At 45.8% G+C, this 256454-nt stretch overlaps 1 protein-coding gene across 2 annotated transcripts; it reads left to right on the forward strand.

Annotated features, from left to right (window-relative positions):
• The first annotated feature begins 12625 nt into the window (after positions 1–12625).
• On the forward strand, positions 12626–240072 carry SP4 (Sp4 transcription factor). Of its 2 annotated transcripts, none has more exons than XM_030201709.1 (6): positions 12626–12883; positions 13599–13684; positions 14071–15613; positions 149651–149882; positions 172079–172278; positions 236924–240072. In XM_030201709.1, exons 2-6 carry the CDS (start codon positions 13616–13618, stop codon positions 237169–237171), a joined length of 2292 nt encoding a protein of 763 aa, XP_030057569.1. In that variant the 5' UTR covers positions 12626–12883; positions 13599–13615; the 3' UTR covers positions 237172–240072. The 2 variants fall into 2 exon arrangements, with proteins under 2 accessions (XP_030057569.1, XP_030057562.1); XM_030201702.1 differs by lacking the exon at positions 12626–12883 and adding an exon at positions 13000–13249.
• Positions 240073–256454: the final 16382 nt, after the last annotated feature.

Below are 256454 nucleotides of genomic sequence, written 5' to 3' on the forward strand. Positions count from 1 at the left end.
ATAATAGAAGATGATAGAGGATATTTAATATTAAATATCTTCTGAATGATAATCCAAACGTCATTCCAAAAAGATTTTGTATGAATGCAGTCAAAAAGGGTATGAAGAAGAGTTCCTACTTCAGTATTACAGTTCCAACATTTATTTGTGGGAAGAAGTTCCACAGTAAATAGTTTTCGTGGTGCCCATATGGATTTATGGTATAGGAAGAACATGGATTGCAAAGATGATAATGACGCTAATGGTTTTATCACTGAAGACCAAACATAAGACCATTGTTTTTCTGAAATGGTATCTTTAATATCATATTCCCAAGTTTTTTGAAGTCCTATAACTTGGTTAGGAGTGTGGGATACAAATTGTTTGTATATAATAGTGGCTATCAGGCTTATTTTCGAAAGAGAAGGGCACCCATCTTTTGACACAAATCGGAAGATGGGCGTCCTTCTCACAGGGTCACCCAAATCGGCATAATCGAAAGCCGATTTTGGGCATCCTCAACTGCTTTCTGTCGCGGGGACGACCAAAGTTCACGGGGTGTGTCGGAGGCGTGGCGAAGGCGGGACTGGGGCGTGCTTAACACATGGGCGTCCTCGACTGATAATGGAAAAAAGAAGGGCGTCCCTGAGAACACTTGGATGACTTTACCTGGTCCTTTTTTTCTTACGACCAAGCCACAAAAATGTGCCCTAAATGACCAGATGACCACTGGAGGGATTAAGGCATGACCCTTTTACTCCCCCAGTAGTCACTGCCCCCCTCCCTGCCCCAAAAGATGTGAAAGAAACAGTACATACCAGCCTCTCTGACAGCTTCAGAAGTTATGGCCAGTCCTATTAGAGGAGCAAGCAGGTCCCTGGAGTAGCCTAGTGATCAGTGCAGTGAACTGTAAAGAAGGAGACCCAGGCCTATATCCCATTTTAACTGTTACACTTGTGGTGGAAAGTGTGAGCCCTCTAAAGCCCACCAAAAACCAACTGCACCCACATATAGATGACACCTGGAGACAAAAGGGATATTGTAGTGATGTAGAGTTCGGTACAGTAGATTTTTGGTGGGTTTTGAAGGGCTCACCATACAATATATAGTAATAATGGTGACATGTATACCTGGGACATTTTATGTGAAATCCACTGCATTGCTGTACTGGGATGTCTGTGTGGCCAGTCTGTTAAGAATGCTGGCCCCACATTCATCCCAATGGCTTGTTTTTGTGCCTTTTTCCCTTGGATTTTTTTTTTCCAAAAATGGTGCAAAAAGATAGCCCACTGAGCACAAAAACATCCAGCAAATGGACAGTTTTGAAGCAAACAGTTGGACATTTTTCTGGTTTGAAAATGGCCATGTTCACTACTAGATTTTTGGACATTATCAATAAAACTTCCAAAATCGGATTTAGGTGTCATATCGAAAATGCTCCTCCACATATATTTTGATTTTGTCATCTTTTGCTTATAACTAATCTGACGTTTCTGTGTTCAAAAACTTGTCAAAAATGTATTAAGGCAGTCCTGTTCTGCTTTCATAATTTTCCTTACAATTATATCTTGGTTGTATATTATATGAAAATTGCATACATAAAAATTTTAAAAAGAAATCCAATAAAAAAAGGTATCACCATATATTCCTATTTTGTTCTATTTAGTTATTACCTAAGGCCATGCATACAATGGGATTTAATCAGGACTAGATCAGTTTACTGGTTTAAATAAATACATAGCAGTGTGTGTTAGTGCTAGTCACAAAACGTGCTCCTTTTAAAGTTACAGCCATGCAAAACAAAAAAAAGCAACAGTTTAGTCTTTGACATACATGATCTATGTATACAAAGACATTGACCCTAAAAAATCAAAACAGGTGTACTATAAAATCATGGTGAAAGCAGTAATCAAAGCCCTTTCCATGGTTAAAATAGCATTTTATCTGTGGAAATAATGGTTTTGATCATCGTCCACCCTCTGTGCAGGGAAGAAATATGCGTGCTGTTTGCAATGCATTTATTATCCCTAGCCCTGGATTAACAATTAAGCAAAATTTAGGGCACCAAAGGAAGGGGAGGAACTACAAACTTATTTCCCCCTAGTTATTATGCCCTTAGCTCTTTCACTGCTGTCTGTCACACCCATTATCCAACATGAATTTCAGTGTTTTTTCTAATCATTATAAATATATCTGATGTTTTGCTTCATACAATAATGATATTTCTCAGCACTTAATCTTAGGGCCCTGTTTACTAAGCTGTGCTAGAGGCACGCTAGCGTTTTTAGTTTGCGCTAAATGCTAGAGAGACCCATAGGAATATATAGGTGTTTCTAGCATTTAGTGTGTGCTAATTTTTAGCACGCACTAAAAACGCTAGCTCACCTTAGTAAACAGGACCCTTAAAATGCGCTGTAGGCGCACTAGCATTTTTAGTGCACGCTATAAATTAGCATGCGCTAACACTGAAAACATCCATATGGGTGTCTCTAACATTAGCATGCATTAATTTTTAGCGCACGCTAAAAACTGTAGTGCACCTTAGTAAATGGGCCCTTATGCCTGTGTTTACAAAGGCACACTATAGGCGTTAGCATTTTTAACACACGTTAAACTGTAATGCGCTTATAGGAATTTATTGGCGCGTTAGCGTTTAACGTGCCTTAACTTTAAAGGCACGTTAAAAACGCTAAGGTGCCTCAGTAAATATACCTCTTAATGTCTTGTCAGTTAAGCAATGAAAGGGCCAAAGGCACCATTGTTTGGCTGTGATTAGAGCATCAGTTGCCCTTAATCTGGTCCTGATTTCCCCCCACATAGTAAAGAGGAATTCACGAGGAAGGGAAGGGAAGGGAATTGAACGATACACATAGTTTATTATAATCAAAACTTTGTGCACTGTTTTAAAAAAAAAAAAAAAACCTACTTGTACTTTTAGCTTCAATTATTGGTGGAAACCCCACAGAAAAAAGGGGAAAGTTATCGACATGGGCTACTGTTACGTCGGGTTATTTTACCACAAGTCGGATTATTTTAGCACAGGACCCCATTTTATGACTTTTAGTAAAATAACCCAACTTAACAATAGCCTACATTGATAACTTCCCCCCCAAAATGTGTCTGCACCAACATGTTCTTAGATAGCACATGGGGCCTGCACTTACTTTCCCTCCTCCTCAAAATGAAATCCTGAATAAGCTCCCCTTTCTCTAAGATCGTTCCCTTCTTCCCTGTTGGCAAACGTGCATACTTTTACGTACACTGTGTTTGTGAGCTGGGGTGGAGAGGCTTTTTTCAGATGAGCTTTTCACCTGAATAATATGCTTTGAAATTACCCTCTAAATCTATAACACATTACAATAAATTTGTGAAAAGTGGACATAAAGCATGTCTGCTTGTGAATGGCACAACCAGCTAGTTACAAAGCGTCTCATAATATATGTAACATTGCCACAGTGAGAAATTTAACCTTTTACCTCGAACTGCTCATACTGTTTAACTTAATGGTGGAGACCATGTAAGTGCCTTAACAGTGTGAAATCCCATTTGTCCTTGACAAATGGCCCAAGATATCAGTAGGAGTCCTGCAGATGCTGAGAGCACAGCAATGTTCTTGCAGCACCTGGCAATGTTAACTAGTTGAGGATCCTTTGTCCACATCTCTTGGACTATACTGCCTATATCCTTTCTCAGTTGCTGAATGGATGTTTTAAATGGAGGCATGGAAGGAGACACAAGGCAATTTGTTTCTACCATTGGCACTGCATTGGAATTGTTATTTCTTTCCCTTCAGACTTTTGCTGCCCGGAGTTGCTTGTGTTTCAGCATTTGTTTTTCAGTGAATTCCAAAATAATATACAAAACAAAGTGCCTTGTTTAATAGTTTTTTGAAATGAATAAGCAATGTTTTGAAGACTTTGCAGAAGCATTGTTAATCAGTTCATGTCAATGACACTGTTGTTTTTCAGCAGCAACAAAGCCACGTATAGCAATAATAAAAATGTTTTTTAAAAACCTCTGCAATACTCTGAACTGGCAATTAGCCTGCATAATCCCCCCCCCACACTTTTTGTACACTTTATTTATGAAATTTTTAAAAAGTACAATGACAAAATAATCATGAGTTTGAAGAAAAGTAATGTGTTAAACAAGTTAAATTGCTGTAAATGAAAAAAATAACATAATTTTCATTATTAACTTTTTATACCAGTCACAATTTTTTCTCTTTTTAAGGTTATAAATAGAAATAAAACAAAACATAGAAAAGAAAATTAAGATGATACCTTTTCTTATTGTACTAACAATACATTTTTTAATTAGCTTTCAAAGGTAATCCTTCTCCTTCAGATCAGAAATAAGCAAATGTTGATAGTGACACTGTTTTTAAGAACATAAGTATTGCCATAATGGGACAGACTGAAGGTCCATTAAGCCCAGCATCCATTAAGGTCCATCAAGCCCAGCATCCTGTTTTCAACAGTGGCCAATCCAGGTTACAAGTACCTGGCAAGATCCCAAAATAGTACAATACATTTTATGCAGCTTATTCTAGAAATAGTCAAAAATCTCAGGCCAAACTCTACTGTATCGTCTACAATACCAACGCAAAAAATAGTAGAGATGATCTGGAGAGTTGGTGAAGACAAGCGTGATCAGAGAAAGTCTCATACAGTCACTGGGGTGATTCTTGACACCAATATAGGTGAACCCTGATTACATGACACTTATAATCATAGACTAGCCCCCTCCTTCCAGAATTTGTTACACAATTTCTTGATTAGTTTGGTTATTTACTGGAGGAGTGATCTTCCACACGTTTGTCTGTGCTCTCTTTTGAGTCATAAATGTAGGGTGATGCGGCAATACAATCTTAAATGCTAAAGTCCCACTTATCTGTGATGATGCTGATCTCCGATTCGCTAGTCTGCCGATGTATCCTGTAGTCCTGCACGGGTATTCCCCAGGATCATGTGTCGGCTTTACTTCGGACGGTCTATCAGCTTCGGCTTTATTTCAGCATGATATCTGACCAACTCTCCATTCTCTACCCTCCAGGAGCTGCTTGCTGTGTTTGATGCACCACAAGTTCAAGGTAAGCTCATACCTCTCAGCCATCTTTTCCCTTTCTGCTATGTAGGTGCTAAACAAACACTTCTTGCATCTTGCAGGACAGTTTACAGCACTGCAGCTGGTCAACAGGATTGCAAGGGACAGCAGTGGACTCTAATACACTGGACTCTGATAGTGATGATTGTTTCTACCTAATTCATTGTACAGATGTCTTGTTCTCTATTGGACACACTCAGTTGTGGATGCATGTGAGGAGTGGGGGAGGGGAAGAGGCCCTGAGAATGGATGTGTGCATCCCTCATGGTCAAGGGCTCCCCATTCTGTGTATGTTCTCTGGATTCAAATGTTACCTCTATTTTCACCAGGTTCACGGGTATCCATAGCTGGTAGTTTTTCTCCCACTTTGCACCTCATGTGTCTCCCCAGTAGGTTCCATCCTTCTTTATGTGGTGAACCCCAGTCCTCTTTTATGAAGTGCCCACCCATTCTCAAGGTTGCTGGGGGTGGGGAGGGGGGGAAGCATATATGCATTGTCTTTTCCACATTATTGAACACAGTCCTACAATCCTCCATAGCTATGGAACAACAACATTTCTAAATTCTATCCTGCAAACCATTTTCTAGGTGGCCACAGGTGCATACCTACCACGGCCTTGAGCCCTTAAGTAATGGTGAGGGAGAGGGGGTTCTCGTTACAGTTCCTATTCTAAATTACCTGCAGGTGGCTACAGCATGGTGCCTATATAATTCCCCTAGCCTGTGCCCTACCTGATGTATTATATTGCAATTGTGATGAAGTAAACATCCATGCTTTTACTGTTGTTTTGCCTTTTCTCCTCAGCACTATATACCATTGCTGAGACATTCAATGTGAAAAGATGACCCAGCTGTTTGTAGCTCCTTCCTGGCTCGCACCAATGTTGTTCGGTTGTGGGTAAGGTTGTCTGCTGAACAGACAGCAAACATAGTCTAGGCACTGCTTATGGTTATCTGCAAGTTTGTACTTCGCAGATCGCTAGTGCTAGACAATATACCTATTATTTAGACAACTCTGTGCTGTGGGGCTCTATGGTAAGGGGGAAGAGGCTGGAGGGGCATTTCTGTTCCTCAACAGAAATGCCAACCCAGCCTTCCCCCCCTTACCATACAGCCATGCAGTTTGGAAGGAACAGGTGGCCTTCTATATGGCCACACTTATGACACTTATGTACCAAAGTTTCTCTATCACAGTTGACCTGTCATGCAACCCAGATTGCTGCCTCCTCTCACATCAACCCCAGCATTTGATAATATGTAGTGAACAAAGTAGAGACACACACCCTGATATCTGGAAAATATCAAACATCTGTATTGAACAAAAAAAAACCCCAGAACTATATACAAATATATATTTAAAAAAAAATTTCTCATTGAGGGCGTTGTCCTCCTCCCTGCATGGCCCTTTGCAGCAGGTTAATGAGCAACACCAAGAGCTGCCTCTGTGCCCCAAAGTTCTGCTCGTTTGCCTGCCGCATTGCTGCCACCTCCTGCAGCAACTGGTTTTGGGTATGAACCAGTTGCTCCAGGAGGTGCAGTACAGCAGCATTGTACTGCTCTGATGGTGCTGGTGGTGGTGATGATGCTGGTGGTTGTGATGGTGTGGATAGGGCTGGTGGTGTTGGTGGCTGTATCTCCCCCTCCTCTTCATCCCCCCTGAAGGGGAGGCATATCCTGTCAGGGGTCTGCCACATTGGGAACCTCCCATTCCCCTGGCTCCACCACCACACACTGTCGCCCTTCCACTACTGCCGCCGCCGCCACCTCCTCCTTCTCCACTGGTGCTGCCACCACTGCCTCCTCCTCCTCCTGCTGCCCTCTGTATGTGAATGGATTGTCCTTGAGATCAGCACATTCAACATGGCTTGCATAGTGCAGGAGCTGGCTGGCATGAGGCAGGGATAGGGAAGGTGTGGTCAGTGGTGAGCCCTGAGCTATACACATGGGGTGTGAGATGCATGAGATGACATGAAAGGGAACCCTGGAAGCTGGTCTGAAAAAGGAGTACACAAGATGTGTTGGCAGGGCACACTCATTCTCAGCAGCATGTTAGCATTTTGAGTTGTGACTATGGACGGATGACCAGTTGCTTTTTCGGGGGGGGGGGGGGGGGGGGGGGTGGAAGCACCATTTCTTTACATTACTTTCAAATCATGCTATGACATCCACTAAGAGCAGGACCTCAGGCAGGAATACCATGAAACAGTATCCACCCCAGAAAGGGGGATACAGAAGTGAGGCACCCTTCCCTGCCATAGCTGTTGCAATGTCACCCATTCCTTTGCATGTCATCTCATTATCTCATAGGAGGTTAGTTGGAAGTTGCAGCCACACTCATGGGAGGGTAGCTGCAACCTCAGGCCTTGATCTGGGACAGAGGTGTTATGACTTACTACTTGCCTATAAGCCACATGGAAACTGATATTGTACATGAAATTTGCATTATTAAATAAATACATTTACAAAGGACTACAGGTGCCCTGTTTATAATACTTACGTCGAGCCCTGAGGTGCCGTCGCACACTTCTCAACATTTCAGGGCTCTCCCTCCGTATTCGCCTGAACCTGCGCCTCAGGGACTCTAGGTCCCTCCGTATGCCAAAACGTCTGCAAGATACAGGTTTGTACACCAGGAGTCAGGGGATGGCCCTTCTTGCCTTCACAACACAAATTCCTTTGGAAGCCAAATTGGAGAGACACACAACACTGATGGGGGGGGGGAAGGGAACATTACATTGGTACAGGTGATGTTATTGAGGTGGACATGAGGACTGAGAGTACCGTTTCTGTGCAGTATTGCAGGGATGTGGGAATGGTTTTCCTTTCTAGTACATTGATTCTATTAATGAATGTGCATGTGCACATATCATTGATTACCCTTGAATGCAGACTACAGCTACTGCTTACATGGCTGAGGGAGCTCTTATATGTGGCGCTACAGGGGGGGGGCATTCCCAAACAGTTATCTTTCCAACCTGTCCCTTATTAGAGTCCACGCTCTAATGCAGACGGTCCTCGGGGGCAGATGGTGGTGGTGCATGAAGAGGCACCGTCTATGCCTCAGGCAAAGCTGGACAAGAACCAGGCTTTTAGCGACGTTAAAATTTGGTTCACGTCTGAGAGCCATATTTCTCAATCAATAAACGTTGTAAAATGTGCATCGCCTTATATGGATGTCCATGTGTGATGGACATCTTTACATGCATAGCTCCATATATGGACGTCCATCCCATATATGGACGGTTCAGCACATGGACATCCTGGTCAGCATGTGGACGTCCTGGGCCATATATGGTCGGTCGGCACGTGGATGACCATCACACATGGACGCACATCATGTGCATGGACCATCTTCACACACATGCGGTGCCTTATATGGATGATTACGTGTGCACACGAGTGGAGCCTTATATATGGATCATTATCAAGTGTGCGAACCTCTTCATATATACAATAAAATATGAATGTTCCTTATATTTCTAGTACCTGGATGTTCCGCAAGTACAGTGAATGTAGTTGCGGAACATCCAGGTACGGGAAATATAAGGAACATTCATAGTCCAAAGTACAGTAAAAAGGACATGTGCTGCGAGAAACACGTCTTTTTTACTCAATGTGGAAACTAAAAAGAATAAGACCTTTCTTCCCAAGGACTGTTTTCCGTAACCTGGTACAATCATTGGTGCTCAGTCATCTAGACTACTGCAACGCGCTCTACACCGGCTGTAAAGAGCAAATCATCAAAAAACTTCAGACAGCCCAGAACACTGCAGCTAGACTCATATTCGGTAAAACAAAATATGAAAGCGCTAAACCTCTACAAGAGAAACTACATTGGCTCCCACTTAAAGAACGCATCACGTTCAAAATATGCTCCCTAGTCCACAAAATTATTCACGGAGATGCACCTGCCTACATGTCAGACCTGATAGATTTACCACCCAGGAATGCCAAGAGATCATCCCGCACATTCCTCAATCTGCACTTCCCTAACTGCAAAGGTCTAAAATACAAACTAATGCACGCGTCAAACTTTACCTACTTGAGCACACAGTTATGGAACGCATTGCCGCGCAACCTAAAATCGATTTACGAATTAACAACTTTCGCAAACTGCTGAAGATCCATCTCCTCAACAAGGCATACCACAAAAATTAACAAATGTGAACATATATAACTCCTATACATATATTCAGAACTGTATTACAAAATCTGCTTGTTATACTACTATCATGTTTCTTCATTATCATGTTGCCCAAGATCCTACTGTAATACTAAATGTATATTTTCTAACACATTTCCATTATTCATGATGTATTGTAAGCCACATTGAGCCTGCAAAGAGGTGGGAAAATGTGGGATACAAATGCAATAAATAATAATAATAATAATATTTTGAAAGATATTTTTTGAGGGTGAGGGAGGGGTTAGTGACCACTGGGGGAGTAAGGATAAGTCATCCCCGATTCTCTCCGGTGGTCATCTGGTCATTATAGGCACCTTTTTGTGCCTCAGTCGTAAGAAAAACACGACCAGGTAAAGTCGTCCAAGTGTTCATCAGGGACGTCCTTGTTTTTTTCGATTATGGGTCAAGGACATACAAGTGTTAGGCACGCCCAAGTCCCACCTTTCCTAAGCATCCGACATGCCTCCTTGAACTTTGGCCATCCCTGCAACGGAAAACAGTTGGGGACGTCCAAAATTGGCTTTCAATTATACCGATTTGGACGACCCTGGGACAAGGACGTCCATCTTCCGATTTATGTTGAAAGATGGGCGTCCTTCTCTTTCAAAAATGAGCCCAAAAGACATAAATCTTAAGTGCTATAAACATACTAAAAAGAGCTGCTTAGACAAACTAATCTTTATTCATCAATAAACACTTTTATAAAATAAGTTTTTAACAGTTTAAATTGTTGATAATCTGTACAAATAGTTTATATAGTTTATTTAAGATTTGCTATACTGCTAATGCTAACTAGCAGGTCTCAGCAGTTTACTTTAATTAAAAACAACATCAGAAAGGAAAAGAACTACAAATTCTGATAGGAAAGATAAAATTATCCAACAGACAAGAAGCTCAAGCAATGGAACAAACTAAGGGCCCTGTTTACTAAGCCACGCTGTAGGCGCACTATAGTTTTTAGCGTGCACTAAAAATTAGCACACGCTAATGCTAGAGTCAGCCATAGGAATATACGGGTGTCTCTATCGTTAGCATGCACTAAAAATGCTAGCATGCCTTAGTAAACAGGGCCCTTAGAAAGGGAGGAGATAGGTAGGGATAGGGGAAGGATTACTAAAAAGGACCTCAGATGATTCCACAAGTTCCCCCCAGCTACTGAAAAGCAGGACTCCTTGTTTTTGATAAACAACAAACAGACATCTAATTATTTCTTTGTCACAGAACATAAATCTTATTGTGGTCCATACTTGAGCAAAAGATCCATAAAATATTGTGGAATCTTACCATATATACATTTATGGATCAAATTTTATATTGTACACAAAAACTTACTGGCAACCAATGCAAACATTTCAACACAGGGGAAACATGCTCAAATCTCTTTATACCCCCAGGACTCCTTTTACAAAGTGACGACGCTACTGATTAGCATGCACTGAATGGGAAGAAGCTTATTCAATTCCCATTGGCTTCGCATTCAGCGCTCGCTAATCGGTAGCGTTGTTTTGTAAAAGGCGCCCTATGTGTCTGTTTTGCTTGTTTATGCATTTTGGGTCTGTATTGTTTCTACGATGGGAAGTAAAGGAGACAAACAGTCTGAAAGGAGGAATTTCTTAACTAATATCTTTCTATGTATCAGAGTTTCTATTCTGTCCTGGAACTGTTTCTTCCATAGAAATGCATGAACCATTTTTTTTTGGGGGGGGGGGGGGGAGGGCATGTTTTATTTTTCTGGAACTCCCCCAGTCTGATCTTGCCCATTTTTGAGTGTCTTTTCATTGTTTTTCAATCATGTCAAATTTGGTCCCGTTCTGTTAAATTTTCAGAGTAATTTGCCCCTAGTCAGGCTGATAGATATTTTCAAACTTTTATGTAGAATTTCTTTTCAACATCTTTTGGGCTAGAAAGAAGAAAAATATATATACCTTAACCAGCACATTCATGAAAATATTTCAGTTACTTGCTACAGAATTTTGAAAAACTTGGCACCGAATGTTGAGAAATCTGCTACAAGAAACAGAGATGTATATCTAGAGTATTCATTACCTAGTCTGAGTCAACATATAAATGTGATGGTTTTCCTTTTTTTTATTGTCTATTCTGTGACTTGCACTGTAAATGTAGCTGACACCTGGCATTTTCATGTGGTCACGTATATCTCTAGCAAAACTTCAGTGACAGGATTCAACTGAAACATCATGTGCATCTGGCAAATGTACAGTACCAGAGAACTGAGAAGATGCACAGAAGCAGTAGGAAGTTCCCCATATGCAGTGGGTCAACAGGTGCTTAGAAGTTAAGTGATTGATGGATTAGAGGAAAGTACCAAAAAATCCAGGAGCAGATTACTAGATCCAAGATATACAAGCCTTTTGGTTGCCTTCAGCCTCAGTCTTTCTTACTCTTCCTACTTCTCTCCTCCTTCTCACAGTCCAGCACTCTTTATTTCAAAATCCATGAAAGGAGACCACCTAAATAATATCTCAATCTTAACAACAGAAATAGTTTGGATCCTGTTTACTAAGGTGCACTAACATTTTTAGCATGTGCTAAAAATGAGCGCGCTGTGTAGATGACCATAGGAATATTATGGGCATCTACACGCTTGGCACACGCTAAAAACACTAACACACCTCTAGCTTAGCTTAGTAAACAGGGCCCTTTGTATGTTATCTAACTGCAACTTAACAGACCCCCTGCAACTGTCATTCTCCAGGACCAGATGGCTGAATTATCTGGATTATTTTTTTCCACAAACTATAACAAATTATGTGAACTCTTCATTAGCAAGGCCTAGGAATAAACAAACTGCTGCAAAAAATAAATAAAAATAAAATGGACAAACCCCTTCATATTATTGATAGTTTTTGAAAACAAATATTTAAAAAAAAATCAACAGTGGAAAAACAGAACACCCCTCTTTCCCAAGCATACTGCCCACCAAGGAAAGCGAGGGAGTGTAGCAGGCGGAGAGAGAAAGGAAGACAAGCAAAATAACCATGCCTCCTCCAACGCCCACCTCTCGCTCGCCCACCTCCAGTGCGCAAAAAAAAAAAAAAAATGCCGAACACACAAGGCCTCTAAACACCGTGCCCTTTTGTAGGCCCCGCCCCCCAGAGTCGTCGGGCTAAAAGAACTATAAGTTCCGGAGTGCTCTAGCTACCCCTCCTCACGCTTTCAGCCAATGGAAAGCAGTGGGAGGAAACGTGCGTGTATCCGGTGGCTTCTACTAAATATCTTTAGGGGGGAGGGGTAGGGATTTATCAAGTTGATGGGGGGCCGGTGGTGATGGTACAGCAGCTCCCCAAGAATTATTATCCTCTTTTCCTTATTAGATATAGGGTGTTTTCCCCACCACATCTCCCAAGCTCGTATCCTGCCCTCCCAAATGCGGGAGGTGGGACTTCCTCGGGCTGCAGGTTGCACTGTGTTTCTGTGTGTGCGCGCGCTCGAGGTGGGGGAGGGCGAGGGGCCGACCAGGCGAAAGGCGCGCGGTGGTCACGTTCTTACACGCCCGGGCGCAGTACCGGGGAGGAGGAGACAGCGGCGGCCCGTACTGCCAGCAGCAAGCAGCTCCCCCCACCAACAGCCAGAGAGCCAGCCGGCGGGCGGGTAAGCCGGGGGCAGGGCGGGTCTTCCCCGGGAGAGGGCGGCGGCGGAGGGAGGCGCAGGGGGCCGCTCCCCACCACCTCCCCCCGCAGCCTAGGGCAGCGAGAGATGGGCTCCCTGCGGCCGCTGATGCCGCCTCCTGTCGCCGCCCTGCCTCTGCCGGGCTGGGCCGCGCTGTCAATCAGTGCGGGGAGCCGGGTTCGTGGGCCGGGCTGCGGGTGGGAGCCGAGCTACGCCACAGCCCAGTGGCGGCCATGCGCGGAGAGATAAGCCGTCCCTCTGCCAGCCTCTGCTCCTAAGCGGCCAGCCTTCCCCCCTTCACCCACCCCCTCACTGTTTGTTTTCCATTATATATATGAGGGATGAGCGGTACGTAAATCCCCACCCCCTTTCTTCACCCCTCCCATATCTATTTTTCTGTCTCTATATTTATTTTTAACTGACATTTTGATTTTACATTTTTTTCTTTTTAAAATCCTCTTTCCCCACTTCCATTTTTCACGCCTCCTCTCCCCCCCCTCCCCCCCCAGATTGTGTGTATGAAAAGACAACCTCCTTTCTGGGTGTTACCTTTTAATCCATTGGGTTGGGTTTCAAACCACGTTTTATGTTTTTAATTTTTAAACTTTCAGAAATGAATCCTTTAGATAACCTTAAAAAAGCACCAAATCTAGTGTACTCATGATTCTGCTATAAGTGTGACGTTATTTTTTTGCAGATCAAAAGAAGGAAACTATGGCTACTGAAGGAGGGAAATCATCAGATGCTGATTTTAGTAAAAAAGGCAAAACATCAGGCTCCCAGGTAAATCTCTCATGTCTCTCACACATTTAGAATAAAGGTCCAAGTTTTGAAGTGTAATTTGAAATACAGCTTGTAAAACTCCAACCCTTAATTATAGTTTCACAAAATTTAGTATGAAAGCTCAAAATAATATATAAACCTGCAGTGGGAAACTGTTGAGTCCACCTTCAATGGTTAACAGTAAGCCATTTTGATTATACAGCCATCTTTTAGGTCAGAGCCTTTGTATTTAAATTTACATTACTAACTTCCTCATTTTGTGTTGGTAATTTAGAGTAATATATTGCACATGAATTCCACTTTAGTAATTCATTTATTGTTATAAAGTAGAACACAGTCTTTATCGTCTGCTGTACCATTTCACTTTTGTTTTTGTCTCTAAATAGGATTCCCAGCCTTCTCCTCTGGCCTTGTTGGCTGCCACTTGCAGTAAAATAGGAACAACTGGTGAAAATCAAACAGGTGGACAGCAGCAGATTATTATAGATCCAAGTCAAGGTTTGTTGCAACTTCCAAACCAACCACAACAATTAGAATTGGTAACAACACAGCTTGCTGGTAATACCTGGCAAATTGTTGCTGCTGCACCTCCTAGTTCCAAAGAAAACAATGTAACTCAGCCTGGAGTTACTATTTCTACAAGTACAGCAACCTCATCCAGTGGTAATAGTGGGAACACATCTCCGACAAAAAACAAATCTGGTAATTCACCTTCCACCCCTGGGCAGTTTCAGGTCATACAAGTTCAGAATTCAGGTGGTAATGTACAGTATCAAGTGATTCCACAGCTTCAGGCAGTGGAAGGTCAGCAGATTCAGATCAGTCCTACTAATACCACAGCTCTGCAAGATTTGCAGGGTCAAATACAACTAATTCCAGCAGGAAATAATCAAGCTATCATCACAGCTGCTAACAGAACATCATCTGGCAATATTATTGCTCAAAATCTAGCAAACCAAACTGTTCCAGTCCAAATTAGACCTGGTGTATCAATACCGTTGCAGCTCCAGACTATCCCTGGCACTCCAACTCAATTAGTGACAACTTTGCCTATAAATATTGGAGGAGTGACTTTGGCATTGCCAGTGATAAACAATGTGGCAGGAGGATCGGGGCAAATTGTTCAGTCCACAGATAGTGGGGTTTCCAATGGGAATCAGTTGATGTCAACACCCATCACTACTTCTGTCAGTACCATGCCTGAGTCTCCCTCCTCCTCTTCCACCTGTACAACCTCTGTTGCCACATCTTTGACCAACAGTGACACTCTAGTGAGCTCTGTAGAGACTGGCCAATTTGCAAGCACAGCAGCCAGTGTAGAACGTACCACGGAAGAACCCCAAACATCTGTTTCAGATTCTGAAGCTCAAAGCACCAGTCAGCTTCAGTCTAATGGAATACAAAGTGTGCAAGATCAATCAAGCTCACTTCAGCAGGTACAGATACTAGGTCAGCCTGTTTTACAGCAAATACAGATCCAACAACCTCAGCAGCAGATTATCCAGGCCATTCCTCAGCAGTCATTTCAGCTGCAGCCAGGACAGACTTTCCAGACCCTGCAGCAGCAGCCTTTACAGAATGTTCAGCTTCAAGCAGTAAGTCCAACTCAGGTGCTCATCAGGGCTCCAACCATTACACCATCTGGGCAGATAAGCTGGCAAACTGTGCAGGTTCAGAATATTCAAAGCCTACCAAATTTACAAGTCCAGAATCCTGGGCTACCTCAGCAGCTCACCATTACTCCAGTGTCTTCAAGTGGTGGCACAACTATTGCCCAGATTGCACCATTAACTGTCGCAGGCACTCCTATTACTTTGAATGCTGCCCAGCTTGCTTCAGTGCCTAACCTGCAGACAGTAAGTGTGGCCAACCTGGGTGCAGCCGGTGTGCAGGTGCAGGGAGTTCCAGTAACCATTACCAGTGTTGCAGGTAAGTTTGTCATTTTTTTTTCTAAAACAGTTACATGTGTTTGCACTTAATGGTTTGTTTTTGTTCTGTCAAACCTGTGAACTTCATAAGATTCCTTTCAAAGAGTTTGTGTTAGTCATTGGCCTCTTCAAAGTATAAAATGGGAAATAATATAGAAATAGCATAGAATAGTAATCAAAATTCTAAATGAGCGGAAATGTATGTGACTTAAATTAGACTTCAGAATCAATGTAAATTCTTTAAAGCAGCAAATGCAATACAAGTAGCAAGTGACTGTAATTTTAAAGAGGTTTGTTTGACCGTCAATTTGCTTTAAATATTTTAAGAAACACTTTTTTACTTAATATATTAGTGGCAACAATGTTAAATGTAAAATATTAAAGTTTCAGATTTTAGGTTTTAACTAAAACATCTCTGATTTTAAAAGTTGTTAGGTGTTCATTCAGTATAAACACCAGAAAATCACACTTCCTCTGGTACTCTCTCATCTAATATGCTACATGTGTGTTTTGCGTTTTCTGCACTGATGACCATTAAGTGACACTAGAGAACATATTTGGTTCTACAGGAAAAGGTAAAGAGTAGTAGTACCTGTGGTGCAAAAACACTAATTAATACCAAAAATATTAACTGGAAGGTAAAACACCTAATTTTACAATTTATACATATCTCTGAACAGAAGCCCTAAATATAATACAGCCGACAAATGTGAAAAATGGACTTGAGGAAGGAAATTTATAGCAACACAGCAGTAGGAAAATAATTACTAAAGCATAATATATCTAAGGAAGGTATAGAAGAAGAAATGGGTGCAGCGCTGCGTACGCGTGGTAGCGCTATAGAAATGCTAAATAGTAGTAGTAGTAGGTTGATAGTGCCTAGTCAGGGTCTTCAAACTATCTCTTGGTGGGGTGTTAATAATATTTTGAAATCCAATTAGCAAATGAGAACCTGGCTAAAAGAAGGTTTGTCTTTTCAGTTGCAGATGTATTGAGGGATTAAGCTCTTTTTCACTTTTATTTTTTTAAAGCCAGGTCACTTTGTGGTGATTCTAATGCTTTGCTTTCTTAAATTGTTCATTTGTAATGCCTTTGGGAACCTCAGTTTCTAATGCTCATTAAACTTGGGATTGCCTAGTTACTGTAGTTAACCAGCAAGGCTTTGGTGGCAGCTTCTGCAGATAAATGTATTTATACTTTAATGAAAGCTTTACTTGTAAGTGTTTTGGTTTGTAGATCTGTTTGCACTTTGACCAAAAAAAATGACCTTGGAAGGCTGTTGGTAGGACGGTAAAAGATATTTTCATGATGAAAATTGGTAAAAGTTAAATTAGTACTAATGTTGGGTAAGTACAGGAAGCAAATTATTTTAAGGTTTCAAAATTTATTTATATTTGATATTCTGAAGATAAACTATATAATGTGCTACTAGTTTCTTATGGTGGGTTTCTGACTTGAAAATAGTACATCATAATGTTTTCTTGTTTTTTGTGTATATAATAGTCATTACAGGATGTTATGGCATTATACTGTAATTCATGCCTGAGATTTGCTCAGCTCTTTCATATTTTAACAAGCATGAATTATTTGCTATATCTGCTTAGGGACTCAAAAGGTAAACAGATTTGATAAGCACATATGCTAACAGTAGACCTCAGTGGCACAAAAAGCTTGTAATGTTAAAACTCCAACAGCTTTCATTATCCACCAGAAATTACCTTCTTGTTATCCTCCTGGCCTACCTTCTGATTTGTACACCCTTTCCAACCCAGCACTCGAATGTGATTGGTTCTATTTAACCTATAACACTCATTTCCCAGTCACCCTCCCCTCACCTGTTTCAAAGTCATCTTTTTATTTGATAACTTCTCTATTATGTGCCCCCCTCTTCTTCCCCACTCCCTCAGGTAAACCTCATTTATTCACTTGATCTCCCTATGTAGGTTATCCCAGTTAATTACAGCTCATCTGTAACATCTCCCAGTTGCTCATTTTCCCTCTTCTAGTCATTTTAGCCTGTTCTTTTTGCAGACAACTGTGCTGGGTAGACACTTCAGAGGGAGTAGAATCTATAAATAATAATTTAAGAGTTTCAGAAGTAGCCAAGAGTTTGGTAATTTTAAAATTCAGTGAAAAATGCACTTGAGATGTAGAAGTTAAAGAACAAAAAGAAGAGTGAGGTGTACCGAAGAAGTGAAAGCTCATCTTAAACCATACATTTAGTCCTAGGGCTTCACACCTTTGTACATTCCACATTTTAGTGGCAAAAAAATACAATTCAAAATGGGTTGACAGAGGCATTTGTGTCAGTGATCTACACAGTATACTTGAATATTTCAATATTTTGAAAGTGTCTTGAGGAAGAAGAAGAAAAATGTTACAATTGCAGAAGTCTTCACAACTTTTCTCATAACAAATCCAGATTAGCTCCTTTCCCTAAAATTACCTTAAGGCTCATACATTTAAATAGACTTATGTCAAATCATTGTAGTTCAGCTTATTGACATACTAACTCACAGCTTAATTCATCCAGGAGTATTGCAAACACAGAACATTTGAGTATTCCTTACAGCGTTGTCTGATCTATCATTGTAATACAGAAAAGGTTTGGCATCACCGAGACAGTTCCTTGATTAAGTCAAGCCTCAAAGTTAATAGTCATGTGTCAAGGAATCTACTGAGAGTTCATTTTGAGGTCTAAGATGGTGCTTCCCAATCTTTTTGAGTCTTTGACCCCATGATTGCACACAAACAAAATTGTGTGGCCCCTTTAGAGATGCAGAATTATGATTCAGCTATGGTGTGAAGCACCTAGGTTGTGACCCCCAAATGCAAGTTTTGTGACCCAATTTGGGGTGCCAACCCACAGTTTGGGAAGATCTAGGCTAAGATTACTTTACTTTAAAATTTAAAAATCTCTGGCTGAGACTGTTTACCAGCTTTTTTTTTTTTTTTTAAGATTACTTCACACACATGGCATGAACAGGAGCATGACAAGAAGGAAAGTCATGTGCTGTGGTGCTTTGAATTGCAGAGAACATAAGAATAGACATACTGGGCCAGACAATGGTCTATGTAGCCCAATATCCTGCTTCCAGAAGTGGACAATCCAGGTCACAAGTACCTGGCAGAAATCCAATTAGTAGCACAGTTCCATGCTACCAATCCCAGGACCAACCAGTGGCTTCCCCGATGCCCATCTAAATAACCGACTATAGACATTTCCTCCAGGAACTTGTCCAAACCTTTTTTAAACCTAGATATGCTAACTGCAATTGCATTCTTCAGCAACAAATTCCAGAGCTTAACTATTTTTTGAGTGAAACAATATTTCCTCTTATTTAACAAGTATTTCTATGCAGTTTCATTGTGTTCTCTGGTCTTTGTACTTTTTGAATGAGTGAAAAATCGATTCACCTCCACCTGCTCCATACCACTTAGGATTTTTTTTTTAAATTTTATAAAGGTCTTTATTGAGCATTGACATAAATACATATCAATCCAAACATCAACATAATTAAAGCATAAAATAGTACGAAACTTACACCAACCCTCTGGATCGTCATAAGCAAAAATCCAGCAATACAATAGTCAATGCCGCAGCAAGTAACAATGAAACCTCCAGTTTTTAAACAGTTTAAATTTTTGTTAGTTTTAGGACCCTCCCTCCCACCTTCCCTCACTCAACCCTTCCCACTCACCCCTCCCCCACCCCTCTCCAACACTTGAACAATGTTACATCACATGGTAAAACCACCCCATCCATTTAACCTGAACAAGCTTTGACAAAAGGATTCCACACTCGCTCCCACTTAGTCAAGATTTTCTTTTTCTCCGCAGTCAAGCGTTCCATCTCACATATGTACCTTACTTTTGTTATCCACTGCCTCAATGGTGGGACCCGAGGAGACTTCCAATTCTTTGCTAGAGTAATACGAGCTGCATGCAAGACTCCCTTAAGCAACTTGTTTTGGGGGTCTGTGAGACCAGGCACACTCATCCCCAGCAAAAAGACTGCAGGGTGCCACTGCACTGACCTACCCACCCATAACTGGACCCGAGCCTGAACACCCTTCCAATATGCTCTGGCCTTAGGACAGGTCCACCAGATATGGCCCATGGTCCCCAGACCTCCACAACCTCTCCAGCATCTGGAGGATGCCGTACTAAACATGCGGTGCAAGCGTATCAGAGTAAGATACCACCTATAAAAGACCTTGATGGCGTTTTCCTTCACATCAACCGATATAGACCATACCACTTAGGATTTTGTAGACCTCAATCATATCCTTTCTTATCCACCTCTTTTCCAAGCTGAAGAGCCCTAACTTTTTATTCATATGGGAGCAGTTCCATCCCCTCTATTATTTTGGTCGCTTTTCTTTAACCGTTTCTAATTCCGCTATATCTTTTTTGAGATATGGCAACTAGAATTGAACACAGTACTCAAGGTGAGGTCACGCCATGGGGTGATAGGTATAATAGTTTTGGTCTTATTTTGCATCCCTCTCCTAATAATTCCTAGCATCCTGGTTTTTTTTTGGCCACTGCTGCACACTGGGCAGAAGATTTCAGCGTGTTGTCTACAATAACACCTAGGACGTTCTTTTGAGTGCTGACTCCTAAAGTGGACCATGGCATCAAATAAAGATGATTCCATAGCATCCCATAGGTCATTCCAGAGACGTAGGTTATGTCCCCCTACCAGCAGGTGGAGATAGAGAACTTCAGAGGTCTGCTATATGTGGTCATGTGCAGCCATTTCAACCTCAGTGTTCTCGCTATCTAGCAGGTGGAGGGTCATAACCGTGCAGCTCTGGATGTTCTGGCCCTGAAGTCCTTGCGTATCCAGTTGAGCCTGGAGAGGGGTTGAGGTCCCTGAGTGGGAATTTGTGGTGCACACCTGGTGGTGCCAGGTCCCTTCCAACACCTCGTTTCCCCCGGGTTTGGTGCCCTGTGTGATGAGCCGGCTGGCTGATTGTCTTCTGTCTCTTTAAAAAAACAAAACAAAACAAAAAACCAGCCAGCACAGTTTCCTCAGTTGCCGAGGTAAGCCGTGGTGCGCGGAGGATCCCTGACTTAGGCGCTGTTAGGCACGGGGGGAGGGGGCTGTGTGGATAGCATTTGAGCAATGTCTTCTACTTCTGAAGCCACGAAACGCTGCTCCCAGTGTGGGAACCGGCTAGCAGCGTCTGGAGAGTGTGAGACTTGCATGTGGCAGGCTGAGGCCGATAAGCAGCATTCTCCTGCTGGCTTGCTGCCACTCTCCGACGTCAAGTGGCAGCAGGCCAGCTTCGGGGAGCTCTTTGGCGGGAAGCTCGGGTTCCGCAGTTCCGCGCGCGCCTTCTTTTCTATTCCTCCATGCTCGGAGTTGCACGTGGCTTCGGGGCAGTCGTCTTCAGCCTCCCCTTTGGTGCTGGCAGATTTCTGTGGGGACACAGACACTCCCAGCATGTCTGAGGCAGCATCTGAGCCTTTTTCCCCAGAGTTTTTGCTTTTAATGCACAAAGCATTTATTTTGAAGCGTGCGGGGGGTTAGGGGTTTTCTACCATCCCCTTGCTAGGCTGAACCTTCCTCTGTTGTTTCTCCCTCTCAGCCCTTGTCTCCATTGCCCCATGTAAGCCGCATTGAGCCTGCCATGAGTGGGAAAGCGCGGGGTACAAATGTAACAAAAATAAATGGCCCAGAGTGGATCCTCAGGCCTCAGTGTGTTTGGAGCTGGAGGATGGGTCAGATGGAGAGGAGAACACTTTCCCTCCAGCTTCTCCCTCGGGGTCCATGGATTTTGCGGAAGACGTGGGCATTTCCCCGTCTGATGAGGGGGATGATCTGACGGTGGTGCGGTTATTCCGCAGGGATGAGCTGCCCGCTCTCATTGTCCGGACACTGGAGATTTTGGACATTTCCTCGCCTGAAGCCTCGGTTGTTCCTGCCCCTCCTCCTTCCATCGTGTTGGGTACTAAATGCCTGAGGTCCTTTCATATCCATGAGGCTATGAAAATCCTTTTTTCTTCTCAGTGGGACTCTCCAGACAGGAGCCTCAAGGTGGCACGGGCTATGGGTCGCTTGTATGCCCTTCCAGCATCAGACTTAGAAGCCCTCAAGTTCCCCACAGTGGACTCTTTGATTATGGCAGTCCCCAAAAAGACCATTCTCCTGGTTGAAGGGGACACGGCCCTTAAGGATCCGCAAGATCGCAAGCTGGAGCCTGCTGTTAAGATGTCCATCGAGGTTGCGGCCCTTAATCTTCAGGCCTCGGTGTGTGGTTCCTATGTGACACGGGCGTGCCTGTCATGGGTACAGAAGGCCTCATCTATGGAGCAGCTGGTTAGTTGTTTGCCAGCATTGGAGTCTGGTCTCGCCTATCTGGCAGACCTTCTTTATGACTTCTTGTGAGCCTCTGCAAAGGAGGTTTCCCTCGTGGTCACAGCACGCCGGTGGATATGGTTACGTCATTAGGAGGCAGACATTGCTTCCAAATCCCGCTTGGCCAGGCATTCCTTCAGGGAAAAGCTCCTGTTCCGGGAGGACCTGGAAAAGATTGTGAAAGGTCTAGTGAATTCCAAAGGGCAGCGGCTTCATTGAGGGCCAGTCTTGTCCAAAGCTCGGTTTAGAGAGTCTAGGTCAGGGGTAGGCAACTCCGGTCCTCGAGAGCCGCAGGCAGGTCAGGTTTTCAGGATATCCACAATGAATATGCAGGAGATAGATTTGCAAGCACTGCCTCCATGGTATGCAAATCTATCTCATGCATATTCATTGTGGATATCCTGAAAACCTGACCTGCCTGCGACTCTCGAGGACAGGAGTTGCCTACCCCTGGTCTAGGTGTTAAAGGCCGGGCCGTGTGGGGTCTTTTCAGAAGTCCTGCTTCGTTCTGAAGCCTCAGCCCTTTCGAAGGGAGCGCCGAGCCGCGGCCTCAGGGCCCAGAGAGCAACCAGCAGCTAGACCTTCCCAATGATGTGGCTCTGGTCCATCCCCTGCCGATCATCGGGGGACGCTTGTCCTTCCTGGGTGAATGGACCAGGGTAACTTCCGATGAATGGGTCTTGGAAGTCTTCAGAGATGGTTACAAACTCGAATTCACTTGTCCTTTGACAGACTTTCTTTTTTCTCGAGTCTCCTTCCAAAGGTACGGCCAAGATGAGAGCGATTCGTCAGACCCTGGAAGGATTGCGTCAGCTGGGTGCAATCTGTCCAGTACCTAGTTCAGAGGTCAGGGACCTTATTCCATCTACTTTGTCGTTCCCAAGAAAGGAGGCTCCTTCTAGCCAGTCCTGGACCTCAAGTGCGTAAACAGGGCGACTGCGGGTCTGCTGTTTTTGTATGGAGACCTTGCGATCCGTGATTGTGGCGGTCCAACCAGGAGAGTTTTTAACCACCCTCGATCTCAAGGAGGCTTATCTTCACATTCCCATTTGGCCTCATCAACATTTCCTCTGTTTCACTGTGCTAGGTTGCCATTTTCAGTTCCGGGCCATGTCCTTCGGACTTGCTACCGCTCCACAAACGTTTTCCAAGGTCCTGGTGGTCATAGCGGCCTTTCTGCTAAAGGAGGGGATATGGGTGCGCCTGTACCTGGACAATTGGCTCATTCGAGCGCCCTCTTACGAGGAGAGTTTGCAGGCAATGGATCAAGTGGTTCACCGCCTTCAATCCCTGGATTGGATCATCAGTTTTCCCAAATGTCACCTGATTGTCTCAATATCTGGGCGTTCTGTTCGACACTCGGGTGGGGACGGTATCTCTCCCGCCTGCTCGCAGTCTACAATTGAGCAGCTTGTTGCAGTTCCCGACTCCAAGGGCCTGGGACTATGTACAAGTGTTGGGCTCGATGGCCTCCACCTTGGACGTGGTAGCGTGGGCCCAGAGTCGTATTCATCCACTCCAATTACATCTGCTCAGCCGGTGGTGGTCTCTTTCAGAGGACTACACGATTAGGACTCCGTGGTGTCCCCGGGTCAAGCAGAGATGAGCTGGTGGTTGGTCCCGGAGAAACTCCTCAGGGGCCTCCGATTGGCCACTCCGGAATGGGTGGTTGTGACGACGAATGTTGGGGGGCACACTGCTGCAATTGGACAGCCCAAGGGACATGGTCATCAGTGGAAGTGACTTGGTTCGTCAGTTGCCTGCAGCTGAGGGCTATTTGCTTGACTGTACTGGAGTTCCTGGTTTTCATTCAGAACCAGCCGGTGCGTGTTCTCTCCGACAATGCTTCAGCCGTTGCCTATGTGAACCATCAAGGGGGGCACCAGGAGTGCGCCGCTGGCACGGGAGGCAGCTTAGCTTTGTCTCTGGGTGTAGGCTCATGTGTCCCTCCTTTCAGCAGGTTCGCAGAATGTCCAAGCAGACTTCCTCAGCTCCCATTCCCCCAGATCTAGACTGTACCGGCTATCTCCCTTAACATTCAATCAGGTAGTCTCCAGGTGGGGGCTTCCTTTGTTGGATCTGATGGCGATTCGCATCAATGCTAAAGTCCCCAGGTTTTTCAGCAGGGGCAGGGAGACTGGGTTGGACTGGATCAATGCCCTTCTCCAACCTTAGTCTTCGGTATGCCTACCCCCTGTGGCCCATGGTCGAGAGGGTGTTAGGTTGCGTAGCCAGTCATCATGGACAAGTAATTCTAGTCGCCCCGGACTGGCCTCGGCATCCTTAGTATGCGGATCTAGTTTGACTGTTGTTCGATCAGCCCCTTTGGTTACATGCAGCAGAGGGCCTACTGTTTCAGGGTCCGGTAGCTATGGAGGATTCCTCCCCTTTGGTCTTATGGCCTGGCCCTTGAAATGAAGCGACTGGGAAGGAAAGGTTGTACAGAACCGGTCATCACTACTATGCTTCAGGCTCGGAGACAGTCCACCTCAATGGCTTACATGAGTGTGTGGCACATTTTTGAGGCTTGGTTCTTGGGGGCCCGGATTTTGGCGTTGTTGGTATCTGTAATCCTCACCTTTCTTCAGGAGGGGCTGGAGAAGTCTCTCTTTGAGTTCGTTAAAGGTGCAGGTGGCAGCTTTGGCGTGCTTCAGAGGTCGTCTTCAAGGCGCTTCCATTACAGCCCACCCAAACATGGTGCATTTTCTGATGGGTGTGAATCACTTAAGGCCGCCACGGGGTCCGGTGGTCCCGAACTGGAACTTGAATCTCGTGCTCAGAGCCATGCAATGGCCTCCTTTCGAACCCTTGGCGTCTTTGACCTTAAAGGATCTTACCTTGAAGTCTGTCTGTCTTAGTTGCTATTGCTTCCGCCAGGTGTATTTCAGTTATAGGTGTTGTGCAGGAATCCCTTTCTACAATTTACGGAGGCAGGGGTGTCCATCCGGATGGCCCCTTCGTTTTTGCCTAAGCTACTTTCGTGTTTTCACCTTAATCGTTGATGTTGCCAGCATTTTGCAGGGAGGACTTCAAGGCTATTGTCTGGACATCAGACGCATCTTACTTCGGTATTTGGAGGTGATGAATGAGTTTAGGTGTTCGGACCAACTTTTTGTTCTTTTTGCACGTCACAAGAAGGGTAATATGGTGTCTAAGCCACAGTGACCCGCTGGTTTCGAGAGGCGATATCTTTGGCGTACTTGGTTGTGGGGAGGTCGTCTCCCTTACACATCTGGGCCCATTCTACTAGGGCTCAGGCTTCTTCACATACGGAGTCGCGAGCGGTGTCCTTGGAGGATATTTGCAGGGCAGCCACATGGGCTCTGACACATACCTTTGCCGGCATTATAGAGTGGATGTGGCGGTGCGTCAGGATGCGTTTTTCAGTGCATCGGTTCTTACAGCGGGGTTGGGGTTATCCTGCCCTACTTGAGGACTGCTTTGGTACATCCCACAAGTTTCTGGATTGATCTTTGCGACACTGGAAGGAAAAATTATGTTTCTCACCTGAAACGGAGAACTCCGAGATCTTCTCTGTCTCCCAATCCCTCATGGATTCTAATTCCAAGGACTCTCCCTTTTGGGAGGCTGTAGAAGAGTGGTCCCATGGGGTCTAGCTGTTTTGTCATGAGGAGTTGTCTTGTCTCTTGAACTGTGTCACTGGGGCCTTGGCTATGCTTAAGCCTCCCACAGTGGGCTCCAAAGAATTTTCTGCTCCATAAGGCCCTTATCCGGATGATGATAGGGTGGGAGTTCCCGGATGGTCCCCTCAGGGTGGCCGGGGCTCTTGATTCTCCCTGCACCATCGCTGAGGTGATTGAGATGTGTTCTTTTCTGAATGTGGACACCCTGTTTACAGTGGTCATGATGGCGACCGCTATACCTGTCCATGGGGGCTCGGCCCTTAAGGATTTTCATGAAAATGTGGAGCAGCAGTTTCACCTGGCATTTTCAGTGGGGGCCCCAGCATTCAGGCTGCAGGCTGTTATCTGTGGTGATTATGTAGCTCCATACTGTATTGGTTCCAGCGGGTTCCCTGGGGTCCTCAGAGATTTCTGCCTGGGGCTGGGATGGACATCCTTTATGACCTAATATATTTGACTTCCCACTTGGTGGAGGAGTCGGGGATCACCGTTGGTTGTGGTTTTGCCACTGGGTGTGTTTGTGGCTTCCAATAATCTTTCTTTGAGTCAGCTGCCCTTTAGGGGGCAGTTGCTGTTTGGTGATGGCTTGGAGAAGTTGGTGAAGGATATGGGGAGGCATGGCTCTCTCTCTCCCTGAGCTGCAGCAAGGGTGTACCATGATCCTTGGGCCTCAAGGGAATGGGCTGCTTCAGGTCCCATCACATGAGATCAATGGGATCTGCAGGGGGTTAAGAGAGGTACTCCGTGGAGTACACCTGTCCGGTTCTGGATGCCTTCATGACCTCTCCCTGCAGCTTGGCGCCAGGCTGTCGCTCTTACCCTTCAGCAATTTTGCAATACAGGAGTGGTGGAACCTGTTCTGCTGTCAGAACATGACCTAGAGAGGTACTCCCATTTATTTCATGGTTCCAAAGAAGGGCGATTCCTTTCACCCCATCCTGGACCTCAAGAGGGTGGATGCTTGTCTGTGAGTACAGCGCTTCCAAATGGAAATGCTTTGCTTATTCATCGCCTACCTCCATTTCCCAATTGCAGATCATCACAAGAGATATCTGCACATCTGTGTGTTGGGGCGGCATCTGTGTGTGTGTCCGGCTTGGAACCTGGGGCTGGTGTTGAAGGCACTCCAGTTTCCGGAATCTTTTGGGCAGTTACATCTTCTGGATGTTCGCAGGGCTCTCTTGCAATATCTGCAAATGTCAAATGACTTCAGGACCTCTGATCACCTTTTTGTCTTGTCAGGTCCTCGAAGAGGGTCTCCGGTGTCTAAGGCCACTATAGCCAGTTGGCTCAAGGAAGTCATTTTTTCTGCATATCTGCTGTCAGGGCGGTCTCCGCCTGACACATTTAAAGCACATTCCACGATTTCCTCTTCGTGGGCCGAAACAGGAGCACTCTCTTCAGGAGATCTGTAGTGCAGCTACTTGTACTACCGAACAGACATCATGGAGAAATTATATCTCACTGAAGGGAAAATTAGGTTCTTACCTTGGTAATTTTCTTTCCTTTAGTCACAGCAGATGAATCCATGATCCCTCCCTGTCTATTTGTTCAGTTGTTTCCTGTAGACATGTTCCCTCATTGGGAGAAGTTGGAAAACAGTCTTCAGGATTTCTGTTCTGTTACAGGAGGTTGAGATTGTCCCTTCTTTGTGTGATTATGCTCCTATTCTGGGGCATTCGTCCGCTGTGAGGAAAGTTTGTTATTCTACTTTGAGGATATACTCTGCTTTGGAAGTTTCAAATACTGAAGGCAAATGGAGCTAGCCGTCCATAGAGCACTATGGTTTTTCAGTGTTGTCTATCTCCACCTGCTGGTAGGCGGACATAACCCATCAGTTAATGGATTCATCTGCTGTGACTAAAGGAAAGAAAATTACCAAGGTAAGAACCTAATTTTCCCTTCAGTGAGATATAATTTCTCCATGATGTCTGTTCGGTAGTACAATGGCTGGACATGCTCAAGCTGGATGGTGCCCTCCTGACAAGAAGAAATAGATGGTTTAGAAAACCGCAGCAGATGTAACAGCTTTTGATTACTTGGGCTGCCAAAGTCAATTCTTGAGACGGAACTCAGGGGATTTTTTGACACTTGGATTCCCCAAAGTCTGCACCTCATTAGCATGGCAGGTCCGCTGAGAGTTGAAAGGGTGCACAGCATTAGGCTCAGACTGGACCAGAATCAGAGACTGAATTGTGATCTTTTGGTTGCTCACATTAGTGCACAAAGATATCCTAAGAGTGCTGTGTGCTGGAAATAAACTTGAATACGAAGGGCACAAAATGTTGTGTTTTCGGGACTATACTGGTAAGGAAATGTGCTGTGCTGGAGGAAATGTGCTTGGGCAAAATTTAACTTCATCTTATTCTATCCTACTAAGCTAAAACTTCGTCATCGGGGAGAAATCTGCTACTTTAGTGGGGCGCAGAAAGCGCAACAATATCTACAGCAGCATAAGATACTGCCCGCCATAGAAGGCTGAGAACTGAATGAACAGAAACTTCAGCCTGGTAACTCTCTTTACTATGTAGCAGATTGCTATTTGAATCATCTCAGCAGAGCAGACTTCTTGTTAGGAATCTGGAGGCCTCTTGGGGGATGATGCTATGGCTTATTAGACCTTCAGTTAAGTACCTCCTTTTGCAAGATGTTACCGCCTATCTTGGATAATCAGATGATTGTTATATTCTTGGACACCTTTTAAAAAAAATAATCTCCTGCACCTGGTGGCTAAAATGGAATAAAGAAGATTGTCCCCCTTGAAGTCTCAGAAGACCCAGGGGAAGACTGCCTTGGCTGCTGGCTCCCTTGTTATCTTAGGGACTCTGTGCCGCCTTTATTTTGCAGAATACGAAATCAACAATATCCTTGTCTCTGGTAACATAAAATATAACTACTACAAAAACCAGGACTGTAGCCACCAAGAATATATACTGAATATCTGTGTCACAGCTTGCAAAAATGACATATATATAATATTTTTTGAGTACCCTCAGATATAACCCACTATTCAATGCAGACAGTCAAGCTGCTAGTCAGTGTTATAGCACTTCTTTCATCGGGTTACTCTTAAAACTTTTTTGGGAAGGTATTTTTTGTGTGTAATTCGCACACCATCACCCAAGTGCTATAAATGTCATTTAACCACCTTGCAGTAATAAATATCGTGAAACACTGTGTACTTAACTCAAAGTTGCCTCGCTGAGAGTAGAAACAGACTAAAAGTGTCCCAACAGACGCCTTCCCCTGAAACCGCCCGACTGCGGGTTTCAAACACTCATCAGGGACAAGGGTTAAGGCCATGATCTCTCTTCATTTGAGTCCTTTAGAAGCGCTGCGAGACCACATATAATGTGTAGAAGTAGCTTATATAGGCACCTCAATCAAAGTTAGAGCTGGAAATATCTTTATCGTGATGTCACTGCAACAACAAACTTTATGTATATGAACATGAACCACAGAATAATTTCCAAACCAAAGTGGTAAATGTATATGAAGATTAAACGATAAATTAAATAATAGTATTCCACTCAATGTTCTCATTGAGACCTCTTGGACTAACAGTTCCTAGAGTAAAGATCCACTATTGTTCACGACGGGCTAACACTGCTGCCCGATTTACACCATTGAATGAGTGAGGAACGTGATCAATGATAAACCATTGTAACTCAGAAAATTTATGATGGAATTGCTCACAATGCGTAACTATAGTGCCGGAATGGTTTTAATTGCCAAGTTAAGAGTATGATGGACCACATGGATCGTGATATTGATGTGATCAGACCTACATTTATAAGGCAGAGAGTCTACTTGCCATTGGAGGAATGTGCAGGGATGAGCCCGCCTGACTTTGAGGCCAAATTACGCAGCAGAAGGAAATAAGTGGCCATAGATCGTGCAACCATTTGACGTCCCCTGCCAACAATTAAAGCTACAGGAACAATTCAGATGTTCAGGGCGCCCTCTGTGTGGCTAATAGTTGATGTGTGTGGGGTTGTTTTTTTATTTTTATTAGATTCTGGGCTGGGAGTTGGGATGTTGATACCATGGAAAAAAAATCCTCTTGTATATGTAACTGTTAAAATAAAAAAAAAACAAAATTACAAAACATTTCCAAGACAACATGACAGATTGTGCTACTTTACCTTAGTTTGCAAAAGCATGAATCCCCTTTTGGATAACATTGATGTTCCTCAGTTGGGTTCTCTACCAACATTCAAACTATAAGAAATGTACCTGTTAACACGAAATGATTATGTCATAACCACACTCTGTAAGCCACTTTGAGCCTACAAATAGGTGGGAAAAGGTGGGATACAAATGCAATAAATAAATAAATCTACTTTTATGTTCAGTTAGGCGCATACGTCCCACATAATATAGATGACAAGGGCATGCAATGATGTACACAACAAACGATGATATACATGTAGTCCTATGCTTCAATTTGAACGTCTGCTGTGTTTGATTATGGGTCCACTGTTGCATAGCAGTTGTCGGACTACAAAATTGGCAGTTTCCACAAGGTTGGTGCAGACCCTCTTCCCCACTATGGTTATCTTGTATCATAGATGCATGTACTAGATGATCCCTGAGATTATGCCCTCGAGTGTAGGCAAGAAAAAATTGAGTGAAAGGTCAAAACCTGCCAATGTCTATATATAATTTGTGCCACACGAGGGGCCATAGTAGAGAATCCTAAAACACACACCATCTTATTCATATGTTCCTTAGGTTTGTCCACAAATAGAAGAGATCGTTGTGCATACCATGCCCGTTTAAATGCTTGTCTGATACATTAATCGGGATATCCGCAAGCTCTTAATTTATTTGATAATTCCATTGCCTGTTGTTTGAAGGCTGCATCTGTGGCACATATTCTACGAAGTCTTAAAAATTGTCCGATGGGCAGTGACCACTTCAATCTATGCGGATGATGGCTGTTAAACTGTAACAGAGTATTCCGATCAGTCAGTTTATGATAAACTGTAGTGTAAAGTTTTCCATTGCATTTATAGATTAACGTATCAAGAAATGCAGTCTACTGTACACTTCTAGTCATTGTGAATTTCAAATGTTCATCTCTACTATTCAACCACTCAAGAAATTGGAGAAGTTGCTGTTCTGTGGAAAGCCATGTGAAAAAAATGTCATAAATCTGCACCAATGAGAAATGTTAATAAACCATGAAGAACTGTACAGATTTTCTACCTCAAATTCGTTGACATACCGGTTAGCAATACTGGGGGCCGCTGCTGTACCCATGGCCACCCCTGTTTGTAAGAAAAATGAAGATTCAAACATGGCCGTGGTATGCGGATCTCGTTCGAGCACTTTGAGAGCCACCATTGCGACTTCCGGTGACTCCCGATCCGCTGCATCAAGGGCCAGTTCAGATGGAAAATCCCTCCTGCTTTGGCCTTACGGCCTGGCTATTGAGAGGCGGCAGCTGAGGAAGAAGGGATTTTCAGGACCAGTCATTGCCACTCTTTTGGGGGCACGGAAGTAGTCTACTTCAGCAGCATACGCGCGAATGTGGAAAGCTTTCTCGGCGTCTTTTCGGGAAGACAGTCCGGTTATTCTGGAGTTCCTTCAGGATGGTCTTCAAAAGGGATTGGCATATAATTCCCTTCGAGTGCATGTGGCTGCGCTAGCGTGTTTTAGGGGCAAACTGGACGGTTCCTCTTTATCAGCCCACTCTGATGTGGTCCGTTTCCAACGCGGGGCTCTTCGGCTTAGGCCTCCTCTGCGGCAGCTGTGCCCGGCGTGGCATTTGAATGTGGTACTTCGAGCCCTCCAGGCCCCACCGTTTTAGCCGTTGAATAAGGTTTCTGAGAAGGATCTAACACTTAAGACAGTGTTTTTGGTGGCCATTGCTTCGGCTAGGAGGATTTCTGAAATTCAGGCTTTGTCTTCCAGAGATCCTTTTTTGCAGTTTTCTGAAGCAGGGGTGTCGATCTGGATGGTGCCGTCGTTTCTACCTAAAGTGGTTTTGGCTTTCCATGTCAATCAGGCGGTTTAGCTTCCATCTTTTCGAAGAGAGGATTATCTGGGGGAGTTTGCCTCACTACGTTTCCTGGACGTTCGGAGAGCCTGGTTTCGGTACTTGCAGTTGTCTAATGAGTTTTGATGCTCGGATCATCTCTTTGTGCTCTTGTCAGGATCGAAAAGAGGTGAGGCGGCTTCTAAGGCTTCCATTGCTTGCTGGATTAGGGAAGCCATTGGAGTGTCGTATCTGCTACAAGGATGAGCGTCTCCAGTGGCCCTGAAGGCGCATTCTCCTAGGACAAGCAGGCTGGACATCATCACGCATGGGTCGTCGTCCGCGACGGCCCAGGAGATCGGGAGTTAAAAGCAAAACCTTTAAAAAAATTTCTAGAAGTGACGGACGCGCGGGGACAACGCACCGCGCATGCGCGAGTGACTTCCCACCTGCGACGCCCGCGCTTCCCTCAGTTCTATTTTTTCCACTTCACGAGGGGGTAGTGTTTTTTTTCATTGCTCCTTTGCATATTCGGCCCAGGAGAATTTTTTCACGTTTATTGCGCCCCTTTTTTCTTCATTTGCTTTGATTTTTCTTCCGTTATTTAAAAAAAAAAAAAAAAAAAAAAAGTTTTTCCCTTCAGATTCTGGCACCGGCCCCGCAGCCTTTTCCGATGGCAGCTCTCGATGAGCGTCTCAGGCCATTCTTCCAGGGCTTCTGGAAGGACTGCTCAGTCAGCCTGCTTCGGTACTGGAGGTGCTTGCGTCTTCCGTACCTACTCCTGAGACGGCATCTGGCCGATCTTCTGTGAGGAGGTCCCTGCCCTTGGTTACCACCCGGGTTGACTCTCCCTTGATGTCAGTGAAGGAAGCTTCACCGGAGTCCAGGCAGGAGTCGACTTCTCGACATACCCCACGAGGACGTTGATCCTCGAAGTCGAGACAGGCTCGGGTTCGGGCTGCTCTTCTAGAGCTTTTGTCTGATACTGAAGAGGAGCACTCATGGGGAGAGGAGGAAGACCCCAGGGGCTTCCTTCTGATCCTACTCCGCCTCTTGAAGTTAGACAATCTCCACCTGAGAGTCTTTCTTTTTCATCTTTTGTGCGGGAAATGTCTAAGGACTGTGGATGAGCCCAGGGCTGAGATGTTTGAGGTTCTGGATTTTCCTTCTCCGCCTGCGGAGGTTGCAATGGCCCCCCTGCACAATACACTCAGGGAAGTGATGTTGCGGAATTGGTTTTGCCCTCTCTCTAATTCAGTGGTCAACAAGAAGTCTGAATCCCACTACAGAGTCCATTGTTAGCCTGTGATGGTGAAGGCCCAACTTCCTCACGATTCTATAGTGGTGGACTCTGCTCTCAAAAGAGCCAAGAGTACTAGAGACTATGCCTCGGCGCCCCTGGGCAGAGAGTCTAGAACCTTGGATTCTTTTGGGAGGCGTACATATCAGGCTGGAATGCTCGCCACCAAGATCCAAACATATCAGCTGTACATCAGCATTCACTTACGGAACTCGGTTAAGCTACTGTCCAGTTTAGTTGAAGCTCTCCCTCCGGAGCTTGCTGAGCCTTTTCACCAGGTGGTCAGGCAGCAGAAGGCGTGTCGCAAATTCCTGGCCAGGGGGGGGCTTATGACACTTTTGATGCCGCATCCCGAGTAGCTGCTCAGGGTATGCGCAGACTCTCATGGCTGCGTGTCTCGGACCTGGATCAGAAGACCCAGCAGCGAATGGCGGATGTTCCTTGCTGGGGGGATAACCTTTTTGGAGAGAAGGTTGAGGATACGTTCGATACCCTCAAGAAGCATCATGATGCTATGGATTCTCTCTCCCGCCGGACTCCTCCTGCTACTACCTCCTCCTCTAGGAGGTTTTTTGGAGGGAGGAAGAGTGCTCCCTATTCCTATAATAGGCGTAGGTACACTCCTACCTCTCGACCGCCTGTTCAAGCTCGCTTCCAGCAGGCTCACTCCGTCAGCGGCGTGCACCAAAGGCCCCTCTGGCTCCCCAGCAAGAACAAGGGACGGATTTTTGACTGGCTCTGGAGCAGCATAGCCGAGCTAAGAGTATCCGTTCCGGACGATCTGCCTGTTGGGGGGAGGTTGATATTTTTTCACCAAAGGTGGCCTATTATAACCTCCGACAGGTGGGTTCTTCAAATAGTCCGGTTAGGATACGCGCTCAATCTGGAATCAAAACCTCCAAATTGCCCACCGGGAGCTCAATCATTCAGCTCCCAGCATAAGTAGGTATTTGCAGAGGAACTCTCCGCCCTTCTAAAGGCCAATGCGATCAAACCCGTTCCACCAGGGGAAGAGGGGCTGGGATTCTATTCCAGGTACTTCCTTGTGCAAAAGAAAACGGGGGGATGCGTCCCATCCTAGACCTAAGGGCCCTGAACAAATTTCTAGTCCGAGAAAAGTTCAGGATGCTTTCCCTGGGCACCCTTCTTCCCATGATTCTGGAAAACGATTGGCTATGCTCTCTGGACTTAAAGGATGCCTATACTCACATCTCGGTGCTTCCAGCTCACAGGAAATACCTTCGATTTTGTCTGGGAACTCAGCATTTTCAGTACTGCGTGCTGCCCTTTGGTCTAGCATCTGCGCCCAGGGTCTTTACAAAGTGTTTGGCAGTTGTTGCAGCATCGCTACGCAGACTGGGAGTGCATGTGTTTCCTTATCTCGACGATTGGCTGGTAAAGAACACTATGGAGGCAGGAGTTCTATGATCCATGCAGATGACTATTCAACTGGTCGAACTGCTGGGGTTTGTAATAAATTATCCCAAGTCCCACCTAGTTCCAGTTCAGAAATTGGAATTCATAGGAGCTCTGTTGAACACACGGACGTCTCGAGCTTATCTTCCCCAGGCAAGGGCAGACAATCTTCTAGCCTTAGTGTCCTCGGCTTGAACATCTCAATAGATCACAGCTCGGCAAATGTTGAGGCTTCTAGGCCACATGGCCTCCACAGTTCATGTGACTCCCATGGCACGCCTACATATGAGATCAGCTCAGTGGGCCCTAGCTTCCCAGTGGTGCCAGGCCACAGGAGATCTAGAGGATGTAATCCAACTGTCCACCGAGTTTTGCAGATCCCTTCAGTGATGGACCATTCGATCCAGTCTGACCTTGGGACGTCCATTCCAAATTCCTCAGCCACAGAAAGTGCTGACAATGGATGCATCCCTTTTGGAGTGGGGTGCACATGTAGATGGGCTTCACACTCAAGGAGCTTGGTCCTTCCAGGAAAGAGGTCTTCAGATCAATCTCCTGGAATTGCGAGTGATCTGAAACGCTCTAAAGGCTTTCAGAGACCGGCTGTCCAATCAAATTATCCTAATTCAGACAGACAATCAGGTTGCAATGTATTACACCAACAAGCAGGGGGGCACCGGATCTCGCCCTCTGTGTCAGGAAGCCGTCAGGATGTGGCTTTGGGCGCACCAGCATGGCATGCTTCTCCAAGTCACATATCTGGCAGGCGTAAACAACAGTCTGGCCGACAAGTTGAGCAGGGTAATGTAACCTCACGAGTGGTTGCTGAACATGGACGTTGTCCGAGAGATCTTCAGAGTGTGGGGCACCCCCCTCGGTGGAACTTTTTGCCACTCAGACCAGTCACAAGGTCCCTCAATTCTGTTCCAGGCTTCAGGCCCACGACAGACTAGCATCAGATGCCTTTCTCCAACATTGGGGGACAGGCCTTCTGTATGCGTATCCTCCTGTACCTTTAGTAGGGAAGACTTTGCTGAAACTCGGGCAAGACCGCGGACCATGATTCTGATAGCACCTTTCTGGCCCCGTCAGATATGGTTCCCTCTTCTTCTGGACTTGTCCTCCGAAGAACCGAGGAGATTGGAGTGTTTTCCAACCCTCATCACCCAGAACGAGGGGTCATTTCTACATCCCAACCTCCAGTCTCTGACCCTCACGGCCTGGATGTTGAGAACTTAGAAGTTGCCTCTTTAGGTCTTTCGGAGGGTGTCTCCCGAGTCGTGCATGCTTCCAGGAAGATTCCACGAAAAAGAGTTACTCTCTTAAATGGAGGAGGTTTGTCGTCTGGTGTGACAGTAAGGCCCTAGATCCTTTTTCTTGTCCTACACGAGCCCTGCTTGAATACCTTCTACACTTATCAGAGTCTGGTCTTAAGACTAACTCAGTAAGGATCCATCTTAGTGCAATCAGTGCTTATCATCAATGTGTAGAGGGTCAGCCTATCTCTGGACAGCCTTTAGTTGTTCGCTTCATAAGAGGTTTGCTTTTGTCAAAGCCCCCTGTCAAACCTCCACCAGTGTCATGGGACCTCAACGTCGTTCTCACCCAGCTGATGAAAGCTCCTTTTGTGCCACTGAATTCCTGCCATCTGAACTATTTGACCTGGAAGGTCATTTTCTTGGTGGCTGTTACTTCAGTTCGTAGAGTCAGTGAGCTCCAAGGCCTGGTAGTCCATGCGCCTTATATTAAATTTCATCATAACAGAGTAGTCCTCCGCACTCATCCTAAGTTCTTACCGAAGGTGGTGTCGCAGTTCCATCTGAACCAGTCAGTTGTCTTGTCAACAATTTTTCCCCGTCCACACACCCGCCCTGGTGAGGACAAGTTGCACACCTTGGACTGTAAGAGAGCATTGGCTTTTTAAGTGGAGCGGACAAAGCCCTATCGACAGTCCGCCCAGTTGTTTGTTTCTTTTGATCCCAACAGGATGGGATTTGCCATCGGAAAACGCACCATCTCCAATTGGCTAGCAGATTGCATTTCCTTCACTTAACGCCTAAGCTGAGTTGACTTTGGAAGGCCACGTCACGGCTCATAATGTTGGAGCCATGGCTGCGTCAGTGGCTCACTTAAGGTTCAACATTTTTATTGATGACAACCAGGATATACAAGACCTGTGAGACATTTCAAGATCTGAACAGCTGACACAAATAAACAATACAACATTATCCGTCAAGTTTTACATTATTACTAGGTCTCCCAACTCCCCCCTCAACCCTCCCCCCCCCCCCCAACTTCACCATAAAGATAAAAGAGAAACAACCAATGAAGGAATAACCTCTTATCAGAAACGTATTAGTAACCACACTCCTTCCAGTGCTACGAAGATCATGTTCTATATTATCAGCAATGGACCTGCAGTTCCCAAATGATATGGTTAGCACCCTTTCCTGGGGCCCAAGCTGGAGAGCCTGTGTTCTGATGGCCCTCCCTCCTACCACCCCAAGGTGATCTCTTACCAAGACCTAATACGAGTGCATTGAACTAAAAATAACTCCCCTCCCCCCTCCCTATCCCCTTCTGCCTGAGCGACCTATGAACCCACCGAGTCAGTAACCTCGTTCTTACTTAAGTGACACAAGTTGCTGAAGTAGGATCCTTTAACGCGCTGAGTTTATTAAGAATGTAACTTCGTGCTTTGGGAGACATCACATTAATATAATCTGTCCAAGTTAAATAAAAATGTTTTTGTGTTTTGAAATTAAGCAGAGCATCCTGAAGCTCCAACAAAAGTAAGGCATGTAAACGATTACGCCATTGCCAGAAAGAGGGGGCCCGCTCCAATGTCCAATTCACCAGGATACATTTCATACCAACCACAGAGGCCTTGTGAACAAGTGCATTTTGGTAGGCTGTACCCCCCTCCACCGGACTTTGGCATCCCAGCAAAATGCATTTTGGCAAACGCCTGATCCGGGATCCTCCTACACCTTCCAAAAACCGTAATATCCGTCTCCAAAAAGCCTCAGTTGCAGGGCATTGCCAAAAAGCATGGTAAAAATCACTTTGATTCGCCCCACATCGCCTACACTGAGCCGATTCTAGATACCCCATCCGGAATAAACGGGACTGTGATGTGTATGCTCTGTAGATTACTCTAAACTGACATTCCCGAAGTTCTACACTCCTAGTCCATTTCCCCACCCCTCTCAACCCCCGCAGAAGATCCCGGGTTGAGACCTCCGTCTGTGTGTCTTCTGCCCACCTAGCAGCCACTTTCCCTAAATCTCTCTGTGGGCGGGTAGCTATCAATCGCTTATACAACAGGGAGATGGATACAGGGTCCCCCGACGGTACCTCCAAAAGATCTTCCAGCTTGGTGGCCACATCGACACCCAGCGTCCCCTTAGGCAAAGAGGCTACATAGTGTCGTACCTGTTCGTAAGCAAATCTGGAGCTCCAATCTGTAGGATTTAGACCAAGGTCCTCCATGGATTTGATTGCTCCAGCAGGCTCCAGTACCTGATGTAAAAATACAATCCCCCTCTCACCCCATTCCCTCAATCCAAGATTTTCAGTGCCCGGACGAAAGGCGTCATTTCCTTGCAGGGGGAGAAGCCTACTACACCCACCATCAAAGGCCCAAATCTTAGCCAGGTCCCTCCACAACGCCCTCAATGGTCCTATCAAAACACTTGATCTAGCTTGTGCCTCCACTTCTTTCCCCCTCGCATGTAACATATAGAAAGTATGCCTTGGCCTACACAATGCCTTTTCCATGGCCACCGGAGTGTATGCCTCTGTCTGCTGGTACCAATCCCCTAAATGACGTAATAAACAAGCTATATTGTAAAGTTTAATATCAGGGACTCCAAACCCCCCATCTCTCCCTTGTCCCATAAGGTACTCAAACTTAATCTGCGGTCTTTTCTTAGCCCAGAAGAACTTAGAAAGCATACTATGTAGTGCACTTACATCCCTTTGCTTAAGGAAAATCGGTATCGATTGCAGAAAATATAACCATTTAGGGAACAGCACCATATTAAACAACGCGATGCGTCCCATCAAAGACAATGGTAACCCTTCCCATCTCCCAAGAGTCTCCCTTGTGCTATTTAGCAAGTGTGCGATATTTGCCTCCCCAAGTTGTCTAGGGTCTTTGGTGAGTTGGATTCCTAAATATTTAAAGGCCGTTCCCGCTCTTTTAAAGGGGCATTTTAATCTCACCCACTGGTCTTCCCTCATATTAAGGGTCATAACCTCTGATTTCTCTAGATTAAGCCGAAATCCAGAAAAATCCCCAAACTCCGCAAAAAGTTCCATCAATGAGGGCAGCGAAACCTGGGGATCCTCTAGAACTACTAGCAGATCGTCCGCAAAGGCTGAAATCTTAAAAGACTCTTCCCCTCTCTGCACTCCTCTCACCTCCCCTGTCCGCTTGATGTCCCTAATAAGGGGATCCAACACCAATATGAAGAGAAGTGGCGAGAGGGGACATCCCTGCCTAGTTCCACGGGCTATCTGAAACGGGGCCGAGGCCCTTCCATTCACCCAAACCTCAGCTGTCGCTCCATGGTATAATGTTTTATTGCATCATGGAAGAACCCCTCTATTCCATATGCCCGCAAGATGGCAAACAGAAAATCCCATTTGACATGGTCAAAAGCCTTTTCGGCGTCAAAACTGATTATTAAAGCTGGAATCTCCTGGTGATGTATTGTTTCTAAGGCCCCCAGAACTTGCCTCATGTTGCGTACTACTGTTCTGCCCCGGACGAAGCCCACCTGTGACTCTTCCACCACCTGTGGCAAAATTTTTGCTAATCTGTTTGCCAAAATTTTTGCAAACAACTTTGTCTCAAAAGGCAACAAAGAAATAGGTCTATACGATCCTGCACTCAAGGGGTCTCGGCCTGGTTTTAACAAAACCACTATTTGGGCCCTTCGTAGTGATTCTGGTAGTGCACCTATCTGTATGAACCGATTAAACACCACCGTAAGGCATGGTGCTATGTCCTCTGCAAGAATTTTGTAAAATTCAGCAGACAGCCCATCCCCCCCAGGCACCTTAAACAAAGGGCTATCTCGAATACTCCAGCTCACCTCATCCTCTGTTATATCCCCCTTGAGACTATCTTGATGGCTCTCCGCAATTTTGGGAAGTGATTGACCTGCTATATAACATTCCGCCTGAAGTCCCTGCTCATCTGGCGCCGAGTACAGCGTCTCATAAAACTGCCTAAAGACTTCATTCACTCCCTCTGACGTATGCTGCAATCCTCCTTTTGCATCCCTTATCTGAGAAACAAAACGTGACCCTCCCACCTGTTGCACTAACCGGGCCAACAGCTTCCCTTGTCGATTAGCATGCTTGTATAATTGGTATCGGAAGTATTGATTAGATTTTTTTGTTTTCGCGTGTATTAATTGGTTTAAAGCAGACTGAGCTTCTAATAACTGAGATTTATGTATGCTCGAGGGCTTCACTTCAAACCTCTGTCGTGCCTTCCCGACTATCTTTCCCAACTTGAGAATCTCTGCCTCCCTAGCTTTTTTCTTGTGGGAGTAATAGGAGATAATGGTGCCTCTCAGCACGGCTTTGGCTGCTTCCCAAAATAATACCGGGTCCCTTTGATAAGTGTCTTTATTAAACTCTGTGTACTCACGCCATTGGGCTTGTAGATAAGAAGAGAACTTCCCATCATAGTAAAGTTCCCTAGGGAATCACCATCGGGCTCTCTGTGCTCTCTCCTGCCCGCAAGAAAAGGAGATCCACACAAACGCGTGATCCGACACCTGGGTCGGTCCTATCTCCACCTGTTCCAGTTGTGTGACTGTACAAGATGAGACCAGGATATAGTCAATGCGTGAAAGCGTATCATGGGCTCTCGATAGGTGGGTATAGTCCCTCTCCCCCGGGTGAAACAAGCGCCAAGCATCTACCATATCCAACAAGGAACATAGCTTTGGGACTCCCTTTCTCATATTCACTGGGCCTACTCTAGAAGTCCCCGTACTGTCCAATAGCGGATCAAACACCGAATTAAAGTCGCCCCCCATAATTATGGGCATCTGGTCGAAGGAATGTGTCCGGTTTACTATGGTTTGGTAAAACTGTCTATCATATTGATTTGGCGCATACACATTCACCAGTAGCAGGGGTTGATTATGCACTTGAACCTCCACCATGACAAATCTACCTTTCGGGTCTGTAACCACCCTCTTCCTGACAATAGGGAGCCCCCTGCGGAATAGTATGATGACTCCTGCTTTTCTGTTGGCCGTTGGGCTCTCCACGTAATCTCCCACCCACCATTTGCATAGTTTTTTGTGTTCCTGTCCAGTTAAGTGTGTCTCCTGTAGCATTGCTATGTGAGTTTTTTGTCTGTTTAAGGTTTGTAAAATCTTACTTCGCTTGATCGGGGAGGTCACGCCCCCCACGTTCCAGGAAACCACCTTAACCATTTTCTGGTAAAAGCATGCCAATAATCCAGTTAATTGCAATATAAGAGAGAAGGTGTCCCAGCCTCCACCCTCCCCCACACTTGTCTTCCCTAGCAACAAGTCCCCAGATCTTCCTGCCACTTGCGCCGCGCTCACTCAGGCAGAATTCCCCCCCTCCCCCCCACCCTAGCCCCCCGCCCCTCATCTGTACCCTCACCCACTCCCTCGAGTTCTCCAAGGAACTCATCACGTATAGGTGCACTAGCCCCTATCAAAATGATTCCTTTCCCTCTTTTTAGGGGAACCCACCGTTAAACTTTCAACTCCTCTCTCCCCTTCACATATCAAAACATTGTACCCCTTCACATATTAAACCATTGTACCCCATCTACCTTGATCAGTATACTTTTGAACAGTTACAGTGTACATTTTAATCTTAGCAGACTGTTTATTACTTATCAAAGCCATGGCTGGCTCTATTAGAGTCTCTGAAATATAGAGTCTTCTTTCAAACATTTATTCCAGTTTCAGGCCTCAAACAACATTTGCCTGAACCCCGTCTCTCCACAGTACCTTTCAATCCGTGTCTCCCTGTATCAGGTTTTGGAGGAAAGCAGAAGCTGTCGACACGTTTTCAAAGAACTTTACTGTACCTCCATGGTGTACTCTCAGCTTTGCAGGATATACCAGAGCGAACCTGATCTTCTTCTCATGAAGTTGTGTACATACTGGTGCAAACTCCTTTCTTGCTGTTGCCACCCTCGAGGAATAATCCTGAAAGCAGAGAATTCGCTGACCGTCATGTTTAAGTTCTCCTCCTGCTCGTACTGCTTGTAGAATAGCCTGTTTGTGCCCATAGTTGAGGATTTTCAAAATCACCGCCCTAGGCCGCGCCGCTCCTTGCCTCCTTGGCCCCAGTCTGTGTGCTCTCTCGATTCTCAGGGGGCCTGGCATATTATTCAACTTCAGCGTGGTTGGAATCCAGGTTTCTAGGAAACTGCCCAACTCCGACTCCTGGATCTGCTCTGACAAACCGATCAGGCGCAGGTTATTGCGCCTGGATCGGTTCTCCAAATCGTCAATTTTTTTCTCCAGGTCCAATATCCGTTTTTGCAGAGCTTCCACCGGCTGCACCTCAGACACCATGCGGTCCTCGATATCACTAATCCTTTGCTGGACATGGTCCAGGTCCAGATGAAATCCATCTAGGCGTTCGTGCGCCGAGTCCGCCCTGTCATATATTGCTTGCAATTTTTTGTCCAGGGCTGCCTCAACTGCGGCCGTTACCTCCGCCGTAATTTCGGCTGTCCATGCCGAGCAGACGCTGGAACTCGGCGAATGCGGTGCGGCCGCCATCTTAGGTTCCGCGGCCTTGCTTTTTTCTTTTTTTTGAAGTTTCGCCGCCATCCCGCTTTCTCCGGTCACTATCGCCAGCCAAAGCGCAGCACCGAAATCAGCTCTGCGAGCCCAATAAGATTGAATCCTTCGGATCCCCGATGGGGTCAGATAATTGGCAAAGATGCGGGGGACTAGCAGGAGCTCAGCACACACACGTCCTCACTCCTGCATCGCACCACGTGATCCACCGCGTCAGTGGCTCACTTAAAGACAGCCTCCATTGAAGAAATTTGCAAGGCTGCAACGTGGTCATCTGTCCACACATTCACATCTCACTACTGTCTTCAGCAAGATACCTGACGCTACAGTCAGTTTGGGCAGTCGGTGTTACAGAATCTGTTTTTGATTTAGAATCCAACTCAACCCTCCTAGGCCCATTTCTGCTCCAGGCTTCTCTCTCACTTAGTTGTTTGTTTTCAGGTCAATCTCAGTTATGTCCTCGCCGTTGTGAGACCCAATTGACCAGTGTTCATTGTTTTGAGTGAGCCTGGGTGCTAGGGATACCCCATGCATGATGATGTCCAGCCTGCTTGTCCTCTGAGAAAATGAAGATACATACCTGTAGCAGGTATTGTCCGAGGACATCAGGCTGGACATCATCACAATCCACCCTCCTCCCCTTTGGAGTTGTTGTTGTTCTTCTTCTTGTTTGCTTTTCATATAACTGAGGGAAGCGTGCGGGCGGGAAGTCACTCGCGCATGCGCGGTGCGTTGTCCCCGCGCGCTTCACATCGCTTGTAGAAATTTTTTAAAAAGTTTTGCTTTTAACTCCCGATCTCCTGGGCCATCGCGGACAACGACCCATGCGTGATGATGTCCAGCCTGCTGTCCTCAGAGAATACCTGCTACAGGTATGTATCTTCATTTTCTACTCGGGCACAGGCGGCTTCTTGGGCGGAGGCGTCGGCCTTATCGCTGGAAGAGATTTGTCGGGCGGCTACTTGGGCGTCCCATCATACTTCTGTGAAGCATTACAGGCTAGACTTGTCTACTCGGGAGGATGCGAGTTTTGGGGCAGGAGTGTTGGCGCAGGGAGCGTCGGCTTCCCACCCCACTTAAGGAATGTTTTGGTACATCCTACTACTTCCTGGATTCATCTGCTGCAGGTGACAAGGAAGGTAAAATTGTCTTACCTGATAATTTTCTTTCCTTTAACGCAGCAGATGAATCCAGGATCCCTCCCTAGTTCAACTGACAGTTGTTTCATTTTCCGCGCAGTGTGGCTATTTTTTCCTTCCGGGTTCTCTTTTGCAGAGTTCAGACAGATATGGGAACACGGAAAGGATTCCGATTTCTGGCTCAAGTTGCATTTATTTCAAAGTTCTTATTTGATTCTCTGTTTTTCATAGTGAGGATGGTTTCTGATTGTTGTTGGTTTCATATTTTTGGCCTTGGCAAATACGAATGACATACTAACTGAGGAAGGAGCTGGCCGTCTGGCATCACTGCCTTTAGTTTGTTTATTTCTATCTCCACCTGCTGGTAGGTGGACTTAACCCACTAATTCCTGGATTCATCTGCTGCGTTAAAGGAAAGAAAATTTATCAGGTAAGACATAATTTTACCTTTACTTTTTGATTTTGAACAAATATGGTGAGGCCTATTATGTACTGTGGTGATTACAGAATCCAGTCTAGTAAGGATAAAGGACATTATTCATCTCTGATAAAGTTGAAAATTGATCAGATATTAGAAATTCTGTGAGCTTGGGTACAAATGAATATTTGCAATCAGGTTAAGTTAATTCCAAAGTCTTGGCCCTTTATTAATTTGCAAATAATTGCAGATTTCCAGGAAATAGGGACAACTCCATTTTGAAGGCTAAGGGATATCCTACTGGGGCTGATTCTGTTCAGTATATTTGTGAGTGACACTGCTGAAGCATTAGAAGGAATAATTTACTTTTTATGCAGCTGACATGAAGATTTGCAACCGAGTGGGTACCCTGGAGGAAGTGGACAACATGAAGTGGTGTCTTAAAATTAGAAGAATGGTCTAATGTTTGGCAGTTAAAATTTAGTGCAGAGAAGTGCAGAGCGATGCACTTAAGTTATAGAAATCCAAAGTTGTTGTATGTGAGAAAGTGGTGATCAAAGCTAAAATGATGCTAGGCTGCATAGAAAGGAGCATAAGCAGAAGAAAGCTGCTAATTGCACTTGCACAAGTCATTGGTGAATCCCCACTTGGAGTATTATGTTCAGTTTTGGAGGCTGTATCTCACTAAGGTCATAAAGGCTTGAAGCAGTTCAGAAGAAGGCAACAAAAATGGTATGGACATACAAGAAGAGACTTGAAGACTTGAATATGTATGAGGAAAGGTACAGTGGAATTAGAAAAGGTACAGAGAAGGGCGATGAAATGATAAAGGGGATGGGACGACTTCCCTATGAGGAAAGGCTGAAGCATCTAGGGCTCTTCAGCTTGGAGAACAGACGGCTAAGGGGAGATATGATAGAAGTCTATAAAATAATGAGTGGAGTGGAATGGGTAGACATGAATCATTTGGTTACTCTTTCCAAAAATACTAGGACTAGGGGGCATGCGATGAAGCTACAAAGTAGTACATTTAATATGAATCGGAGAAATGTTTTCTTCTGTCAACGTGTAATTAAACTCTGGAATTCATTGCCAGAGAATGTGGTAAAGGAGGTTAGCTTAGCGGGGTTTAAAAAATGTCTGACCGGCTTCCTAAAGGAAAAGTCCATAGACCATTATTAAATTGACTTGAGGAAAATCCACTGCTATTTCTGGATAAGCAGCATAAAATGTATTTAACTTTTTCGGGATCTTGCCAGGTGTTTGTGATCTGGATTGGCCACTGTTGTTAAGGATGTAAAAAGAATTGAAACGATGCAAAGAAAAGGTACGAGAATGGTATGGGATTTGTGTTACAAGACGTATGAGGAGAGATTTGCGGACCTGAACATGTATATGTCAGCTATCGTCCTGAGTTTCCTGACCTATTGCTGTGGGAGGGCCCTTCTGCTTGCCATTTTCTCGCTTCTGACACAGTAATTACCTGGGATGGCTGAGTTTTCCACACAGATCCAATCCTGAGCATTAACGTTTCAAAAGGAGTTTCTTTGGGGTCTTCAGCAAACAATCGGAGATGTTTAGTAATCTCAGGGGATAGGATTTCCAACAAAAATTCTTTGATGTGTCTGACCATAATCTTCTATTTTGGGCCAACCCTCCTGGTCTCGAAATGCTGCTTCCAGTACCCACAATCTGTGCGCAAATTGTTCTAGTGTGTCATTTGGCAGGGGTGCAAGTGTTCAAAATGCTTGCATTTGAGTACAGCGAAATAATTGCTCAAGACCCTTTTTCACTAACAGTATGGGTGGGTGAGAGATCCTACTTTAAAATAGTGGGGTCCTAAAGCCACATGCATAAGTCTGTCAAAGTCAGACGTTTTCATCTTATACTTTCCTAGGCCCCAGTGAATCAGAATATCAGTGGTCCATTTGCACCATTCATTCATATTAAAAGGCATAGGGCCGACCTTCTGTGTTATCCTTTCAATGTCACTATCCTTTAATGAGTCATACAGTACCAGGTTTACTGGTGTTCTGGGGTCTGTATTGGCCTCAGTTTCTGTGTCTGCAGAATGTTCCCTGTCCCTCAGGTTAGTGGTTGTGCCTGGGGTTTCCTCATCTAAGCATGTTTGAGTGTTTGTCAGTGTTTTCAGTCTTAGATTTGCCCCCACTTCTCAAATCCACTACACACACTTCTGTGTGCTTTTGTGGTTTTATGAATTGAAAACCTGGCTTGTAGGGTGTTTCATAGGCTGGCGGTGCTGAGGGAGAAATACTTGGGGCCTGCCAGTGCACAGAGTTAATCTGGTCCTTTGAGGCACATTTACTTTTTAAATGTTTTAATTCTGTTTTAGCCTCGTCCAATTGTTCATTTACATGTAAGAAGGAATTTGTTGGTTGCACAACCTGTGCCCGTTGCATCGAGATGCACACTTGTGCGTCCTCAAGGTCCCTGGTTAACTGAGTGCACTGAGTGGTCAGGTCTGCATTTTGCTGTTTCAAAGTAATTAGTCCCCTACACAGGCCTTGTATAAAAAGGCATTTCCGTTTATTAGTTTTCTTTTTGAACTCTTGGGAATGGTGTACCATTTGTTTTTGAATGTCATACCAAGAATCCTCTGGGAATTCCCCTTCAAATGGCCCTCCCTTTTTGTTACAATAAGTCTTTACCATAACTTTTAGTTCTTTAAGATCAAAAGTGTCCATGGTTGAGGCTGCTGAAAAATACTTTAATTGGTACTGGGGCCTGGCTAGTTTCTTTATAGATATACATATATGGAAGTAGCTCTGTGTAGCTCTTGGATTTGGAAAGGCCCTCTTTATAAAGTAGAGGGGCTGGAGAGACAGTTTAGAATGAATATAGATTAAGCAAGGCAGGTGTTAAATTAGATATGCCAACTGTCTGTTCCTGTCAGGCAGAGCTGACTTTTCACCAAGACAGAGACTGGCCGGATATAGAGAAATAGTTCAAAGTGACAGGAAATTAAGTGATTACCAAAGACAGATATGTAGTGTTTAAAAACGTGGGACTGTTTCACTTGGTACCCCTTCCAATAAAGTTGGAAGATCTATCAGTCTTTTCTGAGCAGCCCCAAACACAGCATTAAATTACTTCAACTTTCAATCCCCCTTAACAAGCCTAGAAGTACATATGCAAACATGCAGAAAGCAAAACAATGTCTTACTTACCCAGCTGGAGATCCTCTTTTTGAAACCGAGACGAGCGCCCAAGATGTCAGCTATCATTGGCTAGGGTGGTCCCGGGGTCCACTTCGCAGAGGCAGTGGGTTCCCAAAGAATACACAATCCACACGGGTTTGGGTATATAAAGTATATTATATTTGCAGATATGTATAGGTTCACAGCATTTAGTACAGGTAACTGGTACAGGCTGTCTCTGGGTGTGTGTTTAGAGGGAGAAAGAAAGGATGGGGTGTTTGTTCAGAGGAAGAGAGAAGTCTTGGAATAGGGCTGTCTGAGAATGGGGGGAACAGAGCCAGGTGCTCTGGTGGCTAAAGATGGAGGTGTGCAGAGAAAGAAAAAGAAGAAACAAAGGCAGCCCAGCAGAGTCCTGTGCACTCTGCTGCAGCGAGAAAGAAAGAGGGAGACGTAGTGCCCTGGACACAGAGAAGTGCCCGGGACAGAGAGAGCCGTGCCCTGAGCATGTGCTCTGCATTTATACCTCAAGAACAGAAAGAGATCAAAACTTATCTTTCTTCCCAGTTATTTCCTTTACAGAACTCCAGATTACTTTTTGAAGTCAGGAAAGATTCTCTGAAGTCAGGAAGAAAGGTGACAAATTTCATAGGTTGTACCTCTTTGAAATCCCTAGTGTTGGAGCCTCTATGTCTGGCCTTGGTTGCTCTGAAGCCCTGCTCCCAGATGGAACAAAAGGTATGTTAATCAAGAGTAATTGAGAAACCAAAGGGCTATCAGGCCTCTGACCACCATTTGGTGCCATCCTCAGTGGTTCCTGAAGGGGAGGGGGGAGAGTTTATCAGAGGTCAGAAGCTGGTTTAATATTGTCAAGCTGGTTTATGTCCAGCAATAATTTTGACTTCCAGCACTCCTGACAGTATACTCTGAAGGAAAGGAGAAACAGGGGTGATATGATAGACGTTCAAATATTTGAAAGGTATTAATCTGCAAACGAACCTTTTCCGGAGATGCGAAGGCGGTAGAACGAGAGGACATGAAATGAGATTGAAGGGGGGCAGACTCAAGAAAAATGTCAGGAAGTATTTTTTCACGGAGAGAGTAGTGGATGCTTGGAATGCCCTCCCGCGGGAGGTGGTGGAAACGAAAACAGTAACGGAATTCAAACGTGCGTGGGATAAACATAAAGGAATCCTGTTCAGAAGGAATGGATCCTAAGGAGCTTAGCCGAGATTGGGTGGCAGAAGGCGGGGATAGTGCTGGGCAGACTTATACAGTCTGTGCCAGAGCCGGTGGTGGTAGGGTTACCATACGTCCGGATTTCCCCGGACATGTCCTCTTTTTGAGGGCATGTCCGGGGCGTCTGGCGGATTTTGCCCCCGCCCACGTTTGTCCGGATTTCTGGACAAATGTGGGCGCGGGTGCGGGCAGGCGCGTGCGTGCGGTGGGCGTGTGGGCGGGCGATCGGCGCGTGGTTTCCCGTCCCCTCCCCTCCCCTTCCTTACCATGTTCCCTGGTGGTCTAGTGACGTCTTCGGGGCAGGAAAGAGCCCCCTCTTTCCTGCCCGGAGCGCTGCCTCCCCTGTCTATCATCTTTCTCGGTCTGGCTGGGGATTCAAAATGGCCGCCGAGAGTTGAACTCTCGCGAGGCCGCTTCAACTCTTGGTGGCCATTTTGAATCCCCAGCCATACCGAGGAGGATGCAGCAGGCAAGGGCAGGCAGCGCTCCGGGCAGGAAAGAGGGGGCTCTTTCCTGCCCCGAAGAGAAGACGCTACTAGACCACCAGGGCTAGACAGTAAGTGAGAGGGGGGTATGTGATGGGGGGGAGGGGACTATGTGACGGGGGGGGGGGGGAATAGGGGCGGAACCCGGACCTGAAGGGGGCGTGACAGGGGTGGGGCGGGGCAGGGGCGGGGTAGGGGGCGTGACATGTGTCCTCTTTTTCAGAGGACACAAAATGGTAACCCTAGGTGGTGGGAGGCGGGACTGGTGGTTGGGAGGCGGGGATAGTGCTGGGCAGACTTATGCGGTCAGTGCCAGAACTGGAGGTGGGAGGCGGGGCTGGTGGTTGGGAGGCGGGGATAGTGCTGGGCAGATGTATATGGTCTGTGCCCCGAAAAGGACAGGTACAAATCAAGGTAAGGTATACACAAAAAGTAGCACATGTGAGTTTATCTTGTTGGGCAGACTGGATGGACCGTGCAGGTCTTTTTCTGCCATTATCTACTATATGTTACTATGTAAGATGCTGGGCATGATGGATCTTTGGTCTGTCCCAGTGTAGCAATACTTATGTACTTATATGTACTTATGACAGAGTCATGGGATAGGAGGTAGTTTTCTATTGTGGATTAAAAACTGGTTAAAAGATAGAAAATAAGAGAGTAGGGGTTAAATGGTCAGTATTCTCCATGGAGAAGGGTAGTTAGTGGGGTTCCCCAGGGCTCTGTGCTGGGACTGCTTCTTTTTAATATATTTATAAATGACCTAGAGATGGGAGTAACTAGTGAGGTAATTACATTTGCTGATGACACAAAGTTATTCAAAGTCGTTAAATCACGGGTGGATTGTGAAAAATTAGAAGCGGACCTTACGAGACTGGGAGACTGGGCGGCTAAATGGCAGGTGACGTTTAATGTGAGCAAGTGCAGCGTGATGCATGTGGGAAAGAGGAACCCAAATTATAGCTATGTCATACAAGGTTCCACGTTAGGAGTCACGGACCAAGAAAGGGATCTAGGTGTCGTCGTTGATACATTGAAACCTTCAGCTCAGTGTGCTGCTGCGGCTAAGAAAGCAAATAGAATGTTAGGTATTATTAGGAAAGGAATGGAAAACAAAAATGAGGATGTTATAATGCCTTTGTATCGCTACATGGTGCGACCGCACCTCGAATATTGTGTTAAATTCTGGTCACCGCATCTCAAAAAAGATATAGTGGAATTAGAAAAGGTACAGAGAAGGGCGATGAAAATGGTAAAGGGGATGGGACAACTTCCCTATGAGGAAATGCTAAAGCGGCTAGGGCACTTCAGCTTGGAGAAAAGGCGGCTGAGGGAAGATATGAGAGAGGTCTATAAAATAATGAGTGGAGTTTGTGGAGTTGAACGGGTAGATGTGAAACGTCTGTTCACGCTTTCCAAAAATACTAGGACTAGGTAGCATGCGATGAAGCTACAATGTAGTAAATTTAAAACGAATCGGAGAAAAGTTTTCTGGAATTTGTTGCCAGAGAATGTGGTAAAGGCGGTTAGCTTAGTGGAGTTTAAAAAAGGTTTGAACGGCTTCCTACAGGAAAAGTCCATAGACCGTTATTAAATGGACTTGGGGAAAATCCACTATTTCTGGGATAAGCAGTATAAAATGTTTTGTACATTTTTGTTATCTTGCCGGGTATCTGTGACCTGGATTGGCCACTGTTGGAAACAGGATGCTGGGCTCGATGGACCTTTGGTCTTTCCCAGTATGTCAATACTTATGTACTTATAAGATATGATACAAATATTTTAATACTTGAAAAATATTAAAATGCAACCTTTTTCAGAGATAGGGAAACGGTATAACTAGAGGACATAAACTGAGGTTGCAGAATGGTAAACCTGGGGGTAACATCTGAAAATTCTTTTTCACACATACCTGGAATACCCTCCCACGGAAGTGAGAAGAAAATCCGGTGACAGAATTCAAAAATGCATGGTTGAAAACACAGGGTTGCTATATTGAAAAATGTGGAATCAAAGCAAAATTAAATGACTTCTATATTTTATATAGGGCACAGAGGGGGGTCTACGCTGCATGGAGCAGCAGGTATAACTCTAGCCACAAATCTAGAGCAGTGGTTCTCAACTCAGTCCTTGGGATACACCTTGCCAGTCAAGCTTTCTGGATACGCACAATAAATATGCATATGCGAGATTTGCATAAAATAGAGATGAATATGCGTGACATAAATCTGCATGTACTATCGTGGGTATCCTGAAAACTTGATTGGCTAGGTGTGTCCTGAGGACTGGGTTGAGAACCCCCTAATCTAGAGGCTAATTCATACAGAACAAAGTTGTACGAATTTGCCAGTGGAAGAGTCTTAGATGGAATGGTGGGGGGGGGGGGGGGGGGGGGGGGCGGGCAGTTGGATAAGTGTCTTCTCAATTGCCATTAAAGCAGTGGACCCACAATCTTAGTTAAGTGAAAAGATGGTGTCATATAGAGACTTCTGTGGTCCGTGCACTTTTTAAATTAATTCTGGAAAAGAATCTGAAAGTTAGAATCTTTTAGGTATCTTTGACAGAAGCTAGCATATCCTGTAATTAGGCATAGTATAAGGGTGTATAATGGCACATTGTTCTGTATATTGACATACTTATATGATTAAGCTATTCTGTGGCCAAATTGTTGCAGACTGGATGGCCCATACAGGTCTTCATCTGCCATGCCATAATTTTCTGTGTTAACCATAATTAATAGAAATAGAACAAAATAAAACATGGAAAAGAAAATAAGATACCTTTTTATTGGCCATAACAATACATTTTTTGATTAGCTTTCGAAGGTAGCTCTTCTTCATCAGATTGGAAATAAGCAAATGTTATTTGATATTTCCAATCTGACAAAGAAGGGCTATCTTCGAAATCTAATCAAAAAATGTATTAAGTTATATCCAATAAAAAAGGTGGTATATTTTCTTTGCCATGTTTTATTTTGTTCTATATTTCTATTGATTTCCTTTAAAAGTGGACTAACACAGCTATCACATCTCTCTACTGTGTTATCCATGAATGCACATATTTTCTATTGTGTTTGCTATGTCTTTGTTTTTGTGTTTATTGTGGGTGTCACCTTTTTTTTTTTATATTTTTTGTTTGTATTTTTATCGTTATCGTTTGGTTGATTGTAATTTGCTCAGATCTCAGGCGGAATATAAATAAAACTAGTAAAAAAGGCCCGTTTCTGGAACGAATGAAACGGGCGCTAGCAAGGTTTTCCTGGGAGTGTGTATGTTTGAGAGAGAGAGAGCCAGAGTGAATGTGTGCGGGTGTGTGACAGAGTGAGACTGTCTGTGTGACAGTGTGTGTATGAGAATGAGAGTGTGTGACAGGGCCCCCTCCCCTGTTCCTAATGCCCCTCACCCCGTTCCCTCCCCTCCTTTTCCTCCTCCTTCCCACACTTTGGGTTCCTTAAGGCTTTCAAAAGTCTATGTACCCCCGTGGCCCTAACGCCCAGTATCCGGATACCCCACCGCTTTCCTCCTCACCCCTCCCCCAAGATGTAATACTTTCATGTCCTTCATTTTTTTAAAAAAGTGTCCTATCTACCCTGTGTACAAATGCCCGGCATTCAGATTGTGTTCCTCTCGTAAATTTTCATTTCTTTCATTCATTCAGAACTTGCCCCCCCCCCCCCCCCCCCCCTCCCCCCGAACACTTTCAAATCCTTCAGTCTTTTAAAACTGTCCTATGTACCCTGTGTGCTAATGGCCAGCATTGAGATTGTTTTCCTGTCCCAAATTTGCATGTCTTTCAGTCATTCACAACTCCCCCCCCCCCCCCTTCTCCGGTTTAACACTTTCGTTTCTTTCAGTCTTTTAAAACTCTCCTATCAACCCTGTGTCCTAATGGCCAGCACTCAGATTGTTTTGCTTTGCCAAATTGTCTGTCACTGAGGTCAGTGCGTGCCTGCCTAGCAGACCACTTCCGGCAGGCACGGTCCCAAGCACATCCTGTTGGAGGTGAGAATTATTATATAGGATTAAAATAAATGCACTGTCTGAGCATTAATGATTCTTTGATAGAATGCTTTATCCAGGCTACTCTTCTGTGTGGACTGTTGTCCTCGGGACTTCTGTTACAGGTAACTACTGGTAATCCTTATTTCTCCGAGGACAAGCAGGCTGCTTGTTCTCACTGATGGGTTGACGTCCGATGGCAGCCCCAGGTCCGGAATTCTTCCTAGCAACAAAGTTTGCTAGAGCCCTCGTGCGTACAAGTGGGCGCACCGTGCATGCGCGGCCATCTTCCCACCCATCGTGCGAATGTGCCCATCAGTCTCTTTTTTTTTTTTTTTTTTCCTCTGTCAGGGTAGCTGTTTTTCGGTCGCTCTGCGCCTCAGGAGAGAGCCCTTGCAGTTTTTACTGTCTTTTTTCCTCGTTTTCGCGAGTTCGCTCGCTTGTTTTCTTGTTTAAAATAAAAAAAAGTTAAACTTATCCGCCCTTCTCTTTAGTTTGCGGTAGTTTTTTTGCTTTGGTTTTTTGTGCGGCCCTGTTGACCGCCCACAGGGTTTTGTTTTCTCCTTTTTGGCGCCATCACGTCTTTTGATTTCGCCGCCGCAATTTTTCTGTCGATGTCATCGAAGGTCGCCAGTGGCTTCAAGAAGTGCACTCGGTGCAGCCAGGCGATCTCGGTCACTGATCCACATGCTTCGTGTATTCAGTGTCTTGGGGCGAGTCACCACCCCGACGCTTTTACTTTGTGTTGTGACCTTAAAAAGTGGACACAAGCGTCGAGGTTAGCTCAGTGGGAGTGCCTATTCCACGCTTCGTCCGGTCCTTCGACGTCAGCAGCGGTACTGAAATCTACGGTGTCGATGTCGGCACCGGAGAATGCATCGACGTCCGGAGCGCAGGTAATGGTTGTCCAGAGACTATCTCACGCTGGCAGCAGTGGGCCATCGAGTGGGTCTCCACCTGCCTCGAGGACCCCTGCGGTGCAGGTCCATTGGGACCGACCTTCTTCGGACCCGACCCCGAGAAGACGTTTGGATTCAACGTCTTCCTTGTCGGTACCGGGGAGTACTGAGACCGTGCTTCGAGTGAAAGCGAAGAAGCACCGGCATCGGTCGACCTCCTGCCACGGTACCGAGAGCTCCGGGAGACCGAAGGATTTGGCACCCGTGAAGCGTCGACGCCGGGAGGACCGCTCACCCTCCATTCAGGAGGTGTCGATGCATACTACTCCGGACAGCCCGGTACCGCCTCCGCCGCCTCAGCAGATTCGGGCTTCGACTCCTGCACCGACTTCCCAGCCTTTCTCCACAGCCAGAGCGCCTCAAAGCCATTCTTCCAGGGATCCTGGAAAGGCTGCTGCGATCGTCTGTTTCGGTACTGGTGGTGCTTGCGCCTACGGTACAGTTGATAGATGTGGTGGTTGGCTCCCCGTCCGTGGTGCCTTCGGTGTTGGTGCCGCTTGCGGTGCCGGCGTTAGCTGCCACCCAAGTGGTGTCGCCGTCGGCACGGGAGTCTACTTCTCGACACAGTCATTGAGGACATCGCTCCTCGGCATCGAGATGGGCCCGGCTTCAGACTGCGGTCAGAGAGATCGTGTCTGATACCAAGGGAGAGGCCTCGTGGGAGGCAGAGGAGGACCCAAGATATTTCTCGGATGAGTCTTGTGGTCTTCCTTCTGATCCTACTTCTTCACCAGAGAGAGAGCTTTCTTCCCCCCCCCCCCCCCCCCCCCCCGTCTTTTGTCCGGGAAATGTCCATGGCCATTCCCTTCCCAGTGCTCTCTGAGGATAAGCCCAGGGTTGAGATGTTCGAGGTCCTGGACTATCCTTCGCCACCTAAGGAGTCATCCACTGTTCCCCTACATAATGTCCTTAAGCAGACATTGATGGTGAACTGGATGAAACCACTAACTAATCCCACCATCCCTAAAAAGGTTGACCCAGTACCGGATTCACGGGGACCCGGAGTTGATGAAGACCCAGTTGCCTCATGACTCTGGGGTTGTGGATTCCGCTCTCAAGAGAGCCAAGAGTTGTAGGGATTGCGTCTCAGCGCCCCCGGGGCGGCAGTCTAGAGCTCTGGACTCTTTTGGGAGGAAGGCCTATCATTCTTTTTTTGTTACATTTGTACCCCGCACTTTCCCACTCATGGTAGGCTCAATGCGGCTTACATGGGGCAATGGAGGGTTAAGTGACTTGCCCAGAGTCACAAGGAGCTGCCTGTGCCGGGAATTGAACTCAGTTCCTCAGGACCAAAGTCCACCACCCTAACCCTAACCCACCCTAACCACTAGGCCACTCCTCCACTCCATTGCTCTATGCTCGTGGCCAAGATCCAGTCCTACCATCTCTACACAGCATCCACATGCGGAATAATGTGAAGCAACTGGCGGACTTGGTCGATCAGCTCCCTTCGTAGCAGGCCAAGCCTTTTCAGGAGGTGGTCAGGCAGCTGAAGGCATGTCGTAAATTACTGTCCAGGGGTGCTTATGACACTTTTGATGTTGCGTTTAGGGCCGCTGCTCAAGGTATAGTGATGGGCAGACTCTCATGGCTGCGTGCCTCTGACCTGGAGAATCGAGTCCAGCAGTGGATTGCAGACGCTCCTTGCCGGGGGGATAATATTTTTGGTGAGAAGGTCAAACAGGTGGTAGAACAGCTCCATCAGCAGGACACTGCATTCGACAAACTCTCCCACTGGACGCCTTCAGCATCTACCTCTTCAGGTAGACGTTTTTATGGGGGTGGAGGAATGCTCCCTACGCTTACAATAAACGCAGGTACAATCCTCCTTCCCGCCAGCCTGCTCAGGCTAAGCCCCAGTGCGCTCGTTCACGTCAACAGCATGCGCCTCAACAGACCTCTGCAGCTCCTCAGCAAAAGCAAGGGACGGGCTTTTGACTGGCTCCAGGCGAGCATAGCCGACTTAAAAAGTGTCTGTGTGGGACGATCTACCGGTCAGAGGGAGATTAAAATTTTTTCACCAGAGGTGGCCTCTTGTAACCTCCGATCAGTGGGTTCTCCAAATAGTCCGGCTAGGATACTCCCTCAATTTGATGTCCAAACCTCCAAATTGTCCACCGGGAGCTCAGTCCATCAGCTTCTAGCACAGGCAGGTACTTGCAGAGGAACTCTCCGCCCTTCTCAGCGCCAATGCAATTGAGCCCATTCCACCGGGGCAAGAAGTGCTGGGATTCTATTCCGGGTACATCCTTGTGCAAAAGAAAACAGGGGGGATGCGTCCCATCCTAGACCTAAGGACCCTGAACAAATATCTGATTCGAGAAAAGTTCAGGATGCTTTCCCTGGGCACCCTTCTTCCCATGATTCAGGAAAATGATTGGCTATGCTCTCTGGACTTGAAGGATGCTTATACACATATTCTGATACTGCCAGCTCATAAGCAGTATCTTCGATTCCGTCTGGGAACACAGCACTTTCAGTATTGTGTACTGTCCTTTGGTCTCGCCTCCGCACCCCGGGTATTCACCAAATGCCTGGCGGTAGTGGCAGCGTCTCTTCGCAAGCTGGGAGTGCATGTCTTCCCTTATCTCGATGATTGGCTGGTGAAGAGCACTTCCGAGGCTTGAGCTCAGCAGTCCATGCAGATGACTCTCAAACTCCTGGAGCTACTCGGGTTTGTTATCAATTATCCAAAGTCCCATCTTCTTCCAGTCCAACTAGAATTCATAGGAGCTCTGCTGGACTCCAAGACGGCTCATGCCTACCTCCCCGAAGCAAGGGCAGACAATCTTCTGTCCCTCGTTTCTTGGGTCAGAGCGTCTCAGCAGATCACAGCTCGGCAGTCCAGGTGACTCCCGTGGCCCACCTTCACATGAGATCAGCTCAATGGACCGTAGCTTCCTAGTGGTATCAGGCTGCAGGGGATCTAGAAGATGTTATCCAGCTGTCCACAGAGTTTCTCAATTCCCTCTATTGGTGCATAATTCGATACAATTTGACCATGGGACGTCCCTTTCAAATTCCTCAGCCACAAAAGGTGCTGACGACGGATGCATCTCTTCTGCGGTGGGGGAACTCATGTCGATGGACTCCACACTCAAGGAGTTTGGTCCCTCCAGGAAACCGGTCTTCAGATCAACCTCGTGGAGTTGAGAGCGGTCTGGAACGCGCTAAAGGCTTTCAGAGATCGGCTGTCCAATCAAATCATTCAAATTCAGACAGACAATCAGGTTGCCATGTACTACATCAACAAGCAGGGGGGCACCGGATCTCGCCCCCTGTGTCAGGAAGCCGTTTAGATGTGCCTTTCGGCTCGCCTGCACGGCATGTTTCTCCAAGCCACTTATCTGGCGGGCGTAAACAACAGTCTGGCCGACAGATTGAGCAGGATAATGCAACCTCACGAGTGGTCGCTCAGCTCATGCGTGGTACGCAAGAGCGTGGGGCACCCCCTCTGTGGGTCTTTTGCCACTCAGACCAATCACAAGGTCCCTCAGTTCTGTTCCAGACTTCAGGCCCACGGCAGGCTAGCATCGGATGCCTTTCTTCTACATTGGGACAAGGGCCTCCTGTATGCATATCCTCCCATACCTTTGGTGGGGAAGACTTTGCTGAAACTCAAGCAGGATCATGGAACCATGATTCTGATCGCTCCTTTCTGGCCGTGTCAGATTTGGTTCCCGCTTCTTCTGGAGTTGTCCTCCGAAGAACCGTGGAGATTGGAGTGTTTTACAACCAAAATCAATTAAACCTTTCTACTACTTAGAACCCTGTATTGCAGGTGTGAATTCACGCATATTTATGAAAAATGCGTGGAGAAAAAAAGACTTCAGAAACCACAGGAAAAATTCTCTTTACAGCAATACTTTTCAAAGTTAAGAGAACTCCTTTCTTCAATCACTAGTCTTCACAAAAAAAACTCCACTCTTCTTATTCATAAAGTACTTGTGCATACACCTTAAACAATACACAAAGGTAGAGGCTCTTTATCACGCCACAATAACAGTGAATCAATTCAAAAATATAACTTAGCTTGCATCTTCTGAATATCCATTCTTTTCCATGATGTCCAATACATATACGCCCAACAGGAGAACCCTGTTTCGCCACAACCGGGCTATTTCAAGGGCTAATATTTTAAATCTTCAAGCTTCAAACTTTCACCCATATCTTGCCTCTCGTTGGCGTCTTTAAACTTCGAATGGCTTCTATCCCATATAAACCACATACACTCTCCAACGTCATTTCCTGTCACGTCATTTCCTTCATGACGTCAGTATTGTTTCAGGATACCTCTCACTTTGCATCAGGAGAAATTCTTCACAAAAAAGCTTTCCACTCTATTGATATGTTCAAACCCTTAGGAATCACGGTTTGCAATGCATAAATCCATCGTTGTTCTTTTTGTCTTAATAATTTCCTTACATCTCCTCTACGTTCAGTTATATAAATTTGTTCCAACACAATACATCGTAATTCTGCAAACTCATGATGTTTCAATAAACAATGAGACACCAAAGGTTCATATGTTTTTTTAGCTTGTATACAATGACGGTGCTCAATTAGTCTTGTCTTCAGCATACGTGACGTTTGTCCCACATAATACAGATCACAAGGACATTTCAGAAGATAAATCACGTTCCTAGATTGACAATCAGTGATAGCTTTTAATCTAAATCTTCTACTTGTATGTACATCCTCAAATACATCCAAGTTCATCATGATTGAGCATACTGTACAATGACCACAGACGCCATGATGTCCCATAATTATGTCACTAGTACTACGTCTATTCCACGTGTCAGCTCTGCACAATACATCATTTAAATTACTCTGTCTTTGGTAAGCAAACATGATTTTAAGATCACGAAAACAAGGATAAATCTTCAGCATGGCCATATGTTTTTTTAATAATTTTCACCATTTTATTTGAATGTGCATTATATTTCATTACAAATGTAACCATTTCATCTCGCTCTTCTTTATCTTTCACAGGATGTAATAACCATTCTCTATGATTGAAAGAGGCACGTTTCCTCGCTTTTTTTACTAATTTTTCAGGATATCCTCTTTCTTCTAACTTCTGTTGAAGATAAGATGTCTGATGAAAATACATATCAGTAGAGGAACAAATTCTACGGTACCGCAAAAATTGAGCAAAAGGAATATTCGTTTTACAGTGACCCGGGTGCATGCTTTGAAAGTGCAACGTAGTGTTGCGATCAGTAGCTTTAACATATACCGATGTTTCCCATTTATTACCGATCTTAGTTAATTGTACATCCAAAAACGAAATGGCTACATAACTACTGCAGTATTCAAATTTAATATTGGCATGGCATCCATTTAAATATGTCACAAAAGCTTGTAATTGCGTAGATGTACCATCCCATAACATAAAAATATCGTCTATGTATCTCCACCAACCTTTGATCAAACTCTTCCATGTGGATTCATAAACCCATTTACATTCATAAGATTCCGTGAATAAATTCGCGATCGTAGGGGAACATGCTGCTCCCATCGAAACTCCCGTTTTTTGTATATAATATTTTTTATTGAACGTGAAATAATTTTCTGTCAACGTGATCTTAATCAAATGCAATACAAAATCAGTGGGAACCAGATGAGGACGTACCCTGCTTTCCAAAATCTGTTCCAGCATCTGGATAGCCTCATTTTGAGGAATTGACGTGTACAACGCCACCACATCTAAAGTCACTAACATCGTAGTATTGCTTATTTCTGCTTTTTTCCTTTCAAATAAACGCAAAAAATGAGAACCATCTTGTATATAAGATTTAATATTCTGTAAAAATGGTTGCAGTATCTTATCTATGTATTGAGCAGGACGTTCAAGCAACGAACCTCTCGCCGCCACAATAGGGCGGCCAGGGGGATTCCTTACATTTTTATGAATTTTAGGGAGAGTGTAGAATACAGGGATTTTAAAACCTTGAAAAGCTAAGAAAGAATATTCTTTTTTAGTCAAAAACCCTTCACTCCTTCCTTCTTTTATAAGATCTTGTAAATGTTGTTGAATCTGATCTGACGGGTCTACATCCATTTCCAAATATGTATCCTCATTTGCTAATTGGCGATATATCTCCCCCATGTAATCTGTTGTGTTCTGAATAACCACCGCTCCGCCTTTGTCGGCTCTCCGAATCACAATATCTGTATCCTTCTTTAAATTAAACAATGCTGTACGCTCATTTTTATGTAAGTTTAAACTCCGTTTAGGCAGTCCAGATTCTATTTCTTCCAATTCTTGTAAGATACATTTTTTAAAAGTAAGTAAGCCAGCGTCTAAAACACCCATAGGGGTCCATTTAGAAGGTTCGCTAACTACCGATCTATCTGGCATAGGCTCTTGATCCAATGTAGAGAAATACAGTTTCAAATTCAATTTCCGGATGAATTTCTCTAATTCCATCCTTATTTGAAAAACATCATGAAATTCCGTGGGAATGAATGTAAGACCCTTGCTCAACACACTGATCTCATCTCTACTTAGGGTTCGATTTGATATATTTACCACTGCTGAGCGTGTCTCTGCGATCTCGTTTGAGGTCGTTGATTTTGACCTCGATTCATTCTCCCTCGAGCACGCCAGCCTCGGTTTACATATTTTCCTCGAGTATTGGTTTCTTTTTCCCCAGACGTATCATTTATCTCTTCCCCACTAGAGGAACTATCAGAAGCAAACTGGAATCTTGTCTGTTTCTTGTTACCTCTATCCCCTTGTTCTTTCTTCATCCATGGGTATACATATCCCTCCCCATAATCTCGTTCAATTTTATATGTAAGATCTTTCAAATCTTCTGCATAGGTACTGGATATCTCTTGTGCTTTTAATAATCCATCACATTGCTGTTTCTCAATTACAATCTGTTCCTGTGACCTCTTTATTAAGAGCACCATTAAATCCAGGGAACACCTGTTCAAAATCATGTTCCACTGAGTAACAAATACTTCATCTTCTTGAAACATCTGCGGTGCTCGTAACATTCTCAGTCCTCTAGGGATTATTTCTTGTCGACAATAATCCGCTAGAGAAGCACTATGTAATTCTAATTTTACCAATGTTTTTTGCATATTAAGGATTTCTAGCCATTTATCCGCACCCTCTGATGCTGCCTGATGTAAATGGGTTTATGAATCCACATGGAAGAGTTTGATCAAAAGTTGGTGGAGATACATAGACGATATTTTTATGTTATGGGATGGTACATCTACGCAATTACAAGCTTTTGTGACATATTTAAATGGATGCCATGCCAATATTAAATTTGAATACTGCAGTAGTTATGTAGCCATTTCGTTTTTGGATGTACAATTAACTAAGATCGGTAATAAATGGGAAACATCGGTATATGTTAAAGCTACTGATCGCAACACAACGTTGCACTTTCAAAGCATGCACCCGGGTCACTGTAAAACGAATATTCCTTTTGCTCAATTTTTGCGGTACCGTAGAATTTGTTCCTCTACTGATATGTATTTTCATCAGACATCTTATCTTCAACAGAAGTTAGAAGAAAGAGGATATCCTGAAAAATTAGTAAAAAAAGCGAGGAAACGTGCCTCTTTCAATCATAGAGAATGGTTATTACATCCTGTGAAAGATAAAGAAGAGCGAGATGAAATGGTTACATTTGTAATGAAATATAATGCACATTCAAATAAAATGGTGAAAATTATTAAAAAAACATATGGCCATGCTGAAGATTTATCCTTGTTTTCGTGATCTTAAAATCATGTTTGCTTACCAAAGACAGAGTAATTTAAATGATGTATTGTGCAGAGCTGACACGTGGAATAGACGTAGTACTAGTGACATAATTATGGGACATCATGGCGTCTGTGGCCATTGTACAGTATGCTCAATCATGATGAACTTGGATGTATTTGAGGATGTACATACAAGTAGAAGATTTAGATTAAAAGCTATCACTGATTGTCAATCTAGGAACGTGATTTATCTTCTGAAATGTCCTTGTGATCTGTATTATGTGGGACAAACGTCACGTATGCTGAAGACAAGACTAATTGAGCACCGTCATTGTATACAAGCTAAAAAAACATATGAACCTTTGGTGTCTCATTGTTTATTGAAACATCATGAGTTTGCAGAATTACGATGTATTGTGTTGGAACAAATTTATATAACTGAACGTAGAGGAGATGTAAGGAAATTAAGACAAAAAGAACAACGATGGATTTATGCATTGCAAACCGTGATTCCTAAGGGTTTGAACATATCAATAGAGTGGAAAGCTTTTTTATGAAGAATTTCTCCTGATGCAAAGTGAGAGGTATCCTGAAACAATACTGACGTCATGAAGGAAATGACGTGACAGGAAATGACGTTGGAGAGTGTATGTGGTTTATATGGGATAGAAGCCATTCGAAGTTTAAAGACGCCAACGAGAGGCAAGATATGGGTGAAAGTTTGAAGCTTGAAGATTTAAAATATTAGCCCTTGAAATAGCCCGGTTGTGGCGAAACAGGGTTCTCCTGTTGGGCGTATATGTATTGGACATCATGGAAAAGAATGGATATTCAGAAGATGCAAGCTAAGTTATATTTTTGAATTGATTCACCGTTATTGTGGCGTGATAAAGAGCCTCTACCTTTGTGTATTGTTTAAGGTGTATGCACAAGTACTTTATGAATAAGAAGAGTGGAGTTTTTTTTGTGAAGACTAGTGATTGAAGAAAGGAGTTCTCTTAACTTTGAAAAGTATTGCTGTAAAGAGAATTTTTCCTGTGGTTTCTGAAGTCTTTCTTTTTCTCCACGCATTTTTCATAAATATACGTGAATTCACACCTGCAATACAGGGTTCTAAGTAGTAGAAAGGTTTAATTGATTTTGGATACATATTCTACTAATCCTTAATATATATTAGTGTTTTACAACCCTCATTACTCAGAGCGAGGGGTCATTTCTACATCCCAACCTCCAGTCTCTGACCCTCACGGCCTGGATGTTGAGAACTTAGAAGTTGCCTCTTTAGGTCTTTCGGAGGGTGTCTCCCGAGTCGTGCATGCTTCCAGGAAGATTCCACGAAAAAGAGTTACTCTCTTAAATGGAGGAGGTTTGTCGTCTGGTGTGACAGTAAGGCCCTAGATCCTTTTTCTTGTCCTACACGAGCCCTGCTTGAATACCTTCTACACTTATCAGAGTCTGGTCTTAAGACTAACTCAGTAAGGATCCATCTTAGTGCAATCAGTGCTTATCATCAATGTGTAGAGGGTCAGCCTATCTCTGGACAGCCTTTAGTTGTTCGCTTCATAAGAGGTTTGCTTTTGTCAAAGCCCCCTGTCAAACCTCCACCAGTGTCATGGGATCTCAATGTCATTCTCACCCAGCTGATGAAACCTCCTTTTTAAGCCACTGAATTCCTGCTATCTGAAGTACTTGACCTGGAAGGTCATTTTCTTGGTGGCTGTTACTTTAGCTCGTAGAGTCAGTGAGCTCCAAGCCTTGGTAGTCCATGCTCCATATACTAAATTTCATCATAACAGAGTAGTCCTCCGCACTCACCCTAAGTTTTTGCCGAAGGTGGTGTCAGAGTTCCATCTGAACCAGTCAGTTGTCTTGCCAACATTTTTCCCTGTCCTCATACCCGCCCTGCTGAACATCAGTTGCACACATTGGACTGCAAAAGAGCATTGGCCTTCTATCTGGAGCAGACAAGCTCATTCAGACAGTCCGCCCAAATGTTTGTTTCTTTTGATCCCAACAGAAGGGGAGTGGCTGTCGGGAAACGCACCATTTCAAATTGGCTAGCAGATTGCATATCCTTCACTTACGCCCAAGCTGGGCTGACTCTTGAGGGTCATGTCACGGCTCATAGTGTTCGAGCCATGGCAGCGTCAATGGCCCACTTGAAGTCAGCCACTATAGAAGAGATTTGCAAGGCTGCGACATGGTCATCTGTCCACACATTCACAACTCATTACTGCCTTCAGCAGGATACCCGACGCGACAGTCGGTTTGGGCTTTTGGTGCTGCAGAATCTGTTTGGGGTCTAGAATCCAACTCCACCCCCCCTAGGCCCATTTTTGTTCTGTTCCAGGCTGCACTCTCAGTTAGTTATTGTTTTTCAGGTCAATCTATGTTATGTCCTCGCCGTTGCGAGGCCCAATTGACCCTGTTTGTTTTGAGTGAGCCTGGGGGCAAAGGATACCCCCTCAGTGAGAACAAGCAGCCTGCTTGTCCTTGGAGAGAGCGAAAGATATATACCTGTAGCAGGTATTCTCCGAGGACAGCAGGCTGATTGTTCTCACCAACCCGCCCGCCTCCCCTTTGCAGTTGTTTCTTCCCTTGTCTTGCTTTGTAAGTTGACTGAGGGGCATGTTCGCGCGACGGATGGGAAGATAGGCGCGCATGCGCGGTGCGTGCACTCGTGCGCACGAGGGCTCTAGCAAACTTTGTTGCTAGGAAGAATTCCGGACCTGGGGCTGCCGTCGGACGTCAACCCATCAGTGAGAACAATCAGCCTGCTGTCCTCGGAGAATACCTGCTACAGGTATGTATCTTTCGCTTTCTGCAATGTAAGTGATATTTAAAGGGTTTTTACATGTCTCAAATGTAGCAGGCAAGATGCAATCATTTCCAAGTATTGTGTCACATTTGTAATTATATCTTAAGGTATAGTAAAATCCCCAGGCATTTAGCGTTGCCGTTCAATTTTAATGAGGTGCATAGACTAGTTATTAGAGCTATTGATAAAATCAAGCCTATATGTTCATCAGGGTTTTAACCAAGGTTTCACAAGGAGTTGATTATTGTGGATGCTGATTCTGTTTTGTTATCAAAATATGGATTTCTTAGCTTGGCCATGGATAAGTCATTTGAAAATGACTGCACATAGCATTTCTTTGGAGGTTGTCGCTGAAAACACATATAGAAAAAGAACATTTTGCATCGAAACAGAGGGAGTTTCAAGTTCGGATAGCTATTAGATGGCAATTAGAGCTGTGCTAGTGGACAATAACATGCTTTGTTTATTCTTATATTTATAAAACAGAGCTGAGTGTTTGGTTACTAACTTAGAAGATTTTATGCAATACTTTTGAGATTTTTAACTGCAGTAAGCTTAACCTGGAACATATTGAACTTTTGAAGGCTCACCAGGAGCAGGGGCACTTCACCCTCAGGTAAAATCATGGTAATTGTCCAGAAGATTCTAAAGTTATCATCTTAATTGATATAAAAAAGATGATTAAGTAACTTTTAATTGTATATAAAGGATATTTATCTGGATAAACTGCAAGTCTGTACCTGAGAGAGCTATACAAATAGTTTGTTTAGTATTATGTTTGAATCAAGTTTTTGGTGCACTTTGCAAACATTTTAAAAATATGTTGAAAGTAAATTTGAGGCAGCTTCTGTATACTGCCATTTGGGAGACCCAAATTTGATTCCTTGACTCTATTCTTGTATTACTTTATTTTGACATATTGATGTTTCTCTTTTATATACTATCTGCTACCACATTTGCTTATTTCCGATCTGACGAAGAAGGGCAACCTTCGAAAGCTAATCAAGAAATGTATTATGTCCAATAAAAAAGGTATCATCTTATTTTCTTTTCCATGTTTTATTTTGTTTGATTTCTATTGATAACCTTTAAGAGTGGACTAACACGGCTACCACACCTCTCTAATTTTTGACATATTGTAACTGAAATAGGTGCATATCCTTCTTTCCCTTGATAGATTTTGTGTGGAGTATAATACGTGGTAAAGGAACACCGCAAAGTGAGATCATGCTATAAGTTTTTTTTTTTTTTTTTTTTTTTTTTTTTTTTTTAAATTTGAGTTACATTTTACTTTGTGCCCACTTGTTGTGCTCAGCAATTCTTTTGAAATCTTATTCTATTAAATCATTTTCTGATAACTTTTCTGTTTTAAAATCTAGGTCTTTAATTTTCCCTGAAATTTCTCTTTTACTTTGTGCACATGGTACTGTTTGTTTTTTTTAGGAGGGGAGGGGAGTGGGATTAGATGGAACATTTCTTTTGATCATTTGGCTTCTTACTATCCAAAGTTTTAAGTTTTTTACCTGACAACATATAAATAATTGTTGAACTATCTCATTGCTGTGCGATCCTGATTACTATTTCCTTTAATTCTTTTCTTGTTGGCATTAGAGGAAACTGACATTCACTCTTCAGAGGTAGTGAGCTCCAGGTTGAAGTGGTATATTATTGCCTAAAAGCAAAAGTATTGTATGTGTTTGATGTGAAACAGAAAATGAGAAGTAAAGTTTAAAGTGTTTACTATAAATGACCAATACTATGTCAGATTTGACATAGTATTGGTCATTTATAGTAAGCACATTCCCCCCCCCCCCCCCCCCGTTTACTAAGCTGCGCTAGCAATTGCCGTGCGCTAATGCCGACACAGCCCGTTCACTTTGAATAGGCTTTGTTGGCTTTGCAGCGCGGCAGCTGCTAACGTGGCTTAGTAAACAGAGGGGTAAATGTTCATTTTGGTGTTCAAGGCTATCTTACAGCAGTGTACTGAAATATATCTCTCATTTCATGCAAAACGTTTATAGGACACATTCTTTCAGGCAATAATATGGGGGAAGTTACATCAATAGCTTTGTGCTTGCTTGAAATTGTAGGTGAGGGATGTGTTTGGAAGTTCAGCTGAGTTACCTAGGTTTCTTTCCAAACTTTAATCTACTGTCATGCTTTCTAGAGAAATGTGGCCTTTCATTAATGACTAAAAGTAGCTGCTTTCTATCTACAGTGTATTCAAACACTTCAGAAATTTTGTCACACCAGTATTCCTTATCCCTTTTGATTATGTACCCAATCATTAATTGGCTAAACATTTGCAATTTTCTTTGTGGTTTGGCTGGCTTGAACATGGAACAGCACACATATCCATGCTGTTCATGTATTGCATTTACTGTGGAACTGTGAGGTTTTTTTACTACCAGTTCAAATTTGGAAAATTTCTGCATATTGAAAATAGCTAGGGTTTTATTTAGTATACATCTCTGTAGGAGGTGGGCTGGTCTGTCAGCATAGTGAAACACAGGATACTTTGAAACTTGCTCTCCTTCAGTGACCTCATAAATGGTTTTATGATTTTTATTTTTATAATTTCAACTGTCATAGGTTTAGCTACCTATCTATTCTCTGGACTTTATTGCTTAGTCAAATTGTACTGACTGTATCTGTCTATATTGTGGTGTTCTCTCTTCTAACATAGAAAACAAACAAACAAAAAAAAAACATCTTTCTCTTCTCTCCCTTTGCCTAGCTCACTAGCAGGCATGTCATAAGTACATAAGTAATGCCATACTGAGAAAAGACCAAGGGTCCATCGAGCCCAGCATCCTGTCCACGACAGCGGCCAATCCAGGCTAAGGGCACCTGGCAAGCTTCCCAACGTACAAACATTCTATACATGTTATTCCCGGAATTCTGGATTTTTCCCAAGTCCATTTAGTAGCAGTTTATGAACTTGTCCTTTAGGAAACCGTCCAACCCCTTTTTAAACTCTGCTAAGCTTAACTGCCTTCACCACTTTCTCCGGCAACGAATTCAAGTTTAATTATAGGTTGGGGGGTGAAAGATTTTCTCCGATTTGTTTTAAATTTACTACACTGTAGTTTCATCGCATGCCCCCTAGTCCTAGTATTTTTGGAAAGCATGAACAGACGCTTCACATCCACCTGTTCCACTCCACTCATTATTTTATATACCTCTATCATGTCTCCCCTCAGCCGTCTCTTCTCCAAGCTGAATAGCCCTAACCTCCTTAATCTTTCTTCATAGGGAAGTCGTCCCATCCCCGCTATCACTTTAGTCGCCCTTCGCTGCACCTTTTCCAATTCTACTATATCTTTCTTGAGATGCGGCAACCAGAATTGAACACAATACTCAAGGTGTGGTCGCACCATGGAGCGATACAACAGCATTATAACATCCTCACACCTGTTTTCCATACCTTTCCTAATAATACCCAACATTCTATTCGCTTTCCTAGCTGCAGCAGCACACTGAGCAGAAGGTTTCAGTGTATTATCGACGACGACACCCAGATCCCTTTCTTGGTCCGTAACTCCTAACGTGGAACCTTGCATGACGTAGCTATAATTCGGGTTCTTTTTTCCCACATGCATCACCTTGCACTTGCTCACATTAAACGTCATCTGCCATTTAGCCGCCCAGTCTCCCAGTCTCGTAAGGTCCTCTTGTAATTTTCACAATCCTGTCGAGATTTAACAACTTTGAATAACTTTGTGTCATCAGCAAATTTAATTACCTCGCTAGTTACTCCTATCTCCAAATCATTTATAAATATATTAAAAAGCAGCGGTCCTAGCACAGACCCCTGAGGAACCCCACTAACTACCTTTCTCCATTGTGAATACTGCCCATTTAACCCCACTCTCTGTTTCGTATTCTTCAACCAGTTTTTAATCCTCAATTGGGCATTTCCTCCTATCCCATGACCCTCCAATTTCCTCTGTAGCCTTTTATGAGGTACCTTGTCAAACGCCTTTTGAAAATCCAGATACACAATATCAACCGGTTCCTCTTTGTCCACATGTTTGTTTACTCCTTCAAAGAATTGAAGTAAATTGGTCAAGCAAGATTTCCCCACACAAAAGCTGTGCTGACTTAGTCTCAGTAATCCATGTCCTCGGATGTGCTCTGTAATTTTGTTTTTAATAATAGCCTCTACCATTTTCCCCGGCACCGACGTCAGACTCACCGGTCTATAATTTCCCGGATCTCCCCTGGAGCCTTTTTAAAAAAATCGGCGTTACATTGGCCACCCTCCAATCTTCCGGTACCACGCTCGATTTTAAGGATAAATTGCATATCACTAGCAGTAGCTCCGCAAGCTCATTTTTCAGTTCTATCAGTACTCTAGGATGAATACCATCCGGTCCAGGAGATTTGCTACTCTTCAGTTTGCTGAACTGCCCCATTACGTCCTCCAGGTTTACCGTGAAGTCAGTAAGTTTCTCCGACTCGTCCGCTTGAAATACCATTTCCAACACCGGTATCCCACCCAAATCTTCCTCGGTGAAGACCGAAGCAAAGAATTCATTTAGTCTCTCTGCTATGTCTTTGTCTTCCTTGATCGCCCCTTTTACCCCTCGGTCATCCAGCGGCCCAACAGATTCTTTTGCCAGCTTCCTGCTTTTAATATACCGAAAATTTTTTTTACTATTTTTTTTTGCCTCTAATGCTATCTTTTTTTCGTAATCCCTCTTGGACTTCTTTCTGCGCCTTGCATTTTCTTTGACACTCCTTATGCTGCTGCTTATTTTCAGACGGTTCCTTCTTCCATTTTCTGAAGGCGTTTCTTTTAGCCCTAATAGCTTCCTTCACCTCACTTTTCAACCAGGCTGGCTGTCTTTTGGACTTCCATCTTTCTTTTCTAATTCGCGGAATATGTATGGCCTGGGTCTCCAGGATGGTATTTTTGAACAGCGTCCACGCCTGTTGTACAGTTTTTACTCTCTGTTGCCCCCCTAAGTTTTTTTTTTTTTACCGTTCTTCTCATTTTATCATAGTCTCCTTTTTTAAAGTTAAACGCTAACGTATGTCAAACTGTCTTGGGTCTAATACTTTATTAACTCATGCTGAAGTTTCTCAAGGTTTATTTTCCATTGCCATTCCAAGATACAGAGAGTTGCTTTATTCTACAACTGGTCTAATTTGTAATTAGAGATTACATTAGAGAAACTGCAACATTTATTGGGATTAAAGAAACTACAATGTTTATTGGAACTATTTGGTTTAAAGGAAAAAAGTTAGATTTCTAGCAAAACCTGGATTTTTTTTTTTTTCAAATTGTCTCATTGCTTTCCCCTCTCAGAGAAAAATTTTCATTGTGGTATTTAGCTGAATCACTGTAGTGTCAAGAGAAAAGACACTCCAAAAGCACACAAAAAACTCAAACCAGAAAATTATTACTGCCAGGGGATACCATTATCAGAGGCATTAACTTTGGAATACAGTTCAAGGGGCCCAACAAAGTAAAATGCCTTCCAGGATCCTCAGGCACATACTGTCTGTAATCAGAGAAGAAATAAGGGTTCTAACACTGATATTATCCACCTGGGCACAAATAATCTAGCCAGTAATACCCTGCTTTGTAGCCCAGAGAGCTTTCTATAAGTTGGGGGAGAAGTTAAAACCTTAGGTACAGACTGTAGCTTTTTCTGAAGTTCTACCTACTTATGGAAAGCGAGAGAAAAGACTACAAAATACTGAGAACTTCAATAAGTGGTTCAAAGCCTGGTGTTACCAAGAAGGTTTTAAGTACATTGGAGGATGGGGCAGTAGGTGGAAAAATAAAAGACCAAATTGTAATGATGAGCTGCTTCTCATTGTGGCAGGAAAAAATTGGTGAGAGATTAAAACAATATATGTCTAGACATTTAAACTAGAAGCAGGGGGTGGCAGTTGGAAACGGGTCAATTCAGGAAGTCATCCCCTGCAAAAGACAAGCTGTGACAGTAGTAAAGAAAGCAATGAAAACAGTCTTAGCAATTCGCTTCCTAGCAATACCATAGTAAGTGAGACTAAACAAAAAAACTATACAGAAGATGAGACGGCCATTGAAATGTAGCTGGAAAGCAGTGACCACAAGTGCTCGCATTCTAAGCAACAACATTTATAATCTGCAAGACCTGATGGTAGAGACAGATTTAGATGTGGTCGCTATCGCAGAGACATGGTTCAATAACTCCCATGAATGGGATGCAAACATACTGGGCTATAATCTATTTAGGAAGGATAGAGATGGTTGAAAAGGTGGAGTAGCAGCTCTGTATATAAGAAATAATATCAAAGCGACTTAAATTCAGGGAGTATGAGGAAAGGTGGAAGCAATATGGATTGCCTTGAAAAGAGAAGATGGAATCTCTATCTACATGGGTGTTGTCTACAGACCTAACACAATCGGAACAGCTTGATAAAGATAAGGTTGCAAATGTCCAAAAATTGGGAAAGAAAGAAGTGCTGTTACTGGGTGATTTCAACGTGCTGGATGTGGACTGGAAAGTTCCATCTGTGAAATCAGAAAGAAGTAGGGAGATCGTGGGATGCCTTTTCAAAGTACTCTGCTCAGACAAATAGTGATGGGATCCCATGAAGAAACGAGCGACGGTGGACCTGGTGCACACAAATGGGGAAAGTGTGTCTAATGTCAGAGTAGGTGCCCACCTAGGCAATAGTGATCATCAAATGGTTTGGTTTGATATAACAGAGCGGAGAGCAGCCACTCAAAACTCAGTCCTTTTCAAACATGCTGACTTTAATAAAATAAGGGAGTACTTGAAGAAAGAGCTGATGGATTGGGAAGACATGTGAGAAGTGGAAAGACAGTGCTCTATGCTGAAAGGAACAAGCAAGAAAAAAAAGGAAACTTTCTCCAAACAAGTGGCTGAGAAAATAAATGCAAAAGAGGTGGCATTCATGAAATATAGGAAAACTCAAGAAGAGGAACACAGAAAAGAATACCAGAAGAAACTCAGAGAAGTCAAGAGGGGGACATACATCTGGCGAAAGCAGAGGCAGAAGAGCTAATGGCTAGAAATGTAAGGAAGGGAGACAATATTTTTCTTTTCCATTATATTAGTGAAAGGAGGAAGGCTAAAAATAGAATTGAGACTGAAAGATGCTGTGGATGGCTATGTGGAGAGCGATGAAGAAAAAATGAACGTGCTAAACAAATATTTCTGTGTTCACAGAAGAAAATCCTGGAGAAGGACCACAATCGGCTGGTAAAGGTACATATCAGAATGGAGTGGATATCACACTGTTCTTGGAAGAATGCGTTTATGAACAGCTTGGAAAATGGAAGGTGGACAAAGCCATGGGACTGGATGTGATCTATCCCAGGTTATTATGGGAGCTTAGAGAGGTTCTGGCAGGTCCTCTTAAAGATTTGATTAATAAGTTCTTGGAGATGGGAGAGGTTCCACAGGAATGGAGAAAGAGCGGATGTTGTCCCTCTTCACCAACGTGGTGACAGAGAAGAAGCTGGAAACTACATGCCAATAAGCCTCGCTTTGGTTATTGGAAAAGTGATGAAAGCATTGCTGAAGGAAAGGCTAGTGAATTTCCTAGAATCCAATGAGTTACAAGATTCGAGGCAACATGGTTTCACCAAAGGTAAATCATACCAAATGAACTTGATTGAATTATTTGACTGGGCGACCAGAGAATTGGCTCGAGGACGTATGCTAGATGTAATCTACTTAGATTTCAGCAAAGCCTTTGATACAGTCCCTCATAGGAGGTTTTTAAATAAACTTTAAAAGGCTGGAGTTAGGACCCAAAGTGGTGAATTGGATTAGTAAATGGTTGATAGACAGACGCCATAGGGTGGTGGTCAATGGAATTCACTCGGAGGAAGGAAAGGTGAGTAGCAAAGTGCCTCAGATCGGTGCTGGGTCTGAATCTGTTCAATTGACATTGCCAAAGGATTAAAAGGTAAAACTTGTCTTTTGCAGATGTTGCCTATATTTATAATAGAGTGGACAGAGGGAGTGGAAAACATAAAAAGGATCTGCAAAAGCTTAGAATAATGGCCTAATGTTTGGCAATTAAAATTTAACGCAAAGAATTGCAAAGTGATGCATTTGGGGCGTAGAAAACCAAGAAAGCCATATGTCCTAGGAGGTTAGAGGCTGATATTCACAGATGGGGAGAAGGACCTTGGGGTGATGGTGTCTGAAGACCTTAAAGAGAAAAAACAGTGTGACAAAGCAGTGGTCCATAGCCAGAAGGATGCTGGGCTGCATTGAGAGATCAGTAACCAGCAGAAGAAAGGTTTTGATGCCCGTATACAAGTTGCTGGTGAGGCCACCACGTAGAGTATTGTGTTCGGTTTTGGAGGCCGTATCTTGCTAAGGATATTAAGACTAGAAGCAATCCAGAGGAAGGTGACAAAAATGATATGGGGCTTGTGCCATGAGATGTGCGAGAAGAGACTGGAAGACTTGAATATGTATAGCCTAGAGGAAAGAAGGGACAGTGGAGCTATGATTCAGACATTTTAAATACTTGAAAGGTATTAATGTAGAAACAAATCTCTTCCAGAGAAGGGGAAATGGTAAAATTAGAGGACCTGAGCTGAGGTTGTGGGGAGGTAGACTTGGGTGTAATGTCAGGAAATTCTTTTTCATGGAGAGAGTGGTGGATGCCTGGAATTCCCTCCTGAGGGAGATGGTAGAGACAAAGATGGTGACTGTTCAAAAGGCATGGAATGAACACAGAGGAACTCTATTTAGAAAATAGATGATATAAAACAAAAATTAAAAAATAGCTTAAATGGCTGCAGGTGGGTGGATGTGTAAGTGACGCTTGGACGGCGACTCTGGATGTGAAGAACTAAGGCCGATGCCGGGCAGACTTTGTAGGTCTGTGTCTGTATATTAGAATCCAGTTTAGGGTAGGCTGGAAAGGGCTTCAATGGCAATTTCAGTAGCTAGAACTGAGGACAGTGCTGGGGAAATCTTTACGGTCTGGGTTCCGCAAATGACAAGACAGATTTGGATAGGCTGGAGTGGGTTTTGATGGCAACTCCAGTAGGTGGAACATAAGGACAGAGCCGAGTGGACTTCTACGGTCTGTGTCCCAGAAACACCAAAGAAAGACTCGTGATCAAGTATATAATCAATTCAATTCAAATGAGGTCTTGTATACCACTAAAAGCCCCTCATTAGGGTATGGTGCGGTTTACAACAACTAGATTAGCTTAAATTGGTACATTAAGTGGGCAGATTATGTTCATTATTATTATTATTTTTTTAATTTATTTAAATTTTCCAATATATCACCACATAAAGTGAATATGCAATCGGCATTATTTAACATTAGGAAACAAAAATAAGTATATATCTTTACAGCCCATTTGTCCACAAGTTAAAGAAATTTGATTCCAAGATTAAGGAAATTAAAAAAGAAAAAAATATATAAAAATTAATAATCAATAGATGCTTCCTCTGGTTCAGACCCCAGCCTGCTAAATTAGGGAAGGTTTACTATATTCACATCAACTCTTGCATCAATAAACTCTTTCAACTATTTTGGATCTACAAACTGAAAATGTTTACCCTCAAGCATCACATTACAAAAACAAGGAAATCGCAAAACAAAATTTGCTCCCAATGCTACCACCCTGGGGCGAAGTTCCAAAAAGGCCCTTCGTCTCATCTGTCTAGGCCGTGAGAGATCTGGAAAGATATGGACCTTTGAGCCCAAAAACAGATTTTCTAAGTGTCTCAACGAAAGCTGTAGTACGGCATTCCTATCAGGCTCCAACGCGAAAGTGGCAAGCAGAGTTAACCTCTGAGTAACTATTTCTAATGAGCTTTCTAGGAATGAGGTAAGATTCATTCCTGCCCCTATTACGGGGGGGGTTCCCACCTCCACCACCTCCACCTCCACTCCAGTACTCCCGATGTAATAAGCCCATGTAATGGGAAGGAGTGAGTCCTTGTCCATTCCCAGGATGTCCACCAAATATTTTTTAACCATCTCCAAAGGAGAAATTAACGGCGATTTGGGAAAATTAAGAAACCTAAGGTTAAGCCTTTTAGTCTGATTTTCAAGGTATTCAAGTCGTTTATGTAGGAAATTATTGTCTTTAACCAAAGCTGTTTGTATAGATCCCATTTCTTGAATTTTGATATCCACACGTTCCAATTTCTGGGTTTGCTGTGCAGTCACTTGTGCTTGAAGCAGGGCAGCCTCAGAAAGAACTTCAATATCAGAAGAATTCTGCTTTAAAGTAGTTTGCATAGAGGTTTGGATATTGTAAACCATATCCCATAGTGACTCCACCGTCACAATTGCTGGTCTAATCACTCCACTAGCCACAGGAGGAGATTGAGGTAGACTATCAGCCCGAGCTAACTTGGAAACAATAGCTTGAGGCAATACCTTTGAAGCCTGTTGTAGTAATGTTTTCCAAAGTTGAGAATCTATCTCCATTGCTGCAGTCACACCCTCAGACAGGACCAGCTGAGCCACTTCGGCGTCTGTCTCTGTTTGAACAGCCAGCAACTCTCTTCCAGGCTGGGGAGGTGCAATTCGCTCCACAGGGCTCAAGGAAGCCCCGTTTCCACTCTCAATCGACTCCGAAGGGCCGAGAGCTGCAATGGGGGTCGAAGTTCCCTGAGGACCCGGTTGCTGCCTGGGAAATTGCAGGGTTGTTTGTTTCATCGTCGAGGAGGTCACAGGAACCGAGGGAAATTCCTTTACCTTCCCCCTCCGCTTCCCCATGGTTAACGAGGCTACAGAGGCACCGAGAGAAACTCACAAACACAGCAGCCTCCAGGAGCAAACACAGGTGCGTCTATTCACAGCGCCATCTTGGAAAAAGATTGTCCAGATTATGTTCATTATTGATTTAATCATGAATTAATAATGAGTGTGACAGTTGGGCAGACTGGATGGACCGTTCAGGTCTTTATCTTCCAATCACTTACTATCCTGCTTATTTTCGAAGGAGAAGGCCAGCCATCTCCTAAACCCAGCCAAATCGGTATAACGGAAAGCCAATTTTGGCCACCTTCAACTGCTTTACGTCACATGACCGGCCAAAGTTAAAGGGGGCGTTTCGGCAGGGTATAGAAGGTGGGACGGGGCGTGGTTACAAGATGGCTGGCTTCAGCCAATAATGGAAAAAAGAAGGCTGGCTCTGACGAGCACTTGGTCGGCTTCACTTGGTCCATTTATTTTTAGGACCAAGCCTCAAAAAAGTGCCCCAACTGACCAGATGACCACCGGAGGGAATTGGGGATCACCTCCCCTTACTCCCCCAATGGTCACCAACCCCCCTCCCACCCAAAAAATAAATTTATACATTTTTGTGCCAGCTTCTATGCCAGCCTCAAATATCATACCCAGCTCCAACACAGCACTATGCAGGGCCCTGGAGCAGTTTTTACTACTACTACTATTTAACATTTCTAAAGCGCTATTAGGGTTACGCAGCGCTGTACAATTTAACACAGAACAGTCCCTGCTCAAAGAGCTTACAATCTAAAGGACAAATGTACAGTCAGACAAGTAGGGAGCAGTTTTTAGTGGGTACTGCAATGGACTTCAAGCAGGCGGACCCAGGCCCATCCCCCCCACCTGTTACACTTGTGGTGATAAATGTGAGCCCTCCAAAACCCACCCAAAACCCACTGTACCCACATGTAGGTGCCCCCCTTCACCCATAAGGGCTATGGTAGTGTTGTACAGTTGTGGGGAGGGGTTTTGGGGGGCTCAGCACACAAGGTAAGGGAGCTATGCACCTGGGAGCAATTTGTGAAGTCCACTTCAGTGCCCCCTAGGGTGCCCGGTTGGTGTCCTGGCTTGTAAGGGGGACCAGTGCACTACAAATGCTGGCTCTTCCCACGACCAAATGGCTTGAATTTGGCCGGGTTTGAGATGGCCGCCATTAGTTTCCATTATTGGTGAAAATCAGTGGTGGACATCTCTAACACCGGCCCTGACCGTATTATTGAAACAAAAGATGGCCGGCCATCTTGTTTCGATAATACGGTTGGGTATGCCGCTTTACGGGGCCGGCCTTAGAAATGGCCATTTTGGATTTTACCGCCGTTTTTCGGCGATGGCTGCGGACAATGTAAAGCGCTGTTCTACTTGTGGCAAGCGCAAATCAGCAGCAGGGCTCTGTAAATTGTGCTGTTCTGGCGTAGGAGCCGGCCCGAGCATGGCGAGCGATGTTTCTTCCCGCTCTGAGCTGGCAGCGGGCGCCATTTTGCTTACACCGCATGGCGCGGCCTCCGTGGATACGGAGAGACCTGAGCCGAGTGGGGCACCTCGAGATGAGGTTATTTCAGGAGTGGCTAGCACCGGACAGGATTTGGGTGCCCAGGGTGAGATTTTCTCCCCGGATTTTGTGCTTTTGCTGCATATAGCATACATGATGAAAAGAACCCTTCCTCAAGGGTCGCCTGAGGCTTCTCTGATTGCCCCCCCGATGGATTCTGGCCTGGGACTGCCCAGTGAGGCCTTTTTCCCGGATGCTTGGCCTAAAGATAAGCGCAAAAGGGTTAATCCCCCTTCAGATTGTGGTGCACCTTTCTCCCCCCCCCCCCCCCCCCCCCCCCCCCCCCCCGTGGTCGGGGTGTGAGGATTCGGAGAACTCTGACAGACGTTCTTGGTCTGAGGAACCAGAGTCAGGTGCGGATTTACCACAGGATCTGGATGATCCCTCCGCGGTGAGGATTTTCCACCGTGATGAGCTGCCAGCGCTTATTTCAGATACCCTGCAGGCCCTCTCGATTGAAGATCCTGACAGTGGCATGGCCTCCTCGGGTAATCCCAGGATGGCTAGTACCAAGAAAGCTACTCGGGCCTTCCCTTTGCATGACTCCATCCTAGAGCTTATTTCGGCTCAGTGGGCTGACCCCGAGGGACCTTTGAGAGTTTCCAGGGCTATGGGACAGTTATACCCTCTGCGTGAGGGACATATGGCTCGTTTTCAAATGTCTACAGTGGATGCCCTAGTCACTGCGGTGACAAAGAGAACTACCCTCCCTGTTGAAGGAGGTGTTGCCCTGAAGGATGTTCAAGACCGTAGGCTGGAAACAGCATTGAAACGGTCCTTTGAAATTGCAGGTCTCACTGTTCGGGCGTCTGCATGCAGCTGTTATGCTGCTAGAGCCTGCCTAGCTTGGCTGCAACAGGCAGTGGCTCAGCCCGGAGATGGAGCGGAGCCCTTCTTGGATGTGGCTCCGCGGATGGAGGTGGCCTTGTCCTTTCTGGCTGATGCCCTTTATGACCTTGTCAGAGCTTCGGCTAAACAAATGGCAGTAGCAGTGGCGGCTCGCCGTCGTCTGTGGCTACGACACTGGGCAGCGGACATGGCCTCTAAGCAAAGGTTGGTGAAGTTGCCTTTTCAAGGACTTCTCCTATTTGGTGAGGAGTTGGAGAAAATTGTGAAAGGCCTGGGTGATCCAAAACCCCAGCGCTTGCCTGAAGATAGGCAGAGGCCTTCCTCTAAGGGCCAGGCGGTCCACTCCTCGTACAGACCTCGCTTCCGTGAAGCTAGAAGGTACCGCCCGGGGCGTTCTGCTGGGTTCACTTCACGTGCCTGTGGTCAGCAGAGGAACTCCTTTCGCTCGGACAAGTGTTCCGCAGCCGGTGGCTCAAGACCAGGAGTTCAGGGGCGACCCTCTCAATGATGGTGCGCCGGCCCTCTCCTCGATGCCTGTCATCGGAGGACGGCTTTCCCTCTTTGTCGAGGAGTGGGCCAAGATTTCCTCAGATCAGTGGGTTCTGGACCTGATCGGAGATGGATACAGAATAGAATTCAACGCCCCAGTAAGAGACGTGTTTGTGGAGTCCCGATGCGGTTCTGCCGTCAAGCGGGCGGCGGTGGAGGAGGAGACTTTACAAGGTCTGATTCAGTTAGGGGCAGTGACCCCGGTGCCTCCCGCCGAGCAAGGCTGCGGCCGATACTCCATCTACTTTGTGGTGCCGCGAAAAGGTGGGTCCTTTCGCCCTATTCTGGACTTAAAAGAAGTGAACAAGTCCTTGAGAGTGCGGCATTTTCACATTGAATCCCTGCACTCCGTCATTGCGGCGGTACAGCCAGGAGAGTTTCTCACGTCTCTAGACCTGAAAGAAGCTTACTTGCACATACCGATTTGGCCCCCGCACCAGAAGTTTCTGAGGTTTGCGGTGTTGGGAAAACTTTTCCAGTTCAGGGCCTTGCCTTTTGGCCTCGCCACAGCTCCCCGAACCTTTTCGAAGGTAATGGTGGTAGTAGCTGCTTTTCTCAGGCGAGAAGGTATCAGGGTTCACCCGTACCTAGACGACTGGCTCATCAGAGCAGACTCTGCAACAGAGAGCTTACAAGCTACAGCCAGAGTGGTCTCAGTACTGCAATCTCTAGGCTGGGTCGTCAATATGGCCAAAAGTCACCTGACCCCTTCTCAATTTCTAGAATTTTTGGGGGCCAGGTTCGACACAGTCTCGGGCTATGTGTTCCTACCCGAGCTAAGGCGGTGCAAGCTTCAGAATCAGGTCCGTCTGCTCCTGAGGATGCCCCGCCCGCGAGCTTGGGACATTGTCCAGCTGCTAGGATCGATGACAGCCACGATGGAAGTGGTGCCCTGGGCGAGAGCGCACCTGAGACCTCTACAGTATTTCCTACTCCGGAGATGGTCTCCTATTTCTCAGGATTACCAATGCAGACTTACTTGGCTCCCTGCGGCCCGACTCAGCATGGAGTGGTGGCTCTTGGACAGCATGCTGCGGCGAGGAATGCCGCTGACGCTCCCCGTTTGGTGCCTAGTGGTAACGGATGCCAGCCTGAAGGGCTGGGGCACACATTGCAAGGGGAAGCATGCCCAGGGTCTATGGACACCTGAGGAGTCGGAGTGGTCCATCAACCGCCTAGAGTTGAAAGCGGTGTTTCAGGCGCTTCTGGCCTTTCAAGTGACCCTGGAAGGATTGGCTGTCAGAGTGATGTCGGACAACACGACAACGGTGGCCTATATAAATCGACTAGGCGGAACAAGGTGCAGAGCACTAGCCGCGCAGGCCGAACTGATTTGCCACTGGGCCGAGCTGCATCTTCAGTGTCTGTCGGCAGCTCATATTGCAGGTCAGAGCAATGTGCAGGCCGATTATCTGAGCAGGCATCAGATCGATCCAGCAGAATGGAATCTGGCAGACAAAGTATTCCTGCAGATCTGTGCCAAATGGGGCAAGCCCGTGATGGATCTAATGGTGACAAGTGCCAATTCCAAAGTCCCGTGCTTCTTCAGCAGACGGAGAGATCCTCGCGCGGCGGGGTTGGATGCCTTGGCTCAACCCTGGCCTCCGGGTCTTCTTTATGTGTTTCCCCCATGGCCCTTGATAGGGCGCCTGCTCTTGCGGATTCGGCTGCACCCAGGAGAAGTGGTCCTCATCGCCCCGGATTGGCCAAGGAGACCTTGGTATGCAGACCTCCGACAGATGCTCCTGGCGGCTCCTCTACCGTTACCTCTGGTACCGAACCTGTTGACTCAGGGACCGGTAGCCATGGAGGACGCCGGTCGCTTTGGTCTTACGGCATGGCTATTGAGAGGGCGCAATTGAGGGATAAAGGTTATTCCAATAAAGTTATTTCCACTCTCCTGCAAGCCCGCAAGCGGTCCACTTCCGTGGCTTATGCCAGGATTTGGTGCCTGTTTGAGTCTTGGTGTGCTTCCAGAGCCATTGCTCCAATGCGGGCTCCTGTCTCGCCGATTCTGGACTTTTTGCAGGAAGGTGTACAAAAAGGCTTGGCCTATAATTCCCTGCGGGTGCAGGTGGCAGCGTTGGCCTCCCTTCGTGGTAAGGTGGAAGGCATGTCTTTGGCTGCTCACCCAGGTGTGGCACGGTTTCTTAGAGGGGTGCTTCGGCTCCGACCTCCAGTACGAGCACCCTGTCCAGCTTGGAACCTGGGGCTAGTTTGAAAACCCTGCAGGCATCTCCTTTTGAGCCGCTTCGGCGAGCATCGGAGAAAGATTTGACACTGAAGGCCGTTTTTCTGGTGGCCATTACCTCGGCGAGATGGGTGTCAGAGCTCCAGGCGCTGTCCTGTAGAGACCCATTTCTGCAATTTTCAGAGTCCGGAGTCACGGTTCGGACCGTGCCTTCCTTTATGCCTAAGGTGGTTTCAGCCTTTCACTTAAACCAGCCTATTTTCTTGCCCTCTTTTTCAGAGGAAGAGTTTCCAGAATCTTTGGGCAGCTGCACCTTTTGGATGTGCGCAGGACTCTGCTGCAGTATCTGCGAGTTACTAACTCTTTCAGGACTTCTGATCATCTGTTTGTTTTGCTATCCGGTTCTCGCAGAGGGTCTCCAGCGTCTAAAGCCACTATTGCCCGCTGGCTCAAAGAAACTATCTTTTCAGCTTATCTGCTGGCCGGCAGGGTTCCGCCTGTAGCCTTTAAGGCACATTCTACTAGAGCGATTTCTTCCTCTTGGGCTGAAACTGGAGCACTCTCTCTTCAAGAGATATGCAGTGCAGCAACATGGGCTTCTAAGCTCTCCTTTGCCCGACATTACAGGCTGGATGTGGCTGCCAGGAGGGATGCGCGTTTTGGTGCACAAGTGCTAGCGCGTGGTGTGGCTTGTTCCCACCCTATCTAGGGATTGCTTTGTTACATCCCATACGTAATGGCTTCATCTGCTTGATGACAAGGAAGGGAAAATTAGGTCTTTACCTTGGTAATTTTCTTTCCTTTAGTCATAGCAGATGAAGCCATGAGCCCTCCCTGTATGATTGTCTGTATGCTGTGTTTTTTTTCAGGTTCTGTTCTAATTTCCTGAAGTTCCTTCCTTGGGAGAAAGTTGGAAAACAATCTTCAGGATTCATGTTCAGTTTAAATTTAGGAGGATGTGTTCATTCCCTCCAGCATGTTTTTTTTTTGGAGGATGTGTTGATTCTCTCCAGGAGGCGCGTGTGTTCCCCTCCAGTTCTATAAATAGGAGGATGAGTTCATTCCCTCCAGTGTGTTGGGAGGATGTGTGATTCCCTCCAGGAGGCGCGTGTGTTCCCCTCCACTTATACAATAAGGAGGATGAGTTTATTCCCTCCAGGAGGATGTGCATTCCCTCCTTTATGAGTTCATGCCCTTGTGATGGGCCATCGTTCGCTGTGAGGAAAGCTCTTGTGATTCCCATTGCGGTTTGCCATACTGCTTTGGAAGCTTCAAATACTGAAGAGGCAGTGGAGCTAGCTGGCCAAGAGGGCACTGTGAAAGTTTGAGTGCTCTCTATCTCCCCTGCTGGTTGATGGACATAACCCATACGTAATGGCTTCATCTGCTATGACTAAAGGAAAGAAAATTACCAAGGTAAGAACCTAATTTTCCCATACCACATCAAGGGCCCCTCCTACATCCAATTGTTTGGTCACCCAGTTGAAGAAGACAGATTCGTCTGACACGAACTGCCACTAGTGAAGCCATGCTGCCTCTGGTCTCGCATTCCATGTAGTTCAAGAAATGTCACAATCCTCCTTTTTAGAAGAGGTTTCATTAGCTTACTCACCACCGAGGTAAGACAGACAGGTCTGTAATTCCCAACCTCTTCCTTCCACTCTTGTGCAAAGGAACCACATTCGCCCTTCTCCAGTCCACCGGGACCACTCCAGTTTCTAAGAAAACATTGAAGGCCCATAACAGAGAGACTAAATGAATGCTGTGCCTTTGTCAACTGAGGAATATGTGAAGGAGCTACGCATGCCAGAAATGATGTTTAAAGGTGACATGGAGGAACTGAAACAAATCTTGGTGAACCTGTGCCAAGTGACTTAATAATCAACTTGGTTACACAGAATTTGGTGACTCTGGTGTCTGTCTTAAAGGTGTGTTTATTAGAATTTGGTTGTGAATCTTCAGTGCCAGAGACTTAATTCAATCAACTTGGTTACATACATGTATAGGCAAGCTATGGTGGGGGCGATCGTTGCCCCCATCGCCACCCCCCGTGTCTGTAAATAGTTTCTTCAAACAGAAAATAATTGTGCAGCACCACACGTTGTGCCATGGAGTTAAGCAGAGATAACTTATGATGGGAAATATCTAGCTTCTGTAAATTCATATCTACAATTTCCAAGGCGGCCTGCTGGGGAATAACCGTGTATGGTGACCTCACGTCCATGGTGACGTGTGCAATCTGAGGGTTGTCTATATTAACATCACCCAGCAAGGACAATAGATGTGCCATATCTTTTACATACGATGGAATAGCTTTTAATAATGGCTGTAGATGAAAGTCCAGAAACTGTGACAGCGGCTCATGTAATGAACCGTTGCTGCCCACTATAGGTCGGTCAGGCGGATTCCGTAGACTTTTATGGATCTTAGGAACAAATCTAATGCCTGGTATGGTTGGGAACTGAGTCAGCAAATATCTGGCCTCACGAATGGAAATGGTGCCATCAGCGGATGCTTGTTCTATTAATGTTTTAATTTGTCCTTGGTATAATGGTGTAGGATCTCCATCCAACTTGGTGTAAAATGCCCCATCATCCAACTGCCTATGGGCCTCTTGTTTGTATTTCTCCAAAACTTGACCACAGCTCCACCTTTATCTGCCTTGAGTATGATGATTGTGCGATCCTCCTGCAGTTCCTGTATAGCTTTCTTCTGTACATTAGACAAGTTATGGTGAAAGTGCCGGGGTATTTTTTCCATTCTTTCCAAATCATTCAATACTAGCCTCTGAAAAGTCTCAATGATCGGGTCTGGGGGACCCGGAGGCATCCAGGTGGAAGGGATGTGATATTTAGAAAAAAAAGGAGTATCGAGTGTAGCAGGTGTAGGCTCCGACGGAATTCCTCCAAAATGCGCCTTAAGTTTTTTAATTTTCTAAAAAAACGATATAAAAACTGGCGCGTGGTGAATTCATCATACCTACTGAAGGGAACAAAGGATAAACCCAATTGTAGGACTTCAACTTGGCTAGCAGTGAGCGTTTTAGATGACAGGTTATAAATCAATCTTTTACCAGTCACTGTGCCCGGCGATTCTTGCATGACCTGGTCTGGGGCTGTGTCAGTTCTTCCAGAGGGATGGTACTCTCCAAAAAAGGTTGATGGGCCGGTGTTTCATTATCATGTTGCCTGGATCGGCTAGGGAGATGAACCGGAATGTCCTCATTGGATGAGTCACTGGACGTATTGGTGAAACCCACCCATTTCATTCTCCTGTATCTCTGCGATGGTCTGCTGGTATTCATCCAGGGGTACACATACCCCCTCGTGTAGTCCATCTCATCCCTCTTAAATTTGCCAATCTTCTGTGCTCTCACCTCTTGGCGATACTTGTCAATGATTTTAAGACTAGTAAAAAAGGCCCGTTTCTGTTTGAAAGGAAATGGGCGCTAGCAAGGTTGTTTGTGAGGTTTTTTTTGTTATGAAATAGTTGTTATAAAAGTGTTGTAGTTGTAATCAGAAGGAATGTATTTTTAGTTTGTATAATGTAGATGATGCTCCATGTTTTTTGTGTGTTTTGTTTTCTGAGTGTGTGTATGTGTGTGTTTGTGTGTGAGAGAGAGTGTGTGTGACAGTGACTCAGAGTGTGAAAGACTGTGTGTGTGAGAGAGAGAGAGTGTGTCTGTGTGTGACACAGAGCTTCAGTGAGCCAAACTGTGTGTGTGTGTATCTTTAGCCTTAACAGTTTGGTTTCCAATTCTCAGGTGTGTGAATTAATTGCCCCCCCCCCCCTTCCATTCGTCGCTGCACTTGTGACTGTTACCCTGGTTAGTGTCATTTTCATTTTGCAGCTGCCTGTCAGGTGCGATGCCCCCCCTCCCGGCGCCATCCCACCCACGGCGATGCACCCGGCCGCAGCCATCCCACCCACCGTGCCCATCGCACCCACCTTCGCGTTGCTTTGGCGGCGGGGGACCCGGAACCCCGCCAGCACAAGTCCTGTGTGCTGACTACGGCGTCATCTTTGGCGTTGGTAGCCTGTGCAGGGCGGAGTTCTGTGCGTCTGACGTCCTGCACGTGCAGGACATCAGACGCACAGAAGCCCTGCATGCACAGGCTAGGAACGCCGAAGATGACGCCGTAGTGAGCAGACAGGACTTGTGCTGGCAGGGTTTCTGGTCCCCTGCCGGCAAAGCAACGCGAAGGTGGGTGGCTTAGGAGAGGGTTGTTGCGGGGGGGGGGGGGTGTTGGAGGTCCTTGTTTTGCGCTGCAGCTTTGGGGGGGTGGGGTCTACAAATCTGTGGGCGGGGCTTGAATTTTTTTTAGGTTTGGTGCGCGGGGAGGGGGGGTGTTGGATGTGGGAACAGCTTGAATGTTTTGAGGTTTGGTGCGCGGGGGGTGGGGGGGGGTGTTGGATGTGGGAACAGTGGCCTCCGGAGTCATTTGCACTCCGGAGCTTTGGAGGTGCATCCCCTTTCCGTGGGTGGGTCGGCAGGGGGAGGAGTAGGGAAACATGCTCCGCGTGTTTCCCTACTCCTCCTCCCCCTGCGTGGGTGCGATCTGTTAGTTTAGTTGACTTTTTTTTCCTGCCCTCGACGTCATGACGTTTGACGCGAGGGTGGGGCACGGGTCAGTGGGGTGGCTTCACCACCATGAATCCACGAACCGTTCTGGGAGTCTGACTGACTTCAGTGATGTCAGTGTCCTCAGAACGTTGAGGTTGCGTTTTATTATAGTAGATGTTGAGCCAGCTGTGCTTCAAACACTGTGCATTCCATAGAGGCGCGCATGCCCTCTATTGATTCATCTAATTCTTTCTTTTGTACTAGTAGTTGTTTCTCTAGTTTATCTATCGTCAAGAGCATATGAGATCAAGGGAACATCTCGATATAATTGCATTCCATTGGGTCACAAACTCCTTATCCTCCAGGAACCTTGGTTCCTTATTCCACCTGAGCCCATGCCAAATTCGTTGTCTGTGGCAATATTCTTTATTCTATGAGGGTCTTGGTATGAAACTCAGTCCTAATAACTAGTTTGTTTATTCTAAGGATGTCATTCCAATCCACACCTGTTTCTATGCCATCAGTGAACAGCCTTTCACCACTCATCAATTGTTGTATGCGGTCCTCCGGAGGCCCGACTTACTGTTCCAGCCGGTAGCCATGCTAGCCCCTCTTTATTATCCTAAGAAAGTAAGTCTAGGGACCTATAAACTGTAAGGTTTCTCCAAATATTTAATAAATACAAAAAAATAGAAACCTATTGTATCTCTGCCTATAGTGACTAAAGGACCTATGTGATTAGTGTGAAACAATATAGCTGTATAAATATATTTGAACAGTGCTCAGAACTGGGTGCGTGAGTGAAGCTATAGACCAGCTTGTGAACACAGCACCACTTCCTGCATCATCACACCGTCAGCCCTCCCTTCCTGCCTGAATCACGCTTAAGATCTAATTTTACTGATGGTCTAATTTTTACATTGCAAGCAAAAACATCGTCCAATAGACCACTAACAGTACTTAGCTTGGGCTGGCAGGGTGTGGCAAGAGTGGGGTGCACTGAACAACTATGCTTTGAACCCAGTTGTGTATTCTTTTTTTCTTTATGCAGTGCATGCAGTGATAAAAACCAAGTGGTATTGCCATGTTATCTTTTCCTTCTCTTTCACACTCTCAACACGTGGTCACATGTTTCGCCAATTGGGCGTCCTCAGGAGAACGGAATCTGCAATGTAAACTCAATAATGATCACAGCTGTATTGCTCAATACTAATATGCTTCAAACCAAAGTATAGCGCACATGGAAATTGCATCTTAACGAAGAGACCGCCGGATGGAAACCAGTCAACACGCACCCAGTTCTGAGCACTGTTTAAATATATTTATACAGCTATATTGTTTTACACTAATCTCATAGGTTCTTTAGTCACTATAGGCAGAGATACAATAGGGTTTCTATATTTTTGTATTTATTAGTTAAAATTTAATGCCAAGAAGTGCAGAATTGATCCACTTGGGGTGTAGAAATCCAAAAGAGAGATACCAAATAAGAGGGGAGAGATTTGTAAGCTTGACTTAGGAGAGAGACCTTGGGGTGTTGGGGTCAGAGGATCTGAAGGAGGAGAGAGACCTTGGGGTGTTGGGGTCAGAGGATCTGAAGGTGGAGAGAGACCTTGGGGTGTTGGGGTCAGACGATCTGAAGGTGAAGAAACAATGTGAGAAGGCGACTGTCATGGCCAGAAGGATGCTAGGCTGCATAGAGAGGTGTGTAACCAGCAGAAGAAAGGAGGTGTTGTTGACCCTCTCCAAGTCATTGGTGAGGCCCCATTTGGAGTATTGTGTTCAGTTTCAGAGGCTGTATCTGCAAAAGATGTAAAAAGACTGGAAGCAGTGCAAAGAAAACGGTTTGGGATTTGCGTTGCAAACTGTACGAAAAGAGACTTGCTGACCTGAACATGTATACCATGGTGGAAAGGAGAAACCGGGGTGACATGATACAGACGTTCAAATATTTGAAAGGTATTACTCTGCAAACAAACCTTTTCCGGAGACGGGAAAGTGGTAGAACTAGAGGACATGAATTGAAGTTGAAGGGGGGGGGGGGGGGGGCAGACTCAGGAGTAATGTCAGGATGTGGAATGCCCTCCCGCGGGAGGTGGTGGAGATGAAAACGGTAATGGAATTCAAACATGCGTGGGATAAACACAATGGAATGCTGTTTAGAAGGAATGGATCTATGGAATCTTAGCGGAGATTGGGTGGCAACGCCGGTAATCCAAGCAAAACCATTGCTGGCCAGACTTCTACTGTCTGCACCCTGATTGTAACTGAATAGATAGGGATGGGCTGGAGTGTAAATTTTAAGGGGCTTCGACGTTAGCTTCAGAACTTTCAGTACAAGGACAGTGCTGGGCACACTTTAACGATCTGTGCCTTGAGAAATGCAAGGACAAATCAAATTTGGGTATACATATAAAGTATCACATAACATGTAACATATACCTAGCATAGTAGATGATGGCAGATAAAGACCTGTACAGTCCATCCAGTCTGGTTTATCTTGTTGGGCAGACTGGATGGACCGTTGAGGTCTTTATTTGCCGTCATTTACTATGTTACTATGTAACGTGGAAGATGTAGTAGGCTAAATCAAGAAGCTGAAGACCAGTAAATCTCCTGGATCAGATGATATGCATCCCAGAGTACTGAAAGAACTCAAAAAAATGAAATTACATAAGTAATTTACATAAGTGTTGCCATACTGGGACAGACCAAAGGTTCATCAAGCCCAGCAATCTTTTAATAACAGTGGCCAATCCAGGTCACAGGTACCTGGCAAGATCCCAAAACTGTACAATATATTTTATGCTGCTTACCACAACACTGGAGTTGCCAATGAGGGTTCCATTAGTCTAAGACGCTAGTTGTTGAGCTTCAGTCACAGAAGACAACAGACAAAGTTTGGATCCCTGTAGCTAAGCTAAGTTACTTTTGTGCATTATTTGCTTTCATATGTGCAATAATGTTTATTTTTTGAATCAGTAGTACGATTTAAATTAAATATTCAAACACAACGTGTTACTACTGGTTGGCTGGAGGTATTCTGTGATTATAACTATACACAGACATGTGAGCGACATGATTTGTCAATGCACATAGTCGTCAAGAAAGATATGAGATAACCTCTATAGCCAATTAGATACACATTATCACATATCAAGTTTTGTTCAATTTTTGTTGTGTATATTTACAAGGTTTATCCAGGGAACAAAACAGAGCCATTTATTTTTGTATTTGTATCCTAGAAATAAGCAGTGAATTTTCTCCAAGTCAGTCATAATAATGACTTATGGACTTTTTCTTTTAGGAAGCTAGCCAAACCTTTTTTAAACCCTGCTAAGCTAACTGCTTTTACTACATTCTCTGGCAACTATGTCCAGTGAAGAAATATTTTCTTCGATTTGTTTTAAATTTATTACTTTGTAGCTTCATTGCGTGTCCTCTAGGCCTAGTGTTTTTGGAAAGAGTAAACAAGTGATTCACGTCTACCTGCTGCACTCCACTCATTTTTTTAATAGATGTATCATATCTCCCCTCAGCTGTTTTTCTCCAAGCTGAAGAGCCCTAGCCGCTTTATCCTTTTCTCATAGGGAAGTTGCCCATCCCCTTTATCATTTCCGTTGCCCTTCTCTGTACCTTTTCTAATTTCATTATATCTTTTTTGAGATGCAGTGACCAGAATTGCATGCAGGATTTGAGATGCGGTCACACCATGGAGCGATACAAGGGCATTATAATGTCCTCATTTTTCATTTCCATTCCTTTCCAAATAATACCTAACATTTCTATTTGCTTTCTTAGCCTCTGCCGCACACTGAGCATAGGGTTTTCCTTTCGTGATTGGCGACTCCTACTGTGGAACCTTGCATCACGCTATATTTCGAGTTCCTCTTACCCATGTGCATCACTTTGCACTTGTTTGTTTGTTTATTTATTTCACTTGTATCCCACATTTTCCCACCTAAACGTAATCTGCCATTTAGATGCCCAGTCTCATAAGGTTCTCTTGTAATTTTTCACAGTCCTCTTGCGAATTTACAACTTTGAATAACTGTGTCTCGTCAACAAATTTAATTACCTTGCTAGTTACTCCCATCTCTAGATCATCATTTATAAATATGTTAAAAAGTAGCGGTCCCAGCACTGACCTCTGGGGAACCCCACTATCTACCCTTATTTGAGAATACTGACCATTTAACCCTACTCCCTGTTTTCTTTTAACCAGTTTTTTATCCACAATAGAACCCAACCTCCTATCCCATGACTCCAATTTCCTCTGGAGTCTTTCATGAGGTACTTTGCCCAATGCCTTTTGAAAATACAGGCACACAATATCAACTGGCTCACTATTAGTAATCTGTAACTTATTAAAATCGTCTTCGCTGGTGTGTGGAATTTGGAAACTAGCCAATTTTTTAAAAAAGGAACCGGGGTGATTCAGGAAACTACAGACCAGTTAACCTAGTGTCTGTGCTGGGGAAAATGGAAGAGACTATTGTAAAGAACACACAGACAAATATGGTAAATGGGACTGAGTCAACATGGGTTTAGCAACGGAAGTCTAAACTTACCAATCTGCTGCTTTTTTGAAGGTGTTTGTAAACACATGGATAAAAGTGGGCCTTATAACAAATGTATCTGGATTTTCAGAAAGCTTTTGACAAAGTTATTCATGAGACTCATGGGAGTCGGGGGGGGGGGGGGGGGGGGGGGAGGGACATAAGATAGGAGGCAGTGTCCTCTTATGGATTAGTAGCTTGTTGAAATCGGAAAGTGAGGTAAATGTCCAATTCTCTTAGTGGAGGAAGGTGAATAGTGGAGTACCATAGGGATCTGTATTAAGACCAATGCTTTTTAACATATCTAATATAATAAAACGCACCCTCAACGTTCTGAGGACAACGTTCTGAAGTCACTCAGACTCCCAGAACGGTTCGTAAGTTCGTGGTGGTGAAGCCACTGAACGACTTGCTGCCCCGCCCTCGCGTCAAACGTCATGACGTCGAGGGCGGAAAACCAACAGAAAAATGAAAGAAGGGACCGCATCAAGGAAGGGGGAGGAGTAGGGAAACACGCGGAGCGTGTTTCCCTACTCCTCCCCCTGCCAAGGAAACGCTGGCTACCAACCTAGAAAACCACCCAAAAGCTACATAGATAAAATGGAGCCCTGCCAGAGAATGACCGAGGTCCAACACCCCCCCCCCCCTCACGCAACGCCCCCCCCCCCCAAAACAACCAACAAACCTCAACAGAAGAAAAGAAATCCCACAAAAAACAGGAGGTGCACCCCACCCCCCCCCCCCAGCCACCCACCGTCGCGTATCTTTGCTGGCGGGGACACGAAACCCCGCCAGCATAAGTCCTGTCTTCAGACTCCGGCGTGATCTTCAGCATTACTAGCCTCTGCAGGCAGGGCTTCTGTGCGTCTGATGTCATGCACGTACAGGACGTCAGACGCACATAACCCCGCCCAGCAGAGGCTAGCAATGCTGAAGATCACGCCGGAGTCTGAAGACAGGACTTATGCTGGCGGGGTTTCGTGTCCCCCGCCAGCAACACTACGCAACGGTGGGTGGGATGGCGGCGGCAGCGGGACTATCGTGCTGGGTGGGATGGCGGCGGCGGCGGGGGGGGGGGGGGGGGGGGAACATCGCGCGGAGGAGGCAGTGAAGGCAAAAAAAACAAACCCCTGCAATCTAGCAGCGCTTCCTTCACTCATCTTCAAAGCACCGCTTCCACAAACCCCTGCCCCCACTCACTCATCTGGCAGCGCTACCAGACCCCCCCCCCCACACCCCTCTTCATCCAAGTTGAACACCACAACACACCCCCCCACAACCCTCCAACACACACACTCTCTCTCTAAAAATCTCATCTGCCAGCGCATCCTGAACCCCCCTCACACACACATACACTCTGTCTCATATGGCAGCGCTTCCAGAAACCACGTACACACACACTCACTCTCATCTGGCAGCGCTTCCTAAAACCCCTGCCACACCCACACACAGTCACTCACTAATCTGGCAGCTGTTGCTGAACCCCCCCCCCCCCCCCCCACACACACACACACACTCACTCACTCTCTCTCATTTAGCCACACTTCCTGAACCACCCCACCACCACCACACACACACACTCACTCTCATCTGGCAGCGCTTCCTAAAACCCCTGCCACACCCACACACAGTCACTCACTAATCTGGCAGCTGTTCCTGAACCCCCCCCCCCCTCACACACACACACACACACACACACTCACTCACTCACTCTCATTTAGCCACACTTCCTGAACCACCCCACCACCACCACACACGCACACACACACACACACGGAGATAAGGAGGGCAAAAAAGGACTTTGAGAAGAAATTAGCGTTGGAAGCAAAAATACATAGTAAAAACTTTTTTAGATACATTAAAAGCAGGAAACCGGCCAAAGAGTCGGTTGGGCCGCTGGACGAAAATGGTGTTAAAGGGGCGATCAAGGAGGACAAAGCCGTAGCGGAGAAATTAATGAATTCTTTGCTTCGGTCTTCACCGAGGAGGATTTGGGGGGGACAACCGGTGCCGGAAAGAATATTTGAAGCGGGGGAGTCGGAGAAACTAAACAAATTCTCTGTAACCTTGGAGGATGTAATGGGTCAGTTCAGCAAGCTGAAGAGTAGTAAATCACCGGGACCTGATGGTATTCATCCCAGAGTATTAATAGAACTAAAAAATGAACTTGCGGAGCTACTGTTAGAAATATGCAATCTGTCCTCTAAAATCGAGTGTAATACCGGAAGACTGGAGGGTAGCCATGTACTACTTCCGATTTTTAAGAAAGGTTCCAGAGGAGATCCGGGAAATTATAGACCGGTGAGTCTGACGTCAGTGCCGGGCAAGATGGTGGAGGCTATTATTAAGAATAAAATTGCAGAGCATATACAAAAACATGGACTGATGAGACAAAGTCAGCACGGATTTAGTGAAGGGAAGTCTTGCCTCACCAATCTAATGCATTTTTTTGAGGGGGTAAGCAAACATGTGGACAATGGGGAGCCGGTTGATATTGTATATCTGGATTTTCAGAAGGCGTTTGACAAAGTGCCGCACGAAAGACTCCTGAAGAAATTGCAGAGTCATGGAATCGGAGGTAGGGTATTATTATGGATTAAGAACTGGTTGAAAGATAGGAAGCAGAGAGTAGGATTGCGTGGCCAGTATTCTCAGTGGAGGAGGGGTAGTTAGTGGGGTCCCGCAGGGGTCTGTGCTGGGTCCGTTGCTTTTTAATGTATTTATAAATGACCTAGAGATGGGAATAACTAGTGAGGTAATTAAATTCGCCGATGACACAAAATTATTCAGGGGTCGTCAAGTCACAGGAGGAATGTGAACGATTACAGGAGGACCTTGCGAGACTGGGAGAATGGGCGTGCAAGTGGCAGATGAAGTTCAATGTTGACAAGTGCAAAGTGATCATGTTGGGTAAGAGGAACCCGAATTATAGCTACGACTTGCAAGGTTCCGCGTTAGGAGTTACGGATCAAGAAAGGGATCTGGGTGTCGTCGTCGATGATACGCTGAAACCTTCTGCTCAGTGTGCTGCTGCGGCTAGGAAAGCGAATAGAATGTTGGGTGTTATTAAGAAGGGTATGGAGTCCAGGTGTGCGGATGTTATAATGCCGTTGTATCGCTCCATGGTGCGACCGCACCTGGAGTATTGTGTTCAGTACTGGTCTCCGTATCTCAAAAAAGATATAGTAGAATTGGAAAAGGTACAGCGAAGGGCGACGAAAATGATAGTGGGGATGGGACGACTTTCCTACGAAGAGAGGCTGAGAAGGCTAGGGCTTTTCAGCTTGGAGAAGAGACGGCTGAGGGGAGATATGATAGAAGTGTATAAAATAATGAGTGGAATGGATCGGGTGGATGTGAAGCGACTGTTCACGCTATCCAAAAATACTAGGACTAGAGGCATGAGTTGAAGCTACAGTGTGGTAAATTTAAAACGAATCGGAGAAAATTTTTCTTCACCCAACGTGTAATTAGACTCTGAATTCATTGCCGGAGAACGTGGTACGGGCGGTTAGCTTGACGGAGTTTAAAAAGGGGTTAGATAGATTCCTAAAGGACAAGTCCATAGACCGCTATTAAATGGACTGGAAAAATTCCTCATTTTAGGTATAAACTTGTCTGAATGTTTTTACGTTTGGGGAGCGTGCCAGGTGCCCTTGACCTGGATTGGCCACTGTCGGTGACAGGATGCTGGGCTAGATGGACCTTTGGTCTTTCCCAGTATGGCACTACTTATGTACTTATGTACTTATGTACTCTCTCTCATCTGGCAGCGCTACCTGAACCCCCCCCCCCCCCCCCCCCACACACAAACTCACTCTCATCTGCAAACGCTTGATAAACCACCCCCCACACTCATCTGGCAGCACTTCCAGACCCCCCACACACCCCTCTTCCAAACTGAACCACCCAACACACCCCCCACACCCCTCCAACATACACACTCTCACAAAATCTCATCTGCCAACGCTTCCTGAACCCCCCCCTCCACGCACCCCACCCCCACACAATCACTCTGTCTCATCTGGCAGTGCTTCCTGAAACCCCTGCCACCCCCCCCCCCCCCCCCACACACACAGTCACTCACTAATCTGGCAGCCGTACCTGAACCCCCCCCCCCAACACACACACACACTTACTCACTCTCATTTAGCCCCGCTTCCTGAACCCCCCCCCCCCCTACACACACACTCACTCACTCTCTCATCTGCCAGTGCTTCCTGAACACACGCCACAAACACTCACTATCATCTGGCAAAACTTGAAAAAACCGCCCCCCCCCCCCCACACACACACACTCACTCATCTGGCAGCGCTTCCTGAACCACCCACACCCCTCTTTTTCCAAGCTGAACCCCCCCAACACACCCCCCACACCCCCAAAACACACACACCCACACTCTCATCTGGCAGCGCTTCCAGAAACCCCATACACACACGCACTCACTCTATCTCTCATCTGGCAGCGCTACCTGAACCCCCCCTACCCCCCCCCCCCCCCCCACACACACACTCACTCTCTCTCAACTGGCAGCGCTTCATGAAACCCCATACACACACACTCACTCTCTCTCTCATCTGGCAGCGCTTCCTGTACCCCCTGCCCCACACACACACACACTCCCTCACTCTGTCATCTGCCATTGCTTCCTGAACCCCCCCCCCCCACCACACACACACACACTCACTCTCTCACTTTCATCTGGCAGCGCATCCTGAATCCCCCACACCCCTCTTCTTCCAAGCTGAACCCCTCCAACACATCCCCCCCCCACCCCACACACACACTCTCTCTCTCTCTTCCTCTCCTCCAGCACACCAATTGCTTAGGTGCAGTGGCAGCAATCTCAGACACCAGAGAAAGAGGGGGGCCTGACAACATAGAGAGAGAGGGAGGGAGGTATCTCTGTCACACACACACTCCCTCTCTCTCTCTCTCTCTCTCTCCCACAGACAATGTGTTTCTGTCTCTCACTCTCATACACTCTGTCTCACAGTGTATCACATTCACTCTCTATGTGTCACACAGTCACTTACATACTTGCTTGGTCTCATACACTCAGTCTCACAGACAATCTGTGCCTCATACACACTCTCATTCTCGCACACACTGTATCTGTGTGAAACACACACTCTCTCTCTCTATCACACTGTGTCTCCCATACGCAATTGCACACACTGTCATTCTCACACACACACTCTCACACAGACACACTCACACCCAGACTCACTCTCTCTCTCACACACACACACACACTTGCACTTTCACTCTCTCTATCACACACAGTCACTCTCGCATACACTCTCCAAAACATACACATTATGAGGAAAACCTTGCTAGCGCCCGTTTCATATGTGTCAGAAACGGGCCTTTTTTACTAGTTTATAGATAACTAGGAAAAAGGCCCGTTTCTGAGCGCAATGAAACGGGCGCTAGCAAGGTTCTATAATGGTAGGGGCCCCCTCCCTCCATCCCTCCGAGCTGCTTCCCTGCCTCCATGTGACCGTCGGACGTTGTTCGTGGTTCGCTCTGTGTGGGGAGGGTTCTTTGTTTTTTTTGCTGCGCCTCCGTGCCTGTGCGGTTTCCATTTCGGCCCTCGAGTGTCATTGCTCCGCCCTCGACGTCATCACGTTTTGACGCGAGGGCGGTGCAGACACTCATGTGCACAACGGATATCTCGGACGCCTCATTAGAACGTTGGGGTTGCCTTCCTATATAATCTCACCTTCAACAGGATGTGCTTGGGACCGTGCCTGCCGGAAGTGGTTTGCTAGGCAGGCACGCACTGACATCAGTGACAGACAATTTGGCAAAGCAAAACAATATGAGTGCTGGCCATTAAGACACAGGGTTGATAGGAGAGTTTTAAAAGACTGAAGGAACTGAAAGTGTTAAATGGGGGGGAGGGGGGAGTTGTGAACGACTGAAAGACATGCAGATTTGGGACAGGAAAACAATCTCAATGCTGGCCATTAGCACACAGGGTACATAGCAGAGTTTTAAAAGACTGAAGGAACCAAAAAGTGTTCGGGGGGGGGGGGGGGGGGGAAGTTCTGAATGAATGAAAGAAATGAAAATTTACGAGAGGAACACAATCTGAATACCGGGCATTTGGACACAGGGTAGATAGGACACTTAAAAAAAAAAAAAAAATGAAGGATGTGAAACTGTTACTTCCTTGTCATCAAGCAGATGAAGCCATTACGTATGGGTTATGTCCATCAACCAGCAGGGGAGATAGAGAGCACTCAAACTTTCTCAGTGCCCTCTTGGCCAGCTAGCTCCACTGCCTCTTCAGTATTCTCTATCTCCCCTAGCAGGGTGGCTGCAGCTTCTCGAGCTCCAGAAAAAATCTGCCGGGAGGTGGTTCCTGGCTTGCCAGTTGTTAACCGGGGTGTTGGAGGCTATAGCAGCCTCACTTTAAAGGCACATAGGTTAGCCCTTTCCCTGCCTTACCCATACCTCTGTGGATGTGGACATATTGCCTTGCTTTCCCTGTCCTTACTCACCAACAGTGGATGCAGGCATATAGGTTCGCCCTTTCCCACTCAGATGAGCCTCCGGAGTCTTCAATACCTCTGCTTTCCTCACAGCGTTAAAAAAAAAAAAAAAAAAAAAAAAGTCGCGTCGCGTTTTTAAACACAGAGACGCTGGAACAGAGGTTTTTGACCTGATTTTCAGCAGGATCGTAGTTGTACGCTAGATCCTTTGAGGTAAGAGTGTTTTCCAACTCCTCCGGGGTGGGCCCGCGATCGAGGCGATTTTGGCGCGAAACCGCCATTTTGGATTTTACCGCCGTTTTTCGGCGATGGCTGCGGACAATGTAAAGCGCTGTTCCATATCATCAAGCTGATCAATCCATAGACTGGTGGGTTGTGTCCATCTACCAGCAGGTGGAGATAGAGAGCAAACTTTTGCCTCCCTATATGTGGTCATGTGCTGCCGGAAACTCCTCAGTATGTTCTCTATCTCAGCAGGTGGTGGTCACACACAGCAGCAGCTCTGGCTAGGCCTCCAAGCCTAATCCTTAGGTTTTGTTGAGGCCTGGGGTTGAGGGCTCTTTTGAGCAAGTGCAAACCTGGTGGTGCCAGGTCCCTCCTTTTCTCCCCCCTCCCGCTGGCTCCGTTTAAAAAAAAAAAAAAATTTTAAACGTCCTTAAAGGCGTTTATTTCGACGTTTATTTAAACGTTCATTGCAGCTACTCACTGGGACACCGATTCGTTACAGCTCGGAGCGGCAAGCAGGTAATTTTTACCTTTTTATAGCGGGCAGGGGGTTCCCCGATTCTTCTCCTCGTGGCATATGGCGTCGGAGGGCGAGGGCGCAAAGGGTCGCTCCCCGGATCGCTTGAGCGCTTCTAGAGGGGATGCGGGGGTCTTACAGCCTGATTCGCCCTTGTTGGGTGACAGTTTCGTGACCGATGAATGTCCCGGTCCTTCCTCCGGCGTGGCGGTTTTTCCCGCCATAAACGCCCATCCCCCGCTCCTCGCCTCCGCCATCTTGGCCGGCCACACGGCTCGGACGGCTTCTTCGGGGCCGCCCTTGAGGTTGGAGACATTAATGCCATGAACGCCCTTAATTTGGGCGAGGGCACAAAGCGGCTAAAGTAAGCGCCGCTCTTCCCGCGCGGCTCCTTCGCGGAGTGTCGCGCCGGACGCCATTTTGGATGCGCAGCATGTTTCTCCCCCGCTCTTGCGAGCGCCGGTTGAGGGTGCGTCTAGGGCTGTTGCCCAGGCTGCGGAAGTGCACAGTCTGGGGGGTTTCTCCCCCGAGTTTGTTTTGCTGCTGCATCAGGCTTTCCTCATGCACAACGCTGCCCCTGCTCCCTCTTCTGATAAAGAGGTTGAGGTTCCCAGAGGTAAACGCCCTCGGGTTGATTTACAGGCCTTGGAGGACTGTGTCTCCTCCGATGTAGATGAGGGCAGCGTGTCTGAGGTCTCCCAACGGTCCTTTGCGGATTCCTTGGAGGAGACGGATCCCCGCTCGGATGGAGCGGATGACCCCTCTGCAGCGCGTTTAGCCAGAGGATTTGCCCAACCTGTTAGTGCAGGCCATGGGCATTTTGAAGATTTCCTCTCCGGAGGACGTCTCTCCCTCAGCCCCTGTTGGCTCTGCCATTATGCTGGGGACGAAGCGCCCGCCTAGAACCTTCCACGTGCATGATGCCATGCACACCTTAATTTCGGCTCAATGGGATGTCCCGAAAGCGAGCCTCAAGGTGGCTAGGGCTATGTCCCGCCTCTATCCTTTACCTGAAAGTGAACGTGAGGCCTATCTGTAGCCTACTGTGGATTCTTTAATCACTGCGGTGACTAAGAAAACGGCTTTGCCGGTGGAAGGTGGCACGGCCCTAAAGGACGCCCAAGACAGAAGATTGGAGGCGGCCTTAAGGTCGTCCTTTGAGGCAACTGCTTTAAGTTTGCAGGCCTCGGTTTGCGGTTCCTATGTGGCCAGGGCGTGCCTGACTATGGTGCAGCGGGCTTCCCCCTCGGATCATTCCTTGAGGGTTGATTGGCCGGCCCTGGAATCGGGCCTAGCCTATTTGGCAGACTTGCTGTATGATGTCTTGAGAGCCTCAGCTAAAGGCATGGCTCAGACAGTCTCTGCGCGGCGGTGGCTTTGGCTGAAACATTGGTCTGCGGACCACGCCTCTAAATCCCGCCTGGCTAGATTGCCTTTTAAAGGCAAGCTGCTCTTTGGGGTCGAGCTGGACAAAATCGTGACCGATCTCGGCACGTCTAAGGGCAGAAGTTACCAGAGGTCAGGGCTCGGGCTAGTACTCGTCCCGGTACCTCCAGAGGACGGTTTCAGGAAGCCCGTCGGTACCGCCCGGGCAGGTCGGGCTCCTCTGCCCCCTCTTCCTTCAAGAGGTTTTTCTCCCCCAAGCAGCATTCATTTCGCAGAGATCGCCGTCCCGGAGGTGCTCCCTCCGGTCCTCCCCCAGGGTCTCGTACCCAGTGACGGGGCCTTGGTCCACGCCCCAGTGCAGATTGGAGGACGGCTGTCCTAGTTTCTGGGTGAGCGGACCACAGTAACTTCACAAGCTTGGGTGCTGGAAGTCATCAGAGACGGCTACAAGCTAGAGTTCTGCCGACCCTTAAGAGACGGGTTTGTACTCTCTCCCTGCAAGTCTCCGGTCAAAGCTGTGGCAGTGCAGCAGACCTTGGACAACCTGATCCGCCTGGGTGCGGTCGTTCCGGTGCCAAAAAATCAGATTGGCAAGGGACGTTACTCCATTTACTTTGTGGTACCAAAGAAAGGAGATTCTGTCCGGCCTATCCTCGACCTCAAAGGGGTCAATCGGGCCTTGAAAGTGGAGACTCTCCGCTCTGTTATAGCGGCAGTGAAGGCAGGAGAGTTCTTGGCTTCCTTGGGCATCTAGGAAGCGTACCTGCATATTCCCATCTGGCCTCCTCTCCAACGCTTTCTGCGTTTTACAGTCCTGAGACGACACTTCCAGTTCAGAGCCCTCCCTTTCGGATTGGCTACTGCTCCGCGGACCTTTTCCAAAGTAATGGGGGTCATAGCGGCCTTCCTGCTAAAGGAAGAAGTACATGTCCATCCTTATCTGGACGACTGGTTGATCCGAGCCCCCTCTTATGCAGAGTGCGGCAAGCTATGGACCGGGTAGTTGCTCTTTTGAGCTCCCTAGGATGGATCATCAACTGGAAGAAGAGCCAGCTGCGCCCGACTCAGTCCCTGGAGTATCTGGGAGTTCGATTCGACACCCAAGTGGGCAGAGTGTTCCTGCCAGACAATCGGATTGTCAAGCTTCAGGCTCAGGTGGACTAGTTCCTAGTAGCCTCTCCTATTCGGGCTTCGGACTACGTGCAGCTGTTGGGCTCTATGACGGCCACGATGGAAGTAGTGCCCTGAGCCAGGGCTCATATGAGACCACTACAGCTATCTCTGCTGTTGCGCTGGACTCCGATGTCGGAGGATTATGCTGTGCGCCTTCCCTTGGACCCAGCAGTGCGCAAGGCGCTGAGCTGGTGGACGCAGACAGTCAAGTTGTCTGCAGGAATGCCTCTGGTGACCCCGGAGTGGATTGTCGTCACGACAGACGCCTCTTTGATGGGCTGGGGAGCCCAATGCTTGGGAAGGACAGCGCAGGGGCTCTGGTCTCCTGCAGAGGCAAGTGGTCTATCAACCTCCTGGAACTCAGAGCCATTCGGTTGGTGTTTTTGGAGTTCATCCCGGTACTGGTGTTGAAGCCTGTACGGGTCCTGTCGGACAATGCCACGGCTGTGGCTTATATCAACCGCCAGGGAGGTACCAAGAGCGCCCCTCTAGCCAAGGAGGCTATGAGTCTATGCCAGTGGGCGGAAGCGAACCTGGAGCAGCTTTCAGCGGCCCACATTGCCGGAGTCATGAATGTCAAGGCGGACTTTCTCAGTCGCCATACCTTGGAGCCCGGAGAGTGGCAACTATCTGCTCAGGCGTTCTTGGACATCACGAAGCGCTGGGGCCAGCCGAGCCTAGATCTGTTGGCGTCATCGGCCAATTGCCAAGTGCCGCGCTTTTTCAGCAGAGGACGGGACCCTCGATCCCTGGGAGTAGATGCTCTTCTCCAACAGTGGCCGACACAAGAGCTTCTCTATGTGTTCCCGCCCTGGCCCATGTTGGGCAGGGTGCTAGACCGGGTGGCAAAGCATCCCGGCAGGGTAATCCTGGTGGGTCCGGATTGGCCCAGACGTCCCTGGTATGCGGACTTGATCAGGCTCTCAGTCGACGATCCTCTGCGGCTCTCAGTGGAGCAGGGCCTGTTACATCAGGGTCCCGTGGTGATGGAGGATCCCTCCCCCTTTGGTCTTACGGCCTGGCTATTGAGCGGCAGCGTCTGAGGAAGAAGGGCTTCTCAGACAAGGTCATTGCCACTATGCTAAGAGCGAGGAAGCGCTCTACTTCTACTGCTTACGCCAGGGTTTGGCGTATCTTTGCAGCGTGGTGTGAAGCAGGCTCACTTTCTCCCTTCACTGCTCCAATTTCTTCAGTGTTGGCGTTCCTGCAAGAAGGTCTGGAGAAAGGCCTGTCGCTCAGTTCCCTTAAAGTCCAGGTAGCGGCTCTGGCTTGCTTCAGGGGCCGCCTGAAGGGTGCTTCCCTGGCTTCGCAGCCAGATGTGGTGCGCTTTCTCAAGGGAGTTAATCACCTGCGCCCTCCTCTGCACTCAGTGGTGCCTGCGTAGAATCTCAACCTGGTGTTAAGAGCCTTGCAGAAGCCGCCTTTTGAACCCTTGTCGAGGGCATCTCTGAAAGACCTGACGTTGAAAGCAGTCTTTTTGGTGGCTATCACTTCAGCCAGAAGAGTTTCCGAGCTCCAGGCGCTCTCATGTCGAGAGCCTTTTCTGCAGTTCACTGAGCAGGAGTGACTATTCGCACAGTGCCTTCCTTCCTGCCCAAGATTGTTTCTCGCTTCCATGTGAATCAGCAGCTCTGTCTCCCTTCCTTTCGGAGGGAGGACTACCCAGAGGAGTACTCTGCTCTTAAATATCTGGATGTGAGACGAGTCATCATTAGATACTTGGAAGTGACCAATGATTTCCGGAAATCGGATCATCTGTTTGTCCTGTTTACAGGTCCTCGTAAGGGTCTGCAGGCTGCTAAGCCTACAGTGGCAAGATGGGTCAAGGAAGCCATTGCAGCGGCTTATGTGGCCGCAGGGAAGGTGCCGCCTATCCAGCTGAAGGCTCACTCCACGAGAGCTCAGGCGACCTCGATGGCAGAGGCCGGGTCCGTCTCCTTGGAAGAGATATGCAAGGCGGCAACTTGGGCTTCGGCTCATACATTCTCCAAGCATTACCGTTTGACTGTGGCTGCACGGGCGGAGGCCCGGTTTGGAGCTTCAGTGTTGAGGTCAGGGATTTCAATGTCCCGCCCTGGGTGAGTACTGCTTCGGTACATCCCACCAGTCTATGGATTGATCAGCTTGATGATATGGAAGGTAAAATTATGTATAATCATACCTGATAATTTTCTTTCCATTAATCATAGCTGATCAATCCATAGCCCCTCCCAGATATCTGTACTGTTTTTATTCTGGTTGCATTTCAGGTTCAAGTTTAGTCTTCAGTTTCTTCAGAAAGACTTCGTGTTCAAGTTTTTTCACTTGGATTCTTCAAGAGTTGAGACGAGTTTGTGTTACAGTGAGCTGCTGCATTCCTCTCCCCTCCGTTTTACGGGGCTGGATTGAGACATAAATTCTGCCGGCACTCCCTCCCGCTTCGTGCGGCTGTAGGGCAGCTTTGTACCCTTCCCGCTTCGGCGGTGTTAGGGTCAGTCAGCTCCTCCCGCGGTTGCGGTTGCAGGATAAGCCAGATCCCCCCGCATCGGCGGGTGTGGTGTCCCTCCCCCTCTCCGCGGGGATGAGCTGGACGGATTCCCCTCCCCCACTTGTGTGGGGATGAGCTGGGTTAATTCCCCTCCCCCGTTTCGGCGGTGGTGAGCTGGGCAGAGTGTCCCTTCGTGGGTGTAATTCTCTAAGTGCTGAGTCCTGCGGATGGAGCTTTGATATCGACATACTGAGGAGTTTCCGGCAGCACATGACCACATATAGGGAGGCAAAAGTTTGCTCTCTATCTCCACCTGCTGGTAGATGGACACAACCCACCAGTCTATGGATTGATCAGCTATGATTAATGGAAAGAAAATTATCAGGTATGATTATACATAATTTTACCTTCTACTTGTGGCAAGCGCAAATCAGCAGCAGGGCTCTGTAAATCGTGTTGTACAGGCGTAGGAGCCGGCCCGAGCATGGCGAGCGATGTTTCTTCCCGCTCTGAGCTGGCAGCGGGCGCCATTTTGCTTACACCGCATGGCGCGGCCTCCGTGGACACGGAGAAACCTGAGCCGGGTGGGGCACCTCGAGATGAGGTTATCTCAGGAGTGGCTAGCACCGGACAGGATTTGGGTGCCCAGGGTGAGATTTTCTCCCCGGATTTTGTGCTTTTGCTGCATAAAGCATACATGATGAAAAGAGCCCTCCCTCAAGGGTCGCCTGAGGCCCCTTTGATTGCCCCCCGATGGACTCTGGCCTGGGACTGCCTAGTGAGGTTTTCCCGGATGATTGGCCCAAAGATAAGCGCAGAAGGGTTAATTCCCTTTCAGATTGTGGTGCACCTTTTTCCACCCCGTGGTCGGAGTGTGAGGATTCGGGGAACTCTGACAGACGTTCTTGGTCTGAGGAACCGGAGTCAGGTGCGGATTTACCACAGGATCTGGATGATCCCTCCGCGGTGAGGATTTTCCACCGTGATGAGCTGCCAGCGCATATTTCAGATACCCTGCAGGCCCTCTCGATTGAAGATCCTGACAGTGGCATGGCCTCCTCGGGTAATCCCAGGATGGCTAGTACCAAGAAAGCTACTCGGGCCTTCCCTTTGCATGACTCCATCCTAGAGCTTGTGTCGGCTCAGTGGGCTGACCCCGAGGGACCTTTGAGAGTTTCCAGGGCTATGGGGCAGTTATACCCTCTGCGTGAGGGGCATATGGCTCGTTTTCAGATGCCTACAGTGGATGCCCTAGTCACTGCGGTGACAAAGAGAACTACCCTCCCTGTTGAAGGAGTTGTTGCCCTGAAGGATGTTCAAGACCGTAGGCTGGAAACAGCATTGAAACGGTCCTTTGAAATTGCAGGTCTCACTGTTCGGGCGTCTGCATGCAGCTGTTATGCTGCTAGAGCCTGCCTAGCTTGGCTGCAACAGGCAGTGGCACAGCCCGGAGATGGAGCGGAGCCCTTCTTGGATGTGGCTCCGTGGATGGAGGTGGCCTTGTCCTTTCTGGCTGATGCCCTTTATGACCTTGTCAGAGCTTCGGCTAAACAAATGGCAGCAGCAGTGGCGGCTCGCCATCGTCTGTGGCTACGACACTGGGCAGCGGACATGGCCTCTAAGCAAAGGTTGGTGAAGTTGCCTTTTCAAGGACTTCTCCTATTTGGTGAGGAGTTGGAGAAAATTGTGAAAGGCCTGGGTGATCCAAAACCCCAGTGCTTGCCCGAAGATAGGCAGAGGCCTTCCTCTAAGGGCCAGGCGGTCCACTCCTTGTACAGACCTCGCTTCCGTGAAGCTAGAAGGTACCGCCCGGGGCGTTCGGCTGGGTTCACTTCACGTGCCTGTGGTCAGCAGAGGAACTCCTTTCGCTCGGACAAGAGTTCCGCAGCTGGTGGCTCAAGGCCAGGAGCTCAGGGGCGACCCTCTCAATGATGGTGCGCCGGCCCTCTCCTCGATGCCTGTCATCGGAGGACGGCTTTCCCTCTTTGTCGAGGAGTGGGCCAAGATTTCCTCAGATCAGTGGGTTCTGGACCTGATCGGAGATGGATACAGAATAGAATTCAACGCCCCAGTAAGAGACGTGTTTGTGGAGTCCCGATGCGGTTCTGCCGTCAAACGGGCGGCGGTGGAGGAGACTTTACAAGGTCTGATTCAGTTAGGGGCAGTGACCCTGGTGCCTCCCGCCGAGCAAGGCTGCGGCCGATACTCCATCTACTTTGTGGTGCCGCGAAAAGGTGGGTCCTTTCGCCCTATTCTGGACTTAAAAGAAGTGAACAAGTCCCTGAGAGTGCGGCATTTCCACATGGAATCCCTGCACTCCGTCATTGCGGCGGTTCAGCCAGGAGAGTTTCTCACGTCTCTAGACCTGAAAGAAGCTTACTTGCACATACCGATTTGGCCCCCGCACCAGAAGTTTCTGAGGTTTGCGGTGTTGGGAAAACATTTCCAGTTCAGGGCCTTGCCTTTTGGCCTCGCCACAGCTCCCCGAACCTTTTCGAAGGTAATGGTGGTAGTAGCTGCTTTTCTCAGGCGAGAAGGTATCAGGGTTCACCCGTACCTAGACGACTGGCTCATCAGAGCAGACTCTGCAACAGAGAGCTTACAAGCTACAGCCAGAGTGGTCTCAGTACTGCAATCTCTAGGCTGGGTCGTCAATATGGCCAAAAGTCACCTGACCCCTTCACAATCTGTAGAATTTTTGGGGGCCAGGTTCGACACACTCGGGTTATGTGTTCCTACCCGAGCTAAGGCGGTGCAAGCTTCAGAATCAGGTCCGTCTGCTCCTGAGGATGCCCCGCCCGCGAGCTTGGGACATTGTCCAGCTGCTGGGATCGATGACAGCCACGATGGAAGTGGTACCCTGGGCGAGAGCGCACCTGAGACCGCTACAGTATTCCGTACTCCAGAGGTGGTCTCCAATTTCTCAGGATTACCAATGCAGACTCACTTGGCTCCCTGCGGCCCGTCTCAGCATGGAGTGGTGGCTCTCGGACAGCATGCTGCGGCGAGGAATGCCGCTGACGCTCCCCATTTGGTGCCTGGTGGTAACGGATGCCAGCCTGAAGGGCTGGGGCGCACATTGCAAGGGGAAGCATGCCCAGGGTCTATGGACACCCGAGGAGTCGGAGTGGTCCATCAACCGCCTAGAGTTGAAAGCGGTGTTTCAGGCGCTTCTGGCCTTTCAAGTGACCCTGGAAGGATTGGCTGTCAGAGTGATGTCGGACAACACGACAACAGTGGCCTATATAAATCGACAAGGCGGAACAAGGTGCAGAGCACTAGCCGTGCAGGCCGAACTGATTTGCCACTGGGCCGAGCTGCATCTTCAGTGTCTGTCGGCAGTTCATATTGCAGGTCAGAGCAATGTGCAGGCCGATTGTCTGAGCAGGCATCAGATCGATCCAGCAGAATGGAATCTGGCAGACGAAGTATTCCTGCAGATCTGTGCCAAATGGGGCAAGCCTGTGATGGATCTAATGGTGACAAGTGCCAATTCCAAAGTCCCGTGCTTCTTCAGCAGACGGAGAGATCCTCGCTCGGCGGGGTTGGATGCCTTGGCTCAACCCTGGCCTCCGGGTCTTCTTTATGTGTTTCCCCCATGGCCCTTGATAGGGCGCCTGCTCTTGCGGATTCGGCTGCACCCAGGAGAAGTGGTCCTCATCGCCCCGGATTGGCCAAGGAGACCTTGGTATGCAGTCCTTCGACAGATGCTCCTGGAGGCTCCTCTGCTGTTACCTCTGGTACCGAACCTGTCGACTCAGGGTCCGGTAGCCATGGAGGACGCCAGCCGCTTTGGTCTTACGGCAAGTCTATTGAGAGGGCGCAATTGAGGGATAAAGTTTATTCCAATAAAGTGATTACCACTCTCCTGCAAGCCTGCAAGCGGTCCACTTCCGTAGCTTATGCTAGGATTTGGTGCTTGTTTGAGTCTTGGTGTGCTTCCAGAGCCATTGCACCAATGCGGGCTCCTGTCTCGCCGATTCTGGACTTTTTGCAGGAAGGTGTACAAAAAGGCTTGGCCTATAATTCCCTGCGTGTGCAAGTGGCAGCGTTGGCCTCCCTTCGTGGTAAGGTGGGAGGCGTGTCTTTGGCTGTTCACCCAGATGTGGCACGGTTTCTTAGAGGGGTGCTTCGGCTCCGACATCCCGTGCGAGCACCCTGTCCAGCTTGGAACCTGGGGCTAGTTTTGAAAGCCCTGCAGGCATCTCCTTTTGAGCCGCTTCGGCGAGTATCGGAGAAGGATTTGACACTGAAGGCCGTTTTTCTGGTGGCCATTACCTCGGCGAGACGGGTGTCAGAGCTCCAGGCGCTGTCCTGTAGAGACCCATTTCTGCAATTTTCAGAGTCCGGAGTCACGGTTCGGACCGTGCCTTCCTTTATGCCTAAGGTGGTTTCAGCGTTTCACCTAAACCAGCCTATTTTCTTGCCCTCTTTTTCAGAGGAAGAGTTTCCAGAATCTTTTGGGCAGCTGCACGTTTTGGATGTGCGCAGGACTCTGCTGCAGTATCTGCGAGTTACTAACTCTTTCAGGACTTCTGATCATCTGTTTGTTTTTTTTTTTTTTTTTATATTTATTTTTATTAACGCAGTACAGCAGTGCTCACACAGACATATCCAAAACTTCCAGTTATGTATGTACAGTAACACATAAAGACTCCATTTTGAAGCTGGCAAAACATCTAACCATAAATCATTGGCCTGGTTCGCACTACACACTGCATTTTTCTATTTTATTCCCCTTCCCCACTCATACTACACACTCAGCACTTTGTCCCATTCCAGAACTCAACAGCTATCCCATACGCTCCCCTCATACCCTCCCATTCCCTTCCCCCCCCCTCCCTCATTGCCCGGTAAAGGTAGCACTTTTAAACAGGCTGTCCATAGACCACGATATTGCCTGATAGCAAGCTTTGCTGAGGTGGCATAGATACGGCACTCGTTCTCACCCACCATTCTCATTTTATTGTACCACACTTCTACCGGGGGGTGGTCTGGTTGTATCCAAAATTGTAGAATGGTCTTTTTGATCAATAAGAGGGATGTGTATATAAATCTCCTATGTGACTTAGGAAGGCCCTGGGCAATCAGAAGGTCTTGGTCTCCCAACAGTAAGGTTGCATAATCCCACTCTATTTGTCTGTTTGTGACTTGTTTAATCACCTGAAATGCCTGATTCCACAGTGAAAGAGATGGGCATTCTAAAAAAGAATGAATAAAAGTCCCCCACCCTGTCTGGCATTTGGTGCATTGACCCTCTCCCCAGAGTCCCATGACTGCCCCCTTAGCCTTTGTAATGTATGCTCGGTGCAATATCCTGTATTGGGTTTCTTGCAGGTTTGCTACTTTAACCATATCATAGATATTGGAAAAAAGCTTACTAAATTCTTTTATCGTGTAGTTTCTATTCAACTCTCTGTTCCACTGGTCCATCAATCTTTCCATCCCTCCCAGAGGCCTATGCATCTGCAATATTTTATACCATGTGGAAAGGCTGTTCGCCTTGTACGGTATACTCAATAAAATCTTATCCATTGGCCCCCACATCCATCGATCTCCGTGTATCCGTTGTAAAGAAGTGTAATAATGCCGTGCTTGGAGATATTGTAGTAAATGCTTATTGGGGAAATCCCACCTCTCCTTCAGCTGAGCAAAGGATTCTAACTGTTCCTGCCCTTGTGCCATAAGATGGACCAGCATCACACATCCCTTCTCCTTCCACTTGTCAAATATAGAATATCCTAGGCCTGCCGGGAAATCTGCATTGCCCACCAACCCCAGGAAGGGGGATGCCTCTGGTGCTCGATCCTGGTGCCCTCTCCACCAGGCCCACGCCCTCCGCAGAGGTTGCAAAAAGGTCATTCTCCCTGCTGTGTCATATATATTACTAGGCCTCATATGTATAAGATTTATGAATGACCATGGGGCACTCCAGTCCTCCAGTCCTCCGCTCGGCAAAAACCGGTAAGTACCCGTCATTCCCTCAAAAATAATTCGCATAAGTGCCGCCACGTTATATAGGCGTAGTTCAGGCAGTGCCAGACCTCCCTCGTTCTTACTCAGAGAGAGCTTCTGGTGCCCTATCCGTGCTCCCCTCCCCTGCCAAATGAAGGACCGTATGATAGATCGGTATAAGTGTTCGTCTCTCCTTAACAGCCATATGGGAGCCGCTTGTAATGGGTATAAGATCTTTGGCAGCAAAACCATTTTAACTAGGGCTATTCTGCCCATCAGGGAAAGCGGCAAGTGCTTCCATCTGTCACACAGCTTCCTGATATTTTCTATTATATCGACCACATTCTTTTTGTAGAATATCAATGTATTAACACTAAGAAAGATTCCCAGATATTTCATAGCTCCTCGTGCTAGGGGTATTGGCAATCCCGACCAGCCCGGGTCTGTAGTGCTTCCTGATAACGGGAGCACCTCTGATTTTGAACAGTTGACCCGCAGCCCCGATATATCCCCGAAATCACCTATTATTGCCAGCACCCGGGTGAGGTCCCTAGGCCCATTAGCCAGGTATACTAAGATGTCATCTGCAAATAGATTTACTCGAAAGTCCCTTCTGCCCACCCTGATCCCCCTCATGGCCCTAGTTCCCCTGATTGTTATAGCTAACGGTTCTATAGCTAGCAAGAAAAGAAGCGGTGACAAGGGGCATCCCTGCCGAGTTCCCCGTTGTAAGGCGAAGAAGCTCTCTGTAAGTGTGCCGTTGAGCAGCAATCTGGCCACAGGGAGGGTATAAAGCGCTTTAATCCAAGATGTGTATGCCCCTGATATGCCATAACGGTTCAGGACCCAGAACAAATACTGCCACGAAATACTGTCGAACGCTTTTTCCATATCCAACCCCACAATCCCTTCCAGGCCCCCTCTGCCCCTACATTCCTGTATAGCCAGGAGGACTCTCATGATATTCATCGAGGCATGCCTTCCCGGGACAAATCCCACCTGGTCCTCATGAACCAAGGAAGAGATCACCCCGTTCATTCGCCGAGCCATTATGGCAGCCAGGATTTTAATATCCTGATTTAGCAGCGAAATGGGTCGGTATGAGCTCACCTGATTTAAGTCTTTGCCCGGCTTTGGTATTAGTACTATATGGGCCATATTGTTTTGTATAGGTAAGTTGTTATCCACTATCCCATTGAACCAATCTCCTAAGGGGCCCGCCACCAAGTCCACCATTATTCGGTAATATTCTGGGCCATAGCCATCTGGTCCTGGCGCCTTGGTCAGTTTTAAAGACTTGATGGCTTGTCTGATCTCTTGTTCCACTATAGGACCATTAAGATTTTGTAATTGGTCATGTGTAAGTGTAGGTATGCAAAGATCTTGAAAGAAACCCTCACATGCTTCTGAGTCAAACCCTCTTGCCCCATATAAGGAGCTGTAATAGGTGACGAATTGTTGTGTAATATGTTTATCTGTGGTGTGTTCTCTCCCTGCCGCATCCCTAATAGCTGTAATGGTTTGCCTTTTACGATATGGCCTGACCAGTGTTGCCAGAAGTTTCCCAGCTTTATTCCCCCATTTGAATAATTTAAAACGTTGGAAGTATATATCCCGTTGCGCCCTCTGATTCAAGATGTCGTCTATCTGGTGTCTAACCTCTAATAAGCGTGAGCAATCTCTTGCATTCAGAGTACCTATATGTGTTCTTCTCAATTGATGGTATTCACTAGACAGTCTCAGCAGGTCTGCCTCTCTTTCCTTCTTTTTCCCCGCAGTGTAAGCTATTATGTGACCCCTCATCACCGCTTTCGATGCTTCCCAATACATGCCGACATCTACATCCGTTGTTTGATTATATGTTTGATAATCTATCCACTTAGTTCGTATGTATTCCCTGAATTCTTTGTCATGATACAGTGAGGGATGAAACTTCCACACCCTCTCTTCCCTTCCCCCTGCAAAGGATATTGTCATAGTAACTGCTGAGTGATCACTAAGGGCACAATCCACTATGTGAACCCCAGAGGACCTAGAAATCAGAGATGGTGTAGTAAGCAGATAATCAATCCGGGAGTAGGTGTTATGCGGGTGGGAATAGAAGGTAAATTCGCTATCGTGCGGGTGCAAAAGCCTCCATATATCCACCAGCCCTAGCTGGGATGATAAAAAATTTACCCCTCTGCTCCCCCAATTCCCCCCCCTTAGCTTCCTGGGTTTACAATCCACCGTCTGGTCCGCTACACAGTTAAAGTCTCCCCCCATCACTATGTGACAGTCCGGGAAGGGCACCACTTTAGCCACTAGCTCCGAGAAGAATCTATGGGAGTAAATGTTGGGTCCATAAATGTTACACAGTAAGATACTCTGTCCCCAGAGGTCTCCCAGTACCAGCACATATCGACCCTCCTTATCCGCGATCACTTTCTGTGTTTTAAAGGGCAGCTGCTTATGTATCAAAATAGCCACCCCCCTTTGCCTAGAGTTGTATGAAGCATATTCTACCTCTCCTACCCAACTCCTCCGGAGTTTTTGGTGTTCTGTTATGTTCAAGTGTGTCTCCTGGAGGAAAGCTATGTCGGCTCTCTCCCTTTTCAGCCAGGAGAGCACTTTAGTTCTCTTAACCGGGGAATGAAGCCCGTCTACATTAAGAGTGACCACTTTCAGATTAGCCATTGGCACCATAGTTGGGATTCCTTGTTATCATTATGTTAGTATTCCATTCACTGGCCTCCCAGCTAAGCCAGTGAATTCCCTCTCGCTGTCCCTTTAGAGACCTTCCATTTCTCTCCCATACTTCTCTCCGTCCCCCTCCTCCTTGGATCAGAGCCTGAGTCTTAATTCTATTTTGTGTTCCCTTTACTCCCCCCCTTCCCACCCCTCTTCCACTCACTTCCTCACACCAATCACACACACACTCATTCCTCTCCCCACCCTCTTCCCTCCCTCGCTCCCCCCTACCCCCCATCTCCTGTCTGTCCCCTCTCCCTCCCAAGGTACTTCCCCACATCCTTCACCTACCCACAACAGCTTAAAGACAGGACATCCAACCCCTCCCCCCACCCTAGCTAGTTTAATTCAAAACAATACCAAACCATACTTTTTTTTTTTTTTGCTTCCCCCTTTTTTCCAGAACTGTGACTGTCTCATAACTGCCCAACAAACCCCAAAAGGGAAAAAACAGAAACATATTCACAGAGATGATCAGATAAGCATTTTCTCTCAGGTACTGCACTGGTCCCCACTCCGTGTCTTCCCAGAATCATGAGTATAGGTTGTGCTCTGGCTTCCTGCTATATCAGTAGACATTGTTCACTTCTTAGCCTCTCGAAGCCAGGCAAAATGTCCGCAGTACCCTTGTCAATATGGCGATAACGCTCTCTGCATCAGGCCTCACCGTCCCTGTCCATAGCTCTCTGCTATTCCGATTCTGAGTGGCCTGCAGCCTTCTCCTGATTGCATTTTTCCAAAAAAACCTTCGCTCCAGCCACATCGTTTATCAGCTGAGTCTTCCCATCCACCCAGACTCTCAGCTTGGCCGGATAAAGCAGCGCGAATCTGACCCCCTTTTTGTAAAGAGCAGTGCATATGGGCGCCATTGCCTTCCTCATTAGGGCCACGCGCATGGAGTAATCATTAAATAGTATCAAGCGATGTCCCTCGTAGAGGAGCGCCTCCTTCGTTCTTGCCGCTTTTAAAATCCTCTCCTTCGCCTGCCAGTTTATGAAATGAGCTATTGCCGCCCGGGGTCTTGTGTTTCCCTCGCCTCGTGCTCCTATACGGTGTGCTCTGTCACAGCAGAAATAGCCCTCCTGTTCCGCCAGGCCTAAGTGATTTGGTAGCCATTTTACAAAGAAGTCATACAGGCCTTTGTCGGACACGGTTTCAGGCAGTCCGATCACCCGCAAATTATTTCGCCGAGCCCGGTTTTCGTGCTCTTCTACCTTCTCTTGCAACTCCGTGATATTCTTTTGAAGAGTGGCGACTTGCGCTGCAACGGCCTGCGCCTCCTCTTCTCTGGCGGAGATCCGGTGTTCCACCTCCGCGATGCGGGTCGTGTGTGAGTCAAACTTCTCATTTATTTCGTCCACAGCAGACTGCAATTTGTTTAATTTGTCCTCCAGTGCTGCCGATACAGACCGGGAGATCTCCTGCGCCCAGTCTGTTGTTGGAATCGCCAGTGTTGTCTGCTTAGGTGATTCCCCCGCCATTTTGTCCATGCGGTTACTCGTTGATTTAGACGGCTTTTTGGGGGCTCTGGTGGGCATACCTCGCAAGGGACTCCCTCAATCGACTGCCAAGGTGAGTCCTCTTCCCTAACCACGGCTCTCCCCTAAATCGCAGCCTGTTAGTCTGGTACTATTAGCTGATATAGATGGGAGGATTGCGGAGCCTCTCTTCTTTGCTGCCTTCTAGGTAGCAGGCATCACGTGACCCCCCATCTGTTTTTTTACTATCAGGGTCTCCAGCGTCTAAGGCCACTATTGCCCGCTGGCTCAAAGAAACTATCTTTTCAGCTTATCTGCTGGCCGGCCGGGTGCCGCCTGTAGCCTTTAAGGCGCATTCTACTAGAGCGATTTCTTCCTCTTGGGCTGAAACTGGAGCACTCTCTCTTCAAGAGATATGCAGTGCAGCAACATGGGCTTCTAAGCTCTCCTTTGCCAGACATTACAAGCTGGATGTGGCTGCCAGGAGGGATGCGCGTTTTGGAGCACAAGTGCTAGCGCGTGGTGTGGCTTTTTCCCACCCTATCTAGGGATTGCTTTGTTACATCCCATACGTAATGGCTTCATCTGCTTGATGACAAGGAAGGGAAAATTAGGTTCTTACCATGATAATTTTCTTTCCTTTAGTCATAGCAGATGAAGCCATGAGCCCTCCCTGTTGGATTGTCAGTATGCTGTAAATTGGGTTTTTTCAGGTTCTGTTCTAATTTCCTGAAGTTCCTTCCTTGGGAGAAAGTTGGAAAACAATCTTCAGGATTCATGTTCAGTTTAACTTTAGGAGGATGAGTTCATTCCCTCCAGTATGTTTTTTTGGAGGATGTGTTGATTCCCTCCAGGAGGCGCGTGTGTTCCCCTCCAGTTCTATAAATAGGAGGATGAGTTCATTCCCTCCAGTGTGTTGGGAGGATGTGTGATTCCCTCCAGGAGGTGCGTGTGTTCCCCACCACTTCTACAATAAGGAGGATGAGTTTATTCCCTCCAGGAGGATGTGCATTCCCTCCTTTATGAGTTCATGCCCTTGTGATGGGCCATCGTTCGCTGTGAGGAAAGCTCTTGTGATTCCCATTGCGGTTTGCCATACTGCTTTGGAAGCGTCAAATACTGAAGAGGCAGTGGAGCTAGCTGGCCAAGAGGGCACTGAGAAAGTTTGAGTGCTCTCTATCTCCCCTGCTGGTTGATGGACATAACCCATACGTAATGGCTTCATCTGCTATGACTAAAGGAAAGAAAATTATCATGGTAAGAACCTAATTTTCCCATCTTGGGGGAGGGGTGAGGAGGAAAGCGGTGGGGTATCCGGATACTGGGCGTTAGGGCCACGGGGGTACATAGACTTTTGAAAGCCTTAAGGAACCCAAAGTGTGGTAAGGAGGAGGAAAAGGAGGGGAGGGAACAGGGTGAGGGGCATTAGGAACAGGGGAGGGGGCCCTGCCACACACTCTTTCTCACCGACACACTGTCACACAGACAGTCTCACTCTGTCACACACCCGCACATTCACTCTGGCTCTCTCTCTCAAACATACACACTCCCAGGAAAACCTTGCTAGCGCCCGTTTTATTCGTTCCAGAAACGGGCCTTTTTTACTAGTTTATATATAGAGATGAGGAAATGGGAATGATGAGTGAACTCATCAAATTTGTGGATGACACAATTCAAAGTATAGTCACATGTGGACTGTGAGAAATTGCAGCAGGACCTTAGAAGGCTGCAACACTGAGCATCCAAATGTCAGATGAAAGTTAATGTGGACAAGTGCAAAGTGATGGATGCAGGGAAGAATAACCCAAATTATAGCTACATGAAACTGCTGTGAATGTTGGTGGTAGTAAGTGCAAATTGTTTTTCTACAAGGCAGTAGCTTAGTGACCGGGGGGGGGGGGGGGGGGGGGGGGACGGAGAGGTTTTTAATTTAGGGGTCAGAGACCCCTAGGTTCTGTCTGGTACTGGAGCTCAGCTGTCCAGTGGCAGAGAGAGCCCCCAAGAAGGCTGTTGTGACCTTAGATCTGACTCCATCTCTAAATAGCACTAGTACTGGGGTAATCAAGAAGTTGTGAAGTTCTAAAAGGAATTGCCACTGAGAGGGACGTTAGTCCGCCTCTCAGCACTGGCATGGAAAAGATACCAGCCTTATGACAAACTGGATTTAGGCTACAGGTTATACAATGCAGCGGAAGAGCTGATAGAGCAGAAGCATTAAGTGAAGCCCACAGAACATCATTTGGGATGAGGAGTTTATTTGCCAAGGTACAAGTCAAATCAGTGATTGACAACAGGCATGTACAATCAATTAATTATAGGAATATAATCAGCTGCAAACAGGTGTTAATTAGTTCCTAATCTTTTATAATTTCTTTTACCAATTAAAGGTTTTACAATGGAAAGCAATTAGGTAATTTGTCAATTCTGCTGGTCACATTGGTTTCCCTTGGAGAGAGAGAGTGGCAACCCTTCTCTCTAGCTTAAACCAGGAAATACTCTGATTTTTATAGGTGCCCTCAGGATATGGATAATATGACAGTAGATATACCTGAATGGATCTATGCTAATGTCATGGTTACCAATGATTGGCTCATGCTAATGAGTAGCCTTTATCTTGCTAACATGGTTTTGTCTTTAGCTCGCTTGACCACATTTTTATACAGGGCCTGTCCCCCCCCCCCCCCCCCCCCCCCCCAATTGGTTCAGGCTCCCTCCAAAACACAATTCGACTCGCCACCGAGGAAAAAGATTTAGGCATCATTGTGGACAATATATGTTGCTTAGTGTGAGGTTACAGCCAAAAAAAAAAAAGTGATAACACAAAAGAATTGTACAATCACTCTGCAGGAGCAACAGCACGCGGTAATATCTAGGGTGTGTTATGTCAATCCTGGATTTAGGATGAAATGACTGGACTATTGGCAAGTGGAGGAGTGGCCTAGTGGTTAGGGTGGTGGACTTTGGTCCTGGGGAACTGAGGAACTGAGTTCGATTCCCACTTCAGGCACAGGGAGCTCCTTGTGATTCTGGGCAAGTCACTTAACCCTCCATTGCCCCATGTAAGCCGCATTGAGCCTGCCATGAGTGGGAAAGCGCGGGGTACAAATGTAGCAAAAAAAAGTGACTGGACTATGCAAGGTGTGACAATGGTAATGAATCTGTTTTATTGTATATAACAAGGATCAGTACAAAAATAAAGCTACTATGCAAAAATATATTTCTCTGGCAGCAAATCAATCATATGATTTGGTAAAAGCACTAATTCCTGAGAGTTAACAATTATTATTTTTCCTCAGAGAAAGCAATACAGTATATATCAGCACAAGTGAAAATAGTTCTCTCACACATGCCAATTAATCAACCCTTGCTTCCCTTTTGCCTTCTAATATTTCTAGATATCCCAAACCATAGAAGTGTTTCCAAAACTCACCCTATCAGCCACTGAGTCCCAGGTAAGATGAAATTCACTCTTCCCTTGGCTCTATCTAATTCTAATTTTAACCGTGAGCCAAGTCTACCTAAGCAAGATAGTCTGTAATGCAAGAAAAGTTTCTTCTCTTAGCCAGAAAAGTTAGAGTTCATCTGTAGATGGGATCCCAGGCACCATAAATCTCCTCTTGTGCCTGCAATGTCTTCTCTGAGGCTGTACAGTCCTTTTTCAGAGAGGCTCAGAAAGTAGTTATTTTGATGGGCACTGGTGCAAATGCACTAATTCCTTCTTGCAACTTCTCAGAGTACATGTGTGATTATAAACAAGGCAGGATGGAACAGTTTTGTCTACAATCACTCCATGGTGGGACTACACTTTGAACATTATGTGCAATTTTGGTCACAGCATCTCAAAGAAACTGGAATTATAAAAGGTATAGAGAAAGGCAACCAGAATGATTAAGGGAGATGACTCTCATATGAGGAAAGGCTAAAGAAGTTGGAGAGAGATGTCTATAAAATCCTGTATGGAGTGAAACGGGTAAATGCAAATCGTTCTTTCAAAAAGTACAAAGACTAGGGGGTGCGCTATGAAGTTATAGTAGTATATTTTGAACAAATAGGAGAAAGTATTTGTTCATTGAACACGTTTAAATAAGCTGTGGAACTAGTGGCCTGAGCAAGTGATAACAGTTAAGGTTGCTTGGTTTAAAAGACTTGGACAAATTCTTGGAGGAAAAGACTATAAACTAATTTAATGAATTTAGTTTAATCCCACAGGTCTATTTTTGTGTTTCACAGTATTTGTAGTATATTTATCTCTCTTTGTTTATTGTATTGTATGATTAATCTGGTCAGTTCGAAGACAGACTTTGTAATGGCCTTGGGCCTTTCATAAAAGGAGTTGGCAGATTGAAAATCGACAAATTAGATTAGATCTTATCCTGGGTGATGATGATTCCTCATGTGGAACCCAGCATCATGTAGCATATAACTTGAATTATTCTCTATGTGCATCACTTTGCACTTGTCCACATTAAATTTAATTTGTCATTTGGATGTCCAGTCTCACAAGGCCCTCCAGCAGCTTCTCAAAATCCGCATTTGCAGATATGATCACCTCATTTGTTTCCCATTTCTTCAATCATTTATAAATTTTTAAAAAGTACTGGTCCCAATACTTTTTAGTTATTCCACTAGTCACCCCTCTCCATTGAGAAAATTGACCATTGAACCCTACTGGATTTTTTCCTTATATTGTAACCAGTTCCAGTCTACAATAAGGCATTTGTCTTCTATATGATGGCTTTTTAATTTCCTTGGGAGTCTCTCATAAAGGATTTGTGCAAATGCTTTCTAAAAATCCAGGTGATATATATGTCAGCCAGTGTTTCTTTATCCACGTTTATTCACGCCTTAAAGTAAGTTTGGTGAAACAAGCCTTCCCTAGGTTCCTTGAGATTTCAGTTTTTTCAACTCATCACTATTAAATACTATTTCTAGCTTGGGTTGCTCCCTTGCTGATCATTATGAAACAAAGAATTTGTTTAATCTCTAAGGGGTCCTTTTACAAAGGCACACTAGCGTTTTTGGCACATGCTAAAAATGAGCATGTGCTAAATGCTAGAGACGCCCATATATTCCTATGGGTATCTCTAGCATTTAGTGTGCACAAAAACAGCTCCTGCGCCTTTGTGAAAGACCCCCTAAATTACAGCTTTGCCCACCCTGAATGCCTTTTTATACCTCTTGATCATCTAATGGCTTCATGCTTTGAATGTACTAAAAAAAAGTTTTTACTATGACTGCCTCTGACAAGCTTCCTAAAAATTATTTTAGCCATCATTACAAATGCTTAGCATCTTGCATGCCTGTGCTTATGCTTTTTCCATTTTGAAAGATGCTCTTTTGGCTACAATAGCCCCTTTCACCTCATACATTTTTTTATTAATCATGCTGGCAGCCGTTGGCCTTCCTTCCTTTTTATACTTTCAAACCTAGAGGAAGTTGGACAGAATTATACAAAAGTGGTCAAGAAATGCCTGCCCTCCTATCCAGGGGTGGGGGAATAAGTCTACAAAAATGTAATGAAATAGGATGAAATTTGGCATGTGGGGTGTAAAGGAAAAAGAAACATGCAGTTTGAAAATGGGCCAAATTGAATGAGTGTTCCAAGGAAAAAAGCTCCCTCCCCGCCCCCAAACAAGGCCTAAATGCATTTCTATGGGAGACAGAATTCCAGCTTTTGCAGTATAGAAACATAGCAATTTGGGGAATCCCTACCAGGCTACCCCTCCATTCTTCTAATCTTTCAACCCCCAAACTGTGCCCTGCAACTTCAGTATCACATTGTAGCTGCTCCTTATTTTAGCTTACCATTTTTGTCTCTTTTCAAATGTGTAGTAGTTTTCCTTAATGTCTTCACTCCAGTTAAGTTAGGTTTGATCATGTTATGATCACTATTGCCAAGCAGTTAATTTTTTTGCACCAAATCTTGTGTTCACCAAGGACTGGGCCTAGGTTCCTGAATCATCAGCTCCATAGATGTCATTTATTTTAATCTAGGAACTTTACCTCCCTAGCATGTTGCAGTGTGACACTTGTCCAGTCAGAATTTAAGTAGTTGAAATTGTTCATTTTTGTGTCACCAACGTTTTAGTTAATTTCTATCAAAGTAGAGTGGTAATTGTGTTTCTCTACTTTAAAGGCTAATAAAAATAAAATTAAAAATTGGAAAGTAAGGTGATAACGTTTTTATTAGACTATATAAGTGTTTTGACTAACTTTTGGAAGCAAAAGCCCACTTCCTCAGGTTAGGATAATATGAGCAAATGACAATATTTAGACTATTATAAGCAAAACATAAAAGCATTCTAGTGACTGTCTCAAGGGGAAAAGGTAGAGGTGGTTTTGGTGGTGGTGGGGGGGGGGGGGGGGGAAGGCAGAGGGAGAACATAGACAGAAATGGATGGGTGTTTAGAAGGTGACAGTAGTTCTATTATAAATGTCCTGTAAATATGTGACCTATTTTTGTTTGCAAGTAGCTCCTTAATCCTGCTTAAAGGCTACAGCAATAGTGTGGATTAAGAGCTACATGGTGCCTACTCCCCCTTGGGATGTGTTCTTGGAAACTTTGTGGAACAGCAAAAAGAAGGGGAGGTCAGGGAGGCAAAGGCAAAACGAGAGGAGGAAATAGTGGTGATGCTCTTTGAGGGCCTGATTCATCCTCAATCAGCCATGTGGGAGGACCTCTTAAACTGCAGTCAATCACAGATGAGATTTGGGAAAAGTTTTGAATTCCATGTACACTAGATCTCGGAAGTGGAGCAAAGAATGTCAATACAAGAAGACATAGGCCACTTGAATGAACAGATTGCTGTGTCACAGTAGAGCAGTGCAGCACTCAGAACAAGAAAAGGATCAAGAAAATAGATGCTATCAGAACAATAAGGCAAATTAGCCTTCTGCAGTCAGACCAAGAATATGAACTGTGTGGTTTTTAGTTTTGGTGCTTTTTTGTTTTTAAAGGTGACTCCCAGAGAAGCTTTGCTTACACATGGTGCAGATTAGGTTTGAGAGTACACAGGATTGGATTTTACTGGCAGCAGTAGAAGAGGTTGATGCCTGTCATTGCCATATTATGACTAGGGTGGATAGGGTGGCACTTTGAGAAAGTTCTGATGGGAGAAAGGATGTAATCTATAATAGAAGTAAGCTAATGCTGTTTAATGTCTTTGCACATATGTTCTATACATGCCAAATCATCTGCTCATTTTTGCATTGGAAAGGAATTTGTTTTACCCTGCTTTTCGTGTTAAACTAAACTTTTTGCAGGTAGGAGAGTCTGGTTCCTAAATTTTTGAAGATGAAGTTGGGAATTTTATGAACCAAATCAATAGCCTGGAACGTATGGTGGATCATAGATGTGGTCTGTGATGTGGACGATAGAAAACTGTGGTTTCCTTGTCATCAAGCAGATGAAGCCATTATGTATGGGTTATGTCCATCAACCAGCAGGGGAGATAGAGAGCACTCAAACTTTCACAGTGCCTTCTTGGCCAGCTAGCTCCACTGCCTCTTCAGTATTCTCTATCTCCCCTAGCAGGGTGGCTGCAGCTTGTTCGAGCTCCAGAAAAATCTGCCGGGAGGTGGTTCCTGGCTTGCCAGTTGTTAACCGGGGTGTTGGAGGCTATAGCAGCCTCACTTTAAAGGCACATAGGTTAGCCCTTTCCCTGCCTTACCCATACCTCTGTGGATGTGGACATATTGCCTTGCTTTCCCTGTCCTTACTCACCAACAGTGGATGCAGGCATATAGGTTCGCCCTTTCCCTGCCTTTCCCACTCATCTGAGCCTCCGGAGTCTTCAATACCTCTGCTTTCCTCACAGCTTTAAAAAAAAAAAAAAAAAGTCGCGTCGCGTTTTTAAACGCAGAGACGCTGGAACAGAGGTTTTTGACCTGATTTTCAGCAGGATCGTAGTTGTACACTAGATCCTTTGAGGTAAGAGTGTTTTCCAACTCCTCCGGGGTGGGCTCGCGATCGGGGCGATTTTGGCGCGAAACCGCCATCTTGGATTTTACCTGCCGTTTTTCGGCGATGGCTGTGGACAATGTAAAGCGCTGTTCCACTTGTGGCAAGCGCAAATCAGCAGCAGGGCTCTGTACATCGTGCTGTACAGGCGTAGGAGCCGGCCCGAGCATGGCGAGCGATGTTTCTTCCCGCTCTGAGCTGGCAGCGGGCGCCATTTTGCTTACACCACATGGCGCGGCCTCCGTGGACACGGAGAGTCCTGAGCCGGGTGGGGCACCTCGAGATGAGGTTATTTCAGGAGTGGCTAGCACCGGACAGGATTTGGGTGCCCAGGGTGAGATTTTCTCCCCGGATTTTGTGCTTTTGCTGCATAAAGCATACATGATGAAAAGAGCCCTTCCTCAAGGGTTGCCTGAGGCTCCTCTGATTGCCCCCCCCGATGGATTCTGGCCTGGGACTGCCCAGTGAGGCTTTTTTCCCGGATGCTTGGCCTAAAGATAAGCGCAGAAGGGTTAATTCCCCTTCAGATTGTGGTGCACCTTCCCCCCCCCCCCCTTCCCCCCCCCCCCCCCCCCGTGGTCGGGGTGTGAGGATTCGGAGAACTCTGACAGACGTTCTTGGTCTGAGGAACCGGAGTCAGGTGCGGATTTACCACAGGATCTAAATGATCCCTCCGCGGTGAGGATTTTCCACCGTGATGAGCTGCCAGCGCTTATTTCAGATACCCTGCAGGCCCTCTCGATTGAAGATCCTGACAGTGGCATGGCCTCCTCGGGTAATCCCAGGATGGCTAGTACCAAGAAAGCTGCTCGGGCCTTCCCTTTGCATGACTCCATCCTAGAGCTTGTTTCAGCTCAGTGGGCTGACCCCGAGGGACCTTTGAGAGTTTCCAGGGCTATGGGGCAGTTATACCCTCTGCGTGAGGGACATATGGCTCGTTTTCAAATGCCTACAGTGGATGCCCTAGTCACTGCGGTGACAAAGAGAACTACCCTCCCTGTTGAAGGAGGTGTTGCCCTGAAGGATGCTCAAGACCGTAGGCTGGAAACAGCATTGAAACGGTCCTTTGAAATTGCAGGTCTCACTGTTCGGGCGTCTGCATGCAGCTGTTATGCTGCTAGAGCCTGCCTAGCTTGGCTGCAACAGGCAGTGGCTCAGCCCAGAGATGGAGCGGAGCCCTTCTTGGATGTGGTTCCGCGGATGGAGGTGGCCTTGTCCTTTCTGGCTGATGCCCTTTATGACCTTGTCAGAGCTTCGGCTAAACAAATGGCAGTAGCAGTGGCGGCTCGCCGTTGTCTGTGGCTACGACACTGGGCAGCGGACATGGCCTCTAAGCAAAGGTTGGTGAAGTTGCCTTTTCAAGGACTTCTCCTATTTGGTGAGGAGTTGGAGAAAATTGTGAAAGGCCTGGGTGATCCAAAACCCCAGCGCTTGCCCAAAGATAGGCAGAGGCCTTCCTCTAAGGGCCAGGCGGTCCACTCCTCGTACAGACCTCGCTTCCATGAAGCTAGAAGGTACCGCCCGGGGCATTCTGCTGGGTTCACTTCACGTGCCCGTGGTTAGCAGAGGAACTCCTTTCGCTCGGACAAGCGTTCCGCAGCCGGTAGCTCAAGACCAGGAGTTCAGGGGCGACCCTCTCAATGATGGTGCGCCGGCCCTCTCCTCGATGCCTGTCATCGGAATACGGCTTTCCCTCTTTGTCAAGGAGTGGGCCAAGGTTTCCTCAGATCAGTGGGTTCTGGACCTGATTAGAGATGGATGCAGAATAGAATTCAACGCCCCAGTAAGAGTCGTGTTTGTGGAGTCCCGATACGGTTCTGCCGTCAAGCGGGCGGCGGTGGAGGAGACTTTACAAGGTCTGATTCAGTTAGGGGCGGTGACCCCGGTGCCTCCCGCCGAGCAAGGCTGCGGCCGATACTCCATCTACTTTGTGGTGCCGCGAAAAGGTGGGTCCTTTCGCCCTATTCTGGACTTAAAAGAAGTGAACAAGTCCCTGAGAGTGCGGCATTTCCACATGGAATCCCTGCGCTCCGTCATTGCGGCAGTACAGCCAAGAGAGTTTCTCACGTCTCTGGACCTGAAAGAAGCTTACTTGCACATACTGATTTGGCCCCCGCACCAGAAGTTTCTGAGGTTTGCGGTGTTGGGAAAACATTTCCAGTTCAGGGCCTTGCCTTTTGGCCTCGCCACAGCTCCCCGAACCTTTTCGAAGGTAATGGTGGTAGTAGCTGCTTTTCTCAGGCGAGAAGGTATCAGGGTTCACCCGTACCTAGACGACTGGCTCATCAGACCAGACTCTGCAACAGAGAGCTTACAAGCTACAGCCAGAGTGGTCTCAGTACTGCAATCTCTAGGCTGGGTCGTCAATATGGCCAAAAGTCACCTGTCCCCTTCACAATCTCTAGAGTTTTTGGGGGCCAGGTTCGACACACTCGGGCTATGTGTTCCTACCCGAGCTAAGGCGGTGCAAGCTTCAGAATCAGGCCCGTCTGCTCCTGAGGATGCCCCGCCCACGAGCTTGGGACATTGTCCAGCTGCTGGGATCGATGACAGCCACGATGGAAGTGGTACCCTGGGCGAGAGCGCACCTGAGACCTCTACAGTATTCCCTACTCCGGAGATGGTCTCCTTTTTCTCAGGATTACTGATGCAGACTTACTTGGCTCCCTGCGGCCCGACTCAGCATGGAGTGGTGGGTCTCAGACAGCATGCTGCGGCGAAGAATGCCGCTGACGCTCCCCGTTTGGTGCCTGTTGGTAACAGATGCCAGCCTGAAGGGCTGGGGCGCACACTGCAAGGGGAAGCATGCCCAGGGTCTATGGACACCCGAGGAGTCGGAGTGGTCCATCAACCGCCTAGAGTTGAAAGCGGTGTTTCAGGCGCTTCTGGCCTTTCAAGTGACCCTGGAAGGATTGGCTGTCAGAGTGATGTCGGACAACACGACAACGGTGGCCTATATAAATCGACAAGGCGGAACAAGGTGCAGAGCACTAGCCGCGCAGGCCGAACTGATTTGCCACTGGGCCGAGCTGCATCTTCAGTGTCTGTCGGCAGCTCATATTGCAGGTCAGAGCAATGTGCAGGCCGATTATCTGAGCAGGCATCAGATCGATCCAGCAGAATGGAATCTGGCAGACAAAGTATTCCTGCAGATCTGTGCCAAATGGGGCAAGCCCGTGATGGATCTAATGGCGACAAGTGCCAATACCAAAGTCCCGTGCTTCTTCAGCAGACGGAGAGATCCTCGCTCGGCGGGGTTGGATGCCTTGGCTCAACCCTGGCCTCCGGGTCTACTTTATGTGTTTCCCCCTTGGCCCTTGATAGGGCGCCTGCTCTTGCGGATTCGGCTGCACCCAGGAGAAGTGGTCCTCATCGCCCCGGATTGGCCAAGGAGACCTTGGTATGCAGACCTCCAACAGATGCTCCTGGAGGCTCCTCTGCCGTTACCTCTGGTACCGAACCTGTTGACTCAGGGACCGGTAGCCATGGAGGACGCCAGCCGCTTTGGTCTTACGGCATGGCTATTGAGAGGGCGCAATTGAGGGATAAAGGTTATTCCAATAACGTTATTTCCACTCTCCTGCAAGCCCGCAAGCGGTCCACTTCCGTGGCTTATGCCAGGATTTGGTGCCTGTTTGAGTCTTGGTGTGCTTCCAGAGCCATTGCTCCAGTGCGGGCTCCTGTCTCGCCGATTCTGGACTTTTTGCAGGAAGGTGTACAAAAAGGCTTGGCCTATAATTCCCTGCGGGTGCAGGTGGCAGCGTTGGCCTCCCTTCGAGGTAAGGTGGAAGGCGTGTCTTTGGCTGCTCACCCAGATGTGGCACGGTTTCTTAGAGGGGTGCTTCGGCTCCGACCTCCAGTGCGAGCACCCTGTCCAGCTTGGAACCTGGGGCTAGTTTTGAAAACCCTGCAGGCATCTCCTTTTCAGCCGCTTCGGCGAGCATCGGAGAAAGATTTGACACTGAAGGCCGTTTTTCTTGTGGCCATTACCTCGGCGAGACGGGTGTCAGAGCTCCAGGCGCTGTCCTGTAGAGACCCATTTCTGCAATTTTCAGAGTCCGGAGTCACGGTTCGGACCGTGCCTTCCTTTATGCCTAAGGTGGTGTCAGCCTTTCACCTAAACCAGCCTATTTTCTTGCCCTCTTTTTCAGAGGAAGAGTTTCCAGAATCTTTTGGGCAGCTGCACCTTTTGGATGTGCGCAGGACTCTGCTGCAGTATCTGCGAGTTACTAACTCTTTCAGGACTTCTGATCATCTGTTTGTTTTGCTATCCGGTTCTCGCAGAGGGTCTCCAGCGTCTAAAGCCACTATTGCCCGCTGGCTCAAAGAAACTATCTTTTCAGCTTATCTGCTGGCCGGCAGGGTTCCGCCTGTAGCCTTTAAGGCACATTCTACTAGAGCGATTTCTTCCTCTTGGGCTGAAACTGGAGCACTCTCTCTTCAAGAGATATGCAGTGCAGCAACATGGGCTTCTAAGCTCTCCTTTGCCCGATATTACAGGCTGGATGTGGCTGCCAGGAGGGATGCGTGTTTTGGTGCACAAGTGCTAGCGCGTGGTGTGGCTTGTTCCCACCCTATCTAGGGATTGCTTTGTTACATCCCATACGTAATGGCTTCATCTGCTTGATGACAAGGAAGGGAAAATTAGGTTCTTACCTTGGTAATTTTCTTTCCTTTAGTCATAGCAGATGAAGCCATGAGCCCTCCCTGTATGATTGTCTGTAGGCTGTGAATCTGTTTTTCAGGTTCTGTTCTAATTTCCTGAAGTTACTTCCTTGGGAGAAAGTTGGAAAACAATCTTCAGGATTCATGTTCAGTTTAAATTTAGGAGGATGTGTTCATTCCCTCCAGCATGTTTTTTTGGAGGATGTGTTGATTCTCTCCAGGAGGCGCGTGTGTTCCCCTCCAGTTCTATAAATAGGAGGATGAGTTAATTCCCTCCAGTGTGTCGGGAGGATGTGTGATTCCCTCCAGGAGGCGCGTGTGTTCCCCTCCACTTATACAATAAGGAGGATGAGTTTATTCCCTCCAGGAGGATGTGCATTCCCTCCTTTATGAGTTCATGCCCTTGTGATGGGCCATCGTTCGCTGTGAGGAAAGCTCTTGTGATTCCCATTGCGGTTTGCCATACTGCTTTGGAAGCTTCAAATACTGAAGAGGCAGTGGAGCTAGCTGGCCAAGAGGGCACTGTGAAAGTTTGAGTGCTCTCTATCTCCCCTGCTGGTTGATGGACATAACCCATACGTAATGGCTTCATATGCTATGACTAAAGGAAAGAAAATTACCAAGGTAAGAACCTAATTTTCCCATCTCCTTTCTGAGGGAGATCTAACTCATCAATATTTAGGATGCAGATAGCACTCAGAAGCAAATAGGTGCTATCCAGTGATTTGTGTTGAATTTTACATGTATAATTATGTCCCAGTTGGTGAGAAGTTGTATGTGTACAAGGAGCAGTTGCTTCTGAGAACAAATCTGATGTCTAGAGGCTAGAGTACCAGATTTGTAGGTGTTGAGGCAGATATGTACTATATCACTGTAGGTCTTTTCATGTACCTAAGTCCCACCTCCAGTCTGGCAGCTTCTGTGCTCTCCTGGAGAAATGAGATTCTTTTAAAGAAGAACATCCTGTCCAGGAGGAAAGGGTTAGGACTGCTATTTAGTTAATGATTCAGATATTAGGCATATAGATGGGTGGTTTTGTGAGTATGAGCATCACTTGGTCACTTGCCTGCCTGTTGTGAACGTGGCATACCTAATTCATCACCCACATGTACCAAGACAGTGCTGGAGATGAGCCAACTGTCTTGGTGCATGTGGGTACCATTGACATAGGAATGTGGTGGGAGGGAGGTTCTGGAAGTCAGATTTAGGCTCTTATATAGAAAGCTGAAACCAGAATGTACAGGGTAGCATTGTCAGACATGCTCTCCTTTCCACATGCAGGAACCAAGAGGCAGGAAGTCTCAATATGTGGATGAGATGATTGTACAGGGAGGTAACTATCTAGGTTTGATAGGAACTGGGAAAATTCTTTGAAGGAAAATTCTGTTCTTAAAAGGTGGCCTCCACCTTAACTGGGTAGAACCAGGCTGTTGGTGCTAACGTGTGAAAAGGGGAGAGAGCAGCTTTTAAAATAGGTTGTGTGAAAGCTGATTAAAAGTGGGAGCTTATGGCTTGGACTAAGGTGGTGGGAGGCGGGACTGTAGGGGTATTTCCCTGTGATCTAGCCAGAGCTGGTCTTGGCCTATACAAGCCTATGACATCTTGGTACAATAAGATGGCTGCTGCAACCCTCTGACCTGCACATCTCTGTGTCAGCAAGATCCAGCTTCAGCTTGTGATAAATCACTGACAGGCTTGCTGAAGCCAAGGACATTCTGTGTTTCAACCATCCCCCTTCTATCTCTGAGACACTGAGAAGGGAGTCATACTCATGGCACCAGAAGTTACCATCTCCAAGGTCACAAAACAAAGAACTCTTCTTGCCCATGCACTGGACTGTACGAGAGGCTAATTGGTCCAGGCTATCACCCGACCGAGAGGTCTGGAAGAACGCAGGGAGAGTGGGAGAAGAAAGTTAGTCGGAGACCCTCGGAGAAGGAGTACCAGTGAAGGACCTGAGAAATCCAGCAAGGCTCGGGGTGAGCTAGAGACTGTATGATACCAACCTTGTGACCTGCATAACTGGTGCAAATACCTGTGGCAGAGATTTTGGCTCTGATAACCAACGGAGAGACGGGAACCTGCTTGTTTGCTGAGAAAGACATGCACTACATAAGACACAGACAGCTGAGATAGCGTCTGGGGAGATTCTGCTCCGGTCTTATCTGAAGCCGTCATCAGCACAGCGTGGTAAGATCACAGTGATATATTTCCTAGTCTGGGGTTAGGCAGTGGTTTTTTCTAAGTACGACTGGTTTATGTCAGCTCTTGGTCAGGGACAGCTGCTAATGTGTATTTTGCATAAGATGTGATAACTTTTCATAAGGATCATTAGGATATCATTTGTACTGTTCTAATCATTACTGTACGTAGTCTCAGGATAATCAGAGTGTAGTTAGACAATATATTTTGTTAGTGTGCATATCAGTAAGAGATATTATATTGCATATAAGCTATTGCAGAGTGTCTATTTTTCTACCTGTAATAAATAATAATAATTATTATCATCTGTGACGTGGCTTTGGTTCTTTGGCGGGGAACAAAACACTGGCAGGGTGCCAGCAACAAGGTTCCTGTATAATATTTCCCCTAGGCTGAGCGAGGAGCCTTGTAATAAGTATTATCAGGGAATAATTATTGCCTAATTACTTATTTTCATCCTACAGGACTGGTGGTTGGGAGGCGGGGATAGTGCTGGGCAGACTTATACGGTCTATCCCAGAGCCGGTGGTGGGAGGTGGGGCTGGTGGTTGGGAGGCGGGGATAGTGCTGGGCAGACTTATACGGTCTGTGCCCTGAAGAGGACAGGTACAAATCAAAGTAGGGTATACACAAAAGTAGCACATCTGATTTTATCTTGTTGGGCAGACTAGATGGACCGTGCAGGTCTTTTTCTGCTGTCATCTACTATGTTACTGTGTTACTATAATGCCTTTGCATCACTCCATGGTGCGACTGCACCTCGAATACTGTGTGCAATTCTGGTCACCGCATCTCAAAAAATATATAGTGGAATTAGAAAAGGTACAGAGAAGGGTGACAAAAATGATAAAGGGGATGGGATGACTTTTCTATGAGAAAAAGCTAAAGCGGCTAAGGCTCTTCAGCTTGGAGAAAAGACGACTGAGGGGAGATATGATAGAAGTTTATAAAATGATGAGTGGAGTGGAACAGGTAGACATGAATCACTTGTTTACTCTTTCCAAAAATACTAGGACTAGAGGGCAAGCAATGAAGCTACAAAGTAATAAATTTAAAACAAATTGGAGAAAATGTTTCTTCACTGGACTTCGTTGCCAGAGAATGTAAAAGCAGCAGGGTTTAAAAAAGGTTTGGCTAGCTTCCTAAAAGTCCATATGCCATTATTAAAATGGACTTGTGGAAAATCCACTTCTTATTTCTAGGATAAGTAGCATAAATGTACTGTTTTGGGATCTTGCCAGGTATTTATATAGTACATAAGTATTGCCATACTGGGAAAGACCAAAGGTCCATCAAGCCCAGCATCCTGTTTCCAACAGTGGCCAATCCAGGTCACAAATACCTGGCAAAATCCCAAAAAAGTACAAAACATTTTATACTGCTTATCCCAGAAATAGTGGATTTTCCCCAAGTCCATTTAATAACGGTCTATGGACTTTTCCTTTAGGAAGCCATCCAAACCTTTTTTAAACTCCACTAAGCTTTTACCTTTACCACATTCTCTGGCAATGAATTCCAGAGTTCAATTACACGTTGAGTGAAGAAACATTTTCTCCGATTCGTTTTAAATTTACTACATTGTAGCTTCATCGTTTGCCCCCTAGTCCTAGTATTTTTGGAAAGCGTAAAGAGACGTTTCACATCTACCCGTTCAACTCCATTCATTATTTTATAAACCTCTGTCATATCTCCCCTCAGCCGCCTTTTCTCCAAGCTGAAGAGCCCTAGCCGCTTTAGCCTTTCCTCATAGGGAAGTTGTTTCATCTCCTTTATCATTTTCGTCGCCCTTTTCTGCACCTTTTCTAATTCCACTATATCATTTTTGAGATACGGCGACCAGAATTGAACACAGTATTCAAGGTGCGGTCACACCATGGAGCAATACAAAGGCATTATAACATCCTCATTTTTGTTTTCCATTCCTTTCCTAATAATACCTAACATTATATTTGCTTTCTTAGCTTCAGCAGCACACTGAGCAGAAGGTTTCAACGTATCATCGACGACACCTAGATCCCTTTCTTGGTCTGTGACTCCTAATGTGGAACCTTGCATGACATAGCTATAGTTCGGGCTTCTCTTTCCCACATGCATCACTTTGCGCTTGCTCACATTAATCGTCATCTGCCATTTAGACGCCCAGTCTCCCAGTCTTGTAAGGTCCTCTTGTAATTTTTCACAATCCTCCTGCGATTTAATGACTTTGGATAACTTCCCATGATAACCTTGTGTCATCAGCAAATTTAATTACCTCACTAGTTACTCCCATCTCTAGGTCATTTATAAATATGTTAAAAAGCAACGATCCCAGCACAGACCCCTGGGGAACCCCACTAACTACCCTTTTCCATTGAGAATACTGACCATTCAACCCTACTCTCTGTTTTCTATCTTTTAACCAGTAGAACACTACCTCCTATCCCATGACTCTCCAATTTCCTGTGGAGTCTTTCATGAGGTACTTTGTCAAATGCCTTCTGAAAATCCAGGTACACAATATCAACCGGCTCACCTTTATCCACATGTTTGTTCACCCCTTCAAAGAAATGTAGTAGATTGGTGAGTCAAGATTTCTCTTCACTAAATCTGTTAACTTTGTCTCATTAATCCATGCTTTTGAATATGCTATGTAATTTTGTTCTTAATAGTCTCTTACCATTTTGCCCGGCACTGACGTCAGACTCGCTGGTCTAATTTCCCGGATCTCCTCTGGAACCTTTTTTAAAAATCGGCGTTATATTGGCCACCCTCCAATCTTCCAGTATCACACTCGATTCGATTTTCTAACTTGGATTGGCCATTGTTGGAAACAGGATGCTGGGCTTGATGGACCCTCAGTCTGTCCCAGTATAGCAACACTTACGTTCTTGTGTTAAGGATATTATCAAAAGAGAGGTGGAGCATCTCGATAGGTTGGAAAAAGACAAAAATAGTGTAGGTAGGAAGGCTCATGCTAAGCAGGTTGTAAATACAATGATGTGAAAAAGTTTTAAATACCCCCACCCCCCCTTTCTGATTTCTGCTATTATTATATACTAGGAAAACAGGCCCGTTTCAGGAGCAAATGAAACGGGCGCTAGCAAGGTTTTCCTCCCCAACCCCCCCCCCCTTCTCCCTTCCTACCGACCCCTTCGTCGCCCCTTCTCCCTCCCTACTTACCTACCTACGGACCCCTTCGTCGTTCTGACGGCATTGCTCCGCATTCCGCACCTGCCTGTTGGACGCACCGAACGCCATTGTTCCGCCCTTGACGTCATGACGTTTGACGCGAGGGCAGGGCCCCTAGCCTGGGCGATTTCGGTTGCTTCACCACCATGGTCTTACGAACCGTTCTGGAAGGAAGTGACAGTGATGTCACTGTCCTCAGAACGTTGAGGGTGAGTTTTATTATATTGGATATGTCACACTGAATAGTTTCTGATCTTAAAATGAATATTAGACAAAGGGACCCTGAGTAAACAACAGTTTTTAAATTATTAGTTCATGAAATGTCCCAAGATGACATAAGATATACAAGAGCAACTCAGTTTGTAACCTTTTGTACAGAGCAGGAAAAAGTTAATGTAACCCAATGGGTTAAATTTAAAAGATTACCTGGCTCCTTCCAGATCTGGTGTAGAGACAGTGAGCCAGTGCCGTGCCACTTTTTTTTTTCTATTTTTTTAAGTGGTCACGGTGTTGGATGTGCCAGCAAACAGCCGATGTGTCCTGTGGTGGTGTCAGGCTGTCTGTATGCTTGCGCGGTCTGGTGCGCATGTGCAGACAGCAGGAGGAGTAATAGAAGCATGCTGCTCTGGGCCTGCCTTGCATCTCTGTGCACATGCACAGAGGTGCAGGGGATTGGGCCCTGACAGGAGCCGGTTCAATACAGAGAGCTATGCCGGTTCCAGTTAAGGTGTGCTGGGTAGGGGGGTTGGTAGATGCTGGGGAGAGTTCTGGAGAGCCTCCCAAAGATTTTGTGGGGCAGATTTCAGCACAGCCTGGGTCAGCTGACAGCGCATGCGTGCCCAATTATCGAGAATGAAGGGAGCACAAGAATGTCGGGTGTCAGTGGCTGCCGGCTCGTGAGCAGTGCAGTGGAAGGTGACGACAAAGAGGGGAAAAAATGAAGTTGTTTAAGACTCGGGTAAGGTCTGTTTGGGTCTGTATTGGGGGTTCTCTCTGGCTTTGTGAGTTTCATTGTTTGAGTTCTGCAGCACAAGAGCGACATCAATTCCTACACCACTTCTACTTTAACAGATCCAAGGCAGCGGTTCACATATGCTACCTGACACTTCTTACCCTCTGGGGTAGTGGAGGACAGCGCGTGTGAATTGCTGCCTTGGATCTGTTAATGCAGGAATGGCGTTGGATAAACAAGGCAGTCACAAAAAAAAAAAGTACCTTGTGCATCTCCAAACTGTGACGGTGGCGGGGTCCAAGATTAAATGTGGTGTGTGGCTTGTGGCACGTTCCCTTGTGGATGAACTCCCATCTTTCCTCGTGGCACCCTGTGACCATGCCATGGCGCAGAGTTTGGGAAACACTGTGCTAGTGTGTTTTGAGGATTGAGAGTAATTTAAGGTAAATTATGGTCTCTTGCAGGTGTGTATGTAGGCTAGGAGAGGTAGCATAATTAATATGTGAAGGTAAAAGCAACACAATTCAAGGAGGAAAAAAGATCTCGTACTGTGGCAATAAATATCAAAAAACACCGCTCCTTCTGCAGCTTTTTTTGCCCACAGTGCAACAAGTAATCATGGATCAAAAACCTCCTGAAAGATTATAGTAACATATTCAAAAGAATATTCCAGAAAATATTTGTAAAGACATTGCCATTTTTTTTAAACAAGCACTACTCACTAACAAAGTGCTGATCATAAAGCACATAACATAAAATGGCATAAACTTATCAAGTGCTGCGTTTGTGTAATCCGTGTCTCCACCCTAGCAGAAAAGCTTAGAGCAGTGTGGTCCCACGGACCCGTTTCGCATTAGCTTCATCAGGAAACCACACTTGTGGTCATGCTTATTCTGTGAAATGAAAAAACAAACATCAAACACAAACGCAAAACAAGAAAGAAAAGAAAAACAGTGCAGAGTGTTGTAAACTAACTCAAACCCGCTGGAGGGTAGTCGCTCCACTGTCAGCCTCAAGCAAACAGCAGAAACAATGTGGCAGCCATGTTTAAAAAGCCTGCCCAACAGTGATTACCCAGTAAACAGAAAAAACATCATTAATTGACAGACACTGCTAGTGCTAACAAAAATGTGTCAAAAATATATTCCATCTTGAAGAAAACATTCAGATTTAAAGAAACATCCAGATTAAAAACATCCGGATTTAGTGAAGTGGATCTTAGTGTGTTTTATACTTTAATTAATATGTGAGCCCGAGGTAGTTAAGGCTCAAGGTTGGGAGGGGAATTTGGTAAAAGATAAGCGTGAGTGTATGAGAGCAGGTCTGTCAAGTGTTTTAAATGGGCAGTTGGTGTGGAAAGTGAGTGTGAGTTAACACTAGTCTGATTAGTTAAAACTGATCTTTGCGGTGTTTCGAGGCTGAAGGTTGTGTGAATGTGAAACGGAGATAAAAAGTATAAATTGGTTATTGGAAGTCTGCTGTGTCTTAATGTTTCATTCTTTTATACAAAAAATGCTTTGACAGTAAAAATAAGTAGAGCACTGCTGGGTGAATTTAAGTTCCAGATGAAATTTATATCTGGTAAACTGTTATCTAACAGTGAGAAAGAGATCTCTTAAAAGAAGAGAAACTATGAATAAATTTTGATTTAAATAATTCTTTTTACATAGCAATTTTACAGTGTTTTACGAGAGGAAAAGAAAGAAGACTCACTGATTGCTTATTCTTAGCTGATGCAATGAAGGTTGGTTTTGGTTTGATTTTAAAATGTTTAGCTAAATATTACAATGAGCATGACAATTCTGAAAATTGAATGAATTCACAAAGCTTGCAGGCTGAGTGTTTGAAATTTTCTTTTGGGGAATTGCAATGGGAGGGTTAGCTTAGGGTCACTGAACTGGTATATATTTTTCTTTTTGGGTAGCTAGTGATCACAAACTAGTTAACTTGATATCTTTCAGTATGACAAGTAACTTATTTGGTTAGGGATAGTATATTTCATTTTTTTGAGTTTGTATAGATAAAGTAGTAGGTATCCTGGACCTGACTCCTGGCCATGGTGGAGAACTGGGAGAAAGAATGCTTGGTACTCAACGAAAGAAAGGAGAGTAAAGAAGAGTAATGCAAGAGAGCTTTAAGACCAGCTAAGTTCTAAAGTTACTAAATAAAGAGAAAGTGAACTGTGAGAACTGAATTGAGAATAGAGACAAAAAAAAATAGTATTGTACTTTATTGGGGTTCACCTGAAAAACAAAAGTTAAAACAAAGAATCAAACTCTAAAGTCAACAGATGTGATTAGTCAACAGTTAACTTAACTTTACACTATTTCTAAAGATGATACTTATCTGAGGCTGACTTGCAAATGTACAATTTGTTCTTGTAATGTTTATGAAAGTTATGCAAAAAAACATTGTAACAGAGGAAAAATGGGTAATGCTTGCTATTAGTCTGTTTAAAATGCTTGCTAATAAAATTTATATTTATTGTGAAACTCCCTGGTTGGTATAGAGTTCACTTAGGGAAACACTGTGACATATTTTGTAACATTGCTATAATACCTTGCTCTGCCACTAGGGGGCATACAGTTGGCATCACGGACACAGGATAAATTGCCCCACCTAACATTCTAGGAGTGAGCTTTCCTGTGAAATTTAAAGCAGTGTGAAATTTTGTGGGTTGTTTCTGGCTAATATCCAGGTTTCCTTAAGGGTCGTTCTCTCTTAGCCGTACTTTGCAGCATCGCTGTGCAGACTGGGAGTCCATGTGCTCCCATATCTCGACAATTGACTGGTGAAGATCACCTCAGAGGGCAGTGCTCGGTAGTCCATGCGGATGACTGTTCGGGTGCTGAAGCTACTAGGGTTCATTTTAAACTACCCCAAGTCCCATCTACATCCTGTCCAGAAATTGGAATTCATAGGAGCCCTGCTCGACACACAGAAGGTTTGAGCCTTCTTCCCATAAGCCAGAGCAGACAATCTTGTTTTTTTGGCGTCCAAGGTTCGAATCTCTCGGCAGGTCACAGCTCAGCAGATGTAGAGGTTGCTGGGCCACATGACTTTCATAGTGTATCTTACACCTATGACACGTCTTGCATGAGACCAGCTCAATGGACCATGAAGACACAGGAAGCCTGGAAGATGTCATTCAAGTGTCCCCAGAACTTTCTTCAGTGGTGGACAATTGATCCCGTTTGACTCTGGGACTTCCATTTCAATTTCCTCAGCCACAAAAATTGCTGACAACGGATGCATCTCTCCTGGGATGGGGGCGCTCATGACGATGGGCTTCACACTCATAGTACTTGGTCCCGCCAGGAAACAAATCTTCAGATCAACCTCCTGGAGCTTTGAGCGGTCTGGAATGCTCTAAAGGCTTTACGAGATCGGCTTTCCCATCTAATTATTCTCATTCAAACATACAGTCAGGTTGCAATGTATTACATCAACAAGCAGGGGGGTGCTGTATCACGCCCCCTGTGTCAGAAAGCTGTCCAGATGTGGCATTGGGCTCACCTGCACAACATGTTCCTTCGAGACACTTATCTGGCAGGTGTAAACAACACCCTGGCCGACAGACTGAGCAGGATAATGCAACCACACGAGTGGTCTCTCCACATTACTACTTACTACTTAACACTTCTAAAACGCTACTAGGGTTACGCAGCGCTGTACAGTTTAACAAAGAAGGACAGTCCCTTTTCAAAGGAGCTTACAATCAAATTGGGGCAGTCTAGATATCCTGAATAGAGGTATAATGGTGGTTAGGTGAGCAAGGATTTGAAGATGAGCAGGGAGGGGTCTCAGCGTATGGGCGGAGCCAGGAGTTGGCGGTGGTGGAGAAGGGTACTGAGAGGAGGGATTTGTCCTGTGCGCGGAGGTTTCGGGAAGGAGCGTAAGGGGAGATAAGGGTTCAGAGGTAATGAGGAGCTGCAGATTGAATGCATTTGTAGGTTAGTAGGAGAAGCTTGAACTGTATGCTGTGCCTGATCGGAAGCCAGTGAAGTGACTTGAGGAGAGGAGTGATATGAGCATATCGGTCCAGGTGGAAGATAAGACGTGCAGCAGAGTTCTGAACGGATTGAAGGGGGGATAGATGGCTAAGTGGGAGGCCAGTGAGGAGTAGGTTGCAGTAGTCAAGGCGAGAGGTAATGAGAGAGTGGACGAGAGTTCGGGTGGTGTGCTCAGAGAGGAAAGGGCAAATATTTTGCTGATGTTATAGAGAAAGAAGCGACAGGTCTTGGCTATCTGCTGGATATGCGCAGAGAAGGAGAGGGAGGAGTCGAAGATGACTCCGAGGTTGCGGGCAGATGAGACGGGGACGATGAGGGTGTTATCAACTGAGAGAGTGGAGGGAGAGGGGAAGTGGGTTTGGGAGGAAAGACAATAAGCTCGGTCTTGGCCTTGTTCAGTTTCAGGTGGTGGTTAGACATCCAGGCAGCAATGTCGGATAAGCAGGCCGATACTTCGGCCTGGGTTTCCACAGTGATGTCTGGTGTGGAGAGATAAAGCTGGTGTCGTCAGCATAAAGATGATATTGGAAACCATGAGATAAGATCAGCGAGCCCAGGGAAGAGGTGTAGATTGAAAAGAGAAGGGGTCCAAGGATAGATCCCTGAGGAACTCCAACAGAGAGGGGGATGGGGTGGAGGAACATCCATGAGAATGTACTCTGAACGTACGGTGGGAGAGATAAGAGGAGAACCAGGAGAGGACAGAGCCTTGGAACCCAAATGAGGACAGTGCGGCAAGAAGTAAATTATGATTGACAGTGTCAAAAGCGGCGGATAGGTCAAGGAGGATGAGGATGGAGTAGTGACCTTTGGATTTGGCATGGAACAGGTCATTACAGACTTTAGTGAGTGTCGTTTCATTCGAGTGTAGAGGGCGAAAACCGGATTGAAGCGGATCGAGGATGGCATTAGAGGAGAGAAAATCAAGGCAGCGGCTGTGAACGGGCACGTTCAAGTATCTTGGAGAGGAAGGGTAGGAGGGAGATGGGGCGGTAGTTGGAGGGACAGGTAGTGTCTAGTGATGGTTTTTTGAGGAGTGGTGTGACTACAGCATGCTTGAAGGTGTCAGGGACAGTTGCAGTGGAGAGAGAGAGGTTGACGATATGACAGATGGAGGGGTGACAGTAGGAGAGATGGTGTTAAGTAAGTTGGTGGGGATGGGATCAGAGGAACAGGTGGTGCATTTCGAGGAGGAAAGAAGGTGGGCGGTTTCCTCTTCGGTCTTCGGCATGACCAAGATTTTCCAAGCGTGGGGCACCCCCTTGGTAGACCTTTTTGCCACTCGGATCAACCACAAGTTCTCTCAGTTCTATTCAAGTCTTCAGGCCGATGACAGACTATTGTTGGATGCCTTCCTCCTCAATTGGGGGACAGATATCCTGTATGCTTATCCTCTGATACCTCTAGTAGGAAAAACTTTGTTGAAACTCAAGCAAGACCGTGGAACCATGATTCTGATTGCGCCTTACTGGCCGAGACAGATTTGGTTCCCTCTTCTTCTGGACTTATCCTCCAAAGAACCATGGAGATTGGAGTGTTTTCCAACCCTCATCACTCAGAACAAGGGGTTGCTTCTACATCCCAACCTCCAGTCTCTGGTTATCACAGCTTGGATGTTGAGATCTTATAATTTGCTTCCTTAGGTCTTTCGTAGGGTTTCTCCCAGGTCTTGTTGGCTTCAGGAAAGATTCCACTAAGAGGTGTTACTGTTTTAAATGGAGGAGGTTTGCCTTCTGGTGTGAGAGCAGGGCCCTAGATCCTCTTGTCCTACACAGACCCTGCTTGAGTACCTTCTACACTTGTCAGAGTCTGGTCTGAAGACCAACTCTGTAAGAGATCACCTTAGTGCAATTAGTCCTCATCATCAACGTGTAGAAGGTAAGCCTATCTCTGGACAGCCTTTAGTTGTTCCCACCCAGCTGATGAAAGCTCCTTTTGAGCCACTGAATTCCTGGCGTCTGAAGTACTGGATGTTCGTTTTCTTGGTGACTGTTACTTCAGCTGGTAGGGTCAGTGAGCTTCAGGCCTTAGTAGTGGATGTACCTTATACTAGGTTTCATCACAACAGAGTAGTCCTTCGCAAGCACCCTAAGTTCCTGCCGAAGGTGGTGTTGGAGTTCCATCTGAACTTGTCGATTGTCTTGCCAACATTCTTTCCCCAACCTCGTGCCTATACTGCCGAAAGCAGCTTGCACACATTGGACTGCAAGAGAGCATTCGCCTACTACTTGGAGAGTAGAAGGCCCCACAGGCAGTTCACCCAACTTTTTGTTTCTTTTGATCCCAACAGGATGGGGGTTGCCATCGGGAAATGCCGTATCTCAGTTTGGCTGGCAGATTGCATTTCCTTCCCTTATGCCCAGTCTGGGCATGTCAGAGCCATGGCTGCATTAGTAGCCCACTTGAGGTCAGTTTCCATTGAAGAAATTTGCAAGGCTCCAACATGGTCTTCAGTCCACACATTTGCATCTCACTACTGCCTTGAGCAGGATGCCTGAAGCGACAGTCGGCTTGGGCAGTCAGTGTTGCAGAATCTGTTTGCGTCTACAATCCAACTCCACCCTCCTAAGGCTGTTTTATTCCTTTCCAGGCTGCACTCTCACTCAGATTGTATATAATTTGAGGTTAATATGTGTAATGTTGTCACCATTGCAAGGCCCAATTGACCAGTGTTTGTTGTTTTGGGTGAGGCAGAATGCTAGGGATTCCCCACACTTGAAATATGAGAGCCTGCTTGTCCTTGGTGAAAGCGAAGATACTTACCTGTAGTAGGTATTCTCTGAGGACAAGCAGGCTGAACGTTATCACGTATGGGTCGTTGTCTGCGACGGCCCAGGAGACCGGAAGAAACTTCAAAAGATCAAGAACCTTCCCGAACGTTCCGCCATGCGGGCCGACTCACTGCACAACGTGAGCGGCTTCCTGCCCACGATGCCAATGTGCAGTGCCAGTTTCTTTTTCTCCGCGGTTCTGAGCAGTCTAGGTTTTTTTGCGCTGCACAGTTTTCAGCTCAGGAGACGTTCACTTTGGCGTTTTATCGCTATTTTCTTCTTTATTTATTTTGTTTGATCCTTGTATAAAATATATATATTTTTTAAAAGTTTGTTTTTCCTCTATTTCTTACGGTCCTTCGACGTCAACTTCGACCTCGGTACCGAGGGCGTCGATGTCGAGGGAAGCAGCAAAAACCGGGAGCGCAGGTAATGGCTGCCGAGAGACTGCATCGAGTTGGGAGCAGCGAGGCATTGAGTGGGTCTCCACCCATCTCGAGGCCTACTGCTATGCAGGCCCCCCGGGACCGATCTTCGTCAGACCCGGCCCTGAGGAGGCATGTGGATTCCACGTCCTCAGTACCGAGGAGTCTTGATGACGGGCGTCGAGCGAAGGTGAAGAAGCACCGTCATCGATCTCCTTCCAGGCACAGTACCAAGAGCTCTGGGGAGCTAAGGGATTCGGCACCCGAGAAGCGTCGGCGCCAGGAGGACTGCTTACTCTCCATACAGGAGGTGCCGATGCGTCGGTCATCTGGCAGCCTGGTACCGGCTCTCGAGCCCCCTCAGATTCTGGCACCGATCCCCCATCCTTTTCCGATGGAAGCTCTCGACGAGCACATCTGGGCCCTTCTTCCAGAGCTCCTGGAAGGGTTGCTGCGCCAGTCTGCCTCGGTGTTGGGGGGTGCTTGCGCCTTCCTTACTGGCTGCAGATGTGCCATCTGGGTCTTCGCCTGTGAGGAGGTCTCCATCCTCCAACGTTGGCCGCTACCTGGGTCGAATCCCCCTCAACGTCGGTGGAGGAAGCTTCGCCAGAGTCCAGGCAGGGGTCGACTTCTCGACACCCCCCTCGAGGTCGTCGATCCTCGACGTCAAGACAGGCTCGGGCTGCTCTTAGGGAGCTTTTGTTCGACACCGATGAGCAGTGCTCGTTGGGTGAGGAGGAGGACCCCAGATACTTTTGGGAGGAAGAGTCGTGTGGGGTTCCTTCTGATCCTACTCGGCCAATTGAGAGTAGAATGTCTCCTCCTGAGATTCTCTCTTTCATCTTTTGTTAGGGAAATGTCTAAGGACATTCCATTCCCTATGGAGGTTGTGGATGAGCCCAGGGTCTAGATGCTCGAGGTCTTGGACTATCCTTCTCCGCCTGCTGCGGTTGCTACGGCCCCCTTGCATAATACACTCAGGGAAGTGCTTATGCGAAATTGGTCGTGCCCTCTATCTAATCCAGTTGTCCCCAAAATGTCCGAGTCCCAGTACAGAGTCCATGGAGTGCCTGTAATGGTGAAGGCCCAACTTCCTCACGATTCCATGGTGGTGGACTCTGCTCTCAGAAGAGCCAAGAGTACTAGAGACTATGCCTCGGCGCCCCCAGGCAGAGAGTCTTTGATTCTTTTGGGAGACGTACGTATCAGGCCGCTATGCTCGCCGCCAAGATCCAGACATACCAGCTCTACACGAGCATCCACTTGCGGAACTCGGTGAAGCAACTGTCCAGTTTAGTTGAAGCACTTCCTCCAGAGCTTGCTGATCCTTTTCACCAGGTGGTCAGGCAGCAGAAGGTGTGTCGCAAATTTCTGGCCAGGGGGTCTTAGGACACTTTTGATGTGGCATCCCGAGTAGCTGCTCAAGGTATAGTGATGCGCAGACTCTCATGGTTGCGTGTCTCTGACCTGCATCAGAAGACCCAGCAGCGAATGACAGATGTTCCTTGCCAGGGGGATAATCTTTTTGGTGAAAAAGTAGAGGACATGGTCGATCAGATCAAAAAGCATCATGACGCCATGGATTCTCTCTCCCGCCGGACGTCTTCTGCTACTGCCGCCTCTTCAAGGAGGTTTTTTGCAGGGAAGAGGAGTGGCCCCTATTCCTATAACAGGCGTTATACTCCTTCTTCTCGACAGCCGGTTCAGGCTCAGCCCCAGCATGTGCATTCCTGTCAACGCCGTGCGCCCAAGGCCCCTAGGGTTCCCCAACAAAAGCAAGGGACGGGCTTTTGACTGGCTCCAGTGCAGCATAGCCTCAGAAAAGGTGTCCGTACCGGACGACTTGCTTGTCAGGGGGGAGGTTGATATTTTTTCACCAAAGATGGCCTCTTATAACCTCCAACCGGTGGGGTTCTTCAAATAGTCCGATTAGGATACACTCTCAATCTGGTCTCAAAACCTCCAAATTGCCCACCGTGAGCTCAGTCCTTCAGCTCTCAGCACAAGCAGGTACTTGTAGAGGATCTCTCCGCCCTTCTAAAGGCCAATGCGGTCGAACCCATTCCACCAGGGGAAGTAGGGCTGGGATTCTATTCCAGGTACTTCCTTGTGCAAAAGAAAATGGGGGGGATGCGTCCCATCCTAGACCTAAGGGGCCTGAACAAATTCCTGGTCCGAGAAAAGTTCAGGATGATTTCCCTGGGCACTCTTCTTTCCATGATTGGCTATGCTCTCTGGACTTAAAGGATGCCTACACTCACATGTCAATACTTCCAGCCCACAGGAGGTATCTACGATTTCAATTGGGAATTCGGCACTTTCAGTACTGTGTACTGCCCTTTGGCCTCGCGTCTGCACCCAGGGTCTTAACAAAGTGCCTGGCAGTTGTCACAGCATCGCTACACAGACTGGGAGTGCATGTGTTCCCTTATCTCAACGATTGGCTGGTGAAGAGCACCTCAGAGGCAGGGGCTCTACGGTCCATGCAGATGACTAATCGACTGCTGAAGCTACTGGGGTTTGTAATAAATTATCCCAAGTCCCATCTTGTTCCACTGCAGAAATTGGAATTCATTGGAGCTCTGTTGGACACACGGCTGTCTCAATCTTATCTTCCCCAGGCAAGGGCAGACAATCTCTTGGCTCTAGTGTCTGACGATGGATGAGCTCCTGGGGTGGGGAGCTCATGTAGATGGTCTTCACACTCAGGGATTCTGGTCCTTTCAGGAAAAGGATCTTCAGATCAACCTCCTGGAACTGCGAGCGATCTGGAACGCTCTCAAGGCTTTCAGAGATCGGCTGTCCAACCAGATCATCCAAATTCAGACAGACAATCAGGTTGCTATGTATTACACCAACAAGCAGGCGGGCACCAGATCTCGCCCTCTGTGTCAGAAAGCTGTTCAGATGTGGCTTTAGGGTTACCATATGGCTCCAGAAAAAGGAGGACGGATTGAGCCAGCCGGGTTTTACTTCCATTGCTTTCAATGGAAGTAATTGAGCCAACCGGGTTTTACTTCCATTGCTTTCAATGGAAAGCAATGGAAGTAAAACCCGGTTGGCTCAATCCGTCCTCCTTTTCCTGGAGCCATATGGTAACCCTAGCTTTGGGCCCATCATCACGGTATGTTTCTACAGGCCACATATCTGGCAGGCGTAAACAACAGTCTGGCCGACAGGTTGAGCAGGATCATGCAACCTCCACGAGTGGTCCTTCTGGTTTGATATCTGTTTAATCTGAAAACTAGCTAAAGAATTAGATCTTTTGTTTGCTCCCTAAAAGTGTACCCTTCCCCCATCTGGTTTGTAAATCTGTAGGCTAAGGTGAGGTTTTGGTGTAAGGAGGAGCAGTTAAACCACATGGTCTTCACTGACTCCTGCCTGAAAGATACACACAGATAAGAAAGTGCTCTGCCTTTAATTCTGGATTAACTCTGCATTTATATCTGAATTCTGGCTTAATTCTGCATTTATATCTTTATATATTTCCTGTTTTGTTACATACTCTGCTAAAATAGTGATTTGCATGTCCCAATCCTTAGAACTGTACACCTGCAAATTTCTTCTGGTGAATTTAAGTGCAGCTCTTCAGATAGGTTACAGAGGAGACATTCCTACAGTCTTAAACTTAAGCCCACCCACCCTGCCCCTCAACCCACCCACCCCAAGACGGACACTTCATAACTAACTTCCCCAAATACACTAATCATCACAATTTAGCTCCACCCATATTACAACTGTCTCTGAAAAGAAAACCCCTCGTTATCACAGGAATCCCCAGTCTTCTACTCACCAGCTAAGGATTACTGCTCTAAAAATAAGAATCAGCCAACAGAACAGACCCATAGGCTGCTGTTCTCACTATATCATACCTGTTCATACCCATTTCAATCAAGCAGGATGACTTTTATTCTCTTTAATAATTGTGGTGCTTTAGTTTCAAGACCAATTATCTGGAGACTTAAGGCTTGTCCTATCTGTCTGCAACTCACTAGATTAAAACACGAGCTCAGTAAAGTAAAACAGGGACTAGATGCACTTAAAGCAGCATCTAGGACCGCACAATATCATACTGCACAGAATCATACCAAATTATTACCACTACCACAAAGGATAAAACCACCTAAAAATAGATGGATCACTGTAGGCTCAGGCAGACTTCGTTATGTGACAAGAAAACATCAGACCTCACAAGTATTACCACTACAAAATTCTTTTACTCCATTACAGCACTGTGATGTTCTTGAAAACAGAACAGAAGCCAAAGAAAAAATAATAAAAGTGGAACAAAAAGATATGAAGGTACCCAAAGAGAAAAGAAACCCCCAAATCACTATTGTTGAAACGCATACCAGGAAATATAAATGGAAAGCGATGACCACAAATGCTCACAGTCTAAGCAATAAAGTTCATGACCTTCAGGCCCTGATGCTGGAGGCAGACTTGGATGTTGTTGCAATCACAGAGACGTGGCTAAATGGTTCCCATTCATGGGATGCAAACATACCAGGCTATAATCTATTTAGGAAGGATAGAGAGGGTCGTAAAGGTGGCGGAGTAGCTCTGTATGTGAAGAATGATATCACTGCCACTGAAATGACAGGGACCTGGTGAAAGGAAGAAGCGATATGGATCACCTTTAAAAGAGATGATAGAACCTCTGTCCACGTGGGTGTTGTCTACAGACCTCCAACACAATTGGAGGAATTAGATAATGACCTGATCGCGGATATTCAAAAGTTGGGAAGCAAGAGAGAGGTGCTGTTGCTGGGAGATTTCAATCTGCCGGATGTAGATTGGAAGGTTCCCTCTGCGGAATCGGAAAGAAGTAGAGGGATCGTGGATGCTTTCCAAAGTGTTTTGCTCAGACAAATGGTGATGGAACCCACGAGGGAGGGAGCGACACTGGATCTAGTGCTCACAAATGGGGATAGCGTGTCATATATCCGAGTGGGTGCCCACCTGGGCAACAGTGACCATCAAACGGTTTGGTTTGATATGACAGCTAAAGTGGAGAGCGGCCACTCAAAACTCAAAGTCCTGGATTTCAAGCGTGCTGACTTTAGGAAAATGGGGGAATACCTGAGGAAGGAGATGATGGGCTGGGAGGAAATACGAGAAGTGGAAGGACAGTGGTCCAGGCTGAAAGAAGCTATAAATAGGGCCACAAACCTTTATGTAAGGAAAGTAAATAAAAGCAAGAGAAAAAGGAAACCAATATGGTTCTCCAAGCAAGTGCTTGAGAAAATAAAGGCTAAAGAGTTGGCGTTCCAGAAATACAGAAAAACTCAAGAAAAGGAACACATGGAGGATTACCGGATGAAAATGAAAGAAGCCAAGAGAGAGATACGACTGGCAAAAACGCAAGCGGAAGAACAAATGGCTAGAAATGTAAGGAGGGGTGACAAAAATTTCTTCAGGTATATTAGTGAAAGGAGAATGACTAAAAAGGGAATTGTGAGACTAACAGATACTGCGAACCGCTATGTGGAAAATGATGAAGAAAAAGCAAATTTGCTAAATAGATACTTTTGTTCTGTTTTCACAGAAGAAAATCCTGGAGAAGGACCGCGATGGACTGGAAATAATACAATTGAGAATGAACTGGATACAGCACCGTTCACGGAAGAAAGTGTGTATCAACAACTTGATAAGCTAAAGGTGGACAAAGCCATGGGACCGGACGGGATCCACCCCAGGATATTGAGGGAGCTCAGAGAGGTTTTGGCAGGTCCTCTTAAAGATTTGTTTAATATATCCTTGCAGACAGGAAAGGTTCCGAGGGATTGGAGAACGGCGGAGGTGGTCCCTCTTCATAAAAGTGGTGATAGGGAAGTAGCTGGAAACTACAGGCCGGTAAGCCTCACTTCAGTTATTGGAAAAGTAATGGAAGCGATGTTGAAGGAAAGGATAGTGAATTTTCTGGAAGCCAATAAGTTGCAAGATCCGAGACAACATGGCTTTACCAAAGGGAAATCGTGCCAAACGAATCTCATTGAGTTCTTTGATTGGGTGACAGGAGAATTGAATCAGGGACGAGCTATGGACGTAATCTACTTAGATTTCAGCAAAGCTTTTGACACGGTTCCCCACAGGAGGCTCTTAAATAAACTGGAGGGGCTGAAGATAGGACCTGAAGTGGTGAACTGGATTAGGAACTGGTTGACGGACAGACGCCAGAGGGTGGTGGTGAATGGAATTCGCTCGGAGGAAGGAAAGGTGAGTAGTGGAGTGCCTCAGGGATCGGTGCTGGGGCCGATTCTGTTCAATATATTTGTGAGTGACATTGCCAAAGGGTTAGAAGGTAAAGTTTGCCTATTTGCGGATGATACTAAGATCTGTAACAGAGTGGACACCACGGAGGGAGTGGAAAACATGAAAAAAGATCTGAGGAAGCTAGAAGAATGGTCTAAGGTTTGGCAATTAAAATTCAATGCGAAGAAATGCAAAGTGATGCACTTAGGGAATAGAAATCCACGGGAGACGTATGTGTTAGGCGGGGAGAGTCTGATAGGTACGGGCAGAGAAAGGGATCATGGGGTGATAGTATCTGAGGATTTGAAGGCGACGAAACAGTGTGACAAGGCGGTGGCCGTAGCTAGAAGGTTGTTAGGCTGTATAGAGAGAGGTGTGACCAGCAGAAGAAAGGAGGTGTTGATGCCCCTGTATAAGTCGGTGAGGCCCCACCTGGAGTATTGTGTTCAGTTTTGGAGGCCGTATCTTGTTAAGGATGTAAAAAGAATTGAAGCGGTGCAAAAAAAAGCTAAGAGAATGGTATGGGATTTGCGTTACAAGACGTATCAGGAGAGACTTGCTAAACTAAACATGTATACTCTGGAGGAAAGGAGAAACAGGGATGATATGATACAGACGTTCAAATATTTGAAAGGTATTAATCCGCAAACGAACCTTTTCCGGAGATGGGAAGGTGGTAGAACGAGAGGACATGAAATGAGATTGAAGGGGAGCAGACTCAAGAAAAATGTCAGGAAGTATTTTTTTCACGGAGAGAGTAGTGGATGCTTGGAATGCCCTCCCGAGGGAGGTGGTGGAAATGAAAACGGTAACGGAATTCAAACATGCGTGGGATAAGCATAAAGGAATCCTGTGCCGATGGAATGGATCCTCAGGAGCTTAGTCAGGATCGGGAGGCGGGGCTGGTGGTTGGGAGGTGGGGATAGTGCTGGACAGACTTGTACGGTCTGTGCCAGGGCTGGTGGTGGGCAGTGGGACTGGTGGTTGGGAGGCGGGGATAGTGCTGGACAGACTTGTACGGTCTGTGCCGGAGCCGGTGGTTGGGAGGCGGGGATAGTGCTGGGCAGACTTATACGGTCTGTGCCCTGAAGAGCACAGGTACAAATCAAAGTAGGGTATACACAAAAAGCAGCAAATATGAGTTATCTTGTTGGGCAGACTGGATGGACCGTGCAGGTCTTTTTCTGCCGTCATCTACTATGTTACTATAACATGGATGTTGTACGCAAGATCTTCCGAGCGTGGGGCACCCCCTCGGTGGATCTTTTGCCACTCAGTTCAATCACAAAGTCCCTAAATTCTGTTCCAGACTTCAGGCCCACAACAGACTAGCGTCAGATGCCTTTCTCCTTCACTGGGGAACAGGCCTCCTTTATGCATATCCTCCCATACCTCTAGGAGGGAAGACTATGCTGAAACTCGGGCAAGACCGCGGAACCATGATTATGATTGCACCCTTTTGGCCCTGTCAGATCTGGTTCCCTCTTATGGAGTTGTCCTCCGAAGAACCATGGAGATTGGAGTGTTTTCTGACCCTCATCACCCAGAACGAGGGGTCACTTCTACATCCCAACCTCCAGTCTCTGGCTCTCACGGCCTGGATGTTGAGAACTTAGACGTTGCCTCTTTAGGTCTTTCAGAGGGTGTCTCCCGAGTTTTGCTTGCTTCCAGGAAAGACTCCATGACAAAGTGTTATTCTTTTAAATGGAGGAGGTTTGCCGTCTGGTGTGACAGCAGGGCCCTAGATCCCTTTTCTTGTCCGACACGGACCCTGCTTGAATACCTTCTACACTTGTCAGAGTCTGGTCTCAAGACTAACTCAGTAAGGGTTCATCTAGTGGGATTAGTGCTTATCATCAACGTGTAGAGGGTCAGCCTATCTCTGGACAGCCTTTAGTTGTTCGTTTTATGAGAGGTTTGCTTTTGTCAAACCTCCACCAGTGTCATGGGATCTCAACGTCGTTCTCACCCAGCTAATGAGAGCTCATTTTGAGCCACTGAATTCCTGCCATCTGAAGTACTTGACCTGGAAGGTCATTTTATTGGTGGCTGTTTCTTCAGCTCGTAGAGTCAGTGAGCTCCAAGCCTTGGTAGCCCATGCTCCCTATACTAAATTCCATCATAACAGAGTAGTCCTCTGTACGCACCCTAAGTTCTTGCCAAAGGTGGTGTTGGAGTTGCATCTGAACCAGTCAATTGTCTTGCCAATATTTTTTCCCCGTCCACATACCCGCCCTGGTGAGGACAAGTTGCACACCTTGGACTGTAAGAGAGCATTGGCCTTTTACGTGGAGCAGACAAAGCCCTATTGTCAGTCCGCTCAGCTGTTTGTTTCTTTTAATACCAACAGGATGGGAGTTGCCATCGGAAAATGCACCATCTCCAATTGGCTAGCAGATTGTATTTCCTTCACTTATGCCCAAGCTGGGCTGACTTTGGAGGGCCATGTTACGGCTCACAGTGTTAGAGCCATGGCTGCGTCAGTGGCTCATTTAAAGTCAGCTTCCATTGAAGAGTTTGCAAGGCTGCAATGTGGTCCGGATTGGATTCATCCTAGAGTACTGATAGAACTGAAAAATGAGCTTGCGGAGCTACTGCTAGTGATATGCAATTTATCCTTAAAATCGAGCGTGGTACCGGAAGATTGGAGGGTGGCCAATGTAACGCCCATTTTTTAAAAAGGTTCCAGGGGAGATCCTGGAAATTGTAGACCGGTGAGTCTGATGTAGGTGCCGGGGAAAATGGTAGAGGCTATTATTAAAAACAAAATTACAGAGCACATCCGAGGACATGGATTACTGAGACCAAGTCAGCACAGCTTTTGTGTGGGGAAATCTTGCTTGACCAATTTACTTCAATTCTTTGAAGGAGTAAACAAACATGTGGACAAAGGGGAGCTGGTTGATATTGTGTATCTGGATTTTCAAAAGGCGTTTGACCAAGGTACATCATGAAAGGCTACAGAGGAAATTGGAGGGTCATGGGATAGGAGGAAAAGTCCTATTGTGGATTAAAAACTGGTTGAAGGATAGGAAACAGAGAGTGGGGTTAAATGGGCAGTATTCACAATGGAGAAGGGTAGTTAGTGGGGTTCCTCAGGGGTCTGTGCTAGGACCGCTGCTTTTTAATATATTTATAAATGATTTAGAGATGGGAGCTACTAGCGAGGTAATTAAATTTGCTGATGACACAAAGTTATTTAAAGTCGTTAACTCGCGACAGGATTGTGAAAAATTACAGATGGACCTTACGAGACTGGGAGACTGGGCGGCTAAATGGCAGATGACGTTTAATGTGAGCAAGTGCAAGGTGATGCATATGGGAAAAAAGAACCCAAATTATAGCTACGTCATGCAAGGTTCCACGTTAGGAGCTACAGACCAAGAAAGGGATCTGGGTGTCGTCGATAATACACTGAAACCTTCTGCTCAGTGTGCTGCTGCAGCTAGGAAAGCGAATAGAATGTTGGGTATTATTAGGAAAGGTATGGAAAACAGGTGTGAAGATGTTATAATGCCGTTATATCACTCCATGGTGCGACCGCACCTTGAGTATTGTGTTCAATTCTGGTTGCCACATCTCAAGAAAGATATCGTGGAATTGGAAAAGGTGCAGCGAAGGGCGACTAAACTGATAGCGGGGACGGGACGACTTCCCTATGAGAAAAGGCTAAGGAGGCTAGGGCTTTTCAGCTTGGAGAAGAGACAGCTGAGGGGAGACATGATAGAGGTATATAAAATAATGAGTGGAGTGGAACAGGTGGATGTGAAGCGTCTGTTCACACTTTCCAAAATACTAGGACTAGGGGGCATGCGATGAAACTACAGTGTAGTAAATTTAAAACAAATCGGAGAAAGTTTTTCTTCACCTAACGTGTAATTAAGCTCTGGAATTCATTTCCGGAGAACGTGGTGAAGGCGGTTAGCTTGGCGGAGTTTAAAAAGGGGTTAGACAGTTTCCTAAAGGACAAGTTCATAAACCACTACTAAATGGACTTGGAAAGAATCCACACTTCCTGGAATAACATGTGTAGAGTATTTGTACATTTGGGAAGCTTGCCAGGTGTCCTTGGCCTGGATTGGCCGCTGTCGTGGACAGGATGCTGGGATCGATGGACCCTTGGTCTTTTCCCAGTGTGACATTACTTATGTGGTCATCAGTCCACACATTCACATCTTACTACTGCCTTCAGCAGGATACCTGACGCGACAGTCTGTTCAGGCAGTTTGGGGTTTAGAATCCAACTCCACCCTCCTAGGCCCATTTATGTTCTGTTCCAGGCTGCACTCTTAGTTCTGCTTCTTTTTAAGTCAATCTCAGTTATGTCCTTGCTGTTGTGAGGCCCAGTTGACCAATGTTCATTGTTTTGAGTGAGCCTGGGGGCTAGGGATACCCCATATGTGATAATGTTCAGCCTGCTTGTCCTCGGAGAAAATGAAGATACCCGTAGCAGTTATTCTCCGAGGACAGGCTGAACATTATCACAATCCTCCCTCCTCGTTGGAGTTCCATTTATATGTTTGCTTTTTATTAAACTGGCACTGCACGTTTGCGTCGTGGGCGGGAAGCCGCTTATACATGCGCGGTGAGTCGGCCCGCGTGGCGGAACGTTCGGGAGGGTTCTTGATCTTTTGAAGTTTCTTCCGGTCTCCTGGGCCGTCGCGGACAATGACCCATACGTGATAATGTTCAGCCTGCTGTCCTTGGAGAATACCTGCTACAGGTATATATCTTCATTTTCTCCGAGGACAGCAGGCTTCATATCCTCACAATCCCGCCCACCTCCCCTTGGAGTTGTTTATTTCATTATTTTATTTTCCTTGGTTTTGCTTTAAAATTAATTTGAGAGGACTGCATTCTCGCAAGGCTGGGAAGGCAATTGCACATGCGCAGTGTAGCGCTGTCGCGCTTCACAAAGCTCTGTTTTTTTTTTACTTGGGCATAAATTCTGGACCGGATGGTGCGGATTGGCATCTACCCACATGTGAGAATATGAAGCCTGCTGTCCTCGGAGAATACCTGCTACAGTTAAGTATGTTCGCTATCCAGGACAAAGCTGTAAAATTATAAATTTACCTTATATTATAATGTGAGTTTTTATTTTGAAGCTGGAGTCTGTCGGTACATTTTTACCCACTCTGACTCCACCCAAAATTGCTTCCTATTCCTTCTCTGCCTTCACAGTCCTGAAGGAAGGTGTTAAGAATGCGTATAAATGACCAGAATACTGGCATATATGCACGTATTTGTGTACATACTTAAATGCCAATATTCCGGCTATATGCTTTTCTTAGTTGCTACCTAAATGCAATGGTGTGTTTGAAAGTGGGTACACATGGATGGAGATTTGTGGCATGCATAATTATGCACATGAATTATAGAATATTATAATTTTTATACACTTTTTCCAGCAATCCAGGTGAGCGCTTTTATACCATCTCTGACATAAGCAGTTGCACCTAAATTATGCGCTTGTATTTTGCACAGCCACACTAGTATTCTCTAAAGGAGTCTCTCTATATTTGCCTTCATAGTTGGGCAGAATTCACCCAGAAGTAAACTTGATACTACTATGTTTGGGAATACATGCATATGGCACGGTTTTCCCTCAAACCACTTTTCCATTGTTCTAAAAATTTTCTTTAATATTCATGTTGCTTTTCTATTTTAACAGTTTGGGAATTAAATTTATATTTTTTTGTTTATGCAGGTCAGCAACAAGGACAGGATGGTGGACTGAAAGTACAACAAGCGGCTATAGCTCCTGTAACAGTAGCAGTGGGAGGTATTGCTAATGCCACAATTGGAGCTGTTAGCCCTGACCAAATAACACAAGTGCAGTTGCAGCAAGCCCAACAAGTTTCTGATCAAGAGGTACAACCAGGAAAGAGGTTAAAAAGAGTTGCATGTTCATGCCCTAATTGCCGGGAAGGAGAGGCAAGGTAAGCATAAAATGTTCTTAGCAAATCTTTTGTTATACTTGAGTATAGGGCTCAACAAATCCCGGGCAGCAGTTTGCCATGGTGACTAGAAATTGAACACTAGCGCCTGGGGTTTCATGCCCCTGAATTTTATTCTTTGTAAAGCTGCCTCAAATGGTGTGTTTCCTGCTGTGGCACCACAATGCGATTCAGGTCTCTCTGTAAGCTTCAGTTATGCAGTGCATGAAGTTCGGGAAGTCTTCATGGTTTCAGGTCTCCAGTGACTTGAAATTGCGAGATACTGGTAAGCCCGAACGTCCTGTATCATGTGGCTGAAGCTTACAGAGGGTTGAATCGCAGTGGAGAAATGGAAGTGTCCAGTTTCTTCTGTGAGTGCATCCTTCAAGGTGATGGGAATAAGTGACAATTCTGGGTGAAGGTATGGGGGGAGAGAGACTGGGTGAAGGCTTGGGGAGGGACAGGGATATGGAAGAGAAAGAGACTAGTGGGGACCCAAGCCATGTCGGTAACGTGAAACAGAAAAGCAATAGCCCCTTTGCTTTGCCTATTAAGGGGGCTATCACATAGCTTACAGCATGCTTTGGGAAGTAAGATGTGATTTGCAGAGGTACCTTAAGGAACTGATCTCTACTAAAATTTATTTGCCCTTAGACACAAAATAGGAAAATAACTTTAGTAAGTCAGTTTCTGAAAGAGCTACTGCTGATCTAGGAGGGAATCCCCCCTTCCCATTTTCACTGGGGACAATGTTACACACTTGGGGAAGGAGAAGTAAGAGAGGTCTCCTCTGCCGGCTCCTATGTTTTTGGGCTGAACCCTAGATTTTATGAAAATTTGTTGAAGCTAGCTTGGGTATTTTCTTTGAATAAATTAAGCTGTTTACTTATTAGTTCCTAAGCCACTCCCTGGGGACTTCTAGTCAATAGGATTTTTGATATAGTCTCAGTGAATGCACTTGAAGAATGTTTGCATACAGTGGAGGTTAATGCCTGCAAATATCTTACATGTTTATTGAAAACTTAACTTGTTGCTGTTGTACATGACAACATTAAGATTATGATCATAGATTAAGTGTTGAAAAGAATTTTCCGTTCTGATAATGCATAAGAACAATGATCCACACAGATGAAACACTGGACCTATTGTGTCACAGAAGATTTTTTTTCATGGTCACGTTGATATCTTGCTCTTCAGCTTTCTCCTCAAGGTCATGCGATAACATCTGGCCAGAAGATTTCCATTGCCATTCTTACATCATTCATGCAGTGTTCAACCCTTCCACACCTTAACACTTCTATTCTCCCTCTCCAGTCAGGTTTTCTACTTATACTTCTTACATTGTTCTTTTCCTCGCTGTTGATTTTTAGCTCAAAATAAGTATTCATCTTCTGCTCCACTGCAGTGCATTTTGAAGAATGCAGTGCTGCCTTTTCCCCACCTTTTGATTTCATTCTCAAAGTCATTTCTAGGAGGATGGTAGTAGACACCCTCCTCTCATAGTAACATAGTAATTGATGGCAGATAAAGATCTGAACCAGTCCATCCAGTCTGCCCAACAAGATAAACTCATTTTACATAGTATGTGATACTTTATATGTATACCCAAGTTTGATTTGTCCTTGCCATTCTCAGGACACAGACTGTAGAAGTCTGCCCAGCACTGTTCTTGTACTAAAATTTCTGAAGCTAATGTTGAGGCCCCTTAAGCACTCCAGCCCATCCATATCAGTTACAATCAGGGCGTAGATCATAGAAGTCTACCCAGCACTGGTTTTGCTTTCCAATTACCGGCGTTGCTGCCCAATCTCCGCTAAGATTCCATAGGATCCATTCCTTCTAAACAGGATTCCTTTTTGTTTATCCCACGCATGTTTGAATTCCATTACTGTTTTCATCTCCACCACCTCCTGTAGGAGGGCATTCCATGTATCTACCACCCTTTCTGTGAAGAAATACTTCCTGACATTACTCCTGAGTCTTTCCCCCTTCAACCTCAATTCATGTCCTCTAGTTCTACCACCTTCCTATCTCCAGAAAAGGTTTGTTTGCGGATTAATACCGTTCAAATATTTGAACGTCTGTATCATGTTACCCCTGTTTCTCCTTTCCTCCAAGGTATACATGTTCAGATCGGCAAGTCTCTTGTACGATTTGCAGCGCAGATCTCATAGCATTTTTTGTAACTTTTTTTTTTTCACTGCTTCCAGTCTTGTTACGTGTTTAGCAAGATACGGCCTCCAAAACTGAACACAGTACTCCAAGTGGCTCCTTACCAACGACTTGTAGAGGGGCATCAACATCTCCTTTCTTCTGCTGGTTATACTCCTCTCTATGCAGCCTAGCATCCTTGGCCTCAGCTTTTGCCTCGTCACATTGTTTCGTCACCCAATATCAATGGGGTACTTAGTGCAGTCGGTCTTGGTCTTAATCTTGATGCTATGCAGCGCTATTTTTTTAATTGTGACACCTCCCATTAACCAATGTGACTATTTTCTTCATATACAGAAAACAAAATCATCTCAAGAAAGTACGTTGGAAATCAACTATCTACCGCATAAGAACAAGTTCACTGTTTTAAGTTTGAAGTCTAATTCCTAAATGATTGAAAAGTGCATACATATAAAATAGACTGTTGAGTAATGCAAGTAGTGGTATGTAGGAATAGACTCTGGTGGATGGTGATATTACAGATCAGATGATTTTGGTCAAATGTAATGCACGAAATACTGAGCACAATTCACAAAATTAATATTACAATTGGTAGTAAAAACATTTTAAAAACATTGTGGTTAAAAATACTATTTAAGTGTGGATTTATATAACTACAGAAACCAAAAGTTTAATAAAACCCATTAAATCATGTTGCTGATTAAATTTTGACTGCCATACCCTTGACCATTCTAACTTTTGGAGATCTCTTCTCATTGTTACTACTCCCTCCAGGTTATCAACTCCATTGAGTATCTTTGTGTCATCTGCAAAAAGGCAAACCTTTCCTTCCATCTCTTCAGCAATCTCTCTCATATACCGTATTTTTCGGACTATAAGACGCACCGGACCATAAGACGCACCTAGGTTTTAGAGGAGGGAAATAGGAAAATTTTTTTTTTCCTTTTTCCCTCCTCTAAAACCTAGGTGCTCCGGTGCGTCTTGTCCGAATCCCTCCCTCCCTCCGAGTTCGGGATCGCCCTCCCCCCGGCCCTGTCACCACTTCTCCCTACTCACGTCACGCGATCTTCCCTGGTGGTCTAGTGACGTCGGGGCAGGAAAGAGCCCCCTCTTTCCTGCCCAGCGCGCTGCTCTCCGTCCTCCTGTATGCTGCCTGACGGTCTCGGCGATATTCAAAATGGCCGCCGAGAATAGAAGTCTCGGCGGCCATTTTGAATCTCGCCGAGACTGTCAGGCTGCATACAGGAGGATGGAGAGCAGCGCGCTGGGCAGGAAAGAGGGGGTTCTTTCCTGCCCCAACGTCACTAGACCACCAGGGAAGATCGCGTGAGTAGGGAGAAGTGGTGACAGGGCCGGGGGGGAGGGCGATCCCGAACTCGGAGGGAGGGAAATCTCTACATTCGGACTATAAGACGCACCCCCCATTTTCCTCCCAAATTTGGGGGGGAAAAAGTGCGTCTTATAGTCCGAAAAATACGGTAGATATTAAACAGAATAGGCCCCAGCATCGACCTCTGAGGAACTCCACTGCTCACCTTCCTTTCCTCTGAGCGAATTCCATTTACCACCACTCTCTGCCATCTGTCAGTCAACCAGTTTCCTATCCAGTTCCTATCCATACCACAGTTTCATCTCGCATTAAATTTCTGTCAATAAAGCATCTACAATGCATTTTTTTTCCTGGAGACCTTTTATTCTGTTTTGACTTGGTACCCTCTTCAAAATATAATACCATTCCTTCAGTCCTCCCTTTTTCAACATATAGCATCCCTCCACTCCTCCCCTCTTCAACATATAATACCACCCCTCCACTCCATCCATCCCTCTCCACTCAATTCATCTCTGCTTAGATTAGAAACAGCTCTGTAATATGTATCATTTCTTTAATAGCTAATCTGCCATTTTTGGATAAGTTAGTAGAAGCTGTGGCGGCGGCAGCTGAAGTGACCCAGATATTTTGGATCTCCTGCAGCCTGGATTCAGGAAGGTCTCCAGTACTGAAACAGTTTTTGCAGCCTTGTAGGAAGAGATGAAAATGACCCTTAGCCTTGGGAAAGATGGCTTTTTTAATTTAACTGGACCTTTCATCAGCATTCTATTTTCTATACAATGCTATATTAAGTAGATTATGGAATTTTGGTGTGGGGTAAAGTTTTGTCATAGTTTGCAGCCTTCATAACAGATCAGAAATAAGAAGTTCTAATGGGGGATGGCCTAGTGGTAATGGAGAATTCCAAGAAACCTCACAATCCCCCATTCTTTTTACTGTTTTTAGTCTGTGGATAGTAGAGGGCTGGGGTTTCAGGGTTGTATGTAAGCTGATGACATCAGATTTACATTCTATATGACTCATGTTTACAAGACATATCTTGAAATCATCGCTCATGTAGAAGATTAGTAGATGGATGTTGGCTAATCAGTTGAAATTTAATGAGGAAGAGAGTTACCATGTGGGTGGGGGATTAAAGGTAAATCGTGATTCTCCGTGGACAAGGAAGCATGGTATTCTCACATGTGGGTGACGTTATCCATGGAGCCTGGTGCAGACACTGCCATAGTGCAGTGTCATTTTAAAATTTGAGGTATTGCCCTCACCCACATGTGCGTGGGTGCCTTCCCGCCCGATGCTTGAGAGCGGAACCAGCAGTCTAATGTTTTCCGTGGAGCAGGGGGGTTAGGTTTCTAATCTCTCCTTAGTGTGTCAAACTTTGCCTTTTTTTGGTACCTTCCATTTTGGGATGTTTTCATATTATTTTCTTCTCGGGCCATTAAGTTTTTAACCTTGCATCGGCCGTTTTTCCCTTCATGTCTATGAGGGTGCCGAGTGACTTTAAGAAGTGTATGCGATGCAGTAGGACCATTTCAGGCATAGCCCTCCAATAATTGGTGTGTTCAGTGCTTGGGTCCTGATCGTTGGGACATGCAGTGTTGCCTCTGCCTACGCATGCAAGCGAGGACACTTAAAACCTGCAGAGTCCAGCGTGATAAATTTTTGGTTGTGCTTCAACATCAAGCATGACAGAAGACACTCTGGGTGGAACCTGCATCGGGTGCACTGATGGCAACGTCAAGAGGGTCCGACATCGGAAGTGCCAGACTGGACCCAACTCACAACTCATAATAATCTCTCTGAGCCAAGAGTGGTAATCTGGCAACATCCCTATTGGATTCCAGAAGTCAGACAGTAGGCAATGGCAGAAGATGTTGCTGAAATGCTAGAACTAGGTGCCATTGAGGAGTCAACCAGTAACTGGTCATCGCCCATTGTGATGGTGCCAAAGCTGGATGGGAGTATCCAGTTTTGTATTGATTTCTGCAAGGTGAATGCTGTTTCCAGACTAGAGGCCTACTTAATGCTGAGGGTAGATGAGCTCCTACCAGACGGTCAATAAATTCATGTCATCTCGACCTTGGACCTGACCAAGGGATATTGGCAGGTACCCCTCACCCTAGCTGCGAAGAAGAATGCAGCTTTTTCAACACCACAGGGTTTGTTCCTGTAGAGAATCCAAGACTCCTTTGCTTCTAGATGACCCCGCAGCATAGACGCCCCAATCGACATCTGGCACGTTAAAATCACCTGTCAGTTGTACTTCCCCTTTTCATGTGAATGTCTTCAATTAAGACTCGTTTCTTCTGACTGTGAAAGTGACCTGTATATTACACCAAAGTAAATACATTTTTCTTTCCCTCTTAACCAGTTTAACCCACAGTGCTTCTTTCTTACCCCATATGTCCTACAATTCTGTCACTTTAATATTATTCTTAACATTTAATGCCACTCCTCCACCCTTTTTTCCTACCCTACCCTTCCTGAATAGATTATAGCTAGGTATAACTAGCCCAGTCATGGTTCTCCATGAGCCACTTCTCAGTGACTGCCACTAAAGCCAAGTCTGCTTCTATCGTTGTAGCCTCTAGATCTAGAAATTTGTTTCCCATACTATGGGCATTGGTATACAAGGCTCTCCGGATGTTACTCTTTCTGAGGTTTATTAATGACTTTGGGGCTTTTCTCACCGATCCCCTGCAAATTTAGTTTAAAGCCCTCTTTAGTACTTTAGCCAGTCTGTTACTTGAAGACATTGGATGACTTCCTTGAAAGATGGGCACCATCACTGTTCAGTAGCTCTTGGACAATCATCCCATGGTTTAGCAAACCAAAACGACCTAGCAGTATCATTTATGCCAACATGGATTAGCAGCATAAGATAGTGGTCAGTAGGCTTGATAAGTATCTGCAGACTTTGTTACATCTTGTATCTTGGCACTAGGCAGATAGCACACCTCCCTAGACATCATGTCTGGTTGGCAGATGGAGTGCCTCAGTACCCCTCAGATGAGAATCACCTACCACCACTTCCTTTTGCTTCTTATTGGCCACCGATCCAGCGACTTTGGGATTTTTTTGATCGTTGTTTCCTCCTGTTCTTGAAATGTTTTCAGCTCTTCTGCCTCCAGGTCTGTGAACCAATTCTTCAGTACAGCAGAAGATGTAGTTTGGGGGGGGGGGGGCGTGATTTTGCAGGATCTGGTGGCCTGTGTCCAACTGTCCTCTTTCTGCACAAGACCTCCTTTCCCTTTGCTGGAGATCCCAATGTTTCAACATGCATTTCTGGTTGTCACATACTAGTCTTGCCACCAACTCTTAGTTCATGCACTTCTTTCATGAGGACTCAGTGTGCATACATTTAACCAGATCCTTGCCTTGGAGCAAGCATTCAGTCTGGACAGAGGCAGAAGCTGTAATGAGAGCAGCAACTTTAGGGGCACGATGTTTGTTTGCTATACCTCAAGTGTGGGAGCTTTTTTTTTTTTTTACCTGTGGACAAAATGAAAAAGGCCTATCAAAGTCCCAACCCTATTTTTTTCCTTCACCTGTTCTGTGAGTTACAGGAAGCAGGTAGTTGTACTGTGAGATCTAAGAACCTGTTCAGGTTTACTCTGTGGGTGTAATTCAGTGTACTTCCTTGCCTATTATTGGGATATACAGTGATTTAGCTTATCCTTTCAGGGTTTAGGATTTTTTTTTTAATCTGATGTGTTGTGTGTTTGTAGGCCAAATTCAAGGCATTAATTTTACAAAGAGACCCAGAAATAAAACTGATCTCAATAGGTAATAGTTAAGTGACAATGATTTCTTGATTATCCTTCCAACAAGACTACTGTTGCTAACAGTGCCAGTAGGGCCAGATCTCTGACTTCTTTCCCCCTTTTGAAGTGGAGGTAAAAGGAAAAAGCCTATAGTAAGTTGTTGAACAAGTTTAAGCAAAAGAGTGGGTAAACTAATATCCTTCTATTACAAGTATATAAAAGAGTTACAAACCTGCTGTAGTTATAGTGTGTGTGTATATTCAAACAAGGTTCCAACCCCATGGGTTTAGACTGAGGGGGGGGGGCGAGGGGGGCAATGCCCCCCCCCCAAACGACGACGTGACGACTGGCGCTAGTAGTAAAAAAAAAAAAACAGGCAAGCGCTTGTCTCCGTCTGCTTCGCTTCCCTGCCCTCTCTGTCTGCGTCCCGCCCGAAAGGAAATGACATCAGAGGAAGGCGGGACACAGAGGGCAGGGAAGCGAAGCGGACGGAGACGAGCGTGTCTGTCTACCCCCTCTCTTCCTCCCTCCCTCCGGCGCAGGCAGCAGTCTTCTTCAGCTTTTCTGTGTTCCTGGCAGCAGTAGCGACGTACACACTGCCTTCGGCTCTGCCCCGAAGTCTTCTCTTCAAGTTCCTGTTCCCGCATAGGTGGGAACAGGAACTTGAAGAGAAGGCTGCCGGGGCAGACCGAAGGCAGCGTGTATACGTCGCTACCGCTGCCCGGAGCACAGAAAGGTTGAAGAAGACTGCTGCCTGCGCCGGAGGGAGGAAGAGAGGGGGTAAACGGAGTCACGATCCTGGACCTCACGGGGGGGGGGGGGGCAGCAGAGGGAAGATGGATGGAACTGGGAGGGGTGGGGAGCAGAGGGAAGATGGATGGGACTGGTAGGGGTGGGGAGCAGAGGGAAGCCTAATGGAAAGAAGACACTGCATAAAACAGAAGACACTGGGACCAAAGCGAATAGAAAAACTAAATGATCAGACAACAAAGATAGAAAAAAGTATTTTATTCAGAATTTATTAATTGAAATATGTCAGCTTTTTGAAATGTGCATCTGTGATATTTTGCCTGTAAATTTCAATTCCTTCGTCCATATTAGCATATTCATTTGCATATGTATATATGCAAATGAATATGCTAATATGCTCCGCCCCATCCTTTGCCCCCCCCCCCCCCCAAATGAAACAGTCAAACTACGCCTATGTCCAACCCTCTTAAATCTACATCCCTTTCAAAAAGAATCTTAACAAAATCGCGACCAGAATAATGGATGCCATAAATACAATGGAATCATGGGCTACAGCATTCAAGCTCAAACTGAACAAAGGAAAACTCAATGCCTGATACTCACATCACCATACAGTACCGATCACTTCTCAAACATCACAATCATGGGCACATCCCTTCCAATAACCATGAAAAAAATGTTCCAAACCATGTGGAAACTAAAATGCATAAAATACTGTTTCCCCAAATAATGTATTCCATATCATCAAGCTGATCAATCCATAGACTGGTGGGTTGTGTCCATCTACCAGCAGGTGGAGATAGAGAGCAAACTTTTGCCTCCCTATATGTGGTCATGTGCTGCCGGAAACTCCTCAGTATGTTCTCTATCTCAGCAGGTGGTGGTCACACACAGCAGCAGCTCTGGCTAGGCCTCCAAGCCTAATTTTTAGGTTTTGTTGAGTGCCTGGGGTTGAGGGCTCTTTTGAGCAAGTGCAAACCTGGTGGTGCCAGGTCCCTCCTTTTCTCCCCCCTCCCGCTGGCTCCGTTAAAAAAAAAAAAAAAATTTTGAACGTCCTTAAAGGCGTTTATTTCGACGTTTATTTAAACGTATATTGCAGCTACTCACTGGGACACCAGGTCGTTACAGCTCGGAGCGGACAGCAGGTAATTTTTACCTTTTTATAGCGGGCAGGGGGTTCCCCGATTTATCTCCACTTGGCATATGGCGTCGGAGGGCGAGGGCGTAAAGAGTCGCTCCCCGGATCGCTTGGGCGCTTCTAGAGGGGATGCGGGGGTCTTAAAGCCTGATTCGCCCTTGTTGGGTGACAGTTTCGTGGCCGATGAATGTCCCGGTCCTTCCTCCGGCGTGGCGATTTTTCCCGCCATAAACGCCCATCCCCCGCTCCTCGCCTCCGCCATCTTGGCCGGCCACGCGGCTCGGATGGCTTCTTCTTGGGCCGCCCTTGAGGTTGGAGACATTAATGCCATAAACGCCCTTAATTTGGGCGACGGCACAAAAGCGGCTAAAGTTAAGCGCCGTTCTTCCCGCGCGGCTCCTTCGCGGAGTGTCGCGCCGGACGCCATTTTGGATGCACAGCATGTCTCTCCCCCGCTCTTGCGAGCGCCGGTTGAGGGTGCGTCTAGGGCTGTTGCCCAGGCTGCGGAAGTACACAGTCTGGGGGGTTTCTCCCCCGAGTTTGTTTTGCTGCTGCATCAGGCCTTCCTTATGCAAAACGCTGCCCCTGCTCCCTTGTCTGGTAAAGAGGTTGAGGTTCCCAGAGGTAAACGCCCTCGGGTTGATTCACAGGCCTTGGAGGACTTTGTCTCCTCCGATGTAGATGAGGGCAGCGTATCTGAGGTCTCCCAACGGTCCTTTGCGGATTCCTTGGAGGAGACGGATCCCCGCTCGGATGGAGCGGATGACCCCTCTGCAGCGCGGCTTTTTAGCTCAGAGGATTTGTCCAACCTGTTGGTACAGGCCATGGACACTTTGAAGATTTCCTGTCCGGAGGACGTCTCTCCCTCAGCCCCTGTTGGCTCTGCCATTATGCTGGGGACGAAGCGCCCGCCTAGAACCTTCCACGTGCATGATGCCATGCACACCTTAATTGCGGCTCAATGGGATGTCCCGGAAGCGAGCCTTAAAGTGGCTAGGGCTATGTCCCGCCTCTATCCTTTGACTGAAAGTGAACGTGAGGCCTATCTGTGGCCTACCGTGGATTCTTTAATCACTGCGGTGACTAAGAAAACGGCGTTGCCGGTGGAAGGTGGCACGGCCCTAAAGGACGCCCAAGACAGAAGATTGGAGGCGGCCTTAAGGTCATCCTTTGAGGCAGCTGTTTTAAGTTTGCAGGCCTCAATTTGCGGCTCCTATGTGGCCAGGGCGTGCCTGACTATGGTGCAGCGGGCTTTTCCCTCGGATCTTTCCTTGAGGGCTGATTGGCCGGCCCTGGAATCGGGCTTAGCCTATTTGGCAGACTTGCTGTATGATGTCTTGAGGGCCTCAGCGAAAGGCATGGCTCAGACAATCTCTGCGCGGCGCTGGCTTTGGCTGAAACATTGGTCTGCTGACCACGCCTCTAAATCCCGCCTGGCTAGATTGCCTTTTAAAGGCAAGCTGCTCTTTGGGGTCGAGCTGGACAAAATCGTGACCGATCTCGGCACGTCTAAGGGCAAGAAGTTACCAGAGGTCAGGGCTCGGGCTAGTACTCGCCCTGGTACCTCCAGAGGAAGGTTTCAGGAAACCCGTCGGTACCGCCAGGGCAGGTCGGGCTCCTCTGCCCCCTCTTCCTTCAAGAGGAACTTCTCCCCCAAGCAGCATTCCTTTCGCAGAGACCGCCGTCCCGGAGGTGCTCCCTCCGGTCCTCCCCCAGGGTCTCGTACCCAATGACGGGGCCTGGGTCCACGCCCCAGTGCAGATTGGAGGACGGCTGTCCTCGTTTATGGGCGAGTGGACCACAATAACTTCAGACGCTTGGGCGCTGGAAGTCATCAGAGACGGCTACAAGCTAGAGTTCTGCCGACCCTTAAAAGACGGGTTTGTACTCTCTCCCTGCAAGTCTCCGGTCAAAGCTGTGGTAGTGCAGCAGACCTTGAACAATCTGATCCGCCTGGGGGCGGTCGTTCCGGTGCCAGAAAATCAGCTTGGCAAGGGATGTTACTCCTTTTTCTTTGTGATTCCAAAGAAAGGAGATTCTGTACGGCCTACCCTCGACCTCAAAGGGGTCAATTGGGCCTTGAAAGTTCGGCACTTTCGCATGGAGACCCTCCGCTCTGTTATAGCGGCAGTGAAGGCAGGAGAGTTCCTGGCATCCTTGGACATCAAGGAAGCGTACTTGCATATTCCCATCTGGCCTCCTCATCAACGCTTTCTGCGTTTTGCAGTAATGGGCTGACACTTCCAGTTCAGAGCCCTCCCGTTCGGGTTGGCTACTGCTCCGCGGACCTTCTCCAAAGTAATGGTGGTCTTCGCGGCCTTCCTGAGGAAGGAAGTTCAAGTCCATCCTTATCTGGACGACTGGTTGATCCAAGCCCCCTCTTATGCAGAGTGCGGCAAAGCTGTGAACCGGGTGGTTGCTCTTTTGAGCTCCCTGGGGTGGATCATCAACTGGGAGTAAAGCCAGCTGCGCCCGACTCAGTCCCTGGAGTATCTGGGAGTTCGATTCGACACCCAAGTGGGCAGAGTGTTCCTGCCAGACAATCGGATTGTCAAGTTTCAGGCTCAGGTGGACTAGTTCCTAGTAGCCTCTCCTATTCGGGCTTGGGACTACGTGCAGCTGTTGGGCTCTATGCCGGCCACGATGGAAGTAGTGCCCTGGGCAGGGCTCATATGAGACCACTACAACAATCTCTGCTGCTGCGCTGGACTCCGATGTCGGAGGATTATGCTGTGCGCCTTCCCTTGGACCCAGCAGTACGCAAGGCGCTGAGCTGGTGGACGCAGACAGACAAGTTGTCTGCAGGAATGCCTCTGGTGACCCCGGAGTGGATTGTCGTCACGACAGACGCCTCTTTGATGGGCTGGGGAGCCCACTGCTTGGGAAGGACAGCGCAGGGGCTCTGGTCTCCTGCAGAGGCAAGTGGTCTATCAACCTCCTGGAACTCAGAGCCATTCGGTTGGTGTTGTTGGAGTTCATCCCGGTACTGGTGTTGAAGCCTGTACGGGTCCTGTCGGACAATGCCACGGCTGTGGCCTATGTCAACCGCCAGGGAGGTACCAAGAGCGCCCCTCTAGCCAAGGAGGCCATGAATCTATGCCAGTGGGCGGAAGCGAACCTGGAACAGCTGTCAGCGGCCCACATTGCCGGAGTCATGAATGTCAAGGCGGACTTTCTCAGTCGCCATACCTTGGAGCCCGGAGAGTGGCAGCTATCTGCTCAGGCGTTCTTGGGCATCACGAAGCGCTGGGGCCAGCCGAGCCTAGATCTGATGGCGTCATCGGCCGATTGCCAAGTGCCGCGCTTTTTCAGCAGAGGACGGGACCCTCGATGCCTGGGAGTAGATGCTCTTCTCCAACGGTGGCCGACACAAGAGCTTCTCTATGTGTTCCCGCCCTGGCCCTTGTTGGGCAGGGTGCTAGACCGGGTGGCAAAGCATCCCGGCAGGGTAATCCTGGTGGGTCCGGATTGGCCCAGACGTCCCTGGTATGCGGACTTGATCAGGCTCTCAGTCGGCGATCCTCTGCGGCTGCCAGTGGAGCAGGGCCTGTTACATCAGGGTCCCGTGGTGATGGAGGATCCCTCCCCCTTTGGTCTTACGGCCTGGCTATTGAGCGGCAGCGTCTGAGACAGAAGGACTTCTCAGACAAGGTCATCGCCACTATGCTGAGAGCGAGGAAGCGCTCTACTTCTACTGCTTACGCCAGGGTTTGGCGTATCTTTGCAGCGTGGTGTGAAGCAGGCTCACTTTCTCCCTTCACTGCTCCAATTTCTTCAGTGTTGGCGTTCCTGCAAGAAGGTCTGGACAAAGGCCTGTCGCTCAGTTCCCTGAAAGTTCAGGTAGCGGCTCTGGCTTGCTTCAGGGGCCGCCTGAAGGGTGCTTCCCTGGCTTCGCGGCCAGATGTGGTGCGCTTTCTCAAGGGAGTTAATCACCTGCACCCTCCTCTGCACTCAGTGGTGCCTGCGTGGAATCTCAACCTGGTGCTAAGAGCATTGCAGAAGCCGCCTTTTGAACCCTTGTCGAGGGCATCTCTGAAAGACCTGACGTTGAAAGCAGTCTTTTTGGTGGCTACCTCTTCAGCCAGAAGAGTTTCCGATCTCCAGGCACTCTCATGTCGAGAGCTTTTTCTGCAGTTCACTGAGGCAGGAGTGACTATTCGCACAGTGCCTTCCTTCCTGCCCAAGATTGTTTTTCGCTTCCATGTGATTCAGCAGCTCTGTCTCCCTTCCTTTCGTAGGGAGGTCTACCCAGAGGAATACTCTGCTCTCAATTTCTGGATGTGAGACGAGTCATCATTAGATACTTGGAAGTGACCAATGATTTCCGGAAATCGGATCATCTGTTTGTCCTGTTTACAGGTACTCGTAAGGGTCTGCAGGATTCTAAGCCTACAGTGGCAAGATGGGCAAGGAAGCCATTGCAGCGGCTTGGGTGGCCGCGGGGAAGGCCCATACCTTTGTCAGGCATTACCGCTTGACTGTGGCTGCTCGAGCGGAGGCCCGGTTTGGAGCTTCAGTGTTGCGGTCAGGGATTTCTATGTCCCGCCCTGGGTGAGTAGTGCTTCGGTACATCCCACCAGTCTATGGATTGATCAGCTTGATGATATGGAAGGTAAAATTATGTATCATACCTGATAATTTTCTTTCCATTAATCATAGCTGATCAATCCATAGCCCCTCCCAGATATCTGTACTGTTTATATTCTGGTTGAATTTTAGGTTCAAGTTTAGCCTTCAGTTACTTCAGGAAGACTTCGTGTTCAAGTTCTTCTTTCACTTGGATTCTTCAAGAGTTGAGACGAGTTTGTGTTACAGTGAGCTGCTACATTCCTCTCCCCTCCGTTTTACGGGGCTGGATTGAGATTTAAATTCTGCCGGCACTCCCTCCCGCTTCGTGCGGCTGTAGGGCAGCTTTGTACCCCTCCCGCTTCGGCGGTGTTAGGGTCAGTCAGCTCCTCCCGCGGTTGCGGTTGCAGGATAAGCCAGATCCCCCCGTATCGGCGGGTGTGGTGTCCCTCCCCCGCTCCGCAGGGATGAGCTGGACGGATTCCCCTCCCCCACTTGTGTGGGGATGAGCTGGGTTAATTCCCCTCCCCCGTTTCGGCGGTGGTGAGCTGGGCAGAGTGTCCCTTCGTGGGTGTAATTCTCTAAGTGCTGAGTCCTGCGGATGGAGCTTTGATATCGACATACTGAGGAGTTTCCGGCAGCACATGACCACATATAGGGAGGCAAAAGTTTGCTCTCTATCTCCACCTGCTGGTAGATGGACACAACCCACCAGTCTATGGATTGATCAGCTATGATTAATGGAAAGAAAATTATCAGGTATGATACATAATTTTACCTTCCGCTTACTAGTCCAGTCCAAGGACCTCTCACATGCTTATTATTGCAACGGAATTTATGCTGGATGCAAGGAATAATTATTAAGGACAATGCAAACAGCACAAAACACAGCTGCAAGACATATGCGGAACAAACCGATTTGAAAGCGCAAAACCACTGTTCCAAAACCTACACTGGTACCCATCAAATCATGTATATCATTCAAGATATGCTCACTGGCATGTAGAATAATTTTTGGCCAAGCATCAAAATACATGTCAAACCTAATTGAATTACCTATATGTAATGCAATTAAGGGAGCAAGAACCTACCTCACACTTCACTTTCCTAAGTGCCAAGGACTAAAATACAAATCCTTATACTCAACCAGCTTCGTGTACATCCGCCCCAAGGTGTGGGACACAATACCAAAAGCACTGAAATGTACGAATGACTACACAACCTTCTTCAAGCATTTGAAAGCTCACTTGTTCAGAAATTCTTTTTTCGACGAACTCGCACAGTTGGCCTGAACAACAACCAACACACCTAGTTGCTTGACAACTAATGGATCATGAATTAAGCTGTCAACTACTCCAAACAGCATTATAACTGTCTATCTGAACTGTAAGCCACATTTAACTGACATCTAGATTGGAAAATGTGGGCTATACAGCTTGGAGAAAAGATGGCTGAGGGGAGATACGATAGAGGTATATAAAATACTGAATGGAGTGGAAAGGGTAGGCATGAATCTCTTGTTTACTCTTTCCAAGAATACTAGGACTAGGGGGCTCGCAATGAAGCTACAAAGTAGTAAATTTAAAACTAATCGGAGAAAATATTTCTTCACTCGTGTAATTAAACTCTGGAATTCGTTGCCAGAGAATGTGGTAAAAGTGGTTAGCAAAGTGGGGTTTAAAAATGTGGTAAAAGCGGTTAGCTAAGTGGGGTTTAAAAAAGGTTTGGATAGCTTCCTAAAAGAAGAATCTATAAGCCATTATTAAAATGGACTTGGAGAAAATCCACTGCTTATTTCTGGGATGAACAGCATAAAATATACAGTTTGGGGATCTTGCTAGGTACTTGTGACCTGGATTGGCCACTGTTGGAAACAGGATACTGGGCTTGTTGGACCTTCGGTTTGTCCAAGTATGGCAACACTTATGTACTTATGTTACTAGATTATAGGCAGGTTTGGCGTTTATGGCTGATGACTTTTACTAACTAGTTAGTGCTAGCATGTAGAATGGCTCTGTGATGACTCACCGTCTGCCGTGGTTGAGAAATTGGGCCTCTGACTTGGCTTCCATGTCTCTCTTGAGTAAGCTTCCATATAGAGTTAAGACATTGTTTGGTAACGACCTTGACAAGTAGGTCAAGGATTTAGAGGAGCAAAGTCTCCAAGACTTCTCAAAAATAAGTCTAAGAACTCCTTTTGTTATTCATTCAGTAGATTAAGTTTAGGGATGCCACACTTTATAGACCAGGATGATATTCTTATAATCAGTGCCCATGTTTTCAACCTAGACGGCACTCCTTTTGAGGAGGCTGGAAGTTGAGCTTACAGGGGGCACAAGCTGTAAATTCCTCGAGGATTGGACCCAGGTCATTTCCAACCAGTGGGTCTTAGACGTTATCAGAGAAGGATATAAGTTAGTTTTTCCACCTAATCATAGATTTCTTCTTGGAATCACTTTGCACACACACTGTCAAGCACAGGGCAGTGAGTTCCACTTTGTCATATCTGAGATCTAGGAATGGTGGTTCCTGTTTTCAAAGCCAAATGTGGTCACAGAAGGCGTTTATTCCATAGTGCCCTAAAAGGATGGTTCCTTTTCCCCTGTTCTGGATCTCAAGAAAGTGAATAGTCTGCAAGCCATATTTTAGGATAGAAACCCTATGATCAGTGTTAGTTTGCCCATAGGAGATTAATTGATCTTGATCTCAAGGAGGCTTACTTCCGTATTCCTATTTGGCCCCACATTAGAGATCTGAGGTTTGCCATTCTTGGACATTTTCAATTTCAGGCAGTGCCCTTTGGATTGGCCACAGCTCCAAGAATCATTTCAAAGGTTATGGTGGTAGAGGCAGCCTGTTTCCACTAGAAAGGAATAAGAATTCATTCTTGGCTGGACAATTGGCTGAGCAGAGCTACATCTTTCCAGGAAAGTGCTCAATTGACGGACAGGGTGTTGCAGGTTCTATAATATTTCAGGTGACTAGCCAACTTTGATGAGAATAAATTTGCTCTCTTTCAGACTCTGGCGTATCTTGGAGTCGTATTCAACACTCAAAAGGGGAAAGTCTTCTTCCTGGAACACAGGATTCAGATGATCCAGTCATGGATTAGACTGCTCTTGACAGCATCAGTATGCTTGGGCCTGGAACTACATGCAGATTCTAGGTTTGGAGGCATTGTCCTTGGATATGGTACTGTGGGCAAGACCACACATGAGGCATCTACAGAAATAGCTCTTTAATCACTGGTTACCATTTTCACAGAATTACAAGTGTTGTCTTTTCTGGACTATCCAGGTGAGGTACAGCTTAATATAGTGGTTATGGCTAGCCAGTCTTCTGAAAGCTACTAGGTTATTTCTCTTTAACCTGCAATATGTAACGTTTCTTTTTCATTTTTTAGCTTTATATTTTATCCTAATATTCACTGCTAAGAAAGCATATTGTTGGCCAGTATATTGTATTTTATTAATGGAACTCATTTCAAGTTTATCAGTAACATAATGGACTATAGTAACAAAGATGCCAGTTTGGTTTGAAGATGCACTCTTCATCTGAAAATTGTGGCACAAGGACTTGCATCAGAGGCTTCCCTGTAAGTAAATCGACCTGGAACTGAGGACAATTCTCATAGCTCTCCTGGCTTTTGAGCACCACCTCAGGGGGAGATCAGTTCAGGTCTTTTTTCGACAGTGCAGTGCAGTAGTGTATGTCAACAAACAAGGGGGAACGCACAGGACACAGATGGCTCTGGGGTTGCAGCCTGTCTTGCAGCTAGCAGAATTCAATCAGCTTATCTATGGCATATGTTGCAAGAGTTCAGAATCTTCATCAGATTTTCTTAGCAGATACCCCTTAGATCCTGGAGAATGGGAACTATCTGATTCAGATTTCCGGCTTATACTACATTACACAGTGTTTATGATTTGCCCTTTCCTCTGCCTGAAGGGTGTTGGAGCTTCAGGTTCTCTCCTGCAGAGATCTTTTTCATAGCTTTACTGAGGTGGAGTATCTATTCACATGATCCCATCCTTTCTTCTGAAAATTCGTTGTTAGACCAACCTTTTCTTGAAAGGAGGAATTTGGCTCTCATTTTCACCTCCTTTAAGATTCTGGAGGTTGAGTGCATTATTCAGATACTTGGAAGTGACTGAGTTCCATAGGTCAGATAGGTTGGCCTGTTTTCATAAGGCAAGGAAATGTGAAAGTACCTCAAAGGCTACAATTGCTAGGTGGCTGAAGGAAATGGTTTTCATCTGCTTATTTTCTAGTAGGTATTTATTTATTTGTTACATTTTTACCTCACATTTTGCCACCTATTTGCAGGCTCAATGTGGATTACATAGTACTGTAGAGGCGTTTGCCAATTCGGTAGATAGCAGATACAAAGTTATATTGTGGTCGAATGAGGTAAGTATGGATCAGGCATCATGGGGTTGAAGGAAGTGAAGATTATAAATTGTCCAGTACGATCATTAGTTATGCTGTGCTGCTGGGTGCGGGGATTTATGTTGGATCGGTGGGATAGGCCTTTTTGAAGAGGTGAGATTTGAGTGATTTCCTGAAGTTTAAGTGGTCCTGGATTGTTCTGACAGCATTTTGGAGTCCGTTCCATAATTGTGCGCTTATGTAGGAGAAGCTGGATGTGTAAGTTGTTTCGTATCTTAGGCTTTTACAGTTTGGATAATGTAGGTTTAGGTATGATCGTGATGATCTGATTTTGTTTCTGGTTGGTAGATCTATTAGGTCTGTCATGTATCCTGGGACTACGCCATAGATAATTTTGTGGACCAAAGTGCAGATTTTGAAGACGATCCGTTCTTTGAATGGGAGCCAGTGCAACTTTTCTCGTAGGGGTTTAGCACTTTTGAATCGTGTTTTACCATATATCAATCTGGCTGCTGTATTTTGGGCGGTTTGGAGTTTTTTTGTGAGTTGTACTTTACATCCCGCGTAGATTCCGTTACAGTAATCTGCATGGCTTAGGACCATTGATTGTATTAGGTAAGCAACAGTCATTGGTGTTTAAAGCTCACTCCACTATGGGAGTAGTGATTATTAGGTAAAACTTTAGGTAGTTTCCCCACTGGCTATTTCTAGGGTTGTTAATTGGTCATCTTTTCTTACTTTTTGACAGCATTACAGATTGGATGTTAAAACAAGGCAGAATGCCTCCTTTTCTGCACTGGTTATTGGGACAGCAGCTGCTATTTCGTATCCATCTTTAGCACTGTTTTTTAATATCATGCAGGTTCTGGACTGGTCGGGGGGGTGCTAAGGAGAAATTGGGTATTATCTGCTAATTTTCTTTCCTTTAGTCCTACCAGACCAGTCCAGATGTCCACCTTAATTTCCTCAGTTGTTTGAGTTGTTCGTATGTAATCTTTTCTGGTTCAAGTTGTTAATCAAGTTATACGATATGTTCTGTTTCTTCGTTTTTTCACCTTTCCAAACAATGAAAGTATCTCTGTTTTATTTTGGTAAATCATTGCTATCAAAATAATGAATTGCTGGAGCACACACTGTCTTTTGAAACCACAGTACCTTTCTGTATTTTTTTATATCTGCCTGCTAGTCATTGGACATAACCTGCAAGTTCTGGACTGGTCTGATGGAGACTAATGAAAAGGAAATTAGCAGGTAAGACCTAATTTCTCCATTTTTACTGTTCATCACTTTGATGCTATAAAAGGCAAATAAACCTTAATTTGGCCCCAGAGCAACATAAACTTGTGCCCTGGTATCAGTGTGCCATTGACTATCCTTCCACTGTCTCTCTGAGATGCCTATTGACCATTTCATTCAGTGCTATGCATTTTAACTTCCCCATCTTATTTTTTAAACTTCTAGCTTTGGTGTTAGACATTTCAGAGTATGATATATATTTTTTTTGTATTTATAATCTGCTTAGCCATTGAAAGAAATAATTTAGAATCTTTTAACACTGCTTTTTACTTAATGACACCTAGGCTACCTTTACCTTTATTTCAACTTCTCTGAGGATTCCGTAAAATCCCTGTTTTGGTAGTATAATTCCAAATCATGTACTCTAGAGCCACTGTTCGCTTTTCCCCTAAATCTAATTTAAAAGCATCTCTATCTCCTTTGTAAAGGTTACTGCCAACAGCCTGGTTGTTCCCTCATTAAGGTGGAGCCTATCCTTCAGGAAAAGGCTCTCCTTCCCCAAAAAATGTTGGCCCAGTATTCCTCACAAACCCAAAGCCCTCTTTCTGTACCATTGTGTCATGCAGGCATCAAGACTCTGGAGCTCAGCCTGTTTCTGGGATCCCACACATGGAACAGGGAGCATTTTTGAGAATGTTTCCTTGAAGCTTTCTGAATATATGCTTTTACCTAAGATCTTAAATCTGGCTTCCAGCATCTTCCTATATTTATGGTTCACGCATGTAAGATAACAGCCAGATTCCTCACCAGTACCCTCTAAAATCCTATGTAGATGACACATGAGGTCCTCCACGTGTGCACCAGATAAACAACTTACACAGCAATCCTCACATCCGCTAGCCACAGAGCTATATACCTTCCTAATTATTGAATCAACTATAAAAGACATGCTAACTTTTCCCTCCTAGGCACACATTCCTGAGACACATCTTTGGTGCAAGAGGATACAGCATCATCTTGAAGTCAGGGCAGGTCTTAGCTACAGGATCATTTCTACCACACCAAATTGATACTATGTTTCTAAGTGATCTTTGCCCTCCATGGCAGCACAGGGACTGACAGAGTAGAGGTGGGACTGCTCTATTGTGTCCCTGAAGGTCTCTCTTGTATATCTGGCTGGCCTCCAAAGATCAGACTTGTTTCTAAGAGCTAGGAGCTCATTGCACAGAGTGCAGACATACAACCTCTCACCAACTGGTAGATAATGCTAGATATAAGACTAGATAGTCCCCTTCTTGTTGCTGGACTATTGAGTATGTCTTAATTTTGTTAGCTGTTTAAAATTTCTAAGTGAACACGGATGTTCAAACTAAAGTACGCTTGGGCTAATTTTGTTTGTTTAACTGTAGTCCCTGTAGAAGATTATTGACAATAGAGTGATAATGACCTAGTTAATTACTTGTAGATGCAGACACCATATTGATACTTGGTTTGAAATAATCCCCTGTTAGTGTGTCAAATCTGACATAGCAAATTTTAGAGGAAACAGGGGAGTTGTGTATGCCTTCTGGTTCTGTACGCCTAAAAGGGTGTGGGACTGTGGAAGCTGAAACTGAGATAGTTACTTATATTATCTTGAGCCCTCTCTTGGGGCTGCTGAGTGAAGTATATATAGATGAGTTAAAAGTAAGTGGGAAGTGGACCAGTGACTCCAGGGAGACGGGATACTGATGTATAAAGTACCACTTTATTCACAGACTCGACACAGTATACTGTGTTTCGGCCACAGGCCTGCCTCAGGAGTCTTAAATGATTCTGGTACTAGGAATCGCCTGAAAGTTAGGTGGTCTTGAAAAAGACCTTTGAATGATTGAAACAGATATTTTAAAGTCTCTGTGTAGTCTGTCAAAAGTAAAACAGCGTATGACTGCTTGTGAGGGAATCATATATAGATGAGCCATCCTTTAGAATAAAGCTAATTACCATTGTAATTGATAAATATATGATTGTAAATTTGCAGATATGAAAACTGTTAATGTTAAAAGATATTTGAACTTAAGTACTTTTGGAATCATAGAGTATACTGCAGATCCATAAAATAAACTTCCTGTAATGCATTTTAAATTGTATTTTTTAGACAGCAGAATTTGAAAAACATACAGGGGTGTGAAGACGTTTTTACAAAGTACTGTATTTCTGGAAAAGGAAACGTTGGTCTTCCTAGGTGGTATTTTACACCTTAATGCTGGAGATTGGCTATGTTCTTGAGATATTCAGGCTAATATTGGCATACAGGCCAGTTAATAGGACACAGACAATAACAGTACTATCTTTTTGGCCTGACATCAGCACTTTGGTATTTGATCACCCTGTGCTAGGAAGTCACCTTTTTTTTTTTTTTCCAACTTGGTGCCATCAGATGTAGGGGGTCCAACCCTCACAAAAGGCTGGGAAATATAACACTTATTTTGTAGCATGGGAGCATAATCTTTTTCTAAGATTTTAATTTTATATTTCAAACATGGAAATTAAGAAATATAAAGAAATAGTTTTAAATATGGTATATAACACAAAAATTAAAAACAGGAAAAAAAATGATACATTACAGCAAACATCAAGTTGAAGGAAGAATCCTAATCCAAAAATCTCAAAGAAAAATTTGGTCTGTAAAATCTTCCACCCAATGCGCATAATGCATGCCTCATGACTTAACCTGTATGGATCATTGTTCTGGAACAAATTCTGAAAACTAAATTCCACAATATTTAGTTCAATTTAAAAGTTTTGCTTTCCTTTATCAATTAGAGATGTGTTCAAAATGAGACACAATATATTTATTTTTCTCTTTTATTAGAGGAAGCAGTGAACCAGGAAAAAAAAAGCAGCACATTTGCCATATTGAGGGCTGTGGAAAGGTATATGGTAAAACTTCACACCTTCGAGCCCACCTTCGTTGGCATACTGGAGAAAGGCCATTTGTGTGTAACTGGATCTTTTGTGGCAAAAGATTTACCAGAAGTGATGAGCTGCAGCGGCACAGAAGAACTCACACAGGTCAGTCCAGTCATTTGGCAGTGTTTTGTATTCCTTTATCAACTTTGTTCACCCCTGATTTTAAGGCGAGAGCTGGCTTCTGCTTGGTATCAGATAATCAAAAGTAGATCCAGAAGTTGCTCATCAGTGGCATTTGAGGTAAGAAGAATGCATGCCCCTTGTCCTTATTATAGAATATCCACATGAAAACATGTTAGGGGGAAGGACATATTTCAAATATATTTCCATTCGTGAGCAGTGGTTTGTGTGGAAGTTGCCTACCTTCTCTGTGGATAAAATTGTGCATGTCGTACTACTGTACACATGATTGATTTTTACTTGCAGCAGATTGGGTAGATGTTCTGTGATGTAGCTTGCACTTAAACACACAATTTTGCATTTCCAAAAGCATGTACCTAATTTTTCATGGGAAACTATCCATACATATAGCAGATACAAATTTATATGTATAATCTCTTAGTTTTCAAAGGGAAATTTCCTTATCAACAGCAGATGAATCCATTAACTGATGGGTTGTATCCGCCTACCAGCAGGTGGAGATAGAGAACACTGAAAGCACATGGTGTTCCTGGACGCCCAGCCCCCTCTGCCTTCAGTGTATATCTATCTCCCAGCAGGTGTGGACGTCGCTTTCTCAGCTCCTGGATTTCTGCCTGGGGTATGGCTCCTGTGCTTTGCCTGTGGGGGGGGGGGGGGGGGGGGGTGTTGTGGCTGGTGGTACCCATTTTAAAGGCATACTTGGTTTTCCCTGTCCCTGCCTTACCCCATTCCCCCTCCTCCCAGAGTTCCTCTGTGGCTGCCTGCCTCTAACTTTCCTCACAGTAAAAAAAGAAAAGGAGAGGCTTTTTCCAGAGCTCCTGGTTCGGTGCAGCTTGACCGAAGCTTGTTTGACTCGGTCTTCTGAGGTGAGAGTGGTGCCCAGCTCCTTCGGGGAGGTTCCCGCTGACAGCGCTCTGTGCGGGGTAAGTTTTGGTGCGAATGTGCCATTTTGTTTTCTGTATTTGATGGCTGCTGAAGGGGTTAAGCGCTGCTCCCACTGTGGGAAACACAGATCAGCAGCGGGGCTTTGCAGCACATGCTGCCTAGATGCTAATGCTGGCACAAGCATGGCGGGCAGTGATTCTTCCTGCTCGATGGAGTTGGCAGCGGGCGCCATCATGGAGGCGCCGCGTGACTCGACCCTCGTGCTTGCGGAGGGGTCTGAGTGCAGGGGGGCATCTCGTTTCGAGGTTTCTAGAGGAGCTATTGCCTCCGCTTCCTCTAATGTGGGGGCGGATATACAGGGTGAGTTTTTCTCCCATGAATTTGTGCTGCTGATGCATAAGGCTTTTATGTTAAAAAGAGCACTGCCTGAGGCTCCTGACAATTCCTTTCAGACTGGGTTGCCTCCAGGTCTTGATAGCCCAGTGTCTGCTGGAGACTTTATTTCTTCCCCCGAGCTTTTGGCTGACGCTAAGCGTAGACGAGTGAATACCCCGTCTGAGGGGGACTCTTCACCCTGTTCTCCCCCGTGGTCTACTTTCGGGGAGTCTTAGGGGTCTGGCAGGCCCTCACGGACTGATGATCCAGACGAGGGTGTCTGCTTGCCACAGGAGTTGGATGACCCTAAAGCGGTTCGGATTTTCCACCGCGACAAGCTGCCAGCTCTGATTTCTGATGCCTTACAGGCCCTTTGTATTGAAGATCCTGACGAGGGCGCTGCCTCTTCTATTAATACTCGGATGGCTAGTACTAAGAAGCCTTCTCGGGCTTTTCCCGTGCATGCTTCCATCCAAGAGCTTATTTCAGCTCAATGGTCTGACCCTGATGGTCCCTTGAAGGTGGCCAGGGCTATGTGTCACCTTTATCCTTTGAGTGAATGTCGGTTGGCCCTCTTTGGGATGCCTAAAGTGGATTCGTTAGTCACGGCTGTAACTAAAAAGACTACTCTCCCAGTGGAGGGAGGGGTCGCTTTGAAAGATATGCAGGACCGGTGGCTGGAATCCGCGCTGAGGTGGTCCTTTGAACTCTCAGGCCTGTCCTTACGGGCGGCTATTTGCAGTTCCTATGCAGCCCAGGCCTGCCTTTCCTGGTTACAGCAGGTGGTTGAGCAGCCCGCCAATGGAACGGGTTCCTTCACTGAGGTAGGCTCGTGTATGGAAGGAAACCCTGCACTTCGTCATTGCGGCGGTACAGCCAGGAGAGTTTCTCACGTCTCTGGACCTCAAGGAAGCATATTTGCATATTCCCATCTGGCTGCCGCATCAGCGGTTTCTCCGGTTTGCGGTACTGAGCCAACATTTCCAGTTTCGCGGCCTGCCTTGCGGCCTGGCAACTGCCCCTCAGACTTCTTCCAAGGTGACGGTAGTGGTGGCTGCCTTTCTCAGGCGAGAGGGTATCAGAGTTCACCCTTATCTCGACGACTGGCTCATCAGAGCTGATTTGGCAGACGAAAGCCGACTTGCCACAGCCAGAGTTGTTACAATTCTTCAGACTCTGGGCTGGGTAGTCAATATGCCCAAAAGTCACCTGACCCCCTCTCAGTCTCTCGAGCTTTTGGGGGTCCAGTTTGACACAGCTTCGGGGTTCGTTTTTCTTCCCGACAACAGGCGTCTCAAGCTTCAGAATCAGGTCCTCCTGCGAATGCCTCGCCCTCGAGCTTGGGACTTGGTTTAGCTCCTGGGATCGATGACGGCCACCATACAGGTGGTTCCCTGGGTGAGAGCTCACATGAGGCCGCTGCTGCTTGCTCTGCTTCAGCAATGGTCTCTGATTTCTCAGGAGTACCAACGCAGACTAAGGTGGCTTCCTGCGGCCCAGTGCAGAATGGATTGGTGGCTTTCTGACAGCATGCTGCGACAGGGGATGCCACTGGCTCTTCTTTTTTGGTGTCTGGTGATAAGATGCCAGCCTTTTGGGCTGGGGAGCTCATTGCCGGGGACGCTATGCTCAGGGTCTGTGGTCCTCCGTGGAGTGAGGTGGTCCATCAATCACTTGGAACTGAGAGTGATATTCCAGGCTCTTCTGGCCTTCCACAGGACGTTGAAGGGTCTTCCTGTCCGAGTTCTGTCGGACAGCACAACAGCAGTGGCCTACATCAATCATCAGGGCGGCATTCTGTGCAGGGCCCTGGCTGCGGAGGCGTCTCAGATCTGCGTCTGGGCCGAGTGGCTCACATAGCCGGTCAGAGCAACGTGCTATCCGATTTCCTCAGCAAACATCAAATCGACCTGGCGGAATGGGAACTGGTCTTATGGCTCTTGAAAGGGCGCAATTGAGGGACAAGGGCTATTCTTATAAAGTTATTGCCACGCTCTTGCAGGCTCGCACGTGGTTTACCTCTGCGACTTATGCTCGGATTGGCGCACTTTTGAGGCGTGGTGTACTCCAAAGTCTATCTCGCCGACTCTGGCGACAGTCTAGCTTTTGCTGGACATTTTGCAGGACGGGCTACAAAAGGGCCTGGCCTACTATTCCCTTCGAGGTCAAGTGGCAGCGTTGGCCTGCTTCCGGGGGAAAGTCTCCGGTTTGTCCCTTACTGCTCATCCAGATATTGTCCGATTTCTCAGAGGGGCGCTTCCTTGTCATCAAGCAGATGAACCATTACGAATGGGTTGTGTCCACCTACCAGTAGGGGGAGATAGCACTGAAAACCATAGTGCCTCATGGCCAGCTAGCTCCATCTGCCTCTCAGTATTCTCTATCTCCCCAGCAGGGTTGGACGCAGCTTATTCAGCTCCTTCAAAAATCTGCCTGGGGGGGCTCCTGGGCTTTTGCCAGTTGTAGCAGGGGTGTTGTGGCTATTGCAGCTTCACTTTAAAGGCACATAGGTTAGCTCTTTCCCTGCCTTACCCTTCCCCCTATGTGGATGCAGGCATATAGGTTTGCACTGTCCCTGCCTTTCCCACACTCTTCTATGTGGATGCAGGCACATTGGTATGTCCTTTCCCTGCCTTTCCCACACTTCTTTGTGGATGCAGGCACATTGGTATGTCTTTTTCCCTGCCTTTCCCACACTCTTCTATGTGGATGCAGGCACATTGGTTCGTCCTTTCCCACTCTCCTGGACCTCCGGAGTGCCTCTGTAGCTGTTGCCTCTAACTTTCCTCACAGTGCTGCATACGCCTTGTAACGCTATAGAAATGCTAAATAGTAGTAGTAGCGTTAAAAAAAAAATGACGCGCTTGTTAGCGCTGCGATTCTGAGGCTTCCTTCTGTCTGTGCAGCGTGACCGGAGCTCTGTGACTCGGTCTGGTGAGGTAAGAGAAGAGGGCCCATGATCGGGACGTTTTTGGCGCGAATCCGCCATTTTGAAATTTTCCTCTGTTTTCGACGATGGCTGCGGAGGTTGTTAAGCGCTGTTCACGTTGTGGCAAGCACAGATCTGCAGCGGGGCTCTGTAAATCGTGCTCTTCAGACGTCATGGCCGGCCCGAGCATGGCGAGCGATGTTTCTTCCCGCTCGGTGGAGATGGCAGCGGGCAGGGCTCGACCCCCGCAGGTGCGGAGGGGTCTGAGGCCGGAGGGGAGCCTCGGATGGAGGCTACCAGAGGAGCTGCTTACCCCAGATTGGAACCGGGAGGCCAGGGTGAGCCTTTCTCCTCTAAGTTTGTGTTGCTTTTACATAAAGCGCTCATGTTAAAAGAGCTCTGCCGCAGATGTCTGACTCTGCGTTGATATCTGGTTCCCCTCCTGTGGAGACCGGCCCGGGATTGCCGTCAGGCATTTTTTCCCCAGACAGCTGGCTGCAAGACAAGCGCAGAAGTGTAAATTCCCCTTCAGAGAGTGGCGCACCCCCCTTCCCCCCCCCCCCCCCCCCACACACTCCCCCGTGGTCGGGCTGTGGGGATTCTGAGGGGTGTGGCAGGCCTTTGTGGTCCGAAGAGCCAGAGGAAGGTGTAGGATTGCCACTGGATCCAGATGATCCCACTGCGGTTAGGATTTTCCATTGCGAGGAGCTGCCAGCGCTTATTTCTGATGCCTTACAGGCCCTCTCTATTGAAGATCCTGTGATGGGCGAAGCCTCCTCTGGTAATCCGAGGATGGCAAGTGCTAAGAAGCCTGCTTGAGCCTTTCCTTTGCATGACTCCATCCAAGAGCTTATTTCGGCTCAATGGGCTGACCCTGAGGGGCCTTTGAAAGTTGCCAGGGCAATGAGGCACTTATACCCTCTCAGTGAGGAGCACTTGGCACGCTTGGCTGTGCCTAAAGTGGATGCCCTAGTCACGGCTGTGACGAAAAAGACTACTCTCCCAGTAGAGGGAGTGGTCGCCCTGAAGGACATTCAGGACCGACGTCTGGAATCAGCAATCAAACGGTCCTTTGAGATTTCAAGCCTAGCCTTATGGGCATCTGTGTGCAGTTGTTATGCTGCTCGAGCCTGCCTGCTTGGTTGCAACAGGCAGTGGAACAGCCCGGGGATGGAGCGGAGCCCCTTGCGGAGGTGGCACCGCAGATGGAGTCGGCCTTGTCATTTTTGACTGACGCCCTCTATGATTTGGTCAGAGTTTCGGCTAAACAGGTGGCGGTGGCCACTCGTCGCCTTCTATGGCTAAGGCATTGGGCGGCTGACATGGTGTCTAAGCAAAGGTTGGTGAAGTTGCCCTTCCAGGGCCTTCTCCTATTTGGTGAGGAGTTGGAGAAAATTGTTAAAGACCTGGGGAAAACTATGCCCCAGCACTTACCCGAGGATAGGCCGCGGCCTTCTTCCAAGGGTCAGGCAATTCTCCGAGGACAAGCAGGCTGCTTGTTGTCACAACTGGGTTGACGTCCACGGCAGCCCCTCGAACCGGAAGAAAATTCTCGCGGGGGGTCCCGCATGCGCGACCGCTTCCGCTCAGTTTTCTCTTTTTCCGCGCTGGAGACGCAGTTTTGTCCCTCTCCGTGTCAGCCCCGGAAAACTGTTTCACGGCCTAGTCCGCTGTTTCTTTTGCTTCTACGCGCGTTCGTGCGCCCCTTTTTTCGTTACAAAAAAAAATCCTTATCGTCGAGCATTTTCTTTTTATTTCGCTTCGTCGCGGCCTTGTGGCCGCACGTCCGATTTCTTTCTTTTTGTGGTGTTGTACTTTACCGCCACCATCGATGGTTTTGACTTCGCTGACGCGATTTTTCCGTCAATGCCCTCGAAGATCCCGAGCGGATTCAAAAAGTGTGGTCGGTGCGGCCGGCAGATTTCGCAGACCGATCCACACGCTTGGTGTCTCCAGTGCCTCGGTCCGGAGCATAATTACAAGGCGTGCACCTTGTGTCTTGGCTTGAAAAAGTGGACGCAGGTGGCGAGGCAAGTTCTTCGGGACCGTCTTTTCAGAACTTGCGCCGGCCTGTCGACGTTGACGCCTGGGATTTCGGTATCGATACCGATGACGACGACTTAGACGCCGAGCATGGCATCGATCCCAGGAGTACAGGTTCCCTTGGCCCAACGGCCTGCCAGCGATGGCAGCGGTGAACGACCGAGTGGGCAGTCCACCTCGGCTGGTCCCGCCGCCAGGGCCATCGGGACCGAACCCTGTCGGATCCGACCCCCAGAGGGCGCGGGGACTCCACCTCCTCCTCGTCAATGCCGCGGAGCACCAATGATGGGCATCGGAAGAAGCTTGCAAAAAAGCACTGTCATCGGTCGCCCACGGCGCATGGCATGGGCAGCTCAGGGACGTCGAGAGACGATTCGATCCCTAAGAAGCGCCCACGCCAGGAGGAGCGCTCCTCCTCTAGTGAAGAGGTGTCGATGCGCAGGTCGTCGGGTACCCCGGTACAGTCTCCTGGACCCGGGCAGCTTCGAGCACCGACACCCACACTGGCTCCCCAGCCTCTCCCGACAGCGGCCCTAGACGAGTGTCTCCGAGCCATCCTCCCAGGTATCCTGGAGGGGCTGATGTGCCAGGCCCTGCCGGCACCGGGGGTGCTTGCGCCCGCAGTGCCATTGATAGAAGCGCCGGCTGGCTCTGGCCCTGTGATGCGGTCTTGGCACCGGTCTTGATCGCCACTCAGGTGGAATCGACGTCGATGGAGGGAGCTTTGTCCCCGCCAGCACGGGAGTCCACCTCTCGGCACCATCATCGAGGACGTGGTTTCTCGGGGTCGAGACGGATCTGGTTGCGGTCTGAGCTCAGAGAGCTCATGTCCGACACAGAGGAGGAGGCCTCGTGGGGGAGGAGGAGGATCCCAGATATTTCTCCTCAGAGGAGTCTGCGGGTCTTCCCTCTGACCCCACGCCTTCACCGGAGAGGAAGCTCTTGCCTCCAGAGAGCCTCTCCTTTGCCTCCTTTGTCCGGGACGTGTCTATTAGCATTCCCTTCCCAGTGGTTAGCGTGGATGAGCCGAGGGCTGAGATGCTCAAAGTCCTCGGCTATCCATCACCACCTAGAGAGTCTTCCACGGTACCGTTGCACAATGTCCTGAAGGAGACACTGCTTCGGAACTGGTTGAAGCCCTTATCTAATCCCACCATCCCTAAGAAAGCAGAGTCCCAATATAGAGTCCACACAGACCCAGAGTTGATGCGGCCTCAGCTGCCACATGACTCAGCGGTCGTGGACTCTGCTCTCAAGAGGGCCAGGAGTTCGAGGGATACCGCCTCGGCGCCCCCGGGGCGGGAGTCTCGCATTCTGGACTAGTTTGGGAGGAAGACCTATCATTCTTACATGCTCGTGACCAGAATCCAGTCATACCAGCTCTACACGAGCATCAACATGCGGAACAATATGCGGCAACTGACGGACCTGGTCGACAAGCTCCCGCCGGAGCAGTCCAGGCCTTTTCAGGAGGTGGTCAGACAGCTGAAGGCGTGCAGAAAGTTCCTGTCCAGGGGTATTTATGACACCTGTGATGTTGGCATCCAGAGCCGAGGCCCAGGGTATAGTGATACACAGGCTCTCATAGCTGCGTGCCTCTGACCTGGATAACCGGACTCAACAACGGCTGGTGGATGTCCCTTGCCGGGGGGATAATATTTTCGGCGAGAAAGTCAAGCAGTTGGTGGACCAACTGCACCAGCGGGAAACCGCTCTCGACAAGCTCTCCCACCGGGCGCCTTCAGCATCCACCTCCACAGGTGGACGTTTTTCCCGGGTCCGGCGGGCTGCACCCTACGCTTACAGTAAGTGTAGGTACAACCAGCCGGCCCGAAGGCCTCCTCAGGCACAGGGACAGTCCCAGCGTGCTCGTTCCCATCAACAGTGTGCAACTAAGCAGGCCCGGGCAGCTCCACAGCAAAAGCAGGGGATGGGCTTTTGACTGGATCCATGGGAACATAGCCGCCATAAAAGTAGCCGTGCCGGACGGCCTGCCAGTCGGGGGGAGGTTGACAGTTTTTCACCAAAGGTGGCCTCTCATAACCTTCGACCAGTGGGTTCTCCAAATAGTGCGGTGCGGATACACCCTGAATTTGATCTCCACCCCACCAAATTGCCCACCGGGAGTTCAATCCTTTAGCTCCCACCACAGGCAGGTACTTGCAGAGGAACTCTCCGCCCTTCTCAGTGCCAATGCGGTCGAGCCCGTGCCACCCGGGCAGGAAGGGCAGGGATTCTATTCCAGGTACTTCCTTGTGGAAAAGAAAACGGGGGATGCGCCCCATCCTAGACCTGAGAGGCCTGAACAAATATCTGGTGCGAGAAAAGTTCAGGATGCTTTCCTTGGGCAATCTTCTCCCCATGATTCAGAAAGACGATTGGCTATTTTCCCTGGATTTAAAGGATGCTTATGCCCACATCCCGATACTGCCAGCTCACAGACAGTATCTGTGATTCCGTCTGGGGACACGTCACTTCCAGTATTGTGTGCTGCCCTTTGGGCTCGCCTCTGTGCCACGGGTATTCACGAAGTGCCTCGTAGTGGTTGAGGCGTACCTTCGCAAGCTGGGGGTGCACGTGTTCCCATATGACGATTGGCTGGTGAAGAGCACCTCAGAGGCGGGAGCTCTTCGGTCCATGCAGTGCACTATTCAACGCCTGGAGCTGCTGGGGTTTGTAATAAATTACCCGAAGTCCCATCTCCAGCCAGTCCAATCTCTCAAATTCATAGGAGCTTTGCTGAATTCACAGACGGCTCATGCCTACCTTCCCGAGGCGAGGGCTCAGAACCGTCTGTCCCTCGCCTCCCAGGCCAGAACGTCCCAGCAGATCACAGCTCGGCAGATGTTGAGACTCCTGGGTCATATGGCCTCTACAGTCCATGTGACTCCCATGGCTCGTCTTCACATGAGATCTGTTCAATGGACCCTAGCTTCCCAGTGGTGCCAGGCCACCGGGAATCTAGAAGATGCTATCTGCCTGCCCATCAGTTGTCGCAATTTGCTGCGCTGGTGGTCGATTCGGACCAATTTGACCTTGGGACGCCCGTTCCAAATTCCTCAGCCGCAAAAAGTGCTGGCGACGGATGCATCTGTCCTGGGGTGGGGAGCTCATGTCGATGAGCTCCACACCCAAGGGGTGTGGTCCCTCCAGGAAGCAGGTCTTCAGATCAATCTCCTGGAGCTCCGAGCGGTCTGGAACGCGCTGAAGGCTTTCAGAGATCGGCTGTCCTTCCAAATTATCCAAATTCGGACAGACAATCAGGTTGCAATGTACTTCCTCAGCAAGCATTGGGGCACCGGATCTCGCCCCCTGTGTCAGGAGGCCGTCGGGATGTGGCGCTGGGCATGCCAGCTCGGCATGCTTCTCCAAGCCACGTACCTGGCAGGCGTAAACAACAGTCTGGCCGACAGATTGAGCAGATTCATGCAACTGCACGAGTGGTCACTCCATTCCAGAGTGGTACGCAAGCTCTTCCGAGAGTGGGGCACTCCTTCGGTGGACCTTTTCGTCTCCCAGACCAATCACAAGCTGCCTCAGTTCTGTTCCAGACTTCAGGCACATGGCAGACTAGCGTCGAATGCCTTTCTCCACTGGGGGAAGGGCCTCCTGTATGCGTATCCTCCCATACCTTTGGTGGGGAAGACCTTACTGAAGCTCAAGCAAGACCGTGGCACCATGATTCTGATCGCGCACTTTTGGCCCTGTCAGATCTGGTTCCCTCTTCTTCTGGAGTTGTCCTCCGAAGAACCATGGAGATTGTGTTTTTTCAACCCTCATTTCGCAGAACGACGGAGCGCTTCTGCACCCCAACCTTCAGTCTCTGGCTCTCACGGCCTGGATGTTGAGGGCGTAGATTTTGCTACCTTGGGTCTGTCTGAAGGTGTCTAACGTGTCTTGCTTGCTTCTAGGAAAGATTCCACTAAGAAGAGTTACTTTTTTAAGTGGAGGAGGTTTGCCATTTGGTGTGAGAGCAAGGCCCTAGAACCTCGCTCTTGTCCTACACAGACCCTGCTTGAATACTTTCTACACTTATCAGAGTCAGGTCTCAAGACCAACTCAGTAAGGAATCACCTTAGTGCAATTAGTGCTTACCATCATCGTGTAGAGGGTAAAGCCATCTCTGGACAGCCTTTAGTCGTTCGATTCATCAGAGGTTTGCTTTTAACAAAGCCCCCTGTCAAGCCTCCTGCAGTGTCATGGGATCTCAACATCGTCCTCACCCAGCTGATGAAACTTCCTTTTGAGCCTCTGAACTCTTGCCATCTGAAGTACTTGACCTGGAAGGTCATTTTCTTGGTGGCAGTCACTTCAGCTCGTAGAGTCAGTGAGCTTCAAGCCCTGGTAGCTCATGCTCCTTATACAAAATTCCATCATAACAGAGTAGTCCTCCGCACTCACCCTAAGTTCCTGCCAAAGGTGGTGTCGGAGTTCCATCTTAACCAGTCAATTGTCTTGCCAACATTCTTTCCCAGACCTCATACCCGCCCTGCTGAACGTCAGTTGCACACATTGGACTGCAAACGAGCATTGGCCTTCTATCTGGAGCGGACACAGCCCCACAGACAGTCCGCCCAATTGTTTGTTTGTTTCAACCCTAATAGGAAGTGGGTCGCTGTCGGGAAACGCACTATTTCCAATTGGCTAGCACGCCCAGGCTGGGCTGACTCTTGAGGGTCATGTCACGGCTCATAGTGTTAGAGCCATGGCAGCGTCAGTGGCCCACTTGAAGTCAGCCACTATTGAAGAAATTTGCAAGGCTGCGATGTGGTCATCTGTCCACACATTCACATCACAGCCTCCAACAGGATACCTGACGCGACAGTCGGTTCGGGCAGTCGGTGCTGCAAAATCTGTTTGGGGTTTGAATCCAACTCCACCCTCCTGGGCCTGGTTTTATTCTGTTCAGGCTGCACTCCCAGTTAGTTGTTCTTCGTAGGTCAATTTCTGTTATGTCCTTGCCATTGTGAGGCTCAATTGACCCTGTTTGTTCTTTTGAGTGAGCCTGGGAGCTAGGGATACCCCAGTCGTGAGAACAAGCAGCCTGCTTGTCCTCGGAGAAAGCGAATAATACATACCTGTAGCAGGTGTTCTCCAAGGACAGCAGGCTGATTGTTCTCACCTTCCCTTCCTCCTCCCCTTTGGAGTTGCGTTTTTTCCTCATTTCTTTGCTTGTCATTTAACTGAGTGGGAGCAGTCGTGCACGGGCGGGAAGACGGCCGTGCATGTGCGGTGGGCATACCCCACGTGCGGGACCTCCCGCGAGAATTTTCTTCCGGTTCGAGGAGCTGCCGTGGACGTCAACCCAGTCGTGAGAACAATCAGCCTGCTGTCCTCGGAGAACACCTGCTACAGGTATGTATCATTCGCTTTCCCTCCTCTTCCAGACCTCGCTTCCGTGAAGCTAGAAGGTACCACACGGGGCGTTCTGCTGGGTTTACTTCACGTGCCCGCTTTCAGCAGAGGAACTCCTTTCGCTCGGACAAACGTTCCGCAGCGGCCGGCTCAAGGCCTGGAGTTCATGGGCGACCCTCTCAATGATGGTGCACCGGCCCACTCCTCGATTCCTGCAGTTGAAGGACGTCTTTCCCTCTTTCTCGAGAAATGGGTCAAGATTACCTCAGATCAGTGGGTTTTGAACCTGATCAGAGATGGTTACAGATTAGAATTCAATGTCCCGGTGAGAGACGTGTTTGTGGAGTACCGATGCGGCTCTACCGTCTAACGGGCGATGGTAGTGGAGACCTTACAAGGCTGTTGCACCTTGGGGCGGTGGTCCTGTTTCTCCCGCCGAGATCGGCTATGGTCGTTACTCCATTTACTTTGTGGTGCCACAAAAAGGAGGGTCTTTTCGGCCCATACTCGACTTAAAGGAAGTCAACAAGTCACTAAGAGTGCGGCATTTTTGCATGGAATCCCTGCACTCAGTCATTGCGGCGGTACAGCCAGGAGAGTTTCTCACGTCTCTGGACCTGAAAGAAGCTTACTTGCACATTCCAATTTGGCCCCCGCACCACCGGTTTCTCCAGTTTGCGATGTTGGGAAAACATTTCCAGTTTCAGCTCCCCAAACCTTTTCCAAGGTAATGGTGGTAGTAGTTGCCTTTCTCAGGTGAGAGGGTATCCGGGTTCACCATGTACCTCGATGACTGGCTCATCAGAGCAGACTCTGCAGAAGAGAGTCATCATGTAACAACCAGAGTGGTCTCAGTACTTCAATCTCTGGGCTGGGTTGTCAATATTCCCAAAAGTCATCTGACCCCCCCCCCCCCCCCCCCCCCCAAATCTTTAGAATATTTGGGGGTCAGGTTTGACACAGCCTCGGGTTTTGTCTTTCTACCCGAGCAAAGGCGGTGCAAGCTTCAGAACCAGGTCCGTCTGCTCCTGTGGATGCCTCGCCCGCGAGCTTGGGACATAGTCCAGCTGTTGGGGTCGATGACGGCCACCTTGGAAGTGGTGCCATGGGCGAGAGCGCACCTGAGACCTCTGCAGTGTTCCCTGCTTCAACGTTGGTCTCCAATATCTCAGGATTAAAAGCGCAGACTCAGTATGGAGTGGTGGCTCTCAGACAGCATGCTGCTGCGAGGAATGCCGCTAGCGTTTCCCGTTTGGTGCCTGGTGGAAACAGATGCCAGCCTGTAGGGCTGGGGGCACATTGCCAGGGAAGGCATGCCTAGGGTCTCTGGACACCCGAGTCGGAGTGGTCCATCAATCGCTTGGAGTTGAAAGCGATATTCCAGGCACTTCTGGCCTTTCACATGACCCTGGAGGTACTAGCTGTCAGAGTTCTGTCGGACAATACGACAGCAGTGGCCTACATAAATCGACAAGGCGGCACTCAGTGCAGGGCACTGGCCGCGCAGGCCGCACAGATTTGCCACTGGGCCGAGCTACATCTTAAGTTTCTGTCAGCAGCTCACATTGCAGGTCAGAGCAACGTGCAAGCTGATTATCTAAGCAGGCATCAAATCGACCCAGCGGAGTGGGAACTGGCAGACGAAGTGTTCCTTCAGATCTGTGCCAAATGGGGGACGCCCGTAGTGGATCTTATGGCGTCAAGTGCAAATGCCAAAGTCCCGTGCTTTACAGCAGACGGAGAGATCCTCGCTTGGCGGGGTTGGATGCCTTGGCTCAACCCTGGTCTCAGGGCCTCCTGTATGTGTTCCCTCCTGGGCCCTTGATAGGGCGAGTACTCCTGCGGATTCGGCTACATCAAGGAGAGGTGGTTCTCATTGCCTCGGATTGACCCAGGCGGCCGTGGTATGCGGACCTCCGGCGGATGCTGGTGGAGGCTCCCCTTCCTTTACCTCTGGTACCAAACCTGTTGTCACAGGGGCCGGTAACCATGGAGGACGCCTGCCACTTTGGTCTTACGACATGGCATGGCTATTGAGAAGACACAATTGAGAGACAAGGGCTATTCCAACAAGGTCATCTCCACTCTCCTTCAGGCCCGCAAGCGTTCCACTTCCATTGCCTATGCTCTGATTTAGTGCCATTTTGAGGCTTGGTGTGCTGCTAAAGCGATTACACCCATGCGGGCTTCGGTCTCGCCGATACTTGACTTTTTGCAGGATGGTTTACAAAGAGGCTTGGCCTATAATTCCTTGCGTGTTCAAGTTGCAGCTTTAGCATGTTTTTGGGGGAAGGTGCTTGGCCTCTCCCTGGCTGCTTATCCGGAGGTGGCACGATTTCTTAGAGGGGTGCTTCGGCTCCGTCCTCCCGTGCGGGCTCCGTGTCTGGCCTGGAACCTGGGGTTAGTTTTAAAGGCCCTTCCGTGTTCGCCCTTTGAGCCGCTTAAGTGAACTTTTGAGAAGAATGTGACCCTAAAGATGGTCTTTTTGGTGGCCATTACATCGGCGAGATGGGTGTCTGAGCTCCAGGTGCTGTCCTGTCGAGACCCATTTCTGCAATTGCACCTTCTAGATGTGCAAAGGGCTCTGTTGCAGTATCTGCGCATGTCAAATGCTTTCAGGACCTCTGATCACCTTTTTGTTTTGTTGTCAGGTCCTCGCAGAGGGTCTCCAGCGTCTAAAGCTACTCTTGTTGGCTCAAAGAAGCTATTTTTTAAGCATATCTGCTCTCTGGCCGGCCTCCGCCTGAAGCCTTTAAGGCACATTCCACAAGAGCGATTTCCTCTTTGTCGCGTTCTTGAGGGCCTTTGCATTCTGTCAGGACCTTGAGGCAGAACCGGGAATCGTGAGCCCTTGGACACCTGCCGAGGAGCGGCAGAGGCAGGCAAGCCCACCCTGGAACTGGACATATGGAAGGACAGGACTGGAACTCTGGATTGGAAGCAGGCAACTGGAACCAGCAGAACAGGAACCGCTTCACCTTCACTTAGCCACCGTACCGCTGGAGTTGAGCTCCAGCGTGCCAGTGGCCGGCAGGACTTGCAGGACAAGGCCGGAACTGGAGATCCAAAGGACCCACCCTGTGTCTAGGAAACACGAGGAAGCAATACTAAATACTAGACTGCACTGAGCGCTGCACTCAGCCGCTAAGCCAGAAACACAAGACAGACTATGAAGACAAGACGTACAAGAGCTTAGCAGGAGCAAGGACTAGGGCAACATGCAAGCTAGGCAGAAGGGGGGTTCAGAGAATACCCACAGGGTAAACCCACCAGCTAGGTAGAGGCAGGATACAGGAAATACACACTAGCTAGAAAGAGACAGGATTCAGGATATACACTCAGGATATACAAGCAGGGTTCAGGATATACGCTAGCTAGGCAGAGCGAGAAACCGGGTAAACACTAGCTAGACAGAGAGAGGATTCAGGATATACAAGCAGGGTTCAGGATATACACTCAGGATATACGCTAGCTAGGCAGAGCGGGAAACTGGGTAAACACTAGCTAAGTAGAAACAGGACTCAGGATAGACACTCAGGATATACGCTAGCTAGGCAGAGTGGGAAACCGGATAACACTAGCTAAGCAGAAACAGGCTTCAGGATAGACACTCAGGAAATACACTAGCTAGGCAGAGAGGGAAACCGGATAACACTAGCTAAGCAGAAACAGGCTTAAGGGTTGATACACAAGCTGGGCAAAGCAGGGCTCAGGGTAAACATAGAAGCTGGGCAAAGCAGGGCTCATGGTTAACATAAAAGCTGGGCAAAGCAGGGCTCAGGGTAAACATAGAAAACCAGAAATAACAGGTCAAGGGTCTTGGGCTGAAGCTACAGCAGCTCCACACACAGCTAGAGAAATAAACCCCGGCTGTAGCTGAGTATCTCCAAACCCAGGCTGAGAACAAACAAAGACGGAGGCTACAAACACTGAGGAAAGCACTAGAAAGACTAGTAGTCCCCAGACACTCAAACAGAGAGGCAGAGCCCACCCAGAAGGACTAGCAGTTCACAGGTACAGAAAGCAGATGGGTAGGAACCCAGAGAGAAGCTTAGTAGCAGCGCAACCGAATTCTCACTAACCTGCTGACCTTTAGGCATGACACCACCAGCAGGACAGAACACTGACCCCAAAGAGAGGCTTGACACACATAGGAAGTGAGCCCACAGGAAAGACAAGCAGGAGCCATCTTGGAAGCTGGCATAGAGCTGGTGGCAGCCATCTTAGCTGCTGGCTCCCTAGAGAGGCAGAGCCCACACAGGTGAGGTCTAGTGGAGCAATCAGCACACAAAGCCAGAGCCAACACTAACACAAAGACAGAAGCCAGCAGAGCTGCTGACCCCCAGAAAGAAGGTAAGGCTGAGGGTGGTCACGGCCACAGACATGACACTCTTCTTGGGCTGAAACTGGAGCACTCTCTCTTCAAGAGATATGCAGTGCAGCGACATGGGCTTCTAAGCTCTCATTTGCCCGACATTACAGGCTGAATGTGGCTGCCAGGAGGGATTCGCATTTTGGAGCACAAGTGCTGGCGCGTGGTGTGGCCTGTTCCAACCCTATCTAGGGATTGCTTTGATACATCCCATTCGTAATGGATTCATCTGCTTGATGACAAGGAAGGGAAAATTAGGTTCTTACCTTGGTAATTTTCTTTCCTTTAGTCATAGCAGATGAATCCATGAGCCTGCCCTGATTGATTGATTGATACTCTTTTGGGTTCAGTTTTTCCTGTAGATATGTTCCCTCATTGGGAGAAGTTGGAAAACGGTCTTCAGGATTTCTGGTTGAGTTCGTCCCTCCTTTGAATTACTGCTCCTGTTCTGGGGCGTTCGTTCACTGTGAGGAAAGTTCATGTTGTTCTACTTTGTGGTGTAACACTGCTTTGGAAGCTTCAAATACTGAGAGGCAGATGGAGCTAGCTGGCCAAGAGGCACTATGGTTTTCAGTGCTCTCTATCTCCCCCTGCTGGTAGGTGGACACAACCCATTCATAATGGATTCATCTGCTATATGACTAAAGGAAAGAAAATTACCAAGGTAAGAACCTAATTTTCCCTTTGTCTCCGTCCTCCTTTGCGGTCGCCCTGTCTGGCTTGGAACCTGGTGCTCGTGTTGAAGGCGCTCCAGCGATCTCCGTTGGAGTCTCTTAAACGGGCTTCTGAGAAGGATGTGACTCTCAGACAGTTTTCTTAGTGGCAATGACGTCAGCAAGAAGAGTGTCTGAGCTTCAGGCTCTTTCCTGTCGGGATCCTTTTCTACAGTTCTCGGAATCCGGGGTAACTGTTCGTACGGTGCCTTCCTTTCTACCTAAGGTGGTTTCAGCTTTTCTCCTGAACCAGCCCATTTTTCTTCCTTCCTTTTGTAAGGAGGAGTTTCCGGACTCCTATGGGCAATTGCGCCTTTTGGATGTCTGCAGGGCTCTGTGGCAGTATCTGCAGCATTTATTTGTTCTGTTGACAGGTCTCCAATGGAGGTTTCCAGCATCTAAGGCCACTATAGCCCGCTGGCTTAAGAAACTCATTTTTTCTGCTTATCTGCTTTCAGGGCGGTCGCCACCTGAAGCGTTTAAAGCACACTGAGATCTGTCGTGTGGCTGCCTGGGCTTCTCAGCTCTCTTTTGTGCGGCATTTCAGGCTAGATGTGGCAGCACGGCAGGATGCACATTTTGGGAGCGCAAGTGCTTGCTTGTGGAGTTGCCTGTTCTTACCCTACTTAGGGAGTGCTTTGTTACATCCCATCAGTTAATGGATTCATCTGCTGTTGATGACAAGGAAGGGAAAATTAGGTTCTTACCTTGATAATTTTCTTTCCTTTAGTCACAGCAGATGAATCCATGATCCCTCCCTATCTGACTTTAGTTTTTGTACAGATGTTGCATACAAACATTGTGCCTCATCAGGAGTACTTGAAGACAAGCTATCAGAGTTACTTACATGCTGTTTTTATTGCAGGAGGTTGATAGCGTCCCTCCTTTGTTTGGTTATTGCTCCAGTTCAGGGGTGTTTGTTCTCTGTGAGGAAAGTTTGTTCTTATTCACTCTGCTTTGGAAATTTCATATACTGAAGGCAGAGGGGGCTGGGCGTCCAGGAACACCATGTGCTTTCAGTGTTCTCTATCTCCACCTGCTTGTAGGCGGATACAACCCATCAGTTAATGGATTCATCTGCTATGACTAAAAGAAAATTATCAAGGTAAGAGCCTAATTTTCCCATTTCCTTTTGAAAATTTGTATAAAATGTGAGGAAAAGTACCTGCAAACGTAAATACTTAAAAGTGCAATTTTCTAACTCTGCACACATTCCTTTATGTCTAATTATATGTGTACTGTATTTGTTAGTGAATAAGTGACATTTCATCAGTTGCTTTGGAATTTTTTTTTAGTCAAAATGTAATCCATATTTTGTTAGTATGGTAATTGTACTTATCAGATGCAGATTAATGAATGAGTTATCTGATGTGTATTCAAAGTAAAAATCAGGACAGTGCTGTAAAAGCTTGGTTTGTATCATTTTCAGTAAGTTAATTGTTTTGCTCTATATATGGTAAGTTTCAAACCTCTTCCAATGATTTTACTTGCCTGATGTTTTAACACTGGCGATTCACTTTGCAATCCCAAAAGGGGAACATTTCTGAGCCATTGCATATCAGAAGAAACACTGGTGTCAGAATGTTAAGTGCAGTTGACCGAAATAGTACTGGCCAAACAAATAGATCACTGGATAGTGGTTAGAATGTTCTGTAATCAGGTGGGGACTAATTTCATAATGGGGCATATGTAAAATTTCCTAAAGTGTCTGTTACAATGTAGGCACGCTTATTCCTTTATAAAATAGGCTCTCAGAAGAATTCTTAACTCAGATTTCTCTCATTTACACCTGCTAGTACTTGGCATACATTGAATGGGCTTTTTTGCATTTGCCATGACAGAAATCACTACCACAGTTTTGGAAAAGGAGCCCAAAGTTTCCATAAGTATATATTCAGTTTGGTGCAGGATACACTGTTTACTTAGAAATCTGTCCTCAAGTGTATGCTAAGGCATTATTTAGGAGTATACCAAGCACTGCTCACACCTATGTCTAGTGCCCCTTCATGTTTTGGCTCTCCAAAATGTCAAGTCTGGCTACGCCACTGATTTGGCCATAAAACTAACATTGTGAAATAATCTTGAATTATCTTCAATATATCTGTTTTTTTATAAAGCCTACTTGGTCTTCATGGACTAGTTGACAAATATTTTTACTGAGTCTGTCAAAACTTTACCTAAGATTTTATAGTGAATATTCAAAAGAGAAAAGGGTCTAATTTTGAACCTTGCATGAATCCCTGCCAGGTTTTGGAATGAGAGTAATGGTAGCTTCAGTGAAGCGACGTTGCTTTGTTGCGTGCTCTCTAATGAAATTAAAATATTGTAAAAGACATGGGACTAATGAGATTTAAGTTTTTGTAAAATTCAGATGATGAACAATCAGGGCCAGGGGCTTTGTTAGAAGCTAAGGGGAGGGTATTGCAGTTTGTAATTCTTTAGAGGTAATAGATAAATCTAAGATTTCTCTAGCAGCCTTGGAAAGAGATGGGTGAGATATAGGATGTAAGAAGTCTTGTATATCCTGAGCAGAACCTTTGGATTTTGATTTAAAGAGATTAGAGTAAAATTCTTCAAACAGTGCTGTTTTATCTTTGGTGTTGGTTATCATTTGACCTTGATTAGTCTGTACAGAGGAAATACGATCTCTAGATTTGTTTTTGTTTTTTTGTTTTTTTTACTTTTCCTTCAGATATTTAACAAGGTACAATGTCCGGAGGTTTGAATGAAAAGATCATTGTTGGCTTTGAGGAATTTATGGAAAACAAATGGGTCTGGAGTCAACGTGTATTTAATTTCTTGTTCCAGGTTGTTTTCCAAGAGAATTCTTCTTTCTCTGCCAGGCTATCATACTTGATTTCTCCACAAAGAGTTACATTTTATAAGCTTCCCAGATTGCAGGTGGGATATGTCTGATGAGATTTTAGCAAAAAAAAAAGTCTTTGCCAAAGTTAATGATTTTTTAAATAACGTTTTCATCATATTGTTACATTTTCAAGAGGTTTTGGGCCTTGAAAATAGTTGTAAATTTAAGAGAAGAGACACAGCAGCATGATCAGATAGGTGCATTGAGTGTATAATAGATTTATTTATTTATTTATATTTTATTTATGCATTCTTCCCACTGTTACCAAAAACAAGTTTTGGTTCAAAGTGGCTTACAAATTACATTCTGTACAGTTGCAGTATTGGTTTACATTTTACAGCTTGGTTGAGACTTATGTTGATGCTTACTGTTAGTTTATCTTTTGGTTGGGGCTTATAAGGGTATTTTGTGATTACTAATCAGAATGGACATTGATAGCTAGATTATTTGTTGTAGAATTTTTTTTAAAGAGGTGTGTGTTCAGTTCTTTTCTGAATAGAAGATAATTTGTGATGCTTCTTGTGATATTTGGTATTAAGTTCCACCATTTAGAGCCCAGGTAGATAAGAACATAAGAGTAGCCATACTGGGTCAGACCAATGGTCCATCTAGGCCAGTATCCTGTTTTCCAAACAGTGGCCAAGCCAGATCACAAGTACCAAAAGATAGATTTGTATGCTATGTTTCTACAGTTCAGTAGGTGAAGAAGTAAGTAGCTTCTGGGCTTGTGTTTCTTGGGGATAGTTCTACCAAGTCAGTCATGTATTCAGGAGACAAACCAAATAATATTTTATAGATATGGTACTCTATTTGAAGAACAGTCTTGCCTTGATTGGCAGCCAGTGTAGTGTTTTGAGTAGTGGGGTAGCTCTTTCATATTTTGACTTCTTGAAAATTATCCTTGCTGCCATGCTTTGAACAGCTTGCAGCAATTTCAGTGTGCTTTCCTTGCAACCGATGTATACTGCATTGCAGTAGTCTAGTTGTGAAAGTATTGCCGTTTCTATTATTGTCCGGAATGATTATCTAGGATAAGTAGTCTCTGATCCTTCTCAGTTTCCATAGTGTTCTGAAGCATTTTGTTGTTACTGCTGATATTTGACTGTCTAGTGTTAGGTGTTTGTCAAGAATGATTCCCACTATTTTTAACTGTGTTTCAGTTTGGTATGTTTGGTAGTTTGTGAAATTTTGGTGGGCTGTGGGATAATGTAGGCTTGACAGTACCAGGAATTTGGTTTTGTCTCTGGTTAATTTGAGTTTGAAAGTTTCTGCGCAGTATTCCAAAAGGTCCAGACCTGTTTTGACTTTGTCCGTTATTTCTGTGATTTTGTTGATGAAAGGTATGTAAATGGTGACATCTGCTTAGATGAATGGGTTGAAACCCATGATCTCTAGTCTTTTTTCCGAGTGGAGCCATTAATACATTGAACAGTGTTGGTGATATTGGTGAGCCCCATGCTACCCCACATTTGGAGATCCAGGATGTTGATAGCTGGTTGGACATCTTCATAATATAGGATCTAGTCTTTAGGAAGCCGTTGAACCATGTAGCCACTGTGCCACTGACTCCCATGTAATCGAGCAAGGTCATCAGTGTTCTATTACGTGTGTCTTTTGTTTTATGCAATATCTTCTTTCCATTTTTATATTTTTTCTCTCAACATGTCCACCATCCTCCTGTGTCCTTATGCGTCCTGTCTACCATCTGTAGCCCTGTTCCTATCCTCCTTCCAGTTTCAGCACCTGCCCTCAAAGTGTTCCAATCCAGCCCTTAAATTCAGCAGTTTTCCCTCCATCCATATCCAGCATTTCTCCTCACTCCCCTCCCCTCCATCCATGTACCTCATTTCTCATCTCTCCCTTTCCCTCCATCCGTGTTCCTCTCCATCCTTTCTGTCCTGCCCTCCATCCTTGTCCAACATTTCTCCTCTCTTCCCTGCCCTCCACTCCATCCATGTCCAGCATTTCTCCTCTCTTCCCTCCCCTCCGTCCATATGCTGGCCCTAGCTCAGAACTAACAGTGAATAGGGAAAGCTCACAAGGAGTCAAACACAGGATACTGCAAACTGTGGGGAAAGCAGTCCTAATACACAGTACTATCTATTACACAGACAGTGCAATTGAATACAGATAATACTCATATTAAATGTACATAACAATGCACTCTGCCTCTATAAATATGGAGGTAGAACAAGCGTTAATGCGGAGGAAGAGAAGCACAGTTCACTGCATATGAATTGGTTCCAAAAAGATTTTTAAGTTCAGGTGTGCTTGCAGTTATTATATATTACCTGCATTCTAGCAGGATAAAATAGGCCGAATTTAGCTCCAATATCTTTTAAAGGTTGTCTTAGCTGAAAAAAAAATTTCCTTTCTGGCTGTCATTTTGGCCAAGTCTGAAATGTTTGAGACGTTTTCCTTAATATAACAGTTGAAGAGATTTTGCCACATTGAGGATGGCAAGAGCATGCTGGTATCTTAAGTTTGGCAGTATAGGCCTAGAATGTTTCACCGAGGTAAGAGGCCACGATGGATTGTAGCAGGCTTTTCAGATTTCAATGCAGCTGATAGATCCAGCTTAAGTAGTTTAGGGAGCAATTCAGTTAAGAAGGCAATAGTATCTGAGCCTTCAGATGATTCAGGGAGACCAAGAATCCTGATGTTACATCGATTTTGATTCGATAATCTGCAAGGAGACTTAGAAGACTTGCGTATGTCTCGTTCATGCTGCTCAATGAGGGTTAGCTTGTGAGCAAAGCTGTGTGATTTAATTTTGAAAGTTTCAGTGCTCTTGTGTCTCAGTAAATTGAGCATTTAGAGACTCAATTTCAGAGTGAACTGCTTCTGATAGCTTCCACTTGTTCAGCCATAATGTCTTTGAAAGAATGCATTGGAGATTGAGTTGAGAGTCTGAGGTCTTTGCTATCTTTTCTGGCATACTGGGCTCAGGTTTGGACCTTTTGCCATTTGGTGAAGACAAAGTAAGCTGTTCACCACTTCAGTATTTTTGTTGGTAGCCATCCATGTTGTAGTAAACTAAAATGCAAAAAGAGGGAGTAGAAATGATTTTCAGACTGTTTAATCGGTCCCGGTATGAGGAGTACTCACCTCATGTGTCTTCTCAGGACGCTGGTCAAGCTCTGTCTCCCCCCTCCCCTCCCTGAGAAAGGCTTTAAATGAAGAACAAAATAGAAATCATCCACATTTTGGACAAAAATGGAGCTGATGAAAGGTTCAAATCTTTTTTTTTTTTTTTTTTTTTTTTTCCCCCCCCCCTCTATTAGCATTTGATGAAGAGGCAGCATTGTGTACTGCACAATTAAAGTGCTGTTTGTGCATAAAAGAGAATATGTAGGCCTCACAGCATAGGACACAATCTGTGTTGTCTGCGCTGGCAATTTATGAATATGACAGTCTGCACAAGAATAACTATAGTGAAAATCTGGTATAGTTCTATTCTGTGTTATTGTATAGGCTCACAACTTTCCTGATCTCGATATCTGTACCTTCTTACATCCTGTTTTTATTGTTCACCCCAGTTCTGTAGTTGGAGTAAGAACTGGTTGCTGCATGTTCCATTGTTTTTCTGTTGAGTGCTATCATTTTTTTCTTCTCTACTTGTCGTACTAAATTTCCACATTGTTAGTTTTTTTTTTTACTTGAAATCTTTTGGGCGAGTCCTGCATACACAAAGCTGTGATTATTTGTCCCAGGAGAGACAGATGTAATGAGAAATTGAAAGAGTAATTTTGTGTTACCTGTCAGATTTTTTTCTGTTACCAAACACCATTCTCTGAGGACAAGCAGGCCTTCATATTCTCACATCTGGGTGACATCCTCCAAAGGAGCCTGGTGCGGATGCTGACTAGCAAGTAAGTGGAAAATCGTAGCAGTATCCCACCTAGGGTTTCCATATGGCTCCAGAAAAAGTCTTGACACAAACTGTATTCATTCAAAATAATATCAAATTTAATAAAACAATATACTCAACCTCACCCATTCACTCATCATTCATTCCTACCCACAGTTCTTACTGTGGCGTGATAAATACAGAATTACATCAAACAGTTTTGAGATTACACTTTAATTAATCGTTGAGTCCTTTGAATTAAATCCTCCGATTCGAAGGCAAAGTCACTGTTACTAAAGTTGTTACAACGATTGTTATGTGATCTCAATCAACCTTCTGAGAGACTATGATGCTACATAGCTCGCTAGTTTATAATCCAACTTTGTCAAGCAGAATAAAGTACTGTTCGACAACAGTCAGTTCTTCAATGTAATACTCATTTCAATCAATTTTGATGTCTTCCACATTATCACTGGACCCACAAGTAAGGAAGTGATTAAACCCTGTTCTGCTTCTCAATGCAGAACCAAATTTCGAGATCTTCAGGAGAAGCAACCTATATCTTTTTACCACAAATGAACAAATGATACATTAACTTGTAATTTCATAAACTTAGCACAAGATTACTCATCCTAAACCAACAATAAGTAAACACTGAAATAATCATCAGTATAATGGCTGCTTACCAGGGGGACTAGCGTCCATCAGGTGTTGACGCGACACCAGTTTCCAAGCGGATATCCTGTGAAATAGTTGGGGAGGTTTAAATAGACCAAGTTTCCTCAGGTGTAAAACACGCCAATTTATACAACCAATCACCATTCTACTTCAAGGTTTAGCCCGCTGGGAATAACTGTGCTCCACATAAATATAAATCTTTGTTCAGTGTTCAACAATACTTCTCTAATGTCACCCCCTCTTTTTAGTGTCATCTGCAGGAGCATCGTAAAAGGTAAATGTTCTACTTTGTGGCCCTTGGTAATCCAATGGGCCACTAGGGGGGGGCTTCAATTCGGGAATTTTTTAGTATTCGTTTCTTCAATTTCCATTTGGTATGACCTATATAGTATAGTATAATGCACATGGGCATATAATACAATATATGACTTGTATGGATTCACATGAAGTGATGTCTCTAAAATAAAATCTCCTATTGGTGCCTGGAATTAAGATATAATCAGTATTTAAGGAAAATTTGCAATAAACATACCTCCCACATGGGGTGTGCGCACCCTTAACCTGGGGACCGCTCAGAGTTTTTAAAAACTCTCCCATGTTTTTTTACCACGTTTAAAGGCGATCTTAGGGTGATCATTGAAAGGGGGGTGTCCTGCTAACACATCCCAATGTTTGTGAATGATGCCGCCAATGGCGGAAGCTTGAGTAGAAAAAAATAAGTATACAGACCAAAGGATTGTCACTCTTTGCTTTTAGGGTTTTGCTTGACAAAGCTGGATTATAAACTAGCGGGCTGTGTAGCATCAGACTCTCTCAGAAGATTGATTGAGATCACATAACTGTGGTTGTAACAACTTTAGTAACAGTGGCTTTGCCTTCGAATCGGAGGATTTAATTCAGAGGACTCAACGATTAATTAACGTGTAATCTCAAAACTGTAATTCTGTATTTATCATGCCACAGTAAGAAATGTGGGTAGGAATGAATGATGAGTAAATGGGTGAGGTTGAGTATATTGTTTTATTAAATTTGATATTATTTTGAATGAATATAGTTTGTGTCGAGGTACTTTGATATATTGACAATTTTGAGATACAATTTACCTCAGTTTAGACGACTAGTCCCATTAGTTATTGCATAATCCAGAAAAAAGAGGACAGATTGAGCCAGTCCGTATTTTACTTTCATTGAAAGCAATGGAAGTAAAATCTGGACTGGTTCAATCTGCCCTCCTTTTTCTGGAGCCATATGGTAACCCTAATCCCACTGTAATTGAGCTGGTGCTTTCCTGCCCAGTGCACGAGTTCGGGTCTTCCAGTCTTTGTTTTTCTACAGAGCTGAGAGGACGTGCTCTGAGAGGACGTGCTCTGTGCTGTCTCCCTCATGCATGGAGTGTAAACATATCTGGCCAGGGGCGCCACGTCCATACTCTCTGGAATGGGTGTGGGGATGCATAGACTCTCATGACTGCTTGCCTCTGACCGCAAACCAGTGGTTCAAGAGAGGTTGTCGGATGTGCCTTGCTTAGGTGACAGCTTGTTTGGAGAGAAAGTAGGAAGAGGTCGCTGACCTCATTAGGAAACATACAGATACTATGCACCTCTTTCGGTGTACTCCTTTGAGCAAGAAGATTTTTGACCAGGTCTAGGTGGCATTCCTACTACTCTCAAATGCATAAGTTCCCGCCTCCTAGGTGGTAGTTCCACTCAGGTGACTCAAGCTCAGCATCCCAGGCCTCACCATCTCCTCAGTCAAAGCAGGGCATAGGCTTTTGGCTGGCTCCAGCAGAGCATAGTCGCACAAAAAGTATCCGTCCTGGACAGCCTTCCGGTCAGAGGGAGGCTCATTTTTTTTACCAGCACAGATGACCCCTTGTAAACTCCGACCATTTGGTTCTCCAAATAGTCTTGGGTATGCATTGAATTGGCATCAGACCTCCAAATTGCCCAACGTGAACATCTTTCATCAGCTCTCAGCACAAGTAGGTACTTGCAGAGGAAATCTCCACCCTTCTACAGGCTTGAGTGTTCAAACCCATACCACCAGGGAAAGAAGGGAAGGAATTTCATTCCAGCTACTTCCTTGTGACCGAAAAAGTGGGGGGATACAGGCCCATCCTAGACCTAAGAGCCCTGAACAAATTCCTAGTCAAGGAAAACATCAGGATGCTTTCGCTGGGTACCCTTCTTCCTCTGATTCAGGAAAATGACTAGCTGTGCTCTCTGGACTTGAAGGATGCCTGTACCCACATTTCAATACTTCCAAGTCACAGGAGGTATCTCAGATTTTGAGTGGGGAAATGCCACTACCGGTGTTGCGTTCTACCTTTTGGCCTGGTGTCTGCACCAAGAGTTTTCACCAAGTGTCTGGTGGTAGTTGCAACGTATCTATGCAGACTGGGAGTGTATGTGTTTCCCTACCTGGATGATTGGCTGGTCCAGAGCACGTCTCTGGAAGAAGCCAAGGAGTCAGTGAGGATTACTATTCAGTTGGAGCTACTGGGTTTGTCATCAGTTACCCCAATCCCACCTACAACAAGTTCATCAATTGGAGTACATAGGAGCCCTGCTAAATATGGTGGAAGCTTAGGCCATTTTTCCTCAAGTGAGAGTGAATATCTTAATAATGCTTGCTTCACAGGTCAGCAGCAGCCAGCAGGTTTCAGCTCAGCAAATGTTGAGACTGATGGGCCACATTGCCTCCACCATGAATGTCTCTTCCATGGCATGGTTCCACTTGAGAGTGGCCCAATGGACCTTAGCTTCCTAGTGGTCTTGGGCATCAGGGAACCTAGCGAATGTCATTCACAAACCACCAGAACTGGCCCATGCCCTTCTCTAGTGGACAATTCAGTTCAATTTAACCCTGGTGTCAGCAGTCATTGTCTAGGGTTGGTCCCGAGTCCAGTTCACAGAGGCAGTGGGTTCTCAAAGTATACACAGTCCACACGGGTTTGGATATATATATATAGAGAGAGAGAGAGAGTATATTATGTTAATCCTGACACCTGGAACTTCCAAATTCCACTGCCTCAGAAGTTGTTGATAACGGATGCATCCAACCTGGTTTTGAGATCTCGTGTTAGATGGGCTTCACGCTCAGAGCCGGTGGAGTGCCCGGGAAGTTCAGTTCTACATTTATCTCAAGCTCGGGGCTACTTGTAACACTGTAAAGCTTTCAGAGATTAACTCCAGAACCAAGTGGTTCTCATTCAAACAGACAACCAGGTTGCAATGTTCTGTCAACAAGCAGGGAGATACATAATCCTACCCCTTGTATCAGGAAGCGGTGGACTCTAGTTCATAGGATGGACCTTCGTGCCACTTACCTACTCATCAAGAACAACTTCCGGCAGACACTGAGCAGGATATTGCAACTGCACAGTGGTCCCTAAACATGGGCATAGCCTGGAAGATTTTCTGAGAGTGGAGCACCCCCTAGGATCTTTTCGCCACTCATCTCAACAACAAAGTTCCTCAGTTGTGCTTCAGTCTCAGGTCACATGGCAGACTATCGTCAGATGCCTTCCTTCTACATTGGGGGGGGGGGGGGGGGCGTTCTGTATGCGTATCCTCCCATACCTCTCATAGAGAAGACTTTGCTGAAATTCAGGCATGATCAGGGCACCACAATTCTTGATTTTTCCTTACTGGCTGCAGCAGATCTGGTTCTCTCTTCTTCTGGATGCTCCCTCTGCCAACATTTTCCCCCAAACCTCATGTCTATCCTGGTGAAATTGTACTTCATACTTTAGACTACAAGCGAGCCATAGCCTTCTATTTGGAGCAAACTCAAGCCCATACAGTCCATCCAGCTTTTCGTTTCTTTTGACCCCAACAGGTTGGGGATGGCCAATGGCAAACACACACTTTCGAATTGGATAGCAGATTGCATCTCCTTTGCTTATGCCCAGGCTGGGGTGACTCTTGTCAGAGCTATGGCTCATGTTAGAGTCGTGGCTGCGTTGCTAGCCCACTTGAGATCAGCCAACATTATTGGTAGAGAAGAGCCTGGAACTGGAGGGAAACGATTGAGGAAAATCAGCTCTCTAATCTAAAACTATGAACTTATTTGTGTTGTCCACACTGGAATGATAATTGACAAGGCCATTGGTTCCCAAACCTGGTCCTTGAGGCACCTCAGTCAGTCAGATTTTCAGAATATCCACAATGAATATTCATGAGACATTTGCATGCAGTGAAGGCAGTGCATGCAAATTTCTCTCATGAATTTTCATTGTGGTAATCCTGAAAACCTGACTGACTGAGGTGCCTCCAGGACCAGGTTTAGGAACCACTGAACGAGGCAACTTTATTTCAATGCATTAAATTTATGATAGCCATTTGTAAATCTTTTGCTCACAAGATGGCGGTAGGCTTTCACTTACAGTAAGCATCGGAGTTGTTAGCTGGTGCCTTTTCTTTGGATTTCCTTGGAGTTGTACTACTTTTCATTATGCCTCATACTAAAAGGAAGGGGGTCATCAAAGCTATGTCCTCACCAGCTGTTGAGGTTCCCCCTATCCAGCAGCGAATCGACAGCTTTGCAGTTGATCCCTTAAAGGTCAGCACTGGGAATGGAGGCTCCATGTTGAAGGAGGGCAGAGGGAGCATCCCCTTCGTTGGAGCATGAAATACCTTTATCTCCCCCAGCTGCAAACATACCGTGCCCCCTGATTGGTGACCCCGGAAGATCTCTTTTGTCGTGAGCTCGACATTAATAGCATCTTGTGAGGACAGAACGCCAGGAACTAGGATGCAGGGAAAAACAAGAGCTGAACCTGAGGCTCCCACAGCAGTTTCTTTACATCGCATTTGGAAAGCCATTCAGGATTTTGGTGTAATTTTGATGAAGACAACTATGGAGGTATAATCTTTGGGCTCTTAAGTTTGATAATATGAGCAATAACTTTGAGAAGCTGAAGTTGGATTTATCTGGCCAAATTAATCAAATTCAGTCTGAAGTTAAAAGTCTACAGGACTCCTAAGGGTATCACTCATGCTACTGCAAATGCTGTCTCGTCACAATGATTTTTATCTCTTGCAGTGTGCAATTCCACTGGTACACTCTGTTAGTACCTGGTTTTTTAGCAGTCTGTACCCCCACAGGTACTATTTTTCGTACCACTGCAAATGTTGCCTAGTATAATGTGTTTTCTCTCCTGTAGCCTGCAGTTTCAGTGGCATTTATTTATTTATAACATTTATATCCCACAATATTCCCGCCCATGGGCAGGCTCAATGTGGCGTACAATAGTTAATAAACCATAATACAAGAACATAAAGTACAGTGGGCAAGGGCCATCTTCTCACATTGGGTCTTATTCTGGGACTTCTAGGACGCTGGTCTGGTTGCTGCAGTATGAAATGTCTCGCATATACCTTTTTCAGCTCCTTTTCCCAATATATATGGGAACCTAATATTGTTTGCTAATGCTCTGGTTACCCTAATCTCCTTAGCAGTTTATCATTACTATTGTATGCCTAAAACTCTTTTTTTTTTCACGATTTCATCCTCAACAACTACATTTGTATATCTACTTTTTCTAAATGAATATAATTACTATTAATGAGCAAAGTTTAAACAATCCAATAAAACGCAAGAAGGTGCTGATGTACTTTAGGAGACTGCAGGCCGACATTATTCTAGTTCAGGAGGAAACTCATCTTCTTGAATCTGATGTAGGTGGATTCCAGGATCAGTTCTATTCTCTTGTTGCTGCCTCCTCTGCAGGGCATAAAAAAATGGAGTAGCAATTATAGCTCGTAAATCACTTCCATTCTCCATTATAAAACAATGCTCTGATAATGAGGGAAGATGGATATTGGTGAACTTAAAACTGCAGGATTCTGATCTGGTAATAGGAACCTTGTATGCACCAAATTCCGACTATCCCTTGTTTTTTCACAACATAATCTCTGAGATTGTTTCCTTTGGATCCAAACATATCTTACTTGGTGGTGATTTCAACCAAATGCAAGATCATATTCTGGACAGAAAATCCAAATGCCACTCCAGGGTACCGAAGGCTCTATATAAGATCCAGGACCTTAAGCAAACCCTGGGTTTAGTAGATCCTTAGCGTACTTCCCATCCCACAGAGCTGGATTTCACTTTCCACTCTTCTCTTCATGGCAGTTTTTCGAGAATTGACTACTTCTTAATCTTCTCGAATTTATTACCTCGTGCATATAATTCAGAAATACTTAGGCAAGTTATCTCGGATCACTCACCAGTGTCTCTTAGTTTGCATGCTATATTACACCAGCAGGGTAGACCGCCTTGGAGGTTTAATGCTTTGCTGTTGCAAGATGTCAATTTTATTCAGTTTATGAAATCCAAAATGGAAGAATTTTTTTTATTTTAACCTCCTAGAGGAAAATAAAGCTCTCCTGTGGTGGGATGCTTTTAAGACTACTATTAGAGGACACATAATTAGTTATTCTGCCATGGAAAATCACAGACGCAGAGGAGAATTGTTGGATAAGAGTACCAAAATTAAAATATTGGAAAATCAGTTCATTGTAGACAATGATCCGACGACTCTTTTCGTGTTTATAGAAATTAAAATATGATTTTAATACCGCTCTCTCTAATGAGGCACTGGAACTTATTCTTGCTCAAAAATCAACATTATATGCTGAGAGTAATAAAGCAAGCCACCTTCTGGCGCAGTATCTTAAAACTAAAAGAAATAGGAATGGGATCTCGCAGATTGACTCTTCAGAGGTCCTGCATACCTCCGATGAAGCCATTGCCCGACAATTCCAATTCTGCTACAACAAATTATATGACTCTGAAGTTCACTTTTCTGCAGAGTCCTTTGGGGGCTTTGGGAGCCATCTTGATAGGCCTCTGCTAGACGTCCCTCAAAATCACACTTTAGAACAACCCTTCACACATAAGGAGATTCTGGAAGCTATTCATTCTCTCTCTAAAGGTAAATCGCCAGGAAATGATGGCTTCACCATAGAATTTTATCAGACGTTTGCAGATCTTCTGGCTCCCAAGTTGCATGTCCTATATAACTCTCTCTTATTGCATGAGGGTCAAGCTGGCTCCTTCTATCAATCAACGATCATTGTTATACCCAAACCGGACAGAGATTCATCTAAAGTTGAGAATTATAGACCTATTTCTTTGATTAACATAGATAACAAAATTTATGCAAAACGTTTGGCACTACGTCTTCAACATATCGTTCTGGATATAATTCATAGAGATCAAAACGGGTTTACGCTGGCTAGATTAGCTAGTGATAACTCTAGACTTCTTTGGAATATTCTGGCGCATGTTGAGGGCTCTTGTGAACCGTTTATAGCAGTATCACTTGACGCCGAGAAAGCCTTTGATAGAATTGAATGGTCCTACTTGTTCTATACTTTGGCTTGGTTTAATTTTAGCCCCTCCTTTATCAAAATGATAAAAGTTTTATATACTAATTCGATAGCTTCAATCTCAGTGAATGATAATAATTCTCAATTTTTTCCCCTTAGAAGAGGCACTAAACAGGGCTGTCCATTATCTCCTCTCCTTTTCAATATTGCCCTAGAACCATTAGCTATAGCTATTAGGGCTAATTCAGATATTTTGGGTGTATCTGTAAGAGGGGAGATGTTTAAACTTTCCATCTATGCTGATGATATATTACTATACACTACACCAAATTCTCTTCCCAGTATATTGGATGTAATCAATTCTTTCTCTCTGGTTATAAAATAAACTGGTCTAAATCAGCCATAATGCTGCTAAATTCACTAGTGCATAGATATCAGATATCTCACTACCCGTTTTCCTGGGAACCCAATAAAATTAAATACCTTGGATTCTGGTATTCAAACTCGGTGGATCGGACCATGTCCCTTCTTAAAGACCAAATCTTAACTTTAACCTCTTCAATTTTGAATTTATGGTCTCCGCTTTATTTAACGTGGTGCGGGAGGATAGAGGCTATTAGGATGGTTCTAGCTCCAAAATTAAATTACATTTTTAGTATGACCCCCCTCTCTTTTCCAAATTCATTCTATAATAAGATAGACTCCCTGTTAATTAAGTTTCTTTGGAGACAAAAACCTCCTCGCATTGCACTCAAGAAGCTTAAATTACCAAAACATTTGGGAGGTCTGTTCCTAACTTCAAAAAATATCACATGGCCTTTCGACTTGCACAGTCTCTAATGTGGTTCCAAGGGGAACTCTCTCATCTTATGCCCAGGTGGCAGATCTTTGAGGCCGCCTTGGTGCACCCTTGCCCTTTATATCTTCTTCCGTATGCAGATTTGTATCCATATACAAAACGCCTTAGGCTCTTAAAAGCCTGTGCTTCTGACATCCGTACGTTTAGAGCTGGTCTTGGAATTCACACTGCCTCACTGGAAGAAGTCTCTCTCTGGTATAACTCTGGTTTTCAGTCGGTTCTCCTGCAGTCTCAAAAAGTGGAATGGAAGGGAAAGGGTATATGGTTGCTATCTCATCTGTACATTTGCTGGTAATCTGTTATCACCTGACGCTTTGTCTGCCTTGTATAATGTCTCACTACTGGACTCTCACATATGGAAGTACATCTCTAAATTTATTTTGACCTTTCAAGTCTCCAATTCTATTACAACCACTCCTTCAGAATTTATCTCCTCCTGCTGCACCAGAAGGCATCTCTGCTATATAAAAACACTTCAGGATCTATATGTAGACACTGTTGCTCCGTTAAAGCTGTCCTGGGAACAGGATTTAAGTTTTGATGCGTCTGACTTTGATTGGTACACTTTCTGGGTTCACTCCATGCATCCCACTAAGTCAGCAGCGATATCCCAATCCTCCTATTTTATATTCCACAGAGCCTACTGGACCCCTGCTCGAGTAGCAAGAATCGCTAAAAGTGCTAACTTCAAATGCTGGTCTTGTCAGGAGACAGATGGATCATTAGCACATATGGTCTTTTTCTGTAAAAACGTCAGAGCATACTGGCGACTTATTTGGGCAAAAATGTCTTATTTTTCACCTACCTGAGACTTCAGCAATCTCATATGAGGTTGTGATTTTGCGAGCCTCTTCTCCTAATATCTCTCTTCTAGAGTCAGATAAGAAATTGTTCAATATATTGTTGGCTGTTGCACTTAATTGTTTCAAACTGGAAAAATAATGTGAATCTGATTTATAATGAATGGTGGAGTTACATTTGTGTGATAAGAAAATATGAAGCACTTCTTGCCCATAAACATCATAGAGCTAAGTCTGTCTTAAAGACTTGGGCTCGATTAGACTTATTTTATCAGGCATCCCATAGCACTAATTGACCTTATGCCTTTGCCTATAGATATTGTCATGGAACGCTCTCATATTTACGCTTATTTGCCATGGTGTGTTAATATTGTTTGTTTGATTTTGTGTGTTCTTTTCTGTTGTATGTTTTGAAAAACCTTCAATAAAAATATGGAAAAAAAAAGTCTACAGGAATTTAAGGCTTCTGCAGTGGTAGATAGACTGATGACGTGAAACAATTTAGAACAATTAGAAAATCAGAACAGGAGATTCAATCTGCGAACTTTGAATTTCCCTAAGTCGTTGACGATGACACTTTCGGATCTCTTTAAAAAATACTTGATGATCTGAAGTTCTCCCCTTACGTTTTTACCTCCCATAAACAAGATTTTCTTCTTGCCAGTTTCTTAAAAAAAATATCCAAGGTGGAATGGGAGAGGATTTAGTTCTTGAACAGTCTCTTGACTTGAATAATATTTCAGCTATCCTTGAGGAAACCGTTAGTGAGGACTGGTGGACTTTGGTCCTGGGGAACTGGGTTCGATTCCCACCGCAGGCACAGGCAGCTCCTTGTGACGCTGGGGAAGTCACTTAGCCCTCCATTGCCCCAGGTACAAATAAGTACCTAAGTCGCATTGAGCCTGCCATGAGTGGGAAAACGCAGGGTACAAATAAAAAAATAAAAATCTCAGAGAATGACTTTATTAGTATCATTGATATTTGAACCTGATGTAACATCTATCATGAAACAATACTTTAAACACTCTTAGGATTTGTTTTTGGGCTATAAAATGTGGATATTTCCTGATGTGACCAGTGGCAACGCAGGGACGTAGAAAGGCTTTTCTTGCAATGAGGCAAGAAGTGAAAGATCTAGGAGCTACCTTCTTATTAGCCTACCCCTGCAAATGTAGGATTAGATATGGGCCATCAAAGTATGTCTTATTTACTCCAGAGCAGTTCAGGTATGCCTGAATCTGAAGAAATTAGTATAATAGTTTGCATTTTGAGTAATTAACCAAAAGGGATAACTTGCTAATCATTTTCCTTTGTATATTTCTTTCTTGATTTTTGTCTCCTACTTATTTTCAGGTTTCTCCTCCCTCCATTAGTGGTCTGAGGAAGAGTGAATTGTTATCTGTTTAATTTGTTACTTTATAGTATACTAGTAAAAAAGGCCCGTTTCCGAAACCAATGAAATGGGCGCTAGCATGTGGGGTTTTTTTTGTGTGTGTGTATGTGTCACAGAGTTATTTTGTGTGTGTGAGGGTGCGGTGTGTGTGCAGGTTGTTGATGTGTGTCTTTTTTTTTTTTTTTTTTTTTTTGCTTGGGGGTTGGGGGATGTGCTATGCTGGCAAAGTGGGTTGGATTGGTGTGTGGCTTTGAGGGTGTGTTTCTGTTGTGTTGTATTGTGTGTGTGTGGTTTTGTCTGTCAAGGAGGTTTGTGGAGGGGGGTCTTTCTTATGGTGAAATGTAAATGTGGTTGTAGGGGGGGTCAGCCTTTGTTGAGTGTTGGTTTTTTTTTTGTGTTGTGCTGAGGCAGCAGTGTTGTTTTAGATTGTCGGAAGGTAGAGGAGCACGTTCTTTGTCGGTATTTTTTGGACATTTCAGGGCTGCTGTAGGGGAATGCTGGAAGAGAAATGTGCTGTTGGAAGCAGCGCCATCTTTTTCCATTGGGCTGGGGTTCTGGGCATCCTGGAGGTGGGTGACGGCTTGCCTGAGGACGGGGATGGTTGTTTTAAGTTGGCAGAAGGGAGAAGAGCACAGTCTCGGGCCGTCGGGGGGTGATCCGGTATGTTTGGTCCATTTCAGGCCGGCTGCAGGGGAATGCTGGAACATTTATGCGCTGCAGGAATCAGCGCCGTCTTTTTCCAGGTGCTCGGGGAATCCCCGAGGTGGGAGACAGCTTGCCTGAGGCTGGGGATGGTTGGGCACATCCTTGGCCGCTTCGGCAAAAGGGGAAGAGGAAGGGGGTGGGGAGTTACCTGCAGCCGCCTGAGAAACCATGTATTCTTTGTTTGTTTTGTATTATTAGTTTGCATTTCTGTTGAATAGTAGAGGAGTGTGGTAGCCCTGTTAGTCCACTCTTAAGGTTGTCAATAGAAATCAAACAAAATAAAACATGGAAAAGAAAATAAGATGATACCTTTTTTATTGGCCATAACTTAATACATTTCTTGATTATTCGAAAGCTAAACAAGAAATGTATTAAGTTATGTCCAATAAAAAAGGTATCATCTTATTTTCTTTTCCATGTTTTATTTTGTTTGATTTCTATTGACATTTCTGTTGAAGAAAGAGTGGATGCCTTTCGAATGATGGAGGTGGTGCGTCGGTGTGCGGTTGTTTCGTTAGTTTGGCAGCCAGTCTCCAGCAATTCCTAGGCAGGGAAGGAGTACTCCTCCCCCTTCCTTGGTCGCTGTTTGCTGCTGGCTGGTTCGCGGCTAATCCTTCCAGCTGGGCCGCAGCTTGTCCTGTTAGCCCACGTCCCAGATGGTGACGGGCACGTTGTTTTCCGGCTCCTCTGACTCCATGTCAAGCGATCCCAAATATAGTCTATGCTATAGGCCCTCTGGCACTCTTCAGTACTGGCATTAGGCATTTAAAAACTTCCCCCACCTCCCCGGTCTATTTTTGCACATACCCACAGCAGGAATATTCTTCTCTCGTTCCAGCGGTGGTTCTGTGCTCTCCGTGCTGCACAGATAATGTGCCATTCTGCTGGGGAATGCTCCTCCCTTATTGTCATGTAGTTTCCTCTGATTGGTCCGTCTTACGTTGCCTAGTGTTGCTTGGGAACGGTGTTGTGATGGTCCTTTGTGTTTCAGAATGTTGAGGGTGTTTTTTCTGATTGGTCCGTCATGCGAGGGCGAGGCAGAGAGACATGGTCAGTGTTGTGGCTTCACCACCATGAATCCATGAACCCTTCAGTGAGTGACTGAGTGACTTCAGAACGTTGTCTTCAGAACGTTGAGGGTGAGTTTTATTATAGTAGATTGTCTTGTATTTCTGATGTAAGAGTTATCGTGTATTATTCTTAAAATTCATAAATTAAACAAAATAGTAAGTATTAAGGAAGTACAGGTATACGGTAATTTATGATTTTGTGTGCCTGACAAATATTTTCCAGGACTCCATTAAGGGGCGGCCTATGGGGCCTCATTTACATAAGTCAGCAGTGAAGAAGCAGGGGCCATGTGCAAAGAACACAGTGATTTATATATTGGTAGGGCCAGTCTTGGCTGTATTTTATCTTTTGAAAAGAATCAAGTACCCAAACTGAGAAAAGGGCACGCTAAACATTGTTGACCAGGAATCACTGTGATTACAAGAGAAATGGATCTTGGTAGACAGAAAAACTGTTATCGGATTTATCTATGAGACTAGCTAAAGACACATAAGAATTCCCATTTATTTGGCAGATTCTAGGTATAGATACCGTTCAGGCTTTTGTTGTAATTATATTCTCAACACATTGGAAACTGAATTTTGTTTAAACAGCTGACGTATATCATTACCCTGTGCATCTGTTATGCTAAGTAACTCTTTAACTGAGTGCTTCATTTATTCTTTTGATGGATTGTGTGCCACTGTCCACAAAATAGTCTGCATATAAATATGCTGATATCTTTCAAATATGTGGTTGTTCACAGTAGTCAGGATTTTCAGTGTTGAATTTGCATATTACTTTGAATATGTTCCAAGCACATTCTGATTATGCCAGTATTTGCATAAAAGGAGAAATTTGAGCCAGAAAAGGTTGAATATATATTCCTTGCTTTCATCTGTACTGCTGCATTAATTTTGCTTGGAAAACAGGAAAATAGTAGATAACCCAACTAGTGAAAATTGTTGGTGAGAATTTCGTAAAATATTTTTTAAATAGATGTATGTATAGCATGTATAATAAACTTAAATCTGTTGATTTGCTTCTACTCATTTATAATGCATCATTTTAATATAGATATAGTATTCTCTGAGGATAAACAGGACATGATCTTCTCACCGATGGGTGACGTCCTGCCCCCTCCCCAATTGGAACCCTGGCATGGACGCTATCCAGCATTCCAGACTTTTCTAGAATCCTTTGATAGGCTCGCACAGTGCATGTGCTAGTACCTGCCTGAGTTGTGCGGGATCCGCAGTTTCACTTTCTCTGCAGAGCTGAGAGGATGCATCTTCCATTGCATCAGTGAATAAAACTATTTTCCTGCTGTTTCTTGTTTTCCTGCCTTTTAAGTTTTGTGAATAGCATAGGATTTTTCTTGATTTTGTAGGATTTTTCTAACTGTCTCTTTTATCTTAGTTTTTGCCGCCCCCCTTTTTTTTTCTTGCCGCTCTTGGCCATTTTTAGGCCTGAGCTCCATCTGGAATAAAGCTAAAAGTTGTTATTTTTCCCTTTGTCATAATTGAGCCATTTGATTTTGCTGCATTTATTTTTCCCTTGATGTCCCAAAAACCTGCCAGTGGGCTTAAGCATGCACATATTGTAATGGGACTGTGTCTGTGACATGACATGCGCCTAAAATGTCTGGGCCCTGATCAAAATAAAATCTCTAATTGTTCTCTCTGTGTACTAATGCAGAAGAGAATCCAGACACTTTGTATGAGAGACTTTTCAGCACACACCAGTCCAATACATCGGCACTGAGAGCATTGGTTACGTTCAGAGCAGGTTCTATTATGAAATTTTAAAAAGCAAAAAAATATTTTTAATTAAAAAGAAACCTTACATAATTGGATAATCCTCATCAGCTGTTCAAAATTGTACAGGAACTTGTCTGCTACTTACTTTTCCCTTGATGAAACTTTTAACTTGGGTTTACTGATTTTTTTTTAATTCTTTTATTTATGAATTTTTAAATTACATTCATGCAATAACACAAATATATGAAACATAGAAAATCTTTCCAGGATTCAAAAAAATAAAAGGAAAAATACAATGAAATTCTTTGTCCACAATTTGTGGTCCAAGTACTAGGAAATAACACTTGTAAACATTAAGGTACATATAATATTATATTCCATATCATCATGCTGATCAATCCATAGACTGGTGGGTTGTGTCCATCTACCAGCAAGTGGAGATAGAGAGCAATCCTTTTGCCTCCCTATATGTGGTCATGTGCTGCCGGAAACTCCTCAGTATGTTCTCTATCTCAGCAGGTGGTGGTCACACACAGCAGCAGCTCTGGCTAGGCCTCCAAGCCTAATTTTTAGGTTTTGTTGAGTGCCTGGGGTTGAGGGCTCTTCTTGAGCAAGTGCAAACCTGGTGGCGCCAGGTCCCTCCTTTTCTCCCCCCTCCCGCTGGCTCCGTTAAAAAAAAAAAATTTGGGACGTCCTTAAGGGCGTTTATTTCGACGTTTATTTAAACGTTTATTGCAGCTACTCACTGGGACACCAGGTCGTTACAGCTCGGAGCGAGAAGCAGGTCATTTTTACCTTTTTATAGCGGGCAGGGGGTTCCCAGATTGATCTCCACGTGGCCTATGGCGTCGGAGGGCGAGGGCGCGAAGAATCGCTCCTCGGACCGCGTGTGCGCTTCTAGCGGGGATGCGGGGGTTTTAAAGTCTGATTCGCCCTTGTTGGGTGTCAGTTTGAGGCCGGTCAGTGTCCCGGGTCTTCCTCCGGCGCGGCGGTTTTTCCCGCCATAAACGCCCATCCCCCGCTGCTCGCCTCCGCCATCTTGGCCGGCCACTCTGCTCGGACGGCTTCTTCTTGGGCCGCCCTTGAGCTGGGAGACGTTCATGCCATGGCCGCCCTTGATTTGGGCGACGGCAAAAAAGCGGCTAAAGTTAAGCGCCGTTCTTCCCGCGCGGCTCCTTCGCGGAGTGTAGCGCCGGACGCCATCTTGGATGCACAGCATGTTGCTCCCCCGCTCTTGCGAGCGCCGGTTGAGGGTGCGTCTAGGGCTGTGGCCCAGGCTGCTGAAATACACAGTCTGGGGGGTTTCTCCCCCGAGTTTATTTTGCTGCTGCATCAGGCTTTCGTTATGCAAAACGCTGCCCCTTCTCCCTTGTCCGATAACGGGGTTGAGGCCCCCGGAAGTAAACGCCCTCGGGTGGATTCCCAGGCCTTAGAGGACGCTGTTTCCTCTGATGTAGATGAGGGCAGCGTATCTGAGTTCTCACAACGGTCCTTTGGGGATTCCTTGGAGGAGACGGATTCCCGCTCGGATGGAGCGGATGACTCCTCTGCAGCGCGGATCTTTCGCTCAGAGGATTTGCCCAACCTGTTACTGCAGGCCATGAGCATTTTGAAGATTTCCTCGCCAGAGGACGTCTCTCCCTCAGCCCCTGTTGGCTCTGCCATTATGCTGGGGACGAAGCGCCCGCCTAGAACCTTCCACGTGCATGATGCCATGCACACCTTAATTTCGGCTCAATGGGATGTCCCGGAAGCGAGCCTCAAAGTGGCTAGGGCTATGTCCCGCCTCTATCCTTTGCCTGAAAGTGAATGTGAGGCCTTTCTTTGGCCTACCGTGGATTCTTTAATCACTGCGGTGACTAAGAAGACGGCGTTGCCGGTGGAAGGTGGCACGGCCCTAAAGGACGCCCAAGACAGAAGATTGGAAGCGGCTTTAAGGTCGTCCTTCGAGGCGGCTGCCTTAAGTTTGCAGGCCTCAGTTTGCGGCTCCTATGTGGCCAGGGCGTGCCTGACCATGGTGCAGCGGGCTTCCCCCTCGGATCCTTCCTTGAGGGCTGACTGGCCGGCCCTGGAATCGGGCTTGGCTTATTTGGCAGACTTACTGTATGATGTCTTGAGAGCCTCGGCTAAAGGCATGGCTCAGACAGTCTTTGCGCGGCGCTGGCTTTGGCTGAAACATTGGTCTGCGGACCACGCCTCTAAGTCCCGCCTGGCTAAGTTGCCTTTTAAAGGCAAGCTGCTCTTTGGGGTCGAGCTGGACAAAATCGTGACCGATCTCGGCACGTCTAAGGGCAAGAGGTTACCAGAGATCAAGGCTTGGGCCAGTGCTCGCCCTGGTATCTCCAGAGGACGGTTTCAAGAAGCCCGTCGGTTCCGCCCGGGCAAGTCGGGCTCCTCTGCCCCCTCTTCCTTCAAAAGGAACTTCTCCCCCAAGCAGCATTCCTTTCGCAGAGACCGCCGTCCCGGAGGTACGCCCTCCGGTCCTCCCCCAGGGTCTCGTACCCAATGACGGGGTCCTGGTCCATGGCCCAGTGCAGATTGGAGGACGCCTGTCCTCGTTTCTGGGCGAGTGGACCAAAGTAACTTCAGACGCTTGGGTGCTGGAAGTCATCAGAGACAGCTACAAGTTAGAGTTCTGCCGACCCTTAAGAGACGGGTTTGTACTCTCTCCCTGCAAGTCTCCGGTCAAAGCTGTGGCAGTGCAGCAGACCTTGGACAACCTGATCCGCCTGGGTGCGGTCGTTCCGGTGCCAGAAAATCAGACTGGCAAGGGACGTTACTCCATTTACTTTGTGGTACCAAAGAAAGGAGGTTCTGTCCGGCCTATCCTCGACCTCAAAGGGGTCAATCGGGCCTTGAAAGTGCGGCACTTTCGCATGGAGACTCTCCGCTCGGTTATAGCGGCAGTGAAGGCAGGAGAGTTCTTGCCTTCCTTGGACATCAAGGAAGCGTACCTGCATATTCCCATCTGGCCTCCTCATCAACGCTTTCTGCGTTTTGCAGTGCTGGGCCGACACTTCCAGTTCAGAGCCCTCCCTTTCGGGTTGGCTACTGCTCCGCGGACCTTCTCCAAAGTAATGGTGGTCATCGCGGCCTTCCTGCGAAAGGAAGGAGTACAAGTCCATCCTTATCTGGACGACTGGTTGATCCGAGCCCCCTCTTATGCAGAGTGCGGCAAAGCTGTGGACCGGGTGGTTGCTCTTTTGAGCTCCCTGGGGTGGATCATCAACTGGGAGAAGAGCCAGCTGCGCCCGACTCAGTCCCTGGAGTATCTGGGAGTTCGATTCGACACCCAAGTGGGCAGAGTGTTCCTGCCAGACAATCGGATTGTCAAGCTTCAGGCTCAGGTGGACCAGTTCCTAGTAGCCTCTCATCTTCGGGCTTGGGACTATGTGCAGCTGTTGGGCTCTTTGACGGCCACGATGGAAGTAGTGCCCTGGGCCAGGGCTCATATGAGACCACTACAACACTCTCTGCTGCAGCGCTGGACTCCGATGTCGGAGGATTATGCTGTGCGCCTTCCCTTGGACCCAGCAGTGCGCAAGGCGCTGAGCTGGTGGATGCAGACAGACAAGTTGTCTGCAGGAATGCCTCTGGTGACCCCGGAGTGGATTGTCGTCACGACGGACGCCTCTTTGTCGGGCTGGGGAGCCCACTGCTTGGGAAGGACAGCGCAGGGGCTCTGGTCTCCTGCAGAGGCAAAGTGGTCTATCAATCTCCTGGAACTCAGGGCCATTCGGTTGGCGCTTTTGGAGTTCATCCCGGTACTGGCATTGAAGCCAGTACGGGTCCTGTCGGACAATGCCACGGCTGTGGCCTATGTCAACCGCCAGGGAGGTACCAAGAGCGCCCCTCTAGCCAAGGAGGCCATGAATCTATGCCAGTGGGCGGAAGCGAACCTGGAACAGCTGTCAGCGGCCCACATTGCCGGAGTCATGAATGTCAAGGCGGACTTTCTCAGTCGCCATACCTTGGAGCCCAGAGAGTGGCAGCTATCTGCTCAGGCGTTCTTGGACATCACGAAGCGCTGGGGCCAGCCGAGCCTAGATCTGATGGCGTCATCGGCCAATTGCCAAGTGCCGCGCTTTTTCAGCAGAGGACGGGACCCTCGATCCCTGGGAGTAGATGCTCTTCTCCAACAGTGGCCGACACAAGAGCTTCTCTATGTGTTCCCGCCCTGGCCCATGTTGGGCAGGGTACTAGACCGGGTGGCAAAGCATCCGGGCCGGATAATCCTGGTGGGTCCGGACTGGCCCAGACGTCCCTGGTATGCGGACTTGATCAGGCTGTCAGTCGACGATCCTCTGCGGCTGCCAGTGGAGCAAGGCCTGTTACATCAGGGTCCCGTGGTGATGGAGGATCCCTCCCCCTTTGGTCTTACGGCCTGGCTATTGAGCGGCAGCGTCTGAGAAAGAAGGGCTTCTCAGACAAGGTCATCGCCACTATGCTGAGAGCGAGGAAGCGCTCTACTTCTACTGCTTACGCCAGGGTTTGGCGTATCTTTGCAGCGTGGTGTGAAGCAGGCTCACTTTCTCCCTTCACTGCTCCAATTTCTTCAGTGCTGGCGTTTCTGCAAGAAGGTCTGGAGAAAGGCCTGTCGCTCAGTTCCCTTAAAGTCCAGGTAGCGGCTCTGGTTTGCTTCAGGGGCCGCCTGAAGGGTGATTCCCTGGCGTCGCAGCCAGATGTGGTGCGCTTTCTCAAGGGAGTTAATCACCTGCGCCCTCCTCTGCACTCAGTGGTACCTGCGTGGAATCTCAACCTGGTGCTAAGAGCATTGCAGAAGCCGCCTTTTGAACCCTTGTCGAGGGCATCTCTGAAAGACCTGACGTTGAAAGCAGTCTTTTTGGTGGCTATCACTTCAGCCAGAAGAGTTTCCGAGCTCCAGGCGCTCTCATGTAGAGAGCCTTTTCTGCAGTTCACTGAGGCAGGAGTGACTATTCGCACAGTGCCTTCCTTCCTGCCCAAGATTGTTTCTCGCTTCCATGTGAATCAGCAGCTCTGTCTCCCTTCCTTTCGTAGGGAGGACTACCCAGAGGAATACTCTGCTCTCAAATTTCTGGATGTGAGACGTGTCATCATCAGATACTTGGAAGTGACCAATGATTTCCGGAAATCGGATCATCTGTTTGTCCTGTTTGCAGGTCCTCGTAAGGGTCTGCAGACTGCTAAGCCTACAGTGGCAAGATGGGTCAAGGAAGCCATTGCAGCGGCTTATGTGGCCGCGGGGAAGGTGCCGCCTATCCAGCTGAAGGCTCACTCCACTAGAGCTCAGGTGGCCTCGATGGCAGAGGCCGGGTCCGTCTCCTTGGAAGAGATTTGCAAGGCGGCAACTTGGGCTTCGGCCCATACCTTCTCCAGACATTACCGCTTGACTGTGGCTGCTCGGGCGGAGGCCCGGTTTGGAGCTTCAGTGTTGCGGTCAGGGATTTCAATGTCCCGCCCTGGGTGAGTACTGCTTCGGTACATCCCACCAGTCTATGGATTGATCAGCATGATGATATGGAAGGTAAAATTATGTATCATACCTGATAATTTTCTTTCCATTAATCATAGCTGATCAATCCATAGCCCCTCCCGGATATCTGTACTGTTTATATTCTGGTTGCATTTCAGGTTCAAGTTTAGTCTTCAGTTCCTGTTCAGGAGGACTTTGTGTTCAAGTTTTTCAATGAATTCTTCAAGAGTTGAGACGAATTTGTGTTACAGTGAGCTGCTGCATTCCTCTCCCCTCCGTTTTACGGGGCTGGATTGAGACTTAAATTCTGCCGGCGCTCCCTCCCGCTTCGTGCGGCAGTAGGGCAGTTTTGTACCCCTCCCGCTTCGGCGGTGTTAGGGTCAGTCAGCTCCTCCCGCGGTTGCGGTTGCAGGATAAGCCAGATCCCCCCGCATCGGCGGGTGTGGTGTCCCTCCCCCGCTCCGCGGGGATGAGCTGGACGGATTCCCCTCCCCCACTTGTGTGGGGATGAGCTGGGTTAATTCCCCTCCCCCGTTTCGGCGGTGGTGAGCTGGGCAGAGTGTCCCTTCGTGGGTGTAATTCTCTAAGTGCTGAGTCCTGCGGATGGAGCTTGGATATCGACATACTGAGGAGTTTCCGGCAGCACATGACCACATATAGGGAGGCAAAAGGATTGCTCTCTATCTCCACCTGCTGGTAGATGGACACAACCCACCAGTCTATGGATTGATCAGCTATGATTAATGGAAAGAAAATTATCAGGTATGATACATAATTTTACCGTAATCATTAGAATGGAAGGAGTTCGAGAATTCACAGCCGAGTAGTGTTAATGCAATCAAGAGTGTTCCCAACTTATTCTTTACTAACTATAAATTCCAATAACTTCCCAGGTTCAAGGAAAACATATATAGAAGAATTTAAAGAGACAATGCATCTACAAGGAAACTTAAGGAGGAAAGTCCCTCCTAATTTAAGAACTCTTGGTTTTAATGCCAAGAATTCTTTCCTTCTTTTTCGAGTGTCTCTTGATAAATCCGGAAAAATTTGGATTTTAGATCTAGGAATAAGGCATTATTGTGGCGGAAATATAATCTAAATATGTTGTTCCGGTCTCGTTCCAAGGCAAGTGACACTAACATTGTTGTTATTTCAGAAACAACTTCCATTGAACTTTCCAGAAATTCTGATAAGTTTAAATCAGGTTGAATATTTTCAGTCACTGTTTTTATCCCAGTAATATATTAAGCCTTAATTATTGGCGGAAAACCATCAGATGAAATTCCCAAAATTTCTCTAAAGTATTTCTTCAGCATTTCTAGAGCGGGAATAAGAGGAGATTTTGGAAAATTTAACAGTCATAAATTATTCCTCCTAACTTGATTCTCTAGATATTCAATCTTATGTGTTTGGAAGTTATCTTTTATTATTGCTATAATAGAGTCTTTCGAAGATTTTACCTCTTTTTCCAGAACTTCTACTTTAGTGGCTTGGTCTTCCACCTTACTGGATAATTGATTCTGGATTTGCTTAATTTCCTTCACATCTCCCCGAAGGAGCCTGATATCTGTTAGAGGGTTTTGTTCATTCCCTGAATTGTTTCCCATAATATTTCTAATATAATTACAGCCGAACTTGTTATTTCTCCGTTCTCACCGGGAGGACTACACTGTGTAATTACAGGTAATGGAGGAGAACACTCCTGCCTTCCCTGTTGATGTATTTCCACAGGAGTCAATGCGGCGGCGGGTCCTCCACTCTAAGCTGCCAAATTTTCCCCTCTTCCGGGTGTCTCGGTCTGCTGTAATTCCACTACCGCCGGTTCTCTCCCGGGTCTCGGAGGTGCTGTAAACGAGGGTGGACTAAGCGTCACTCCCTTGACGCTAAGGTCCTGTTCTTCTATTGGGCCTCTCGAAGTGATTTTCCTGAGCTCCCAGCGTTTGCAGCCCGAGTTCTTCAAGTGTAGTCTGTCGCATGGTAGGGAGATTCGCCCGGCTTGTGGAGGTGAGCATTAGAGCTTTCCCTTTCCTCTTCCCCATTTCTGGCTCGAGGATTAAACTACTTGTCAGAGTTTACTGGAAGTCAGGAGCTACAGCTATGCACTTCCACTCCAGGCGCCATCTTGGACTGTTGTCTGCCCTGATTTTTTTTTTTTTTAATAAAATAACCAAATTATTTGTTTCTGATGGGCTACTTCCTAAATTTAGTGTCACAGTAGCAGAAATTTCAGTTTCCTGTGATGGAGTTTTGGCAAATTAAGATTAGAAGACAAATGTCTTGATAGTGATAAATGTTGGAATTGGAATGAGTTTTTGTTGATTTTAATTTTGAAATTGGCAAAACATCTTTGTGCAGTCCATTCGTCAGCTAATGTATTAGATCAAATTCCTTATTTATCCTAATGGAGGGACATTGTGTCACGATTGTGCCCATGTTTCATGCTCTCATGCATCTCGCCACCTGGTGGCTGCGATGGACTGTCTGTTTGCTGTTTCCCATGTTCCAGAAGTCATGCCGGTCCGGTCTGGATTTTCCAGCCTTCCAGACTGTCTTGGGATTTTTGGGAACTAAGCAGCACCCTTACCTGGTGACCTCCCTTGTATGTTGCCTTTATTAACCACCTGGAAACTTTCTACTTTGCCTTGGCAACAGAGGTCTTGAGTTGTGTTCCTGTCCCTGTTGGTCTGTTGCGGTTCCTGCCCTGAAAGCTTTCTTTGTCAGCTTGACCCTGCTTGTTTTCCTGGATTATTCTACTAATTGCTGCCGCCTTTGACCCTGCTGGTTTCCTGGTTTATTCTACTGTCTGCTGCCTGCCCAAGACCCTGCTGGTTTCCTGGTTTATTCTACTGTCTGCTGCCTGCCCAAAACCCTGCTTGTTTCCTGGTTTACTACTGATTGCCGCCAGCCTATAGACTCTGTTTGGTTCCTGGTTTCCCTTCTGCTTTGCTGCCTGCCAGTAAGACTCTGCTTGGCTCGTGGACTATTCTCCTGCTTACTGCTTATTGCTTTTGTTCCAGTCCAGCAGCTTCAGTCCGGCTGTTCCAGTTCTGGTGGTACCAGTCTGTTCTGCCTTGCCTCCTGTTTGGGTGATTCGCCTGCCGCTTCTCGGCAGTGGCCCAAGGGCTCACTATTCCTGACCAGCGTGACACATTGTAATACCATTTATGACACATCTTGTAAATTTGTTTCTCCGAGGACAAGCAGATGAGATGACGTCCAACGGCAGCCCCAGGTCTAGAATTCTTCCTAGCAAGAAAGTTTGCTAGAGCCCACGTGCGCACAAGTGTGCGCACCGCGCATGCACGGCCATATTCCCACCCGTTGCACGAACGTGCCCCTCAGTCTTTTTTTCCTCAGTCAGGGCGGCTGTTTTACGGTCGCTGTGCACCTCAGGAGAGAGTCCTTTGCGATTTTTTTCACCTTTTTTCTCTTGTCCTCTCGTTTTCCGTGAGTCCGCTCGCTAGTTCTTAAAAAAAAAAAGTTAGACAATTTCACCTTCCTCTTCTAGCTTGTCGGAAGTTTTTTTTTGTTTTTTGACTAGAAATGTAAGGAGGGGTGACAAAAGTTTCTTCAGGTATATTAGTGAAAGGAGGAAGACTAAAAAGGGAAGTGTGAGACTGAAAGATGCTGCGATCTGCTATGTAGATAGCGATGAAGAAAAAGCAAATTTGCTAAATAGATACTTTTGTCCTGTTTTCACAGAAGAAAATCGTGGAGAAGGACCGCGATGGACTGGCAAAAGTGCAAATGAAAATGGAGTAGATATAGCACCGTTCACAGAAGAGCGTGTGTATAAACAACTTGAAAAGCTAAAGGTGGACAAAACCGTGGGACCGGACGGGATCCACCCCAGGATATTAAAAGAGCTCAGAGAGGTTCTGGCAGGTCCTCTTAAAGATTTGTTTAATAAATCCTTGGAAACGGGAGAGGTTCCGTGAGATTGGAGAACGGCGGATGTGGTCCCTCTTCACAAAAGTGGTGATAGGGGTGAAGCTGGAAACTACAGGCCGATAAGCCTCACTTCGATTATTGGAAAAGTAATGGAAGCAATGCTGAAGGAAAGGATAGTGAATTTCCTGGAAGCAAATAAGTTGCAAGATCCGAAACAACATGGTTTTACCAAAGGGAAATTGTGCCAAAACGAATCTCATTGAATTCTTTGACTGGGTGACTGGAGAATTAAATCAGGGATGTGCTATAGACGTAATCTACCTAGATTTCAGCAAAGCTTTTGACACGGTTCCCCACAGGAGGCTCTTAAATAAAGTTGACGGGCTGAAGATAGGACCCGAAATAGTGAACTGGATAAGGAACTGGTTGACTGGCAGACGCCAGAGGGTGGTGGTGAATGGAATTCGCTCGGAGGAGGGAAAGGTGACTAGTGGAGTGCCTCAGGGATCGGTGCTGGGGCCAATTCTGTTCAATATATTTGTGAGTGACATTGCAGAAGGGTTAGAAGGTAAAGTTTGCCTTTTTGCGGATGATACTAAGATTTGTAACAGAGTGGACACCCGGGAGGGAGTAGAAAACATGAAAAAGGATCTGCGAAAGCTAGAAGATTGGTCTAAGGCTTGGCAATTAAAATTCAATGCGAAGAAATGCAAAGTGATGCACTTAGGGAGTAGAAATCCATGGGAGACGTATATGTTAGGTGGTGAGAGTCTGATAGGTACCGACGGGGAGAGGGATCTTGGGGTGATAGTATCTGAGGATCTGAAGGCGATGAAATAGTGTGACAAGGCGGTGGCCGTAAGTAGAAGGTTGCTAGGCTGTATAGAGAGGGGAGTGACCAGCAGAAGAAAAGAGGTGTTAATGCCCCTGTACAAATCGTTGGTGAGGCCCCACCTGGAGTATTGTGTTCAGTTTTGGAGGCCGTATCTTGCTAAGGATGTAAAAAGAATTGAAGCGGTGCAAAGAAAAGCTACGAGGATGGTATGGGATTTGCGTTACAAGATGTATGAGGAGAGACTTGCAGACCTGAACATGTATACCCTGGAGGAAAGGAGAAACAGGGGTGATATGATACAGACGTTCAAATATTTGAAAGGTATTAATCCGCAAACGAACCTTTTCCGGAGATGGGAAGGCGACAGAACTAGAGGGCATGAAATGAGATTGAAGGGGGGAGACTAAAAAAAAAAAAAAATGTCAGGAAGTATTTTTTCATGGAGAGAGTGGTGGATGCTTGGAATGCCCTCCCGCGGGAGGTGGTGGAGAGGAAAACGGTAACGGAATTCAAACGTGTGGGATAAACATAAAGGAATCCTGTTCAGCAGAAATGAATCCTCAGGAGCATAGCCGAGATTGAGTGGCAGAGCTGGTGGTGGGAGGCGGGGCTGGTGGTTGGGAGGCGGGGATAGTGCTGGCCAGACTTATACGGTCTGTGCCAGAGCCGGTGGAGGGAGGCGGGGATAGTGCTGGGCAGACTTATACGGTCTGTGCCAGAGCCGGTGGTGGGAGGCGGGGCTGGTGGTTGGGAGGCAGGGATAATGCTGGGCAGACTTGTACGGTCTGTGCCCTGAAAATGACAGTTACAAATCAAGGTAAGATATACACAAAAACTAGCACATACGAGTTTGTCTTGTTGGGCAGACTGGATGGACCGTGCAGGTCTTTTTCTGCCGTCATCTACTATGTTTTCGTTTCGTGTGCAGCCCTGTGGGTGCAATTGGACTTAACTGTGCCTTTGATGCAATCTCATTTTGGATTGTTAAAGCTTTTGTGAGACATTGGTTAGTTTGTCATGTACTTGGTTTAGTTCTTACTTATCCAATGGAACACAAGTTGTTCATTGGAATCTAAACACTTCTCAAAAAAAACTCTGAGGAGGAGCATACTACAAGGATTGCTACTTTCTTCATTCAATTTGTATCTTGGTCCACTGGCAAAGATAATTGATGGGTGAAATATTGAATTTCATCTTTTTGCAGATATACAATTAATATTTTTTAATAAAAAAATGACCAAGCAAAGCAATAGATGATATGAATACCAAATTAGACATTTTACACACACGACATGCTGTTATATATTACTGAATCTTCAGCAATGTGGCTTTCAGGGTAGCAAAAGTCTTTAGAGATTTTACCTAAAATTCTGAGAATTTCTCATCCACTTTTAGATGAGATAAAAATTTTAGGTTTTCAATTTGATAAATCTGAGTCTAATTTAGCAGATTAGTGCTGTACAGTACAAGTCCAAAATCCAGACAAGTGGCAAAATATCCATTTCATGTGATCCTGGTAGCATGGGATTGGCCCCACCAGCCAGGGCATGCAGTCCTTGTGCGTTTGTTTGCAGGGTCCCCAGCTCTGGTTTCAATAGGTCCTGAGCTCATGCAGCAGGGACTGTTTTCATGGAGGATCTTGAACCCAGTCCGATTACTGCAATTCCATCTATGCTAGATGTAAGGAGGGTGTCCAAAAAGGCTACAAATGGCCCAAAATACTGCATCTAGGTTTGTCCTCAAGGTATTGCGTTTCGATAGATCCACTCCATTATTATGCAGGCTGCACTGGTTGCCCATTAAAGCCAGGATTATGTTTAAATTATGTGTTTTTGTCTTTCAAATATGGAGTGGAGGAGTAGCCTAGTGGTTAGTGCAGTGAACTTTGATCCTGGGGAACTGAGTTCAATTCCCACTGCAGCTCTTTGTGACTCTGGGCAAGTCACTTAACCCTCCATTGCCCCTGGTACAAATTAAGTACCTGAATATATGTAAACCGCTTTGAATATAGTTGCAAAAACCTCAGAAAGGTGGTATATCAAATCCCATTTCCCTTTCATGACATGACATCGGATTATATGCAGCCCTTAACTATTTCCATACACAATGTAAACTCTGGTTCTAGGGACTACCTTAGACTTCATCTTCCAGATTGCAAGAGAGTGCATTATAAGCCAGTTCACTCTGCTGACTTTAAATACCATGGTGCTAAGTGGTGGAATTCACTGCCAGTGACAATCAAGGGTATATATTCCTTCCTATACTAGGCCTGTAAGATGGCCCTGCTAGCCCTCAGATTTCCTAGTTTTGCTGTCATCAGCATAATTTTACTTTCTCCCTGCTGCTGCATGTAAGCAGAGTGCAAACTCAGGAGGAACTGAGGCTATGCAGCCCATATATGGCAGATACACATGGATATAACCTTGATGGTGATGAGAGATTGAGGACCCTGCAAAGTCTAAGATATTCCACCGGAAATATGTGTTCAGAGAGCAGAACACCAGGTGTTTCATGTTACTTGTTTGCTGGTTTTCCACGCTGGGAGCACGCGTTACTGATAAGGTATTAGCCATTGACCACAAAGTGTGCATGTGAACACAAGCAAAAGAGGATGATAGAATAGAGGAAATTGCCATTTTTGTATATTACTATGTTGTGTAATGGAAGGAAACAGGAAAATCCATATATATGATCATAAGTTAGTTTAGGAGAAATCACATGATTTAGGAGAAACGAAACTTACAACAGTATATATATATTTGTTATTCAGTCATTGTGTCTGGCTTTTCTGTGTGACAACCTGCTCCAGAGAGGACAATTATTTTGTATTGGCTTAATGAGATACCAATAAAGATTTTTACTGGTTGCGCCTATACCTAAGTCTGATTGTCTCTCTTCCCAACCTCTAGGACTGAAGTGTTTTCCCCTCCCTAGGGGGCAGAGGACTGAGGGGGACTACACAAGGGTCAGCCTGATTTCATAAAAAAAACTGAAAACTCTCCTTTTTGAGAGGTTTCTATCCATTGATGGAATATCTTAGATTGCAGCTGGCCATCAATGGTCTATATTTGATGGTTATGGCTTTATAAACCTTGCCTGTTGTTTATTTACCGTTAGCCACATTGAACTCGAATGTTCGGTATAATGTGGGGTATAAATGTCAAAATAAATAAATCTTTTTGGCTTACAGTGTGGCCCTTGAGAGCTGATGTCTGACATGGAGTTGCTACCAGTCCTCTGTCCTGATCTTGGTGCGAGCTTGTTGGTCTTCCACATCTCTAGCAAATGTCCATGTTTGGCAGACCATTGAAGGTTGCTTTGCAAAGTGGGAGCTATTTCAATGCAGACTTTGTTTAGCCCTATACCTATGACTCCTTATCACACAGGCTGCAAGATACAAGGCTAAACCTTCAGACACTTATTCACTGTATAAACTAATTTGGACTAAAGAACACAGGAAGAAATACACCATTAGGCAATCATAAATTTATCATAGAAGCTTATTTATTACAAATAGGAAAGTCAACATCTAATTGCAAACTTGCCTATTACAATTCATTAGTACATACAAAAAAAGTCTCTTCCTGTGTGAGGAACTAGACCAGCCTGGAAGCAAAATGCTTCTCAGTGCTAGCAAGATTCCTGTTTCTGTAGTAATAAACAATTCCTTTTATACGTTTATCTATGTGTACGTGACCATATCACATGACTGTTACTATATATCACATTACTTTGTGGTATCATGTTCCAGTTAACATAACTTCTACCAACCAGCCTACCAGACTCTTTGACCCATCCAGGACCCACCAGAGATGATGATGGAGTCATAGTAGACCTTACCTTTAAGCTGCTCTTTCCTGTTCATTATAAATACTAGTTCTCCTTGCCATGTGATCATTTCGGGAAGGAGCCCTTACCGCCACCCATTAAGGTGGCGGTAAGGGCTCATGCGTTAACCCTGCAGTAACTGGGCAGTGTGTGGCACTGCCCAGTTACTGCCAGGTACACTCTGGCACTACAAAAATAAACAACTTTTTGTAGTCCCGGAAATTACGGCACGTTAGGGGTGGGAAGTACCACCGGGCTGCTCTAAATATGGCGACTGATCTTTTTGTGAGAAAAGTAAACAAAAACAAGAGAAGCAGGAAGCCTATATGGTTCTCCAAACAAGTAGCTGAAAAAATAAGAGCAAAAGAGGCTTTGTTCAAGAAATACAAAAGAACGCAACGAGAGGATCACGGAAAAGATTATCGGATTAAACTCAAAGAATTGAAGAGGAAAATACGGCTAGCAAAAGCGGGAGCGAAAGAAAAAATGGCTAAAGATGTAAAGAGAGGTGACAGGAGCTTTTTCAGATATATTGGAGAAAGGAGAAGAGATAGGAATGGAATTGCAAGACTGAAAGATAATGAGAATGGTTGTGTGGAGAGTGATGAAGATAAAGCGAACATGCTAAACAATTATTTCTCTTCGGTGTTTACGGAGGAAAATCCTGGAGAAGGACCACGATTGGCTGCTGAGGGAACATCTGGGAATGGAGTGGATACTGCGCAATTTATGGAAGAAAGAGTTTATAAACAGCTTGAGAACCTGAAGGTGGACAAAGCTATGGAGCTGGATGGGATAAATCCCAGGATACTGAGGGAGCTCAGGAAGGTCTTGATGGGTCCTCTTAAAGATTTGTTTAATAGATATTTACAGACGGAAGAGGTTCCGCGGGATTGGAGACAAGCGGATGTGGTCCCTCTTCACAAAAGTGGAGACAGAGAAGAAGTGGGAAACTACAGACTGGTAAGTCTCACTTTGGTGGTAGGAAAAATGATGGAGTTGCTGCTGAAAGAAAGGATAATTTACTTTGTAGAAGCCGACGGGTTACAGGACCCGAGGCAACATAGCTTTACCAAAGGAAAATCCTGTCAAACAAATCTTATTGACGTTTTTGACTGGGTGACCAAAGAACTGATTGAAGGATGTGCACTAAATGTAATCTACTTGGACTTCAGCAAAGCCTTTGTTACGGTTCCCCTACAGAAGACTCGTGAATAAGCTGAAAGGGTTGAACTTAGCACCGAAAGTTTTGAACTGGATAAGAAACTGGTTGGTCGACAGGTGGCAGAGGGTGGTGGTAAATGGAATCCGCTCGGAGGAAAGAAAGGTGAGCAGTGGAGTTCTTCAGGGGTTGGTGCTGGGGCCTATTCTCTTTAATATATTTGTGGGAGATATTGCTGAAGGGTTGGAAGTAGAGAGCTGCACGGGAACGGGGTTTGCGGGGATTCCCGCAGTGACGGAAGCAGTTCTGTGGGGTTCCCGCGGGGACGGAAGCAGTTCTGCGGGGTTCCCGCGGGGACGGAAGCAGTTCTGCGGGGTTCCCGCGGGGACGGAAGCAGTTCTGCGGGGTTCCCACGGGGACGGAAGTAGTCTGCATGGCTCCCGTGGGGACGGAAGCAGTTCCTGTGGGGTTCCCGCGGGGATGGAAGCAGTTCTGCGGGGTACATAAGTACATAAGTAGTGCCATACTGGGAAAGACCAAAGGTCCATCTAGCCCAGCATCCTGTCACCGACAGTGGCCAATCCAGGTCAAGGGCACCTGGCACGCTCCCTAAACGTAAAAACATTCCAGACAAGTTATACCTAAAAATGCGGAATTTTTCCAAGTCCATTTAATAGCGGTCTATGGACTTGTCCTTTAGGAATCTATCTAACCCCTTTTTAAACTCCGTCAAGCTAACCGCCCGTACCATGTTCTCCGGCAACGAATTCCAGAGTCTAATTACACGTTGGGTGAAGAAAAATTTTCTCCGATTCGTTTTAAATTTACCACACTGTAGCTTCAACTCATGCCCTCTAGTCCTAGTATTTTTGGATAGCGTGAACAGTCGCTTCACATCCACCCGATCCATTCCACTCATTATTTTATACACTTCTATCATATCTCCCCTCAGCCGTCTCTTCTCCAAGCTGAAAAGCCCTAGCCTTCTCAGCCTCTCTTCATAGGAAAGTCGTCCCATCCCCACTATCATTTTCGTCGCCCTTCGCTGTACCTTTTCCAATTCTACTATATCTTTTTTGAGATACGGAGACCAGTACTGAACACAATACTCCAGGTGCGGTCGCACCATGGAGCGATACAACGGCATTATAACATCCGTACACCTGGACTCCATACCCTTCCTAATAACACCCAACATTCTATTCGCTTTCCTAGCCGCAGCAGCACACTGAGCAGAAGGTTTCAGCGTATCATCGACGACGACACCCAGATCCCTTTCTTGATCCGTAACTCCTAACGTGGAACCTTGCAAGACGTAGCTATAATTCGGGTTCCTCTTACCCACATGCATCACTTTGCACTTGTCAACATTGAACTTCATCTGCCACTTGCACGCCCATTCTCCCAGTCTCGCAAGGTCCTCCTGTAATCGTTCACATTCCTCCTGCGACTTGACGACCCTGAATAATTTTGTGTCATCGGCGAATTTAATTACCTCACTAGTTATTCCCATCTCTAGGTCATTTATAAATACATTAAAAAGCAACGGACCCAGCACAGACCCCTGCGGGACCCCACTAACTACCCTCCTCCACTGAGAATACTGGCCACGCAATCCTACTCTCTGCTTCCTATCTTTCAACCAGTTCTTAATCCATAATAGTACCCTACCTCCGATTCCATGACTCTGCAATTTCTTCAGGAGTCTTTCGTGCGGCACTTTGTCAAACGCCTTCTGAAAATCCAGATATACAATATCAACCGGCTCCCCATTGTCCACATGTTTGCTTACCCCCTCAAAAAAATGCATTAGATTGGTGAGGCAAGACTTCCCTTCACTAAATCCGTGCTGACTTTGTCTCATCAGTCCATGTTTTTGTATATGCTCTGCAATTTTATTCTTAATAATAGCCTCCACCATCTTGCCCGGCACCGTGGAAATGCAAGCTACACCTGCACCAGCCTGTCATCTACCGAATACCAAGTTCTTTGACTCCTGCCTCCTCCTCCTCCTCTTCCTCCTTGCTTTAACAGCACAAATGTGGAAAATTTTCCACTATGGAGGTGGTAGAGACACACATGATGATGGAATTCAAAAAGGTGTGGGATGAACACAGAGGATCTCTAATTAGAAAATGGAAGTTATAAAAAACTTAACCTTAAATGGGTGCATGTGTATGGATGTGTGAAGTAATGCTTAGGTGGCGACTCTGGCTGTGATTAACTAGGGCCAATGCCAAGCAGCTTTGTATGGTCTGTGTCTAATATATGGATGTCTGGTTTAGGATGGGCTTGAAAGGGCTTAGACAGCAACTTCAGTGGCAGGAACATAAGGACAGTTCTGGACAGATTTTTACGATCTGTGTCTCACAAATGAGAAGACACATAGACTGGAGTGGGCTTCAGTGACAACTCCAGCAGTTGGACCATAAGGATAGGGCCAGATAGACTTCTATGGTCTATGTTCCAGAAACACAAAAGAAAGACCATAATCAAGTATATAATATCACACTCGTTGATTTAATCATGAATTGATAATGAGTGTGACTATTGGGCAGACTGGATGGACCATTCAGGTCTTTATTTGCTGTCACTTACTATGTTACAATTAATCCTCTTTGATCCCGGGCTGATGAGCAGACCTCAGCTCTGACACAGGCATGAGCATCAGATGTCACCTGACCTACTGGCGCATGCATGTGGTGACCTCTCAGCATGCAACACTAGTAGATCAGAGACATCTTACATGTGCACACCAGAGTGTTCCAAGTTTCAGCTTCCATTCCTTCCTTGCCTACAGTGCTGTGGCTCAAATCCAGAGAGAGACTGAGGGAGCTGACTGGAATTTTCTTTTATGTACCATTACATTCTTACAGTGATGGGTGGGGATGGATTAAATTCTTGCGGGGACGGGTGGGAATGGGTTAAATTCTTGTTGGGATGGGTTACATTTTTGCGGGGATGGATGGGGATGGGTAAGATTCCAGTGGGGACGGGTAAGATTCAAGCAGGGACGGGCGGGGATGGGTAAGATTTCTGTCTCTGTGCAACTCCCTAGTTGGAAGGAAAGGTGTGCCTTTTTGCAGATGACACAAAGATAGCCAGTAGAGTGGATACCCTGGAGGGAAGGGAAACTATGGTAAGGGATCTCCGAACCTTAGAAGAATGGTCGAGGGTCTGGCAGTTAAAATTTAATCCTTTCTTTCAAAGTACTCCCACAAACAATTGTATATATTAATCAAAGCATTTATTTTCATCATTCTTTTTTGTGCCCTTAAAACCTAATTTCCTCGGAACTTACTTCATATGTCACACAATTGTACTCACTCCGGAGACTCACTCATCCCTTTCACCATTCATATCTTTAGATGATGATAACCTTAACAGTCAATATCTTAAACAGCTTTATAACATTTACATAATACTACATCACTTGTATGTCCGTATTATTATTGTGATATCTTTCAGAGCTTTGTAATGACCATTGCATAGATTTCAAAATTTAGCTTGATATCGCATATTCCTGTTCCCTTCACAAATATTGACTGGTTTAAACAAAACAGTTTGTAGCAAGAAAAGTTTCAAAGTCTCGCTTGGTGCTGCATTACCCATCCATCTCTTATGGGTTATATGAATGTTTTGTCTGAGGAGAGCGACACAATGCGCGGCAGAAGAAGGCTACTGAAGAAACCACTCATGTCAAAATGATACAACAGGTTGCCCTTAAGTCATCTAGGTCCTCAGTGCGAGACCGCATTTAGTTTTTCCTTCATCAGGAGGAACCATTCAATAGAACTGCAACAACATATCTCATAGAGAACTGGGCACGTTTTCTTATCTAACATACTAATATCACATATATCAACTTAACATTTTCAACATTTGTTAATAGCTGCTTACCATTGGGACTTTTTTCCAAAGCGTGATCGTAAAGCACCGCACTCTTACGTGATACCATTTACTACACCGTGAACCTTTAAATACTCTTGAAAGCTCCTCCTACTAAGGGCGAAGCCTGGATCCACAACCATTCCACCTCTAAATTGAGGCCCCTGGGGGACACCGTACCCCATTCAAAAATATATTGTTGTTCAATATTAAACAGAAGGGCACTTACATCACCTCCCCTTGTGGAAGGTGCTGTCTGCACCAATGCAATGCGTTTAAGATAATCAATTTTGTGGTTCTTTTTTAACCAATGATTAACGGTGCTTCTTCTTTTTTTATTTTTTAAATTACTAATATGTTCTGCCAATCTATTTTTTAATTCTCTTTTGGTATGACCAATATAATAAAGTGAACAAGGGCATATGATACAGTATATCACCCTCTCGCTGTTATGAAGTATTGGCATGTAAAAAGAAGCGCCTGTTAGAACCTGGAATGTTAATCCATTTTACTGCATCACATATTTGCAGTAAACGCATCCACCACAAGGGGAGTGTTGGCCCTCTGTATTACTGAGAGTATGTCTTTTCAATAATTCTCCCAGATTTGATTTATTTATTTGCAGCATTTGCATCCCACATTTTCCCACACACAAGCAGGCTCAATGTGGCTTACAAGACATTAATAAATAGGGTAAGGGAGGGGTACATGTGTAAAATAATAAAGTACTATGCAATAAAAAATTGTCCTCTGAATCAATACAAAGCAGAGTCTATTGAGTAGCAGCAGTAGGAAAGGCCTGACAAAACAGATAAGTCTTTAAAGATCGCCTGAAGTCTCGATGATCACGTAGCATTTTCACACAGTTCGGTAATGCATTTCACATCTGCGTACTTAAGTAGGAGAAATTAGACACGTAGCTGGTTTTGTACTTAAGACTAATACAACTTGGGTAGTGAAGATTCATATAAGTACGAGATGATCTTAAACTATTCCTCGCCGGAAGATCAATTAAATCAATCATATAATCCGGGGCATCACTGTAGATTATTTTGTGGACTAGAGTACAAAGTTTGAAAGTAATACGGTCCTTAACGGGGAGCCAGTGAAGTTTCAGCCGAAGAGGTGTAACACTATCATATCTCGTCTTGTTGAAGATCAATCTGGCAGCAGTGTTCTGGGCTGTCTGGAGTTTTTTCAGAAGCTGAACTTTACAACCCACATATAAACCGTTGCACCATTGCAATAGTCTAGATGGCTCAGTGTCAATGATTGCGTGAAATTGCAGAATATATCCCTTGGGAAGTAAGGTCTTATACGTTTACGTTTCCACATTGAATAAAATATCTTCTTTATAACGGCAGTAACTTGACTCTCTAATGTAAGATGACTATCAATGGTAACTCCTAAGATTTTAAGGTGTTCAGAGATAGGCAGCGAATAAGCTGAAGTAACGAGAGTAGCAGGCTTATAGGTACAATATGGGAATGAGACAATGAGTTTTATCCGTGTTCAACTTCAACCAAAATGCGTTAGCCCATATTTCCATGAGGTTCAAGCAACGATCAATGTCTCTGGAGATATCTGAGAGGTGAAGTCTGAAGGGGATATAAATTGTGACATAATCAGCATAAATAAACGAGTGATAACTCTCTCTGGATAAGATGTTTGCCAGAGGGGGCATCATTATGTTGAAGAGAATCGGTGATAATGGAGAACCTTGGGGTACACCACAATGCGCATTCCATGGCGACAAAATACTTCTTTACGGTGGTAAGCCACCTTAGGGCGCTCGATAAATTCTGAATGTACTGAAAGCACATGCCAATACTTATGCACTGCTTGACCAATGTATGGTGCTGTTATGCCTGGGGATGTGTGAGCCCTTGTGCCCCGACTGAGCACGGCGAGAATGGAGTGCCACCGCACTCGGTCAGGCAGCCAGACAACCCCTAGCTTCACCTGCACTTAGCCACTGTCCCCCAGGAGTTGAGCCCCTGGGTTCAAGCGGCCGGCAGGACTTCCGGAACCAGCGGGGTTGCACGACCACTGACCAGACTGGTGGGCAAACAAACATAGTCCAGGAGCCTGTAAACAGCAGAGCAAAGAATAGTCATAGAACAGTCCAAGGTCAAGGCAGGCAGCAACACAACGCGTAGTCCAGGAACAAACCAAGGTCTGGAACACCGGAACACAGGAACCGAAGACAAGGAGCACCGGCGTGGATATCAAACACAATTGAGGCCGAAGCAACGAAGGACTAGAGGCAGGGCTTTAAATAGTGTAGGAATCAATCTCAAACATGTGCAGCTGATCCAAGATGGCTGCCCCATCAGCAGAACCCCCTACGTCCAGATATGGGCTTCCTTCCTGAAGCTAACCAACTCCAAGATGGCTGCCACAAGCAGAGATGCCCATCCCAAGATGGCCGACCTATCCTAGAGAAATCACATCCAAGATGGCCGGCTATCTTCACCGGACCACGAATTGCCGGCGAATTGGCCGCACAGGCCTGAAGCCAGGTGAGGAATATAACAGGTGCATAATGGGAGAACGGGAGCACACAAGCCAACGGGTTGACCAAAGGCGTTTGTCTAGGAGTAAATAACCAGGGCATATGCGCATAATGCGCTCTTTTATATGCTGTTTTAAGAATATGGATAGGATATCCCCGTTGTATATGAACCTTTCATCATTTCACTTTCCTGAATCTTAAACTCATCAAGGGAAGTACACAACCGTCTTATCCTTAAGAACTGTCCTACCGGTACACCACTTCGTAATGTTTTATGATGTTTGACAGGTCTAGCGCGTTCGACATGGTGGATCATGAACTACTAATCTACCTGCTAGACACATTCGGAATAAGTGGAGACGTGCTGAAATGGATCAAGGGTTTCCTATCCTCTCGTACATACCAAGTAAAAGCTAATTCCATCATTTCCGTACCCTGGAAAGCCTGTTGTGGGGTACCTCAAAGCTCACCCCTATCTCCGTCCCTCTTCAATGTTATGCTGATTCTACTAGCTAAAGCATTGTCAAAGCACAGCCTTAACCCATTCATTTATGCGGATGATGTGACTATCAACATCCCTTTCAAGCCAACATTAGCCGAAATCTCTGATAAAATTGACGCAAGTTTTTCCATCATGAATTCCTGGGCAAAGGCCTTTTTATTTTAAAATAACACAATGTCTCATCCTTTCGTCCCAGTACAATAAAGTAGTCCAAAATACACTCATCATTAAGGACTTCAAACTTTTGATCTCAAATAGCCTGAGTATCCTTGGAATAGAGTTGGATACCCACTTACACCTGGACAATCCACAACCTGATACAATCAGTGGTAATAAGCCAACTAGATTACTGCAATTGAATCTATGCAGGATGCAAAGAACAAACCTTAAAGAAACTTCAGACCACTCAAAACACAGCAGCTAGGCTTATATTTGGAAAAACGCGATTTGAAAGTGCAAAACCCCTCCGTGAAAAACTACACTGGCTCCCAATCAAGGAACGCATTACCTTCAAGATCTGCACAATTGTTCACAAAATCATCCACGGCGAAGCCCCCGGATACATGACAGACCTTATTGATCTACCAACCAGAAACGCATCCAAATTAACACGAACATATCTAAATCTACATTACCCAAGCTGTAAAGGACTTAAATACAAATCTACCTATGCATCCAGCTTTTCTTACATAAGTACAAAACTGTGGAACGAGCTACCAAATGCTTTGAAAAAGACGCACGACCACCTACACTTCCGGAAAATATTAAAAACCACTCTGTTTAAAAAGGCATACCCCACCAAGCCAACTTAAATTCCTGATCTCGGCTACACAAGAAAATCAAAGCACATAATGAACATAACACAACTCTTCCGCTCTATGATCCCTAATGTGACTTCTGCCACATGGACTTTATCTTACCACAAACCACGTTGTATTTGTTAACACCAGAGTCGGCAAACGCCTCTCCGGTACTATATAAGCCACATTGAGCCTACAAATAGGTGGGAAAATGTGGAGTAGAAATGTATCAAATAAATAAAAATAAATAAATAAATAAATATCCCCTTACACACAACATACCTGTACCACCCCACTAAAGTGGCCTGCCGCCTTTCCTGTTCATAGGTTCTGGGCTAACACTGCAGACATGAGGAACAGATTACTTCCGTTATCTAAAAGGGCTTCTAGAGTTACCTCAGCCACTCATAACCCCCCCCCCCCCCCATCTTTATGGCATGACCCTGACCTCCTGGGGCTGGGGATGACTTTGCTCCTTTTGGGGTTAGAAGTCATCTATTTGAGGGCATTCTCTTTGAAAGTGTCCATCCTTCACACAAACAAAACACCTATAGCTGGTGCGGGTTTCCTGGTGAGGATGGCCACTCATGGTCTCCCACTTTACCCTTCCTATATCCCCAGGTGAAGGGCCCCCTTCAATCTTTTTTGGAATCTCCAACCTCCTCCTTAGAGAGTTTAACTATCTTCCTTCCCATTAGAGGTATTGGGATTTTCTTCGGGTCGGTCAGGCACTTCCTTTCCCTTGCTCCACCTCTCTTCTGCTTCCATGTATTTCTCCACCAGTAAAGTAACCGCCTCGATTGATCCTAGTCCTTGTCTAGTAACCCAGGATTTTATAGGGGAAGGCAAAATGGTGAGAAATTGTTTTAATACTGTGGGTCTAACCAAGTCCTGCAGAGTTGTCTGGTCTGGTTTCAACCACCGGGAGGCTAAGTCCATCAGCCCTGGGTCAATCCCCTTTCAGAAAGGGATGGGCCGTAAACCTGATTTGGTAGTTTTCAGCTGTTAGGCCCAACCTGTCCTGTATAGCCACTTTGACTTCTTTATCGTTTAAGGCCTGGGCGGCACCTAATGCCCTATATGCATCTTGGGCCTCTCAAAATGATAGCCCATTGGTCCAGGGGCCACCCTGCAGCCATGACCACCCACTCAAAGGTAGTAAAAAAAAAATGCTTCCGGGTCATCCTCTGGTCCCATTTTAGTAAGGGGCAACCCCCTAGGCCAGTTCACTTGGGAGATCCCAACTTCTCCTTCACAAAGTCTTATCTCAGCGTCCCATGGGGTCTGTTATTTGTGAAGGCCAGATGCAAGGTTGTGTAGTTCCAGGGTGTAAAGGTTGCACCTGTTGTTCCAAGGTCCTGGCAGACCGGAGGTCCATTGCTTCTTGTTGGGCTTTCATCTGTTCCATGACCCACTTCATGAAGGCTTCCGAAGCTATCTTTCTGCAAAAAAGATTGGAAAACAAACACAAAGTACTGCTTCTAAAACCTCAGGTGTGCCCTTCCCTTTTGGTTGCTATGCCCCCACGCAGCCCTTCTTTGAACCCCTGCTTTCTATCCTCAGCCTGTATCCCCAGGGTACCTTACCAGCAGTACAATTGAATCTGTGCACTGCAAGTGTCTTTGGGCTGTTCAGCACCGCGTGTGGTCTCAGTGATCCCACCACTGCCAAAGCTTGTCACACACCTCCCACCTGAAGGTGTGGGCTGAGTGTCCATGAAGGATTTCCTCACACACCACCCACCTGAAGGTGTGGGCTGAGTGTCCATGAAGGATTTCCTCTCACACCACCCACCTGAAGGTGTGGGCTGAGTGTCCATGAAGGATTTCCTCTCACACCACCCACCTGAAGGTGTGGGCTGAGTGTCCAGGAACTCTAAGGCTAAACGATAATCCAAAGTGAAAGGAGATCTACAAATCCTTGGCCAAAGTCCAAAAGCAAAATGTTGGACTGCAAACAAACCAATAATCTAAAAAGGAGTCCATCAATGATCCTCCACAGCAGTCAGTATTCTAAGATGTCCATCCACGGTCCTCTACAGCAATCAGTAGCCCATCCATGATTCCAAGATGTGTTTTGTGTCCTACAGAATTTTTAGTCTATTTGATTCAAGGCCCTCCTTAATGTTTAATGCTACCTCTCCACCAATTCAATCCACCCTATTACTGCAATATAATTTGTACCCTGGTATTACAGCATCCCATTTATTTTCCTTTCACCAAGTCTCAGAGATGCCTGTTGTATCTATCTTTTCATTTAGTGCCGCATGTTTCAACTCTCCCATCCAGGACTGGTGTTAGATAAGCAGAGACTCTGGGCAGAAACTGGGAAGGGGGCCCAGAGCCCACCTGCAAGCTATGCCTCCTACTTCGGGCAGGCTTGGAGCCCCCTGTGACATGGGGACCCTGTTTGCCACCCCCTAATGTCAGCCCTGCTCCCATCTTAATTTTTAGGCTTCTGGCATTTGCATACCAACATTTCATACAATGTTTGTTGTTCCTATTTACCATTTATTCAGCAGTTGACAATGATAATTTGCAATCTTAAAAATGTCTGCTCTTCATTTAAAGACACCACCTAGGGGAACAGTTTCAATATATTATTTAGGGTCTGACGTTTATGAAATTTCAAGGGGTATAATAAACAATTTACCGTATTTTTCGGACTATAAGACGCACAGGACCATAAGACGCACCTAGGTTTTAGAGGAGGGAAATAGGAAAAAAACATTTTCCTTTTTCCCTCCTCTAAAACCTAGGTGCTCCGGTGCGTCTTGTCCGAATCCCTCCCTCCGAGTTCGGGATCGCCTTCCCCCCGGCCCTGTCACCACTTCTCCCTACTCACGTCACGCGATCTTCCCTGGTGGTCTAGTGACGTCGGGGCAGGAAAGAGCCCCCTCTTTCCTGCCCAGCGCGCTGCTCTCTGTCCTCCTGTATGCTGCCTGACGGTCTCGGCGAGATTCAAAATGGCCGCCGAGAATTGAAGTATCGGCGGCCATTTTGAATCTCGCCGAGACCGTCAGGCTGCATACAGGAGGATGGAGAGCAGCGCCCTGGGCAGGAAAGAGGGGGCTCTTTCCTGCCCCGACGTCACTAGACCACCAGGGAAGATCGCGTGAGTAGGGAGAAGTGGTGACAGGGCCGGGGGGGGAGGGCGATCCCGAACTCTGAGGGCGGGCGGGCAGGCGATCCCGAACTCGGAGGGAGGGAAATCTCTACCTTCGGACTATAAGACGCACCCCCCATTTTCCTCCCAAATTTGGGGGGAAAAAGTGCGTCTTATAGTCCGAAAAATATAAACTGTAAGTATGGTGGGTCAGTGACAGTCCTTTATGCTGCCATGTTGAGGATCCCTGGTTCTGTTGCTGGGTCATATCTTATTCTACCAAGATCAACTATGACAGGAGAAGCTGTGGTAGCAGAGGAAGAGGGTGGTGCCATGACCATCAGTATGGGAGACATTTGTTAGTGTGACTTAAAACCTACGGTACAGGATTATGAAATGAGCTTTGGTGCATTGTTCCCAGTGGCCATTGCTACAATGTCCAGAAAAAGAAATAGGGGGAATGGCTTTTAAAATAATGGAAAACAGCTTTATGGTGAAGCACAGGTTATGAATGAACTGAAATTTCAAGGAAGTAGGGAAGAAATAGGCCAAATATCACTAAAATACAACTACAACAAAATACTGCAATTTAGTGAGTATTGATAACTTGATGTAAAAGGGAAGTGTTACATACTATGTTTTTTTTCCCCCATAGGTGAAAAGAGATTTGAATGTCCAGAATGTTCTAAAAGGTTCATGCGAAGTGATCATCTCTCCAAACATGTAAAAACCCATCAGAACAAAAAAGGTGGTGGAACAGCTCTTGCTATTGTTACCTCAGGAGAACTAGACTCTTCTGTTACTGAGGTTCTTGGATCTCCACGAATTGTTACAGTTGCTGCCATTTCCCAAGATTCTAATCCAGCAACTCCCAATGTTTCAACGAACATAGAGGAATTCTGAAAAATTATCAATACTGGGACTATATTTTCTGCACTTAAATTTATATACCTTTTCAAGAGAAGAAAGTGGGCTGGTAAAGTGAATTACATGGCAGGAAATCATGTATAAATCTTGATTTCTGTAAGTATTCCAGGTTGGAGGGTGAGCATAAGAAGTGTACAATAGTGCAACAATACATTTTTCTTAAATAAGATGGTGCAAACAAATATTTCATAAAAACAATCATGGAATATTTTGTGTATACCTTGCTCATGGGTACATAGCACATGGCATATTTTTGAACAAAATGTCATCATAATGCAGGAATGATTTTGGGTTGTATCTTTTCAAAATTCTCCCTCCTTTTATATAAATTACAACCAGGCTATAAAGACAAAACCTGATTTCTTTCAGAGAAAACTTCATTTTGTAAACATTTAAATTAAATTTGGCCATCTTTACTCAGTTTTGAAAATTTTCATATGGCATTTCAGTTGGATGCAGCTGTTGCAAAAAAAAGGACAGCTTAGATAATTGTTAGCACTACATTATAGTAGTGTGTGCAACGACAATCAGTTAATTAAAATTGTTCTTTTATGGGGAGAGTCTTGAGAATTTTATACTTTATAGTTGAAAAATATTATCTATGCTAAAGGAGAACTTCAAGAAGTCCATGATCCTGATCTACTAAAAGAACTAAGTATTGACACCTTAGATTAGGATACAAAACCAGTGTATTGCATTTCTTTGCAGCCAAAGAAAAGATCAATATTCAGATATTTTTAATTTTAAAAAGCACAAACCTATTGGCCAAGAATTTTATGCATTATCTTTTCACTTATATTCTATATTGATTATATTTGTTAATTCTGGTGGGTTATCAAAATGAATAAGTAATATCCAGAATAACATTTCATCCAGCCTCTTTTGTTTTGATCATTTAACTGCCCATTACCTACTTAAAATCTGATTGAAAAAAAAGAATAGTTGCCATAGTACTTATTTAATAATGTAAAAATTAAAGTTTAAATGTGCACTTTTATCTTTTGCCAGCTTAATATGAGACTGTTTAACAGAACAGCCTCCAATGGCATTTTAAATGTTACAGAATGTTCTCTTCCATGGGGAAAGGATGGCCAAATAATTCATTTAGATTTGGTTTTTCACTCCATACAAATCTTATAACTGACTTTTACATACAGCTGTTCTCCACAAGACAAAAAATGTTTTCTGTACAGATAAGATCGATATTTTAAGGACAGTTAAACTTGTAAATGATTTCCATGTTTTGGAGTTCTTTTGCTTCTTGAAAACTTATCTTCCTAATGCAAGTTCTTTATCAGTCTTGTGGTGTACCCTGTAGTTTGATGGGATAAATATTGCTGATCATTGTTTACACTTTGTACACCTTAGGCCAGCCCTTTGTAGCGTACAAGCTGAAGGTCTTTGGTACTTTTAGTTTGAATAAGAAAGCTTTGAAATAAATTTCAATATTACACTGTGGTTATAACATTTCAGGTTTCTTGAAGTTTTTTTTAGACTTGTAACAAAGTCTCTAATTTTAGTTTAATTTTATATGTTTAATATATTTTATTTAATGTACTTTAACAGCTGGTGAATATGAATTAAAAAAAATCAGAACCAATTCAGTGTTGCAGTTAACAATTCTACCTTATGGTTTTTTGTTTTATTGGAAATTATTGTAAACATTTGTGTATATGCATATAATACATATATATGCACGCATATACACATCTATAGACATTGTATCTATCATGCTGCACAATTGGCACTGCAAACTTTGTTATACAAAAGAAAATTTCCTAGTGTTTTAATCATGTTTTCTGAATGAAGCAGTGAATTTATTTTTGTTCACTAAAGGCACAAGCTTGCTACCTGACCATCCTCTATATGTATTGGATAGTTAAACATCCCATTTCTAAATTATTTCTGATTGATAGTTTAAACCTATTTATTAAACTCAACATGGTGTTTCTTTTTGTGTGTGTTTTGGTTTTTGTTTCCTTTTTTACTATCCATTTAAATACATTACGTTGTGCGAGCAGATGCACAGTTGACTACAGGGATAAGAAATGCTTTGAAAGCATTTCCTGTATACTATTCAAATTCCACTTTTCTGTCTTAGGAGGATCATAAATTTCAGTGTCCTTTATTTGACTAGGTGGGATGTAGCTGTTGTGAGTGATAGAGCACTGATGTGCTTAGTACCTGATTTAATGGCTTTTCACTGTTCATTCCCTTTGCCACTGTTCTAGTATTTTTGCGTTGTAATCTGTGCAGAGCTATGTATTTATCATATTACGGTGTAAATGTTTGAATAAGATTTTTGTTATGCTATAGCTTCTTTGGTTAGCGTTGTGTATGTGTGGCCGATTACTAGCAATTGAGTATTAGGTCATTTATCACATGCTTTCGCAAGAGCATTAATACAGGTGTGTAAATGGGGGGATGTTAATTTGTAAAACAAAGATAAGCATGATGTTAGGTCCTATTTTTCAATTTTATAACTGTTTTATTGGAACAATATTTGTATTTAAGTCTTCATTCTAATGCCTTGTGTCTTTTATGCATGTTGGCAAAACTGTCATCCCATGTAAATTTACGACCAGCATATTAAATCAGCATAGTTTTCAAAAATTTGAGGTAAAAGATGGAAAATGTTTTACAGAAATTCCTTATGGCAAATTTTGTAGTAATTCACTTGAAAATTTTCTTAGACATCAAAGAAGGTTTCCCCACATCTTAGAACATAAAATTTGCCAGCAAAGCCACAAAAGGCTTTAATATTACATTTTTACAGAATTGATTTGTATACATTTCTTATGGGGTGGGGGAGGTTGTACAGGCTGTTATTTTTTTTTAATTGTTATTATTTGGAAATAAAATGATGTATATGTTGTTGCCTGCAATAAACATTTGCAAGTAACCTACTAAAATTCTGTTGTGTTAAATATTTATTTATCTGAAGAGGAGTGAACGTCAAGAGCCAGAAGTGTAAGGTTTCTTTTAGTTAGTAAGAATGAGATTCACATGGATTGAGTCTTGTTTCCTGTACAACCTGTATCCATTCCTTCCTTACTGTCCCAACAAACCAGTCCAGATACTTGGGTTTGTCCTGTCCTGCCAGCAGGTAGAGACAGTATTAATAAGCTGTGATGTCATCACTTTAAAACCATGTGCAACCCCCTGGCCAGCTAATATTTCTCAGTCTCCAGCAGATGGTGGTGGGTGGTCCTGAGTCGATCTGGGATGTTTTCGGGAGTGGCTTGGATTTGGCTGGGACCCATTTTAGGTCTATGATGAATCCAGGGCTAAAGAAGTTAAAACGTGGCAGGTGGGACTAGGTGCACTGCCATGAGCAGGAAGATGCAACCTGGCAGGAAGGCAGTCTGGAGCTCCCGTACATATGCGGTGATCTACATCGGTGCTCTGGCAGTCCTCTGATGAAGCCGGGGCCTCAATTTCTGCTGCTGCGTCTGACCGTGGGCAGCTGCCGGTAGTGAGTAGGGTCAGCCCAGAAACATTTTGTTGTTGGGGGCAACCTGAGGAGCGACAGGAGAGCCTGTAAGAAGTGTCCTGACTTCAGATCTTTAAGGGGGAGGGGTTTGCACTTGGGCTCCGGAGAGTAATTTAAAATATGTTTTTGTGGGTGAGAGGAGCAGTCTAAAGGCCTTTTAAAAGGCAGGTTCAGGTATTGTAGACCCTTAAATATATTTCAAATGTTTTTTTCCACTGTTAATGATGTAGAGGGTCTGGGGCCTTTAAAAATGTAAATTTTTGGAGTCCATTGGTTGTGGCCATTTTGAGAGGTTCTGATGTGTTTTGAGGTTAATTTTTTTTTTTTTTTTTTTGGGGGGGGGGGAATGTGTAATTAAATAAAAAGTGATTTTTTTTTTTTTTTAATTTTGAAAAGATGGTGTGGACTATATTGAATTCCAATGGATTTCTGGGCTATTTTTGTCAAAACTCTGTAATTCTCACTATACTTTATTAGAAAACCTATCAATAAAGTTTATGTGAAGAATAGCTTTCAAAATGGAAGTTTCCTCAAAGTTCATTGAGGAGAAAAAAAACCACTGTGCTGATGGCTGGTCGGTTTTGGAGGATGAGGTGGCTCCAGCTGAGTCCCCGTTGCCTGGGCAACAGCAGTTGGGACGGTAGCCAGAGGAGTCCAGGACTTGAAAGAAAATGGATGTGTGCAGCTCTGCTGAGTGAGTGCAGAGAAATGGTTAGGGAAAGTGCTGAGAAAGGTGTGAGAGATTCTTGTGTACCAGAGAAAGTGTGTTGACCTGAAGATTGGCTTTAAAATAAAAGTGGTTATCTTTCTTAATTTCTGCTTTTCAAACTGCATTTACTTAACTGGTGTTTGTGTTGCTGCTGAGAAAGAAGTCTCATTGACTGGTTTTAACCTGAGAGTGGTCTATTCAGTGTGGCACCATTCAGCATGCTCTATGAGCTTGTTTAAAAAGCAAGTTCTACCTGAGAAAGTTTGCTGGAAAGATTGGTTGCCTGAAATACAAGTGAAAGCATTTTTACAGTGATCAGGGAAGCTGTAGAGTGCTGGGTTGAATGAGTAGGCTGAGACTACAGCCAGTGTTCCTGTAGAATAGGGAGATCAGTGTAGGAATAGGAATCACCTGCAGTAAAGATAATTATATTTTATTTTAAACTAGCTATGGAGCCCACAGTGTCCGAATCCAGAAAAAGTGTACCTGACTTTAAAGTGAAAGTGAGGAAGTTAGGTTTCCTTCCATTTTGGTTGCTTATAGAGTCAGGGAATTAGGCCTCAGATGTGAATGGCGGAGGAACATTACACATTGCTGGAGCAACAAGGGCCCCTCCACAAGCAAAGCCAAAGCCTGGACAAAGAGAGATCTGCAGATAAATGTTTGCTTCTGTACAAAGTACATTTCAAGGAGAAAGCATCTGCAGATAAATGTTTGGAATGTACACAAAGTACCTTCCAAGGAGAAAGCATCACAGGGGGACTTTGTTAGAGCTCAGGAGAATATTACTATACTTGGTGAGAATAAAGTGTGAGATCCTCAGCCAGGTGACACCTTAAAGAGAGAAAATAACACACAGAATCAATCCTTAAAGAAAAGTATAAATAGTGAAGGAAAGGTAGAAGGATTGAAAGTTAAAATAAAAAAAAAAACCCACTTATCTGACAAACATTATGGGCTGCAACTTCTAAGAACATAAGAATAGTTGTATTGGGTCAGACCAATGGTCCATATAGCCCAGTATCCTATGTCCAGCAGTGGCCAATCCAGATCACAAGTACCTGGCAGAAACCCAATTAGTAGCACCATTCCATGCTACCAAACCCATTTGTGTTAAGCTAGGTTCTACCCGGTAGAATCTCAGTGATCTTAATAATTTAAGCTGCCTAAAATAGATGCAGCAGCTTCGACTGTGATAAAGAAGTCTACTGTTTATCTGACTCCAACCCCGCTCGTGAGCCCTTGAGCCCAGACCCCCCTCTCCTCCCTACCAACAGTAAGGAAGTCCAGGGAAGCCCGGGGTTGACTGAACCACAGTAACAAAATAAATCGCCCTCAGCGTACTCACCCAGGACACCAGCTCCCGAGAAGAGGTGCAGGCTTCCACACAGAGGTAGGGAACTCTGAAACCGGCAGCAGCGACAGGTACACCACAAGGAACAGCAGGAACTGGGGCAGCTTAGAGTCTTCACCTGCACTTAGCTGTCGTTCCCCAGGGGTTGAGCCCCCAGCTGCAGACAGCCCTCAGGGCTTAGAACTCCAGGAACCAGCAGCACTGACAGAAGAAGCTGAACCCCACTGAGAACCAGGTCTGGGCAGACAGTACCCAGAACAACACAAAAGGAGAACAAGCCAGAGGAGAGCTGCTGGCCATAGAACATGCACAGACAGACACAGAAACCAAAGGGTTAACATACTCTAACTACTGGGAAGGGGTGGAGCCAAGACAGAGGAGCAAAGGGAGAGTATACATTCTCCTTCCTCAAGTTGAGACAATACACTGCTGTTATGTTATACGGTTCTGAACAAAGAAAAGAGGTTTTGGCCTTTGAAAGCTAGTACAAAATGTTAGGTTAGTCCAATAAAAAAGGTATCACCTTATTTTCCATTTTTGTTTTATTTTTTAGTGTGCAGTGATGGAATATGCCAGTTTTTGACATTTACATCTGCTATCTTTATATTTTTCACAGAAGAGGGGGGTATGTATTGCTGTTTCTCTTTCTCTGGTTGTTGCATCATATACAGAATCTGACTTTTTTGAGGTTCAATTTAGTTTTGGTGTACATATTTCTATTTTTAGTTTGTGATAACTTATTCTATACTTAATGAGAGTCTATCTGTGTTTAGAATGTGTGAAGGAGACCAGGTTTTCCATTAGCATTGAATATCTGTGTAGGATCAATCCATTCTAATCAGTCTTGTTTAGTTTTCCAATAGGTGAATTCATGTTCTAGTTCTCACTACAGTGTTCATGGTGCTGCCTTTTCCTAGGAAGGCTCTTGGAAGTTAGTGCTGTTAAGGTATGGTATAATTGCTTTATAGGTTCTAAGTGCCTTTTGTAGTATTTTGTATTATTTCACAATATGCCTGGTACTGAATTTTGCATTTGGATTTAGCTCACACCTTTTTCAGTTGTGGAGCAAAGAAAGTTACATTCAGGTGCAAGAAGGTATTTTCCAGTTCCTGGAGGGCTTACAGTCTGTTTGTATCTGAGGCAATGGAGCGTTAAGTAACATCCAAGATCTCAAGGAGTGGCAGTGGAATTTGAACCCTGGCATCTCTGGTTCTCAGACTGATGCTCTAAGCATTAGGTATAACTAATACAGATAAAACATATTCCAAACATGTTTGGTAACTTAACAATGAACTAAAGGCCAACAGATCTGAAGCCTGATGGCTATTTAGCAACCTACCAATAAATTGATATGTAAATTATTTTATGGTTGTCATTAACCACAGGATTTCTGTTACAATGCTGCTGAAAACCACTGTTCACATGGCCAACTGGAAGGTGCTAAACTAAAGTGCTAGGGCTGATTGGGAGCCAACTGTTAGTGCTTGCACATATTTCCAGAATATTGCAAATATTGTTCTGTTTAATATGTCGTATTCTTTTGATGCATTATTTTGACTTTTTGGCACATAATTCCAAGAGTATATTCAGTTTGTGCATTACCATCAGTAACAGAGGTACTGGGGAGAGAGAAGGGAGGAGAGAGTGAAAGAGCTGGTGACACTGAACCAGAGCCACAGAGTGAGGAATTCCTTCCTTGTTGTGTTCAAAAGTGCCCCACTGTCCCTTTCCTGTTGACATAGGTATTGCTTTCCACCCCAAGGAATTTAACTTGCTCAGGTCAGCCCAGACCCAACCTATACCCCATCCTAGCCCTGCCCACTTTATCTTCCTCAAACAGCTGAGTCACTGACCGCCTATGCCAGTATCATTGCTGCTGTTACAGAAATGTGATCCTCTACTGCCAACACTGTCACATTGTCACAACCTTGGGGGCCTTTGCAAACTGTCACGGACTCAGGGAAATGTGAGCTCTTGGGCCGCTGCCGATGAATGGCAACAGCAGGCAAACCTTCCAACTAGGACTGGACTAAACAGGCAGGACTGGAACAGGACTATAAGTGCAAAAGCACATAGGCAGGAACAGACCAGAAGTGCAATAAGCATGCAGGGAATAATAAGAAACAACATTTGGCTAGGCAGGAATGGGGTACACAGGAACTGAGCTTGGCTAGGCAGGAACAGAGTACACAGGAGCAGAGCCAAGTAAAGCTAGAACAAAGGCACTCAAATGGGCTTCAATGCTGAACCGGAACCTGTGTACACCACAGCCCTGTCATATGGGCCACAAAGCCAAACTGGAACCCAAGCACAAAGGCAGAAGGCAAAAGATAAGGCACATACTCATAGGCAGAGGCAAACACAAGAAGGCTGAACACACAAGCAGCAAAGCTGCACTGGAGCCCACAGAAACAGAAGGGCTAAAGGCAAGCCCAAGCACACACAAGCATATAAACAAGGGCCTAGGCACAACTGAAGGCAGAACAAACAAAGCAGAACATGAGACAAAGAAGGCAAGGCAGAAGAACTAAACCAGCGCACCAGCAGACATGGCAGAAGAGCTAAACCAGCAAACAAGCAAGGGATACAACAGAAGTGCCAACCAAGCATACAGACAACAAGCAAAAATTAAGACAGAAGTGCTAACCCTAGCACACAGGCAAACAAGAACCAAGGCAGATGTGCCCACACAGGCAAGGAAACAAGGCAGACGTGCCCACACAGGCAAGGAAAACAAGGCAGAAGTGCTACAAGCACACAGGCAAACCTGGAGACCTTTGGTGTTGCAAAGACCCTGAATGAATGTCCTCACTTTTCTTATGAAGGCCTTCACTGATGATGTCATGACTACAGGAAAAAGGCTTGAAACACACTAAATACCAGAGTGAGGCTTGAAGCCCAGAAGTGGTAGCAGAGGCAACAATGCATGGAAAAAACAGACTGGAGTTCACCCCTTCAAAGAAATGTAGTAGATTGGTGAGGCAAGATTTCCCTTCACTAAATCCATGTTGACTTTGTCTCATTAATCCATGCTTTTGAATATGCTCTGTAATTCTGTTCTTTATAATAGTCTCTACCATTTTGCCCGGCACTGACGTCAGACTCACCGGCCTATAATTTCCCGGATCTCCTCTGGAACCTTTTTAAAAAATCGGCGTTACATTGGCCACCCTCCAATCTTCCGGTACCACACTTGATTTTAAGGATAAATTACATATTACTAACAATAACTCTGTAAGTTCATTTGTCAGTTCTATCAGTACTCTGGGATGAATACCATCCAGTCCAGGAGATTTGCTACTCTTCAGTTTGTAGAACTGCCCCATTACGTCCTCCAGGTTTACAGAGAATTCATTAAGTTACTCCAACTCGTCGGCTTCAAATACCATTTCTGGCACCGGTATCCCACCCAAATCTTCCTCGGTGAAGACCGAAGCAAAGAATTCATTTAATATCTCCGCTACTGCTTTGTCTTCCCTGATCGCCCCTTTTACTCCTCGGTCATCTAGCGGTCCAACCGATTCTTTTGCCGGCTTCCTGCTTTTAGTATACCTAAAAAAATGTTTACTATGTGTTTTGGCCTCCAACGCAATCTTTTTTTTCGAAGTCCCTCTTTGCCTTCCTTATCAGTGCTTTGCATTTGACTTGACATTCCTTATGCTGTTTCTTATTATTTTCAGTTGGTTCCTTCTTCCATTTTCTGAAGGATTTTCTTTTAGCTCTAATAGCTTCCTTCACCTCACTTTTTAACCATGCCGGCTGTCGTTTGGTCTTCTGTCCTCCTCTTTTAAAACACGGAATATATTTGGCCTGGGCTTCCAGGATGGTGTTTTTGAACAGCATCCATGCCTGATATAAATTTTTGACCCTCGCAGCCGCTCCTCTAAGTTTTATTTTCACCATTTTCTCATTTTATCATAGTCTCCTTTTTTAAAGTTAAACGCTAATGTGTTTGATTTCCTATGTATACTTACTTCAAAGCTAGTATCAAATCTGATCATATTATGATCACTGTTATCAAGCAGCCCCAGCACCATTACCTCCCGCACCAGATCATGTGCTCCACTAAGGACTAGGTCTAGAATTTTTCCTTCTCTTGTCGGCTGCTGTACCAGCTGCTCCATAAAGCAGTCCTTGATTTCTTTTATTTATTAATTTTCATATTTTATACAAGTCAACCACTTGTTACAGTATGGAATAATAGTAACAACAAATCTTACTAATAAGCAAGAGAAAAAGAAAAAAAAAGAAAACAAATACAAGATTTGAATCATTATACTTTCTTAGACCACATAGGGAGGGAGGTGGGGGGGGGGGGGGGTGTTCTAGCATTTAGGAGAAAAAAGAAGGAAAAAAGAAAAGATAACTTATCAAGGCAGTGAATAAGGGTTTAACTTTCATCTTATTCCAGCATTACTTAAGTCTCTTCAAATCTATAAAAGCTTTTAATTGTTCTGGGGTATAAAAGGTATATTTTAAATCTCCAAGTTTTATCATACATTTGCACGGATAGGCTAAGTAAAAAGTAGCACCCAAATGCAATACTTGTTGCTTCATTTCTAAGAAGATCTTCCTTCTCTCTTGAGTAACTCTCGTGACATTTGGATAAATCCATATTTTTTAACCTCTGAACAAGTCTTTAGAGTGTTTAAAGTACAGTCTAAAAATGTTATTGAGATCTTGCTCGAATACAAATGAAACCAAAAGCGTTTGTCTTTTTGTAGCATTATCTATTGTTCCAAGATTGCCGATATATTATTTAAATCCAGATCCAGTCCAGGTTTTCGTCCCTCTTCCTTACTTCCAGACCTTTTGGGTAGGTAGTAAATCTTATTTATAGGAAGAATAGAATTAGATGGAATTTTTAAATTTTCAATCAAAAATCTTTTGAAAATATGTAGGGGTGTGGTACTCCTGGCATTTTGGGAAAATTTAATATACGAAGATTCAATCTATTCAATCTTTCTCTGAGTAGCCATTTTATCTTTTGCCACAGTAAACATAGTAAACATTTAACAGTAGTGTTAAATTCTTGTATCTGCTTAATATCTTTTTAAATCACATTAACTCGAGAGTTTAGGTCTTCTTTTAGAACTTCAACAGTCTTAGCCATTTGTTCAAACTTAAGAAACAATGCAGTAACCTCACCTGAAGATTTTTGTAAGGTATTGTCCATGGCATTCAGCTTTAACCAGATTTTTTTGAGACTTATCTCCTTTGTTGACCCTGAAGCTCCAGCAATAACTTGAGCCTCTTCTCCCAAGCGTTTCCGTTGCGAATCAAGATCCACACCAGACAGCTGTCCCTCTACAGCTTCGGTAGTTTGGAGGCTGTCTTCTCGCGTCGCTGCAAACGCTGGGCATGGAGGAATGCTGGAATCTGGAGGTGGGGACAGCGATGTTTCCTGACCCAGAGCGGCGTCTGCTCCTTCGGATAACTGCTCAGTGGGTCTTACCGCCTCCAGTTCGCACGTTGTAACCCCGGCGAAATAGCACTCGAGGCTTCGTTGGACCAGCGAGGAAGTAGATGTAGGCGCGGGCATAGCCCTCAATACTCCCTTTCTTTTTGTATGAGGTATCGTATTGAAGCGGGAAAAAATTCTTTAGCCCTTGGACAGCACAACGACCGCTCAACAAACGCCTTCACTTCGCCATCTTGACATGCCCCCTCTCGCTCTCCAGCAGTCCTTGATTTCGAGGAATTTTACCTCCCTAGCATGCCCCGATGTTACATTTACCCAGTCAATATTGGGGTAATTGAAATCAACTAAAAACGCAATAAATTCTACTGAGAATATCCGTGTATTGAAGGTGTTCTATTCCATTCAATCATGAGAATGTGGAGGAGAAAAAAAGACTTCAGAAACCATGGAGAAATCTCTTAAAGGAAAAACTTTTTCAAGTATTTAAACTCCTCTTCAATCACTAGTCTTCACAAAAAAAACTCCACTCTTCATTCATGAAATCCTTTTACAATACACTAGGGTGGAGGCAATATTTCAATCACATATGTCTGGTGAACAAGCACTCATTTATAACTTAGCTTGAATGATGACGATGCCACTGGTCCACATCCATATTCACAATCCTCAATGACCATAAAGCCCAACAGGAGACCCTGTTTCGCCACCATCGGGCTGTTTCAAGGGCTAGATACTGCATCCATATTCACAAGCTTATCACTTTCACCACGCACTAAGCCTCTCAATGGCGTCTTTAAATCCAGGATGGCTTCCCCTCATTATGTATACGTCATTTCCTTCCTCATTACTTGCTGACGTCAGCATGCACAGACTACATCTCCCATGATCCATTCACAGAAACGCTTTCCATTCGATTGATATATTTAACCCTTTAGGGATTACAGTTTGCAAATAGTATATCCATCTTTGTTCTCTCTGTCTTAATACTCTCCTCAAGTCACCTCTTCGCTCAGTCACACGGACTTGTTCCAAGACTATACATTGTAAATCCACAAAATCATGCTGCTTCTCGATGCAATGCGACACCAGAGGTTCATAAGTCTTTTTAGCCTGTACACAATGTCTATGTTCAATCAGCCTCATCTTCAACATCCGCAACGTTTGTCCCACATAATACAAATTACAGGGACACTTCAAAAGATAGATCACATTGCTAGATTGACAATTCGTTAAAGATTTCAAACCGTAAATCCTCCACGTATGCACATCCATAAATCCATCCGCATCTAGCATGTTATGACAAACTGTGCAATGACCACATGCACTGTGATGTCCCTTCATCCTGTCACCAGCTGCTCGACGATTCCACGTATCAGCCACACATAATAAATCATTCAAATTGCTCTGTCTTTGATAAGAAAACAAAATCCTTAGATCACGAAAACAAGGGTAAATCCTTAACATAGTAGCATGTTTCTTAATGATTTTAACCATCTTGTTCGTATGCGTGTTATACTTAGTTACAAATGTTACCACATCATCTTGCTCTGTGCTGTGTTCTTTATGATGTAGCAACCACTCTCTATGATTATAAAAAGCCCGTTTTCTTGCCTTGGATACTAAATTCTTAGGATATTCTCTTTCTTCCAATTTCTGTTGCAAAACGGAAGTTTGATGCAAATATTGTTCATTAGAAGAACAGATTTTCCGATGACGCAAAAATTGCGCAGAAGGAATATTAGTTTTGCAATGACTCGGATGCATACTTTGGAAATATAAAGTATTTGTGAAACCAACAGATCGTAACACGACTTTATTATATATCAGGGTAATTGAAATCACCCATTATTATTGTGTTGCCCAGTTTGTTTGCGTCCCTAATTTCCGTTAACATTTCTGCATCCTTCTAGGAGTAGCCCAGTGGTTAGTGCAGTGGACTTTGATCTTGGGGACCTGAGTTTGATTCCCACTGCAACTCCTTGTGACTCTGGGCAAGTCACTTAACCCTCCATTGCCCATGGTACAAAATTAGTACCTGAATATATGTAAATCGCTTTGAATGTAGTTGCAGTATATCAAGTCCCATTTCCATTTCCCTTTCCCTTTCATCCTGGCCAGGTGCACGGTAGTACACTCCTATCACCATCCTTTTCCCTTTTACACATGGAATTTCAATCCATAGAGATTCCAAGAAGTGTTTTGTTTCCTGCAGAATTTTCAATCTATTTGATTCAAGGCTCTCGTTAATATACAATGCTACCCCTCCACCAATTCGATCCAACGTATCACTAAGATATAATTTGTACCCTGGTATGACAGTGTCCCACTGGTTATCCTCCTTTCACCAGGTCTCAGAGATGCCTATTATATCTAATTTTTCATTTAGTGCAATATATTCTAACTCTCCCATCTTATTTCTTAGGCTCCTGGCATTCACATATTTCAAACTGTTTGTTGTTCCTATTTACATCATGATCAGTATTTGACAGTATTAATTTGCAATCTTTTGTCTGTTTTTTTTATTTTTATTGAAGGACACCTGATCTACTATGGTTTCTTGTGCAACCTCACTATCAGGATACATTATCTTCCCTGTTGTGGTGATAACATAGAAAGATACCTTATCCCGAACCATGCGCTTGACTGTCAGCCTTCCCCCCCCCCCCCCCCCCCCCCCCCCCCATTTCTAGTTTAAAAAGCTGTTCTATCTCCTTTTTAAATGCCGATGCCAGCAGCCTGGTCCCACCCTGGTTAAGGTGGAGCTCATCCTTTCAGAATAGGCTCCCCCTTCCTCAGAATGTTGCCCAGTTCCTAACAAATCTAAAACCCTCCTCCCTGCACCATCGTCTCATCCACGCATTGAGACTGCGGAGCTCTGCCTGTCTCTTGGGCTCTGCGCATGGAATGGGTAGCATTTCAGAAAATGCTACCCTAGAGGTTCTGAATTTGAGCTTTCTACCTAAGAGGCTAAATTTGGCTTCCAGAACCTCTCTCCTACATTTTCCTATGTCATTGGTACCCACATGTACCAAGACAGCCGACTCCTCCCCAGCACTATCTAAAATCCTATCTAGGTGATGCGTGAGGTCCGCCACCTTTGCACCAGGCAGGCAAGTCACCAGGCGATCCTCATGTCCACCAGCCACCCAGCTATCTATATGCCTAATGATCGAATCATCAGCTACAACAGCTGTCCTAGCCCTTCCCTCCCGGGCAGCACTTGGAGACATATCCTCAGTGCAAGAGGATAGTACATCCCCTGGTGGGGCAGGTCCTGGCTACAGGAGTAATTCCTACATCACCAGGGTCTCCTTCTAGGAGACCTTCCTCCTCCAAGGTAGCACAGGGGCTACGACATCTCTGTAGGTCTCCTCTATATACCTCTGTCTCCCTCAGCTCCACCAAGTCTGCTACTCTAGCCTCAAGAGAACAGACACGTTCTCTGAGAGCTGGGAGCTCTTTGCATTGGGCACACACATATGACATCTCACCAAATGGGAGATAATCATACATGTGACACTCAAAGCAAAAGACTGGATAGCACCCCTCTCGCTGCTGGACTGCTGACTCCAACTTAGTGTTTTTTAGTTTTTCAATAATTTAAAACCTGCTACAGCATTAAGGATATTAGCCTAATATAAAAGTCTTTTAGTTTATATAGTATATTGTATGATTTATTTAGTGTTTCCTTCTTAGATGTTAATGAAATGTATTTAAAACTCTGTAAGAGCACCCCTTGCTTGTTACCCTAATTACAATAACTGACTATAAATGAAGAGTTGTCCTAGGGGTGGGAGGGAAGTCTAAACTAGATCCTGCAGTGCCTGCTAGAGTCTATCTATTAATGCTGTGGTACAAAGTTTATAAAACTAAGGGGGAAAGACTATGGAGATTAGTTGATAAAATTTGCTTTTTTATATTTTTATTTTGCTTATCACTAACCTACAATTCCTCCTTTAAATCCCTATCTTTGAGTTCCCAAAGCACAAAGCAAAGTAGTGTTCACTTACCAGAGAAATGTCCTCTTCTCAGAACTTCCAGAGTTTAACTATTCTTTGAGTGAAAAAATACTGCCACTGCCCAGATGGGTAGTTTATCTTAGTCTGGCACCTCAGGTGAGACCTGCCCACCTTGATAAACACTGCCAGTAGTTAACCTACCAGTGGCATAGCTCTCAGTATCACTGATGTGCGCAAGCCCAAGTTTCACCTTCTGTTGCCTCAAGTACAGACTTAAAGTTTAAGCCTTGCTGTGTACCTCAATGTAACTCATCTTGAGCTACTATTGAAAAAGTATATGTTCTCTTGCAGTACAAAGAGAGGATAATTTCAAAAGTCTTTTCCATGGGTAAAGCAGTGCTTTGCCCATGGAAATAGCCTATTAAAGAAAACTATCACCTGATATATGGTAACTTTATGCTCACAGGTTTACCTGCTGTTGGAAGAGGCTTTCCTGAGAGGAGGGGGCTGCATGTTTTCACTTTTTAAATTTTGAGTGTGTCTGCATACTTTTACCCTGAAAAATTGTGTGCCCCCAAATAAGTGCAAAGTTTTCATACGGCAATTTGTACAAGTAGAAGCACCTGCATATTTTCAATTTAAAAACCAAATGTCAGAGAGAAAAGTATGCATGTACTTTATAACTGCATGTGTGTAGTTACAAATTCACACTCTAAGTGCCCAAGTAAACTTGAGGCTTTGTTATATGTTAGGGTGAAGCATGAGACTACTATATATCCAGCTACAGCTTACCTAACCACTGACATTAATTTGCTTCTATCACGAGTAGAAACGCAAACAAAGCAGAGCAAAATCAGTCGTTCTGAAAACACTTTATGCTGGAAAACATGATTGACTGCTGTACAATAAGAGTTGCTCTTTGTGGTGGTATTAAAATATTAATTTCTGATTAGTTCAAAATCCCATTAAAGCTTTACCTAATAAGCCCATTTAATAATAGTGTGATAAAAGATGAAATACCCAATTTTTTTTCCATACTAACTCTTCCTGGCTCACCAGACTAGGTTATTTTCTCATACTATTGATCTAATGATGGTGTTAACTTTTAAAGGGTAGGGGTGGCTAAACTTTTCCTCTTGGGTACCTATAAAATTTGACTTGCTGAATTGGAGTTAATGTCCAGCAGTACCTGTATCCAAGATGGGTGTGTGCACAAACTGATGCACACTTAAGAACATAACAGCCATATTGGGTCAGACCAATGGTCCATCTAGTCTAGCCCAGTATCCTGCTTCCAACAGTGGCCAATCCAGGTCACACATACCTGGCAGAAATCCAATGCTACCAAGAAGTGGCTTCCCCCATGTCCATCTCAATAACAGACTATGGACTTTTCCTCCAGGAACTTGTCCAAACCTTTTTAAAACCTAGATACACTAACAGCTGTTACCACATCCTCTGGCAAACAAGTTCCAGAGCTTAACTATTCTTTGAGTGAAAAATATTTCTTCTTCTTTGTTTTTAAAGTATTTCCATGTAATTTCATTGAGTGGTCATTATATTTTTTGAATGAGTGAAAAATCGATTCACTTTTAACCGTTCTACGCCACTCAAGATTTTGTAGACCTCAATCATATCCACCCTCAGCGGTCTCTTTTACAAGCTGAAGAGCCCTAACCTATTTAGCCTTTCCTCATATGAGAGGAGTTCTATCCCTTTTATCATTTTGGTCGCTCTTCTTTGAACCTTTTCTAATTCTGCTATATCAAGAGATATGGCAACTGAAACAGTGCCTTGTCAGGAAACCTACAGGTGAGAAGAAGAAAAAGGTAAACTATTACCATACAAAAAATGTTTGAGAGAGGAAAGACTGATGAATGAGAGAGGAACCATTGAAAGGCAGATTTGATAAAGATAGCTGCAGTGTTGGTTTCTGAGGTCTTTTATCCTCCATTTCATAATCATTATATAAGGATTGTTGTTTGAATGACATCAGTTACTGTTTTATATAATAGACCCTGATATTTTAAGTGAAAACACTATATGGTCTACCAAGACTTTCAATTTTTGTGAGTAGGAGATCAGAGCACCAAGGGAAAGTATGGAGAGATGAGGTCCTAAGACAGAGCCATCAGGAACACTGATAGAGGAGGATTCCCCAGAGCATACTGTAAAAGTGTGATGGAAGACATAGGAATAAAAGCAAGCACAACAGAGCTCCAAAATCAAAGTGAGGATGGCTATCAAAAAGTAAACAGTGATCAAAAGTGTTGAAAGCAGTAGACAGGTCAAGAAAGTTGAGGATTGAGTAAAGGCCCATGGATCTAGCCAGGAACAGGTCACTGGTGGATCAATAGTAGCTTTAAATGAAAGACGGCAAGACAAGAAGTGAATGGCTCATTCAAATAGCTTGGATACAAAAGGGGGAAGGAATGATGGTTGGAAGGGCAGGTAGAGTCCAGTGAAGGTTTTTAAGGAGTGATGTAATCACAGCGTGCTTGAAGGCATCAGGAGCAAGGAACAGGTGCAGTGGAAAATAATAGATTGATGATATGACACATACCGTGTTTCCCCGAAAATAGGACCTACCACGAAAATAAGACCTACCAGGGGTTTCCTACAAATTTAAAATATAAGACATCCCCCCAAAAGTAAGACATACCAAACTTTTTTTTTTAAGCAGGGCCGCCGAGAGCCACCCGAGGTCGCTGGGCCCCCCCCCCCCTCCGTCGCTCCCGGAACTAACCTGAAGCTCCTTTCACCTTTGCAAGTTCGGATTCGAAGCAGCAGCGTAGCAGGGCAGACCTCTCCTTCCTTCCGTGTCCCGCCCTCGCCTGACGTTACGTTACGTCAGGCGAGGGCGGGACACGGAAGGAAGGAGAGAGGTCTGCCCTGCTGCGCTGCTGCTTCGAATCCGAATCCAAATTTGCGAAGGTGAAAGGAGCTTCAGGTTAGTAACGGGAGCGACGGGGGGGGGGGGGGGGGGGAGACCGATGTTTCCCAGAAAATAAGACATCCCCCCCGAAAATAAGACCTAGCGCGTTTTGGGGAGGAAAAATATAAGACAGTGTCTTATTTTCGGGGAAACACGGTAGAAGGGATGACAGGGGAGATAGAGCTGAGTAGATAGGTGGGAATGGGATTAGAAGAACAGATAGTGAGTTTGGAGGAGAAAAAATATATACAGTTTCCTTTTCTGTTATTTTAGAAAAAGAAGAAAGGATGGCAGAGATTGAAGGAAGGTTGTACAGATGAAGTAGGGGAAGGGGAGATAGAGGTAACCTGGTGGAGAACTCAAAATTAACCTTGTGAACCTTGTCATGGATGTTCTCCACCATAGTTTGTAGAGAAAGTGAATGGTGGGGTTAGAGGTGGAGGCACTTTGAGAAGGGAGTTCACTGTAGCAAAGTGATGGCAAGAGTTGTAGGCAAGAAAGCTTATCAAGTGGACATAGTGCTCTTGTTTGGCAAGTGTAGGAGCAGACTTGGAAGGAGGTCAGCAAGAATTTTAAATGAATGAAGTCAGCATAAGCGTGGGATTTTGGCCAAAGCGCTCATCAGGAGTAACCTAGTGGTAAGAGCAACCGTCTTGACATCCAGGGGGTTGCCGGTTCAAATCTTACTGCTACTCCTTGTGATCTTGGGCAAGTCACTTAACCCTCCATTACCTCAGGTAGAAACTTAGATTGTGAGCCTTCCATGGACAAATACTCAGTGTACCTGAATGTAACTCACCTTGCGCTACTACTGAAAAGGTGTGAGCAAAATCTAAATGGATCAGTCAATCCAAGTAGGCACTGTAACATGTGAGGTGGATTCTAGAGCAGGGCCGCCGAGAGACTGAGCCGGGGCAAGGCCACCGCCATGCCATAATCGTCATCGCCCCCACCCCCACCCCAAATCATCATTGCTGCTGCTGCCCACCCTAAGTACCTTGGCTGGCCCCGCCAGCTGCAGGCAGCGTGGCTCCTTCCTCTGCCCAGCATTGCCTGTCCCTGCGGCTGCTTTCCTCAGGTCACGTGCTCAGTCTCAAAACTGAGCATGTGCGGCCTATGGGCCCAGCAGCTGCTAGGCAGGCAATGCAGGGGGGGGGGGGGGTCCAGCGCTGGAGTTTTCTCTCTCCTGCTCCTGTCGGGATGTGATCACCTGGGTCTCGTCAGGAGCAGGAGAGAGAGAGACAACTGTGCCGGGCCTCTTCTGGAGGCCTGGACCTGGAGAATTTTGCCCCCCCCCCCCCCCCCCCGGTGGCTGTGTTCTAGAGGTCAACGTTTGGTAATCTAGATAATCCTTGCAGCACATCCAATTTTTATACTATTTTACTAA

Source organism: Microcaecilia unicolor, chromosome 1, assembly GCF_901765095.1.
Source record: "Microcaecilia unicolor chromosome 1, aMicUni1.1, whole genome shotgun sequence".
Classification (NCBI taxonomy): domain Eukaryota; kingdom Metazoa; phylum Chordata; class Amphibia; order Gymnophiona; family Siphonopidae; genus Microcaecilia; species Microcaecilia unicolor.

Bases quoted from the DNA above. Each gene is read 5' to 3' on its own strand.
- SP4 (XM_030201702.1), top strand. The intron at 15,614-149,650 runs GTAAGTTTGTCA...TTGTTTATGCAG, and splicing joins AACCATTACCAGTGTTGCAG to GTCAGCAACAAGGACAGGAT. The intron at 172,279-236,923 runs GTCAGTCCAGTC...TTTCCCCCATAG, and splicing joins GCACAGAAGAACTCACACAG to GTGAAAAGAGATTTGAATGT.